The 262540-nt window shown below is 46.2% G+C and overlaps 8 protein-coding genes, 3 long non-coding RNA genes and 1 other non-coding gene across 16 annotated transcripts; 8 read left to right on the top strand and 4 right to left on the bottom strand.

Annotated features, from left to right (window-relative positions):
- Nucleotides 1-20369: 20369 nt before the first annotated feature.
- Nucleotides 20370-28222, bottom strand: GAL3ST3 (galactose-3-O-sulfotransferase 3). Its single transcript, XM_086676849.1, has 3 exons — nt 28022-28222; nt 24299-24535; nt 20370-22072 (listed from the first exon to the last, which is right to left on the bottom strand). Exons 2-3 carry the CDS (start codon nt 24421-24423, stop codon nt 20902-20904), a joined length of 1296 nt encoding a protein of 431 aa, XP_086532975.1. The 5' UTR covers nt 24424-24535; nt 28022-28222; the 3' UTR covers nt 20370-20901.
- Nucleotides 28223-31123: 2901 nt separating this feature from the next.
- On the top strand, nt 31124-47303 carry SF3B2 (splicing factor 3b subunit 2). 3 transcript variants are annotated; one of them, XM_025915463.2, is made up of 22 exons: nt 31124-31284; nt 31464-31510; nt 31811-31888; nt 32650-32898; nt 33115-33165; nt 35078-35195; nt 35712-35812; nt 36120-36216; nt 36398-36489; nt 36877-37092; nt 37242-37379; nt 37546-37626; nt 37844-38071; nt 39126-39275; nt 39941-40030; nt 40142-40249; nt 41489-41596; nt 41876-42018; nt 42102-42203; nt 46361-46460; nt 46551-46736; nt 47057-47303. In XM_025915463.2, the coding sequence occupies exons 1-22, from the start codon at nt 31152-31154 to the stop codon at nt 47126-47128; spliced, it is 2688 nt and encodes an 895-aa protein (XP_025771248.1). In that variant the 5' UTR covers nt 31124-31151; the 3' UTR covers nt 47129-47303. The 3 variants fall into 3 exon arrangements, with proteins under 3 accessions (XP_025771248.1, XP_086532974.1, XP_086532973.1); XM_086676848.1 differs by having other exon boundaries at nt 31461-31510; nt 33118-33165; XM_086676847.1 differs by having other exon boundaries at nt 31461-31510.
- Nucleotides 47304-47336: 33 nt separating this feature from the next.
- On the bottom strand, nt 47337-47920 carry LOC147576367 (uncharacterized). The gene is made up of 2 exons (XR_015240712.1): nt 47879-47920; nt 47337-47472 (listed from the first exon to the last, which is right to left on the bottom strand). It is a non-coding gene; the product is annotated as an uncharacterized LOC147576367 (long non-coding RNA).
- A 1065-nt stretch (nt 47921-48985) lies between these two features.
- PACS1 (phosphofurin acidic cluster sorting protein 1) lies at nt 48986-204630 on the top strand. 2 transcript variants are annotated; one of them, XM_025915710.2, is made up of 24 exons: nt 48986-49542; nt 162310-162397; nt 173593-173682; nt 174371-174496; nt 179607-179751; nt 180030-180121; nt 180218-180298; nt 183438-183497; nt 184483-184643; nt 185015-185108; nt 189543-189623; nt 191034-191149; nt 191327-191462; nt 192709-192813; nt 193542-193648; nt 194353-194507; nt 194643-194753; nt 195528-195630; nt 196350-196392; nt 198560-198602; nt 198861-198996; nt 201459-201685; nt 202900-203019; nt 203173-204630. In XM_025915710.2, the coding sequence occupies exons 1-24, from the start codon at nt 49193-49195 to the stop codon at nt 203286-203288; spliced, it is 2886 nt and encodes a 961-aa protein (XP_025771495.1). In that variant the 5' UTR covers nt 48986-49192; the 3' UTR covers nt 203289-204630. The 2 variants fall into 2 exon arrangements, with proteins under 2 accessions (XP_025771495.1, XP_086532972.1); XM_086676846.1 differs by lacking the exon at nt 48986-49542 and adding an exon at nt 60896-61473.
- Nucleotides 85570-94231, top strand: LOC147576366 (uncharacterized). The gene is made up of 2 exons (XR_015240711.1): nt 85570-89091; nt 90363-94231. It is a non-coding gene; the product is annotated as an uncharacterized LOC147576366 (long non-coding RNA).
- Nucleotides 204631-214940: 10310 nt separating the features above from the next.
- KLC2 (kinesin light chain 2) lies at nt 214941-225232 on the top strand. Of its 2 annotated transcripts, none has more exons than XM_025915475.2 (16): nt 214941-215080; nt 215784-216022; nt 218747-218977; nt 219110-219179; nt 219959-220181; nt 220884-220971; nt 221061-221162; nt 221255-221428; nt 221517-221616; nt 222307-222356; nt 222464-222531; nt 222965-223073; nt 223176-223334; nt 223409-223533; nt 223801-223858; nt 224231-225232. In XM_025915475.2, exons 2-16 carry the CDS (start codon nt 215795-215797, stop codon nt 224312-224314), a joined length of 1869 nt encoding a protein of 622 aa, XP_025771260.1. In that variant the 5' UTR covers nt 214941-215080; nt 215784-215794; the 3' UTR covers nt 224315-225232. The 2 variants fall into 2 exon arrangements, with proteins under 2 accessions (XP_025771260.1, XP_086532969.1); XM_086676843.1 differs by having other exon boundaries at nt 214948-215080; nt 215747-216022.
- Nucleotides 225233-225908: 676 nt separating this feature from the next.
- On the top strand, nt 225909-233242 carry RAB1B (RAB1B, member RAS oncogene family). The gene is made up of 6 exons (XM_025915708.2): nt 225909-226056; nt 227708-227780; nt 228036-228131; nt 228244-228339; nt 231558-231689; nt 231785-233242. The coding sequence occupies exons 1-6, from the start codon at nt 226043-226045 to the stop codon at nt 231977-231979; spliced, it is 606 nt and encodes a 201-aa protein (XP_025771493.1). The 5' UTR covers nt 225909-226042; the 3' UTR covers nt 231980-233242.
- LOC147576365 (uncharacterized) lies at nt 226065-227701 on the top strand. The gene is made up of 3 exons (XR_015240710.1): nt 226065-226465; nt 226764-226816; nt 226916-227701. It is a non-coding gene; the product is annotated as an uncharacterized LOC147576365 (long non-coding RNA).
- A 914-nt stretch (nt 233243-234156) lies between the features above and the next one.
- On the top strand, nt 234157-240117 carry CNIH2 (cornichon family AMPA receptor auxiliary protein 2). Its single transcript, XM_086676844.1, has 6 exons — nt 234157-234297; nt 238048-238116; nt 238563-238610; nt 238869-238981; nt 239121-239264; nt 239463-240117. Exons 1-6 carry the CDS (start codon nt 234217-234219, stop codon nt 239488-239490), a joined length of 483 nt encoding a protein of 160 aa, XP_086532970.1. The 5' UTR covers nt 234157-234216; the 3' UTR covers nt 239491-240117.
- A 379-nt stretch (nt 240118-240496) lies between these two features.
- YIF1A (Yip1 interacting factor homolog A, membrane trafficking protein) lies at nt 240497-244709 on the bottom strand. The gene is made up of 8 exons (XM_025915482.2): nt 244503-244709; nt 243597-243808; nt 243328-243432; nt 243113-243191; nt 241553-241610; nt 241222-241377; nt 240799-240892; nt 240497-240699 (listed from the first exon to the last, which is right to left on the bottom strand). The coding sequence occupies exons 1-8, from the start codon at nt 244531-244533 to the stop codon at nt 240553-240555; spliced, it is 882 nt and encodes a 293-aa protein (XP_025771267.1). The 5' UTR covers nt 244534-244709; the 3' UTR covers nt 240497-240552.
- Nucleotides 244710-247020: 2311 nt separating this feature from the next.
- On the top strand, nt 247021-251995 carry TMEM151A (transmembrane protein 151A). The gene is made up of 2 exons (XM_086676841.1): nt 247021-247263; nt 249515-251995. Exons 1-2 carry the CDS (start codon nt 247189-247191, stop codon nt 250838-250840), a joined length of 1401 nt encoding a protein of 466 aa, XP_086532967.1. The 5' UTR covers nt 247021-247188; the 3' UTR covers nt 250841-251995.
- A 7485-nt stretch (nt 251996-259480) lies between these two features.
- On the bottom strand, nt 259481-259553 carry TRNAQ-CUG (transfer RNA glutamine (anticodon CUG)). The gene has a single exon. It is a non-coding gene; the product is annotated as a tRNA-Gln (tRNA).
- Nucleotides 259554-262540: the final 2987 nt, after the last annotated feature.

Here is a 262540-nt window from a genome sequence, read left to right as displayed (position 1 = left end):
TTCAAGTGCACATGGAACATCCTTGAGAATAGATCACATATTAGGCCACAAAACAAGTGTCAACAAATGCAAAAAAAAATTGAAGTCATATCATGTATCTTTTCTGACCACAAACTGTGAAACTAGAAATCAACTACAGGAAAAAAAATCTAGAAAGACCACAAATAACCTAGAGATAAATAACATGCTAATAAGCAATGTATGTATCAGCCAAGAAATAAAAAAATAAATAAAAGGGACACCTGGGTGGCTCAGCTGGTTGAGCATCTGACTCTGGATTTCAGCTCACATCATGATTTCACGGTTTATGAGTTTGAGCGCCAGGTTGGTCTCTACACTGACAGTGCAGTCTGCGTGAGATTCTCTCTCTGTCTCTCTGCCCCTTCCCTGCTCATTCTCTCTTTCTTTCAAAATAAATAAACATAAAAAAAAAAAAAGAAACAAAAATACATACAGGGGCACCTAGCTGGCTCAATCAAGAGTGTGTGACTCTTGATCTCAGAGTTGTGTTTGAGCCCCATGTTAGGTGTAGAGATTACTAAAAAGAAAGAAAGAAACTAAAAAATAATACATGGAAACAAATGGAAATGAAAACACAATGGCCCAAAATCTTTGGGATGCAGCAAAAGTGTTTCTAAGAGGGAAAGTGTTTCTAAGAGGGTGTAGAGGGTAGCACTACAGGTCTACCTCAAGAAGCAAGAAAAATCTCAAGTAGCAAAACCTTACACCTAAAGGAGCTAGGAGAGAAGGACAAACAAAATCCAAACCCAGCAAAAGGAAGGAAATAATAAATGATATGGAAACTAAAAACAAAACAAAACAATAGAACATCAATGAAACCAGGAACTGGTTCTTTGAAAAGATCAACAAAATTGATAAACTTCTAGCTAGAGAGAGAAAGAGAGATAGAGAGAGAGAAAGGGAAAAAGAGGGGACCCAAATAAACAAAATCATTAATGAAAAAGGAGAAATAACAACCAACACCACAAAAATACAAACAATTGTAACAGAATATTAGGGAAACCTACATGTCAACAAATTGGACAACTTAAAAGAAATGGATAAATTCCGAGAAACGTTAACCTACCTAAACTAAAGCAGGAAGAAATAGAAAATTTGAACACATCAATTACCAGCAATGAAATTGAAGCATAATAATAATAATAATAATAATAATAATAATAATAATAAAAACTCCCCCAAAACAAAAGTCCAGGAGCAGACAGCTTCACAGACAAATTTTACCAAACATTTAAAGAAGAGTTAATACCTATTCTTCTCAAATTATTCCAAAAAATAGAAGAGGAAGGAACACTTCTGAATTCATTCCATGAGGTATTCTGACATCAAAACCAGATAAAGACACCACACACACACACACACACACACACACACACACACACACACGAGAGCTACAGGATGCCAATATCTCTGATGAGTATAGATGCAAATATCTTCAACACAGTATTAGCAAACCAAATCCAACAATATATTTTTTAAATGTTTATTTATTATTTTTTTGAGAGGGACAGGAAGACAGAATGCTAGTGGAGGAGAGGCAGAGAGAGAGGGAGACACAGAATCCGAAGGAGTTTCTAGACTCTTAGATGTCAACATAGAGTCCATCGCAGGGCTCGAAGTCACGAACTGTGAGATCATGACCTGAACCGAAATCAGATGCTCAACTGACTGAACCACCCAGGCACCTGACAAACAACATATTTTTAAAAAGTGTACACAACAATCAAGTGGGGTTTATTCCCAGGATGCAAGGGTGATTCAATATTTACAAAACAACGTGATATGTCACATCAATAAGAGAAAGGATTAAACACCATATGATCATTTCAATAGATGCATTTGGCAAAGTACAACATCCATTCATGATAAAAACCTGCAGGGGCGCCTGGGTGGCTCAGTCGGTTAAATGTCTGAATTCAGCTCAGGTCATGATCTCACAGTTCGTGAGTTTGAGCCCCGCGTCGGGCTCTGTGCTGACAGCTCAGAGCCTGGAGCCTTCTTCGGATTCTGCATCTCCCTCTCTCTCTGCCTCTCCCCTGCTCATGTTCTGTCTCTCTCTCTCTCTCTCTCTCTGTCAAAAATAAGTAAACAGTAAAAAAAATTTTTTTTAAACCCTGCAAAGTAGGTTTTGAGGAAACATACCAAACGTAATAAAGTGCTTCTATGAAAAACCCACAGCCAACATCATATTCAATGGTGAAAAACTAAAAGCTTTCCTCCTAAGGTCAGGAACAAGACAAGGATGCACACTCTCATCACTTTTATTCCACATAGTAGTAGAAGTCCTAGCCACAGTGATCAGGCAACTAAAAGAAATACAAGGCATCCAAGTTGGTAAGGAAGAAGTAAAACTCTATATGCAAATGACATATCATATATAGAAAATCCTAAAAACTCCATCAAAAAAATACTAGAACTGATAAATGAATGCATTAAGTCACAGGATTCAAAATCAATGTACAGAAATCTGTTGCATTCCTATGTACCAATTATGAAGCAGCAGAAAGTGAAATCAAGAAAACAATCCCATTTACAATTGCACTGAGAACAATAAAATATCTAGGAATAAACTTAACCAAAGAGGTGAAAGACCTGTACTCTGAAAACTATAAAACACTGATGAAAGAAATTCAAGAAATTTCAAAGAAATGAAAAGACATTCCACACTCATGGGTTAGAAGAACAAATATTGTTAAAATGTCTACTACCCAAAGCAATCTAGATTTAATGCAATCCCTATCAAAATACCAACAGCATTTTTCACAGAACTGGATGAAATAATCCTAAAATTTGTATGGAACCACAAAGATCCTGAAAAGCCAAAGCAATCTTCAGAAAGAAAAACAAAACTGGAGGTATCACAATTTCACATTTCAAGTTATATTACAAAGTAGTAGTAATTAAAACTATGGAACTGGCATGGAAATAGACACGTAATAAATGGAATAGAATAGAAAACTCAGAAAGAAACACACAATTATAGGTCAATTAATCTTCAACCAATGAGGAATGAATATATGATGGGGAAAATACAGTCTTTTCAACCAATGGTGTTGGGGCTGGACCTCGGCACAGCAACGTGTGAAAGAATGAAACTACATACACAAAAATAAAGTCAAAATGAATTAAATACCTAAAGGTGAGGACTGAAACCATAAAAATCCTTGAAGAGAGCACAGGCAATAATTTCTTTGATCTCAACCATAGCAACATTTTTCTAGATGTGTCTCCTGAGGCAAAGGAAATAAAAGTAAAAATAAACTATTGGGAATACATCAGAATAAAAAATTTCTGCATAGCAGAGGAAACAATCAACAAAACTAAAAGACAACCCACCGAATGGGAGAAGATATTTGCAAATGACAGTCCTGATAAAGGGTTAGTATCCAAAATATAGAAATAACTGAGACAGCTCAACACCCAAAAAAACAAGCAATCAATTAAAAAATGGGCAGAAGACATGAACAGACATTGCTTCAGAGAAGACACACAGATGGCCAACAGACACATGAAAAGATGCTCAACATCACTCATCATCAGAGAAATGCAAGTCAAAACCTCATACCTATTAGAATAAGATGTCACCTCACACCTGTCAGAATGGCTAAAATAAGAAACACGTGTTGTGCCGGAGTCCAGCACCAGCAGGTCCAGGGGTTCCCGAAGGAAGAACAGCGTCGGTGAAAATAAAACAAAACTAAAATAAAAAACTAAAACTGAGATAAAAATGGACATAGACAACAGCAGTGTGTTGAACTGGCCGATTTATTGCAGTAAACGTGATATTAGATATGCTAGTGATTTCCTTGGAGCATATGTCATCTGTGTTTTTCTAACATTACCTAATTTTGAAAATGTTCCTATGTGTAACCAACATTTAAGAAATAACATGGCGATTTTCCCCTAACTTTCCCGCATACCCTTTGATTATAGATTAATTTCTTACATTATTCCATTATGCATCTGCGTTCATCTATCATCTACAAAGCATTTGCTTTGCTGTTCTCGTGAAAGGCCCTCCATTTCTCAACACCTCAAGTGGAAGAGTTACAGGGACATGACCTCCTAACCACATGAGGCCAGAAGAACAATGTGTTTGCCTCCGAGGTGCCAGAAAGGGGCTGAAAAAGCCTTAGAAACCCATGTCTCCTACATTCTCAGAGAGACAATGCACCTAGGAGCCAATGAACCGACTAGGTTCAGTCACCATCTGGAATGCCTCCGGGGGGCTAGGTGGGCCTAGGGATTGAAGTCACCTGTGCCCAGAGATACACTCCTTAGTTGTCAGAGTGGGGCTTTCAAATCCATATGTCTCTTCTTTACAGGCCCTCTTTGCTGGCAAAGGTATGAGGCTATCCTTCCTGTAAGCAGAGGAGTCTCCATAGGGGATGGCAAGGGCTAAATGTAAGGCTGCACTATTTCTTGCAGAACCTTATTTTCTTCCCTAATGGTTCTTTTCCCAGGGACCTGCCGGGGGCAATTCCCCAGCAGACACTACCCCAGGTAGTCTTAAGGCCGAATTACCTAAAAGCGGGAGTACAAGAACCTTCACTGTTGGAGGGTCACCCTGCAGTCACCAATCCGTCCACAGCCCAGGCCTTGCCACTCAGGCTGGGATAGCTCGGCTTCCAGCAGTGTTGGTCAGGATGTGGAGAAAAAGAAGCCCTCATGCACTCTTGGTGGGCATGCACACTGGTACAGTCACTATGGAAAGCAGTATGGGAAGAAGTTCCTCAAAAAATTAAAAATAGAACTACCCTATGACCCAGTAATTGCAGTACTGGGTATTCACCCCCAAAATACAAAAGCATTAATTAAAAAGGATTCCTACATCCCTATATTTATTGCAGCATTGTTTACAATAGTCAAACTACGGAAGCAACCCAGTGTCCATTGACCGATGAATGGACAAGGATATGTGGTAAAAATATAATGGGATACTATATAAAAAAGATATAAAAAAGAATGAAGGCTTGCTATTTCACAACAATATGGATAGAGCTAGAGAAGAGAGTGCTAAACAAAATAAGTCATTCAGAGAAAGACAAATATATAATCTCACTCATATGTGGGATTTAAGAAACAAAGCAAACAAGTAAAGGAAAAAAAGAGAGAGAGAGACAAACCAAGAAATAGACTCTTAACTATAGAGGACAAAACTGATGATTACAAGAGGGGAGGTGGGTAGGGTGACGCATTAAATAGATGATAGGGATTAAAGAATATACTTCTCATGATTGTAAAAATTAAATTAATAAAAAGAAAAGGGGGGCTTCGGGTGGTTCAGTGGGTTAAGCATCTGACTCTTGATTTCGGTTTGGATCATGATCTCACAGTTTGTGAGTTTGAGCCCTGCATTGGGCTCCACACTATCAGAACGGAACCTGCTTGGGATTTTTTTCTCCCCCTCCCCCCACCCCTCCCTCACTTGCATGCATGCACACTGTCTCTCTCAAAATAAAGAAATAAACTTAAAAAAAAAAGAAAAAGAGAAAGAAAAGGGAAGGGAAGGGATTGGCATAAGGGGACCCATTGGGTCAAAGGCAAAGCTGGATCAAGAAGTCCGGGGTGATACTATACGCCCCAACAGTCGCTTTAGCCTTGTTGGTGGAAAGAACTTTAAGAGGCCATGTGGCTCGCAGTCCTACTTAGATACCAGTTGGCTCTGGGTTCAAACTGCTTAGCTCCAGTGTAAATAGGTATGTGACCTTGGGCTAATTGCTTAATATTCCTATGCCTCAGTTTCTTCTTCTGTAAAATGGAGATAATAACACCTATTTCATAGGATCAAAAAGTTAAGTTACTAAAGCACAATAAATGTTAATTGGTATTACTATTCTCTCCATCCTTAACAGTGATGGAAACGTCCCTCTTACATTATTACTAAAATAAAACTATCAGCCATTATTTATTGAGCTCCTACTTCATGTACTTTAATCTTTACAATAATCCCACATGATGGATATTTTCTTTTCTCCATTTTACAGAGGAAGGTGCTGTGGCTCAGTATATATGAGTTCCCAGTGAATATGAATTTCAAGTCAGTGCTAACTCCAAAGTCTTTCCCGTTAACCACCATGCTGTCCTGTCTTCCTGATGAAATTCACTGCAAACCTTTTCCTGTACACTGAGAAACAAGCCCACTGACCCAATTAAAGGAGGGACATGGAGACTTGGAGCACAATGAAGTGATGCTTTAATCAACGTTCTTGCAAGAGGGGATGTCTGATGGACAGGCACATTGGGGGCAGCCACAGCAGACCATTTATCTCCTAGCATGTAAGTCCCTCCCCTGGTTCCTCATTGGCTGAGTACTACAGGGGTTCCAGCCTTACCCAGAGGGCGCCTATGTCCATGTAAGGCAAAGAGTAATCTGATCGGAACAAATAAACATTCCCTGAGGTGGTGCAGAGACTTTCAGTCCTCCTCCTGCTGTTCTTTGGTGCATGCTCATTGCAAAGCCCCCCAAAACAAGCTCGCAAAATGGAGAGAGGAAGAACCAGGAAATGAAGTGTCTAAGGGTTGGGGACTCACTCCATTGTGGTGGTGGTGGGGGGTCGTACGTATTTCCAATAGGTTGTAAGCCTATTGTTAATTAGACAGTACAGCTTTTAGTTGGTACTTCCGAAAATGAATCATCTCCCTTACTGCTCACACACACTGAATTCATTCTGCCTGGTGCAGCTCTTCCGGAAGCTCATGGATCACTCTTGACTATAGCTGCTTCCTGAGTGCTTGGGCACAGCCAGGTGCACAGCGGCATTGGGTAATGCACCGCGTTCCCGGGAATGAAAGAGACATGGTCCCTGGCCTCAAGGAGCTCAGTATCTATTGCTAACAGCAGACAAGGAAAGAGTTTGTGGTAGGACTGCTAGTTGTAGCACAAATCCATTCTCCTCTTCTTCCTGGGAACATGGCCTCCCAACTAGACAGTACATTTCCCAGTGAGCTTTGCATCTAGGTGTGGCTAAAGAGAGCAGAGACAATGTGAGAACTTCCCAGTCTTGGATTTAAAGTGTTGGTCAGGGGCACCTGAGTAGTTAGTCGGTTTCGGCTCAGGTCATGATCCCAGGTCATTGTGGGATCCAGCCCTGTGCTGGGTATGTAAACCTCCATTTTCCCCCTTCCCAAGGACTAGAGTGTGGATATAAGAAGCAGATAGGATCAACACTCTAGGGCAAAGTTTTCTTTTTTCTTTCTTCCTTCCTTCCTTCCTTCCTTCCTTCCTTCCTTCCTTCCTTCCTTCCTTTCTTTCTTTCTTTCTCTTTCTTTCTTTCTTTCTTTCTCTTTCTTTCTTTCTCTTTCTCTTTCTTTTCTTTCTCTCTTCCTTCCTTCCTTCTTTCCTTCCTTTCTTTCTTTTAGGGCAAAGTTTTCAACTAGGGTTTTGCAGAACCACAGAACTGCCCCTGAGATGTTTCTAAGCTAGGGGTTGTGTATAAAAAAAAAAAAAAAAAAAAAGGCAGCATTATTTTTGAACTTCATGTGCCCTGTGATGGACAGTCTCTAAGCATCCTGAGAAACCACTAGAGGTCGTTCAGCCCCATCTGGCAACGCACAGTGGAACTGTGTTCATCCAGGAATCTTGCCTGAGTTTTCAAGGTGAGTTCAGGAAATGTTGATCATTTGTGAACACTGGGTTGCCTGGACAGGAAGAGGTGAAGACTGATGCCATTAGCCCTGGCCCTCCTGAATTACTGCTCCCAACCTCCCCTTATGCACAGATGACTGACTTACAGGAGCAGATAAGCTTTTTGGTGTGATAGAAAAATCAGAGGAGGGGCACCTGGGTGGCTCAGTCGGTTAAGTGACCGACTGGCTCAGGTCATGATCTCACGGTCAATGAGTTTGAGCCCCGCGTCAGGCTCTGTGCTGAAAGCTCAGAGCCTGGAGCCTGCTTCGGATTCTGTGTCTCTTTCTCTCTCTGACCATCCCCTGTTCATGCTCTGTGTCTCTCTGTCTCAAAAATAAATAAACATTAAAAGAAAATCAGAGGAAATCTTCCTTCTAAATAAATAATTTTTACACGCTCTGACTCAGTTGCTTCCCTGCACTTTGCTGTTGACGTACGCACTATAAAACGTGAATTATGCAGGTTAGAAGTGAATTTTAGCTTGATTTCACATTTTTGCAAGTTTCTTGTTTAGTTACTTATTATGCCCTACTATTGTGTATCTTATTAGCATTTGTGTTTTACAAATGTGTCTAATGGTCCAGTGTGGTGATTTTTTTTATCATGAGGTATGAAATGAAAGAGGAGAAGTTTAGGACAATGGACAAATCTGGTAGTGTTAGTAGTAAAGAATTACAATGTACAAAGGCAGCAATGGCTTCAGCAATATTGAGAAGAACTTAACCACAAATTACAGCCATTTGACAAGTAAATGAGCTCATTGTTATCAATTAGTATCTCAAAGCAAACAGTAAAGGCTTTTATTTTAAAGGTCACATACAGTAAAAAGGCTCAAAGAGCAAGTTATTTGGTAGCAGAACTTACTGCCTAGAAAAGAGAACTTAATGCCAGCACATGAAATTAGTCAGTGAAATACTAGCACATGATACCAAATGAAAGTTGATGTACTGATGATGTCACATGATGCTGAAAAGCTGTTTGTTTGTTTGTTTGTTTGTTTGTTTGTTTGTTAATAAATTGAAAAATAAGGGTGCCTGGCTGGCCCAGTCAGAAGAGCATGCGACTCTTGATCTCCGGGTTGTGAGTTGGAGCCCCATGTTGGGTGCACCTGGGTGGCTCAGTCAGTTGAGCATCTGACTCTTGATTTCAGCTTAGGTCATGGTCCCAGGGTCATGGGATCAAGCCCTGTGTCAGGCCCTGTGCTGACACAAATAATAAATAAATAAACATTTAACAAACAAACAAACTGAAAAAAAAAACCCCAGGTATTTGTCTAGGCTGATGAGTCCATGATTTCACCTATAAATGCTATGCTACACAGTACATGTAAGATTTGTAAGGGATGGTGATAATCAAGAGAATTTTCTGTGCTGCAAACAGCTTTGACAAAGAAATAAACAGCCAAGCTATATTTAGCATTTTCTTCATATATGGACTCAAATGGTCTGTCTTAGAGAAACTGTCTTAGTGTTTGAACTGATGGTATTCCCATCAAGGATTTGCTCCATAAGACTTTTCACTGCTCTTGTTAAAACAAACAAAACACAACCCAAACCCAACAAACAAAGGCTTGGTGTTGTCATACATATTGCTTTCTTCACTGAGAGGCGCTGGTGTAAAAAACTCTTGGAAGGAAAATCAGTAGTTCTGCAAAATGGTTCACTGTATTAAACAAAGACCGTTTTACTTGAGAGTGTTTAAAAAAACTGTGTGATATGATCCAGAATTCTACTTCTGTGTACGTACCAAAGAATCGAAAGCGGGGACTTTAACCTGTACCTGAAAACCCATGTTCACAGCAGCGTTACGCACAGTAGCCAAAGGCGGAAACAACAGAAATGTCCATGGACAGATGGGTGGATAAACAAAATGTGGTATGCACATGTAATGGAATAGTACTCAACCTTAAAGAGGAAGGAACTGTGGACACCTGCTATAACACTGATGAACCCAGAAGACGGTAAGCTAAGTGAAATAAACCAGACACAAAAGGACAAATATTGTACCCTTCCACTTGAACGAGGTACCCGGAATAGGCAAATTCAGAGGCAGAAAGTTGAAGAGTGGTTATCAGGGGCTAGAGGGAGGGGATAAAGGGGAATTATTATTAAAAAGGCTACTTTCCCTTTGGGAAGATGAAAAGTGGGGATGAAGAGTGATGATGGTTACACAACATTGTGAGCGTACTCAACACCCCTAAATTGTGCACTTAAACATGTTTCACTGGTAAATTTTGTTACACATATTTTACCATGGTAACATTTTTTTAATTTTAAAAATTAAAAACAAAAAAAAACCCCGTAAAATCTGGGAAAAAGAGCACAGAAAATCTCCCGTCACATGTAGAAATCTGGTGGCTTCACACTTTGTACATGGGTCCATCAGGGAAGCACTCATTTGGTCAGGGAAAGCTGCTGAATGAATCTACAAGATGGGTTATCTTATCTAATTGGTGAGGACTCCTCCAATTAGATTGCCTTCTAATAGGAATTTACATGGGACACAAATGTCTTCCCATTCTGTGAGCATTTTAAGAAGCCATCCATACACCTGTCTCCCAGACCATCAAGTTATCAAGTTCTCAGTTGTGTTTTTTCCAAGTCTCTGCAAATGGCCAGCCCATCATACACTGCTCATGAGTGCCTATAAGTCTGCACCTAGGGCCCTCTTTCCTTCCCACACAAAGTGGATAGCATCTGCATTGCCCAACGTTCTGCCCACTGGGAGGCAGACATTCTGCCCACCACTTTTCAGGGCCGCCCGTGAATGGGGTTGTGGTGAAACAGCTGACCACTTCCGGCTGTCACTAGCCTACTGTGCAGAGCCTTCTGTAGAGCAGGCTTGTACTTTTCCTTCATCCCCTTGAAGCCTTTGAGTATAAACCAAGGGAAAGGAAGGGAAACAGTAGAAGGAGGTGCCATGGGAGTCTGAACCACCTGCTCATGTGGTTCATTTGTGCCTTCTGGATCTGCTCGGGCCCAGGATCATATACACCGCTTCAGCTTCTAGTGGGATGCAACTGTGAAAATCCAATTTCATGAGTCTGTGGGCCAGATGACACCCGCAGAACATTTGGGTTCCAGATCAGGCATTCAGTCTTTACCGAGTCCCAGTAGCAAGCCAGAAGCTGCCTTTTAGAATGTAGAATAGTCATTAGTGGAGGATAGCATGGCCAACATTCCAAAGGTCTTAGCTGCGATGCTCCCATTTGGGGCTTCGCGTGGCTCTCCGCGTGGCATCTGTGGCCGACACCTAAGTTGGGCAGCTTGCATCACAGCCCGGACTTTTGAAGAGCCTTTCTTCGATCCAAACCAAACATTGTCGGATGTGCAGGTTACCTACTAAATGAGTCAGAGCAGCATGCTCAAATATGATATGTGCGGGCTCCAAAACCCAGAAGGCGCACATCATGCATTGCTCCTTGCTCCTCTTTCTTCATGATGCATAGTGGAAAGGGCAGCAACTGGGGTCTCTCTTAAAGACATAGGCAACATGCTCCAGACCTCTGGACCCTTAGGAACTTTCCTGATGTGCCAGGTCCTCGAATTTCCACAGGGTTTATCTCTGGCACACATATGTCTAAGGCACACAAGGTGTACCTTACTCTTTCCTACTCTCAGCATCCGGTTAACATACGGTGTCAACTGAGTTTATCAGCATGGTGTTCTCAAGACCGTCAGAGTCCCTCTGGACCTTGCGGTTTGTGGGAGGATGGCCTAAGCCACCAGGGTCAAGACAGTAAGATACTGTTATAACAGACACTGATGTGGCAGATACTGTTATCCCTGCTATGGACACGCAAACTAATTTTCCATACTCACGGGAATCTAAAAGAAAGCATTTCCTTTCTTATATATTTGCTTTCATATACCAATTGTTGGCGTTTATATTGATTTTCTGCAATAAAAATATCAAATGTAGGGGCGCCTGGGTGGCTCAGTCGGTTGAGCGTCCGACTTCGGCTAAGGTCGTGATCTCGCAGTTCATGGATTTGAGCCCCGCGTTGGGCTCTGTGCTGACAGCTCGGAGCCTAGAGTCCGCTTCAGACTCTGTGCCTCCCTCTCTCTGCCCCTTCCCCACTTGTGCTCTGCCTCTCTCTCTCTCAAAAATAAATAAACATTAAAAAAATTTTTAAAGCTGTCAAATGTAGGATTGCAGCTGTGATTAACATTGCCACATCATTAAGTTTGCTTTTCTCCTGTCAAATACGTAAGTGACTTGCCTGTCTCAAGTCACTAATAGTGGCCCTGATCTCTGCACTTTCTCCAGCTTTGGTACTGTTTTTGGTTTATAACTTCTCAGGGCTGGGAAAACAATTCCAGGGGTTTCCTTTTGCCCCGCCCCCACTTTTTTTTTTTTTTTTTTTTTTTTACTATAATAGCTCACACTAGAGCAGCAGGAAACCATTGAAAGATTCTGCCAGCTACTGAGCATTAATATCACAACAAATTCTGGGATGGGGGAAATAACTACAGCACAAATCTGAGGGCCTTAGGAATGTGGCCTTTAACCTCTAAAGGCCTCCAGTGCTAATTGGTCTCCATGGGTAATAATATTTGAATTAACATCTGAAACTACAGTGAATTTGTACAGTGCCATTGTAGTGAATCTGGAACTATGTTTCCCAGACTTCTCTTCCCTGCATAGTCCTGACTTAGTGTGGGCCACAAGTGACATTTGATGCAGGATTTGGAAAGTGGAAGTGAAACAGGGGCTATATCCTTTTTCCACTAGGAAGGTTGGTGTGGGGGCGCCAGACATAATTTGCAACTCATCCGCAATGACCCTTATCATTTAGGGAGTCACCTTGTTGACGTGGGGCAGCGTGGTCTACAGCTCCTCTGGCTTATGCCAGATCCTCCTTCAACTTCTGTCACTTAAAAAAAAAATCATGTTTCTTTTTGAGAGAGAGAGACAGAGCATGAGTAGGGGAGGGACAGAGAGAGAGAGGGAGACACAGAATCTGAAGCAGGCTCCAGGCTCTGAGCTGTCAGCACAGAGCCCCATGCGGGGTTCGAACTCATGAACTGCGAGATCATGATCGGAGCTAAAGTTGGATGCTTAACCGACCGAGCCACCCAGGCGCCCCATCTTCTGTCACTTCTGTTCTGGTGCAACTATGGCTTCCTGACAGAGTGCCATCTTCTCCTGTAGGTCACCTGAATCATCAAAGTTGGAAGCTTACATGCAGAGAGGAACTGATGTGGGTTCTGGTCTATCTTGTGGGTCTAGCTCAGCCTCACAAGTGCCAGTTTGTTCTTACTGCCCCCACCTTACATTCGTCTCAGCTGCCTGCCTACTGTCTTTTGGCTCCAGTACCAGATAAAAAGACACCAGTCTTATATAATCAGCTCTCACAATTATGTAGGGTCTCATCCTTCTAAGACATCTTCATTGTATATAATCACTCCCAGTAATTCTGTTTCTCTGATAAAATCCTGGCTGATAGAAAGTATCCCTTTTAAAGGTAATTTTGAAAAGTCATTTTAAGAGAAACACAAACTGGGGCGCCTGGGTGGCTCAGTTGGCTAAGCGTCTGACTCTTGGTTTTGGCTCAGGTCATGATCTTGCCATTGGTGGGTTCGAGCCCTGCAACGGGCTCTGCACTGACAGCGTGGAACCTGCTTGGGATTCTCTCTCTCTCCCTCCCTCTCTCTGCACCTCCCCTGCTTGCTTGCTTTGTTTCTCAAAACAAATAAATAAATAAGCATTTTTAAAAAAAGATACACAAACTGCCATTTTCTTTGTTAGAAGAAACTTTAAGTTCAGTCCACGTCTCTTGTCCCTTTGTAAACAAAGGTAAATAAATCAATGTCTCTGTAGATTTCTTATTTTAACAAAGCACTTTGGACAGGTTTTGTTTTGGTTTGCTTCTTAAAAATTTTTTTTTCAACGTTTATTTATTTTGGGGACAGAGAGAGAGAGAGCATGAACAGGGGAGGGGCAGAGAGAGAGGGAGACACAGAATCGGAAACAGGCTCCAGGCTCTGAGCCATCAGCCCAGAGCCTGACGCGGGGCTCGAACTCACGGACCGCGAGATCGTGACCTGGCTGAAGTCGGACGCTTAACCGACTGCGCCACCAAGGCGCCCCTGTTTTGGTTTGCTTCTTAGCAGTGCTGCATGAACACAGAATCAGGAACAGCTCCTTTGCTTGAGGAAAGAGGGGAAGGTAGTGTGATAGATTGAATGTAAAAATCGCCCCCTCCTTCTATCCATAAGGCCCCTTGAAATGGGACTCTACACCATGTATTTCCCCACCCCTTAAATCTGGACTGGTCTTGTGACTTACTTTGGCCAATCAAATATGGCAGAAGTGATAGAGTGTCTCTTACAAGCCTCAGGACAGTTTTGTTTTTCTCTTGCTTTCTTGAACCCACACTTGGACAATGAGAACATGTCCAGGCTCAACTGTTAAAGATAAGAGAGACCATATAGAGCACAGCTGAATTATCTTGGTTGAGGCCATTCTACAGATCTCAGCAACCATGCCAGCTGGCCATGGACTGTGAGTGAGCACAGTTGAGGTCAATCAAGCCCAGCCCAGATCAGCAGTACCACCCAGATGAACAATAATCTAATGAATAATAAGTCTTTTAAAACCTTTATGTTTTGGAGTGGTTTGTTACACAGCACATTGCTAACTGATACAGGAGCGTGGGAAAAGGGACATGTTAAAAGAATGGGTAGGAACTCTCCAGGTGGATCAAAAGAGAAAAAGCATTGTGGTCAAAGGGGAGATCATGTGCAAAGAATGGAGGTAGGAATAGGCCCAGCAGATTTTAGGCAGTGGTGTGGTGGTAAATGTTTAACACCATCTCTCCATGTTCAGTTCTGATGTGAATATTGGTTGATATTTTTGTTGTTGTTAATGAGAAACAAACTTTTTCCACGGAAGACAAAATAGTAAACATCTTAGACTTTGGGGGTCAGAGAGGCGCTATAGTCACTACACAGCTCTGCTATTGTTGTACAAAACAACCACAGAATAATAGGTACATGAATGAGTGTAGTTGTGTTTCAATAAAACTTTATTTACAAAAATAGGTGATGGGCCAGATTCAGCTTGTAGTTTCCTGAACTCTGGTCTAGGTGACCAACAAAACAATAAATCAACTTGATTTGTAGTGTTTGTTGACTTGTAGTGTAATTATTCCTACCATGGCTGATTTTACACTGCCAATATAACATTTGGAAGAAATGTGCAGTAAGTAACACATCATTCTACCACCAGGCAGATAAGCTAGACATAGATAACCTTAAAAACATAAGCAATAGTAAAATATAGCAAACTAACTAGAAAGTAGTGGGTTGTCAGTATTTATTAATTTTGCTCTTAAAAAACCCAATTTGATGATAAGTCTATAGAATTTAATAATTTAATTTAAATATTTTATTTTGGGGGGACACCTAGGTGGCTCAGTTGGTTAAGTGCCCTACTCTTGATTTAGGCTCAGGTCATGACCTCGCCATTGTAAGATCGAGCCCTGTTGATCTCAGCAGATTACTTTTTTAAAGTAATCTCTATGCCCAATGTGGGGCTCGAGCTCACAACCCACAACCCCAAGGTCAACAGTCATAGGCTCTACTGACTGAGCCAGCCAGGCACCCCTAATAATTTAATTTTAGTCTTTAATGTAATTTTATTGTGTTCAACAGCTGGCTGATAAAATTCAGCTTTCAAGAGCCAGTAAGAGTCAGACTTGGCATACCATTGCATTCAGAGAATGGTGTACAATCTGATGTGGCTGGAACATGATGGGAGTAGAGGAGCAATGGGAGATATAGCTGAAAGGTTTTTGGGTAGGGGGATCAGACTAGGCTGGGCCCTGTGGGCTGGTAAGGAAGGCAGTGTTTCAGATGGGGGAGTGATAAGATCAGGTTGCTTTTTTTTTTTTTTTTTTTTAATTTTTTTTTTTCTTCAACGTTTTATTTATTTTTGGGACAGAGAGAGACAGAGCATGAACAGGGGAGGGGCAGAGAGAGAGGGAGACACAGAATCGGAAACAGGCTCCAGGCTCTGAGCCATCAGCCCAGAGCCCGACGCGGGGCTCGAACTCACGGACCGCGAGATCGTGACCTGGCTGAAGTCGGACGCTTAACCGACTGCGCCACCCAGGCGCCCCAAGATCAGGTTGCTTTAAGAAGGATCACTCTGGATACAGAGAGGAGACTGTGTTTGCTGTGAGAAGCCTGAGGCAAGTGGGTCACTTAGGAGGCCATTGACATAACCATAGAGAAACTGATGGCTTGGACCAAGGCAGGTGTTGTGGGGAAGGAGATGTGGGTAGATGCTAGCTATACAGGAGTCAGAATCTGCAGGATGTGGTGACAGGTGGTATGGGGGAAAGTGGGAGGGAGACGCTAAGGAGACCCCAAGGACTGAGACTTGAGCATGTGCTTGAATGGACCGCCAGTCCCTGAAACTGACAGCACTGGAGACGCTGGTTTGAGCAGAAGGTGAGATGTCTGGTTTTGAACATAAAGCATTTGATGAATCTGGGGAACACTGAGGAGGGGAGTTCTAGGCTGGACTCAAAGTTGGGATAGAAGACCCAGGATCCTGCCTCTTGTGGCTCCAGCTCATGGGACGGTCCCCACTCTATCTCTGCCCTGGCTCTAGGCCACCTCTGGAAGCCACATGTCCACTCTGGGACTCAGTCTCCCCCTTTTTTTTTTTTTAATTTGAGAGAGACAGAGAGAGAGAGAGAAAGAGAGAGAGCAAGCAGTGGAGAGGGGCAGAGGGAGGGAGAGAGAAAATCTTAAGCAGGTCCACACTCAGTGTGGTGACTGATGCAGGGCTCAGTCCCATGACCTGAAATCATGACCTGAGCCAAAATCAAGAGTTGGATGCTCAAACGACTGAGTCTTTCCATTTGTAATGGGGTATTAGGCTTGGACTCCTGCTCCCCTGTTGCTTGAGTGTTGGGAAAATCCTATGAGATTTGTATGGCAGTGGAAAGTGGGGATGGAGGAGGCTGGTCTCATCCTGTCCTTTGCCCACCTGAAGGTGCAGGGGGATCTTTTGGAGAGGAGAGGAATGGCCAGCCTGGGCCCTCAGATTCCTGTAGCCGTTCTGGGTCGGAGGAGCAAATATCAGGTCTCTGAGATTGAGAATGGAAATGTCATTGTCACCTCCCTCCCCCGCAAGGCCTCTCCTTCTCCCATCCTTCCTCTCATCTGGGTGCCCCCCGGGGGCTGCCCCTCTCCTCAGGTGCACAGCCCTGTAGTCCCTCTCTGCTTCTCTGGCACAGCCTGAGAAGCTGCCCAATCATGTTGGCAGGTTGCCACCTTCACCTCAGGCACCCAAAGCGCTTGGGCCCTCTACGTCTGTCTCCCACTCAAGCCTGCTCTCAGGAGGCTTCTACAAGGAGGCTCTTGAATAGAGCCAGCTGGGACTCCTGAGTGTGTGTTTGATGGGGTGGGACAATGGATTCCAGTGACAGGGTGGTGCTTGGGAGTTCAAGCCCTCTGGGTTCTGTCCTGGTTCAGCCTCTCCCGGTCCAGTGAGCCTGGACACCACACCTTTTTGTACCTCAGTTTCCCCTTCTGTGAAAGGGGGATAAGAATAACACCTCTTTCCCAGGGTTGGTGGAAGGATCAAATGAGTGAAAACACATAGGCACAGAGAAGAGCACCCAGCCCATTGTAAGTGCTCAGGAAAGTTAGTTGGTGTCCCTGTTCTTAGCCATGTGCCTCTTCCCAGTAGCATTTGCAACTGGAGACCCTTCTCCTGCCTGCTTAAGTGAGTCCTCTCCATCTACAACAGAGGTCCCCACCTGTGTGCTGCTGTGCCAGCCAGGAAGGGACTGCAGATGGAGAGAGATCATGACCCCTCTGCTCTGGGGACAGTCCGGCCTCCCTTGAAGCTCATCTCAGCCATTCCATTCACTCCAGAGTCCCACATGGGACAATCCAAACTTCTAAGCAGGACATTCAGGGCCTTTCGTAAGTTGGTGCTGGTGTGCCTTTCCCACCGGGGAGCCCAGCACTCCCTGGCTCATAAAGGCCCCAGCTTTCTTACACCCAGTGCACGTGTGTGGTTCTCTGCGGGTAGCTGCTTCCACACCTGTCCCAGACCTTATTGTGAGCTTCTTGAGGCAGCGACCACATTTCACCCACTGCCCAGCCCTGGAAACGTGTAGAGTGGGCACAGAGTGGGTAGTACCACATGCGTGTTGATGGAAGAAGCCTCTTTGCAAGGCATTGGGACTCAGGGGCAGTTCCCTGTAGCTGAAGCTGGAGATGTTTGGATCAAGGAGTCCCAGAGGGCCCCTCCCCACCCCACCCCACCCCTGCTTAGTCACTGAAGGCTAATATTTGATTTGGTGCCTACTTAGGGTCTGCCTTTGCTTCTACAGAGAAACCCTCTCCCAGGACCTGATGATTCCAGATGCTTCCAGTTAGTTCTTGAATCCTGAATTGTGCTCTCTGCTGAAGCGGGGCAACGTTGATTAGAAAAAAAAAAAAAAAAAAGGCCCACCAGCCTGACGGTCTGGGAAGGCAGGAGAGGTCTATCAAGACAGATCTTACAGGCAAGTCTGAATTTTCCAGGAGGGCACAAGACAAGGTGAAGGATGTTCTTGGGAAAGGCATGATCAAAGGCTAGGGCCGGAGGTAGCAGACAGGCACCTTCTTGGCCTGGGGGGTCAGTCCGTGCTTTTCTTTGGATAGACGACTTTGAGTCGAGTACAATTCTTTACTGCTGCTTAACGCCCGAAACCTAATTATGGCTTTGCGTGTCTATATTCTTTTGCCTTTTCCAGAGCTCTACTGGTAAAAAGTGGGGTGCGATAAAAGCAGCCACTTTTCCAGCCCGGAGACTGTCATCCAAACTGTCAACTAACCATTGCAATCTCTATTATCCAAACAGGTCAACAATGGTCTCTGTGAAAAATAAAATAAAGAGGAACTGATAGCAATGTCTTGGTTCCTTCACCTTACGTTCTTTTGAGGGAAGGTCCTGGAAGTCAGCCTAGGCTAGGGTACAGGAACTTCTTTTTTCAAATGGCAGTGTGATAGCACTTAGGGAGCATAGATTCTGAAGCTACACCGTCCAAGGCTTAGCTGTATGACCCCGAGTGTTACTTAACCTCTCTAAGCCTCAGTTCCATCACCCATAGACGGTACCCATCTCATAAGTTAGTGTATGTTAAAGTCTGTAAACTTTAGTGGCGGGCACACAGCACACCGTGTTAGCTATTATTTTTATTACTTGTCCGGATAGGTCAACATAGCTCTAAAGAAAGTAATAAAAAAAGTTGATTCTCTGCTAGTCTTGAGTTCCATTTTATTTAAAAAATTTTTTTGAGGGGCGCCTGGGTGGCGCAGTCGGTTAAGCGGCCGACTTCAGCCAGGTCACGATCTCGCGGTCCGTGAGTTCGAGCCCCGCGTCGGGCTCTGGGCTGATGGCTCAGAGCCTGGAGCCTGTTTCCGATTCTGTGTCTCCCTCTCTCTCTGCCCCTCCCCCGTTCATGCTCTGTCTCTCTCTGTCCCAAAAATAAATAAACGTTGAAAAAAAAAATTTTTTTAAAAATTTTTTTGAGTTTAGGGGTGCCTGGGTGGCTCAGCTAACTAAGCATCCAACTTCCGTTCAGGTCATGATCTCACAGTTTGTGAGTTCGAGTCCCGTGTCGGACTCTGTGCTGACAGTGCAGAACCTGGAGCCTGCTTCGGATTCTGTGTCTCCCTCTCTCTCCGTCCCTCACCTGTTCATTCTCTCTCTCCCTCTCTCTCTCTCCTGAGAGAGAGAGAGTCCCAAGTAGGCTCTACGCTGTCAGAGCAAGCCCACGTAGGCCTCAATCTTACGAACCGTGAGATCACGACCTGATCCTAAATCAGGAGTTGGACCTTAACCAACTGAACCACCCAGGTGCTCCTGGAGTTTCATTTTAAAGTGCTGGATGGGGCATCTGGGTGGCTCAGTCAGTTGAGCATCCAGCTTCAGCTCAGGTCATGATCTCACCGTTTGTGAGTTTGAGCCCCGCATCAGTCTCACTGCTGTCAGCACAGAGCCTGCTTCGGGTCCTCCATCTCCCCTCTCCCCTCAAAAATAAATAAACATTGAAGTGCTGGATGTCTTGCTGTGCTGAAGAACACCAGGGGCGGGGAATGGACTTTATCCGAGACAGGGTGTCTTCTCCTTGTGGGGAGGACCCGTAGTGAAGTTGGTGACTCAAAAGGGGGAGTTGAGTACCTCCTTACTAGTATGATCCTCCATCTAGCCCCCGCTCAGCCTGAAGTGTTCCCCTCTACCCAGCTCCAGTCCCTCCTTCAGCTTACATGTCCCACTCCAGTTCCAATGTCTCCCCATGAGCCCTATGAACCCTATCTGCCTTGCCTACCTATGTCCCCAAATTAGAGACGACGTTCAGTACGTGGGGCTGAATTGAATGGAAAGGTATGATTTGGATTTTCTCAAAGGAAAAATAAGTAGAGCTGAGGTGGCCAGTCTGCACCAGTGAGCCCAGTCAAGAGGTTGTTGAGAATTGTAAGCCTCTGGGAAGGGCGGTGGAGGAGCTTGATTGAGCCTGGGCCCCTTCCTCATGGGACAGTCACAGCTGCTATTCTTGGGCATCTGCCTCATCCTCAAACGTGGGAAATCTGGCTTTCAATGACTGACAACCAACCTGTACCTTTTTAAAGTATTTTATTAAAAAAAGAAAGAAAGAAAGAAAAAGGAAGGAAGGAAGGAAGGAAGGAAGGAAGGAAGGAAGGAAGGAAGGAAAAAAAAAAAAAAGAAAAAGAAAACCCAACCAAACAAAAAACCCAACCCAAGAACTCTTGGTTCTGGGAGTCTGGGAGCAGCTTAGGTCTTTGGGGAGGGTGGAACCTGGAAGACAGATGGTGTGGGGGGTCTCTGACCCCTGAGAGGAAGAGCAGCCCGGGAAGCTGACAAAGCAGCCTTTCCCAGGGCTCAGCCTCCCTCTGAGGCCTGGGCTCACCCACTTGAAAAAAGACAGGTGGGGCTCAACCCACAGAAGGCGGCAGGGTGGGCAGTTCTGGTCAGGCCTCAGACCTCTTGTCAAAGTTACCAACCAGTTAGGAAGGAGAAGAGGGTGGCCCGGGGCTCGATCGGGCCTATCAGCACCCACCACGAAGATGGGGTTCAACCCACCCTAGGGAGGCAGGCTCAGGTTGGGAGACAAGGCCCCTGTACTGAGCAGAAGAGGCCCCGATGAGGCGGATGGCCCGGGGGCAGTCCCAGGCAGGACTCCGGACGGGCAGGGTAAGATCCAGACTCTTGAGAGCTCAGTGGCCCTGGAGGCCGCGGGGCAGCGCCCGGATGGGCCGCGGCGGGGGATTGTCCAGGACCGGTTCCGGCCGGGCCCGCACGCCGCCCCGGCGCTTTTGCTTGCGCAGCAGGTAGCTCGAGTACTGCACCTCGGGCATGGCCAGCTTGAGGCAGGTCTCGGTGGCTGGACCGGCGCCGCCGCTGGGCAGGTCGTAGCCCATGATGTCCACCTTGCGGCTGGGCTGCCACGGCTGCAGCTGCTTGGTGCGGATCTGCGCGGCGGGCCGCAGCACGGGCTCCGCGCCGAAGCAGCGCCGCAGCAGGCGTTCGCGGGCCTCGCGCAGCTCGCGCGCCTCGCGCTCCACGCACGCGCGGCCGGCGCTCGCCACGCGGCGCCAGAACGTGGCGTTGAAGTGGTCGTAGAGGCCCGCGTCGAGCGCGTTCCAGGTGCGCGCGGCCCGCGCGAGCGCCGCGGGGATGGCGGCGAGGCGCGAGCTGGCGGCGCGCGCGTTCAGCTTGGCGTAGAGCACGTCGTCCAGGTCCCAGGCCAGCAGGCGCCGCAGCAGGACCAGCGACTCGTCGAAGTACTCGGCGATCATGACGAGCGAGAAGACCTCCTCCACCTGGCGGATGAGGCCGGCCAGGTAGGCGGCGTCATCGCGCGGGCTGCGCTCGTTGTCGCCGCCCAGGTCGTAGGCCAGCGTGTTGTGCGCGAACATGGCGAAGTGCTCGCCCGCGCGGTAGTAGGCCTCGGGCGCGCGCAGGAAGGCCTCGAGCGACGCGTTGGGCACGCGCCGGAAGGCCGGGCAGTACTGGTTGTAGTAGCTGAAGAGCGACTCGAACATGGCTGCCGGCTCGCGCAGGATGGTGACGTAGACGGTGCCGGGCGGCATGAGGCGCTCGAGCTCGGCGCGGTCGAAGCGCAAGTGGCTGGCTAGCACGTGCGGTGGCCGCGTGGCTGGGTGCACGAAGTGTGCCGAGAAGTTGCGCGGGTAGCAGAACTGGTGCTCGCAGCTCGGGTGCGGCAGGGCCACCGTCAGGTTGTGGCGCTCGGCGAATCGGAACAGGATGTTCTGGACAGTCGTGCCCGCAGTCTTGTGCGTCTTCAGGAAGGCCACAGTCATGTGCTTGGGGCGGGGCGGTGAGTCCCGCAGAGGCGGGCAGCTCAGAGGAAACAGCTTGGGGTACCTGCAGAGTTCGGGAGGTGTGCGGGGGAGGGGGGGCGGGGGTGGAGGGTGTGAGAGGGATGCTTCTCGACCCCTGCCCCTCCCCAAGGATGGTGAGATGGGCCACAGAATGGTCCAACCCGGACTATACCCATGAATGAGTAGAGGGATATGCCAGGCGGCCTTTAGTATGACGTCACCCCAGTGATCCCTGCTGGCCTCTGGCTATTCACGCCCTTGTGTATTTCCCTCCACATGAGTATGAGCGGGACTTGATGCTGCTCGGGAATAGAATAGGGCAGAAATGATGGGATGCCACTCCTGAGATTACATTATAAAAAGACAATGGCTTCTATCTTGGTCTCTCTGCCTCTCTCTGGGATGACTCACGCAAGGAGAAGCAAACTGCCATACTGTAAGCAGCTGTATGGGGAGGCACCAGGCGACAACAGTCCCTGAGGAACCGGGCCTCATTCTTTCAGCCTGGTTGAAGAACTGAATATTGCCAGCAACCACATGAACGAGCTTGGAAGGGGAGCATTTCCAATCAGACCTTCAGATGAGACTGCATCCCTAGCAGCCAGCTTGATTGCAATGCCATGTGACCTTGAGCCAGAGGAACCCAGGTAATCCACACCTGGATTCCTGGCCCACAGAAGCAAGATAATAAGTGTTTTTTAAAATTATCTTTAAAGTTTTATTTATTTATTTTGAGAGAGACTGAGAGAGAGAACATGAGTGGGGGAGAGGCAGAGAGAGGTAGAAAGAGAGAATCCCAAGCAGGCTCTGCACTTTGAGCACAGAGCCTGATGCAGGGCTTGAACCCATGAACCCGTGAGATCATGACCTGAGCTGAAATCAAGAATCCAACGCTTAACTGACTGAGCCACCCAGATAATAAGTGTTTGATGTTTTCAGGTAGCTAAGTTTTGAGGTAATTGGGTTACACAGAAACAACTAATACAAGGACAGAGGCCCTTGGAGATCTTTGAGAAAGTCTCCTCTACACATGTAGAAACTGAGGACCAGAAGGAGAAAAATCATTTACATTGTCTGGCAACTAAATAAAGTCACCATATTCTCTTGTTCTCTAGCTTTTTTCTCATTTTTACTCTTTGGCTTCTCATCTTGTAGGTGAGTGGCACGGGCTTTGAGGCAATCTATTTGATTCGTGATTCTGTTAGATTCTCTGGAGCCTCATTCATTCAATAAGTCTTTGTTTTTTTTTTTTTTTTTTTGAGCATCTACTATATGCCAGGCACTGTTCTAGGTTCAAGAAATATGCTAGTAGTATAAAAACCAGACAACAATCCTAGCTTTCATTTGTTTCCTTATTCCTGAAACAAGGGTGTTTGGGATTACAGGTGACCTGTAAATTCCCTGCATATTGAGTTACTATTGTTTCTTTTCTATCCTAAGCATCATGTAATGAGGAGAACTCTAAGCAGCTCTGAGAACACCACTGAGATTTCCTATCTGTGGCCCATTTGGGCTCAGAATAATATCTACACAGATGCCCTACCAAAAGACCGTTAAATCATCCAACAAGAACTGGGCCTATTCACACCATTCTTCTGGGCAGACCATGTAGAAAATGGGAATGAGGCCCTGAAGGGTGCAGGGACTTGGTGGGTTCACACAGTGAATCATGGAGCAGGGTAAGGGCTACTGCTAGTCATCACGTATCCTGTATCAGGGTGACTAACTGGGTCACCCATAGCATCATCCCCATTTTGTAGATGAGGGAACAGGCTCAGAAAAGTGAGGGGATTTGCCCAGCACAGCAGAAGTAATGAGAAGTTGTTTGCAGTCCTCTGGGGAGGCGCTCAGAATGTGATGCCACGGGAAGCATTTGGACGGGATTAGAATCCCAGTTTAAGTCACTAACTCTAGGACTTCAAGCAACCTTTCAGTGAAGACCAGTGCCTGCGCAAGCAGGTTGTGTGGATCTGAAGAGAATATATAGAAAGCACAACTCGAATAGAGGGGAGGAGGGGCGCCTGGCTGGCTCAGTCAGTGGAGCATGCGACACTCGTCTTTGGGGTCGTGAGTTCAAGCCTCATGTTGGGCATAGAGCCCATTAAAAAAAAAGTAAGTTTAGAAAAATGGAAGGAACAAAGCCCAGCAGAAGACAGACCCTTCCGGCAGATAGAAGGAGTAGGAAGGAGAGTTCCCAATTCCGTTGCCCACCAGGCAAGAATGCAGCTCCCCTGGGTCCCGCCCATGCAGTGAGGCCCTGCCCCCTTACCAGCTGAGCTGTGCCCCCTGGTGGATGAGGAGGCTTAAGGTGCTGCACCCTAGCACCAGCAGCAGGATTTTTCTGCGGCTCATCATCTTGGAGGCCTGCTGCAGGTGCTGGAGGATGGGTGGCATGATGGGGTACCCACCCCTGGACCAGCCGGGACCTCGCTATCCAGGACTCCCTTCGCCAGCACTCATGGGGGCTCCTGGGGCTCTGGTAGCAGGGCCAGTATTCCTGAGAGGCCTGGCAGGAGAAGGAGGCAAACAGGTTTGCGGCGGGCAGAGGAGATGGACTGTGGGCCCCAGCAAGACTGGTGCAGAGGAGAGCTCCAAAGGGTGGGGTGCGCAGAGAAGCCAGAGAAGATCGGATTCCTACCTCCCATTTCCAAGACCCTATCTCCGCACCCTCTAGATAACTTAGTCTTGGGTGGAATTACAGGCTCTGGGGTGTGGCCAGCTTTTCAAGCGGTAGCCACTCCTCCCTGGAGCCCTGTCTCAGCTTCTCGGCCTGGCCCTAATTCGTCTTTGTCTTGTGGTTATTTGTTTCTGTCTCCCCGCCCCCAGTAGGCTTGCCTTAGCACCAGTGCTTGGCTTAAAGCACAGAAGTCTCAATTCAAGGTTTCCCTCCTCCAGGATTCCTTGCCTGACTGCTTCAGCCAAGAGTTGGTCTTGACTCCCCAGAGACCGAGCTCCTCAGAAACCACTGACTGGACCTATATCTTCTCGAGTCTCTTGACATGCGTAAGGCATCGATAGTGCAGGCTTACTACATGTACCACACTAGTACATACCTAATGCCGTTTAATCCCCACCACACCCTAACACAGGCATTATTCCCCATTCTATAGACAAGGAAACTGAGGCTCTATGACATGGTGCTACTTGTCCCTGGTCACACAGTTGTTGGCAGAATCAGGATTCAGACCTGTTCTTTCTGGTTCCAAAGCCCATCCTTCTAGATGCAATGTGTGCTGCTTCCACAGAACATGGATTTCTCCATCCCTGCTCTGGACTCTGGTAGTTCTACGTGTTTCTCAGCCCCGAGCCTTCCTAGCTGGGCTCCTGCCCTGAGGGCCCAAGACCAATAAATCCATGAGAGAAAGAAAGGAAGGACTTGAAATCCCAGAACCCTATCTGGATTCCATCCCTAGACACCTGAAACCTTGGCCACTTTGTCAGCTGACTCTGCAGTGAGAGGTGCCTGGCCAAGGCCATGACATGGCAGCCGGGGAGAGGGGAGAGGGGTGGGGCGTGGGGAATACAGAGGGGCTCCTGCTTGTTTCCCCGCTGAGATTCTCCAGAAGAAGATGGGCCTCCATCCCAGGTGAGTGGCAGGAGTGAGAGGCAGAAGCAGGGAGGGCCTGTTTTCCAGCCAGTCACCTGTCTCTGCACAAATGCCTTGGCTCAAGGGCAGCCTGGCCTTTGGCAGTCCTGGTGGAAAGACAGCTTCAGCAGCAGTGTCTGTCTCCCCACTAGGGTGGTGTCTGTGTCTCAGGGGCCTTAGTCTCCAGGTCTGGGTTCAGCGTCAGCCTCACATTCACACCTCTCGAAAGGGGAGAGGGAGCCTGGAACCCTATGGGCATTTGCACGTATGTGGAACTAGGACACCTGGGTCCCAGGAGGGATGAGATAACGTAAAAACTTTTGACCGTCACTTCCTGCTGGGGCCTAGAGCTTGGTTTCTAGTTCCTCTTCTTTACCACTACCTTCCCCTCTCCTCTCATTAATCCTGGATTACATTTAAACCTGCTCGGGTGGAATGATGTGATGGTTAGGCCTTTCCTTTCTCTCCAGGCCGCATCACCTGGTTTCCTCCACCAGCCTGCAGACAGACTTAATCTGCCTGGAGCCGAGGGGGGTGAGGGGTCCACCACAGAGGGCAGCCAAGGGCACAGCAGAGAAAGCCTAAGGCCCTGCTGTCTTTTCAAGGATTGTTAAGGGCAGAGAAGGGCTGGCTATGCGAGGGTGAGGAAGCCTACAAGGGAAGTCAGCGCCTGTGGCCTCTGCCACTCGTCTTGCCTAGAGGATTTGGTGACAAGATGGGAGTTTCCCAAGGGGGCAAAGTGGGAAGTCAACCTATTCACATCACTGCTGAAGTCGCTAAAACTATTCTATTTTCAGAGGACTCTGGGTCAGCCAAGGAGGTCAAGCCCGGAGAGAGTGCTGCGGGGACTTTCCCTGGGAAGTGCTTCAAGCAGGCCACACAGAGAAGGACAACAGGGTGCTTGGTGGTCTCCTCCGTCCCACTCCCCTCCATGTCTTAGCCCTGGGGACCCAGTCAGCCAGACCCTCGTTTAAGGTCCCCTTGAAATAGGGCATCGTTAGCGCAAGAACTTCATGGACACCACCTCTAAGGTGGGCACCGGTTTCTGCTTGGCCACCACCAGTGTCGGGACGCTCACTACCTTCAGATACAGCCTGGTCCATTCCTGAGCAGCCTCAGCTGTTCAAAAGTTGTTTCTGGGACAGCTAGGATCAGCCTGCCACTATGAGTGCCCTGCTCAGCCTGTCCCCTTCCACCTTCCATCTACATGATTGCTAGTGTTGCTGTCCTAGACCACATGGATCATTTTTCTCCATGACAGACCTTCAGGTATTTGAAAGCAGTAACCTTGTCTCCTCTGGGTGGGCACTCGGCCAGGCTAAACATTCCAGGTCCTCAGAGAGGGTGCTGCTTGGACACTGGAAGCGGCCTCCCTTCCCTTGCCAAGTTCTCTCCATGATGCCTCCTCTGGAGATGGAGTCAGGGCACTGGCACCCGGGGAGGGGGCTGGCCAGGGCTGGATCTAACCTCTGTAATCTCCAGGCTGGTGTGGGGTGGGTGGTGGTCTCCTGGGGCCCTGGCTCCTGCCCCTTGTATTCTTCAAACTCCTCTGCCTCCCCTGTGTCTTCTCCATGGAGAGAGTTTCCCTCAGCCGTCCCAGACAGGTCAGGATGCCCAGCCTCATCAGAATATCAGTGCTAATTTTAGTCAGAACAATTTACCTCAGGCTGGTGCCTGGTTTTGCAAATTGCTTTCCTTTCTCCAGGGAACCAAAGGAAAAAATGGTATAGCTAGGCAGAGCTTTGAAAACGGGCTTGGACACCCACCCACTCCCAAATGAGCCCTTTTCTCTCTCCCCTCCACCTCTAGGGCCAATATGGGTGCTCTTAGAGGGGGAGGGTGTCCCGGCTTGGACCACCAGCCCTGACCATCGGGTGACCTGGAGACTCTGTCCTTACTAGAGCACGGCACAGCCCGGTGAGCAGGGAAACTGCTCAGGGCACTAGAGAGGAAGGGGCTGAGTGAGGGCTGAGGGGGTTGCCGATTGGTGGCTCGGGAGATCAAATATCTTTCCACCTCTCTCTTTTCCTGCCTTTTTCCTCCCAGCCTGCTGCCAGGTCCTCCCCAGCCCCCTCTCCTTGCCATCCACCCCCACGTCATCCCTGCCTCCAAATTCCCTTCATCCTTCTCTCTCCATCACTACCGCCCCTTCAGCCCCCATTCCCTCAATTTCATCCCCACCTACCCCAGGGATCCGGTCACTAGGATCTGGTCACCACAGGGGATAGGCCAGACTCGCCCTCTCACCCCGGCTTCTCTCGTTCCCCAGGGGGGTAGAGCGCCCCCCCGCCCCCATGCTCTCCAGGCACCAGGCCCCCGCGACACTCTCCTGCCCACCCCTCGTCCCCTGTCCCGGCCCGGTCCACCCCAGTCCCCCTGCCCCACGCCGGCCACTGCAGTACTTACGCCGCGGGCTCTGCCTCCGACCCAGGTTTGGGGTGGTCGCCGCTATCTCTAAACCCTTGTCCCGAAATCCAATGCGGATTGCAGGGCGCCGGGGACCCTGAGCGCCGAGCGCCGGTTCGCTCTCCTCTCCGAGCCTGGATGGGATCAGGTGGCGACTCCGCTCTCCTCTCCGCTCTGCCCGCCGTCCGCCCCCCCATCGCACACCGGAGGCGGGGCGGGGGCGGGGGCCGGCAGCGTGCAGGGGAGGGGGAGGGGGAGGGGAAGGGGAGCGGGAAGAGGAGGGGGCAGCTCTGACTTGAAGGCTGCCCAGGAACAATCTCCGGGTGGCGTCTTCGGATGCGGGCATCGCCCGGCAGCCTTGCAGAGAGGTTCAGCAATGTGGCCAGCATCTTGCCCTCACTCTACAGAAGGGGAAACTGAGGCCTGGAAGGTATCTGGATACTCTGGCATTGCTGGGCATTCCTGGGCTCTATTGGGCGACCTTGGCCTAGTGGGTCCTAGGGGAGTTAGAGACACGGGTACCTTTACCAGCACCCACATACTCCCTCCCTCCTCTTCTCTGTCCACCTCCAGCAGAGAAGCACAGCTTCAGCCTGGGGGCTGGTCCCATTTGCCCTCCCACCCCTGAAGACCCTTTCCTTCCAGCCCCTGAGGCAGTCCCCTTGCTGCTGACCCACTCCTACCCTACAGCAGGACTCCAGACTCACTTGTTCCTGACCAGAGCCTTAGCACTTTGTACTGGGAATCTGAGAACCCAAGTTCAACCCTTGTTGAATTTAAGACCCAGAGTCAAGAGCCAACTCCGTGGGCCTGGATACTTTCAGCTCTAGGATAGAGAGCTGTTCTTAGAGCTGCTCGGAGACTGCAGAGGTGATATGTGTGAAGGCTCTGTGTAAACTCCTGTGTGTCTGTGTGTGGGCGTACCCGGGTGGGGGGAGGGGGTGGTCCTGAATTTTCTACTCCCTTCTTAGACCCTAACTCCTACCACTTGGAGCTGGGCAGCAGCACCTCTCAAAGTCATGGCAGATACCAACAGCCCTACATTTAGTTCATTGGTTCTCATGGACTTCGGCTTTCTCCTACCCTCTTGACCTGTTAGGGCAAGAGCCTGGAGCTGGGACAGCCAGCCAAACTGGGACTGGAAGGAATTGGATTCCATTCTAGCCCCACACAGGTAGCTATTGTGCGAGGATCCTTGTTAAGAGGGTGAAGGGAATGGGGACTCTTGGAATCAGGAGAACTGCTTGTGCTCCAAGTTTGGCCTGTTGGGAGTGTCATCTTCTCTCTGCCCCTCAGTGACCGCCTCTGCACAATGGGAGGTTCTGTCCTGCCTGGGTCCCAGAGCTGTTATAATGAAGTCCCACTTGTCCCTTTCTGGCCATAGCTACATTACCTCCTCACTTATCAGACTTCAGTTTATCTTGTCTCAGAGACCCCTATCACCGTCCCCAGCACATACACATGTCTAGGGCCCTTCGGCCTCAGGTGACCTGCGAGCAGCTCTCCAGTTACGGGAAGCAGAAAGATGCTTCCTTTGGGTCAGAATGGCTCTACCTGAGTGGGCTGACATGCTGGAGGGGAGAATACCACTGGTACTTCTTCTGCCCTTTCTGGGTTTGGCTTTTCCTTTGGGAGTGTCAGGAGACTGGGGTGGTGATGGTGATTTTAAGAGGAAGGATCAAGGCTTGGACAGGAGGAAAGAGAATTTCCTATCCAGGGCTAGGATGTGAGCAACCTTCCTGGCTCAGTCCTTTTCTGTTTCTCTTGAACCCACCTTCCCTAGACTTGGCACCCCATTATTTTTTCCTCGCCCTCAGCTACTTCTCTTTGGGGGGGGGGGGGGTCAGTCAATGACATGGAGCATGCTAGAAAGAAGATATGAAGGGTGTGGGTGTGGGGGGAAAATGAGACCATTTTATTTGAGTTTTCCAGCTCACTCACCCAACACCACACACTCGCACAGGCAGTGAGCCTGTCAGTGAGAGGGCAGGGCTAAAATGGGAAGGGGACCTTCAGAGCTAGTGGCGGAGGTGAGGACAGAAACTGAATTGACTGACATTAGGATAAGGAAAGGTGGGAGCTGGACAGGCAGGGGGCATCTGCACATTCCTCCCTCAGACGCACAGGCCACTGGTGGTGGCAGGGTGGGTAAGTGAGGCAGCGTCGACTCCTCTGGTAGGCCGGTGGGGATGAGGGGACAGAAAGTCCTCAGTTCATTTTCGGGACTAAAAATTACGCAAATCCTGTTGCCCAAAAGACCGTTTCGGTCCCCCCCCCCCCCCATCAATCATTATGATGCAGCTCTTGAACGCCAGATGTTGCGAGACAGCAAAAAGACGAAGTCCCTGATCACGTTCTTGCGGAGGAGGTGGAGAAAAGGGGGCGAGGCTTTAAAACAAATGGTATATGTTTGTACATGTTGTGGGAGCTCCAAGGAAGGAAAGGAAAGCGGGAGAAAGCTTAACGGAGACATTTGAGCGGAACTGGAGAAAGCTTAACGGAGACATTTGAGCGGAACTGATAGGTGGAAAAAGGGGCTTTACTGTGGCCCTTCCCCCAGGTCGGCAGCTGGAGCTCAGCCCGCTTCTTTCCCGGCTCCGATCCTCTTTCAGCCCATTCATCCCTCCGTGGGCCGGGGGTGGGCGGGCAGACAATCAGATACTGTTTTATCACAGGCATCGGCTGCAACCTCCCGCTTGGCGCCCGCAACCCGGCGGCCGCCGGGGAATGAGTCCTTTAGGACTCCCTAAGGAACGTAAGCGTCCGGGCCTCTCGCGCCTGAGCTCGGAGTCGGGCCGGAAGGCTGATCTGCGCTTGGGCGGGTCAGACGCAGATAGCACGCCTTTGGGCGGGGTCATCTTCGTCCATAGCCCCGCCCTCGCTCCAGCCCCAGTGTTCCCCGTGCTTCAGCTCTGATCCATCCTCCCGGAGTCGGACCCTCAGAAAACGGGACCCAAGTACTACGACTCCCAGAAGACTTCGCGGCCAGGCCGCCTGGGGACCTGGGGATCCGAAGGGGCCTGCCAACCCTCCCCCGGACGTGACGTAAGACGCTGCCGGAATTTCCGGGAAGTGGGCACCAGGTCTGGCCCGAACTTCCGGGTTGGTCGCGCGCCTTCCTGCGGCTAAGATGGCGGCCGAGCATCCCGAGCCTCCCAAAGGAGAGTTGCAGCTGCCGCCGCCGCCACCTCCTGGGCATTATGGCGCTTGGGCTGCCCAGGAGCTTCAGGCCAAACTGGCAGAGATCGGAGCTCCGATCCAGGGTAAGGAGATCGGGAGGTCAAGAGACGGGGCAGCGTAGGCCTAGGGAGAAGCGGAGCTTGGTTACCCCGGAGACCCGGAGGCGGTGGGGAGGGGCGGAGGCGGACCGCTGGGGCTCGACTGGGTCAGGCGGGCCTGCTCGGCCTGACCTACCCCATTGATCCTTTGCTTTGCCCAGCAGGGAGTCGCGAGGAGCTGGTGGAGCGGCTGCAGACCTACACTCGCCAGGTAAGTGTTGGCGGCGGGACGTGGGGATAGGCCGTTTCTGGAGGCCTTCGCGATCCGTCATGACTCGGTCTTAGTTTCTTACGTACCAAAACACAGTAAGCAAGGGCTCGCTGTTTTTGCCTGTTCTTGTCATTATCTGACGAGTTGTAATCGTTTTTGTATATATATTAGTTCTCTTCAGTACCTAGCCCAAGCTCTGTCAGACAGGCGCTGGTTAAATTTTGTCGAATGAATGGGAGTGAATGTCGTTTTATGGAACAGCTCTTCTTGGACTGACCTGGAGTTCTTTCTCTTTTGCAGACTGGCATCGTGCTGAATCGGCCGGTTCTGAGAGGTGAAGATGGGGACAAAGCAGCTCCTCCTCCCATGTCGGCACAGGTAAGGAGGTTGTTCTGCTTTATAAGATGCCTTCTGTTCAGGTAGCCCCTCTCACATTGAGTGTATTGCGGACGCAACTAACAGATTGGGCAGAGAGGTAATGCAAAGACAGTTGGGAGCTCTTTAGTTTTCCGTTGGTCATGGTCCTCACCTCCTTCCTTAATCAATGTCTGTTTCTCCAAAGTCTGTCTGTCTTTTAAGATCCCAGCTTAAATAGTCTGGAAGCCAGACTTGATCCTCCTTCTACTGGAAATAACTCTTTTTTGCCTTTCCAGGACACAGTTCTCGTTTTATTTAACGAGACATTATGGCTCACTCCCTGATTTGGTTTCATATCCTTTACATTTAGTGAGTCATTGGGACACACTGGCTTCTGTGTTAAGTCTTCTCAACTTCCATGTCCTTTCTGAGCCAGGATGTGACTTTTTCTCTAGGACAGTGGCTCTGACGGGTTTTGTTGATTTTTGTGTGTGGGATGAGGAGTTCCCAGGTGGACTTTAGAGGTGTTCTTGAATCACCTGAAATTGTATGCAAAATTTGTGTTCATGTTTTTCTGGGGAGAGAGTCTATAGCTTTCGTTGGTTGGTGCCCCAAAGTTAGCATCTTGTTTTGCCGATACTGCTATAGAGTATTCTCTTTTTGAGCGCAAGAACTATTTGTTACTTGACTTTGAATCCCAGCACCTGGCTCACAGTAGATCCCCGGCAAATATCTGCAGTAGAGAAATGTTTCCTAGTTGATGTTCACATTTTTTTCCACAGCTCTCTGGGATTCCCATGCCGCCACCACCCATGGGACTCCCCCCTCTGCAACCTCCTCCGCCACCCCCACCACCTCCACCAGGCCTTGGCCTTGGCTTTCCTATGGCAGTTGGACCTCGCCCACCAAACTTGGGACCCCCGCCTCCTCTCCGGGTGGGTGAGCCCGTGGCTCTGTCAGAGGAGGAGCGGCTAAAGCTGGCTCAGCAGCAGGCGGCATTGCTGATGCAGCAAGAGGAGCGTGCCAAGCAGGTGGGACAGGGGTCAGCTTGGGCCTGGGTCTCCTCAGGGTTCTAAAGGGGAAATGGAGCCTCAGAGAGAGTTGGATCCTGGGGCCAACTCCTTGGGGCAGGTCTGGACCAAAGACTAGAACATAGACCCTAGCCTGGAAGAACCCCAGGAAGCAGAGCTGTGGCAGTGTGGCCCGTGGGGTGGTGGTGCCAATGTAACCTTGTTTTGTTTTTTAAGCAGGGAGATCATTCACTGAAGGAACATGAGCTGTTGGAGCAGCAGAAGCGGGTAATGCCCCCCAACCTTTGGCCCCATGGTCCAGTCCACTGGCTGTCACTTTAGTGCTTAGTGTCTAGAACATGATGCACCATTCAGATTTTCCGTGGAGGTCATGTCATCCTTAAGTTCTAGTATCTCCCAGATAATCCCATCTTTTCTGGAGCCCAGGAGTTGATCAACTACAGACTGTGATCTGTTTTTATAGGGCTTGGGAGTTAAGAGTGGTTTTTCTCTTCTTTCTTTCTATTTACTTATTATTAAAAAAATTTTTTTTAAGTTTATTTATTTTGAGAGAGAGAGAGACTAATGGAGGGACAGAGAAAGAGAGAGAATCTCAAGCAGTCTCTGCTCAGTCAGCACAGAGCCCAACACAGGGCTTGAACTCATGAAACTTGAGATCATGACTTGAGCCGAAATCAAGAGTCAGTGGCCAAACTGACTAAGCCACCCGCTTGCCCCTCTTTTTTTTTTTTTTTAAAGTTTATTTATTTACTTTGAGGGAAAGAGAGCATGTGCATGTGGGTGGGGAGGTGCAGAGACAGAGAGAGAGAGAGAAAATATCAAGCAGGCTGCATGCTGCCAGTGCGGAGCCCAACATGGGGCTCGATCCCACAAACTGTGAGACTATGACCTGAGCCGAAATCAAGAGTTGGACTCTCAACCGACTGAGCCACCCACCGAGAATGGCTTATCTGTCTTTAATTTTTTTTTTTTTTTATGTTTGTTTATTTTTGAGAGTGCCAATGGGGCAGGGGCAGAGAGGGGGATGGAGGATCCACAGGGGGCTCTGTGCTGACAGCAGTGAGCCCGATGTGGGGCTCGAACTCTTGAAACGTAAGATCGTGACCTGAGCTGAAGGTGGGTGCTCAACTGACTGAACCACCCAGGTGCCCTAGCTTATGTATCTTTAAAGGATTATTTAAAAAAAAAAGGAAACAAATCAGGAACATACTGTAGTCTTTTCAACAGTCCTTATAGCCTAAGATATTTAATATCTAGCCTATTACAGAAAAAAGTTTGCTAATCTCTAGTCTATGTGATGTCGTTTTTGGTACCTTGGGGAAGACTTTGGGTTAATTTTGCCATTTATTCGTATTTAGACTGTGGTAGGTGTAAGTTAGGGAATGATACATAAGACATTCAGTCCCAGAGATGGGTTTTATCAGTTGTTCCCAGTGGGTTACTGCGAGTATTAGAAAATAAGCATTAATAGGAGTGAATGTGGAATTGTTTACAAAGTGCTCTTTTTCCCTAGATTGTGCTAGATCTTGAGGAGCAGGTATAAGAAAAGTATTTATTATTCCTTAAAGATAACTTAATGCCTTAGGGCACATGGGTGGCTCAGTTGGTTAACAGTCCACCTCTTGGTTTCAGCTCAGGTCATGATCTCACAGTTTGGGAGGTTGAACCCCGAGTTAAGCTGTGCACTGACAGCAAGGAGTCTGCTTGGGCTTCTCTGTCTTCCTCTCTCTGCTCCTCCCCCACTAGTACTCTTGCGCATGCTCGTGTGTGCTCTTTCTCTTTCCTTCTCAGAATAACAAAGAATAACTTCTTGGGGGAAAAAACCATTGTTAGAAAATAGAAGATAGTGTGTAGCTATCTAAGTTCTCTTAGGAGAAGTGTAAAGTGTTAAGCTAAGTGTTAAGTTCTCTTTTAGGAACCAGGAGTTTCCTGGGCTGTTTTTTTTTGTTTGTTTGTTTTTGTTTTTTTTTATTTCCAGGGGTTTCCTTTTCTGACGGGAGGGGAGGCCTCCTCCATTTGGATCAGTAGTCTAGAAAGGTGCAGGTGGTGAGGATGTCCAAACTCAGCCGTACCTGATTGTTCTCCATGGGCCTGTTACTTGACTTAAAGAATCCACTTGCCAGAGGCTGTCTGTTCGATGGATTTCCAAGCTGTGTCTTCACTCCCATGTCTCTGGCAGGCAGCTGTGCTCCTGGAGCAAGAACGGCAGCAGGAGATTGCAAAGATGGGCACCCCAGTCCCTCGGCCCCCACAAGACATGGGTCAGATTGGTGTTCGCACTCCTCTGGGTCCTCGAGGTAAGACCTTGGAAATGGAAGGGAAGGGAAAGGAACACGATCGAAAACTCTTGCACGTAAGTACGTACCCCGTAAAGTGCATATATTGTAAGTGTACAGTCCAATGAATTGTTTAAAACTGACCGCTCATGCAACCGGCACCTGGACCAAGAACCAAAATATTACTAGCACCCCAGAAGCTCTCACTGGCTCCCTATCAGCCCCTCAGCCCCTCCCCACTAAGGGTGGCTATCACACCTTTAGCAAAGAAGATAATTTTTTTAATGTTTATTTTTGAGAGAGAGAGAGCTCACACTTGAATGAGTGGGAGAGGGGCAGAGAGAATCCTAAGCAGGCTCTGTGCTGTCAGCGCAGAGCGCGATGTGGGGCCCGAACTCATGAACCATGAGATCATGACCTGAGCCGAATCAAAAGTTGGGTGCTTAACCAACTGAACTGCTCGGGTGGCCCCAAAGAAGGTAATTTTTAAAATGGGTGTTTTGTCTCTTTTGACCTTGCATTTCTTTCTTCTCACAGTTGCTGCTCCGGTGGGCCCCACTCCCACTGTTTTGCCCATGGGGGCCCCAGTTCCCCGGCCTCGTGGTCCCCCGCCACCCCCTGGAGATGAGAATAGAGAGGTGAGATTGGTGATTTCTTTCTAGGGACAGGAGAGGGTGGTTTAGGAGAATTCTGGGAGATGGGAGGACTTCTGGGGGCGGAAGGGTGAAGGAGGAAGCCATGCTTCGTTAAAGCATATCACGATATGGCAGGAAATAGGGCCTGGGAGACATTTCTGGGGCAGAGGTTCACTCTGAGGGGAGCTGAGGGATGATTTGACGCAGTCAGTGTTGCTGTCTGCTGTTGACATCCCCTGGCTGGCAGCCTTTCTGGTACAAGAGGCGGAAATCCTGGGATCATCCCCTCTGCCTGGGTTGTCTGTTGCAGATGGATGACCCCTCTGTGGGACCCAAGATCCCCCAGGCTTTGGAAAAGATCCTGCAGCTGAAGGAGAGCCGCCAGGAAGAGATGAACTCTCAGCAGGGTGAGTGTGTTTTGTCCCACAGGCTGCAGGGACAGAGAGGCTGCAGCCGAGTCTGCATTCTTCCATCCCTTCTCCAAGGAGGGTTTGAGAGAGAAACTGGCTCTCGGTAAAGAGGAGTTACTGTGGGCGAGTGGCAGGGTACCAGTGTGGGGAGTCTGATAGCCACCTTCCTCCCTTACAGAGGAAGAGGAAATGGAAACGGACACTCGCTCGTCCCTGGGCCAATCAGCGTCAGAGACTGAGGAGGACACAGTGTCTGTATCCAAGAAAGAGGTATGGGATGGAGCTGAGTCTGGAAGGAACGTCAGGAGACAGTATTTGGGCACTAAAGTAACACCAGTTCTAAGTGATCAATGTGTAGTAGCTGCTATTTTGTGCCAGTTTCTGTCCTACACGTTTTAGGGATTTTTTTTTCATTTAATTGCCGTAAATCTTTGGAGTGCAGAGTACTGTGCATGCCTTTGTTTTATAGCTGCAAAAACTGAGGTTCTGAGAGGTGCAGCAATTTACTGAAAGGCACACAGCTTGAGAGGGGCAGAACTTTGGAGCCTGACTTCAAGGCCTCTTTTCTTAGCTCTTTGGGGAAATTGGATGAGGAAATTAGGCAGCAGGCATGGTACTTGGATTCTCTGACCCAGTTGGTTTTCCTTATTTTGGCAGAAAAATCGGAAACGTCGGAACCGAAAGAAGAAGAAAAAGCCCCAGCGGGTTCGGGGGGCGTCCTCTGAGAGCTCTGGGGACCGAGAGAAAGAATCAACCCGGTCCCGTGGCTCTGACTCCCCGGCAGCTGATGTTGAAATTGAGTACGTGACCGAAGAACCTGAGATTTATGAGCCCAACTTCATCTTCTTCAAGAGGATTTTTGAGGCTTTCAAGGTACAAGGAGCAGCACACTCTGAAGGGGCAAAGCTGAGCGGGGAAGGGGCAGGGATGGGGAAAGACAGTAAGGAGAGCATCTTTACAGCACTGGGTTTAAGAACTAGGGAGAGACACAGCTGGGGTTTCTGCGGTGTCTGTCTCCTCAGCTCACTGATGATGTGAAGAAGGAGAAAGAGAAGGAGCCAGAGAAACTTGACAAACTGGAGAACTCTGCAGCCCCTAAGAAGAAGGGCTTTGAGGAGGAGCACAAGGACAGTGACGACGATAGCAGTGATGATGAACAGGTGAGGCCCCCTCCGCTGTCGGGGAGATAGGGACTTGAGATGGCTGAGATGCAACCCGTGAGGGACCATGGTGAACTCTTGGAAAGGAGAATCCCTCTGGGGTGAGCTGGGCAGTGTGATTCGCTCCTAATAGTCCTGCTCAAAAGAAGTGATGGTTTTGTTCTAGGAGAAGAAGCCCGAGGCCCCCAAGTTGTCCAAGAAAAAGTTGCGCCGAATGAATCGCTTCACTGTGGCTGAACTCAAGCAGGTGAGACCCTAGATGATCCAGCAGAGCCCGGAGCCTGGCCGGGAGACCTCATGAGGAGCTCCTAGAAATCCACAGGGGTTTTCTTTGGGGGATAGGGAGGAGGGTTTTGAAGGAGGCCTGGGTGACTTAGGTATGTGTCCTTTGAAGAAGAGAAAGTTAGAAAGTTTTAGATTTGAGAGGTTGGGGCTTTCTAGCGGCACGTTGCTATGGTTTCCAGCTCGTGGCTCGGCCTGACGTTGTGGAGATGCATGATGTCACCGCACAGGACCCCAAGCTCTTGGTTCACCTCAAGGCCACCAGGAATTCTGTGCCTGTGCCACGCCACTGGTGTTTTAAGCGCAAGTACCTACAAGGCAAACGAGGCATTGAGAAGCCTCCCTTCGAGCTGCCAGACTTCATCAAACGCACAGGCATCCAGGAGATGCGGGAGGCCTTGCAGGAGAAGGTAAGGGACGGGGCAGGGCTCAGATTTGCCCTGCAGGATCCACATCCTTAATATCAGCCTGTTTGAAAATCAGGAATCTTGTTCCCCAAACCCATCTACTTCTTTTTTTTTTTTTTTTTTAATATATATATATATATTTTTTTTTTAATTTTTTTTTTTCAACGTTTATTTATTTTTGGACAGAGAGAGACAGAGCATGAACGGGGGAGGGGCAGAGAGAGAGGGAGACACAGAATCGGAAACAGGCTCCAGGCTCTGAGCCATCAGCCCAGAGCCCGACGTGGGGCTCGAACTCCCGGACCGCGAGATCGTGACCTGGCTGAAGTCGGACGCTTAACCGACTGCGCCACCCAGGCGCCCCAAACCCATCTACTTCTTAACTGTCTAATTATCCGTTCTCCAGAAGTCAGCACTGCATATGACACAGGATGAGAGGGAAAGACATCAATTCGTGAAGGGTAGACAGAGCTTGCCTCAGTGTTCCGAGCTAGGTGTCCGTCTTGTCTCCTCGTTCGTCCCCTGCCTGCACTACCAGCTCTTTGAGCTGTCTGCACACAGTGACTCCTTTTCCTGCAGGCTGCCTTTGGCTGTGTCCACCGTTTTCTGTTACCAATGTGAGCCTGATACGTTTTGTGGCTAGAGACCCATGGCAGCTGTGTAACTTCTTAGATCCAAGTTTTTAAATTAAATTAAATTATTTACCTTGAGTAGCTAATACTTGTGTGTACTGCAAAAAATTCAGGAGGTACAGAAGTACGCGATGAAAACTGCCTCCCAGTTAGACTGTGGTCACCCAGTTCTCTCCGGAGGCAGCTAATGAGGTCAGTCTCTTGATCAGGTGGCTTGAAAGAATATTTATCGACATTCGTAGCCAAGGATGATTTTATATGATACATCGGTTTTGTGCAATATGGATTATGTAAGTTTGAGAGGTTTGAACGGGAAGGATTTTGGTGACTTGTGGAATGACATAAATGAGGTTTTTCTTTATTTCTTTGGAAGTGTCAAACTTGGTGAATACCTTTCATGGCCTATCTTCTGCCACTCTCCGCAGGAAGAACAGAAGACCATGAAGTCCAAAATGAGAGAGAAGGTTCGGCCCAAGATGGGGAAGATTGACATTGACTACCAGAAACTGCACGATGCTTTCTTCAAGTGGCAGACCAAGCCCAAACTGACCATCCACGGGGACCTATACTATGAGGTTCGGGTGCGGGGGCTGGGGAGCAAAGGCTGGGCCGTTGGTCATGGCTGTGTGACTCTTGGTTGGGAAGGCTTTCTAAGCTGGTGCAGTGGCTCCTACCCTCAGCCTTAGAATTGTTCATTAACTCCCCTTGGATGGAGTAGAATTTGAAATCTTAAAATGAGGTGGTTTTTTGGGAGGAGAGATCCAGACCATGTCTTTAAAAAGTGGTAATTGGTTAGGGACAGAGGGGCCAAGTGGTGGATGCTTGTATAAAACAATTAGGACTGAGGGTGGGAGAAAAGTTCTTATTTTTTTCCTGATCCTTGAAATAGTAGTCACCGTGATATTAGGGAATTTTCGAGGTGGAAGGATCTTGGAGATGATATTGTCGAGTGCCCTCATTTTACAGAGGAGAAAGCAGGCCCTAAATCTGGCCATGTTTTTCTAGTGGGTTAATGTCAGCACTGGAAATCTTGATTGTCCCCTCCTTTCTGGCCTTTCTTTTTCCTACGTTAGCCAGGGAAAGGAGTGCTGAGAATCGACAGGCACTAAGCAGCCCTCAGTGGAATTTTGTATCTGGTGTGGATTGGGACTTCTCATCTTTGTTCTCTTGTCCTCTTGCCATTGAACTCCCGGTGTGTGTCTGGCATTGATAATACAGCGCGCTCTGCCTTTTTTCTCAGGGGAAGGAGTTTGAGACACGACTGAAGGAGAAGAAGCCAGGAGATCTGTCTGACGAGCTGAGGATTTCCTTGGGGATGCCAGTAGGACCAGTGAGTGCCAGTTACCTTGACTGGGGAAGCCAAGAAGAGGGTGGGAATTAGGGCAGAAGGGAGACAAGGACAGGGTTGGGCAGATGATATCCTGTTCTCTTTTTCCTGCAGAATGCCCACAAGGTCCCTCCCCCGTGGCTGATTGCCATGCAGCGATATGGACCACCCCCGTCGTACCCCAACCTGAAAATTCCTGGGCTGAACTCCCCCATCCCCGAGGTGAATACTGTCATTTCTTTAATTTTTAGCTGCCCCTGCTTGTTAACTAGAGGATGATGTAGTTTTCCTTCTCTCATCCCACCATGTCTCTCTTTCTCTTTTTTCTTCCCCCAAAAAGGGTAATAGTTTTTGTTTTTCAAAAAATCTGACACGCTCGTCATAAAATAGTTAATTAGATTTAACAAGTTCAAAGATGAAAATAAATCACCCATAATTGCATCACTCAGAAATAGTTAAGATTTAAAATTTGGCAAATGTGTTTCTGATACATACATTGATAGAAATAATTTTATCTCAAGAATGGCATTAAGTTTTCATTTTTAAACATGAAGCGTTACATTAAAACAATTTTAATGGGGTGCCTGGGTGGCTCAGTTGGTTAAGCACCGAGTTCGGCTCAGGTCATGATCTCACGGTTTGTGGGTTCGAGCCCTGCATTGGGCTGTGTGCTGACAGCTCAGAGCCTGGAGCCTGCTTTGCATTCTGTGTCTCCCTCTCTGTGTCTGCCCCTCCCCCGCTTTGTTTCTCTCTGTCTCTCAAAAATAAATAAACGTAAAAATTTTAATAGATAGCAAACTCATTAAAGTGAAAAGAAGGAATTGTTAAACTTCAGATAAAAACTTCTGCCTCGGCTCAGTCGGTTAAGCATCTGACTTCAGCTCAGGTTATGATCTCACGGTTCGTGAGCTCGAGCGTCGCAGCTCAAGCCTCGAGCTCTGTGCTGACAGCTGAGAGCCTGGAGCCTGCTTCAGATTCTGTGTCTCCATCTGTCTCTGTCCCCCCTGCTTGTGCTCTGTTTCTCTCTCAAAAATAAACGAACATTTAAAGAAATTTCTGTTTATCTATCTTTAGAGAGAAAGAGGGAGAGCACGTGAGAGCCCAGGAGAGGGGAAAAGGGAGAGAGAGAATTTTCAAAGTTAGGAAAAAATCAGGAAGAAGTTAGAGTTCTGTTTTTTAAAGTACTTTTTTTAGTTTGAGACAGCAAGGGCTCTACCCTGAAGGCTGAGGTTATTAGTCTACTTTCTGCTTCCCATCTTCCCATCCTATTGCCTCTGGATTTTTGTTGCTTATTACTTTTGCTTTATAATGCTTTATGATGTTTAATTCTTCTCTGAAATCATAGTTTCCAGAGTTACCGAGTGCTAGTTTCTATTTGTAGTGTGACTTTTCTCCAGGGCTTCAGAGCTCCAGGGTTTTGGAGCTTAGGAGCAGAACTGACTTGCATTTCCTGTCTCGCAGAGCTGTTCCTTTGGGTACCACGCTGGTGGCTGGGGCAAACCCCCAGTAGACGAGACTGGGAAACCACTCTACGGTGATGTGTTCGGAACCAATGCTGCCGAATTTCAGGTATAGACCATGACTGTCTTACTTGAGGTCATGAAGTTTAGAGACAGTTGGTTTATAGATTCATTATCAGGGAGGAGCTGGGTGTTCTGAAGTTTCAAAGTCTGAAAAAGGGTATGCATTTCCTGAGATGTGTTGCAGGCTCTCCACTAGACTATGAGCTCTCCTTAGGCGGAGGCGATTGTCTGTCTGTTTACTTTTATATTCTTTCAGTTTGCAACAGCTTGACACATGATAGGCTTATAGTAAACATTTGCTGAATGAATGAATGATCTCTTTCAGACCAAGACCGAGGAGGAAGAGATTGATAGGACCCCTTGGGGGGAGCTGGAGCCATCCGATGAGGAGTCTTCGGAAGAAGAGGAAGAGGAAGAAAGTGATGAAGATAAACCAGATGAGACAGGCTTTATTACCCCTGCAGACAGGTGGGGAGAGCAGGGTCTGTCTCTAAAGTAGTCTGGCATTGCGGGCCTTCTCCTTACTTCAGAGCTTGTTTCTGTCTTCACAGTGGCCTCATCACTCCCGGAGGGTTCTCATCAGTGCCGGCTGGCATGGAGACCCCTGAGCTCATCGAGCTGAGGAAGAAGAAGATTGAGGAAGCGATGGACGGGTGAGAGAGCCAGGCAGGGCTGAGAGGGAAGGACTTTTCCCTTCAGCCTCTGGGTTGGCCAGCTGACTTTCCCCCCCCTTTCCTTCCCTTGTTGAATCAGTTATTGAACACCAGGCACTGTCTAGGCAGTGAAAAACGCTTGGTAAGCAGTTCATTAGAGAACAAGGTAATTTCAGGTGGAGGTAGGTGTAGCAAAGTAAGCTAGGGAATGGGATGTAGAGAGATTTGGGGGATGGGGAGGTCTTTGGGAAAGCCTCGATGAGGTATTTGAGCTGAGAGCTGAATGTTAGGAAAGAGCCAGCCACAGGGTGATCTGGGGCAGGAGGAACCAGAAGTGCCTAAGACAGGCATGGGTTGCACATGGTCCTGCCATGGAACTTTTCTTATTAGGGACATAAATGTGTAGGATTGTCCAGTCTTGGTGAGTTGGCCCCTTTTCCATGAGATAATCTTCTGCCCGTACAGTTCTTTGTTCCATCTTCCCATTTTCCTATGTTTTAGATAGATAGAATATTAAAAACATTTTTTTTAATGTTTGTTTATTTTTGAGAGCAAGAGAGAGGGAATGGAGAGGGACAGAGGGAGAGAGGGAGACAGAGAATTTAAGCAGACTCCAGACTCTGAGCTGTCAGCACAGAGCCTGACATAGGGCTTGAACTCGTGAACTGCGAGATCATGACATGAGCTGAAGTTGGATGCTTAACCGACTGAGCCACCCTGGCGCCTCAATAGAACATTTTTTATGACTCCATTTTCTCTCTTTTGTTGACTTACTAACTGTACAGCTCTGTTTTGTTATTTTTAGCGGTTGCTGTAGGGTTTATAATATGCAACCTTATCACAGTCTGCCTTCAAGTGATATGCCACTTCCGGAGAGTAGCAAGCACCTAACAACAGCACGCTTCTATTTCTCTCTTCCCAACCTTTGTACTGTTGTCACGCTTTTTACTGTTACATGGTATAAATCCTGCACTGTGGTTATTTTTGTTTAAAAGGTCAGTTATCTTTTTTTTAAGTTATCTTTTAGAGAGATTTACATAATCAGTCATATATTAAGCTATGTAATTGCCATTTTCAGTGATCTTTCATTTCTTTGTGTACAAAGGCTTCCTTCAGCATTTCTTGTGTGGCTGCTGGTCATGAATTCTTTCAAGTGTTGGCAGTCTCAAAACTTCTTCACTTGTCCTTTTGAAAGATTTTTTTTTTTTAAGTGTTTATTTTTGAGAGAGAGACAGATAGAGCCTGAGTGGAGGAGGGGCAGAGAGTGAGGGAGACACAGAATCCAAAGCAGGCTCCAGGCTCTGTGCTGTCAACACAGAGCCCGATATGGGGCTTGAACTCACGAACTGTGAGATCATGACTTGAGCCGAAGTCGGATGCTTAACTGACTGAGCCACCCAGGCGCCCCAGAATTTTTTTTTAATGTTTATTTTTGAGAGAGACAGAGAACAGAGGGCGAGCAGGGGGAGGGGCAGAGAAAGGGAGAGAAAGGCAGATTCTGAAGCAGGCTCCAGGCTCTGAGCTGTCAGCACAGAGCCCTTTGTGGGGGCTCATGTCCATGAACCGTGAAATCATGACCTGAGCCTAAGTCAGAGGCTTAACTGACTGAGCCACCCAGGTACTCCTCAAAGATTTTTGGAAGATTTTGGCCAGTTATAGGATTCTAGGTTGACAGTGTTTTATTAAATTTTTTTATTTCTTTCAGTATTTTAAAGATGTTGCTGTGGTGACTTTCTTGCATTGTTTCTGATGAGAAGTCTGTTTTCCTTCCTTTCTTCTTTTAAGAATTTTTTTTAATTTTAATTTTTTAAAATTTACATCCAAATTACTTGGCATATAGTGAAACAATGAAGTCCTCATATGAGTGAAGTCATATGATTTTTGTCTTTCTCTGACTAATTTCACTTAGCATAATACCCTCCAGTTCCATCCACGTGGTTGCAAATGGCAAGATGTCATTCTTTTTGATTGCCGAGCAATACTCCATTGTATATATATGTACCACATCTTCTTTATCCATTCATCCATCGATGGGCATTTGGGCTCTTTCCATACTTTGGCTATTGTTGGTAGTGCTGCTATAAACATGGGGGTGCATGTGTCCCTTCGAAACAGCACCCCTGTATCCCGTGGATAAATGCCTCGTAGTGCAATTGCTGGGTCGTAGGGTAGTTCTATTTTTAGTTTTTTGAGGAACCTCCATACTGTTTTCCAGAGTGGCTGCACCAGCTTGCATTCCCATTCCTTCCTTTATTCTGTATATAATGTGTCCTTTTATCTCTGGCAGCTTTTAAGATTTTCTCTTTCCCCATTTTGAACAATTTAATTCTGTGTGGTATGGTGTAGTTTCTTCATGTTTCTTTGTGCGGGGTTAGGTAAGTATCTTGCATTTGTGAGTTAATCATTTTTATGAATTTTGGAAAAAATCTGATTATTTCTACGACTGTATTTTCTGTTCCCTTTGCTTTCTCTTCCCCTTTGGCAAGTCCAATTATACATGTATTAGGTCTGTTTGAAGTTGCCCTCCTGCTCATGAATGCTCTGCTCATTTCAAAATACCCCTTTTCTCTTTGTATTTCATTTTAGAAAATTTCTATTCCTGTTTCTTCAAGTTTTTTCCGTGGGTTCTAATCTGACAGTAATCCCATCCAGTGTCGTTTTCATCTCTAGTGGATCTTTTCATATGTTCTGGGTGTCTATTTTTGAACCAGATGGCAGGCAGTTATAATAACATGCTGGTTCTGGGTTGATTTAAATTGATTAATTATTTTCCTCATTAAGGATTGTGTTTTCTGCTGCTGCTCATGCTTGTTTACTTTTGTTTGAAGGCCAGACTTGGTGAAATTTACCTTGTTGGGCCCAGGGTTCTTTTGTATCTTTTTTTTTTTTTTTTTTTTTTACTTAAAAAAATTTTTTTTAATGTTTTAAGGGGGGGCGGACAGAGAAAGGGGGAGACACAGAATCCTAAGCAGGCTCCAGGCTCTGAGCTGTCAGCATAGAGCCTGAGGTGGGGCTCGAACTCATGAATGGTGAGATCATGACCTGAGCTGAAATCGGACGCTTAACTGACTCAGCCACCCAGGCACCCCTCTTTTGTATTTCTACAAATCTTCAGCTTTGTTCAGGAACACCATCAAGGTACTTGGAAACAGTTTGATTATCTCAAGTCTTGCTTTTCAGGTGGGTGGTTCTTTCCCTGGCTCTGGTACTTTCCTCACACAGAGTACTCCCTTGAGTACTTGAGGAGGGCCCTCTTTAGGTCTCTTGAGTTCTCAAGTCTCTGTGCTGCTGTCTCTTCCCTAAGACTCTGTCCTGTGATCTCTAGCTGCCTAGGCCTTTGTGGACTTTGGGGTTCATCCCTTCAACTCATGAAGTCCTCTGGGCTCTACATGGGTTCCCCCTCCTTATTTCATGGCCTGCAGACTCTCTCACTGCAGTAGACAGGGCAACTGAAGGACGCACCTGATTTGTTTCCTGTCTCTCATGAGTCGCTCCCCTTTGTTACCCCATGTCCTTTGTTTCTTGTGTTCTGCCCATTTTTTGGTTGTTTCAAGTGGGAGGGTAAATCTGGTTCCTGTTACTCCTTCTCCAGAAGCAGAAGTCTCAGGCTTTGCATATTCAAGGAAGAAAAGAAAGAAGGGTACTATGGTTGGAGTATAGGGAACAAGGATTAGGTAAGACTGGCTTGGATGGTTGTTGCACCCTAGGAAGTATTGGAAGTTTAAGTTCTCTGTGTTAGAACCCCAGGTACAACTTTGGGCAGGAGCTATTGTAGTGTCTTCTCTCCTGCCATCTTCTGTGTACCAGAGTTCTTTCAGAAACTTTAAGCCTGACCCTTAGCCCTTCTTCACGTGTGGGAATCTTGGACTCTGATCTCTAAACCTGGTTCAGGGGATCCCTTAACTCAGTCTCTGTTTTCCTTCCAGGCTATATTTCCTAGAATCAGTGCCATCCCACCCCTCTCCCCACTGACACAATCCTTTCTTCTCGTGGGTCTCCATGACCTGCAGAGGCGGCCTAGGCATTGTTTTTCCTCTGGGTGTCTTGGAATCTCTTCCGGGAGCTGGGTGGAGGTGCTGCTCATGTTCTTTTTGCTTCCTCTTCTGGAAACCCTTTTATCCCTTCCTTTTTGGGCCTGGTCCCATTGTCCTCTGCAGAAGTGAGACACCTCAGCTGTTCACTGTGTTACCAGAGAAGAGAACGGCCACTGTTGGGGGAGCCATGATGGGATCAACCCATATCTATGACATGTCCACAGTGAGTATTCTTTTGGGGGCTGGAAAAGGGGGCGGAAACTAAGTCTTCTAAGCCTCTCTGTAGATGACAAGACTCTGATCCCTTTTCTAGGTTATGAGCCGGAAGGGCCCAGCTCCTGAGCTGCAAGGTGTGGAAGTGGCCCTGGCACCTGAAGAGTTGGAGCTGGATCCCATGGCCATGACCCAGAAGTATGAGGAACATGTGCGGGAGCAGCAGGCACAGGTGGAGAAGGAAGACTTCAGTGACATGGTGGCTGAGCATGCTGCCAAACAGAAGGTAGGAGGTCACAGGGGAACCCGGCTGGGTGTGAGCCAGGAACTAGGTACCAGGGACTCCTTTTTTAGTGGAGTGGTGTCCTCTCTGTCTGCTGCCCTGAGCTTCCCTGGTGCTGGAAACCTTAGAAATCCTCTGGTGGGCTGCCCTCTTTAAGGATGATGAAACTAAGGCACAGGGAGGGGAGCTCATCCAAGTCTGAGAATCCAGTTTTAGCACTTTTTTCCACAGATCTGTGTGGCTGAGTCAGGCTGCCCACCCTTGTCTTGGGGATCAGTGGGTTGTTTCACTTGTTGTAACCTGTTTCTCTTTCTCTCCTCCAGCAAAAGAAACGGAAAGCTCAGCCCCAGGACAGCCGCGGGGGCAGCAAGAAATATAAGGAGTTCAAATTTTAGGTCCCCCTCGCATACCTGGTCCTCCTTTCAGCTCTTTGTCTGGATGCTTGGGCTTCACACATGGTCCCCGAGAGCCAGCTCTCCCACAGTTCCCAAGGGCTTGTCATTTCATGTTCTTATTTTAGATCTGTTTTGTAAATAAAGCTGTTTCCCAAGGAAAGAGATGCATATGTAACACTTCTGATCCTCCTTCGTTTTTTTTATGTGGTTTTTTTTTTTTAAGTTTATTTATTTATTTTGAGAACAAGAGAGAGGGAGGGGCAGAGAGAGAAACTCTCAGGCAGGCTCTGCACTGTCAGCTCGGAGCCTGACATGGGGCTTGAACGGTGAGGTCACGACCTGAGCTGAAATCAAGAGTCAGATGCTTAACTGACTGAGCCACCCAGGTGTCTTTTAATCCCCTCGGGCAAAAGGACTAAAAAATGGGGGCAAAAGGACTAAAACATTGGCTTTTTCTGCAACCTCGGGGCTGCCCCAGTGCCAGGGGCATGCACCTGGGTCAGATGTTGCAGTTGAGACTGGTGATAACTCCAAAGCCATGCTGAAATTGTTTCACCACTACTTGCCTTTGTAGGAAGGCTCTGGGGCAAGTATCTCTAGGTCTGGTTTGACCTTACTACTTTGTCCTTGGGGACTAAAAATAGCCAGCTTAGCACCCTGGCTGGGCTGAGGAAGTGCAGTGGGCTTGGGAAGTAGGCCAGGTCAGGCCTTCCTAATAGACCTGTGGCCAAAAGAGTCCCAAGTCCTTACCTGGGAGGGAACACAGCCCCAAATCTAGATTGTCTGGAGTCCCCGTGAATCCCTGGGTGGTTTCAGCCACCCAGCCTCTAAGTTTGGTAGGGGGAGGGAGGGGGAGCTTGCTTTCTCCAGGTTCTAGTCTTCTGGTCTTCAGAAGTCTTCCCAACAGGCTAGACTAGGTTGGACTTAAGGGGCCCAACGGGCATTTGCCGGGTGCTGGGAGAGAAGTTCTGCTGTGGTGCTACTGGTGTTGCTTTGCTGGAAGTGCAGCAACTGAGATGTCGATGTCAGGAGACTTCAAGATGGTTTCTGGAGGTGATGGATGTGGGTGGTAGTGTGGGAGATCCCATGTTGGACGTGGCAATCGGGGTAGGCCTTGGGGGAGTAGGATTTTAGAAATTAAACGGTGAAGCAGAGAAAACGTTACAGGTGGAAGCAATTGAGGGCAGGGATGGGGGGCTTGGGACTCTATAATGCTTCATGGGGGGAAGGGTTGCTCCAGGTGGGCCAGGGCTTAGGTTCGTAATTCACCCTTGCCAGGGCCTTTTGGACTCCAGGTCCCTGAGCCCCCTGCCTTCCATGGAGAGCAGCAGGGATGGAAACTTCACGGCCCACAGACGCACCGGGCCGACGGTGGAGTCGCCACCCGCTCCCTTTGTAGGTTGTGAAGAAACCCCGGGGCGGCAGAGCAGGGGCCAAGCAGGATGCCGCGATGCGGGCTTCGGCCTCTCGGTAGGCTCCGGGGACCCAAGGGGCCCGAGGCGCGCTCCCGCGTCAGCCCCCCCCAACCCCCCCCCCCCCGCCAACCCCAGCCGGGGCCGCGCCCCGGAAAAGCGGAGTTTCCGCTGGCCTGGCTGTTGCTGCAGAGAGCACGACGGGGGAGGGGAGGACCGGGCCGGCTGGCTGCCGCTCGCACTGCGGATTTGAGGGGAGGGTCTGGCCGAGCCAGCCGGGGTCGAGGCCTCCTCTCCAGGGAAGCTAGAAGAGCGCGCCCACAGGCTCGCCTGGGGCGCGAGCGCGAGCGCGAACCCCGCCCCTTGGCGCTGGGTGGGGCCGGCGCGAGCCAGAGCTCCCCGCCCCCCCGGACACGCCCACCCAGTGTCTCGGCGGCGCGAGCCGCAACAGGCAGCGGCGGGCGAGCGCGAGGACCGCGCGCCGAGAGGCCCCGCGCGTGCGTGCAGCCTCTCGCTCGCTCGCTCGCGCGCTCGGGCGGGCGGGCTGAGGAGACGAGTCGAGCCCTCGCCGCCACCGTGGGAGAAGCCTGGGCGTCCTCTCTGCGTCGCCCCGATCCCCGTTATCCCCGCGCCCCCCACCCCCGGCCGGGCCATGGCGGAACGCGGAGGGGCGGGCGGTGGTCCTGGAGGCGCCGGGGGCGGCAGCGGCCAGAGGGGCTCTGGGGTCGCCCAGTCCCCGCAACAGCAGCAGCCGCCGCAGCAGCCGCCGCCTCAGCAGCCGACGCCCCCCAAGCTGGCCCAGGCCACCTCGTCGTCCTCGTCTACCTCGGCGGCGGCCGCCTCCTCCTCGTCCTCGTCCACCTCCACCTCCATGGCCGTCGCGGTGGCCTCCGGGTCCGCGCCTCCCGGCGGCCCGGGGCCAGGCCGCACCCCCGCCCCCGTGCAGATGAACCTGTACGCCACCTGGGAGGTGGACCGGAGCTCGTCCAGCTGCGTGCCCAGGTGAGCGGCGGGCGGGGGGACCGGGCCCTCGGGGCCGCAGGGCCAGGTCTGTGACAGGCCCCCGCCTTCTCATTCCTCTCCGTCCCAGCGCCCAAGGGAGCGCCCCCCTCCCTGGATTCCCCCTGGCTGCCCGGCCTGTTTCTAGGCGGGCCTCCCGGGACTCCTCTTGCGGGGACCCCGCCCTCTCCTGGCAGCCCCACCTTCTGCCTCGGGCCGGGACCACCCTCTTCCTCTCCCCCTTTTGGGGCCTCCTGGACTCTCAGCCCTAGGCCTTCTCTCGTTGATCTGACCGAATCCGGCCTTCCTGACGGTCAGTTTCCCTGCGAATGTCACGGACTCTTTTCCCTGCCTCGTTGGCGCCCGTGGGCTGTACATATGTTACATAGATGTCCTTTGATATTATTATTTCCCAATATACTCAGCGTGTGCCGAAGTCTGTTGTCACCTTCTGCCAGATAAAGCCCATATAGTAACCCTGGAGGCTTCTAGTTGGTCTTCAGTACACACACACGTTCATTTGTGCTTCAGATTACAACATTCTGCCCCGGCCTCTGTGCGCTTGTAAAAGCCCTATTTAGTGTGTCTTTAATTGTATTTTTCACCCCCTTCCCCCTCCCCAGTAGCTAGTCACAAATTCTCTTAGCCTTGCAGGGCTACATAAAATTACTGCCTTGTTCCTAAATCCAATCCATTCCTCTGCCTGTTGGAACCATCTGGGGACTTTCCTTTCATTGGTAAAATATGCCTGAGTTTGTGATGTTTTCTGTTTCTGTATTGGCAAAGCAGTCTTTTTCCAACTCTTTGGGGACAGTGTGCGGTGTCTTACAGTTTAGCCCTTGAGCAGACACTGTGGAGCTGGTTTCGCCTAGGAAGCCCAGAAAAGTGCCTGGAGGTGATCTTTTTGTCACCTCTAAACTGAGTTGATTCTGTTGTCTTGGAGTTTTGGACCCACTCCTTATTCTTTTAGCCCAGCCTTGGGTAGGTGGACGTGTCAGTAGGGGTTAAGAAGCATTGTCTGGTTCCAGCCTCAACTCTATTTATTTCCCTCTCTCTTTATTTTGAATCATTTCATGCATACAAAATTATACACACACACACAAATATATCTCCTGGTTAGGGCATTTTACAAAATGATGAAAAGTACATTTCTATACTTGACTCAGTTTAAGAAACAGAACATTATAACTTATGTTGAATGAGGCCCTCAGGATGCCCCTTCCTGACCACATGCCCTACTTCCCCCCCCCCCACAAAGGTAAACACTATTGTGTGTTTATTATTTCCCTTGTCTTTTAAAAATAGTTTTGCTGCATACATCCATCTGTAAATAATATGGTTTAGGGTGTTTTTGAAGTTTATATAAGTGCTATCATACTGTATGTGCTCTGTGACTTAGTGCATATGTGTGTTTTAATTCAACATTAAGTTTGTGGGACTTGTCAGTGGGGTATGGTAGCTGTAGTTTAAATATTTTCACTAACGGATATAATTTCATTTTATGACTATATCATACTTCTCTTTTCGGTGAATATTTTGGGTTGTTTCTTGTTAGTTAATGGGAGCAGTAATGCCGTAAATAGTTTTGCCCAGGACTCCTAGTGATACTTGCAAAAGTTTCTTTCTGTTTTTATATGTAGGGGTGGAATTGCTATTTGCAGGGTATACATCTGAAACTTTTTTAGATAATGCTAAATTGTGTCCCGTTCGTGCTCCTCCTCCCTCACTCTTCATGTCCTTTGTGTTTCAGCATTTACCTCACTGACTTACACTTTCTTTTTTTTCTTTGCCCTTCTTTTAGGGTAATCAGAAGCCATGTTAGCTTAGTTTGTTTTGGCCAGTGCCCTAGCACAACACCAAACTCAAGTGGGAGTTTAGTGTGTAATGGTCCTTAGCAGTCCTCTTTCTAGGTAGGTCCGTCTGTAGCTGAAGTATTCTAATCTACTTTCAAACGTAAAAGCACTGTGCCCCTTCCCACGTTGGTCCAGTGTTAGTAATACATGCTTGCCCATTCTTCGTTTACATCTATCGCTATGTTTGACAGGTGACATCTGGACAATTGCCTTCTCTAGCTTGTTAGATTGAAAAGGCATTGAGCCAACTGGGAAGAAGCTGCTGTGCAACAGAGGGAGATAAATAAAATCACTGATAAATAAAATCTTTGATTTTTTTTTTCTGCACCTGTTGGTCACTGAGAAGTCTTATGTAATAAATTATTAGCCAAAGAAACTGCCCATCTTCCTGAGTAAATCGGTAATTACTATGCTAACTTGGTGTGAGAGGCTTGGTTGGCTTGTTGTTTGCCCCTGCTGAGAGCATGCAGTTGTCATGTCTACTAACGAGTCTTTGAGATTGTCAGCTGTCCTGCTCTGACTTTGTTTTTCAGCTATCACCCTGTGCCTCCCAGCTCCTTGTGGAACACTTGTGCTCTTTGGAGCATGCTGTTTTATCTGCAGGATGGAAAATAACACCCTGTGGGGAGAAAATGTCCGCTATTGGCCCTTCCAATTACTAGAGTCATCTGGTTAATTTGAGGTCTCCTTGTTTACTTGTTCATGTTGTTTAAAATATATTGGCAATGTGCAACCTGTGTACAGCACTCTGTAGATAGTCTAAGATTAATGTTCTTGTCTCATGTAACTCAAGTGAGAAGCGTGTGAAACGTGCACTTAAGAAATGTGAACATGATTGTGGATCTAAGGCTATATATATGTGTATATATATGCTGTGGGACTCAGTTTTAGCAAATGTGTTCCTCTACCTAGTACAGAGAAGAGAGACTTGAAAGTTGTGTGTTAGGAAGGTCACTTTCCTTTTCTTAATCCCAGTAGAAATATAATTTGCTTTTCGGGGAAAAAAACCCTTTTCCCTTTATTAGATATTTAAATAAAGATGAACATTGTACTAGTTGTTTCTCAAGTATGTACTCTGCTCTTATTTAACATCTACTAAATTCCTTCAGAATCTGTAGTATTTTTTAAAAACGTTTATGGTTGGAGAGAATACTGATAGTTGGCTTTAAAGTAACTAAATTGGGGGCACTTGGGTGGCTCAGTCAGTTGAGTGTCGAACTCTTGATTTTGGCTCAGGTTGCGCTCCCAGGATCGTGGAATCAGGCTCTGAGCTGCTTGGGATTCTCTTTCTCTCTCCCTCTGCTGTGTGTGTGTGTGTGTGTGTGTGTGTGTGTGTGTGTGTGTCCTCTGTCTCCCTCTCTCAAAACAAAAAAACAACAGAAAAAACAACCCACTAAATTGTTTTATTCATTGACTTAAAAAAATTTTTTTTTAATGTTTATTTTTGAGAGAGAGAAAGAGTATGAGCAGGGGGTGGGCAGAGAGAGAGAGAGAGAGAGACATAGAATCCAAAGCAGGCTCCAGGCTCCAAGCTGTCAGCACAGAGCCCGATGCAGGGCTGGAACTCACGAATGATGAGATCATGACCTGAGCTGAAGTCGGACTCTTAACTGACTGAGCCACCCAGGAGCCCCACTTTTTTTTTTTTTTTTTTTATAAGTAGGCTCTGTGCTGGGCATGGAGCCCAACTTGGGGCTTGAATTCATGGCCCCGAGATCAAGACCTGAGCTCAGATCAATAGTGAGAAGCTTAACTGACTGAGCCACTCAGATGCCCTTATTCATTGACATTTTTATCAACATTTTTTAAATTAAAATATTGATACATGTCCATGATTAGACATTCAAGCAGTACAGAAAGATGGGAATTATGAAGGAAAAAGCCCTAGTCTTGTCTCTGTTTTTGCTTTCCACAGGTGATCACTAGGAAATACAGTTGGCTTTTAAGATTCTGTTACAAGCAGGTGGATCTATTATAGCTCCTTTTTAAAATTCACAGCTTTAGATGTTGGCATTGTTTTTCCTCTGTACTAAGTAGTGCTTCCTCTCCTATGGCCCATGTTTTGGCTAGTGGTATGGTGACATTTGGCCAGATGGCATGTTGTTTGATGTTATCTTTTTTTTAATGTTTGTTTATTTTTGAGAGAGAGTGAGCTCGCTTGTGAGAGTGGTGGAGGGACGAGAGAAAGCGGGAGAGAGAGAATCCCAATCTGTGCTTTGTCAGCACAGAGCCTGATGTTGGGCTCAAACTCACAAACTGTGAGATCATGACCTGAGCTGAAATCAAGAATCTGATGCTTAACCAACTGAGCCACCCAGGTGCCCCAAGGGAAGAGTTTTAGAGTCTCATTGTTGATCTCTTCTCTTTGGTTCTTGTGTGGTATATGGTGAAGTTTCCCCTGGTGTTCTTTTCTCTATTTGAGATACTTCAGTAGGAGAGGCAGAAAAATCATTAAATTTCACAGGTATCCAAAATGTCCTCAGTGGATTTTGTAAAACCAATTATTAGGAGATAAAATGTGCTCTGCTGTATCACTCACAAACTGTATCACATTTGTCTTTGAGTACAAAGCACATTTGCATATCCTTATCTGTATGTACACTTAGGGAAAGAGTTCAGGAGTTATGAGTCACATTTCTCCTTAGACCACATTTTTTTTTTAAAGGGGGTACTGAAGTTAAGCCTGCTTGGACAAATCTGTTAGAACCAAAGGAGGTGGTGATGGCTAAGTTGGCATGACTAGTATACAGTAGAAGTGTTATTTTCATCAGGACACTTAGGGGCAGTTGCCCCTCTAACCACAAAAGCACTAGGCAAGCCAGGATATATTACTCTTGTATTCTTACTGGATGCCAAGGCAAACTCTTCCACACTTTAGTTTTTTTACCCATTAATTGGGAACACTTTTACTTGCCATTCATTCTAAAATGTGGGTGAAATAAATATATAATAGGACCTATAGATTGTAAGAGAAGGTACTTCTTAAATGATAGATATGAAGTAAATGAAATTGGTCAAATGAGAGAGACCTGGTGAAATTTCTATTATTGCCTTAGCATTAAAAGTCTTAAAAGCATCTTTGTATCTTAGATTTGAGTTTCACATTGTGAGTGCTGTAATAGAATATCTTCTCTATCGTGGTAATATTATCCATTGTCCCTGTGGAAGCTCAGATTCCTTGTCAGAAAGAGAATGACTTTTACAAGTCCGCTTTACAAGTATTGATTTACAGATCTTTTGGGCACATTAGTGGTTATGTGATTTCTTTTTAAACTAGTTTTCCAATTTCTTAGCTGAGCCAATAAGCTGTTACTGGGAGTGTTTGCCTCAGTGTGCATGAGGGAGGTGCAAGTAAGAATATGGGCTGTGTCTTTTCACTGCTTCAACCTAGGAGGCTTGTCTTGTTTTGGCCTGGACTTGAAGGTTCAGTGGGTCCTCTGAAATTTGGAGTTGGCTTTGCTTGCATCTGTGGTGTCACATGCTGCGGGTACTTTAGACATCTAGAGTAGCTGTGGGAATGCTCACAAGAGCTGGTCTTTTCCCATTATGGATTCAGAGTGGTATTAGGGCTCTTGAGAAAAGAGAGTTTGAAGTTGGTCTTAGAATGTCTTTCAGAAGCCCCTTGGGCTGGATTGAGTGAGGTGGTTTGTTTCTAGATTGGCAAGCACTGATAGAATCCTCCATTCCCTAGGCCTTCCCTAGGCCTAGTTGGAAGAACAACCAGCATAGCTTCTGATGGTTTTAGGGAATCACGATGTTTATGCCTAGGCACCAACTCTATAGAGTATTTTCCTTTTCCTGCCATTCATAGGGCAGTTGTCTGGTTAGAAAGCCTGCTGGACCTGTACTCCCTTTTTCCTTTTTACAAACCAGAGAATAGCTGTAGTCACAGCTCAGGTTGCCGCTTAGGCTGACCTAAACCTGGCCTCTACCTTGGGTAGAGTAGAAGAGCAGTAGAGAAGGCCAGTAAATGATGATAAATGGTTTCTTAGCTTGTGTATCTTCTAGAAAACAGTTTCTGAAAGCATTCCATTTGACATCCAATTACATCTTAACATCATAAGCTGTTTTCTCTTTAAAGCTGTGCTGTTCAGTACAGTAACCACTAGTTGCATGTAGCTATTTAAGTTAAAATTAATTAAAATTGAATAAAATTTTAAATTCCCTTTCTTAGTTTTATTAGCCACATTTCTTGTCACACTAGACACATGTGATTAGCGGCTTTTGTATTAGACAAGGCAGATATAGAACATTTTCAGCACCATAGAAAGTTCTATTAGCTAACACTAAAATTTTTTTTATTTTTTTAATGTTTTTATTTATTTTTGAAGGAGAGAGAGACAGAGCATGAGCAGGAGAGGAGCAGAGAGAGAGGGACACACAGAATTTGAAGCAGGCTCCAGTCTCTAAGCTGTCAGCACAGAGCCCAGTGTGGGGCTCGAACTCACAAACTGTGAGATCATGACCTGAGCCGAAGTCAGACGCTTAACCGACGGAGCCACCCAGGTGCCCCAGCTAACACTATTTTAAAGAGAAAATTGCGGGGCGCCTGGGTGGCGCAGTCAGTTAAGCGTCCGACTTCAGCCAGGTCACGATCTCGCGCTCCGTGAGTTCGAGCCCCGCGTCAGGCTCTGGGCTGATGGCTTGGAGCCTGGAGCCTGTTTCCGATTCTGTGTCTCCCTCTCTCTCTGCCCCTCCCCCGTTCATGCTCTGTCTCTCTCTGTCCCAAAAATAAATAAACGTTGAAAAAAAAAAATTAAAAAAAAATAAAAATAAAAAAAAATAAAGAGAAAATTGCCTGTGCTATTTCTAGTATTAATATCTGTGTGGTTTCTCCTTATTCATTTAATTAAACTGAATTCTTTTGTCCTCTTCCAAATTATTTTAATATGCCCCTTTTCTTCACTATTTCAAGGGCCTGTTAGTTTTCTTCTGTTAGTTGTTCTCCTTTAAAGATTTTTACCTTTTAATCTGCTCACTTCTTCCTGTAGGGAATTGCTTCCTGATGCCTTCCTGCCATTTGTTTCCCACAATTTTAGGTATTAGTCAATACCTATTGAGAAAACTAACTGGAGACATTAATTTTACAGACTTCATTATTATTTTTTTAATTTTAATTTTTAAAAAAAATATTTATTTATTTTGAGAGAGGGAGAGAGAATGAGTGCATGCATGGGGGAGGGGGAGAGAGAGAATCCCAAGTGGGCTCTGCGCTTTTTCCCATGAACTGTGAGATCATGAGCTGAGCCAAAATCAAGAGTCAGATGTTTAACTGACTGAGCCACCCAGGTGCCCCTGGAGTCATTAATTCTAAAATGACTTTAGATGATTGGATTATGTATGATAATAATTTTTGGCCTTATTTTTTTTGTGTGATTTCTTTAAAAAAAAATTTTTTTTTCAACGTTTATTTATTTTTGGGACAGAGAGAGACAGAGCATGAACGGGGGAGGGGCAGAGAGAGAGGGAGACACAGAATCGGAAACAGGCTCCAGGCTCTGAGCCATCAGCCCAGAGCCCGACGCGGGGCTCGAACTCCCGGACAGCGAGATCGTGACCTGGCTGAAGTCGGACGCTTAACCGACTGCGCCACCCAGGCGCCCCTTTGTGTGATTTCTAAACTATGTAATAAACGTGTTACAGAAAAGACCAGTGAATATTGTTTTAAAAAATATATATTTAAAAATACATATCAACTCTACTCAATTGTATACCTTAAAGGAGTGAACCTTACAAATTTTATATTGTAATAAAGCTGTAAAAAAAAGAACAGCTTTGTTTTTTAATGGATGAAGACATGGGGGACTAAAGTTTTGCTCTACCCATTACCTTTCTTGGTTCTAGAGTTGCGTATTTCTTTTTACTGATAGCAAATGTGGTGAATGGGGAATGTTCTAGACACTCATGGTGAGTGGATGATGAAGCATAGCTGACAAAGTAGTATTGAAAATGACACATTTATTTGTTTAAAAAAATTTTTTTTAATGCTTTATTTATTTTTGAGATAGAGAGAGACAGAACATGAACAGGGGAGGGGCACAGAGAGAGGGAGACACAGAATCTGAAGCAGGCTCCAGGCTCTGAGCTGTCAGCACAGAGTCCGACGCGGGGCTCGAACTCACGAACTGTGAGATCATGACCTGAGCTGAAGTCGGAGCCACCCAGGCGCCCCAATTTATTTATTTGTTAAATATTTATGTAGATTCTTTTAGATAGTAAAGTGTTTTAAGATATACTCAAGGTGAGAATCTCTGAGTTTAGGTGCAGCTTCACACATTTTCTGGTCCTGAATACTGTTTTTCCCTTTTTCTTTTTGGGAGCAGTGGTCCAGATAAACCCACTCTTCATTCACCCTTTCAGCCCTCGTTGTGCTTCTAAGTTCTGTGAACATGACACTAGGTAATATCCATAGAATGTTTTGGCCAAAAAATTTTTAGAACTGTGATGTGGATCTTAGTAGTTACACTGTAATTTACCTTGTATGTATTTTTTAGTGGCCTGATACAGATAAAGGTAGATACGAAGGGAGTGATGTTTTCACACTTGATTCCTACCAGAGAAATACCTGTTCCTCTTTTTGTGGACTAACTCTTCCAAATGACAGCTTGCCTCTCAAAACCTTACTGTGAGCAAGATTTCCCCTAGGTCACATTGTGGGTATAATTAGCTTATGACTTGTCCCTGAGGAAATTTAGACTGCTTATTGTGCTTAGACATAAAAAGGTGTTTTTTCTTTACAGTTGTTCTCCAAAATATTTTGTGTGTGTCTTGAGTTTCCTTTCGTTCCTCTTTTCATAGGTGAGATAGAGATTCTTTGTTGCAGTTTCTTTCTTTCTTTCTCTTTCTTTCTTTCTTTCTTTCTTTCTTTCTTTCTTTCTTTCTTTCTTTCTTTCACTACAGAAAACACAAAAGGCTTAGGACATCAATTGTCATTTACTTCTTCCCTCCTCACTGACCTTTTCCTGTCTCCTGTTTAAAAACAACAAATGGCTTCAAGGTTTACAGAGCTGCTTTATTCTTCCGTTTCTTTGTATTACCATACCTCTCAAACCACACTGCACTCTGCTGTTTGTAATTCCACCCATCTTTTGCCACCTTAGTTTCCTCCAGAATGTAACCACTAGTAGTAGTTCAGGGTGATGTTTCAAAGGAAAATCAGCTTATGCCACTCCCTTCTTCATAATCTTCCCAGTTCATTCATTTAGCAAATGCTTATAGACCAGCTGGTGTGTGTCACAAACAGAATCCTTGATTTCATAAAATATACATTCTAGTGGGTGAAGATTAGTGACACTATCAAATAACTGTTCATCATACTTAGAATAAAACCCCTTTTCATGCCTTAGGAAAGACTTTAGGATGTGACCTCTTCCTGTATCTTTGACCTTCTCTTCTGTCATTCTCCACCATGCTCACTTGGCTCTGGGGAAGCTGGGCCTTAGACAAGGTCATCTCTGCCTTTGGGCTTTTGCACTTATACCTGGGATGCCTTGTCCCACATCATCATATGGCTGGCTCCTGGGTATCATTCAGATCTCAGTTAATCCACCACCTTGAAAAGCTTCATAACCTGCCTAGTCATTCTGGGAGTTTATAAATCTTCACAACTAGTTACTATCATCTGAAATAATCTTGTTCATTTATTAGTTACTTTATAGGTGCTCAATAAGTACATTTGTCACATAAACAGTACCTTTTTATTTATAATGTTTATTGAATGAAAATCTGTTATCACAGTTCTTTCATTCAGCAAATACTGAATATTTCTATGTGCCAAGCACTGCTATAGGTGCTGAGGAAGCAGTAGCAAACAAGTTGACAAAATTAACTCTCTCCTAGAGTATACATTGTGGTGGAGGGAGAAAGATAATAAACAAATATATTTATAATAAATAGGTAATGAGTGAGTACCACGATGAAAAATAAAGCATAGTGAGGGAATTGAGAATGTTGGCAGAAGGGCACTTTTGGATAGGGCGGTCAGAGAAGGCCTCTGGGGAAGCCATGTTTTAGCTGATGCCTGAATGAAATAAACCTAACTAATTGAGCATTTACTGTGTGTCACAATAACCATCAGAGGCAGGTACTGAGATCCCTTTCCCAGAAAGGAAAATCAAGGCCCAGTGAGGTGAAGGCATTTTGTAAGGCTACACAGTTTAGAGGTAGGTGGAGCTGGGATTTGTCTCATGATTTATGATTATCTGACACCAGAACGATTTCTCTGTTTAAACTTGGTGTTCCCCGAGCCCTGGCTGGTTCTCATAGTTGACAAATAATATTTAATGTTTATATTTTGTCATATTAGAATTACAGAATGCTGCTCTATTACCAAATCATAGATAGTAAGAAATTTAATACCACAATGGCTATAAGTGCCAGTTCTGGAGCCAGTTAGCCAGGATTTTAATCCCGATTCTATCCTTTACCATTTAGTGATTTGGGCAAATTATTTAACCTCTCTAATGCTTTAATTTTCTCATTTGCAAAATAGGCCTAATGTCCCTACCCCTCATTAATTATGAGGATTAAATGATATTAATACAAGTAAATGCTTACGTAGCACATAGAAAACACCTAAAAATAATAGCTGTTACTACTATTACTATTGCTATCTTTATTGCCAGTCCAGCTTCTCTGGTCTCTCCCCAGTACCCCTCCAAAGTCTGCTTTCTTTCTGCAGTCAGGGCAACTTTGTTGATATTACGATTTCCTCAGTGGGACTATCATAAGGTGTTGGATTCACTTTAGACACAGATCCTGCCAAACCCCAAGCTTAATAGTCTAGAAAGTCAAAACAAAATATTTTGGTTCTCTGAAGCAGTGGCTGGATCAGGATCCTGTTTCTACATCCTGCCAGCTTATATGAACGGAAGAGATGGTGCAGGCCCCGCCTGCAAACCACAACTTTGTTTTGAGCCAATTTGACTTGACAGCTTCCCTATTCTACCTGCTGACTTCTTTAGCTCTGGTTTGGCAGCCAGAAGAGCAACTAAACCGGTTTACAGCTAGTCATTTATTACCAATAAAAGCTAAGTGACTCCTAAGAAAATGAGGATTTAAATGGGGTTGATATTTTTTCTCTTGTCTCTTTAAGCTTTCTTTTTTATGTCTCAAACTATAGAAAAATTCTATTCTACTCTTACAGGAGAAACCTGATAATACATTTAAGGCCTGTCATGAAACATTTGGATGTGTGTGTGTGTGTGTGTGTGTGTGTGTGTGTGTGTGTGTGTATGTGTGTGTAAATTCTCTCCTTTAATAAGTACCAAGACTCGGGGCGCCTGGGTGGCGCAGTCGGTTAAGCGTCTGACTTCAGCCAGGTCACGATCTCGCGGTCCGTGAGTTCGAGCCCCGTGTCAGGCTCTGGGCTGATGGCTCAGAGCCTGGAGCCTGCTTCCGATTCTGTGTCTCCCTCTCTCTCTGCGCCTCCCCCATTCATGCTCTGTCTCTCTCTGTCCCAAAAATAAATAAACGTTGAAAAAAAAAAATAAGTACCAAGACTCTACTGTCTCATTTTAGTTGGAAATCTACAAATATATTAACATGTTTCTGTTCTTCCTTAAGAGTATGTAAAACACAGATTAACTTCTTTTCAAATGTGGATCATCATGATGAATGAGATCCTCATGGTTAACAACAGGGCTTGAGCTGAAGAGTGTAGACTGGTATGTGTTGCATATTTTTAAACTAATGTGTTTGCTTTTTTAGTTTTGTTTTTGTTTTATTTCCCCCATTGCTTCAATATGCCTTCTTTCTGCTTTACTGCTTTGATTAGACCATGGGCTAAAAACCAGACAATCAAACATGTTAGGAGTGAATGGCTCTGTATTATGAAGGCTAAGAGGAATGGACAGTATCATTTGAATACGGGAGATTCACAGCCATTCACAGTCGGAGTGTTTAGGGCTAGAAAGAAACATTTTACCTACTTCTTCGTCTGGGTTGTACTCCAAGGATGGGATTGCTGGTGAGTTAGGGTAGAGGGTTAATCTTCTAAAGTCTTAAGGAGTCAAAAACCCTTTTGAAGATGCAGTTCGAGATACAAGTCAAATTTTGCGTTTGGTTGGAGAATTATGAATTGGTAAGTAAAGCCCTATATCTATTGCTTGGTTAAATTTGTTTTGATTACATCTAGGCAAGTCACTTTTTTTCTCATTTTTTAAAAGTGAATACACTTTTTTTTTTTTTTTTTGCCTTGCTGATTTGTTATGAAGAGAAACAAAATGTTTGTAAAATGTTTGAGCATTTATATTCATAGAAATCATACCATCTTTGGGTAATGTCAGTGAAACTATGAATTTGATGGTATAATATTTGTTGACCTGTGATAGACTGTGATAGATACATTAGTCATTTTTTACATTTTCTTCACAAGTAGGTTTTTTTATTTTTTTTATTTTTATTTAAAAAAAATTTTTTTTAACATTTATTTATTTGAGAGACAGAGCATGAACGGAGGGGGGGGGGGTCAGAGAGAGAGGGAGACACAGAATCTGAAACAGGCTCCAGGCTCTGAGATGTCAGCACTGAGCCCGACATGGGGCTCGAACTCACCGACCGTGAGATCATGACCTGAGCCGAAGTCGGATGCTTAACCGACTGAGCCACCCAGGCACCCCTACAAGTAGGTTTTTTAAAAGTGTGTTTATTTATTTATTTAATTCGTTATTGAGAGAGAGAGAGAGAGAAAAGGCCTCCGTGCTGTCAGCACAGCCTGACACAGGCCTTGAACTCCTGAACCATGAAATCATGACCTAAGCTGAAGTCAAGAGTTGGATGCTTAACTGAGTGAGCCACCCAGATGCCCCACAAGTAGGTTTTTGTTTGTTTGTTTTGTTTTATTGTTTAATAAAATTGTCTCCTCAAAACTTAAGTATGTGGAAAGTAGTCTACAGAATTTGTTGTCTCTGCCATACACCATTTTTGCTGTGGATGAAAATGAATAAGCAACTCTGGAAACCAAGGTCCTTTGGGAACATAAAAACTCTTGTAGCTATTAATGGATTTAATTGTATTTCCTCTCTGTCACCAAAATGTGCAATAAATTGTTTATGCCCTTGTCTTTAATGGGGAGAAGTGTTCATTAACTGTATGTAATTATCATTATTGCTTTGTTTTTATTACTTGTAGATAATCCCCTCTATCTTTCCTTTAAAAAAACTTATAAAAAAGGATAGCTATAATACTATTAAATATTACCCATTAATCTTTTTGGTGAGCTTTTTCTCTCCATGGAGAAAAAGGAAATTATCATTTCATTGTGGGGGTGAATTTGGGCTTGAAATGGGACATGATCTCCTAAACTAAGATTTGTCATAAAATTAGTTTGGCATGCTTTGGACTTAGGCCAAGTGATATGTTTACTTAAGTTCAGCAAGGGCCTCGTTCTCAGGCAGCCTCACTGATGAATGAATGCATGTCTCAGTTGGTGAGGCTTCATCTTTTTTGAGTCCATTTAAGATAACATTTTTAGAAAAATGTTTGGAATGATGGCTCTCTTTGGGTTTTGTTTTGTTTTGCTTTGCTTTGTTTTGTTTGATGCTCATTCAGGTATTTCCTCCTATTCTTATCACTGTAGGAAAGTCAGCAAATTGCTATAATCTGTTTAAAACCATATGCCAAAAATGTTTTTGACTTTAGAATTTGGTTTCTTATTTGGCTTTACTTCATCATGTGGATTTGGATAAGTCTCTTTAACTCTTCCTCTACCTAATAGTCATTTAGTCAGCAAATAACTGTCGAGTATACATCATATGCTGGTCACTATTTCAGACAGGAGAGAACAGTTAATAAAAGAGACACAATCTCAGCTCTTGTGGGGGTTACCTTCTAGGTGGGCAACAGACCATAAGCAGATGAATGAGCAAATGATAGGGTATGTCTGGTGGGGAAAAGTAAGGTAGGAAAGGGGGTTAAATGGGGCAGAGAGAGAGATAGTTTTAAATAAGGTGTTCTACAAGATCTCAGAGAGGGGGAACAGTCCTTGTGGAGCACACATTTAAGCAAGCCAGTAGAGGGGACAGCAAGAACTGGTAGGTTCCAGAAACATCCAAGAGGCCAGTGCGCTTGAGCCAAATGAATGAGGAGTGAGTAAGCAAAGGGGACCCAGATCTTATAGACCATTATAAGACTTAGCTTTGACTTTGAGTGAGATGGGAAGCCATTAGAGGTTTTGAGCCACGGAAGAGGCATGATAATGACTTTCATATTAAAATACCCACTGACCACTGTGTATAGAATAGCCTATAAAGAAGGGTAGGGTGAAAGCAGGGAGTCTAGGTAGAGGTGTTGTGATGATGTCGTGGGAGCTAATATTGGCTTGGAACAGGTTGGTAGAGGTGGAGGAAAAGAGAATTCATCAGATTCTAGGTATATTTTCAAGCCTAAAGGATTTGTTTATGGGTTGGATTTGGGGTATGATGGAGCAAAAGGATTCAAAGATGACTTGAAAATTTCATTAACTTCCTTGTGTTGGTTTTCTGATTTTTATAAAAAAATTTACTATTATTGTCACCACTTTATCTTGCTTAAGTGACATTATATAAGAACGAGATCTGTATAGGGGCACCTGGGTGGCGTAATCGGTTAAGCGTCCGACTTCAGCCAGGTCACGATCTCGCGGTCCGTGAGTTCGAGCCCCGCGTCAGGCTCTGGGCTGATGGCTCGGAGCCTGGAGCCTGTTTCCGATTCTGTGTCTCCCTCTCTCTCTGCCCCTCTCCCGTTCATGCTCTGTCTCTCTCTGTCCCAAAAATAAATAAACGTTGAAAAAAAAATTTAAAAAACCAAACATATTTAAAAAAAAAAAAAAAGAATGAGGTCTGTATAACTGAACTCGTCAAGGTTCTTTTTTTTTTTTTTTAATTTTTTTTTTTCAACGTTTATTTATTTTTGGGACAGAGAGAGACAGAGCATGAATGGGGGAGGGGCAGAGAGAGAGGGAGACACAGAATCGGAAACAGGCTCCAGGCTCTGAGCCATCAGCCCAGAGCCTGACGCGGGGCTCGAACTCACGGACCGCGAGATCGTGACCTGGCTGAAGTCGGACGCTTAACCGACTGCGCCACCCAGGCGCCCCTCGTCAAGGTTCTTGAGGGAGTTTGTTTCTACTTTTTTTTAAATTATTTTTTTAATGTTTTATTTATTCTTGAGAGAGAGAGAGAGAGACAGAGCATGAGTGAGGGAGGGACAGGGAGAGAGCAGGACACAGAATCCGAAGCAGGCTCCAGTCTCTGAGCTATCAGCAGAGCCCAATGTGGGGCTCAAACCCACAAGCGGTGAGATCATGACCTGAGACAAAGTGGGACGCTCAACCAGCCGAGTCACCCAGGCGCCCCTGTTTCTACTTTTGCCATTTGCAATTAATTGGGAATAAATTTCCTTGGGAATTTACTGGGAGATGGAATAATCGATAGACTGGCAACTGATTGTGTTAATAAGTTAGATTAATTTCTTTTAGTGCTTAGGCCATCATGAAGCTATGATGGAGCAGCTGAGTCTCAACATCCCTGATTTTTCTGCTGTCATGCTTGCTTGATCTGGTATCTCCTCTGTGATCCTTATTTATTTGATGGGTTTTAATGAGGGAGATCTGTTGCAGAAGCTATTGATACCTATAGCACATGTTCTTTGTCACTAACCCAGTGAAACTGAAAAGTCAAAAATATGTTTTTGTTTTTTGTTTTTTGTTTTTTTTAATGAGTAATGTCCAGCAGCAGACATCCTGTCTGTGCTTCCTGGGAGCTGCTCTGTAAGGAGGAATCCTGCTGCAGAATGATCTAATTTGTATAATCTTGAAGGTGGAGCTATTTTTAAAAGAGAACAGGAAAATAATGGAGTCCTTTGCTTGTGAATGCCAAACTGGATCTTACTGATTTAAAAGGAAAGAAGCTTAGTTAGATCTTGTAGTTTGAACTCTTATTTCCCTTTTATTCTGTTTACCATGTCTAGATCAAATTTATGATAGATATATTTAGGTAACTGCTTTTGGAGTGGCACCTGGGCACCCCCTTTTTTTTTTTTTTGACATTTTAGGTAAGTATATTACTTAACTTGTGATTTGGATAATGTGAGTCACGTACAAGAGCAGATATTAAACTCAGGAATTAGAACTTATGGCCCTTTTTCTATCCTGAAATGAAATTCCCGGATAATAAAGCTTACCAACATGTCTACGATATCTTAACTGAAATATGAAGGAAAGATAAAAGGAAGGCTCTTTGTAATACAATCTGTATTTCTATATGTGAATTCTCAGAAGACATTTGTAAATGGCATGGCACGTCAGAAACCATAGCTGTCAGGTGCTTGCAGGTACACATAGTTTTTCCTCTGTAAATATGACACCTATAAATAGAGACTGATACAGGTATATTGCGTGGGTGACTCAGATAATATGTGGCAATGCCATTGGTGATATGATTTTCTAGAATTCTGAATAAATCTTCATAAAGTTCTGAACAGAACAATATACAGCCCTTCCTGTATACACGTAGTAGTTACATTCCTGGAAAGTTCCTTATATATTAAATGATGAAAAAACTGAAATTTCTGTGCAAAATCTATTTAGATACAGACTTAGGTCATTATAAGATAATTATTTACATATATGTACATATATGTCTGGTGGGACCAAAGGCAAATTTATTATGAATCTAATGAAGCTTAAGCTTTAAGGCTTTTCGTGTGCACAGGTTACCTCATGGCCCTATACCAAATTACAAAAAAATACAACCTTTTATTGAAGTATAATCTATACTTAGAAAAGTATACATAATAAGTACAGTTAATGAATTTTTACACACTGGACATACCCACATAATTAGCATCCACATCGGGAAACAGAACATTGCCAACAACCCAAAACATTGCCTTGCCCGCTTCTAATCACTACCTCTCCCCCTACCAAAAATGACAAGTATCCTAGCTTATAGCAGTGTAGGGCAAGTTTTGCCTGCCTTTGTACTTCACATGTGTACACTCTTGTATCTGACTTTGTTCAACATGATGTTTGTGTGATTCATCCACATTGTTGCATGTAGTTGCAGTTCATGTATTCTTGTTGTGTAGTGTTCCCTGTGTGAATATATCACAGGTTATTTAACCATTCTGTGGTAATGGTCATGGAAAATTTCCAGTTTGAGGTGATGATGTATGGATAGTGCTGCTGTGAACATGCTTGTACATGTTTATTGGTTGATATAAGCACTCTCATATATTTCATTTCCTTTCCTTTGAGTATATAAGCAGGAGTGGAATTGCCAGATCATGGGGTATGTGTATGCTCGGCTTAGCAATATGAGAGTTCCAGTTGTACCACATCTCCACCAAAAGATGGTATTCTTTGTCTTTTTTGTTTTAATCCTTCTGGTTAGGGGTAAAATGGTTTCTCCAGTGTTTTTAATTTGCATTTCCCTCAAGATGTTGAATACTTTTTCATAAGCTTATTAGCTATCTGGATATTCTCTTTTATGAATTGTCTATTCAGGTTGTTTGCCCATTTTGCTATTGGGTTGTCTCTGTATCTTATTGACTTACGGTTCTTTTTCTTACAAATATCTGCTTATACCCCCATGGATTGCCTATTTATTTATTTAGCCTTTTTACTCTTTTAATGGTGTCTTTCACTTAATTTTTTTTCCACTTCATTTTTTTTAATGTTTATTTATTTTGAGAGAGAGAGAGAGAGGGAGGGAGAGAGAGAGAGAAGGAGAGCATGAACAGGGGAGGGGCAGAGAGAGATGGAGAGAGAATCCCAAGCAGGCTCCATGCTGTCAGTGCAGAGCCTGATGTGGGGTTTGATCTCACAAACTGTGAGACCGTGTTCTGAGCCAAAATCAAGTTAGACACTTAACCAACTGGGCCACCCAGACGCATTTTCACTTCATTTTTTTTAAGTAGGTGCCACACCCGGTGTGGAACCCAATGCATGGCTTGAACTCACGACCCTGAGATCAAGACCTGAGCTGAAATCAAGAGTTGGATGCTTAACTGACTGAGCCACCCAGGCACCCCAGTGGTGTCTTTTGATGAACAGAAATTATTAATCTTAATTTAGTCCAATTTATCAATTTTCCCATTTACATTTAGTGCCTTTTATGTCCTCTTTAAGAAATCTTAGCCTACCTCAGTATCATGAAGGTGTTCACTGATGCTTTCTTTTAAAAGCTGTATTTTACTTTTTACAGTTCAATTTACAGTCCATATGGAAATGATATTTGTGTGTGGTGTGAGTAAGGGTTAAGATATATTTTCCTCCACACGGATATTCAGTTAACCCTGCAACATTTATTTAAAAAAATTTTTTTTAAATGTTTATTTGAGAGAGACCAGAGACAGAGCGTGAATGTAGGAGGGGCAGAGAGAGGGGACACAGAATCTGAAGCAGGCTCCAGGCCCTGAGTTGTCAGCACAGAGCCCAGAGCGGGACTCGAACTCATGAACTGTGAGACCATGACCTGAGCCGAAGTCAAATGTTCAACTGACTGAGCCACCCAGGCGCCCCTGAATCATTTATTTTTTTATGACTTTTTAAAAATGTTTATTTATCTTGAGAAAGAGATAAGTAAAGACTGAGCAGGGGAAGGGCAGAGAGAGAGGGAGACAGGGAATCCCAAGTAGGCTCCGCACTGTCCGTATGGAGCCCAATGCAGGGCTCAAGCTCACGAACCATGAGATCATCACCTACATTGAAATCAAGAGTTGCATGCTTAACTGAATGAGCCACCCAGGCACCCCCACCCTCCCTGCATCATTTATTTAAAAAGATTATCTTTTTTCCACTGCTCTGCATCGTAAATCACATGATGTTTTACATGTGGGTCTATTTTAGACTTTCTGTTTTGTATATTGGTGAGTCTGTCCATGCTTACACTAATGTTCCATGTCTCTATTACTATATCTTTATAATAGGCCTGTTACCTGGTGGTATAAGTTTTCCAGCTGTGTGTTCATGATTGCCTTGACTAGTCTTTGCTCTGTTGCATTTCCTTAGAAATTTTAGACCCAGCTTTTCAATTTCCTTTGTTTTTGAGAATTGTATTAGGATTGCTCTGAATCTGTGGATTAATTTGGAGAGAGTTGAAATCCTTAAAATATTGAGTCTTTCAATTAATGGATATATGTCCCTCCATTTACTTAGATCGTCTTTAATTGATTCTGCACTTATTTGTGTAGAAATATTGTACATCTTTCTTTAGATGTAGTCCTACATATTTGGTATTTTAAAATTCTAGACCTAATTTTGTAATTGTGAACTTGTATGCTTTTTCTTATACAGGACCCTTCAAATGAAATAAGCTTTAGGCCCTCTGAAACCTGGTTCTCCCTTTAGGTGGAATGCTTTCACTTACATGAATGTTGGAAGCATGTAGAAGGTAGTCATATCTTAGTTGTGCAAGACTCACAGGGATTACGGGTTGTAGGATGTCTGGCATTCTTGGTTTTTCCACCATTAAATGTCAGTAAAGTTCCCAATCATTGTGACAATCCAGAAAGCACCTTAGAGGCATTACTACCGTCATTACTATATTAAGACTCACTTAAAAATTTTTTTTTGATGTTTATTTACTTTTGAGAGAGACAGAGTGCAAGTGGACGAGGGCAGGGAGAAAGGGAGATACAGAATCCGAAGTAGGCTCCAGGCTCTAAGCTGTCTGCACAGAGCGTGATGTGGGGCTCAAACTCCTAAACCATGAGATCATGACCTGAGCCTAAGTCAGATGCTTATTTATTAAGACTCACTTATTAAAACATTTTGTGTTTATTACAGTTATCATAGCCCATAAATGTAAGTGTGCTTGAATGTCCTCAAATATGTTGACCTTTTGTTTGTTTAGGAAGAGACCTAAGCGAACAGTTTCTTTTCTTTTCTTTTTTTAAATATTTATTTATTTTGGAGACAGTACAAGTAGGGGAGGGGCAAAGAGAGGGGGAAAGAGGATCCAAAGTGGGCTCTATGCTGACAGGCTGTCAGCACAGAGACCAACGCGGGGCTTGAACTCAGGAACTGTGAGATCATGACTTGAGCCAAAGTCAGATATTTACTGGCTGAGCCATCCAGGTGCCCCAAGCCAGTAGTTTCAAATGTTGCCATCTATAATCTAGACTTTAAAAATTAGCAAATGATTCATCTTCACAAACTTCTGTTTGCATAAATATACTGGTAGAGTGGATTGAACACTGGCTGTGGAGCCAGAAGAATTAAGTCTTCCTTTAATGAAAACTCTGTGATTTGGGATTAAGTTACCTTTTAATCTTCAATCTTCTCATTAGAATGGAAAGAAATAAAATAACTGCCTAGCTGACTATTCAAGATTGTTGGGAAGAACAGATGAGACAGTTTGTCTTAGAGTACAATAGAAATGCCATTGATGTTGATTTGTGAGTTTGGGACAGTTAGCACAGTCACCAAGGTGAAGCCTCTTAAATAGGCTGGATCTGCTCCACTGGGGTTCTTCTCGCATGGTCACTATAGCAATAAGTTGGTGGAAAGTGGTGTCTGTTTTCTAAAAGCTTGTGTGTTTATAGGAAGGTAAAAAGATCACTACTCTGTTGTGATTCCTGTATCTTAATTTTGGTTTTCAGAATGAAAGTAGGCAAACCACTCACTTTCCATTTCCTTCATGATCTTACTGCTTAGAAATGCTTTGAAGATTATGGTAAAATCAACGCAAGTTTTATGTTCCTCAGTGAAAGTTTCCATGTGAATATAGGTGATACATTATTATAATTAAATCCTTATTCATATTAATTCACTATATGGTTTTCTAGCCAGTGGATTGAGAAATGCCTGGCCTACTACTGAATAAAAAGGTGATAAGACCTTGAAATGTAGTTGTGAGAGAGGAAGGATACTGTCTCTGCGATTTTAATATGGAATATACATAATACTCAAATGATACTGAATTTCAGTATGTTTCCCCCATGGTTAATATTCTCTCTAGACTGCAGCTGCTGCTGCTGCTGCTGCTGCTTCTTCTTCTTCTTCTTCTTTTAAATGTTTATTTATTTTTGAGAGAGAGAAAGAGTGCCGGGGGGGGCGGTGCAGAGAGGGGCAGAGAGAGGGAGACAATCTGAAGCAGGCTCCAGGCTCTGTGCTGTCAGCATGTGGGGCTCGAACCCACAAATTGTTGAGATCATGACCTGTGCCAAAGTCGGACACTTAACAGACTGAGCCACCCAGGTGCCCCTAGACTTCTTATACAGTTAGATGCTTCTTTTAGTTGTGTTTTGGTTTCATTTGAGTGTCAGTACTTGATTATTTTCCTGTTTTGTTATATTTTATTTTATTTTGTTTTATTTTAGTTTAGTTTAGTTTAGTTTAGATATTTTGAGAGAGACAGACACAGATCAAGTGGTGGAGAGACAGAGAGAGAGGGAGAGTGAGGATCCCAAGCAGGCTTCATGCTGCCGATGCAGAGCCTGATGTGGTGGGGTTTGAACTCGCGAAACCACAACATCATGACCTCAGCTGAAGCCAAGAGTTGGATGCCTAACCGATAGAGCCACCCAGATACCCCTTCCTACCTGGTTTTATTAATTTTTTTAAGTTTATTTATTTTGAGAGAGAGAGAGAATGTGTGCACACACGTGCATGTATGTGAGAGGGGCAGGAAGAGAGGGAGAGACAGAATTCCAAGGAGGCTCCATGATGTCAGCTGTGAGATCAAGACCTAAGCCGAAATCAAGAGTCAGATGCTTAACTGAGTGAGCCATCCAGGCACCCCAGCCTGGTTTTATATTTTAATAGTCCACTTCCCCCTAATAGTTTTTTTTCCTTATTGTATTTATTTTTAATCAGTGTTATACATATATTTTGGAGAGTCAGGTAGTTCTACAAGGCTTGTTTCTGAGACAGTCTTTTTTTATGGTGAATTCCATATGTGGAAGATTGCCACCATCACCACATTCTCCCAATAAAAGTGTAATTTTGGTTTTTATTATTATGACAATAGAAAGGCAAGTCACTGTTCAGTCATGTAGTAAACTGTGATTTTCCTTTCCTGGCCAACTTTTAATTTTTCCTAACATTAATAATTGTTTTTTTTTAGTTTTGTTTAATAATAGCTAACATTGAGTGCCTGATATATACTAGGTGCTGTTCTAATTGCTGTGTGTGTGTTAACTCATTTAATTATCAAATAGGTAGAGAGGTTAGGTAACTTGCCCAAGAAAGTAACATAGCCAGAGTCTAAACCTTGGCAGTGTAGCCTCAGAATCTGTTCTTTTAATTACCATGCTAAACTCTCTTTTCTATTAATATGTACATGAGTATTTCTTTTTTAGAAGTAAATTTAAGTGCAGTAAAATGCACAGATCTTGAGTTTATAGCTTGGTGAGTTTTGACAAATATATACATTTATGTAATCAATACTTGAATCAATATATGGAACATACTGATTACTTGCAGTCAGTCCCTACCTCTCATAGACAGTAACTGTTCTGGTTTATATCACCAGAGATTAATTGGTATGTTCTTGAACCTCATATAAATGGAATCATATACAGTAGGATGTGTTCTTGTGTTGACCTTCTTTTGTCAGATTCATCCATGTCGTGTGTGTTAGTAGTTCATTCTTTTTTATTGCCAAGTAGTATTTCATTGAAAAAGAGACTACAATTTGTTTATATGTTTTTCTGTTGATGGACACAGAGGTTGTTTACAGTTTTTGGCTTTTATGAATAAAACTGCTATGAGTTTTCTTGTACAAGTCTTTATATGGGCATATATTTTCATTTCTTTGTGGGTAGATATGTAGGAGTAAAATGGTAGGTCTCAGTGTAGCTATTTGTTTAACTTTATAAGAAACTGCCATTTTACCAAAAGTGATTGTGTTAGTTTACATTCCTACTTGGTGTGGCAGACAGATTCTAAGGTGGCCCCCATGCCCCGTCTCTTGGCATTTATGCCTAATGTAATTCCCTCCCCTTGAATATGGGTGGGACTTGTTCCTTCCTAATAGGCTATGACAAGAGTGACAAGATATACATCGTTATGTGTATGTGATGATGTTACATCAGATTGTAATGGCTATATTGTGAGGACACTCTCTCCTTGCCAGCTTTGAAGAAGCAAGTTGCCATGTTGTGAGCTACCTATGGAGAGGGCCGTATGGCAGGGAGCTGAGGGTAGCTTCCAGTTCACAGTCAGCAAAAACGCATGGTCCTCAGTCCAGTAGCCCACAAAGAACTGAATGCTGCCAATATCCATGTGAGCTTGGAAACTTAAGCCTCTCTTGAGACCATAGCCCCAGCCAACAGCTTGGTTGAAATCTTATTGAGGACCCACTTAAACTATGCTTGGACTTCTAACCCATTGAAACTGTGAGATAATAAATGCCTGTTGTTTTAAACTGCTAAGTTCGTGGCACTGTTATTACACAGCAGTAGATAACTAAGACTAGTAATGTATGAAAGCTCCCATTGCTCCACATCCCTACTAGCATTTAGTTTGTCAGTCTTTAAAAAATTTTTTTAAAAATATTTATTTATTTTTGAGAGACAGAACACGAGCACGGGAGGGGCGGAGAGAGACGGAGACACAGAATCAGAAGCAGACTTCAGACTCTGAGCTGTCAGCACAGAACCTGACGTGGGGCTCGAACTCACGAACCGTGAGATCATGACCTGAGCCCAAGTCGGTGCTCAATGACTGAGCCACCCGGGCACCCCAAGTTTTGTCAGTCTTTTTAATTAGCCACGGTCATGGGTGCGAAATGGTAACTCCCTCTCATTTAATTTGCATTTCTTTTTTTTATTTTTAAGTTTTTTGTTTTTAAATTAATTTTTTTTTTTATTTTTTTTTCAACATTTATTTATTTTTGGGACAGAGAGAGACAGAGCATGAATGGGGGAGGGGCAGAGAGAGAGGGAGACACAGAATCGGAAACAGGCTCCAGGCTCTGAGCCATCAGCCCAGAGCCTGACGCGGGGCTCGAACTCACGGACCGCGAGATCGTGACCTGGCTGAAGTCGGACGCTTAACCGACTGCGCCACCCAGGCGCCCCTAAGTTTTTTGTTTTTAGAGAGAGAACACATGCATGAGCAGGGAAGGGGCAGAGAGAGAGGGAGAAAGAGAGAGAATCCCAAGCAGACTCTGCACTGTCATCATGGAACCTAATACAGGGCTTGAACTCCCAAACTGCGAGATCATGAGCTGAACCAAAACCAAGAGTTGGATTCTTAACCGACTGAGCCACCCAGGCACCCCTAATTTGCCTTTCTTTAATATGACAGTGAGTACCTACTGACTGGCCATTTGGATAGATACCTTTTCTGTGAAAAATCTGTTTAAATCTTCCCTGTTTTATAAATTGGCATGTTTGTCTTTTAATAATTTATTTGTAGCAGTTATTTATATCTTACAGATCAGGTCCTTTCAGATACGTGTGTGTATATGTGAGTGTGTGTGCATGCATGTGTGTGCATCTGATATACACAGGTATATCTCAGAGATATTGTGGATTTAGTTCCAGACCACCCCACTGATACAAATATTGCAAGAAAGGGAGTCAAATGAATTTTTTGGTTTCCCAATAGATGTTAAAGTTGTGTTCATAGTCTATTAAGTGTGCAATACCATTATGTCTAAAAAACAACGTAAATACCTCGATTTAGAAATACTTTATTGCTGGGCGCCTTGAGTGGCTCAGTCAGGTTAAGTGTCTGACTTTAGATTTTGGCTCAGGTCGTGATCTCACAGTTTGTGAGAATGTGTTGGGCTCTGTGCTGACAGTGAAGAGCCTGCTTGGGATTCTCTTTACCTCTCTCTCTGCCCCTCCCCTGCTCAAGAGCGCGCGTGCACGTGCACTCCTTCTCTGTCTCAAAATAAATAAACATTAAAAAAAAAACTTTATTGCTAAAAAAATGCTAACCATTACCTGAGCTTTTAGCAAGTCATAATCACTGATTACAGATCACCATAACAAATATAATAATAACAAAAGAGCTTGAAATATTGAGAGACTTACCAAAACGTGACAGAGACAGAAAGTGAGCAAGTACATTTGGAAAATGGTATGGACAGACTTGGTTGACACTGGGTTGTTACAAACCTTACATTCGTAAAAAATATTTTATCTGTGAAGCGCAGTAAAATGAAATATACTTGTACTATTTTCTTCCAGTCTGTGATTGGGAGGAACTTCCACATTCCTCTCACTTCAGCCAGATTCCCAAACTGTTAATATTTTACCATATTTACTCTATTAGACTATCTTTCTCTAAATTGGTTTTTCTGAGCCATTTGAGAACAAGTTTCGTATGTGTTGTCCTGTGATTCCATACTATTTCTGTGTGTATTTTCTGTGTGTATTCCTGTGTTGAAGCCAAGTTTCGTATGTGTTGTCCTGTGATTCCATACTATTTCTGTGTGTATTTTCCCCAGTCAAGGGCACTCCTAATTAACTACTACATATCTAAGTCAGATAATTAACATCGATAAAAACCTACTCCTTTAGCAACAGGCCCGGTTCACATTTTGCCAGCTGCCCCAACAATGTTTCCTTTTCCATTTTGGTCCAGGATCCCAGTGCAGAACATGCAGTGGACTTCATTGTCATGTACTCCATGTCCTTCAGCCTGCAGTAACCCCTTAGTCTTTTACTGTCATTTTTGTCCTCAACAGTCCTATATTCAGGAGGATGATCTGCAAGCTGAATCCATTAATATTTCCTCATGACCAGACTCAGGTCATGATTTCTTGGCAAAAATATCATAGAAATGATGTGTAATATTCTCAGTACTTCATATCAAGGGACACACGATATTAAGCAATCCCATTACCAGTGATGTTAACCTTGATCATCTGGTCATGTTGGTGGCTGCCAGTTATCTCTGCTTTTCTTCACTGTAAAGTCATTGTTTTTCTTTTTATAACTGACAAGTATTTTATGTGTAGACAGTTTGAGATTATGCCAGTATATTATTCCTCATCAGATTCAAGCTACCAGCATTACTGTCCTCCCTAAATCAGCAGCCATGATATGTTTGCCAAGTGATGATTTTTGTTTGTTTCCATTATGCCTTCTGCATTTATAAATTGGCCTTCTGCTGTAAAGATGAGCTTTCTCATTCCTTCCCTCCCCACCTTTCTTTCAGTATGGACTCAGATTTATGATTTATTCATTGAGTTGTAATTTGTTAGTATTATTATTTATTTTGATGCTCAGATTACTCCAGTTTTGGTCAGCCGGAGCCCTTTCAAGCTGTTTCCCTTTTATATGTCCTTATCATTCTTTGAGCACTTCTAGATTTCTAGAACAACAGGATGTTCCAGGGTCATCTTGTATTTTCCCTGCCCTATCCCTGGAATCAGCCATTTCTCTAAGGAGTCCAGGTTCTTTTCATGGAGGATGGTATTTAGAAACCAACATTTGAGGGTTTGTTGTGCTCAGTGCTTTAGGATGTCATTGCTTTTAGGTGCTCTTTGCAGACAGAGCCCAGAAATATAGGTATGTATGTACAGCTCGCTCTCTCCCTCTCTCTCTCATTTCTTTCTTTATCTATTTCTGTATATATCTTTAAAAGCCTTGCATTCAAACTAATATCTTATTTACTTGTTTGTTTAATTAGAGAGAGAGCATGTGCAGAGGAGGAAAGGGGGGAGAGGGAGAGAGAAAGAGAATCTTAAGCAGGCTCCCCACTCAACATGGAGCCCAATGTGGGGCTCAATCCCACGACCCTGGGATCACAACCTGAGCCGAAATCAAGAGTTGGATGCTCAACTGACTGAGCCACCAGATGCCTGTCAAGCTCATATCTTTAATTTCAATATAATACCTTGGGTTTCTCTCTAGCCTTACCACTTTTCATGTTTGTAAGTACCTTTTTTCAAGAATGAGAAATCTGGCTTTCATTAGTCTCAGAATATTTATTTATTTGCTCAATTCATTAACTTATTTGCTTATTGTAACTGACCTCCCAACCACCCTGGCCTTCTCCATTTGCCATGTATGTACCCCACTTGAGTACCTTGTGTCCTTGAACACTAGCAGACAGAAGCAGGAAAACAGAGAAATGGTAAACTTCTTAACATGACTCCTAGGACAAAGAGGTGGAAAGTGAGAAGCAACCTAGTTTACTCTGTAAAATCTTAAATAGTATTTGTTCCTGTTATCTATTGTTATGTAAAAAAGCCACTCCAAAACTTAGTCACTTGAAATATGGACAATGTTATTTTGCACACAAATCTGCAGTTTAGGCAGAGCTTGGCAAGAATTCTCTGCTCCATTCAAGGAGCAGAATGGCTCAAAGGCTGGATGGGAGCTGGAATCATATGTGGGCTCTTTCACTGCCATGTCTGGTGGCTAATGCTAGCTTGTTGGCTGGGACCTCAGCCAGGGCTGTGGCTAGAACATCTATAGGTGGCCTTCCATGTGGCTTTTTTCTTCTTACATCATAGTGGCTGGGTTCCAAGGGCACACATTACAGAAGAGAGCCAGGTGGAAGCCTTGTTGCCTTTTCTTACTTAGCCTATGAAGTCACACAGTATCATTTTCACTGCATTCTGTTCCTTAGAAGTAAGTGCCTAAGCCCAGCCCCATATTTAAGGGGAGAGGAATTTGTTTCTACTTTTTCTTTCTTTCTTTTAATAAAAAAAATTTTTTTTTTGAGAGAGAGAGAGGGCTCAAGTGAGCGAGGAGCAGAGAGAGAATCCCAGGAGGGGCAGAGAGAGAGAGTGGAGAGAGAGAGAAGTGGGGCTTATCTGACTCAGGGCTTGAGTTCACCTGATGTGAGATCTGAACTCACAAACTGTGAGATCATGATCTGAGCCCAAGTCAGATGTTTAATGACTGAGCCACCCAGGTGCCCCTGTTTCTACCTTTTCATGAGAGGACTGTCAAATAATTTGTAGACTTTATTTTTTTTAAGATTTTTGTAATTTTAAGTAATCTCTACATTCAACATGGGGCTTGAACTCACAACTCTGAGATCAGGAGTTGCATGCTCTACCGACTAAGCCAGCCAGGTGCCCTGTAGACATGTTTTAAAATCAGCATCATATATTTTTCTGAATGAATAGAAGGTCCTTTCATTTGTACATTTGAATTTGTTTAATACTTTTTGTTTAAAACTTTAAAAAATAAATATATATATTTTTACACAGATACATAAAAGGGATCATGTTTTCTATATATATTGTTTAGTGAAGTCTGTTGTTTTCTCTTTTGCTTGCCTCATTTCCCCCTTCTCTTTATTTTCTCATTTTGAATTATCTCCCTACCATGTAACTCATATCTTCATCCTTCTATATATTTTTTTCTTATATAATATAAAAATGTATATACACATCATATAGTGGATTGGGGATATTGTTTTAAAAATAGCATCATATTGGGGAGCCTGGGTGGCTCAGTCAGTTAAGTGTCCGACTTTGGCTTAGGTCACGATCTTATGGTTCGTAAGTTTGAGCCCCATTGGGCTCGCTGTTGTCAGCACAGAGCCCGGTTTGGATCCTCTGTCCTCCTCTCTCTCTGCCCCTCCCCCCACTGGGGGTGCGTGTGCATGCGCATGCACTTGCTCTCAAAAATAAACATTAAAAAATAGAATCATAGGGGCACCTGGATGGCTCAGTCGGTTAAGCATCTGTCTTCAGCTCAGGTCATGATGTCATGGTTCGTGGGTTCAAGCCCTGCGTCAGCTCTCTGCTGTCAGCACAGAGTCTGCTTTGGATTCTCCATCTCCCTCTCTCTGCCTCTCCTCCGCCTCGCACATGCTCGCTCTTGCTCTCTCTGTCAAAAATAAATAAACATTAAAAAATAGAATTATATTAAAATTGATTTTTGCATCTTGCTTTTCTTACTGAACACCTTGTAAAAATGCCTGTAAGTCAAGAGATTTTGTTCTACTCTTCTTTTTAATAGCTGTGCACATATTCTGTTTTCTGATTTGGTTATTTAATTATGAAGGGATAAAGATTAGACTCAGAGAATAGGAACAAGAATAGGAATGGAGAGGGACAAGTTTTAAAGAAAAAGTGGTCAGGAATGAGGAAGAGAGAGGAGTACTCAATATTTCTGGAGTCTTAATTTTTTTTTTAATGTTTTTATTTGTTTTTGAGACAGAGACAGAGCATGAGCAGGGGAGGGGCAGAGAGAGAGGGAGACACAGAATCGGAAGCAGGTTCCAGGCTCTGAGCTGTCAGCACAGAGCCCGACACGGGGCTCAAACTCACAAACTGCGAGATCATGACCTGAGCCGAAGTCGGCTGCTTCACCGACTGAGCCACCCAGGCGCTCTAATATTCCTGGAGTCTTAAAGCAGATGTGCCATCAAAGGAGACAAGGAGGGGAAAAATGGTAATGGGAAGGTGCATTGATGGCTTTTTTTTTTTTTTTTTTTTTTTTTTGGAAATAAGTGTTTTTGCATATAGTAAAATTGCCTATCAGGAAATTGGAGACACTTGGAGACATGGTAAGCACATGAGTCCATGGGCAGGATTGGAACTTATAGGCAAAGCTATGGGATAGATGATCACTTGAAAGAGTGTGGTGTCTTGCTCATTGTTTGCTATTTGTGGTAGACCCAGCAAATGAGATTTCTTCATTCCAGGCCAGGATCCTGGGTATTCACATTTTATCCATTAAGTTTTGTTTTTTTTTAAAGCTGGCCATCTTTCAGAAGCAGAGTTTTTATTTTCATTTTATATAATGTGGGTTGAGAGAACCTTTTGCTAAATATAGCAGTGTGTATTTGCTAGTCTTTCAGAGGCACTTAGGACATTTAAAATCTGAAGCCAGAGCTACCTGATTGGAACTTCTTTAATCTCTTTCACATCAAACCAACCTAGGTTCTTTGTGATAATTAGCATCATTGAATGGCTGAAGGAAGATTTTTTTCTCTCTTATGTTAGAGAGAGGATTTGCAGTATAGCTAAGTAATGGATGCATAATGAATAGGACAGACACATGATTCCACTGAAACTCTTGACCTGATAACCACTCTGATTTCATTGGGATGATGATGATGATGATGATGATGATGATGATGATGATGATTCAAAATACTAGTGGTGTTGAGGCGCCTGGGTGGCTCAGTCGGTTAAACATCTGACTTTGGCTCAGGTCATGATCTCATGGCTTGTGAGTTCAAGCCCCCCGTCGGGGTCTGTGCTGACAGCTCAGAGCCTGGAGCCTCTTCAGATTCTGTGTCTTTCTCTCTCTCTCTCTGCCCCTCGCCCGCTCATACTCTGTCTCTCAAAAATAAAGAAATATTAAAAAAAATTTTTTTAATAAAAAAAAAAAGAAAATACTAGTGGTGTTGAAGTCAGTAGTAGAGAATAATAATGCCATCTCCTTTTTAGGAACAAAAATCGTTCCCTCCCTGCCCTCTCCCCAGGCTCCAGGAATGTTGAAGGGAGTGATTGCAATTTTCTACTTGTAGTTTGGATGACTAAAGTTCAAAGCTACGGATAGCCCAAGAGCTCTACGTAAATGATTCAGTAGATATGATAAAAGTTTTTCACATTGAATTTTGATCCGGAGTGTAAGGTGCTCCTGCTATTGTTTTTCTTTCTGGTCTCTTTGATTTTGGTCTTTTTTCAGATAAACTTCAGCAGACAATAAAAGATCTCAATTATATGTAAAACATGTTGGGAAAGTTACAAAGATGAATGTGATATGAACCTGTCCTTAAAGAATTCACTGTGTTGGTATAAACAGCAAATAGGAGTACAAAGCAGATTGAAAGAAGTAATAAATGGAGGTACATGCTCATGTAGTACAGGAAAAAAGACATTACTTCCTCTGTAGAATCTGGCATTTGAACTGGAATTTTTTCAACTTTCTTTCATGGAAAATTTTAAAAATAGAGAAAAATAGAGAAAATGTGCAGTGAATCCCTATGAACTCAATACTCAGCTTCATTAACAGCTCAAGGTTGTTTCATCTGTATCCCCACTCCCTTCCCCCAGATTCACCCCTAGATTATTTTGAATTTTTTTAATGTTTATTTTTGAGAGAGAGTGAGAGAGAGAAAGAGAGCATGCGTGTGCGCACAGTGCCTGTGAGCAAGTTGGGGAGGGGCGGAGAGAGAGAGAAAGACACAGAATCCAAAGCAGGCTCCAGGCTCTGAGCTGTCAGCACAGAGCCCAGTGCAGGGCTTGAACTCACAAAGGGCAAGATCATGACCTGAGCAGAAGTTGGAGGCTTAACTGACTGAGCCACCCTGGCGCCCCACCCCCCATTATTTTGGAGCAAATCTCAGATATCACAGCATTTCTTCTATAACAATTTTTATATATATCTCTAAAAGGCAACAACACTTTTTTTTTTTCCCTAAAAATGTTTATTTAGTTTTGAGAGAGAGAGAGCGGGGATAGAGGGTCTAAAACAGGTTCTGTGCTGACAACAGAGAGCCTGACGTGGGGCTTGAACTCCCTAACCGAGAGATTGTGTCCTGAGCCTAAGTGGATGCTTAACTGACAGAGCCACCCAGGTGTCCCAAGACAGGGACACATTTATTTATTTGTTTGTTTGTTTATTTAAAATGTTTTTGTTTATTTTTGAGACAGGTGGGGGAGGGAGAGGGTGGGGGAGGGGTAGAGAGAGAGAGGGAGACAGAATCTGAAGTGGACTCAAGGCTCTGAGTTGTCAGTATAGAGCCCGATGTGGGGCTTGGACTCATGAACCAGGAGATCATGACCTGAGCCAAAGTCAGACGCTCAACTGACTGAGCCACCCAAGCACCACTTATTTTTATTTTTTTTAAAGTTTTAATCTGTAAGTAATTTCTACACCCAGCATGGGCCTCAAACACACAATCCTGAGATCAAGAGTTGCACACTCCAGTGACTCAGCTAGCCAGGTGCCTCAGATAGGAACACTTATGAAAAATACACAACCTCAATGTTGTTATCCTTCCTGAAATACTTAACAGTAAGTCCTCGATATTATCTAATTTATAGTTAGTTGAACTGGACTTTACAGAGAAGATTTTAATAGGTGGTGAATGGAAGAAAGGGAATGTGGGTTAAAGGAATAGAATATGCAAAAGCAGGGGGATGTACATAAGTGAAAGTGAAAGGTAATAAAGTGAAAGGTAATAAAAATCTGATTTGGGGATGTGGCAATGGAAGTGGAAAGGAAATGACAAAATGAGTCATTGCAGAGGAAAACTCAATGGAATTTTCCAGCTGAGGATTGCATATGTATCTTCTCTCTATTTCTGGTTAACAATGTTTGAGTGGATCTTATGAGCCATATAGAACTTGCAGGCCAAGTGTTATTCTCAGCTAGTGTTTGTTAAATAAAATTTTATTGGCCAACAGCTACATCCGTTCATTTTCACATTATCTATGAGAGCTTTCACCCTATAATGACACAGTTGGGTAGTTGCAACAGAGACCCTATGGCCTTCAAAGCCCCAGAATATTTACTGTCTTGCTTTTATAGGAAAAGTTTGCTCAGCCCTGATCTAGAAGAAACTGGTTTCTGGGTTTAGTACCCTCAGAAGACTGTGTTGAATGTATAGATTAGGAACAGCCATAGTTATGAATCAGAAGCTTTGGAATTTGTTTTGCTCTGTCTTTATCATTCACTCCATAGCTTGAGAAAGTAAGTTTCTCTAAGAATTCCTTTTTCCGTTTGTTACCTTGTTTATTGTCTTTTTCCTCCCACCCCCGCCCCCAACTAGAACTTAAACTCCGTGAAATTAGAGATCTTGTGGTTTTTTTGTTCACTACTCTATTCCCAGGGCCTGGATCAATGCTGGATACTTGGTAGGCACTCAGTAAATAATTGCTGAATAAATAATTATTGCCTTAGTCTTTTTGCTTCTCTTCTGCACTAGACACATTTAGAGCCTTTTGAGAGAATAAGAATGATATGTCTGTAGATGGCAATGATGCTGTTAACGTAAATGTGTTATACTTTTTTCCCAACAAAGTTTAGAAAACCGCTTCATTGATACAATGGAGTAGTAAGCAGCAATTAAAACTAGTAACTACGAAGACGCTAGAAATGTGGAACCATGTTTAGATGGGTCAAAATCTTACATGCACACTGCCTGTCTAAATTATATGTGGATATAGACAAAGACTGCAAGATAATACCAACATGAAATCATTGTTTTCAGACAGTGGGTTTTGGGGTGTTTTTTTTCTCTCCAAAATTTTCTTTAATACTATTGTTTCCTCATGTTTTCAATAATGATTTTAAAATAAATAATTTTTCCATGTTTCTTTGCCTGCCCCTACCTCTGTACCATGTCCAGATATATAACCTTTAGTGTAGATCACAAATAATGCAGTAATCAGAAATAGGGGCTCATATTGAATCTCAGCATTGGAAAGGTTGATGGGTATTATGGATAGGTGTTTGTTTCACTTTATCCCATCATAAATTGTTACAGTATTCTTCCCAGCAGGAAGTATGCCTGTAAGCATCCTTGGTTAGAGCCTGATTTGAGGCTTACATTTAGACAAAACTCCTCTTATTTAAAATAGAACATGAATAGGCAAGGTGGAAAGGAGTGGTTGGGTAAGAGTGTGTTTCTGAGAGCGTGTCCCTTCTTTCCTCTTGGTCTGAGATGCACATTCTGGCTAGCTTTTCCTCTGTGCCTTAGAAAGGCAGTATTTCCTTTTGGCTGCACTCATTTGGAGTTCATTTGGTTTTCTTCCCATTTCACTTTCAGACTGCCTTTGAAAACATGGATAGGTCTTTTCTTTGTATCTCAGTTTTTCCATGTGCAAAATTGTTCTCTCTGTATCTCCCAAGAATATGATGAGTTTCCAATAGGTGTTTGTGTTTGTTCTACCAAACTACATTTCTAGGTTATATATAGCATTGCAGCCATTGCCTCGAGGCTTCATCTGAGTGTCTTGTTAGGAGCTGGAATTCTGCAGTACAAAACAAAATACAGAGGGATTCCACAATCTTACCTCCCAAGTTTAACCAATGGGAAGATGATGAAGTACCTTTTCGCATTTAATTCAAAGTAAAAGTCAACATCCTTCTAAGTAGTCTACAAGAGCCTACCTAAAATGACTCCCTGCCTCTCTTACTAATTTGATCACCTGCTGCTTCCTCATAGGTGCCTCCATTCTGTCAACAGAAATCTTGCCCTTCCTGGAAAATGTCAGACATGACCTGCTTCTTTGTCCTGCCTCTGCTGGGTAGATACACAGTTCATTCTTGCTCTTCCTCTAAGTGTTTGCCTAAGGGTCACTTTCCCAGTTAGGTCTGCCCTGAGCCCCCTGCCCCCGTATCATTCCTACCTCTTTTTGTACATAGCACTTGTCAACTTCTAACACACTTTTTATATATTTTCTATATATTTTTTATATATTTTTTATGTATTTTATATTTCCTTATAAAATATACTTATTGTTTACTATCTCCTCCACTCTCCCAACTAGAATGAAAGCTCCTCTGTGAGGGCAAGGGGTTTTGCTGTTGGATCCCTAGTGGTTAGATATGGGTCAGTTGTATGGTAAGCGCTTAGTAAATATTTGTTGAATGAGTGAAGTGGCTAGGACACTGAGTTTCACCTTCTACTTGGAATCTTCTTACTTATATGACTGTTACACCATACTACCTTGACCCCAGGGATACTGTTGTTCCCTTTTTAAAAAAATTTTTTTTAATGTTTATATAATTTTCGGGAGAGAGAGAGCGAGGCAATGTGAGAGGACACAGAATCTGAAGCAGGCTTCAGGCTCTGAGCTGTCAGCTCAGATGCAGGGCTCAAACTCATGAACCATGAGATCATGACCTGTGCTAAAGTTGAATGCTCAACTCACTGAGCCACCCAGGTGCCCCTGTTTTTCCCTTTAATAAGCAAAAAGGAAAACACCTTCTCTTGGTCCTGCTTTGGCATAACTGAGATTGGCTAGAGATCTCCAGGAAATGTTTTAGTACCAAGACCAATAGAGAAATGAGTACAGAAAATGTCAGAAGTACAACAGTCTGGCTTATGGTATATGGCTCTTGACTCTGCATAACTAGCTTGCAGGACCTATCCTAGTCTACCCACTTATAAAAAATCTAATTCTAGCATTAAAAAAAAAAAAAAAATATATATATATATATATATATATATATATATATATATATATATATATATATATTTAGAAAGAGAGAACAACTGGGGGAAAGGAGCAGAGGGAGAGAGACAAAGAGAGACAATCCCAAGTAGGCTCCATGCTCAGCACAGAGCCTGACACGAGGCTTGATCTCATGACCCTGGGATTGTGACTAGAGCCAAAATCAAGAGTTGGACACTCAACCGACTGAGCCACGCAGCTACCCCTCTAATTCTAGCTTTGAAGGGCAAGTATTGATGTCCTTGATGTCCTGCACATGATACCATCTCATAGTCTCCTACTAAGGAGCTGCTTTCTTACAACTTACAATGAGACCAAGAGAACATCTGTATTCTAGTTTGAGTGTTGTATTAGTCATTGTGGGCTGCCATGACAAAACAACAAACATTCATTTTCTCATAGTTTTGGAGACTGGAAATCCAAGATCAAGGTGCTGTAAGGGCTGGTTTCTATTAAGACCTTTCTTCCTGACTTGGAGGCAGCCACCTTCTCACTGTGTCATCACATGGCCTTTCCTCTGTGCACACAGAGAGAGAGGGAAAGAGATGGATCTTCGGTGTCTCTTCTTATAAGGACATTAATCCTACCGGATTAGGGTCTCATTCTTATGATTTCATTTAACTTTACCTCCCTAAAGGCCCTGTCTCCAAATATAGTCACATTGGAGGTTAGGCCATCAACATATGAATTTGAGGAGGGAGATACACAATTCAGTCCATAGCAAGTGTCATTTCTTTTACTGGAACAAATAACATTATGCTTCAGATGAGATGCCAAACCCATGTTAGATTCAAGGGATAGCCTGTACCTTGTCCTCATGAAGCTCAGTTTATACAGGAGACAGAGAAGGGTGATAAGTACTGTAGGGGTGTATACATGTGTCAAGGAAAGCTTCTTTGGTTTTTTTTTTTTTTTAAATTTTTTTCAACGTTTTTTATTTATTTTTGGGACAGAGAGAGACAGAGCATGAACGGGGGAGGGGCAGAGAGAGAGGGAGACACAGAATCGGAAACAGGCTCCAGGCTCTGAGCCATCAGCCCAGAGCCTGACGCGGGGCTCGAACTCCCGGACCGCGAGATCGTGACCTGGCTGAAGTCGGACGCTTAACCAACTGCGCCACTCAGGCGCCCCAAGGAAAGCTTCTTTGGGATGGTCGTGTATATTCTTGCACGTCTTTAAATAAATATATCCATGGTTTGTGCATAATAGCATAAAATATAGTAATATGAGGAAATCACGCATACAGTGACAAGAAGGCAGTTTCTTCGAACTCTAGGGCAAACCCTCTTTGTCTTCGCCTGGCTTTAGTCCTTTCAGCTATGGTTACTCCAGCCCCTCTTCTCAACCTCTACTTCTCAGACATTTAACTGTGTTAATTTAACAACCAATGATTTTCCTTTTCATACTCTATTGAAAATTACTGACTTTTTTTTTTCTTATTTGTTTTCTTCAAGTTGAGTTGAACCTTTGGTTCTCTTTCCTTATCTCTTAGCTTTCTCCAAAGGCAATTCCTGGTGTTAAGTGAAAACTATCCCTGTCAGAGCCTACTGTTTGCCATTAATAAATGATAAAGGAGGTTGTCAGACAACAGTAATACTCTGTTTATGAAACTGCAATTACTGATGCAGCATTTTGTGAAGTTCTTACTATATAAATGGCATAAGTGGTTTGATACGTTATGACTCCAGAGAATTCCTTACATAATCAGCCAACATTTTCTCCTCTCAGGGGGATACATATAACATTAAATTAAGTTGGTCTTGGTTGCCATACACTTTAAACTGAGCTGGTTTTCCTGCCTGTGCTCAGACACGTTTATGAGAGTATAATTGATTTCTCTAACAGCATGGAGTTAGAGGGAGTAGCCTTTTCCTCCACTGGTCTCACTGATGATTCATGGTCTTGAAATAATCAAAAAGCACTTATTGCATGCCTTATTGTTTCATGATCTTTTGATAAAGTACTAAAGCTCTTACCAAATGCCTCCTGATTTTAATGGCATGTCTTTACTTCTTTTTTTCTTTTAATACCATTTTAGAGAGAGAGCATGCACTCATGCACATGAGTGGGAGAGAGGGGCAGAAGGAGAGAAAGAGAGAGGAAAAAAACCCCAACATTCAAGCAGGCTCCACACTCAACTCAGAGCCTGAGATGGGGCTTGATCTCACAATCCCAGGATCATGACCTGAGCCAAAATCAAGAGTTGGGTGCTCAACCAACTGAGGCACCATGTCTTTACTTCTTAGCACACTCCACAAAATACTCACTCTCTGTGATCCTTCTCTTTTTGGATGCTTCTGTGCCCAGCTCTTTGTCTCTGATGTTTCTGGTCCTTGGGTTGTAAACTTCCCCAGACAGGTGACCTGCTGACATGTAAACTGAGCTTATTTTCAATTACTTCTATAATTTTGTAGTAGAGGCTTTTAAAAAGTTATTAAATATCTTTTTTGTTTTCTATTATCCTTCCTTTATCTTTCTATTCCAAATGTGCTTGTTCATTCACCCATCTCTTCTGTCCTTCCATCTAACATGTATTGAACATTTACTAGGTGTTCGTTGTTGTGGGACTTTCTTGGTCTTCTTGATTGTAGTGCTGGCCTTATATATTTTTGGTTTCTTTATTCCATTTTTTTCTATCCTCATGTGGAATATTCCCTAATACTCTGCTAACTGTCCATTGTAATTATTAAAGTTAATTTCTTCTGTAGATGGTTCTCTTTTTTATTAGCTGTATAATTTTATATTGCTTTTTAAATAGGTCCATCACAGGGGCACCTGGGTGGCTCAGTCGGTTGGTTAGGCGTCCAACTTCAGCTCAGGTCATAATCTCACTGCGCGTGAGTTTGAGCCCCACATTGGGCTCTGTGCTGACAGCTCAGAGCCTGGAGCCTGCTTCCAATTCTGTGTCTCTCCCACTCACACTCTTTTTCTCTCAAAAATAAACGCTAAAAAATTCAAATAGGCCCATCACAAAGGCTATGATATGAACAGGAAATAAATGTGATTTTTCACCTTTTTTCTTCTTTCCCATTATTACTAACTGACTCATGGTAACTTCAGAAATGGAGAAACTCACTGTGAAATAGAAATACAATACCAGCCACACATGTACTTTAAAAAAAACAAACCCAAAACAACTTTTTGAGATCTGACTCATATACCATGGAATTCACTCATTGAAAGTATATAATCCATTGACTTTTTAAAAATATTTGTTTATTTTTGAGAGAGACAGACAGAAGAGGAGTGGGAGAGGGGTGGAGAGAGAGCGAAACACAGAATCTGACGCAGGCTCCAGGCTCCAGGCTCCAGGCTCCGAGCTGTCAGCACAGAGTCCGACTCCGGGCTCAAACCCACGAACCGTGAGATCATGACCTGAGTTGAAGTCAGATGCTTAACCAGCTGAGCCACCCAGGTGCCCCAATCTGTTGGCTTTTAGAATATTTACAGATATATGTACTTTAAATTTTCTAATAGCCACACAACAAAGGGAAAAATAAACTGGTGAAATTAATTGATCAGTATAAAAGAAATTTCCACTGTTTCTTTGACCTTGGACCATAAAAGAGAACATAAAATGCAGTCGATAGTCTTTTGAGAGGATAGAAGAGTTGGCAAAACATTTCACTTGGTCGTGTAGCTTTCCCATTCGTACACCTATCCTATATACATGGGTGGACTTAATTGATACTAAGCACCTCTTTTTCTCATTTCTCACAAATGACTATAATGTTGGCTTTTGTATCCAGTTTGTCCCAGGAAGTGTTCAGTTTTTTCAAGGAGGATGTAAAGGTATAGTGTTCTCTTTTACTGGCCTGTTGATCTGCACTTTATTTTCTGCATGCTTACCTTTCCCTACAGACTTTTTACAACAAAATTAAAAACCATATAAACAATTTGAAAGTATGAAAAGTGATAGTAACTTCAGTTGCCCAGAAATGTTAGGTAATTAGTTACTGTCATTTTAATATTTGGAGCTGACCGTGTTACCTTTAACAGTTTGGGCGATTCTTCAAAAGACAAAGCAGTTTAACTGTAAAACTCAGCAATTCTACTCCTAGGTACAGCAGTCTCCTGTTATCCAAGGGGATACTTTCCAGGACCCCAGTGGATACCTGAAACCATGGAGTGTACTGAACCTTATGTATACTGTTTTTCCTATACATATATACCTGTGATAAAGTTTAATTTATACATGAGGCACAGTAACAACAATAACTAATAATAAAATAGACAACTATAATAATATACTGTAATAAAAGTTATGTGAATGTGGTCTCTCTCAAAATATCTTTTTTTGGGCAGAGGGGAGCAGAGAGAGAGGGGGGCAGAATCCCAAGCAGGCTCCATGCTGTCAATGTGCAGCCCGACTTGGGGCTCCCTGATCTCCGTAAGATCATGATTTGAGCTGAAAACAAGAGTTGGAGCAGCACGCCTCTCTCAAAATATCTTATTGTACTGTACTCCCCCTTCTTGTGATGATGTGAGATGATAAAATGTCTACATGATGAGATGAAGCGAGATGAATGACATGGTTATTATGATGTGGTGTTAGGTAACTAACTATTGACTTTCTGACAGTACACCAGAGGAAGATCATCCACTTTTGGACCATGGTTCACTGCAGTTAACTGAAATCGTAGAAAGCATAACCATGGGTAAGTGGGGGGGAAGGGGGGGGAGTCCTGTGTGTACTTAAGAAAGATGAAAACGTGTCCATATAAAACGTATATGTGAGAGTTCATAGCAGCATTACTCATAATAGTTAAAAAGTGGAAATAACCCACATGTCCATCAACTGATGGATAGATAAATAAAATGTCTATCTATACAGTAGAATTTATTTGCCAAAAAAATGAAGTAAAGATTAAGGTACAACATAGATGAGCTCTGGAAACATTATGCTCAGTGAAAGGAGCCAGTCACATATTATATGATTCTATTTATATGAAGTTACCAGAATAGGAAAATCTGTAGAGTTAGAAAACAGATTAGTGTTTGCCAAGGGCTTGTAGAATTGAGGGGAAATGGGGAGTGACTGCTAGCTGATGGGTATGGGGTTTCTTTTTGGGTTGAATAAAGCCTTCTAAAATGGATTGTGGTGATGGTTCCAGAACTCTGTAAATACACTAACAAAAATTGAATTATAAAATTTAAGTGAATGAATTGTATAGCATGTGAATTATATCTTAAAGAAGTTTTTTTTAAAAGAACTGATAAGCAAGAATTCTCAGTAAGTTCTCAGTAAATGGTAGTTCTCATCTTGTCCACATTTTTTCACTTCTTTCTTTTTTTAAATTATTCCCCCTCAAATAAAAATAAAAGTAAATAAAAGCTAAAAGCCTTCCTTTTTCTCTGTAATAATCTTCTTTAGCCCAAATTTCAATGCTTCCTGACCACCCTACCAACCATGTTTAGCACTTTTCGTATGTAGTTTATATTATTGTTCTTTTAGAAATTTGTACTTTGTAGATTTCATTAGACAGTGAGACCCTGGAGAGAGACAGTATTAGGGGTTAATGTTTTATCAGAGGCTATGGTTAAGTGCATTGTAAGTATTCCATCATTTAACCCTACAGTAACCTTATGAGAGTTATTGTTTCCACAGATAATAGGTAGCAAGGGTACGAGTCGAACCTAGATCTGTTTGGCTCTAAAGACTGTATGCAAGTCCATGTCCTTAACAATTGTACTACTCTATCTTTTTGTAATCCCCACAGCTACAGACACAGTGGTGCAGTCTGTATAGATAGTTGTTAATTGTTGCGTACTCTGATGCTTCTCCAGCTTTTTCCCTGAAATACTCAGAGAGAGATGAAAATGTATCTCTAGGGGTCTTTTACAGTCCAAAGACTGCCTGCTACAACCACAACATTTCTTTGAAATCTTATGCTTAATCTTTTTTTTTTTAATATTTACTTATTTTGAGAGAGAAGGAGGGAGAGAATCCCAAGCAGGCTCTGCGCCATCAGTGTGGAGGCAAGGTGGGGCCTGATCTGACAAACCATGAGATCGTGACCTGAGCCTAAATCAAGAGCCAGATGCTTAACTGAGCCACCCTTATGTTTAGTCTTGAAAAATTGTTTAAATTCAGCATTTTGTGTGTGTGTTCAGATATAAAATTCATCCCTTCCTATCCCCCTTACCTCTGATTCCAAGTGAAATTGTTTTTGGAGTCCTATTTATCTGGTGTGATGGTGGTGCACCAAGGTATATATATATTACTTTCAGAAGCAAAATTGTATAATCTGCTTCTTGGTTTCAGATACTATTCCCTAATACTATGTATCCAGCACTGACTTTTCCTCTTAACCACAAATTCATATATCCAAGTGCCTATTTGACATCTGCCTGTGGATGTTCAATTGGCATCATAAATTTAGCCTAACTAGCAAAGAACTCTTGATTCTCCCTACAACTCCAAACTTATTTTTCCTCTAGTTTTCCCCGTTTCAGCAAATGGCACTGTCATCCACCCAGTTGCCCAAGTCTAACACAGGAATTGTCATAGATTCTTCTTTTTTATACTAACCATATCTAACATATTAGCAAGATCTGTTGATTCTACTTCTAGGATGTCTTAAAACCATCCTGATCTCTCATGTTTCCTTTGCTTTCCCTGTAGTCCAAGTCAACACCACCTGCATTGTGCAGTAGCCACCTACCTGATCTGCTTCCACTCTTTCCCTTTACAATTGTGTACACAGCCAGTGCGGTCTTTTTTGAAATGCAAATCTGATTATTTTACTTTCCTGCTTAATACCCTCCAATAAAACCCAAACTTATTATTATGGCCTATAGGCTTTTGCCTACCTCTTCAGTTTTATCTCTTAGCCCTTCACCTAATCTGGTTCATTACATTTCTGTCACCCTGGCGTTTTCTCTACTTTTTGGAGAGAAGTTCATTCTGTCCTTAGGACCTTTGCACTTGGAGTTCTCTTTGCCTAGAGTGCTTTTTTTTTTTTTAAACGTTTTTTATTTATTTTTGGGACAGAGAGAGACAGAGCATGAACGGGGAAGGGGCAGAGAGAGAGGGAGACACAGAATGGGAAGCAGGCTCCAGGCTCTGAGCCATCAGCCCAGAGCCCGACGCGGGGCTCGAACTCACGGACCGCAAGATCGTGACCTGGCTGAAGTCGGACGCTTAACCGACTGCGCCACCCAGGCGCCCCATAGAGTGCTTTAATCTCAGATGTTACATGGCTATCTCCTTTGTGTCTTCAGATCTCAGCTCAGATAGGCCTTCCCTGGCTGCTGGACTTGAATTTGGCACACTGTTAATATATTATTTTAACATTTGTTACATATCCTATCTGAAATTATCCTGTTTATTTTTGTCTCCCCCCAAAAGATTGTAAGTTGTACAGAAGAGGGATTGTACGGTCTTAATTATTACTGTATCCCAAGTGCCTGAATAGTTCCTGGCATACAGTAGGTTCTTAATATCTATTTGTTGAATGACTGATTCCTTTTCTCATGGTTATAGAGCCAGTGTAAGTGTTGGAGCTGTGGTGAACTGAGAGTGTATGGACCGTACTGAGTTAGAAACTGAAAGCCATCAGAGTTGCTGGTGTTCGTATATTCATAGCAGACTGAATCATTATAATCCCAAACTGGAAACAACCCAAATGTCCATTGATAGATGAACAGATAAACAAATTGGGCTCCATACAATAGACTATTATTTGGCCATTAAAAGGAATGAAGCGCTGGAGTGCCTGACTGGCTCAGTTGGATGAACATGCAACTTTTTTTTTTTTTTTAACGTTTATTGTTAGAGAGAGAGAGAGAGAGAGAGCAGGGGAGGGGCAGAAAGAGAGGGAGACACAGAATCTGAAGAGCATACGACTCTTGATCTTGGGGTTATGAGTTTGAGGTCCACTTTGGATATAGATATTACTTAAATAAATAAAAACTTTTTATAAAAAAAAGAATGATGTAACATGAATGAACCTTGAAAACATTATGCTGAGTAAAAGGAAGCCTTACACAAAAGAGCCATTTATATGAAATTTTAGAAAAGACAAATCTAGTCTGTAGTGACAAAAATGTGGGGCGTCTGGGTGGCTCAGTTGGTTAGGCGTCCGACTTCGGCTCAGGTCATGATCTCACAGCTCGTGAGTTCGAGCCCCACATTGGGCTCTGTGCTGACAGCTCAGAGCCTGGAGCCTGCTTCCCATTCTGTGTCTCCCTCTCTCTCTGCCCCTCCCTCGCTTGTGCTCTGTCTCTCTCTGTCTCTCAAAAACGAATAAATGTAAAAAAAAAAAAAAAATTTATAGTGACAAAAATGTTTAACTGGGGCCAGACATGGGAATAGTTTGACTCGGATGAGACACAAAAAACCTTCTGGGGTTTGGGAAATGTTCTGTCTTGAATATGGTGGTGATTGCACAAGTGTGTACATTTGTCAAAGCATCAAAATGTACTGTTAAAACGGGTCCATTTTATTGCATATAAACTATACCTCAGTAAAGTTAAAAAACTTCTGGTCTCTGCATCTAAGTGCATTTTGGATTTCTTTTGTCTTACTTTTCTACTTTTTGAGCCAATAACTTTAAATTTCAAGATCTCCTAGCTGTCTGCTGACTCATCCTAGACATGCAAGCATTCTTGTTTCTGAATCAGTACCAACATTCTTTGGGTCTCCTGTCCTCTAACTTTAGTTGGCAGAGCATCTTTTTAATTTCAGTGCTATTGGTAATTTTCAGATGGAACTTGCCATCAAGGCTAGTTGGATTTCAATTCCAAAGAACAATTTCTTTCAATGGAAATATGGCTGTTTTACAATAAACAAGAAAATATTTGTAGTTCATTTGGCTTGATAGGAAGACATAAGAAGTGTACATTTTAAACTCTCAGTTCTGGGGTGCCTGGGTGGCTCAGTTGGTTAAGCATCCCACTTTGGCTCAGGTCATGATCTTGTAGTTTGTGGGTTCGAGCCCCACATCAGATTCTGTGCTGACAGCTCAGATCCTGGAGCCTGTTTCAGATTCTGTGTCTCCCTCTTTCTCTACCCCTCCCCTGCTCGTTTGCACTCTTTCTGTCTCTCTCTCAAAAGTAAATAAATATAAAAAAATTTTTTTAAATAAACTCTCAGTTCTTTTAGATATGACTTGTATATATTTTTAATGAGGTATAATTGACATACTAGTTTCAAGTATACAGCATGAACATTTGATATTTGTATATGTTGCAAAAATGGTTACCACAGTAAATCTAGTTTAACATCTATCATCATTTTTTTTAATATATGAAATTTATTGTCAAATTGGTTTTCATATCTATCATCATTTTGATCATAGTAGACTTACCACTTCAGAAATCTTATTCTTTATGATTCATCCTTTACTGTCAACATAATGGGTGAACTAGAAGCTATTTACATTGAGATATGGTAGCTAGAAGACTGTCTAATAGTCAAACTCTTGCTCTGACATTATACTTTATTTGTTATCAAACATATTTTCATCTTGTTTTTCTTTCCTTTAGTTCATAGAATCATCTAGTCCTTTCTTCCTTTATTAAGACTTTTTGAGGGGCACCTGGGTGGCTCAGTCGTTAAGCATCTGACTTTGGGTCAGGTCATGATCTAACAGTTCGTGAGTTTGAGTCCCACATTGGGTGAATTCGAGCCCTTGGTGAATTCGAGCCCTACTTCAGGTGAGCTCAAGCCCTGCATTGGGTAAAAAACACAAGCCCTGCTTCTCTTTCTGTCTCTGCCCCTTGTGAGATTCTCAGTCTCTCTCTGTCCCTCACTCAGTTGCGCCCCCTTTTCAAAAAAAAAAAAAAAAGACTTTTTATACACAAGTGAAATATGACTACAGCCTTATAAAATATTTAGGCCATACACAGAATATAATGTGAAAATCCTGGCAAAGCTCTCTCACTTCTCCCTGCTCCTCAGACAAAATCACTATTAAGAATTTGGCATGTATTCTTCTAGATCTTTTCCCAAGCATTCACATACAATATATATACACAGATTCACATAAATATTTTACAGAAGTAGAATCAGTATGAATTGATTAGCTTACTCTTCCTGAACAAGGTATCTTGGAGATTTTTCCATTTTTTAGTACTTAAAGGTCTCTCTCATTCTTTTTCTCTCTCTTTTTTTTAAGATTTTATTTTTAAGTAATCTCCACACACAGCATGGGGCTGGAACTCAGAATCCCGAGATCAAGAGTTGCACTCTCCAATGATTGAACCAGCCAGGTGCCCTTCTTTCATTCTTTTTAATGGCTATGTAGTATTCCACAGAATGGACCAAACACAGTTTATTTAACTAATACCCTAAATACTTAGTTTATTTTAGATTAATGTAAATAAATTTGTGGTTGTAGCGTTTTTCATTTTTTGTTCATTTGTATAATTATACTACTTTAAGTTTATTTATTCATTTTGAGAGAGAGGGGGAGTGAGGACAAGCAGGCTCTGCACTGTCAGCGTGGAGCCTGATGTGGGTGTGGAACTCATGAACTGTGAGATCATGACCTGAGCCGAAACCAAGAGTCAGGCACTCAACCAACTGAGCCACCCAGGTGCCTCTATTTCTTTTTTTTTTCATTTTTTTCATTTATTATTTTTTTTCTAATTTACATCCAAGTTAGTTAGCATATAGTGCAACAATGATTTCAGGAGTAAATTCTTTAATGCCCCTTGTCCATTTAGCTCATCCCCCCTCCCACAGCCCCTCCAGCAACCCTCAGTTTGTTTGCTATATTTAATTGTCTCTTATGGTTTGTCCCCCTCCCTATTTTTATATTATTTTTGCTTTCCTTCCCTTATGTTCCTCTGTTTTATCTTTTAAATTCTACATATGAGTGAAGTCATGGTATTTGTCTTTCTGTGACTAATTTCGCTTAGCATAATACACTCTAGTTTCATCTACATTATTGGAAATGGCAAGATTATGTTATTGGAAATGGCAAGATTTCATTCTTTTTGATTGCTGAGTAATATTCCATTATACATATATATGTGTGTGGGTGTGTGTATATATATACATATATATATGTACATATATATATACATATATATGTACATATATATGTACATATATATGTATATACATATATATACACATATATATACATATATATACGTATATATATACACACATACCCACACATATATATACATATATATGTACATATATATGTATATGTATATATATGTACATATATGTGTATATACATATATATACACACATATATGTACATATATATATACATATATATATACACACACATACCCACACACACCCACACCCATACACACACACACACACATGCACACACACCACATCTTCATCTGTTGATGGACATTTGGACTCTTTCCATACTTTGGCTATTGTCGATAGCCCTGCTGCTATAAACATTGGGGTGCATGTACCCCTTCAAAACAGCACTCCTGTATCCTTTGGATGGGTCGTAGGGTAGTTCTGTTTTTAATTTTTTGAGGAACCTCTATACTCTTTTCCAGAGTGGCTACACCAGTTTGCATTCCCACCAGCTATACTACCTTTTTTTTTAAATTTTAAGCTTATTGAGGTATGGAGTACTTCACTGATGTTTTAATGTTGGGACACTATTTGAAATCTTTGCTTTGGAAGAATAGGTTAAATGTAAGTTCTGTGTGACCGTAGGTCTTAATTAGCCTTATGTCTTCAGGGCTTTCTTTTTAGGTGTGATTATAAAGCAACAGCACTATAAGTAGTTGCAAAATTATCTTACAGTTTTTAATTACCTAGTTAGTTCAAAACAAGCATACATGGCTAAGGATTAGAACTAGATTGATATAAGAAATCAGCTGTTGGTGGTAATGGTTGCTCTAGGTTAATATTTTCTCGTTGAGCTGGAGTCAAGCATATGTGAAAAATGTTTTCTCTCTCCATTGGTGTGTGTGTGTATGTGTTTTAATTTGATATCCTGTCAGTGCACATCATCGCTGTGGAAGTTTCAGTCAGCCTCTGTTGATGACCAGCTGTTGCTAGTTTATTAGCAAACACACACCAAAAGGCTGCTTCTTCATATTTTCTTTTCCAGGATGTAGGCAGATGTACAAATAGGAAAAATTCTGATATTGAAGCAGAATTAGAAAGTTGCATTTTAAGCAGATGTGTTTGAGTATCTCAAAATCCCCATGATATAAGTGTGTTTTCTCAGCTCTACTTTTGGGCAAATAGAGGGGTGGAGAGCAGGCTGACGTTTGTTTTAACCACCCAAGGAGGTTACCCAAACTGCCTTCATGTTAGGTTTTGACGGCTTACTTAGTTACGAAACAGTCGGAGGACGCTGTTTTCTTTCATATTAACTGACCTCGTTGTTAACCTCATCTTTCCTCCCCCTCTTCCTTTTTTCAGTTTCTGATTTGTCATTCTAATTTGTTATCACGCTATAGAGTGAAGGTACTGCAGTTGGTAGAAATCATTACATTTCTCTGTGGGTTTAGTTGTCTTGGCTTTGAGCTTGCTTTCTCTTAGGATTTTATGAAACAAACAGTATAGGTAGCCCATCATGTCTGAGAGTTTTCATTCCTTTTACTTTATTGTGATTAAGATGAATTTTAAAAGAGAGGTGCCTGGGTGGCTCTTTCGGTTGGGTGTCTGAATTTGGCTCAGGTCATGATCTCATGGTTCATAAATTCGAGCCCCACTCGGGCCCTGTGCTGACAGCTTGGAGCCTGGAGCCTGCTTCAGTTTCTGCGTCACCCTCTCTCTCTCTGCCCCTTCCCCACTTGTGCTTTGACTCTCTGTCTCTCAAAAGTAAATAAACATTAAAAAAATGAACATTAAAACAAAGATTAATTTTAAAAGAAAACCATTTCCTCTATTTAAGAATTGCCTTTGGGGCGCCTGGGTGGCGCAGTCGGTTAAGCGTCCGACTTCAGCCAGGTCACGATCTCGCGGTCCGGGAGTTCGAGCCCCGCGTCGGGCTCTGGGCTGATGGCTCAGAGCCTGGAGCCTGTTTCCGATTCTGTGTCTCCCTCTCTCTCTGCCCCTCCCCCGTTCATGCTCTGTCTCTCTCTGTCCCAAAAATAAATAAACATTGAAAAAAAAAAAAAAAAGAATTGCCTTTGGAAGAAGTTGGAAATTCTAGAACTTGGTTGCAAAGGAGCGTTTAACTATTTGTTACAAATGAGTCTTCTTGGATCCTATGAAAGCCAGATCCCATGGAAGTGTCTCTTATTGGTAGTGTATAACTAGATAGATACCTTTAGCGGGAACAATTCTATACTTTAGGGTAATGCAGCAAAAGCTTCAGAAGGCAATGGGTAAAGTGAAGGAACAGAGTTAAAAAGCAGACCTGGCCCACGGATTTTGTTCCCTGACGAAGCATTTGCCTTATCTACCTTATGTCATTTCTTTGCCTTTCATCATTAGATATTAAGTTTACTGTGAATGAATGAGATTGTGCTTATAAGAGGGTTCCAGTGTCTACCAAGAAGGTGTTTGTAAATATGAAGAATTATATATTATCTTCCTTAAGGATGACAGATTTCTAGTAGAACTGGCTTTGATTTGTCCTTAGAGTATAGCTCTTAGGAGACAGGAATTTAATTTTTGTTTTTAATGTTTATTTTCAAGAGAGAGAGAGAGAGACAGAATGTGAGCAGGGGTGGGGCAGAGAGAGAGGGAGACACAGAGTCCGGAAGGAGGCTCTAGGCTCTGAGCTGTCGGCACAGAGCCCGACGCGAGGCTCTAACTCACAAACGGTGAGATCATGACCTGAGCCAAAGTCAGACATTTAGCCGACTAAGCCACCCAGGCGCCCCAGGAGACAGGAATTTTAATAATTCAACAAATATACATTAGGTATTACTATATGTCAGGCATTTTGTAGGTTTTGGGAATAGAGGGATGAACAAAATAGATAAATTTCTCTGCCCTCATGAAAATTAGGTTCTAGCTGTGGAGACAGCTACTAAATAACAAAACACAAAATAGTATAGTTTGTTAGTGACAAATGCTAAGCATAAAAATAAAGCAGCGAAAAAAGTCAGGATGTTACAGGGGAGGTAGTGTGGGTTAGTTATTATTGTAACTGGTTTCTTTTTTAAAACTGCATATTATTTTATATATTCACAAGCATTGTTCTGAGAAGGGGTCTGTTGGCTTCTGCATTCTACCAAAGGGACTCATGACAAAGGAAAGGTTAAGAACCCTGCAGTAGAGGGTCAGCCATCTGACTTTGTGTGATTAAAAGATGTTTATCCCTGTGATAGTGATGAGGTAGACTTTTCCATGTTGATTTTCTTTTTTTTTTTTTAATTTTTAAAAGTTTATTTTGAGCCAGAGCCCACACGTATGTATGTGCACAAGTAAGGGGCAGAGAGAGAGAGAGAGAATCCCAAGCACCATGTCAGCGTGGAGCCAGATATAGGGCTCGATCTCACTCTCACAAACCGTGAAATCATGACCTGAGCCGAAATCAAGAATTGGATGCTTAACCAACTGAGCCACCCACACACCCTGATTTTCATATTGTATTGGGTAATGTGGCTTTTCATGTTTTCTTTAAATGATTTGAAGACGTCATTTCTTTTTTGAGGCTAGTTTGTAGGACAGGGATTTTTCCATTTGTGCTCTGTAGAACCCCAGAATACCCTGAAGTTTTTCTGGAGACCCTGGGGTCATTTTTTTTTTTTTTTAATGTTTAGTCATTCTTGGGGAGAGAGAAAGAGTGTGAGCAGAGGAGGAGCAGACACACACACACACACACACACACACACACACACACACACACACACAGAATCTGAAACAGGCTCCAGGCTCTGAGCTGTCCCTCAGACAGGGCCCGATGCAGGGATCAAACTCATGAACCGCAAGATCATGACCTGAGTGAGCCCAAGTCGGCGCTCAACCAACTGAGCCACCCAGGTGCCCTGACCCTGGGGTCATTTTAAATTTATGCCTAGATCCTTCTTATCTAGATTAGTCTAAACAAGTTAATCAGAGGCCTGGCCTTGAGCAGGTATAACAGTACAGAACAGATTGAAGTGTTTGTGCATATTTATGGGACGTAAATAACATATGCAAAAAGTATGTGCGCCACTGATTTACACCTCAGGTGTGTGCCATCAAATCTGTGTGACACAGAGGCTTGTATAAAGGTATACTGTATAAAGGTAAGAATTTCTGAACTTGGGGGCGCCTGGGTGGCTTAGTCAGTTGAATGTCTGACTTTAGCTCAGGTCATGATCTCACGATTCATGGGTTTGAGCACCGCATCCGCATCCAGCGGTCTGCTGTCAGCATGGAGCGGGCTTTGGATCCTCTGTCCCCCTCTTTGCCCCTCCCCCGATCGCACATGCTCGCATACTCTCTCTCTCTCTCAAAAATAAGTAGACATAAAATTTTTAAAAAATTTCTGAGCTTGTTCCTCTTTTATCTTTCCCACTTTTTTTGAGCATCCATGTCAGAATACAAATTAAAAAACAAATGAAAACATTGCTTGCCCTCATGCTTGGGGAAGTACAGACAATTGAATAATCAATCATAGTATGTTGTGATAAGTGCTAGAATAGATAGAGATAGGCCCAAGTTTGAGTGAGAACACAAAAGTGTGACACCTCCCCCAAGTGGGACTGAGGGATGGTCCCGAAGGCTTCCTGCATCGTTGGCATCAGAACTGAGATGAGAAAAAGACCATAGCCTTGCTATGTTGCTGGATGCTTTTCCTTTGCTCTCTTCTGAGGGAAGATACTTCTTTAGTTTAATGTTTATTTATTTTTGAGACAGAGAGAGACAGAGCATGAACAGGGGAGGGTCAGAGAGAGAGGGAGACATAGAATCCAAAGCAGGCTCCAGGCTCTGAGCTGTCAGCACAGAGCCCAACGCGGAGCTCGAACTCACAGACCGTGAGATCGTGACCTGAGCTGAAGTCAGATGCTTAACTGACTGAGCCACCCAGGCACCCCTAAAGTGCTTCTTTATTTTTTTTTTAATTTTTTTAATGTTTATTTATTTTGGAGACAGAGAGAGACAGAGCATGAATGGGGGAGGGTCAGAGAGAGAGGGAGACACACAAGCAGAAGCAGGCTCCAGGCTCCGAGCTGTCAGCACAGAGCCCAACGCGGGGCTCGAACTCACGGACCATGAGCTCATGACCTGAGCCGAAGTCGAAGGCTCAACCGACTGAGCCACCCAGGCGCCCCAGTACTTCTTTATTTTAATGCAGAATTGGGAGATGCCCTCTGGTACACTGCCTTTTTCTGTAGCCTACAAGCCATATCTTTTTAAGGAGTTCAAAGAAATCACAAGAATGATAATATTTTGTGACGTGAAAGTTATATGAAATTCAAGTTTACATATCCATAAATTAAACTTTGTTGGAACACAACAACTGCGCTCATCTGTATTGTCTGTGGCTACTTTTTTTCTCCTTAAAACTATAGAGTATTTGCAACAGAAATGGCACAATCCACAAGGCCTCAAATATTTAGGCCCTTTATAGAAAAGGTTTTGCCAACTCCTGCTTTAATGCTGTCAATGCCCTACTGAAAAGCAGGAGGCTGAAAACTTGATAGTAGTCAAAGGAATGCATAAAATCCTGTTATCTTCTGTTAGCTGCTAGTTGCAACTAGCATGTATAGAAACTGAGACTTTTCCTATCTGCCACTAAAACATAATGCATACACACCTCAGTGCACAGTAACAGGCGTTTACATCATTCTTGTTTTGTCTATTTTGAATTTGTTTATGGGGGAATTTTTAATGTTTTTCAAAAAGATTTAGTGTGAGTCAAAATGAATACAGAATGTGCTTGTTTGAGGAGTAGGAAGTATGGGGTTCGCTTTCGGTTGTGTTGTAAACTAACCAGGGGACATTAGGAAAGTCCTTTAACCTGCCTACAAGTCTCTAAATGATAGGGTTGATTGGTGAGTAAATTAGTCACTAGGCATCTTTCAGCTTATTAAAGACATTGCTGCATTGTGGAAGGAGCATGCACTTTGGTGTCAGACAGATTTATGTGAATCCTGGCTCTGTCACTTGCTGCTAATATGCCCTTGAGCAACTTACCTAAACTGTGTGTGCCTTAGTTCTCTCATCTAAAAATGTGGTTATAAGAATGACCCTGGAGGCGGGCTCTGTGTGGACAGCTCAGAGCCTGGGGCCTGCTTCGGATTCTGTGTGTCTCTCTCTCTGCCCCTCCCCCTCTCATGCCCTGTCTCTCTCTCTGTCAAAAATAAATAAACATTAAAAAAAAAAATTTTTTTTAAAGGAGGGGGGCACCTGGGTGGCTCAGTCGGTTGAGCGTCTGACTTCAGCTCAGGTCATGACCTCGCGGTCTGTGAGTTTGAGTCCTGAGTTGGGCTCTGTGCTGACAGCTCAGAGCCTGGAGCCTGCTTTGGATTCTGTGTGTGTGTCTCTCTCTCTCTCTCTCTCTCTCTCTCTTTCTCTGCCCCTCCCCCACTCATGCTCTGTCTCTCTCTCTCTCTCTCTCTGTCAAAAATAAATAAACATTAACAAAAAAAATTTTTTTTGTTTTTAAAGAATGACCCTGTAGGGCACCTGGGTTGTTCAGAGGTTAAGTGTCCAACTTCGGCTCAGGTCATGATCTCGTGGTTCCTGAGTTCGTGCCTGCTTCAGGTTCTGTGTCTCCTTCTCTCTCTCTGCCCCTCCCCCGCTCTCGCTCTGTCTCTGTCTCTGGAAAATAAACATTTAAAAAATTAAAAAAAAAAAAAAAAAGAATGACCTTGTAAGAATTAAATGAGATTGTGTTCTTAAAACTCCTGGCACCAATAAGTGTTTAATGATTATTATCAGTCTGTGGACTCCTATTATATATTAGGAGACATTTTAAAAAGCAAAAAAGATTTCCCGGTAGTTTGTTTTAATGATTTATTAAAAGCCCATCAACTGTGACTTAATACATTTGCAGTTTTGCTGGTAACTGGTTTCCTAAAATACTAAGTTTTTTGAACTAAGACTTTCCCTGAGTGATACATTTTCTAGCTCTGTTTTAACTTGAACTGGCATATAGAGTGTCTATCTTCGTACATTCAATCACATTGTCATTTCCCATGCTCGAGACAGATGATAGTAGGGAAAAGAGATTTTGTGTGTCATGCCATCTTTCCTCTGTACTAACTACTTTTTCCCTTTCCACTTGTTCTCAATAATTGATTGAGTTGTTTAATGAATAATTTTAATTCCCCTTAGGAAGGTTAGTTTTGGTGAGAGAGAAGACAGACCGAGAAGTTCTAATGTTTGCTAAATGTAATTTTTGGTGGTATAAAGGTAACATAGTTCTAGAGACCTTATTGAATTATCAGTCAGGGGGCACCTAGCTGGCCCAGTCGGGAGAACATGCAACTCTTGATCTTGGGGTCGTGAGTTTGAGCCCCATGTTAGGCATAGATATTACTTAAACAACAACAATGGTAGCCCTGGATTATCAGTCAGGACACTGCATTTTATATCTTTGAATAACTTTCTTTTGATCTTCATCTATAAAAGTCTAATGAATACTAATTATATACTTTAAATAAAACCAACGTATAAAATATTTGTGTTTATGATTTGTATATGCTTAATGAGAAAAAGATATGGGGTTCCACTAAATAGCCAACTCTCCTGGTAGAATCAAGATAATTATTTGAATTACATGTAACTATGTAAGATCATATCAATGTATATAGTAAGCTAGGCAACTATTAGACTGTAGTTAAGAGCACAGGCTTTGGAGTCCTGTATTATGGCTGTGGTTCAAGGCCTGGCTTGCCATTTACTTATTAGCTGTGTGTGGTCTGACTTCCTTATGGGAATAGTAATACTCAGGGTGGTTGTGAAAATGAAACAAAATTATACATGTGAAGTGCTTAGCATGGTGCCTGATGTACAGTGAGTGCCTCCATCATATCTATTGTCGTTAGATTATTTTAGAGGTCTCTGCAATGTTTTGCTATCTTTAAATATGGAACTGAAACTTCCCTATCTCTCAGGTTTCATTTTTTTGTTACCTAGCATCAAGCTGTAGCCATAGTGAGTTAGTGGTAGTTTCCCTAAAGTTTCATAGCCTCTTTCTTTTCTCTATATCTCCTTAAGCTCTGTCTGCTTAGAACACCTTTCTCCTTTTTCTGCTTTTTCTTGCATTGCTATCCTTCAGAACTCAGTTCAAGGGACATCTCCATGAAGCCTTCTTCACCCCCAGTCTTGTGTTTCCATGGAGTCTTATGCATGGCGTTCTGCCTCCCACATTACATTGTAGGAAACTATTTACTTGCTACCGCTCTATCAGACTGTGAGCCCCTTACGGGCGAGGCTTTCTACACAGCTTTGGAAATACCCTATGGTGGCGGACAAGACAGAACTATTCTCAGGGTATGTGCACCCTAGTGGGGAAGACAGATACTTAAATGATCATGAGTGTACACTGTGCTGCAGTAGAGCACAGAATGCAGTGGAGTGTGTAACAGGGGTTTGGACCTTGTCTGGACACATCAAAGAAGCCTTTTTGTCCTAAGGAAGTGATATTTACTTAAATTGAAACTGACAGATGTGTAGGAGTTAGCTAAGTCAAAAGAGAGAAGAGTTCCTGGAGGAGAAGCTGCATGGATGAGGTGACTTTGGACAAGTGCTTCAGTTTCCTCATTTGTAAAATGAGGATAATATCACTACCTCATAGGGTTGTTGTAAACATAAAGACTATTTTCAGTCCTTATCTTCCAATTAGTATTTCTGAAATGAAGCACAATCACCCATTCAGGCTAGTTTTGAGCCCGTGTTTTCTTTCTTTCTTTTTGTTTTAAATTTTATTATTTTTTAAAATTTACATCCAAATTAGTTAGCATATAGTACAACAATGATTTCAGGAGTAGATTCCTTAATGCCCCTGACCCATTTAGCCCCTTCCCCCCCACACCTCCTCTAGCAACCCTCTGTTTGTTCTCCATATTTATGAGTGTCTTCTGTTTTGTCCCCCTCCCTGTTTTTATATTATTTTTGTTTCCCTTCCCTTATGTTCGTCTGTTTTGTCTCTTAAAGTCCTCATATGAGTGAAGTCATATGATATTTGTCTTTCTCTGACTAATTTCACTTAGCATAATACCCTCCAGTTCCATCCACATAGTTGCAAATGGCAAGATTTCATTCTTTTTGATTGCCGAGTAATACTCCAGTGTGTGTGTGTGTGTGTGTGTGTGTGTGTGTGTGTGTGTGTGTGTGTGTGTATCTTATTATCCATTCATCCATTGATGGACATTTAGGCTCTTTCCATATTTTGGCTGTCGTTGATAGTGCTGCTATAAACATTGGGGTGCATGTGTCCCTTTGAAACAGCACACTTGTATCCCTTGGATAAATACCTAGTAATGCAATTGCTGGGTCTTAGGGTAGTTCTATTTTTAGTTTTTTGAGGAACCTCCATACTGCTTTCCAGAGTGGCTGCACCAACTTGCATTCCCATCTGAGCCTGTGTTTTATCATCAGATTGTTAAATGTGTAGATCCACTTTGCTTTTCCTAATAACCTTGTTCTTTACTTGTTCTAAGCCTTTCTTATTAAAAAAAAAAAATTATTCATTTGAGAGAGAGAGAGAGAGAGAGAGTCCCCAAGCAGGCTCCACATTGACAGCACTTGAGCCTGCCATAGGGGCTCAATCTCACTGGGTTTGTGAGATCATGACTTGAGCCGAAATCAGGAGTTGGATGCTCAACTGACTGAACTACCCAGGTGCTCCTTGCCTTTCTCATGTTTTAATGACAAGAACAAGGTTTTTTTTTTTTTTTTTTTTTTTTTATTTTAGAGATCATACTACCTTTCATTGTTGTATAAGTCTCACAGAGCGCAAAGCTTTTTAGGTCAATAAATGCTATCAGTCCTTCTTCAAGGAACAGAAACACCAACTCAATGACTTAAACACACAGACACTATTTCAGATAACAAGGAGTCTGGAGACAGGGTGACTCCAGTACTGGTTAATTTAGCAACTCAGCAAAGACATTGCTGTTCATTCCATCTTCCTGCCCTGCCATCTTCAGTGCATTCACTTGTCGTGGGTGGCTCCCCATGGTCTCAGGTAGTCTGTTGTGATTTCAGGTGACACAGATAGACATAAGACTATCCAGGGGATGAAGAGGGACTGTTCCTTTCCACGTCTCTCTTTCTCGATGGACATTTGGGTTGTTTCCACCTTTTGGCCATTGTGAGTACTGCTGCTATGAACTTCAATGTACAGTAAATTCTGTTTAAAATGCAGCATCATTTCATTAATACATAGACCAAATCTTGTTGCAAGTAAATTTCTATTTTTGGCATCATTTGATATAATGAAATTTCAGTATTTGAAATATTTCGAGATAGTACCTTGATGCTCGATGGAATTTGATCCCATATTAAAAAAAATATGAACCAAATAACTGAAAGTGATCTTAGAAATAATTGTATTCCGGGGCGCCTGGGTCGCGCGGTCGGTTAAGCGTCCGACTTCAGCCAGGTCACGATCTCGCGGTCCGTGAGTTCGAGCCCCGCGTCAGGCTCTGGGCTGATGGCTCGGAGCCTGGAGCCTGTTTCCGATTCTGTGTCTCCCTCTCTCTCTGCCCCTCCCCTGTTCATGCTCTGCCTCTCTCTGTCCCAAAAATAAATAAAAAACGTTGAAAAAAAAAATTTTAAAAAAAAGAAATAATTGTATTCCATCATCTATTTTGAGAGTAGATTCAGAGTGATTTTTAGGGTCAAAGGGCTAAGTCACATTAAGTAATTGAAAGTGAATGAGAGTATGCATTAGTCACTCTTATGAGTAGAGTTACCAGTGTATAATTTGTCTGTGTCTTATTCTAACTAAAATCTAATTATGCCTATGTAAGGAAAACAAAATGGAGCACTGGGATAGTTTAAGTATCAAAGTAATTTAAGAAGAAAACTATTCATTTTTGCTTGAAATATCTTGTCAGCTTTAGTGCTTGCATTTCAGATATTTGCCACTTACGTGTTAGTGTTCAGTCAGATTGACCAGTGGGGTTCTGTTTCTCATGCGCTATTTCCTGATTTCTTTTTTTTTTTTTTAATTTTTTAATGTTTGTTTATTTTGATAGAGAGAAAGAGCTCGAGTGGGGGAAGGGCAGGGAGAGAGGGAGAGAGAGAGAATCCCAAGCAGGCTCCATGTTGCCAACGTAGAGCGCAATGCGGGACTAGATTTCACAAACCGCACGACCGTGACCCGAACTAAAATCAAGAGTCAGACACTTAATGGACTAAGCCACCCAGGCACCCCTCTATTTTCTGATTTCTATCAACAGTGGCTTCACAGTTGAATACAGCTACCTCTGCCATATATAAGGAGATAATAAAGGACAGTTAACTTTCCATCTGAATAGAGGGGAGAGAGTATGCTATAGGATTATTGATGTTATTGCCCTGGCAAATTGCTAGCTTTGAATTTCTTCTTTTGCTTTTTTCCTTTTCTTTTTTTTCCCCTGTAGGCTCCATGCTCAACATGGGGCTGGAACTCACAACCCTGAGATCAAGAATCACATGCTCTACCAACTGAGCCAGCCAGGTGCCCCTGCTTTTTTCCTTAAAAAAATTTGTTTTTCTGATTGCAAAAGTAAAACATACTAGGAAAAAAGATTAGTAATTTCTAAAGTAGAAATTGGAAAAAAAATTAAGTAGAAATTGGAGGTTTCTTGGAGTCCTTCCCTGGGATAACCATTATTGATAGTTAGCTATACTAATTTCCCTCCATACTTCATGAAGGATACGTATATAACCATACGTATGCACATATATTTTCCCTCACAGAAATAATTTTGTATTGTACTTTCTCTTCTGTGACTTTCTTTGTTCACTGAACACTATGTCTTGTGTTAATTTAAGCCCTTGTTATGTACTACTATTCTGTCATGGACTTTCTTTCTTTTTTTAATGTTTATTTATTTATTTATTTAGAGAGAGAGAGCGCGTGTCAAGTGGAGGAGGGGCAGAGAGAGAGAGAGGGGGAGAGAGAATGCCAAGCAGGCTCTGTGCTGTCAGTGTGGAGCCTGACATGGGGCTTGATCTCATGAATCGTGAGATCATGACCTGAGCTGAAATCAAGAGTTGGACACTCAGGCTCAACTGATTGAGCCACCCAGGCGCCCCTGTCATGGACTTTCTCTTCTTTGCATTTTATTTTTTGTACATGTCTCCTGTTGGCGGCTCTTCCAAGTTTACTTCTGATTTTTTGTGCACAATACTATGCTTAGCATATGATTTGCACATATTTGTCAAAAGAATTGTAGAATCTTGGGATAGAGATAGCTTTTAAAGATCAGCTGGTCTCACTTTTCTGAAGAGGAAATCAAGAACCTAGGTAGGTTGATTTTCAGACTTTACACAGTTGGTTCAAGACAATGGCAGTGGCCTGCTGGGGAAAGCACCAGACCAGGAGTGAGAGTTCCTTGTTGTGGGCTTTACTTTGCCCTTGACTCCTAGTAACCAGGGTGTTTCCTTGTTCTGAAACACATTGGTTAGTCACGACAGTTTTCAGTAGAGTATTGACTGGAAAGAGATTCACAACTGGCAGACAGGTAATCCCTGAATGAGTAAATCCCAGTGGAACCAGAAAACTGGGTCTTGCTTTCCTTAATTGGAGTCTGACTTAGAATCAGATATTGAACTGAAAAGAAGGTATCAGCCATTAGAAAAAGAGTTTAAATTACTGATCTGTCCATATTTAGAATTTCTTACAATCATTTCCACTGTATGTAGCACTGAAATCCTTTGTGGTTGTCTGCTGAAAAAATGAATCTTTGACCTGGCAACTTTAAATGTTTTTGACACCATTGGGAATTTTGAGAATTCTTAATTTAATCTGTGCTTGTCCAGGGGTGGGGGCAGGGATGAGTGAGAGCTCTATCCTTTTGTTGGAGGTTATGCTATTAGTAAGTATAGGCCTGTGCTTCTGGATTTTATGTTACCAGGTAGTGATTGCTGGCATAGCAAGTCTAATGTTCTAACTTTTATTTCTGGAGGCAGTAAAGAACCAGCCAAGCACAGAGATGAGTGGGAGGTGACTGGCAACGGAGGGCCCAGTAGCTATTAGTGCAACACTTTGCTGCAGGTGGCAGAGGGTTTTATCAAAATGGGAAGGAGAGGCCCCAGTGTTCTGCTAATGACTCTTAACTTCCTCTGCATAGTGCCATAATAACATGCTTCAACACTGGACTTTGGTGAGGTGAGAATCTAAACTCTTCTTCCCCATCCCAAATTTCATGACTTATCTCCCCCCCCCCACCTTTTTTTTAAAGATTTTATTTTTAAGTAATCTCTACACCTAACATGGGCCTCAAACTCACAATTTTGAGATCAAGAATCACATGTTCCACCGACTGAGTCAGCCAGGCACTCCTTATGGCCTGTCTCTTTAATTAAACTGATTCTTACTCCCATTTGTGATAACTTGGTTCTTGTCAAGCAGGGACTTGTCCTGCCAAAGAGAGCAGGAAGGTCCCATTACCGGCCCTCTGGTTCTTTGTCTACGCAATATCCACAGCTTTTTCTCTCAAAGACTCATATTGTGTAGACTCACATATTTCCCTGAAGGGAAGGAGGAGTCATTAAAGTAGAAACACTACTTAACTCAGCAGGTTTTCCTGAACGACCAGTGATTTTGAGTTATTGTAAGCTTCCATTGATTCACTGTTCATATTTCTATGTGCCTCTGCTTTCTGGTTGATAAAATGTGGATGGTGCAGACTCTGGAGGAAAGTTGTGAAGAATTAATAAAAGAAGCTGGACTGCACCAAGGATAGAGAAGGGCCTTTCCTTAGCTGAGAACTGCATGGTTATCATTCTCGTCTGTGTGCAGGGCTGTGTTAGGAACTGAGTAGAGGTGTAAGACTGTCTTTCTCTCAGGAGCTAAAAATATAACAGGAGGAGCTATGACATACACAAGATTTGAACACGGAAGTTTATGTTACGTATAACTTCAAATAAGTGACATGTGGATACAGTGGTTAGAACCATCTAAAATTTCAAACAATGACTCAGGGAGTACTCTTCTTTGTAGGAATGACTCTAGTCCAGAAGCAGTCTGTTTAATGGGGATTGATGTCTTGCATTTCTCTCGATTAAAGGAGTCTTATACCCTGTAATAATTGCTTTTATTTTCAATTAGTTGAGGAAAAGACTATGTTTTTCCAAAAGTGAGACAAAAGAGAATATTAGACTATATATATATATGTGTGTATATATATATATATATATATATATATATATATCCTGATAGTAAAGCAGCCTTGCCAACCTGAGCTTGTTAAAACCTCTAGAAAACAAAATGAAGGAAAAAATGTGAGGCAACCTGAGAAATGTGTGAATATTGACCGATTATTTGATAGTCTTGAGAAACTTATGGTCAGTTTTTTTTAAATGACGATGGTATTATGGATATGTTTTGAAAGAATATCTTTTAGAGCTACATATTAAAATATTTACATATGAGGTGCCTACGTGGCTCAGTTGGTTAAGCATCCAACTCTTCATTTCAGCTCAGGTCATGCTCTTATAGTTGTGGGATGTGGGATTGAACCGGCATGGGGCTCTGTACTGAGCATGGAGACTGCTTGGGATTCTCCCTCTCCCTCTGCTGCTCCCCTGCTTGTGTCCGTATGCCCTCTCTCTTTCTCTCTCTCTCTCTCAATATAAAAAAAAAAATAGAGAAGAGAAATGGTGTCTAGGATTTGCTTAAGAACAATGCACGTAGGGGTGTGGGCAAGAGTATGGGTGATAACAGGATTGGTCATGCATTAAAAATTGTTGAAGCTGAGTGTTATATCAGGTTCTTTATACCCTTCTACTGTGTGTTTGAAATTTTCCCAATATAAAATTAAACCTGTTTTATGTTAAGTATATAAAAATGGCTATCTTGACCTAAGGTAATCAGCGTTCACCTGGAGCCAGGGACAGAGGAGTGGACTATCTACAGAGGGACATGAAGAAACTTTTGGGGTGATAGAAGTGGTCTATATTTTGACCATGGTGGTGGTTACACGGGTGCATACATTTAAACTTACTAAACCGTTCATTTAAAATGGGTACCTTTTATTTTATACAAGTTATGCTGTAATTAAGTTGATTTAAAATTTGATAAATTTTGGGGGCACCTGAGTGGCTTAGTCAGTTGAGCGTCCAACTCGCAGTTTCAGCTCAGGTCATGATCTCGCAGTTTCGTGGGTCCAAGCCCCACATTGGGCTGTGAGCTGACGGTGCAGAGTCTGCTTGGGATTCATTCTGTCTCTCTCTGTCTCTCTCTCTCACTCTCTCCCTCTCCCTCTCTCCCTCTCCCTCTCCCTCTCTCCCTCTCCCTCTCCCTCTCCCTCTCCCTCTCCCTCTCCCTCTCCCTCTCCCTCTCCCTCTCCCTCTCCCTCTCCCTCTCCCTCTCTGTCCCTCCCCTATTCACACTGTCTCTGTCTCTCTCAAAATAAATAAATAAAAACTTTAAAAGATGGATTAATTTTTAATTAATTAAAATTGATTAAATTTTTATACTGGATGGCTCAGTTGGTTGAGCTCTGACTCTTGGTTTTGGCTCAGGTCATGATCCCAAGGTTGTGGGATCAAGCCCTGGTTAGGCTCTGCACTGGCCATGGAAACTGCTTGGGATTCTGTCTCCCTCTGCCCCTCTTCCCTGCTTGCACATATGCTCTCTTTCTCTCAAATAAAAAAGAAAATTTTAATTAAAAAAAAATTGATTAAAAGTTAGCACAGAGGGCTTTCACATGTTGTACATACAGTGTCAAATAGTAATTTCAGTGGTTTAATGCTACCTAGCACTGCCAGGTAGTAGGAATCATCTGACTTGTACTACATTTCTATTTTTCCCCCTACTTAAAATTTTTTATCACTCACACTTCTGAGGTTGCTGTAGCATCTCTGATGTTTCCTTGAAGCCATAGAGTTTACTTTTGTGATATGTTTGTTCATGTATCTGTCATCCAAATGGGCATGTGTTTTAATGCTAGAAGAAATAATGCTAGCAACCTAGGGACATCTAGCATCTAGATGACCTAGCCATCTCCAGTGATAACTTATTGAACATGCATTTGGCTACATTATAAGAGTCAAGAATTATAATAGCTGTACTAAATGTACACCTGAGTTGAAAACAGTTAAGTTGGGTTCTAATTTTGATTTTTCATCCAGTCTACCAAGCAACAAAACCGGTCACCCAGTCAGCATTTATACTATGTTTTTTGTCGCATCCACTGTGCTGAGTTCTGGGTTTATGAAGATGAGTTCTACCCTTAAGGATCTAACTCTCAGGGTGTGAAGATAATTGTGTGTGTATACACACACACACACACACACACACACACACACACACACACACATACACATATACACACTCTCAGCACTCTGATAAATGCCGTGGTAAAGGTGGGTGCATGTTACAGTGTGGCCACATCTATACTATGACATGGTGCCCTCCTTTCTCCCTTCTGGCTCCCTTCCTTATCTAATGAATCAACTGCCAGAATGACAGGCACTTTGAGAAAGATAGTTGGAACAGAAGGAACATTCCGTTTCCCTGCAAGTTTGTTATTTTTTTTAGTTCTCAAATGCAGAGTTTATTATACAACTCAGTTCATAGAACTTTATATTGATACTACAAGACTGCTTCCTTATTTTATTATTTCTCATTATTGTCATTTTCTGTCTTTTCTCCCACTTCTGTTCCCATTGGCATCTTTTCTCATGTGTTTAGTATTTTTCCTTGGATATGTTTGTATCCCTATATGGTATTTTTTATAAATTTATATAGATAGTATTATGTCATAATTCTCATTCTGATCCTTTTTTTTTTTGTTTTTCAACGTTTTTTATTTATTTTTGGGACAGAGAGAGACAGAGCATGAACGGGGGAGGGGCAGAGAGAGAGGGAGACACAGAATCGGAAACAGGCTCCAGGCTCTGAGCCATCAGCCCAGAGCCTGACGCGGGGCTCGAACTCACGGACCGCGAGATCGTGACCTGGCCGAAGTCGGACGCTCAACCAACTGCGCCACCCAGGCGCCCCTGATCCTTTTTTATTTAACTCTGTTTTTTAAGTTCTGTCCATGTGATTGTGTTTACATGTTGCATTTAGCTGTTTCATTGTGTTTTATCACTAGCATCCACCACCTTTTATTTATTTGTTCCTTTAGCGATGGACACCTAATTTGTTCTCCTATTCTCTGCACCGCAAACAATGCTCTGATGAAAGCCCTCATGTATGTATCTATTTAAGGACTTGTACAAGAGTTTCTCTAGCTAAATACCAAGTGTAATTGTTAGGTCACAGAGAATACTCAGTTTCACTGATTATTACATGATTGCTCCCTTTAAATTCCCACTACAAAGTGCAGCACTTGCTATCTGTCTTTTGAACTTTTGTCAATTTGGTGGATGTAATGTATTATCTTGTTTTAATTTATATTTCTATGATTACTAGTGAGGATGAGGTCTCTGTATATATTCGTCTTTGGATATCTCTTTTAATGAATGACCTGGTCATGTCATTTTCTCATTTTTCCAGTGAAGTTTCTTATATGTTCTAGATATTAATCCTAGGTCAGTTACAAATGTTGTCGACGTCTTCTCCTGGCCTTCCCTCATCTGTTAACTTTGTGCATAATGCCTTTTATTCAACAGAAGTCCTTCATTTTGATATAGTCATTTCCTTCAGTGTTTCTAAGTATAAAGATTTGTGCTTTTTTTTTAATGTCTATTTTTGAGAGAGAGAAAGTGTGAGCAGGGGAGGGGCAGAGAGGGGACAGAGGATCTGAAGTGGGATCTGTGCTGATAGAGAGCCTGATGCGGGGCTCTAACTCCCAAACCGTGAGATCATGACCTGAGCCGAAGTTGGATGCCGACTGAGCCACCCAGGCGCCCCAAGATTTGTGCTTTTTGATAACTTTTTAAAGAAATCTTTTCCTATCTTCAGGTCATTAAGAAATTACCCTAAAGTTTCTTCTAATTAGAAGAAACACATTAGGTTTTTAGGTGTCTCTTAAATTTATATCTCCAGTTTGATTTTTTCATCGATCTCTGAATCAGTTTACCCACTGCCTGCCTGATAGCTCCGAGTCTCTGATATCTCAAACTTAGCATTGCTAGAACAGACCTCTTTATTTTATCCTTTCCCTATTAAAAACAAAAAATCTCTTCCAGTCTTTATTCATCAAAGGAAATGGGTACCACCCTCCACCCCATTGCTTAAGCCAACAGCCTAAAAGTCATTGCTTCTTTCCTTTTTCATGTTCTTCACATCTAGTCTGTCAGCAAGTGCTATACATTCTAGCTCCAAAATATATCTTAAATATATCCCTGTCTTTTCCTTTTTTTAATGAAATTTTTTTGAAAGAGAGAGAGCGTGAGTGAGTGGGGGAGAGAGGCAGAGGGAGGGAGAGAGAGAGGAGAATCTTAAGAAGACTCCATGTTTAGCATGGAGCCCGACGCAGGGCTCAATCCCACAACCCTGGGATCATGACCTGAGCTGAAATCAAGAGTCAGATGCTCAACTGACTGAGCCACCCAGGTACCCCTGTCCCTGTCTTTTCAATGCCACCTGCTACTACTATAAACCTATCATCTGTCCTATGGACTCCAGCAATGGCCTTCCCACTGGCCTCCTTCCAGTTCATTAGGAGACAGAGTAACCTCTTCTAAACACTGGTCAGAACATGTCACTTCCATGCTTAAAAAAAAAAAAAATCTCTGTTCATTTCCAATCATGGAATAAAATGCAAGCACTTTAGCTTTGCCTCAAGACCAATATGACCTATCTCTGTGTATTCGTCTAACTTCACCTCTTATTCTCTCCCCTATTCTGCTCCAGCCAAATAGGTCTATTTTTTGTTTCATACCAACCCTCTTTCTTCCTCAGGGAATTTACTTGAAATTCCCTTACCTCAAATATTCTGCCCCTAGTTATCTGCACAGCTGGTTCTTGCCTTCCATTCTCGGTTTTATGTTGCTCCCTCAAAGTAGCCTTCCCTGACTACTCAGTCTGAATTAGGACCCTTGCCCCATTCCCCTCTGTTTCTCACTCTTTGGTAGTCATTGTTAGTCTCTGATATTATTTATGTTGTTTATTATATTTATTCACTGCATCACTCCCTCCCTCCCCCCACAGCTTCACAGCTAGGTTTATGAGAGTAGGGCATTGAATCTGGCTCATTCATGGTTGTATCTGTGTTCGCAACAGTGCTCTAGCACATGGTGGCAGTTAGTAAATCTATTTTGAATGAATGAATGGACTTTGGAGGCAGTATCTCTTGCAGTGCAGACAGTCCTAAGTGGCCCATATACTGCTGGTGGGAGGAATTGCTTTTTTGTTTCTCAGGGAGAGGAAGGCAGCTGTCACTTCAGCCTCCAGTTTGAATCTGGCTCTGCCAGTCACTGGTTTTAAAACTTTAGGTGAGTCATTTATCTTTTCTGTATGTGTTTTGTTGTTTATAGAGTGGAGATAATGACCCATTCCTTATTGATATTTTTGAAGATTAAATGAAATAACTTATGAAAATGCCTAGCAGACACCCTGGCAGTGTGTGCCCATCCTGTCTCAGAACAAAGCTGCCCCCACAATTCTGAAAGCTCATTACCTCCTCTGGGAGAACTCCTAAACACCAAGTGTTGATGTAAAAACAGCATTTCTAACATTTCTGGTTATGTTACATAACTTTTAAGCCAATATTATTAAAATTGCACAGATGAATAACCATTCTTATTCCACTGCAGGGACAGATGAAAGCAACTAGCAAGAGAGATCTCACTGAATGACAATTTGAGTGGCACTCTGTAAAGTAAACTACTATACCAGTTTCTTCTCTGTTTTTATACTAATGCTTCTCTCCTCTTTGTGTTTCCTTTGGCTGTCACTCCTTTGGGTCTCCTCTTTGGCTTCTCTAGTGACTGCTGGAAGCCTCGCTGTTGATTGACATTTAAGACTAAGGATGTTGCTGACCCTGGTACAGGTTGTCAGAACAGCTAGTAAGGCTAATGGTTCATGAGGTAATATAGGTGAAGAGATGTCTTAGATTTTGCCTGCCAGGAGGTCTGAGGTAGGAGGACCACACAGAGTAGCTTCTGAAGAAACAGATTTGCTTGTATGTATTGTCCAGGACAGGATATTTAGCAGACTTTTTTTTGTTAAATGTACCTTAAAACAATGCTTTTTGCTTTTTTTAAATCGTGAATCTGTCTATGTCTAGTGGAAAGAACCAGACAAGTGAAACCATTATACCAGTAATATTTGTCCTGATTAAGTGTGATACCGAGCAAGACATTTGACCTCCTTTTTCAGATGCCGGTGACATCTACCCCATGTTTATTCTCATTTCTCAGAGATATGAAAAGCTAGCTTTAACATATCTATAAAACATATTTATTCCTATGGTGAATATAAATTGTCATTGCTCTCGTCTCTTACCTCTGCCCTCATCTGAAATCCCCATTGGCTGAATCCCCCTACACCACAACCTGGGTCTGAGGGGCCCCAGCCATACTCTCTGCTGCCTTGACCATCCTGACTCCTTCCTAAGTTCAGAGCGGCAGAGCTCCATGAAGAAATTTCTTCAGCTTTCCCTGACCTTCCTTCCTTCTGGACACCAAATGGTACTGCTTATCACTGTCCTTTCTGATTTGGATAAGCTAATATAGAAACAAATGGCAGATAACTAGTTTTGTTTGTTTTTTTAATGTTTTTTTTTCCCTCCATTAACCTGTCTATGAAAGCATTTCTCATGGTTTACAATTTAGTATCGTATTCCCATTTTGGCATGTGTTATAAATGTGAAAGTCCAGTTAGATTCTTCTCCCTACACCCTGGTAATAGCTGAGTTGTCCTGGAATCATGGTGCCCCCTGATGGCCTGGACAGAAATTTGGTCAGTGTCCTCTTCTTTCCCTTTCCTGGAGAATTCTCTCCCTACCCCATCCTTTATGTACTTTTATTCTGTCTTGCATTTTGGGTAATTTTACTTGAGATAATCCTTCTTATCTCCTCTTTGGGATCTTCTTATTTGTTCTCTTACCTCAAAAGTATCTTCTTTCTTCTTCCCACTCATTTTCTTCATTACAGTTTTGAACTAAAAACTTTGCCCAATCACAGCTAAAAAGTATTTAGCAGAATGTCCTTATTAAGGTAAAAGGAAGCATTTAATTTTGGAGTGAATGAAATTAGATACCTCAAGAAAGACTCACTGTTGCTGACTTGTAGAGCTTTTGAGATAACATAAGACGTTCTTTTCAGAATCTTTACAGATTTTTTTTAACCTTCTCAGCTTTTGTCTTAAGCATTAGAATTCCAGGTAAATAAAACAGTTCTTCAACTTTACTTCACTTTATAAACTACTAATATTCCAGTGGTATTTCTATTTGGGAAAAATGCTGGTGCTCAGTATCTCAGATACGTTGTGGATTGAGTGTGCGCTGATATAGGCTAGCTGAGGGACCCACCCTCCTCTTGGCTTTCCTTCTCTCCTGCTCTCCACATTCTTAGTGCTGTTGCAAATTCTATCCAACTGACTTGCAAACCAGCTTCTGGAATACAACCCGTTTGTAAGTTGAATTCTTGTATCATTTATTTGTTTGTGCTCTTTAGCTCATAATAAGACTGTAGTGAAAGTGACATGGATACCTAGGTAGCACCCATGGGTTATGGGTTATGGGTTTTATGCAACAAAGAACCATACTACGGAGACTTCATACTTAACCCTCCAACACTAATTCACTCTCTTTCAAAACTCTGCTTTTAATGAAAACATGCCATTTGCAGTCACGTGGATGGAACTGGAAGGTATTATGCTGAGTGAAATAAATCAGTCAGAGAAGGACAGATATCATATGTTTTCACTCATGTGGATCTTGAGAAACTTAACAGAAGACCATAGGGGAAGGGAAGGGGGAAAAATTACAAATAGAGGGGGAGGGAGGCAGGCAAACCACAAGAGACTGTTAAATACAGAGAACAAACTGAGGGTGGATGGGGGTGGGGGAGAGGGGAAAATGGGTGATGGGCATTGAGGAGGACACTTGTTGGGATGAGCACTGAGTGTTGTATGTAAGCCAACTTGACAATAAATTATATTCATTAAAAAAAACTGCTTTCATTTTCAATAATGGAGGAGCCTAGGAGAGGAGAGTGAGTGCAACAGGATTGCTCAACCCCACTACCACAAAAAAGCTCATCATACTCCTGGGTACAGGAAATCATGATTCAGCAAATCATTCATACCCTCTCCCCCTCCCCCAGAGACTGCTGTGCTTATGATAAAGAATTATGAGTGATGAGCATATTGGGATATATCCACAAGTGTTTTTGTGTTCAGTGTTTGTGGAGTTGTGAGAGCCTGTCATTATTTGATTTCATGCTCTTAATTTTCCAGAGCCAGTGTGATCTTTGGGATGGACTTACATAATTTTAGAGTTTGACAGAACCTCAATGATCACACAGCTTAGTTTCCCTTCTAATGTGGTCCTTCCTTCCAAAAATTTCCTGGAAGTTGGCTGTTTAGTCTTGGCCTGAATCCATTTATGGACTCTGCTAATTCTTAGAAAGTTCTTTTATATGTTCAGCTGACATTTAACTCATGGGAATTTCCACCCCCAATCCTGATTCAACCATTTATAGCAAGAAATGACTCAATTTTTTAATTCACAAGAATGCGCTTCAGCTATTGGAGGTCAGCTCTCAGCCTCAGTCTCTCCAGGTTAAGCTTTCTCTTGGCCTGTTGGTCTTTCTTTCTTTCTTTCTTTCTTTCTTTCTTTCTTTCTTTCTTTCGAGAGGGAGCGCATGCGCACATGCGCAGGGAATAGGCAAAGAGAGAAAGAAAGAGAGAAAATCCCGATGTGGAGCTCGAACCCATGAACTGTGAGATCATGACCTCGGTCAGAATCAAGAGTTAGATGCTTAACTGACTGAGCCACGAGGCGACCCTCCAGTACTATTTATTATTCATTTTCTCCTGCTGATTTGAAATCCCATTATGTTAAATTCATGACATACTTGTGGATATATTCCGAGGATTTTCCTATGTTTTGCTGCCAAGAATACCATCACACATCTTACACATTCATTATTGAAATTTTTAGCCTAAATGTAAAACTCTTTATATACTTACCATAGTTAAATGTTCAGCCTGTCAAGGTGGTTTGACTCTGTTACTTCTTGCATTAGCAGCCTCTTGCTTTGTGCCACCTGCAAATTAAGCATCTCTTTCATGTCGTTATCCAAGCCTTTGATGAGAAAGAGTGACAAAAAGGTTGGCCAGTATTGGGCTGTCCTGTGGACATTAGTAGATAGAGGGCCACCACTCACTCTTATATCAAGAGATGCAACATCATATATTAGAAAGAGATTAGGATTTTAGTGTCAGTTGTAAGACTTATTTGGGCATTGTTTATATTCATTGTTTCCCCAACTTTAATGTACATAGGAATAACCAGGATCTATTGACATGCAGATTCTGATTCAGTAGGTCTGGGGTAGGGCCTGGGATTCTGCATTTTTCACAAGTTTCTGAAGTGATACTGAAGCTTCTCATCTAGAACACAAAAACAAGATTTTTAAAAAATTATTTATTTTAGTTTTTAAAGTTTATTTTTAAGGAGGAGACAGAGGGAGCACAAGCATGAGCAGGGGAGGGGCAGAGAGAGAGGGAGAGAGAGGTCCCAGGCAGGCTCCGCATCATCAGCGTGGAGCCCGATGCGGGGCTTGAACTCACTAACCGTGAGATCATGACTTGAGCCAAAACCAAGAGTTGGGCGCTTAACTGACTGAGCCACCCAGAGGCCCTGCAAAAACAAGATTTTTGACTGACCTTTAGTTAAGAACTTTTTCCTCCAGTATGAGGGGAATGTTTAGAGACTTCATGGATTTTATTTAGGAAAAAAGGAAAGATGCTTAAATTGTTTCAAATTTCTCACTATTGCAAACAATGCTGCAGAGAATAAATTCATCACATTCGTATATTTTGTGTACATTATACATTTTGTTGTCTGTTATGCTGCAGTATTATTCTATTTTATAAAGTCTTAAAATTTATTTACCTTGAACTTTTAATATATTTAATGCAATGTTATTATTTTTATATCTTTAAATTCTCTCTTGGTGGATTTGGAAGGTGTTTTCTCATCCTGAATATTATTAACATTGAAAAGATTTGTGAGATTATATATAGAGAGACAAATATATTCTTTTTCTATAGTCCAGGTAGAATGTTTTATCTCTTATGAACCAGCAGCTTATAAAAAAAGAGGAAGTAAATAATTTTTGTCAGATATAAACCTGATGCATTCTATAATTCAGAGCTGTTCGTTAAAGCCAAATGGGAATGGAAGTCTTGAAAAGAGCGGAGAAGGGTTCAGGCAAGCTGCCATCTAACAGTACTTACACCATTAGCACAGCCCTGAGACACTGCATTGATCTGAATGATGTCCAGGGTTTTTACATTCTATCCACTTCATGTGGACACCTTCACTGGGAAAGCTCCAAATCCATGAATGATATTTGTATCTGGTATGCCATCACTGAGAAAATAAAATGACTCAACAAACCAAAGTTTAGCCTACTTTGACTCCGGCTGTGTGGTTTGACGAGAAATTGTTTTTTTTTTTGTTTTTTTTTTTTAACATTTATTTATTTTTGAGAGACAGAGACAGAGCATGAGTGGGGAGAGAGAGAGAGATACAGGATCCGAAGCAGACTCCAGGCTCTGAACTGTCAGCACAGAGCCTCACGCCAGTCCTGAGCCCATGAACTGTGAGATCATGACCTGAATTGAAGTCGGCTGCCCAGGCACCCCAACCAGAAATTGTTTTAAATTTCTTTTAATGTTTTTTTATTTTTGAGAGAGAGAGAGAAAAAAAGTGTAACTGGGGGAGGGGCAGAGAGAGAGAGGGAGACACAGAATCCGAAGCAGGCTCCAGGCTTCCAGCTGTCAGCACAGAGCCTAATGTGGGACTTGAACTCACGAACCGGGAGATCATGATACAAGCCAAAATCAGTCGCTTAACCCACTGAGCCACCCAGGCGCCCCGGCCAGAAATTGTTTTTATTTATAGATAAGTCAGGTCAATCTAACGACTAAAGACGATAAGAGGTTTTTTTTATTCCTGATGGAATTAAAAAAAAATTTTTTAATGTTTATTTCCGAGACAGAGGAGACAGAGCATGAGTAGGGGAGGGGCAGAGAGAGAGGGAGACACAGAATCCCAAGCAGGCTCCAGGCTCTGAGCTGTCAGCACAGAGCCTGATGCAGGGCTTGAACTCACCAACTGTGAGATCGTGACCTGAGTTGAAGTTGGTCGCTCAACCGACTGAGCCACCCAGGTGCCCCTCCTGATGGAATTTTTAAAACTGCAGTCAGGTGGTTCTGTTAATGAATATGCCAAACAAAAAGAGTGATTTCCCTCCCAAGCAGTATTAGATTATGGTGTTGTCAAGAGTCTTGCAATTGAATTACCTTCTTGTAATCAATCCTACCTTATCAGTTAACTCTACTTGTAATGGACTACTGGCTTCGAGAGTCTTTGTGTGGATTATTTAAAGCATCTTGCTGTCTGGAAGAGATGCTATTTGAGGCATTTCCACCTTCTTCATTCCTCAGGTGGCTTATTTCTTACTCACTTGTGACGCTAATATGCTGGGAAAGCGTTTGGGAGCAGCCTCTGAGCATAAAGAATAGTGGATTTCTGGCTTGGGGATGTTTTGCGGCTGATGCCCTCACTGTGTGTACTCAGCTACATTGGCTGTGGTTGCCTCAGAGTCCTTTATGCTGGTTGTTGCTCTTTTGTGTGCGTCTGTCATGTTGTACCACCAACCTAAGGGAAGAAATGGATGAGAAATTAGATTGCCATAGTGTTTGCCCTGATTTAGTTTATAATATTCAGTTTGGGAAGCCACTTGCTATTGGAGAATTTTGTGAGGAAAAAGCATTTTAAGAAATTCCAAAGTGATTTGGAATAATAAATGTTTTTTCACAAACTCAGCCAGTATCAGCATAGCAACAATATTGAAATTTGCGGGGGGGAGGGATTGCATAATCGTAGAATTGAGTTAGAGATTCTTGAACTTTGATCCCCTTTGCCTCTTACTGATAACTAACTATATTTAGTTTTTTCTTGAGTTGGGTTCTTATCAAAGAATAGGAAGACTAACAAAAGTTAATAATAATACCTGTTTGCTGAATGACCAGAGCAAACCATGTGATATTTTGCAGTTTTAATAGGGTAAGGTACAGCAGTATGAGCCGTTTATATTACAAAAAGAAATGGGATCATGTTGAGGAAGAGAACAAAGTTTATTAGACAAGGGAAAAGAAGTTCTGGGTTTGTTATTTGTACAAAGAAACATAAAAGGCTATCAGGGTAGTCTGTCTTCACTAGATATTGGGCAACCAGCTTTCGGTAGCTGATGGGTGATTTCAGATGCCAGCCAATAGAGAGAACACATAGCTGACAGGAAAGGAGAACAAGAAATAGCCAAGCAGCTTTCTTTCATGAAAGGGTCAAGGTGAAACCTGTTTATGGTAAGACTTGAAACACAAGGGTTTGGTTTATTTTTAGACCAGGTAGAGTTATATAGCCATCTTCTAAAAAGTTATATTTTGGGGGTGCGTGGGTGGCTCAGTTGGTTAAGCATCCGACTATTGATTTTGGCTCAGGTCATGATCTCACAGTTCATGGGATCGAGCCCCACGTAGGGCTCTGTGCTGTCAGCACAGAGCCTGCTTGGGATTATCTCTCTCCCTTTCTCTGTCCCTCCCCCACTCACTCTTTTTCTTTTCTCTCAAAGTAAATAAATAGTTGTTTTTTAAAAACTAAAAAAAAGTTATATTTTGTTCTTTCAACACCTAGAGGTATGTGGTAGAATAGCATAGGAAGACAATGGGATGTGAGGAATGTTCATTTTTCTTTATGTTGTCATATTTGACTTATAATGTAGTTTTATGTCATGAGACTGAGTGGTACACTTGAAGATGAAAGAAGATTCAAAAATAACCGATGGGTACCTGGGTGGCTCAGTCAGTTGAGCAGCCTGCTTGATCCTCTGTCCCCCTCTGTCTCTGCCCCTCCCCACTCTCCTCCCTCTCTGTCTCTTAGAAATAAACAAACATTAAAAAAAAAGAAAAGTAAGTGAGGACAGAGGCAGGACTTTGATAGGTGGAATGAGGAAGCTGGCAAATCCCTTCTCAAAACCAACAATAAACTGGGCAAAATTGTCAAAAAACCCCAAAACATTTCAGGGCTCTGGAAATAGAACAAATGCAAACAACAGACTGAGAAGTATTTGTCCGTGGGAAACTACTGATTTGAGGGTAATAACAGTGGGAGTTTTTGATGTCCTGCCTGGGACTGCCTGTCTCCCTAGTGTAGTAGTTCTCTAAGGGTGGAGCAGACCATGAAAACTAGCAACTTGGCTGCCAGAGGAGGCCCACTTGATTTGGAACAGAAGATAAAACGCCCATGCCCATCGGTATTGTCCGTGAAAGTTGTGATCTCAGTGGCAGGCGAACAAGGCAGTTCTGGTAGCCTAAATAATTGTCCCAGTTGGGTCAAGCAATAGACTGGTGGACTAGCCAAAAACTTAATGGAGAATCTGGAAATGACACAGCTGTAGAAAGGCTTGAAAAGCTCTCTACGCAGTCCTGCCTGGAACCTATGCACACTTGTAGGTAAGACTAAAGAGGTCCCAAGCTATCCACATGTCCCTGCTGGGCTGAGAAGCTGAATGAATATAGATGGAGATGCAAGAGGGTCCAGCAGAAAGTAAAAGTTGGGGCACACCTACACTTTGTGTTCTGTAATCCCTCCATAGATCCTTGGGCAGAGGCTGGAAGCCTAGATACGAAAGCACAACCTTTAGCCAATCGTTGGCTGATTGTTAAACTGTATAGACACAGCAAGCCCTAGGAAGTCAGGTTTAAAAATAAAAACAAGAACTGGGGCGCCTGGGTGACTCAGTCGGTTTAGTGTCCAACTTCAGCTCAGGTCATGATATCACGGTTCGTGGGTTCAAGCCCCGCATCAGGCTCTGTGCTGACAGCTCAGAGCCTGGAGCCTGCTTCAGATTCTGTGTCTCCCTCTCTTTCTGCCCCTCCTCCACTCGCACTGTGTGTGTCTCTCTCTCAAAAATAAATAAACATTTAAAAAATTTTTTTTGAAATAATTTATAAAAAAAAATAAAAACAAGAGTTAAAAAAAAAAAAAGAGCAGTTAAGTGGAGACATCCTGGCTGCACACCATCGACCCCAAGAACCAGCAGTGCTGATGGCCAAGGGCAGGAGAAGATGGATGCTTCAGCTCAAGCAGAGAGCAAATTTACCTTTTGTCCACCTTCTTGTTCTTTTTGGTTTTTTAAGATTTTTAAAAAGATTTTATTTTTTATTTAATTTTTAAAATATGTTTTTATTTTTGTGAGAGAGTACGAGAGTGTGAACAGGGTAGAGGCAGAGAGAGAGGGGGACAAAGCAGGCTCTGTGCTGACAGCAGGAACCCCATTGTGGGGCTCAAACTCATGAACTGTGAGATCATGACTTGATCAGCGACCTAAGTCAGACACTTAACCCACTGAGCCACCTTTATCTTAGGGGAGAGAAATTCTGCAGGTTTAGTCCAGGAAGATTACTAACATGGAAAGACACCCACTTAATTAATATAAGTTGCAAGATATGAATAATATCCATTTTGTTAGAGGGAGAGAGAAGTACAAAAAGCATATGCTGAAAGGTTGATGGGCACACATTCACACATTTTTTTCCTTAGACTTTTAACAATAATCCTCTTTAGAGGCATATGGGATATTTCTTTCACTCTCTTATATATTTCCAAAATAAATTAGATATTTTTTCTACAGTGTACCAGTAATACTTTATAAACACACACACACACAGACTTTTTTAAAGAGCAACTCGCAGCATAATACTAACTGAGATTTGGAATTGGGAGGTTTACCAAAAAAATCTTTGGGGGCAAACTGATCTTACTCATATTTGTTTGCTTCTCCCTCATCCCATTTCTCTGTTCCTGTTTTATGTAGCACATTGCACATAGCAGATCACCTGCAAATATTTATACTTTATTAGAGACATATAATACAGCAGTTCTTCCATACAGTAATTGGAATCCAGTACTGTAATCAGTAATACAGCTATTCAATCCATGTTTTTTTCTCCTCACTGCAAAAATACCCATTGAGACTATCAAAACAAAGCGAAACAAAACTAAAACAAAGAAGAGTTCTATTTTCCCCATGTCCTCCAGTTACTAAATGTAGAACAGACTGAGTTGTGGCAAGTCCTAGGCAGGAAGAAGACTCATTTTCTAGGTTCAGAATTCCAGTTTCTAGATAGCTTCTTTAATTTGGGGCATGGGCTATTTTTCTTTCATTTTATGTTGTTTCCTTTTCATTAAAATAGAAAAAAACAGTCCCAAGCCTTTTCTACCTTTGTTACATGTGGCCCATGGACTGTTTGACTCAATGAATTTCTGAAGACAATCAGGACTTTACCATTGAGATGTTATTGTTCCTTGTTTTAAAAATTTTATTACTTATAAATTTTTTGTATATAACACTATGCCTTTAAAGGTAGGGTATTATAAAGAAAATAAAGTTATATTTGATTGTAAATTCTTCTCTGTTGGATTAGGGGAGATTTCCAGTAAAGGAGATGGAATGAAGTGGTTGCTCAAACCTTCTATTCTATTAGAATAATAATAGAAAATCTGAACAAAATATAAGAAAACACTAAAAACTTCCAAGAGCAGATAGAAACTGGAGGAGAATTGATGCCTAAAAATCTGTAAGGTAAGGAGCAAGACTTTGCAAATTGGTGGCTTTTTTTTTTTTTTTTTTTTTTTCTCAAAGGCATATTCTAGTCCCCGTGGTGGCTACAGCAGAATGCAAGGACAGTTGGAAAACTAGCCTACAGGTGAGAGGTGACAGAGAAGAGAGACTGGGGATGGAAGAGCAGCTGGAAATTCAAGGGGAAATTCTGAAAGCAAGAGAGAATCACAGAAAGGATGAGGTTCAATATCTGAGTAAAACTGCTGCCAAATCCCTGGTTGACTGTTCTCTTAGGGTTCTCCAGAGAGACAAAATCAATAGGATGTGTTTAGATACATGTGAGGAGATTTACTGTAGGAATTGGCTCACTTAATTATGGAGGCCAAGAAGTCCCATGGTCTGGAGTCTGGAAGTTGGAGGACCAGGAAAGCTGGTGGTGTAATTCTGTCCAGGTTCAAAGGCCTGAGAATTAGAGAGCTGATGGTGAAAGTCCCAGTCTAAGCCCGAGACCCCAAGAACCAGCAGTGCTGATGGCCAAGGGCAGGAGAAGATGGATGCTTCAGCTCAAGCAGAGAGAGAGCAAATTTACCTTTCCTCTACTTTCTTGTTCTTTTTTGTTTTCTTAAGAATTTTTAAAAGATTTTATTTTTCATTTAATTTTTAAACTATGTTTTTATTTTTGTGGGAGAGTGTGAGAGTGTGAGCAGGGTAGAGGCAGAAGGAGAGGGGAACAAAGCAGGCTCTGTGCTGACAGCAGGAAGCCCATGGTGGGGCTCAAACTCACAAACTGTGAGATCATGACTTCATCAGTGACCTAAGTCAGACACTTAACCCACTGCGCCACCCAGGCACCCCTAAGATGTTATTATTTTATTTTATTTTATTTTATTTTATTTTATTTTATTTTATTGACATTTATTTATTTTTGAAAGAGAAGGAGACAGAATGAAAGCAGGGGAGGAGCAGAGAGCGAGATGCAGAATCTGAAGTAGGCTCTAGGCCTCTGAGCTGTTAGCACAGAGCCTGACATGGGGCTCAAACCCATGGACTGTGAGATTATGACCTGAGCCGAAGTCGGACACTTAACTGACTGAGCCACCCAAGCGCCCCAATTTTTAAGTAACCTCTACACCCAACATGAGGCCCGAACTTACAACCCTGAGATTAAGAGTCACTTGTTCTACTGACTGAGCCAGCCAAGGATACCCCCCCACCACTACCCTTTTTGTTCTATTTAGGCCCTCAGTGGATTAGATGACACACACCCACCCTCAGTGAGGACTCTCTGCCTTACTTGGTCACCAGTTTAAATGCTAACATCTTTAGGGGCGCCTGGGTGGCTCAGATCATGATCTCACGGCCCCCCACAGGCCCTACATCGGGCTCTGTGCTGACAGCTCAGAGCCTGGAGCCTGCTTCAGATTCTGTGTCTCCGTCTCTCTCTGCCCCTCCCCCATTCACACTCTGTCTCTCAAAAATGAAAAATGCTTAAAAAAATTTTAAGTGCTCACGTCTTTTAGAAACACCCTTAGAGACACACTCAGAAATAATGTTTTACCAGCTCTCTGGTAAAACAGCTAACCTAGTCAAGTTGATATGTAAAATTAGCCATCACAGTTGTTAAACTCCAGATGTGTAGGGGAGACCCCAAGGGACCCAGCAAAACAAAACAAAACAAAAATAAAAACCAACCAAACCAAACAAACAGGCAGAGGCAAGAGAAGAATCAGTCCTTGAAAGACAGACTTACACTAGCTGAACTCTTTTGTTTTTTTTTTGTTTTTAATTTTTTTGTTTTTTGTTTTTTTTTTTTTTTAATTTAACTGAATACATTCCTAAACTGTGCATAACTCAGGCAGTAGAAAGCTGAAGTACTGGCTTGTGGTGTCAGAAAACAGACCCTGAGACTGGCAGAGCGTTTAGAAAATGAGGGGGAAATCACAGAAAACAATATCACAGAGAGCATGAGCCCTCAATTCTGAGTGTAAGTGGCCCAAATCTTTGGCTACTTCTCAAATTATGCAGAGGAGGCCCTAGGGAGCCAGGCTAAAAAAACAGTAGCTAGAAGCTGTAAGAACTGAACAGATTTATCAGCTGTGGTATACCACAGGAGAGACATATTTGTAGTTTGAATCTAGTCAAGTTAACTGCCTAGTAGAATTAAAAAGCAACAGTCCTCAAAAGGATATAGCAGAATCTAGAATTGCTGCAACATCTTATCTATAGTGTCTAGTTTTCAACCTGCAATTACTAGACATATAAAGAAACAGAAAAGTGTAACTCATAGGAAGAAAGGCAATCAGTAGAAATCAACTTGAGTGTCTAAGTAGGTACAGATGTTGGATTTTGCAGGCAAAGACTTGAACTATTACACATACCAAGTATAGGAAACTATCAGAGAATTAAAGAAGAAAGTGAGTGAAGAGATAAATTACAACAAAGAAATGGAAACTGAAAAATTGGAAATTTTAGGAATTAAATAAAATAGTAACTGAAATAAGAACTCACTTGGGGCGCCTGGGTGGCGCAGTCGGTTAAGCGTCCGACTTCAGCCAGGTCACGATCTCTCGGTCCGTGAGTTCGAGCCCCGCGTCGGGCTCTGGGCTGATGGCTCAGAGCCTGGAGCCTGTTTCCGATTCTGTGTCTCCCTCTCTCTCTGCCCCTCCCCCGTTCATGCTCTGTCTCTCTCTGTCCCAAAAATAAATAAACGTTGAAAAAAAAAAATTAAAAAAAAAAAAAGAACTCACTAGATGTTCTCAACAGCAGAGCGGTTTTGAAATAATAGACAAGGGATGTCTGGGTGGCTCAGTTGGTAGAGCATGTGACTCTTGATCTCAAGGTTGTGCCCACATTGGGCATAGAGATTATGTAAAAAGAAAATAAGTAAGTAAGTAAATAAATAGGTTAATTGATTACTTTCAAAAATAATAGACAAAATAATCTGCCTTTGAAAACAGAACAATAGAAATTACTCTGTTAGGAGCACCTGGATGGCTCAGTCAGTTGAGCGTCCAACTTCAGCTCAGATCGTAATCTCACAGTTCGTGAGTTTGGGCCCCATATCAGGCTCACTGCTATCAGCGCAGAGCCAGCTTCATATCCTCTGTCCCCCATTCTCTCTCGGCCTTCCCCGCTTGTGCTCGCTCTCTCTCTCTCAAAAATAAAATATTTTGAAAAATAAAAAAATTACCCAGTTTAAAGAAGAGAGAAACGAAAAATATTGAAGAAAAGTGAACAGAACCTCAGAGACTTGTAGGACAATATGAAGTAGTTTGATGTAGCTGAAATTGAAGTTCCAAAAGGAGAGGGAAAAAATGGGCCAAAAACACTATTTGAAGAAACCAGTGGCCCCAAACTCCCCAAATATTAATTTGCAGATCCAAGAAATTCAGTATACTCTGAGGAGAACAAACACAAGAAAGGCAGTTGTAAGTAAGCACATCATTGTCAAACTGTTAAAACCACAGGTAAAAGAAAATCTTGAAAGCAGATAGAGAAAAATGACACATTACATATAGAACATCAGTGTTACAAATATGGCTGACTTATCGGAGACAGTGGAGACCAGACATTCAAATACTGAAAGAAAAAAAACCTACTAACCAAGAATCCAACATCCAGAGAAACCGTCTTTCAGAAATGAAGGATAAAGACATTTCCTGATAAACAAAAACAGAAAATTCATTATCAGCAGACTTACACTACTTACACTAAAGGAAGTTTTTGGAATGAAGGGAAGTGACACCACCTGGTAGCTCAGATCTACAGAAAGAGATGAACAGCACTAGAAATGGTAAATCTGTGAAATGGTAAAAGTAAAAGACTATTTTTTTTCTTGAATTGCTCCAAAATATGATGTTAAACGAGACATTATAATACCGTGTTGTTGGGTTTATAATGTGTTGAGCTGTAGCATGATAACAGTAGCACCAAGATGGTATGGGGTAGATGGAAATTTACTCTTGTAAGGCTCTTATATTTTACCTTTTTGTGACAAGATAAATTTTAAATACAGAGACAGAGGTTGAAAGTAAAAGGATGGGGCAATAGGGTGGCTTAGTTGGTTAAGTGTCTGACTCTTGATTTTGGCTCCGGTCATGATCTCACAGTCGTGAGATTGAGTCCTGCGCCGGGGTCTGTGCTGAGTGTGGAGCCTGCTTGGGGCTCTCTCTCTCCCTCTCTCTCTCTGCTAGAGCACCAACAGGGGAGGGACAGAGAGAAAGGGGGACAGAAGATCCCGATGTGGGGCTCAAACTCACTAGCCATGAGATTATGACCTGAGCCAAAGTCAGATGCTTAACCAACTGAGCTATCCAGGTGCCCCAAAATAAATAAACATTTTTTAAAAACTTTATAAAAAATAGAAAGTAAAAGGATGAAAGAAGATATACTATGTAAATAGCATAAGAAAGTTGAAGTAGCTATGTTAACATCAAACAAAATAGACTTCAAGACAAGGAATATTACTAGAGATAAAGAAAGACACTATAGGATAAAGGAATCCGTACGGGGGTGCCTGGGTGGCTCAGTCGGTTAAGCAGCCAACTCTTGATTTTGCCTCACATGATCTTGTGGTTCATGAGATGGAGCCCCACATCAGGCTCTGTGCTGACAGCATGCGGCCTGCTTGGGATTCTTTCTCTCTCTCTCTGCCCCTCTCCCCCTCAAAATAAAGAAATAAACATTAAAAAAAAAAAAAGAGTACATTAAGGAGATATAAAAGGAGATGTGTATGCCCATAATAGAGCCTCAAAATATTTAAGCAAAAACTGATGCAATTAAAGGGAGATATAGACAAATCCATAATCATTATTAGAGATGTTAACATTCTTTTCTTAGTAACTGATTGAAAAATGAAACAAAAATCAGTAAAGACAAAGAAGATCTGAGTGACACTGCAACCAGCGTAACATAATTGTTACAGAGTAATATACAGAATACATTCCATTTTTACATGCATATGAAACAGTAACCAAGATTTAACCATGTGCTGGGCCATAAACAAATCTCCGTAGAATTAAAAGATTGATATCTGGGGTACCTGGCTGGCTCAGACAGGAGAGCATGCAACTCTTGATCTTGGAGATGTGAGTTCAAGCACCACGTTGTGTGTAGAGATTACTTAAAATCTTGAAAAAGTGATATAGGGTATATTCTCTGACTCCAAAAGAATTAAATGAGAAATCATGAATTATAGTGACATGTAGAAAAGCTCCAAATATATGGAAATTGATTTTTCAGCAACCTGGGGATCAAAGAAGAAATCACAAGGAAAGTTAGAAAATATTTTGAACTGAATAATAATGAAAATATAACATCAAAATTTGTGGGATGCAGCAAAAGCACTGCTCAGAGAAATTTACAGGTTTAAGTACTTATTAGAAAAGAAAGACTACTGTTGCTTCCATAGCATATATACTAAAATTAGAAAAGAAGAAAGATCTAAAGTTAATTATATAAGCTGTAACTTGGAATGCTTGAAAAAGTAGACTTTTGGGGCGCCTGGGTGGCGCAGTCGGTTAAGCGTCCGACTTCAGCCAGGTCACGATCTCGCGGTCCGTGAGTTCGAGCCCCGCGTCGGGCTCTGGGCTGATGGCTCAGAGCCTGGAGCCTGTTTCTGATTCTGTGTCTTCCTCTCTCTCTGCCCCTCCCCCGTTCATGCTCTGTCTCTCTCTGTCCCAAAAATAAATAAACGTTGAAAAAAAAAAATTAAAAAAAAAAAAAAAAGAAAAAGTAGACTTTTTACTTAAACCTTGAGTAGAAAAGGATTAAAAGATTTGAACAGAAATCATTGAGAGAGAGAATATAAATATAGAAAAAAAAATCAGTTGAACCAAGAGTTGATTATTAGAAAAGATAAATAAAATCAATAAACCTCTAATTATGGTGACCAAGAAAAAGGGAAGACACAGGTTATAAGCATTAGGGATGAAATAGGGGCACCACTACAGATCCACTAGACATTAGAAGGATAATAAGGAACTGTTATGAACAATTTTATGCCAATAAATTAGCAATTAAAATGAACAAGTTAATTTTTAATTTTTTAAAAAGTATTCTATACCTGGAGCACCTGGGTTGCTCAGTTGGTCAAGTGTCTGATTCTTGGTTTCAGCTCAGGTCATGATCTCGTGGTTCATGAGTCCAAGCCCCGTGTTGGGCTCTGTGCTGACAGTACGGAGCCTGCTGAGTTTTTCTCTCTCCCTTTCTTTCTCTCTGCCCCTCCCCTGCTTGCTCTCTCTCAAAATAAATTTGAAAACTTTAAAAAATTGAATAAATAATAGTAATCTACACCCAACATGGGGCTTGAACTCATGACCCCAAGATCCAGAGTTGGATGCTTCACTCACTCAGCCAGCCAGATGCCCCGGAACAAATTTCTTGAAAATCACAAATGACCGAAGCTGACACAAGAAGAAACAAGAAACTTGAATAATGAATAGCCCTATATTTACCAAATAAATTGAATTTTTAATTAAAAACTATGTCACAAAGCAAACTTCAGGTCCAGATGGATTCACTGTTTTATTCTGTTGAATGTAATACCTATTGCACATACTTCATAACTAATTTTGTGGAGCTGGTATTACTTTGGTACCAAAACCAAGCAAAAACAGTACAAAAAAGAAAACCACAGACCAATACCTTTCATGAATGTGGCTGTAAAAATACATGACAAAATATTAGCAAATAAAATCTAAAAATATATACAAAAGTGTAATACATTGTGACCAAGTAGGGTTCATCTCATTAATGCAAGGTTGATTAGATACCTGAGAATCAATCATGTAAATTATCATATTAACAGAATGAAGAGAAAAAAGCTATATAACTCAATAACTTATTTGGAGGATTGGTAGCAAAGCACAGATGTCTACTTTATTATTTTTAAGTGTTTATTTTTGAGAGAGAGAGAGCACGCTTGAGTCAGGGAGGGCAGAAAGAGAGAAGGACAGAGGATCTGAAGCGGGCTTTCACTGATAGCTGTGAACCCAATGCAGGGCTTGAACTCACAAACTGTGAAATCATGACCTGAGCTGAAGTCGGATGCTTAACCGACTGAACTACCCAGGCATCCCCAGATGTTACTCTAAATGCATCTATTCAGCATTGTACTGGAAGTTGTAGTCGGTGCAATAAGGCAAGAAAAAGATGAAAAAGGCTAAGATTTGTAAAAGATAAATAAAATGGGTGCTATTTGCAGATGAAATGATCATGTATATAAAAATTCATTAAGAGATTAAAAAAAAAAGCATCTATGACTAATAAGTTAGTTTAACAAAGTTGTAGGATACAAGGTGAGTTTACCCAAAACCAAATCATTGTTTATACACTAGCAACAAATAATTGGGGGTGGGGGAGTATAGTTCCATTTGCCTTATTATCCAGATACATGAGATACTTAGAGGTAAATTTAACAAAATGTGTGTGGAGCCTGTATACTGAAAACTACTGAACATTTCTGAGAGAAATAAAAAAAGACTTAAATGGGCCCATGGATTGAAAATCTCAATATCATAAAGATACTAATTTTCTACAAATCTGTAGATATAATACAGTCTCAAAATTTTGTTTTATTTTTGTTGTAGAAATTGACACACCAGCTCTAAAATGCATATAGAAATACAGGAGACCTAGAATAGGCAGATCCAGTTTTTACAAGCGCAAAGTGGAAGGACTTACATGTAGTACCATTAAGTTATGGTTCTAGCAAAAGAACAGATATATAGATAAAACAAGACAGAATAGAGTTCAAAAGTTGACCTACATAGGGGCGTGTGGGTGGCTCAATTGGTTAAGCATCTGACTTAATTTTTTTAAGAAAATTTTTAACATTTATTTATCTTTGAGAAACAGAGACAGAGTGCAAGTGGGGGAGGGGCAGAGAGAGGGAGACAGAATCTGAAGCAGGCTCCAGGCTCTGAGCTGTCAGCACAGAGCTCGATGCGGGGCTCGAACCCGCGAACCATGAGATCATGACCTGAGCCGAAGTCGGACACCCAACCCACTGAGAGACCCAGGCGCCCCAAGCATCCGACTCTTGACCTTGGCTCACATCATGATCTCAGTTTGTGGAAGCAAGCCCCTCATCGGGGTCTGTGCTGACAGCATGGAGCCTGCTTGGGATTCTCTTTCTCTGCTCCTCCCCTGCTTGCTCTCTCTCTCAAAATAAACAAATAAACTTTAAAAAAAAAAGAGTAGTCCTACATACATAGATCCACACATACGTAGACAAGAAGTTTTCTGCAGCAGTGTCAAAACGATTCAGTAGGGAAAGGAAAAGTCTTTTCCACAAATGATGCAGGGCCAACTGAATTTTTATATGAAAGCAAATCAACATTAGCCCTTACTGTATATCCTACACAGAAAATAAGTCAAAATGGATCAGAGGCCTAAAAGTAAGGTTTAAAACCATAAAGCTTCTGGAAGAAAACATAAGAGAAAATATTTATGACCTTGGAGTAAGAAAAGATTTCCTAAATAGGACACAACAAGCACAAACCATAAAATAAATGAATGCTAAATTGGACTTTATAAAAATTTTAAATGTTGGTCTTTGGGACGCCTGGGTGGCTCAGTCGGTTGAGCAGCCAACTGTTTAGTTTCAGCTCAGGTCATGATCTCAAGCCCCATGTTGGGTTCCACACTGATGGTGTGGAGACCTCTTGGGATTCTCTCTCCTCGCTCTCTGCCCCTCTCCTCGCTCGCACACTCTCTCTTTGAAATAAATCAACATTTAAAATTAAGTAAAATGCTGGTCTTTGAAAACACTATTAAGAAAAGGAAAAAGCACACCATAGTGTGGGATAAAATATATGCAACGTGTGTGCAATATATGTGTCTGACAAGGACTGTAAAGAAGTTGTAATCCAACAATAAGCTGGTAACCCCACTTTTCAAAATGGGCCAAAGATGTGACTACTTCACAAGTAAATTATACTAATGGCCAGAAGTTACATGAAAAGATACTTCCAGTATTAGTCGTCAGGGAAAAACAGTTTAAAACCATAGTGAACTACCACTGTACATCTACTAGCATAGCTAAAATTGACAAATGTGGAACAAGTGGAACTTTCTTAGTGTTCAGCCGAGAATGTAAAGTAAAGTGGTATGGCTTGTTCGGAAACAGGTGGCAGTTTCTTTTAATATTAAACATATACTTACCATAGGACCCAGTAATCCATTCCTAGATACTTACCTGAGAGAAAGGAAAACAAAAGCAGGCACAGGGACTATATGAAATACAGATGGAAGCTTATAATGGAACTAATGAGAAGCAAACTTCCAACTTACGGTGGAAGCTAATGAGAAGCAAACCCATTCTCAGCTGTAAGTAGGCGATGTTCTGGGATACGTTTTAGGTATCTGTGAACGTGGGATATACATTGAGCCTGAAAATAGGAATATTAGTTGAAAGTCTGAAGTATGGAAGAGTTAGTACCCAGTTAGCACCTCACCCTTTCAGGTTACTACTTCCTTCCTATTCCTGCCAACTAAGAAGTAAGAAGGGATGAAGGAAACTTTTGCCGATTAAGCCTTGTAGTATGATTTGCTCTTTTAAATAGTGTATACTTGTTATTTTGATACAAATAAAAATTAAGTTTAAAAAAGTTTAAGCTGGGGCACCCGGGTACCGTCCAGTTCTTGGTTTTGGCTCAGGTCATGATCTCATGGTTTGTGAGTTCAAGCCCCACGTCAGGCTCTGTACTGGCAGTGCAGAGCCTGCTTTGGGATTCTCTCTGTCTCTCTCCCCCTCTCTCTTCCCCTCCCCTGCTCTCATGTGCTGTCTCTCAAAATACATAAATAAACTTTAAAAAGAAAATGAGACCTAAGAAAGTGAGTTCTTATTTTCTGCCTCTGGATGTTGATGCATGACAGATGTTGAGGACGTAGTGATGGGAGTTCCAGCTGTCATTGTTTAAGCGTGAGTAGAGTGAGGTAACATGCTATGTAAATGAGGGTTTGACTCTTTTTATTTATTTCCCTATTTTCAGAATGATGAGTTCATTCCCTGGCTACCTTCAAAGTTGGGGTGTGTGTGCGTGTGTGTGTGTGTGTTATGAACTCGTGGGTTTTTATATATTTGGTGATTTTCAATCTATTGCCATCATTATTTTGGATGTTCAAATTGTCCCATCTTTGGCCATTGAGATTTCTGTCAAGGTGGCTTCCATGGCATTTTGATACAATCCTAGTAGTCTTTGATGTCTTCCTTGCTTTCTGGTATGATAAGATTTTTCTAGGCTTATACACTTCCTGCCCCAGGTTTACAATCCATTACTTTCCTTTTAATGGGAAATAGTATTTAGAGACCACAATTGGGGTAATAGGGATACTTAATGCAACTGAGATGATCATTGCTTCTAAGCCTTTTCAAGTGGTCAGAACTAAAGAATTCTCTTCTTTAAAAAAAAACAAACAAACCTTGATTTGGGGTGCCTGGGTGGCTCAGTTGGTTAAGCCTCTGACCTCGGCTCAGGTCATGATCTCACGGCTCATGGGTTTGAGCCCCGCGTCAGGCTCTGTGCTGACAGCTTAGAGCCTGAAGCCTGCTTCAGATTCTGCGTCTCCCTCTCTCTCTCTCTCTTTTTCTCTCTGCCCCTCCCCCACTCATGCTCTCACTCTCTCTCAAAAATAAAAACATTAAAAAAATTTTTTTAAATCTTGATTTCAGGGTTTTAAACTTTTTTCTTTTAACTTGCATTTCTTTTATGCTAAAAATCTCAACATTATCATAATTACTTATGTCTTTTATCCTACACTATATATAATAGTTTTTAAATAATACCGTGTTGTTACTAGTATGGTTACTTGATACAAGTTAAGATGTCTTTGCAGTTCTTTTTGTTCTTAGAATAAGACTAGCATCTTTGGGGCCACCTGGGTGGCTCAGTCAGTTAAGCATCTAACTTCGGATCAGGTCATGATATCACAGTTCATGCTCTCGAGCCCCACAGTGAGTGAGCTCAGACCCCGCTTCAGGTGAGCTCGAGCCCCACTTTGGGCTCTACTCTGTCTCCTCTCTCTTTGCCCCTCACTTACACTTTCTTTCTTTCTCTCTTATAAATATATACATACTAGGATCTTTGGATTAGACCAACCAAGAATCACCCCTTTAACCAGGGAGAGCCCCTCCCATGGGACATAACTGCACTTTTTTTTTTGCCTCTCTTTGTTGAATTATAAAAGATTTATTGACTTTCTATTGTGAAAAATGAGAATTTAATGTGTAGCCCTTTATTTTCTTTCTTCTTCCTCCTACCTGTGTTTGGAAACTATCTTCAAATTTATTATTGTTGTAGTTGTTGTTGTTAACTTTGTGACCTACATGTTTTAGTTATACTTCTGTTTCTGCTTCCATTAATGCCATTACCTTTAGTTAGATATTATTCTCCTACTTTAAAATTGAAAGACATAATAAATAACATAATAAATAATTATCACTGTATAATTATTGTGACTGTAGTCCTACAAATCTAAGTATTTGCAGTACCAAGATTACATTTTCTATATTCAAAGGAGAGTTCCCAGGATAAGATCACATGACTTCTTTTTTCATAAATTTTACTTAAAATTGTATTTTGGGGCACCTGGGTTGCTCAGTAGGTTGAATATCCAGCTCTTGATTTTGGCTCAGGTCACGATCTCATGGGTTGGTGAGTTCGAACCCTGTGTCGGGCTCTGCACTCACAGTGCAGAGCTTGCTTAGGATTCTCTGTCTGCCCCTCCCTCCCTCTATCTCTCTCTCAAAATAAAAAAACTTAAAAAAAATTATGTCATATTTTACCTTGCCTCATTTTGGGTCATTTCTTTTATGACTTTCCGGGTTTTATTCCTAGGATTTACCATTGCTTTTCTTTTTTCTTGTTGGCAGATTTAACATGCTTTTATTATATCCTCAAGTTTTTGTTTTTTTTTTTAATTTTTTTTTTTCAACATTTATTTATTTTTGGGACAGAGAGAGACAGAGCATGAATGGGGGAGGGGCAGAGAGAGAGGGAGACACAGAATCGGAAACAGGCTCCAGGCTCTGAGCCATCAGCCCAGAGCCTGACGCGGGGCTCGAACTCACGGACCGCGAGATCGTGACCTGGCTGAAGTCGGACGCTTAACCGACTGCGCCACCCAGGCGCCCCTATCCTCAAGTTTTTATGATACCTCTTTTTTTTTATTTTTATTTATTTAAGAGAGAGAGAGTACATGAAAGAGCAGGGGAGGGGCAGAGAGAGGGAGAGAGAGAATCCCAAGCAGCCTCCACACTATCATCACAGAGCTTGTCACAAGGCTCAATCCCACGAACTGTAAGATCATGATCTGAGTCGAAATCAAGAGTCGGACACTTAACCTACAGAGCCATTCAGGCACCCCTGATATCTCATTTATACTATCGTTGCATGGAGTTCCCCTTTTACCCAAAAATTTATTTCTTAGAGGCCTTTTTCTCCTCATCTGGATTATTAGTGTATGAGCCTGCTATACAGCTATCGTCATGAGATTTACAATGTATATCTATAGAATCAATTTTTGGAGTAGAAAGCCTGAGTCAAACATTATATGCATTTGCAAGTTGGGTAGAAATTGTCCTCTGTAAAGGTGTGCCAAAGTAGGTTCGTACAAGCAGTGTATGAATGCCCATTTTCCCACAACCTTGCCCACAGTGCAAGGTTTGTTTGTTTCAGGTGGTGGTGCTGGTGGTGGTGGTATTTGCTCACCTGATAGGTGAAGGATGGCAGCTATTTAGTGATGAGTCTATTCCTGTGAGGCTGCCATAGGAAGATTACCTCACTTTCACAAAAACAATGGAAAAAGTCCAACTGTCTTGACTTTTAACAAGATGCAAGGAGATGCTGACAGATTAAGAAATTAACCACAGGACCTAGTTAGAAAAAGATTTGGCAAAATGCCCAGTTTATCCAATGACAAAGGGAAAAAGTATTCTGCATTTGTGACACTGTTTAGAAAGGGGTAATTTAAATGCCCTCTAGGCACCTGTTGGAATGAGCACTGGGTTTTGTATGGAAACCAATTTGGCAATAAATTTCATATTAAAAAAAAAATAAATGCCCTCTAATCTGGGCTAAAATTGTCCAATTAAGAAGTCTATTAGAATGAAAACACTTAGGTTTTTTATACTTAGTGTGGTGAAGCACATTTTTTTCCCTTAAAAATCTTCCTTTTAAATATATTTACATTGAATGGTAGAGATTACAGTTTAACTAAACAAACTGGACATCTGTTTTCTTCTAAACCACTGTGCTAGGAGTTAGAGGGATTCACGTGAGAGTAAGAACAGAGTCCTTGTCCTTCAGACACATTTAGTATGGGATGACTGTGATTCCAGGAAGCACATGGTGAGTGCTGTAAGAGGTGGAAGCAGTGTGACCTACGGGAAGGGCAAAAGTCCCCTCAGTGGTGGGAAATCAGGAGAGAGGTGGTACTTAGGGTGGCCGTGCTAATGCGTAGCGATAGATACAGAGATTTAGTGGCAAAGGAACGTTTTCGAATAGTCTTTTATCCGGTTTGGGTGACAGGATGTGAAACACATCTTTTCTTGACATTAGTACACTCTAGCAGAGTCAGACTGGAGTTTAGCACCACGCTTTTATATCTCATTTTAGGCAATGTAACCTAGTTAAGATCACAGACTCAAGCTAGACAACCGCTGCCACATGCTAGCGGTATGACCTTGGGCAAGCTATTTAACTTCTCTGTGCCTCTATTTTCTCATCTATAATTGAAGATCATAATTGTTTTGAGGATTAAGTTAATGTATATAAATCACATATTGCAAACAGTGCCTGGCTCATAGTGTTCTGTGCTTACTATTATGTTGTACCCTCACAAATGGATACTTTTTTTCCTTCTACTTAAATGAATATTTTTGGGTCACAGAATTAATCTATATAATTATTGTAGGAAATGTGGGATATATAGAGAAGCAGTTTTAAAAATTCACCTGTAACCTCACCACTATGGAACATTTTGGCACATTACATCAGAGGCAGTCTTGCATTTAAGAACATGGACTCTGGAGCCCACCTGCTTGGGTTCATATTCTGGTCTCACCATTTAATCTCTCAGTTTGTTCATTTGTATAACACAGATGATGATACTGTTCATAGAATGAGGATTAAGTTAATATACATAAAGCATTTAGAATAGTGGAAGGCTATTTTTCTAAGGGCTGTACTGCTGCTATTCTTTCTGTGTGTGTACGGCTGAGACTTAAAGAACTCCCATTAGCCTCTGAAATAGAAAATATAAATAGGGGCGCCTGTCTGGCTCAGTCGGAAGAGTGTGCAACTCTTGATCTTAGGGTTGTGAGTTTAAGCCCCACGTTGGGTATAGAGATTATTTAAATAAACAAACTTGAAGAAAAGAAAATATAAATAAGTAGGACTGATGAGTGGAAAGGCTGTCAAGGAGTCCTACAAGGAATAAACGTGTGCACGTGCCCACATGCGTGCACATGCGCATGATTTGCATGACTTAGCGTAAAGGATGACCCTGTGGGAGAGAAAGGGAACTAAAAGTAGTTACAGATTACCAAGAGGGGGTTACTGGATTAAATGGAACCTATGGGGCGCCTGGGTGGCGCAGTCGGTTAAGCGTCCGACTTCAGCCAGGTCACGATCTCGCGGTCCGTGAGTTCGAGCCCCGCGTCGGGCTCTGGGCTGATGGCTCAGAGCCTGGAGCCTGTTTCCGATTCTGTGTCTCCCTCTCTCTCTGCCCCTCCCCTGTTCATGCTCTGTCTCTCTCTGTCCCAAAAATAAATAAACGTTGAAAAAAAAAAAATGGAACCTTAGTTCTCCCTAATGGAAAATAATTTCTTCCTGGATTTGGGGAAAAAAGGAATAAATCCATGGTTTTAAACTCAAGTAAAAAATTAGAATGTATATATTATGGGCAATAGTAATAATAAAATTCCATTGGGACAATGAGTAAATTCTCACTTGAAATCTCAGCCAGATAAAGTAGAGATTCAATTGGCTATGTTTTTTTCCTATAGAAAAAAAACTCTTATTTGAATTCAAAGTTAGCTAAATTAGGAAGTGAGCATTCCTAAGGGATTCATTATTGACTTCCTATAAATAATACCTTTTCTCAAGTCAAGCTGGATTCTAGGAAGAACATGACAAGTGCCATGAGAGCCAGACATATTTTATTTTAGGATCCCAGCCAGGTAGATGCTAATCTATGTAGTGGGTTGAACCCTGGACCCTAAAAGATATGCCTATTTCCTAACCCCTGGTACCTTTGAATGTGACCTTATTTGGAAATAGGGTCTTTGCAGATGTAATTAAGGATCTTAAGACAAGATCCTCCAGAATTTAGGGTGGACCCTAAATCCAATGACTGGTGTTCTTATACGGGAACAGAGAGAGAGAGATTTGAGACATACAGAAACAGGATAAACACAGGGAGAAGTTTATGGTAAAGACAGTGATAGACATTGGAGTGATATGTCTGCAAGCCAAGGAATGCCAGGGACTGCCAGCAGCCACCAGAAACTAAGAGGCAAGGAAGGACTCTCCCTCAGAGACTTTAGAGGGAATGAATACAGCCCTGCCGACACCTTGATTTTGGACTTCCGGCCAGTAGAGCTATGAGAGTATAGATTTCTGGTGTTTTTTGGTTTTGTATTTATGTTTTTTAAGGACTGCTGGCCTGAAGAGTATATGTATTTTATTTTATTTTTTTTAAATTTTTTCAATTTTTTCTTTTTTTTTCTTTCTTTTTTTTTTTTTTTGAGTGAGAGAGAGAGTGGGGGAGGGACAGACAGAGGGAGACACAGAATCCGAAGTAGGCTTCAGGCTCCAAGCTGTCAGCACAGAGCCCAGCACCTGGCTCAAACCCATAAACCGCGAGATCATGACCTGAGCTGAAGTCGGACGCTTACACGACTGAGGCACCCAGGCACCCGTAGGTGCTTTTGTTTTAAGTCAACAAGTTTGTGGTAATGTGTTATGACAGCCCTAGGAAACTAACACAGTGAAAGGTGAAAATAAGGCATATTTGAAGTTGTCAATGGGACAACTATTTTATGCAGACACACAAAAATATTTTCTTAAAATCTTGCATTTGTAGACTAAAGCCAAGTAAGAAATCTCAAAATATTATAGACAATAAATTTGGGGTGGAAAAAGTAAAAAATAACATTTTAGATATAAATAATGCTGAAAAGCTTAATAAAACAACCCTTTTTATTTGGAGCCCTTAGGAAAGATGAAGAAAGAGAGGGAGAGTGTATGTCTGTGTGTCTGTGCATCAGGCAGACTTATAAATGTGTCCATTAAATTTGCCATTAGAGAATAACTAAAACAATACTAAAAACCATACAAGTAAGTTTTATTTTATTTTAATATAGGGGCGCCTGGGGGGCTCAGTCGGTTAAGCGTCTGACTTCGGCTCAGGTCATGATCTCACGGTTCGTGATTTCGAGCCCCACGTTGGGCTCTGTGCTGACAGCTCAGAGCCTGGAGCCTGCTTCCGATTCTGTGTCTCCTTGTCTCTCTCTGCCCCTCCCCCGCTCATGCTCTGTCTCTGTCTCTCAAAAATGAATAAATGTTAAAAAAAAATTATTTTGATATAAAAAAAAAGATTGAAAATAGGTTTTGGTAGAGCCTGACCTGATACTCTTCTTATCCCAGTATCTTAATCTCACCTAACATTTATAATTACTTAGGGACCAGGCTTTATTTCATTTCGTTTCGTTTCGTTTCATTTCGTTTCATTTTGTTTCGTTTCGTTTCATTTTTTAGTTTGTTGCTTCTAACATTTCTGATCTAAAAAAAAGTAAATGATTATTCAGATCTTAATCTGAATTTGTACTCCAGGTATTACAGCCCCAATAGTGGACTTTAAAGATGCTCATTCACATCCCCGCATTCTTTTCAAGGTGGAAGATCTCTGAATAGATAGCTGTGATGTGTCACATATTCTTATTTGAAGCCCTATGATTTCAAACAGTAAGATAATGGTAGTTCCTCTCTGTGAAGGCCTTTAACAAGAATGCCTAAGGAGTATCCTGTTACCTCCCGCTGCCAGCAGCTGTTTGTTTCTGGAACAAAATGTGGCTCCTGCCTTGAGGTAGGATGGATGGGGAGATCAGAGAAAGATGAAACTATCTCTGGGAAAAAAAAAAGAAAGAAAGAAAGAAACAGCTGGTTATACAGTACTTCAAAATGTATCATTTAAAGGTAAAATGGCAAGCTGTTTCAGACCCAGCGTGCCCTACTTTTAAAAATGTTAATTGTCTTTGTAGAGAAAGACATCTTGAACCCAAATTACAGTTTTCCTGTTTTGTTATTTTAAACATTGTAAGAATCTGCCAGCGGCTGAATATTGGGAGAGAATAAAGGAAAGAGAAGGCAAACAAGAAAGGGAAACAGAATGGAGGTAACAGTTTGGGGTTTCCTTTCTGGCTCTTTAGTGTGTGTGGAGCGGCAGGATTTGGATGGCTGAGTTACCTCTATAATTGGGACAAGAGGAGACAGAGAGAGATCTTTGTTTTTAGCGTTTTGCTTTCGTTATGCTTCTGAACTTCACAGAGTTAAAGATTTCTTCCTCATGTGTTGTTCAGTTTGTCTGTCAAGTCTCATTACAAAGGAAAGAAAGATCAACTCCTCACCTTTGTGATTTCAAAAATAGTACAGTGGTCCTGGGATAATGATATGGTAGCACATAATTGAAACATTCTGGGTACTTTTATGCTATATCATTTTTCTGTGTATAATTCTAGAGTCATACCAGAACTGCTTTTAAAAAATCTTTTCTATTTTGTTGACTTATTCTGTTCAGGTCCCCAGTCACTTCTCTTCCCTATATTCTCAGATAAACCTCCCTCTTTCCAGGGGAATTCTGAGAACCACAAGGACTTTAGACAAGACCATTTGGTCCCAACATCTTAAGAAGAAGCTGAATGTTAGACAGTGGTAATTGTTACATTCACTTGCTAGTCAGTATGGAGACCAAGTTCTTTCTTCTGTACCACATTGCTCTTTTTTCCAGCTTGAAATCTTGTTCCCTGTTCTCCTCTTCATCTGCAACTGCTTTTCACCTTTCTTCCTTCCTTCTTTCCTTCCTTCCTTCTTTCCTTCCTTCCTTCCTTCCTTCCTTCCTTCCTTCCTTCCACTCTCCCTCCCTCCCTTTCTATCTTTCTTTCAGAGAGAAAGAGAGCGCACGCAGGGGAGAGGGGCGGGGAGAGAGAGAGAGAGAGAGACAGAGAGAGAGAGAGAGAGACAGAGAGAATCTTAAGCAGGCTCCATGCTCAGCACAGAGCCCGACACAGAGCTCGATCCCACAACCCTGGGATCATGACCTGAGCTGAAATTGAGAGTCCTCTGCTCAATTGACTGAGCCACCCAGGCGCCCTGCAATTGCTTGTATTTTTATGGAGAAAAAGTCCCTCAACCAAGCTTTTGTATTTACTACATTGAAATGCCTAGTATTGTGGTCACTAGTATTCTCCATTTTCTGTCCTCAGTTTATTCTATTTCCCAGCAGTGTTTGATGCATCATCTTAAGCACTTTCTTCTCTAGGTTCATGAAGGCACATCCTTTTCCTACCTCACTGAAGCTTTCTCTTCTGCTGCCATACTTGTATGTATACATTGGAATGCCCAGGGTTCCATCCTTGGCCTTTTTTGTTGTTGTTAAATGTTTGTTTATTTTGAGAGTGAGAGAGAGAGAGTGCGTGTGTGTGTCACCAAGGAGGAGAGGGGCAGAGAGAGAGAGAGGAAGAGAGAGAATCCCAAGCAGGCGCTAAGCTGTCAGCACAGCTGACAATCTTACAGACCATGATGAGATCATGGCCTGAGCCAAGATCAAGAGTGAGTCACTTAACCAATGAGCCACCCAGGCATGCCAGCCTTTTCTCTGGAAGATCTCAGCCATTCCCATTCTTCTAAATACCATCTTTATGCCATGACCCCCAGATCTCTAGCTCTAGCCTGATCTTTCCCTTGAGCTCAAGACTCGTATAGCCAGTTGTCTACTTTAATTTTTCCACTCGGATATTCAGGATGTCTCAAACTTAGTAATCTCCTGACTTTTCCAAAACTTCCCCATCTCCCTCATCTCAGTAAACTGTAATGCCATCACATACACTCAGTTACTCAAAAAAAAAAAAAAAAACAAACCCTATAAACATCTTTGAGCTTTCTTTGCTCCATCTCCTGCATTTAATCCATTAGCAAGATCTATCAGTTCTACCAGAGTGTTCCTGAATTCTACCCTTCTATCCGTCCCTACTACTACTACTCCAGATCAAATCTTCTTTCTGTGTTACCTGGACCACTACAACAGCCTCCTAACTGGTCTTCCTGTTTCCACCCTCCCTTTTCTGTGGACAGTTATTCACATAACAGTAGGGTGATCTTGCCCAAATTATTTTATATCATCCACTGGTTTATAATACTTCATTGGCTTCCCACGATCAAGTAAAGGTCTCTGCTGTATGGCCCAGCCTCCGTTTGCCTTTCTAACCCCACAGCTTCCTGCTCTCCTCACTCCCTGTGCTTTCTTTGTTTCCTTCACATACCCCAGCTTCCTTTTCTATTTCAACCACATGCTCTTTATAGTTTTACTTTCATGTATGTCCCTAAACAATTAATAGTTTATTTTTGCTTGGTTTTGAATTTGATATTGTAACATACTATATGTAGTCTTCTGCAACTCAAAGTTATGTTTTGAGATCAACGTATGATGAAGTGTAAGCTTATTAGTTCATACATTTTCACTGCTGGATAGCACTTGATTGTATAAATATACCCCAGTTTATCTTTCTGCTCTTCAACAGTGTACGTATGGGTTCTAACGAGCATAATACAAATAATACCTAATTTGTAGAGGATATAACATGAGCCAGGCACTGTTCTCAGTGCTTTCGTATGTATGAATCGTCGCAATAATGAGGTTGGCATGACAGTCCTCATTTACCCAAGGTCATAGGGGTCATGAGTGCTGTGAATACTTTTGCACGTGTCTCCTGGTACACAAGGGTAAGAGTTTCCCTAAGAGAGGAAGTTCTGGATCATGGATTCTACACATGTTCAGCTTGATAAGATGATACCTAATAGTTTTCTCAGTGATTGTACTAGTCGATACTCCCACTAGCAGCATATGAGTTCCCATTGCACTGCGTCTTCACCCACATTTAGCTTTGCCAATTTTGTGGGTGTGAATGATATTTTGATTTTAATTTGCATTTCCCTGATTCATAATGAGGTTTAGCATATTTTTGTGTATTTATTAGCTATTAGTGTTTCCTCTTCTGGAAATATGAAACATCTGTTCATATCTTCTGCCCACAATTCTATTGATTTGTGAGTCTTTTCTTATGGAATTGTGGTTCTTTATATTCTAAACCCTTTCTCAGTATTATGAATTTCACATGTCTCCTCCAAGTTCATGAGAACTTTTTAATATGGGGTTGAATTTCTCAGTGTTTTCAGTATCTTGCTGAAGAAATCCATCGTTACCTCAGAGTAATGAAAGATAATATCCCATATTTCTCCTATAATTTTGCATTTCACATTTATTCCCCCTGGAGATTATTTTTTATATATAGTGTAAGATATGGATTCAGTTTTTCGCCTATTTCATTGTTATTCTTTTCTCAGTTGTTGAAATACTACTTTATTGTTACAAAGTTTTGGTATAATTGTAGGATTGGGGGCACCTGGGTGGTTCAGTTGGTTAAGCATCCGACTCTTGATTTTGGCTCGGGTTGTGATCTCACAGTTTGTGAGCTCGAGCCCTGTGTCGGACTCTGCGCTGTCTGTGCAGAGTCTGCTTCAGATCCTCTCTTTCTACCTCTGTCTCTCTGCCCCTCCCCTGCTCACACTTTCTCTCTGTCTCAAAATAAATAAAGTAAACATTAAAAAAATTAATTGTAGGATTGTTTCTAGGCACTCCGGTCTGTTATGTTGAGCTGTCTGTTACTGTACTAATCCATACTGTCTCAACTAATATTCCCTTGTAATAAATCTGGTTATCTGATAGGCTGACTTACCCACCTGTCTCTCTTCTTGAAGAGTATCTTGGTTTTTCTTTGCCTTTTTCCTTATAAATTTTAGAATTAGCATCTATGGAAAATCCTGTTGGAATTTTGATCAGTGTTCTATTAATTTTGTGTATCAATTTGGGGGAGTATTAAGATCTTGATGCTAGAATTTCCCTTATGCATGAGCATGGCATTTCTTTTACCTCTTTAATGTCTCAGAACAATATTTATACATGTACAAAATATCCTGCAACTCCATGGAGGCCTTGCACATCTTGCAAAGGAAGGCAGTTTAGAGTAGTGATTAAGAGCAAAGGCTCTAGAACCAGACTGCCTGGGTTTAAATCCTCACTTAGCTGCTTACTAACTGCGATCTTAGGTAAATCAGCCTCTCTGTGCCTCAGTTTCCTCATCTGCAAAACAGTTAACAAGAGTCTCTTTTTCATAGGGATACATAATAAATGCTTAGTAATTGTTACCTCTTGCTATTATTGTTTTATTCCAGGTGTCTTAATTTTGGTTGTTTTGTGAATAGTATCTTTTTTTAAATTACATTTTATTTCTTTGTTGCTGATGTTTAGAAATGAAGTTGATTTTTGGAAATCTAGCAACCTGGTTAAACTCTCATCAGTCTGATAATGAGAATTCTTCCAGATTTCCCAAATAAGCTAATGACTTTTGTTTCTTCCATTTTAATCCTTATATTTTTATGTGTTTTTGTTTTTGTGCTTTATTCTCTTACTGGGCTGACTAGCATATGACAGCATACCCTTGAATAGAAGTGGAAATGGATACCTTGTCATAGTCTTGCTTTTAAAGGGAATGTTCTAATACTTTATCGTTAAGGTCTTTGGTGTGTATCCTTTATGTCAAGGAATGTTTTTCTATTCTAAGTTTGCTAAGAGCATTTACATGAAAGGATGTTTACTTTTACCAAGTGTTTAATATGATTTGATCATATTGATATGATATTATTGTATATTTTAGTCTTTAATCTGTTGATGAAGAAAATTACATTAGGTTTTGTAACCACCTTACATTTGTGCAGTTAACCCAAATGGGTCATGGTGTATTTTTTAGAATACATTACTAGGTTTTATTTGCTAATTATTTTGTTTTGAAAGTTTATGTTTATGCTTATAAATGAGATTGGCTTTTAATTTTTCTCTTTTGTGGATTAGGATCCATGGTAATTTTATGAAATGAATTGGAAAGTATTCCCTTTTTTTATCCTCTGGAAAATGTGTATAAGGTTAAAATTATCTCTTCCTTGAATGTTTGATAGAATTTGCCTTTAAAAATTATCTGGACCTGATGTTTTCTTTCTTAGAAGAGTTCAAAATTATTGCCCAGTGTCGTCAGTGGTTATAGGACCACTCAGGTTTTCTCCATCTTCCCTGGTCATTTCTCTTATGTTATATTTTTTAGGAATCTGCCTTTTTCATCTAAATTTCCAACTTAATGTGCATAAGTGGTTTGTGGCATGGTCTTGTAAGTCTCTGCTTTATCTGGAGTATATCCTTTCAAAAACAATTCCAGGGACGCCTGGGTGGCTCAGTCGGTTAGGTGGCTGCCTTCAGCTCAGGTCATGATATTGCAGTTCATGAATTCAAGCCCCACATCAGGCTCTCTGCTGTCAGCACAGAACCTGCTTCAGATCTTCTGTCTTCCTCTCTCTCTCTCCCTCCCTCCCCCCATTCTCTTTCTCTCTTAAATAAACATTTTTAAAAATGAAAAAAATAACAATTTCAGGTTTCTAAATTTTATTACTAAGACATGTATCTTATTGTCTATTTTATAAAATTAGTTTTGTCCTTATCATTTTCTTACTTTTAGGTGTTTGGGTTTATTTATTTTCTTTAAATGTCTTAATGGCTGCTTAGCTCATTAGTTTCAGCATTCCTTCTTATCTAACATAACCACTTAAGACTGTTGTTTCCTGAAAAAATAATAATGAAATAAAATCTCCTCCAAGAACCTCTTTAGTTTTGATACATAATGTTTCATTAATGTTGGGTTCTGAGTATTTTCTCATTTCTTCTTCTTCCTGTGTTTCTGGGTAATTAATTTTTTAACCCTTTTTCTTTGTTTCCTTTTGAATTGGTGGAGGGTTTTTCTCACATACCGTTTAAACTATGAGTTTGAAAGATAGGTATTCAACTTTTAGTTTCTTCATGATTACTCTCAAACTTTGAGTGTTGACTACATAAGAGTTTAATGTTAGTTTCCCGTTTTTTCCCTCTGAAACAATTCAGGGACCTTTAAAACATTCTGTGATTGGGTCATTTCCTGTCTCGTGCATGCTGTAATATTTACAATGTGTGAATCAAACATTATTTCATATTAGCCATGTTCGTTTAAATTTACCTACATTTTTGCGATTTTATTGGTCCACCATTTCTTTTCCTATCCTGATATTTTAGGACCATTTTCTTATTTTTACAATAATCCTTAAGAAGTAGCATTGGGGCGCCTGGGTGGCGCAGTCGGTTGAGCGTCCGACTTCAGCCAGGTCACGATCTCGCGGTCCGTGAGTTCGAGCCCCGCGTCGGGCTCTGGGCTGATGGCTCAGAGCTTGGAGCCTGTTTCCGATTCTGTGTCTCCCTCTCTGTCTGCCCCTCCCCCGTTCATACTCTGTCTCTCTCTGTCCCAAAAATAAATAAACATTGAAAAAAAAATTTTTTTTAAAAAGAAGTAGCATTAATGTTCAAGCCACTGTCCAAGGCACCTACAGTGATTCACCTTCTAGAATTCATACTCTTAAGTAGTTCCCTCCCACTCTATAGGGCCGACCATTCTAACCTGAAAGGGCATTGGTTACACTGTCCTAGTGGTTACACAGTGTAAGGAACATTCAGGAAATGATGGAGTGTGACTTCTGAGGCTGGGTCATAAGATACATTTCTCCTTTTACCTTGCTCTTTCTTGGAACATTCACTCTATGGGGAAGCCAGCTGCCATGTCATGAGGTTGTCAGTCAGCCCTGGAAAAGGAACTGTGGCCACCTGTCAATTGCCAGTACTTGTAAGTGAGCCACCTGGGAAGGGGATGCTGCAGCCCTGGGCAAGATGATTGCAGCCCTAACATCTTTTTTTTTTTTTTTTTTTTTAATGTTTATTTATTTTTGAGAGAGACAAAGTGTGAGCAGGGGAGGGGCAGGGAAAGAAGAGACACAGAATCTGAAGCAGGCTTCAGACTCTAAGCTGTCAGCACAGCCCAACATGGGGCTTGAACCCACTTGAACCCACTCGCTTGAACCACGAGATCATAACCCGAGCTGAAGTCGGACGCTTAATCAACGAAGCCACCCAGACACCTGAACCCTGACTAACATCTTGACAGCAACTTTTTGTTTACCTGAAAATGTTTTAACTAACCCTCATTTCTAAATATACTGTATCTGTGTATGCAGTACTGTAAGGGGTGAGATAGCCATCGCTGTTTTTATTCAAATAACTAGCCAGTTTTACTATACTATTTATTAATTGAGTAACTCAACTATTTCTTTCATAGAGTAAATTTTTGTTAATACTTAGGTCTAATTTTGGACTCTGTTCCCTTCCATTGATCTCTTTGTTTATTCTTTTCCCAATACCAAGACGTTTTAATTACTTTGGCTTTAGAATCCATGTTAATATCCTGTTGGATAAAGCCTTCTTCTTTACTCTTTTTTCCCCAAAAGTTTCTTGGCTGGATTCCTTTCCTTTCCTCCCCTCCCCTCCTCTCCCTTCCTTCCCTTCCCTTTCCAAGATTTTACTTAAATTCAAGTTAATTAACATACAGTATAGTATTGGTTTCAGGAATATCAGCCTTTCTTTCTTTTCTTTTCTTTTCTTTTCTTTTCTTTTCTTTTCTTTTCTTTTCTTTTCTTTCTTGTTACTATGAAATTTTTTAAACCTACAGAAAAGTAAAGGGTTTAATGAACCTCCATGAATATTCATCTCCTAGATTGAACAATTATTAAAATTCTTTTCTAAAGTATTGTGAAGTTAATTACAAAATAATTCCCCCTTGAATACTGCTGTGTGCATCCTACTATGTGAATCTCTACTTTCTAATTATAGTTAATTATTATCATTTGCATTAAGGACATTTTGTGTTTTTATATATTTATTTTGATATTTTCGTTATGATTCTCCTAGCTTTTTGGTTGATTCTCTTGAGTTCTAGTACACAGTCATATATGTGCAACTGGAAATTGTTTTCAGCTTTGGTATCATTTACAGTAAAACCTTGGATTGTAACTTGTTCTGCAAGTGTTCCACAAGACAAGCAAACCATTTCTAATAAATTTTAAGTTGATAAACAAGTGATGTCTTGCAACAAGCAGTATAGGATGCCGAACATCACATGATCACAACTGAGCCAATGGTTCTTCTCTCTCTCTCTCTCTCTCTCTCTCTCTCTCTCTCTCTCTCGCAGGATTGTGGGTGATTGTCTTCTATGCTCGGTCTCAGGCCACGGTATTTGGCAGAAATCAGTGATTTTTCAGAATGTTGGAAGGTGCCCACAACTGGCACTAGTGTATTTTTTGTCACTTCAAAGAAATTATGGACAGTCCTTTGCTTAAACTCACAAACTACAAGATCATGACCTGAGCTGAAGTCAGATGCTTAACTGACTGTGCCACTCAGTCGCGCCCCTATTTATTTTTTATTTTTTCTACGTTCTCTCTATACTCAGTATGAGGCTCCAACTCAACCCAAGATCAAGAGTTGCAGGCTGTACAGACTGAGCCAGCCAGGTACCTCTTAAGGGTCTTTTTTAAAATTAGTAATGTATGTTGAATTTTATCAAATGCCTTTTTAGCATCTAATAAAGTAATTGCATTTTTTTCTTTCAAACCTATTAATGTGATAAGGTGTATTAATAAGTCCCTAATATTCAACCATGCTTGCCTTGGGAGTCTCTCTCAGATATGTTTATCTTTTTGTTTTAATGCACTTTATTGTTTCTTGCCTCTGACTCAGATGGATGTGGTTTGAAGTGTTGGGGTTCAGAGCTGATGGCCAAGAAAGAATTCTTGAGACCTCTTCAATACAAAAAAGTGATTTTATTAAAGCACGGGGTCAGGACCCATGGGCAAAAAGAGCTGCACTTGGAGTGACTGATTAAGATTTTCTATCCTATGGAGGGAACAGTGATGTTAGGGCTCCAGGAAATTGAGTCTGTAGGTTTCTGGAGATTGCCTTTTTTCTTGTAAATCATTAAGACAGTTGCAAACTGATGGAGACTCATGTCCTGACTGGGATCTGTCAGTTAAGGAGGGGGTTAGCTTGTGCTTTGCACTCAGCTTGCCTTTGTTTCTCACATCAAGATCACTTATTTTTGGCTGGACCAAAATTCAGAGGGTTTTTTGTTTGTTTTGTTCTTCCCATACACGTCTTCTGCCTCTGTCACTGAAACACTTGGATTAAGGGATTGTCATAATGAAGGAGTGTGATTTAAGTGACTAGGACTTGGCAGATGCTGATGGTATGTAGACTTCCTTTGAGCAAAGAAAGGTTAAGGAAGGAGGGCACTTAACCTTTTTGAGCACTTCTGATATGCCAGGCTCTATGCTTTGGTACTTCTCATACTTCTTAGTTGACACAGCAGTTCTATTTTATAGGTGATAAAACTGTTCTGTATTACTGAAGGAACTACAGACTTGAGGATTTTCATGTGTAGTTTTAATAGCAAGAGCCCTCCTTCCCCCCCCCCCCATATTTGAGGCCCTTTCCATTTAGATTATCATCAAGGAGATTGTAGAAGGGGGGGGGGGTAATGTTATAAATCCTGTTGGCATGTGCAAGAAATTGGCATTTATGCCCCCAAAATAAACATATGCTAAGTGGCTGAAAATTAGGGGTTTACTTAACCTTATGTTCCTTTGCTTCACAGAAAGTCACATCCTATGGCTACAGAATAAAACATGCCAGAGCCTATTCTTGGGTAATGTTTTCTGTTTGGGTCTGAGTTTTTTCTCATTCTGTGGTGTTTTACCATGTGAACATTGCCTAGTTCCATCTGATTTCTTTGTGATACAATAACAAGCAAGAAGTCTTTTTTCCTCTTAACCCATTCATTGTAAAGTCCATTTCTCTCTATTTCATTCAAACCATCTCTCCCAAGTTGTGCCTTTCGGGATGACAACTGAGTTGGTTTGCTTTTTAAAAATCTGCTTTAGAGTTATTAATTTTAAAATATTACTGCTTTAATTCATTGTTTCTCAGTCTATGCTTATATAAAATTATAACTTTAATGTCCACATGTTCAAGTAACTTCTTAAGCAGTAAAAGTACACCACTGCGAGGGAAGGAGGGGGCACCTGGGTAGCTCAGTCGGTTAAGCGTCCGACTTTGGCTCAGGTCTTGATCTCACAGTTCATGGGTTGAAGTCCCATGTCAGGCTCTGTGCTGACAGCTCAAAGCCTGGAGCCTGCTTTGGATTTTGTCTCCCTCTCTCTGTGCCCCTCCCCCCTCTCGTGCTTTGTCTCTCTATTAAAAATAAATAAATGTTAAAAAAAAATTTTTTAAGTACACTGCTCAGAAATTTACCTTTTGTGTTCTTGTGATTGAAGCTCATCCAGACATCTACAGGTGCCCTGTTAAAATTGAAGCAATTGTAGAAATGAAAATTACTCTCATAAAGGAACATTTTTTCCATAAATTTTTCTACTAATTTGCTCTTTGTCCTGATAAATGCTATTGCAGGGAGAAGGTAGAGCTTTTTTTTTTTTTTTCTCCCCATCTTGCGATTAAAGAACTGAAAGGGAGAAAAAATTGACTTGCTCATATAACATAGTCATTTCTTGGTAGGGCCAAAAATCATCCAGGTCACCAGTCTTCTGGTCCCAAAAGGACCATCAGTGTGATTCAGAGACTCACTATGCAGTTTTTGATTCCATCCAGATCTTTGTTTCTCCTTTCTTCCCCCTTTTCTGTGCAAAATGTGGCCATTTCACTGTTCATTGATACCCTAGTACAGAATAGATTTGGGGAATGGGGGTAGAATAGGACTGTCTTTTGGTGAGCCTCTCTAGTTCTGATTTACATGGAGTTAAGTTTGAAACAGCTGTGAAATATAGGTTGGGGACCATTTGTAGAAAACATTTAAGGCTGTTTCTCCTTTATCTTACAGTGAAGCACAAAATAGAATAATTTAGAAGGTTCAAAAGATTCTTGTTATTATATTATTGTATCATTCTCTATCCACTTATCAAGGAGACAGCTTTATTCTTTAAGATTCAGTCTAATGGAATCAAAGAAAATAATTTCTTGAGAGAATTTATCTGGGCTCAAGTGATATGTCCTCCCTGAAGCTGTAGCACAATCACTCATAATCTTCTTGTATGTAATTTAGTACTTAATTTTGTATGCAGTTACAGTTGTTAGATAATTGTTTGATATACTTAAATCCTGTCTTCTCAACTAGGTTATAAAGTGCCCCAAAACAGAGATTATGCCTTATTTTTCTATGTACCTTATAGCTTCTAGTATAGAGCTAAGTACAGTGAAGATCTATACAGTAAATGGTTGATTGAAATCTTGCTGGGCAAAAAGAAAATCTTTAACCCAGTTCTAGACTCCATCAGTGTTACTCTGACTATCCTTCCTGTGGGTGGTGGCAGTGAGGGTGTTCTCTTCAAGGGCTCCAGTGCCTGCAAAGTAGAAGGGAAATGACTTGGGCACAGGGGATGAGAGTAGAGGCCAGGAGCTCCCTCCCTGTTTAGAATGGCCATTGCCTCACTGCTCTTTTTGGAAGGAAGTCGATCCCCCACATCCCCAAAGGAGATCAAATACAGCCTTAAACAGTGAACAAATAAATAATGGTGATTGCTGATGACAATTCCAAGTGTAGCAGTTATAGCATCTTACCACGTGCCGGGCCTTGTTTTGCCTTCCATTCCCTCAATTAAACCATATTACAATGTTATTAAGTGGGGTACTGTTGTCTTCATTTTATGTGGAAAAATTGAGGCACAGAGGTCACCAAAGGTTACCCAACAAGGAAAGAAAGGAGTGGGATCAGGAAGAGACCAAAATGCAGAAGGAAGAAGCACTTTGAGTAATCAGGGGACTTTGATTTGACATTTCATTGTTTTGTTAATGCTGGACTTCACTAGCATTTACAAATGGAGTCTTTTTTTTTTTTTTTCAACGTTTATTTATTTTTGGGACAGAGAGAGACAGAGCATGAACGGGCGAGGGGCAGAGAGAGAGGGAGACACAGAATCGGAAACAGGCTCCAGGCTCTGAGCCATCAGCCCAGAGCCCGACGCGGGGCTCGAACTCACGGACCGTGAGATTGTGACCTGGTTGAAGTCGGACGCTTAACCGACTGCACCACCCAGGCGCCCCCAAATGGAGTCTTAAAAAATGACAATCAACAAGTCCTATTATCAGTATAAGTTCAAAATGCCTTTGTAGAAGGGAAGATTATTTTTGAGCTGAATAACCTGGAATCCTCCTTTATAAGTCCTTTGGATTTCAGCCATCTTTGTGATATTCTGTTTTACTTTAAAGGCAGATGGTTGACTTCTTTGAGTTCTGGCACATAGAGGTGCATGTTTCTCTATCTGGCCTTTGACCGACATTTCAGAGGTGGACTAGCTGGGGAATCCCAGCCATACATTCCATTTGAAACCTTTGGTTAAAAACTTTTAGCTAGAACTTCACTCTTGTCTCATCACCAGATGAGGAGACAAGTTGGAAGGGAAGTACAGAGGAGTCTTTAGCCAGCTCCCATGTTCCCAAGTTGTACCATGAGACTGGCTTCCAACCCATGGTACCACAGAGGTTCCTAGTGAGCTCTCTGGAATGCAGAAGTCTAGGAATTTGGTTCTTCTAAGGATCATGGAAAGAACCTTTTTTAACTTGTGAGATATCTTCCCTTCCTTTCCTAAGGGTGAGAGTCAGGATTTCTTGATAGGGCATCACTCTTTAAAATGGACTTTGGGAATAATTCATCTGGTTCTCTTAAAAGTATTTGGGAGCTGGTGACTGAGTCCTAACACTTTGGGAATCTGTTCCTGGTATATCACTTAAAAATAGGTTTACTTACATATAACACACACACCCCCACACCCACCCCCCCACCCCCCCACACACCAGTTTATTTCTTCCTCACAAAAAAAAAATAAAAAGGGGTGCCTGGCTGGCTCAGTTGGTAGAGATCAGCTCTTATCTCGGAATTGTGAGCTCAAGCCCCACTTCGGATGTAGAGATTATTTAAAAATAAAAAATTACTTATTTCATTTAGCATAACACTCTCCAGTTCCATCCACGTTGCTGCAAAAGGCCATATTTCATTCTTTCTCATTGCCAAGTAGTATTCCACTGTGTATATAAACCACAATTTCTTTATCCATTCATCAGTTGATAGACATTTAGGCTCTTTCCATAATTTGGCTATTGTTGAAAGTGCAGCTCTAAACGAATAAACTGAGGGTTGATGGGGAGTGGGAGGGAGGGGAGGGTGGGTGATGGGCATTGAGGAGGGCACCTGTTGGAAGGAGCACTGGGTGTTGAATGGAAACCAATCTGACAATAAATTTCATATTAAAAAATAAGTAAACAAATAAAAATTAAAAAATTAAATGACAAATAAAATTTAAAAATCCAGAGATAAACGATCCAGGGTTGATAATAGTAGCTCCTACAGTGTCATCAAAGATCCTGGCTCCTCTCTTTCTTTTTTTTTTTTAATTTTTTTTTTAATGTTTATTTATTTTTGAGACAGAGAGAGACAGAGCATGAACGGGGGAGGGGCAGAGAGAGAGGGAGACACAGAATCGGAAACAGGCTCCAGGCTCTGAGCCATCAGCCCAGAGCCCGACGCGGGGCTCGAACTCACGGACTGCGAGATCGTGACCTGGCTGAAGTCGGACGCTTAACCGACTGCGCCACCCAGGCGCCCCAGTGGCTCCTCTCTTTCTAATTCACATTCCTAGGGCACCTGGGTGGCTGAGTCCGCTAAGCGACTGACTTCGGCTCAGGTCATGATCTCACAGTTCATGAGTTCGAGCCCCGGGTCAGGGTCTGTGCTGACACCTCAGAGCCTGGAGCCTACTTCAGATTCTGTGTCTCCCTCTCTCTCTGCCTCTTCCTCTCTCTCTCTCTCTCTCTCTCTCTCTCTCTCTCTCTCTCTCTCAAAAATAAATAAACATTAAAAAAGAAATCTAATTCACATTCCTCACACATGGCTTGAATTATCAAGGTTCCCTCATGGTCCAAGTTAGCTGCAGGAGCTAGAGCCATCAGCCTACATTGCAGACCAGAAGGAGGAGAAAGAACCTGTTAGGTGAGTGGACTCCCTCTAAAAAATCTTCCCACTCGTCATACCTAATATGTCCACTTATACACAGGCCAGATTTTATGCATGTGTTTTCACCTAACTGCAAAAGAAGCTGAGAAGTGTGGTCTTTTATTTTAGGAAGCAACATGCTTAGCTAAAAATTGGTGCTCTGTTATTAAGTAGGAAGGGGAAAATAGATGTTGGGCAGCCAATTAGCAGACTATAGCACAGTGGATGGAACCTTCCTTTAAAAAAAAAAATCAGCTTTATTGAAGTGTAATTGACATACAATAAACTGCACATATTTAAAGTGTTCAATTTGACAAGTTTTTACATAAATACATACTTGTGAAATCATCACCACAATTAAGGTAATGAACATATCCATCACCCCAAAAGTACCCTTTTGTAATTGTCCCTTTCTGCCCACTCTGGGCTGGGGGTCCCCCAGATCACCACGAGGTTCAAGGATTCCTAAGAGGACTCACAGGATTCAGAACATAGCCGTAGTCACAGCTATGACTTATTTCGGCAAAAGGAATACGAAAGCAAAGTCAGCAAAGAGGAAAGGTACATGGGCAAAGTCTGGAGGAAACCAGGTGCAAGCTTTCAAGAGTTTTCACCCAGTGGAGTCACACAAGATGCACTGAATTGTGACAACACCTAGAGAATACTGTCACCAGGAAAGCTCATTAGAGATTTAGGGCCCAGGTCTTTACTGGGGGCTCGTTGGTTGGGTACCCTCTTCCTAGCACATAGCAAAATTACAGACTCCCAGAAAGGAAAGTTATACCTGTGGCTTGCACTGTATTTCTGTTGGACAAGAAGTTTACTACTCAGGATGCTGGGGGTAGAGCTAGGACTGAGACAGATTTGTGTATTTATATTTTCTGTCTCCAGTTCTTTCCTCCCCTTCTCTTCCAAATTCATTCCAGTTATGCCTTCCTTTTCACTATTCTGTGAAATTGGTCTTGTTACGGTCCGTGTGGCTAAATTGGTCATCCATTCTCAGTCTTTCTCTTGACCCGTCAGCAGCATTTGATACAGCTGACCAGTCTCTCTTGACTTCTAGAATATCCCACTTATTTGGTGTTTCTCCTGCCTCCCTGGTGATCCTTCTTGATCGCTTTGTTACTTCATCATCTTCACCTCTTGGTCCTTAATGTGGAAGTATTCTTGGGCTTGACCCTGGTGCTCTTGTCTTTGTATATGTGCTCAGTCTATGGATCATCTCATCCAGTTTCATTTCTTTATATTCCACCTTTATGCCACAGTTACATATTAATGTTTTCAGCCCAGAGGCAGACTTCTATATCTAACTCGCTGCTCATCATCTCTACTTAGAAATCTAAGAGACCTCTCAAATTTATTTTTTTTTTCCAACGTTTATTTATTTTTGCGACAGAGAGAGACAGAGCATGAACGGGGGAGGGGCAGAGAGAGAGGGAGACACAGAATCGGAAACAGGCTCCAGGCTCTGAGCCATCAGCCCAGAGCCTGAGGCGGGGCTCGAACTCACGGACCGCGAGATCGTGACCTGGCTGAAGTCGGACGCTTAACCGACTGCGCCACCCAGGCGCCCCGAGACCTCTCAAATTTAAAGTGTCCAGTTGATCTTAAATTCCTCAAACCTGCTTTACCCAAAGTTTTACCCATCTCAGTTAATGATAACCGCACCGGGTTATTTCCAGATGTTCAGGCCCCAAACCCAGGAGTTGACCTACATCTTCAATAGTGTATTCAGAATTCAAACCATTTTTTACCACCTCCAGTGCTGCCACCCTGCTACACTACCCTCTGAACTACAAGTAGTCTACTGCTTGCACTCTGGTAGTTGCCTTCTGATTCAACTTTTCCCCCTTCCCCTCTGTTCTCCTTCATTCTATCCTATAGAACAGCTAGAACAATCCTATTAAAATGTACAACAAGCCATGTCTCTCACTTAAAGCCAGTAGCTCCCCAGACTCCCCATTTCTTGCAGAATAAGAGCCAGTCCTTATTATGGTCTACACAGCCCTACATGGCTGGTAAGGCCCCCCACCCACCAAACGTGTATTTGACTTTATCCCACACCACTCTTACCCTTGCTCACTCTGCTTCAGTTCCACTGGCCTCCTCTGTCTCAAACAGACCAGTGTGCTATACCTTAAGACCTTTGCACTTTTTTCCCTTAATGTAGAACTCCTCAGTGAGGTCTACCCTGACCAACTTACTTAAAATTATAACCCTCCTTGCCCTCTGCTTCACACTCACAATCCCCCTTACCTATTTCTGTCTTAACACATACTATGTATGTGTTAGTATCTAACATACTATGAAATTTTTAAAATATCTGTGTTTATTGTTTGTGACTCTTTTCACTAGAATATAAAAATTAAAGTTGTGACACAAATTTTTGTCTGTTTTGTTTACTGATAACGTTACAAATAACTAGAACAGTGCCTGGCTCATTGTAGGCTGATTGGATAAGTGAGAGTAATGTGACAGAACTGTAATTCAGACCTGGCTATGTCTGGCTCTAAAGCCTTCATTCTGGTCTTAAAAAAAAAAAAAAGTATGTGTAGTTTGTATACAGTGGGCTGCATGGGTCTTGGATCTAAAGCTCTGTGGGGTTTTGCATGTGTGTATACCCACGTGGCCACCATGATGTATCAGTTACTCTGAAGGGTTCCCTTGTCTCATGTCCCTTCCCAATGAATGCCTCCACTTGCCTCAGTTACTGTGCTGTCACCTATCACCATGCATTGGTCTTATTGATTCTTGAACTTCATATGGATGGAATCATGTTGTTTGTAGTCTTTTGTGTCTGCCTTCTTTAGACCAACATAGTATAGTGTTTTTGAAATTCCTTCATGTTGTCCCATGTGTCAGTAGCTTGTTCTTTTTTGCCTAGCACATTTGTTTGTCCATTCTTCTGTTGGTAGACATTTTAGTTATTTCTGATTTAGGGCTTTTATGAGTGGAGCTGCTTTGAACATTCCTGTACCTGTCTTTTTGTGGGGTCTGCCTTCATTTTCTTGGGTTCTCTTGGGAGCTCGGCATAGGAATAGTCATATAATTAATGTCAACTGATAAACTACCAAGTGCTTTTCTTGAATGCAGTTGTACAATTTTGCGCTCTCACCAGCCACACAGGGGACTTCGGTTATGCCACATCTTCACCAGCACTTGGAATTATTAGTTTTTATAATTTTAGTGTGAAGTTATTTTCTGCTGTAGAAAAACTGATTGAAACAGGAATGTGATCAGGGAAGGACCCTTTCCTTTTAAGCCTTGGATTCTGTATTTTTACTGCATAAGAAGTACCCAACCAGTAAAACATATGGTAGCAAGAACATCTAGGATCATAATCTAATTCAGCCTCTTATGCATTGCGGCACCTCCAGTCAGAACATCTTGCCAGGCTCAGTCAGGCTTAGTCATCCTTGGAGCTATCTAGGGCTGTTGCAGCCAACTGTGTGTGAGTGTGGTTTAAGCAGAAATGTATCTTATTTCTCCAGAGTTTTTCTGTTATATTAAATGTATGTTGAAAATATTTACTTGTAATTAAAATACTTTCTTCTAACTTTCTAATAAAGTGCCTTGTAGTAACTTAAATTGGGTTCTGGACTAAGATAGGCCTAAGTTTGCATCTTGGCTTGACCACTTTGTGTGAGCTCGGTCAAGTCGCTTAATCCTTCAGGCATCCTTATCTGTAAAATAGGTGGATATATTACCCACCTGTTAGAATTATTATAAGACTTACACGAGATAATGCAGTATATAACAAGTACGTGTTACATGGTGGGTGCCTAATGAGTCATACACATTTTCTTATACTTTGAAGAACTAGAATGCATTTAAGTCCCCACATCCCTTTGAGTCATACCATTAAAAACAAACAAAAAATATCTATTGAACTATTGCCAGTAGTATGGAAATCAGTGTGGTATATCTAGTTTCTAAGCAAACACTGAGAAAATCCAGTCTTGCTATTGCCTTGTTACCTCAGGTACTAAATCATTCTTGGCTTTCTTGTTGACATAGGTGCTGTGGCATAAAGGTTTATTGAGTCAGTAAACACTTGTTGGTCTATGATATGTTTTTCCTTCCTAACAAAATTCTGCTGTATTACCCGACAATTTTTACATGTTATGGAAAAGGAAAGATGGTCCAGAGCCTTATGGGACATGAAAAAGCTGAGGGCAAGGAGTGTAATGTAAGTCATTACTCGTCTTCCCCTCTGGTGTGTATAATCTCCATGAGGCTGAGAACCACATCCCTCTACAATTCCAACGACTAACCTGGTACCCAGAGTACAAGAGATGCTCACTAAATGTATGGAATGTGTAAAAGAGTGAAGAAGGATAACAAGCAGAGGGGAAGAAGTATGTGTCCCAGATTTAGTTCTGTGACTCTTTATATCTTGGATATAGATACATCAGTCAGAAGCTAGAAAATGTTTGCTTTGGAAAGAAACAAAAACTTAACCCATTGAAAGCGTTCATAAATAGCAGCCTTCAATGAGGAACAAAACAGCATATCCAGTCTCTTCCATTTGTTCATCCAGTCATGTTCCCTTTCCTTTCTAGCAGGGCTTGAAGATACATAGTTGAACAACATAGTTCATACGTTTCTTAATAGCCAACTCTGTGGAATATAATAATCCCTTTGATGTTGGCAGAACCAGAGTTCCTTTTGGGCCAGCATGTCTCTGCTCTGAAGGGGAAAGAGAAACATATAATGCTGTGGGTAGGCATTGAGGGGGAGATTTTGGAGGAAAGAGCATGAACCCAGGTGATCCCAGTTTAATGAACCTGAGCATGTTTTAGGAGCGCAGGTGAGGTAGCTCTTGCTCCCAGCACTAGTCAGTGAATGAGGAGGCATTAGGAAGTTAGAACATTTTATCTAACAGATGTTTGCTGAGCAGCTATACTTTGCCAAGCCCTTTGGTAGAAGGCCAGAGGTGTGTGTCACCCAAGGACCTAAAGGAGACTCAGTATGACTGGAGTTTAGAGTATGAGGAAGGAGCGCAGAGAGGTAAGACAGGTAGAAAGCAGGGGCAAGATAGCTGCAGCACGGGAGAGAGAGGAAGCATAAAATGGAGTCTGAGAACTCGTTATGACTCTGGTAAGCAGCATCCTTTGTGTGACTCCCCATTTGTCAGAGCCTCTCCAAGGAAGAGAATGTGCTGGATTTGAACCACTTAAACCAGAAGTAGAAAGGCAGTATCCAAAGTTTCCCTCCCAACTCTTCCTAGAAGACCAGGGTAGGCCTGTTTTGGTAAGGCAAGGTCAAGTCAAATGACAGTTGCTGACTCCAGAGCAAGGGACAGTCCTGTCTCTTTCAGTTAGGGGGAGCTTCCTCATTGGGTGGCACTGAAGATTTTCTGCACACCTCAAGCACAATTCAACTGAAACCCAAATTGTGGCCATTTAAATCATTTTCTGCAAATGGTATCTATTTTGTTTGTGTGGATTATCTCCTTGTTGCTACAGATGTACATCTGTAAATGTTTCAGGTGTGATTGATTAGATGTAAATTAGAAGAGGGACTGGATAAGCAAAACAAACATCTGTACCTGTCCTTGGTCTCCCCTCAGAAATTTCTCCCACGTATTAGGGAAAAAGTGTGTCAGTTTTAGCTTGAGATCAATGAGCATCCACAGAGATTCATGGAATAATACACCTTTTGACACTTGTTTATAAAAGTTAAACAGGAGAGTGCTTTTTTACTAAAGGAGGACGCTGTTTGGCATTCTAACATTCTTTCTTTAGGTAGAGCGGTTTCCCCATCAGATCATCTATCACTTTTCTCCTAAATTCCTTACATTTGACTGGATTGTCTTTCTCAAATTTTTTGTAGGCTGTTCAGCTTGACCCTGAAGAAACTCGTCATGCTAAAAGAAATGGACAAAGATCTTAACTCGGTGGTCATTGCTGTGAAGCTACAGGTAAGTTGAGCAGGATTGTTTGTTCAGGGTCCAAGGAAGCTGGATAACTTTATGCCTGCTGTTGGGACTTGAGAAATACTGATGAGGGTCTGCCTCTCCCTTCCTCCCCTCCCCTCCCCTCCCCTCCCCTCCCCTCCCCTCCCCTCCCCTCCCCTTCCTCCTTTCCTTTCCCCTTTTCCCTTTCTTTTCCTTTTCCCCTTCCTTCCTTCCTTCCTTCCTTCCTTCCTTCCTTCCTTCCTTCCCTCCCTCCCTCCCTCCTTCCCTCCCTCCCTCCCTCCCTCCCTCCCTCCCTCCCTCCCTCCCTCCCTCAGCCAAGCAAGGAGCAGGAGTATAAGATGACTGAGCTCATGAGACTTAAGGAGTCCCAGTTCTGTCTCTTAGTTAAACCACTCAGTTTCTTTAAACTTTAGTGTCTTTGTCTGAAGATTTAAAACGGTTCTTCCTGCCTTGCATATCTAACAGGATTAGTATGAAGATCAAGTGATACAGATGCTAAAGTGTTGGATAAATGATTCAGAAATTGCTGTGGTGGCCAGTGTTTGTTTCGAGGTTTTCTATAGGGTAGAAGAAATTTATAGATTATTGTTTCAAATTTGGCAATTAGAAACTTACTGAACATTTTAGCTTCTGGGCAATCCACCCATTTATTCCTTATACTCACTCAGTATCTTAAAGGGACCCAAAATATTTCACAAACATTCGTACTCTAAGCATTCCCAAAGTTCAGGAAAGAAGGGAGAAACTGAACTACAGGAAGGTTAAGGAATTTACCTGTTGCCAGCTCATTACCAGGTAGCAGAAGTGGTACCAGAAACTAAAGAGCAGGTAATTTATGTAGTCATTAAACTCCACTACCAGGCCTTCCTTAACTGGTAAGTCCTTCCTAAGGATGACTCCCTAGAGTTTACTGAGATTCTAGAGTCATTAAATAATGATTGGATCCTTTAGCTTAAGAATGGTGTATTTAGTGAATTCTTACTGGTTGGAAAGTAGTGAACTGTATGGTAACTCCTACTAACCAGCACATTTTATTAGCTAGATCACCTATTATGAGCAGTCTATTGTTCTAATAGTGGCCTCATTAAAATCCACATCTGTGGCGCTCCCAGTATGTGTCCCATACACTGAGATCCTCAGCTCGCTTTCTGAGATAAATACATTATCTTAATTTAGTCCTCAAAACTTAAAGTATTTTAATTACTCTTTATGAATGCCTGCATGTCCCACTTTATATTTTGATTTCCTGTTCATCTTTGTGCATGTAATTCCTCCCAATTCTGTGAAACATTCCCAGGCATCCTGAGTTGAAAAAACAAGTACACGGCAACGATGTGCAAGTGGAGACTTACAGCGTCTTTTCTTTCTGTCCTGATTTTATACCCATTTCTAGGTCATGGGCAGGGTTCCAGTTTTCAGGAACCATTGCCTTTGCTAAAAGCTGTTGCTTTCTAGTACAAACACTGTTGGTATGGTTTTGAAAGTTCCCTGCTGCTTTTGCCATCCCCACAGTCAAATGCCTTTGCCAAAAGAAATAATGTCCTTTATTTCCTGATTAAATATTTAACATTCTGTAAAATTTAAAATTATACCCAGAAACTATAAATATCCTGAATTTTTTATTGCTTTACTTCCAAGCAGCTGAAAGTAATTACAGATGTTATCATTTATCCAGTGGCTTGTTTATTCATTTATTCATTCATTTAATACATATTTACTGAGCACCTATTATATGCAAAGCATTGCTCTAGGCACAGGGGATACAGCAGTGAGGGGATAAAACAGAAATGGGAAACATGCATAAAGCACTTCTGCTCATGGTGAAGTATGCAGTTGTCTTGAACAAACACTTGTGCAATTGAGTTGTGAATTAAAATAGTTGCTTTTGTAATGAAATAGCATTTTTATGTGAAAGAAGGGCTTACAGACAAACTGGTTATTCAGACTCGGCTACTTGGAAGACATTTTCTTGAAAATGAACAACCTATCACTTAAAGGGAAACAACTGAGAATATTTTTGGCCAATGATAAATAAAATTTGATCTTTCATGTGAAAATTAGAATTTTGGAAAATGTGTCAGTATAAGCCTGACAGCTTCCCAGTTCTTAAGGACTTTACTGAAGAGATCAGTGGTCATAGTAATGGCAGTGGTTTTCTCAGTTGTATAGTAAAATGTGTAGAAAGGTTTGCCTGATTCAGTGAACCCGTGTTTTCCAAATGACCAGTGCATGAGGTTACAAAATCATGCTGGGTAAAAGATCTGTTCAAAGAACAAAATAGACCAATGGATTGGGTTTTGTTTTTAACATTTTATTTTGAAATAATTTTAAATTTGCAGGAGAGATGCGGAGATAATATATAGAGTTTCTGTATTCCCCTCACCCACCTTCTCCCAATGTTAACATCTTTCTTAACCATGGTACCTTTATCAAAACTAAGAAATTATCATTGGTACAATACTATTAACTAAATTAAAGACTTTATTCAGATTTCTCAGTTTTGCCACTGATGTCCTTTTTCTGTTAATTGGATTTTAATATGTAACAGTGCTATAAAAAGTCTCCTCCTTTTTTTTTTAACTTTGTATCTCTTTGAGTGTGGATTTTTTTCATATACCCAACCAAAACAATATTTTGCAACAAATTGAATACAGAAGCAGGTAGGAGAATCCAACTATTAGCCAGACATTAAAGAGATTTGCAGAGGGGCGCCTGGGTAGCTCAGTCGGTTGAGCGTCCAACTTCAGCTCAGGTCACGATCTCGCGGTCCGTGAGTTCGAGCCCTGCGTCAGGCTCTGGGCTGATGGCTCAGAGCCTGGAGCCTGCTTCCGATTCTGTGTCTCCCTCTCTCTCTGCTCCTCCCCCATTCATGCTCTGTCTCTCTCTGTCCCCAAAATAAATAAACATTAAAAACATTTTTTTTTAAGAGATTTGCAGAAATGTAAAAGAATGCTATCTCCTTCATACTGCTGTTGGAAATGTAAAATCATGCAGCCACCTTAAAAATAGTCTGGCAGTTCCTGAAAAGGTGTGACATAGAGTCATAAGGTGGCCCAGCAATTCTACTCCTAGATATTACCCAAGGGAAATGAAAACATGTCTACATAAAACTGCACATAAATGTTCATTGGCAGCATTTATTCATAATAGCTAAAAATTGGAAACAAACCAAGTCCATTGACTGACGAATGGATAAGTGAAAGGTGGTATATCCATGCTACAACATGGATGAAGCTTGAAAACATTGTGCTAATAAATGAAAGAAGCCAGTCACAAAAGACCACATGTCGTATGATTCCATTTATATGAAATGTCCATGATAGGTAGGTACATTGATAGAGTCAGAAAGTAAATTAGTGGTTGCCTGGGGTTGGGGGTAGAGGGGGAGAAGATTAGTAGGGTGACAGCTAAAGAGTATCGGGTTTCTTTTTGGGGTGATGAAAATGCTGTAGAACTTATTGTAATGTTTGCACAACTCTGACTATACTAAAAGCTGTTGAAATGTACACTTTAAATGGGTGAATTGTATAGTATTTGAATTCTATCCCAATAAAATTGTTTAAAAAAAACATGCCATCTTCTTACTAAATTGTTTTTGTTTTGGAAAAGACATTTTTCATTAAAAAATGTTCTTATGTAAACATGTGAAAGGTTTATTATTTTTAAGTGAATTAATACATATTTTTATTATATTTTTAAAATTTATTATTTATTTGAGAGAAAGAGAGCATGAGCAGGAGGGGCAGAGGGAGAGAGAGAGAGAATCCAAGCATGCCCCTGCGCTGTTAGTGTGAGCCTGATGCAGGGCTTGAACTCATGAACCAAGAGGTCATACCTGAGCTGAAACCAAGAGTCGGACACTTAACCAGCTGAACCACCCAAGCACCCCTATACATATTTTTAAATGTCTCAGTTTAGATTCCTAATATGGTAAATACTGATAGTTGTACCTACATAAACAAAAGCTACTTGGGTGTATAATTTTTGTGTGTGGGGCTTGATCTCATGGTTCGTGAGTTCGTGACCTAAGCCGAAACCAAGGGTCCCAACTCTTTATAAATTTTTTTTAATGTTGATTTATTATTGAGAGAGAGACACAGAGCATGAGCAGGGGAAGAGCAGAGATGGGGGGAGACACAGAATCTGAAGCAGGCTTCAGGCTCTGAGCTGTCAGCAGAGAGCCCGATGCAGGGCTCGAACCCATAAACTGCGACATCATGACCTGAGCCGAAGTCGGACCCTTAACCAACTGAGCCACCCAGGTGCCCCTCTACCTATTTTCTCAAAATATTACTACAGGACTCTTAAAATTTTAGGTGACCATTCATGAATAATTTTGCATTTAAAAAGGAAACATTTAAAACACTAGGAACCCAGGTTCCTGGGTGGCTCAGTTCGTTGAGTGTCCGACTTGATTTCGGCTCCCGTCATGATCCCATGGTTGTGGTATCGAGCCCCACATCAGGTTCTGCACTGAGCGTGGAGCCTGCTTAAGATTCTTTCTCTCTCTCCCTCTGCCCCTCTCCCCCACTCACACACACTCTCTCTCAAATAAAAAATTAAAAAACACCAGGAACCTAATTTTTAATGCAGTAATAATACTCATTAATGGGTATTTTTATGCACTATAAGTAATGATATTGTAGTATCAGATATAAATTGTCTTGCTTCTATACTGCAAATGAAGATGTACTGTTATATAGCTTAAAGATGATATGTAAAGGTACTAAAGATAATTCTGAAATTGGACCCAGGTAGGTAGTGCCCTAGGCCCTGGAAGAAGCAAGTACTGTGGCCCATGAAGAGCAAATCTTTGGAGAAGGATGAGAAAGATGAGAAGAGTAGTGCACCTGCTTTGAAAGCACCAGTGCTCACTGTGATCCCGGGACTGCCCTGTACTCTATGTCCTGTTACCTGCACACACAGATTGGTTTTAACAGGTTTGCAATTCAGATAATGCAATTGGGATAGAAAGTTTTACAAGTATTTATAGCACATATTTGGATAGTGAGAGTTCAAATAATAAGGGCTGTTGCTATTGGAAGGAGATATGTCCTGTGGGGAAATAAATAAGATAAAGGGATCTAGCATGCCAGAGGTGAGAGAAGTTAGGGTGGTCAGGGTAGGCCTCATTGAGACATGACATTTATGCAAAGACTTTGAAGGTGAAAGGAGGGAGCCATGCAATATCTGGAGAAAGAGCATTCTAGGCAGAGGGAAAAGGCAAAGCAAAGCCCTAAGGCAGGAATGTTTCTGACAGAACCAAGAGGAAGGAAGTGGTGGCCAGTGAGGCTGGAGAGGAACAAAAGCAGAAGGAGGTGAGGTCAAAGAAGTAAGGCGTAGTGGGGGTGCTTGGGTGGCTCAGTCAGTTAAGCGTCCAACTTCAGCTCAGGTCATGATCTCAAGGTTCGTGAATTCGAGCCCTGCATCGGGCTCTCTGCAATCAGCATGGAGCCCACATCGGATCCTCTCTTTCTCTTCCCCTCCACCACTTGTGTTCTCTCTCTCTCTCTCTCTCTCTCTCTCAAAAATAAATAAACATTTAAAAAAAAAAAGAAGTAAGGGAGGAACAGGATATGTGCAGATAATTACAAAGTCTCTGGCTTTCGATCTGTGTGAATTGGAGGGTTTTGAACAAAGAAGTGATGGGATCACTGTGGCTGTTGTATAGAGAAGAGACTGTAGGTAGGGAAGAGGAATCAGGAAGACCAGTTTGTTAATAGGCCATAACAGTGGTTGAGGCAAGAGATGAGGGTAGCACCAGATTGTTTTCTTTTCTTTTTAAAGTTTATTTAAGCAATCTCTGCACCCAACATGGTGCTTGAAGTCACAACCCCAAGATCAAGAACAACATGCTCTACAGAATGAGCCAGGCAGGCACCCTGCCAGAGGTTTTCCCTAAACAACTAGCGGGTGGAAATGCCATTAAGTGAGATGGAGAAGACTGGCTGAAGCAGGTTCAAGGGAAAGATCCAAAACTCAGCTTATCGTGTTATGTCTGAGATGCCTATTAAACATGCAGGAGGAGATGTTGAATAGATAATTGAATATATGGGTTTAGAGTCCAGGAGAGAGGTCTGGGATAGAGAGATAATTTGGAGAGTATATTTAATTAAGACCTTAAGATTGGATGAGATAATTAGGAGTGGAGTGAGTGACTGCAGAGAAGAGAACAAGTCTAAGGAGTAAGGCCCCAGGCACTCCAGCATTAGGAAGTCAGAGAGGAGAGGAAGGACCGGAAATCGAAGCCAAGAGAGAGCAGCCAGAGGATAAGAGGAAATCAAAGAGAGTATGGGATCCTGGAAGCCAGATGAAGGAAGTGTTGCTGGAAGTCAAGAGTGACTATCAAAAGGCACAGATAAGCCCAAGGAGATGAGAATGGGTCGTCAGGTTCTTTAAAGTGAAGGTTATTTGAGACCTTGTCAGTAGCATTTTTGGTGGGATGGTGGAGATAGGAAGGTTGACTGGAATGCATTTACAAGAAAAATGAAAGCAGAGGACTTCAGGAGAACAAAAATAGACAGCTCTTGAGTTTGCTAAGGGAAGGCGAGATAGGGGTTGGTAGCCAGCAGGGCACATGGTGACAAGAGAGGGTTTTTGGGGATTGTTGTTTTGTTTTAAGATCAGAGAGATAACAACATGTTTGCTAATAGAAATGATCCAGAATAAAGAGGAAGGTTGATTATGTAGGACCTGAAAGACTGGGTAGAAGAGCATCTGAGCAGGTGAGGGGGGATGAGCTCTGGTGCCCAAGTGCAGTGGTTGACTTTAGATGGGAGTAGGGCCTCCATCTGTATAACAGGAGAGTCGGAGGGGACATGAGCACAAATGTGCTAAGTAGGTAAGTGTGCTGGGAGTTGTGGGAGCCCTTTTCCTAGTGCTTCCATCTTCTCAGCTAAGTAGGAATAAAGGTTATCAACTAAAGTGAGGAGAGGTTAGGAGGTGTTAGGGGTTTGAGGAAAAATGCATCACCAAGCAGAGCAGAAAAGGGGAAAGACTTGGGAAAATACAGAGTAATTGCCAGACTGTCTTGTCAGCCCACTACAGATTCGGGGACATGTATTAAAGACAGACCAGGCCGCCTGATTATATGATTCCTTCTGGGCATGTTCAGCTAGTGCAGTTGGACTTCAACAGAGTTGTAATTTACCAAATGACTATGGCAGACTAGCAACAGAGTGTGTGCAAGAACATGTTTATTTATAAAGATTGACTGTGGCATTTAAGCTGGGTAAGGAGGAAAGAGGGACAGCAGGGCCATGAGGAAAATTGAAACAATGGAAGGATCTTTGGATCATAGGCCCTGGCAGAAGAATTATTGTTGACAAACCAGAGAGAATGAGCTGAAAAGATAGGTGTAATCAGAGCGTGGGGTACATGAAACTGAGATTAGGTATTGCTTGTAATTATTGGTAATGATAAGATTCAGCATGTGATCATGTGGGTGAGTAGCTAAGACAAGTGTGAGGACAAGATCATTGAAAGAGAGGGATTATGAGATTGAGGCAGCCAAGATGTTGGAAAGAGCATATATTGAAACCATAGAGAGTTATAGCTGAGATAGTACCGGGGAAAGGAACAGTGAGTGAGGAGCTGAAATGAAGAAATAAGCAGAAATGACTACAGTTAAAGGTCCCTGCTGTGGCTGGGAGGGTCGTATGAACTGAGGGTATCAATTCAGAATAGGGTTTTTGGCGAGGTGGAAGGGATAATGTTCTAGAGCTGGTGATGAAAATAAGGAGGACATCTTCCTCATCTCCAAGCCAAGTGTGCGCATTATAGGAGAAAAGCAGCCACCGTTTGAGAGAACTACCCAAGAAACATGTCCTCAGTGGAGGTGAGGTTTCAGCTAGAACAGTGTTTCTCAGCAGCAGCACTCTAGACATTTGGGCCAGATCATTGTGTTGTGGGGTCTGCTCTGTACATCATAGGATGGTCAGCAACAACCTTGACCTCTACGCTCTAGAAATACCTCACATACACACAGATACCACCCCAGTTATAACAACAAAAATATCTCTAAATATTGCCAAATGCTTCCTACCTTTTGTTGAAACCACCACTATATATAAGCCACATTCTGAATTCTCTCAGCATTTCTGAGATTCATTTTACAGAGATTTTAAAAATCAATGAACTCAGGTGAAAACTTTGTCAAGATTCTTGTTTGTAATAGCGGTTACTACAAAAAGTGTTTTTAACAGACAAGGCAGAATTTCCTTTGTTATTTTAATTGGTATTCTATTCTAGTTACAAAACTATTCTAATTACAATTCTATTCTAGTTACAAAAACATTCTGAAATATTGTATTTAGATTTTCCTTCCTGCATTAAGCAAAATTTGCATTTTGTAAAAGCAAAAGTTAGGAGTGCTTGGGTGGCTCAGTTGGTTAAGTGTCCCCACCTGAGCTCAGCTCATGATCTCACAGTTCACGAGTTCTAGCTCCACATTGGGCTCTCTGCTGTCAGCACAGCTCATATGCGCGCGCGCGCTCTCTCTCTCTCTCTCTCTCTCTCTCTCTCGCTCTCGCTCTCTCTCTCAAAAATAAATAAAAATATTTTTTAAAAATTAGAAATGGAGGGACGCCTGGGTGGCGCAGTCGGTTAAGCGTCCGACTTCAGCCAGGTCACGATCTCGCGGTCCGTGAGTTCGAGCCCCGCGTCAGGCTCTGGGCTGATGGCTCAGAGCCTGGAGCCTGTTTCCGATTCTGTGTCTCCCTCTCTCTCTGTCCCTCCCCCGTTCATGCCCTGTCTCTCTCTGTCCCAAAAATAAATAAACGTTGAAAAAAAAAAAATAAATAATTAAAAAAAATAATAATAATAATAATTAGAGGGGCGCCTGAGTGGCGCAGTCGGTTAAGCGTCCGACTTCAGCCAGGTCACGATCTCGCGGTCCGTGAGTTCGAGCCCCGCGTCAGGCTCTGGGCTGACGGCTCAGAGCCTGGAGCCTGTTTCCGATTCTGTGTCTCCCTCTCTCTCTGCCCCTCCCCCGTTCATGCTTTGTCTCTGTCTGTCCCAAAAATAAAAATAAACGTTGAAAAAAAAATTAGAAATGGATAAGAAACCTAAATATAAAAACTAAAATTATAAACATTTTTAAAAAAAATTTTTTTAATGTTTATTTTTGAGAGAGAGTGACAGAGTATGAGTGTAGGAGGGTTAGAGAGAGAGGGAGATGCAGAATCTGAAGCAGGTTACGGGCTCTGAGCTGTCAGCATAGAGCCCAACACAGGGCTCGAACCCACGGACCGCGAGATCATGACCTGAGCCGAAGTTAGAGGCTTAACCAACTGAGCCACCCAGTGCCCCAAAATTATAAAATTTCTACAAGGAAGCAGCAGAATATCTGCTCCAACATGGCAGAGTAACTTCACAGTCTTGGAGTAGGCAAAGATCTTTTAGATAGGAGCCAGAATGCATTAACCATTAAAAAATAATAAAGTAGACTTGGTCAAAATTAAATACTTCATCCAAAGATACCATTAATAAACTGAATAGACAAGAAAATAATTTACAATACGTATGTCTGACAAGTGACTTGTATAAATTAAAAAACTCTACAACTCAAAAACAAGATAAAAAAACCTGGATGAAAATGTTTGACCAGGCACCTCATAGAGATTTACATGGAGATTTACAAATGATCAATAAACTAATGAAAATGTGCTTAATAGTATTAGTCATCAGGGAAATGCAAATTGTAACCACAGTGATATTCCACTGTGTGTACCCATTAGAATCCATGAATCAAGACCTGATCGCACCAACTGCTAGTGAAGATAAGGAGCAACTGGGGCTTTTAGACACTGCTGCTGGGGTGGGAATTGTACCAACACTTTGGAAACTGGTCTGGCAGTTTCTCATAAAGTTAAGCACACATTTACCCTAAGACAGCAATTCCTTTCTTAGGTGTTTGCCCTAGAAAAAGTAACACATATGTCTATAAAGACTTCTAACAAGAATGGCAGCTTTGGCCATAGTAGCCAAAAACTAGAAACAACACAAATGTGAATGTTCAGCAACAGTAGAATAGAATTCTACTCGGCAATAAAAAGGAATGAACTGCTAATATATGCAACACCCTGTATGAACCTCAAAGATGATGTTTGAAGAAGCCCAACCAGAATAGCGCATACCGTATGACCCCATTTATATGGAATGTTAGAATCTGAAAAACTAACCTATGGTGAAAGAAGTCAGAACAGTGCTTGCCTCTGAGAGAGCAGTGTAGGATTGTCTGGGCAGGATCACAGAGTTTTTCTGAAGCAATAGAAATGTACATCTTTTTTCTTTTTAATTTTTAATTTTATTTTAGAGAGAGTATGAGCCAGGGAGTGGGGAGAGAGAGAGCGAGCGAGAGAGAATCTCAAGCAGGATCCATGCTCAGCATAGAGCCCAACATGGGGCTCAGTCTCACAACCCTGGGATCATGACCTGAGCCAAAATCAGGAGTCAGACACTCAACCGACTGAGCCGCCCAGGCACCCCAGAAATGTTACATATCTTGAGGCAGATGTGGGTTACGTACGTATATGCATTTATCAACTCATTGATCCTGTGTATTCAAGATCTAGACATTTCACGGTTTTTAAATCTCAATTTTTTTTGAAAAAGTAATTTATACAAATTTATTGGCATTCCTCAGGCCCTCCTGCTGATCTCTTTTTACACTTTAGGAATAGTTGGGCCCAACTTTAGAGCTAAAAATGCTGGGGTATCTAACTCATTCTTAGGCTGGAAGAGGTGGAGCTGAAAGGATAGGTTCCTGGGAAAACATTAAGCGGGGACCTGAAAGGGGAGTGCCTTAGCTGTGTGCAGAAGCACAAATGAGCATCCAAGAAGAGAAAGAAAAAGCATGTGAAAAGGCAAGACAGTGCAAGTGAAGTGTCAATTTGCGAGGAAGAAGGGAGGCAGAGGTGAGCATGGTGCTGCTACCTGCCTGACTCTTCTAGGGAATGTTGGAAAAGTCACGTCCAAAAATAAACCACTTTTATGTGAAAATCTTTTATGAACATACAACATAATACATGTAAAATCATACTTCTGGTATGGCTTGATTTTAATGAGTATAATAAAAACCGATAAAATATTTGGTAAGAATGTTTATAGAGTTTAAAAGTTGTTTGCAAACTTAGTATTTCTTTTGGTCTGATTTTTGATGACACAGATTCGACCTTTTTTTTTTTTTTTGGTTTCAGGGTTCAAAAAGGATTCTTCGCTCCAACGAGATCATCCTTCCAGCTAGTGGACTTGTGGAAACAGAACTCCAATTAACCTTCTCCCTTCAGGTGAGAAGCTACTGAATCTTAGGTCACTAATGTCTAGTCTAGTCCCCAGGTAGTCCTGCAGTCTGGAGATTTTTCTATCCCAGAGCAGCCACAGCCCAATGAATGAAAGTTACCCAATGAATTGAGCTTCTGTGGCTAGCCTGGAGGGCTGAAGCAGTCACTCAGCCAGCCACAGTGAGGATGCTGAGACCCGAGTTCTTTTTTTCCCCTTTCCTTGGATAAGGCTGTTGATCCCCCACCCAATCTCGCTCAGCCCCGTTACCTCTCCTTAGTAATCTGCGGCACACACTCCAGCTGAGTGTGTCCCCTTCAGTCTCATTCTGCCCCATGTTGTAATCTCAATTCCTTCCCTTCTCCTTATGCCTCTTTAGTATGTCTCTCTCTCTCATCACAATCCCAGGATCCCAAATTGAAGCATATGGAGAAAACATTTGATCACTTGGCAAAGAAAGAGGCAAAGTTCTGAACACGTGTGTACCACAGAGCTACAGAATGGAAATCAGGCACCAAGGAGAATCGAAGCCTCAGCGGCAACTTAATGGTGTCTCCTTCACCCCTGATTCCCCCCACGCAGCCCCCTTGTACAGACAGGAGATAGTGAAGCACAGAAGGATTGCATATCCTCCAACAGGACCAGACAAGGACCCAGGAGCTCATTAACGATGCTTGACTCTTTTGTACTTGGCAGTACCCTCATTTCCTGAAGCGAGATGCCAACAAGCTACAGATCATGTTGCAAAGGAGAAAGCGTTACAAGAACCGGACCATCTTGGGCTATAAGACCCTGGCTGTGGGACTTATCAACATGGCAGAGGTGAGGGGGCACAGTCTCCAGTCTTTAAGTCCGAGAGTTTGTGAGGCACACCAGGCCCAGCCAGTTGAGCCTGCTAGCAAATGATTTTGCCAGCCTAGTGGCTGGGTGTTTCATTTTATTTTACAAGTTAATTCTATTTTTGGAAATTCAGGATATCCCAAGTAATTGTTCTTTTTTTTTTTTTTTAATTTTTTTTTTTAACGTTTTTATTTATTTTTGAGACAGAGAGAGACAGAGCATGAATGGGGGAGGGGCAGAGAGAGAAGGAGACACAGAATCCGAAGCAGGCTCCAGGCTCTGAGCTGTCAGCACAGAGCCCGATGCGGGGGCTCAAACTCACGGACCGTGAGATCGTGACCTAAGCTGAAGTCGGATGCTTAACCGACTGAGCCACCCAGGCGCCAGAGTAATTGTTCTTTTTATCCCAAGTAATTACTCCCTCACAAAATGTTTTTCTTTAAGTTTCAAAGAAAATTCAAACTTACAGAAAAATTGTAAGAGTAGTGTAAAGAATGCCCATATACCCTGCACTCAGATTCTTCAGTGCTAACATATTACCGCATTTGCCTTATTTCTCTCTCTATATAAACATTTATGCATATTATTTTCTTTTCTGAACCACTGAGAGTAAGTTGCAGACATGATACCCTACTACACCTTAATGCCGTACTATGTTAATTTCTTAAAAATAAGAATACTCTCCTGTGTAGTCAGCATCATGCCCGCCATAAAGGTCAGGACATCAACACGGATATAGGATCATCATCCAGCCCACGGCCCCCGCTCAGATTGTGCCAAGTGTCTCGATAGTATCCATTACAGGCCCAGAATTTAATCTGGGATAGTGTTCATTTAATTGTCTTGCCTTTTTAGTCTCCTTCAATTTTCAACAGTCCCTCAGATTTTCCTTGTCTTTCATTCCTTTGACTTTTTTTAAGAGTACAGGCTAGAGGCACCTGGGTGGCTCAGTCAGTTGGGTGTCCAACTTCAGCTCAGGTCATGATCTCACGGCTCGTGACTTTGAGCCTCACGTCAGGCTCTCTGCCATCAGCACAGAGCCCACTTCAGATCCTCTCTCCCTCTCAATAAATAAACTTAAGGAAGGGAAGGAAGGAAGGAAGGAAAAAAAAAGAGTACAGGCTAGTTACCTCGTTGAATGTTCCTCAGTTTGGGTTTGTCTGATGTTTTCTGAAGATTAGATTCAGCTTATGCATTTTTGGCAGAACTACCACAGAAGTAATGCCGTGTTCTTCTAAGTGCTACACAGGCAATGCTCCACGTCAATTTGTTCCATTTCTGGTGAGGTTAGCTTTTATTGCTTGGTTAAGATGATGTCTGCCAGGATTTCCAACCTAAATTAACACTTTTTTTTGTATTTCCCAATTTAAAACAATATTTTATAGGGAGATGTTTTGAGACAGTGTAACAAACCTTTTTTCTCATCATATCTTCAACTAGTTTTAGCATCTATTAGTGATTCTTGCCTGGATCAATTATTACTTTGGTGCTTGCCAGTGAATTTCTAATCCCATCATTCCTGCTGTATATATTAATTCACTTTCTATTGTAAGGCAGAGCTTTCTCTTCTTCCCATTTATTGATCATTTCACTTATATGTATTAGTTATGGACCTGTGGATTCCTGTTTGCTTCAGTGGGGTTCAATCTGTTACTATCTTTTTTTTTTTTTCATGCTTAAATTATCTCAGATTTGGCCAGTGGGAACCCCTCCAAGCTAGTCCCTATATCTTTTTTGATATGTGCCATCATTCTTTATACACTTCTTTACTTTCTGGTACAAAATAGCATCTTGCACTTTCCCTGACCCAGCCTTGGAGTGAACTGATTCTCCAAAGAGTCCTGGTTCCTTTTGGCGGAGAATAGTATCTAAATGGGTTCCATGACTATTAAGAGTTATTTTTCCAGCTGGAGTGTCATTGCTTCTACTCCCCATGAACAGACAGAGCTAGGAAATGTATCTGCATATGTGCTTATGCTCTCATACATACATACATACATACACACCACACACATGTCATACCTGTTTCCCTGTCTGTCTGTCTGTCTGTCTGATCATGAGCTCACACATTCCAATCAATTCCAACCCAACACCATTGGGCTTATGCTTGCCTTTCCCCGTCCATTGTTCTGATTCCCTCCTCCAGCAGGATGAAAGCAGGCTCCCATTATCTTCAATATGTTTGCTCATTTGTGTAGTTCCCTTATGTGCCAGATAAATCCTCTTAACCCTGACAAAGGGGAAAAAGGGGGGGCCACATTTTATTTTTTTATTATTTATTTTAAACTGAAGCAATGCTTTATTGCAACGACAAAGCACCAATTCAGTAAGGCATTGACACATGGAGATTCAAACAAATGTCTCTGAACAGAGATGTAGCAAGACTGCTTTTTCAAGTTCTTAAAAACAGGTTCTCAAATCAAAAATCAAAGTATTGGAGCAATCAAAAAAATAATACACCATCATGAAGAATATATATTTATAAATATTTATACTAGTAACAAGGCTTTTGGATCTATAACTTTTGGCAAATTCCTTCAGAAAAAAATTAGTGTAGATACCAACCATAAAGTGAAAAAGTGTTTTCTTCCGTGGAAACAAAAAGCCAATTTGAGAGTAAATCTATACAGAAAATACCATTATCCCCGGTGAAAAAAGCTGAATATGGATGGATATCTCCAAGACACAACAGATTTTCTCTTTTCAGAGGTTCCACCTGTAGGGGCCATGAAGCATGTTCATTTCAAACATCACAGTATAGCCCAGCAAAACCTTGGGGCGCCTGGGTGGCTCCGTCGGTTGAGCGTCCGACTTCAGCTCAGGTCATGATCTCGCGGTTCGTGAGTTCAAGCCCCGCATCGGGCTCTGTGCTGACAGCTCAGAGCCTGGAGCCTGTTTCAGATTCTGTGTCTCCCTCTCTGTCTCTGACCCTCCCCCACTCCTGCTCTGTCTCTCTCTGTCTCTCAAAAATAAATAAATGTTAAAAAGAACTTTAAAAAAAAAAAAAACACCTTAATAAGGTCAAGTGGAGGAGCCTCTATAAAAAGTAGTGTCAACAATTCCATCCAAATAATACAAGCTCTAAGAAGAAGAGGAATTCAAGGGAGACAGCAGTCTCTCTTTTTCCCCTTTTCCAAGTTTTCTTGTTTTTAATCTCCCTACATCTGAAACAAAAGATCATTCACTTCAATCCTTTTTCAAAGATTTTGGAAAAGCAGTCTGTGAAGAAAATCCCTTTAGTGGGGAGGGAGGTCCAGTCATGTCAAAGATGACTCTTTTTGACAAGCTCCACAAGGAAAACCATCCTGTCCACAAGTTATCCTTGTTCCTCCTGGTTGAATTCAGGTCAGCTGATGGATTGCCTAGTTCGCCCAAGACATTTCATTTGACTGAAATTCTTCACATCTACACATGTATGTATTCTGTTTACAAAGTTTCATCACATGAGGGGTGCCTGGGTGGCTCAGTCAGTTGAGCGTCCAACTCTTGATTTTGGCTCAGGTCAGATCCCGGGGTCGTGGGATCAAGGCCTGCATCAGTCTCCTCACTGAGCATAGAGCCTGTTTGAGATTCTTGCTCTCTCTCTCTCTCTCTGTCCCTCCACCCCACTCACGCTCTATCTAAAAAATAAACAAATATTTTTTTTAAGTTTTATCACATGAAACTAAATTATGTCAGTATGTTTCTTGAGGTCTAAGACCCCAGTTTGTACTATGAAGAGTTGTTCTTTAAATGCTTTGTCAGCAGAGGTTTTACATGATACTGGTAGATTTTCTTGTTTATTTATTTATTTTTTTTAACGTTTATTTATTTTTGAGAGAGAGAGAGACAGAGCATTAATGGGGGAGGGTCAGAGAGAGAAGACACAGAATCTGAAACAGGCTCCAGGCTCTGAGCTGTCAGCACAGAGCCCGACGCGGGGCTCGAACTCACGGACTGCGAGATCATGACCTGAGCCGAAGTCGGACGCTCAACCGACTGAGCCACCCAGGCACCCCGATACTGGTAGATTTTGAGAGCAGGCCCCCCTTTTAAAAACTGAAGTCCTATCAATACATCATTTCTTGTCATCAGTAGCAGGGATTTTCCATCAATTTCCTGTTCCCAGAAAGCACTAGTTTGCTCCTCAAATCCTGCTGTTTGGAAATAGTTGACGACGTGCATGACGTCAGGATCTAGTGGCCTCCCATTCTTCCATTCTCATGAAACACCCTGCATGGCTGGCATGGAGAGATCTTCCCCCTGTGCAGAGCTCTGCGGCTGCCATGCTCCCAACTCCTGTGTAGCTGGCCCACAGTCAGTTTTAAAACTTAGGTCTGGGGGCATCTGGGTGACTCCGTCAGTTAAACGCCCAGCCCTTGGTTTCAGCTCAGATCATGATCTCACAGTTCATGAGTTCGAGCCCCACATCAGGCTCTGTACTGATGGTATGAAGCCTGCTTGGGATTCTTTCTCTCTCTCTCTCCCTCTCTCTCTGCCCCTCCCCTGCTCACTCACTCTTTCTCTCTCTCAAAATAAATAAATAAACTTAAAAAAAAAAACTTATGTCTGTGCTTTAGTACATTAAATAGGAAAGTTTCTGTGACCTTAATAAATAGAATATATGAGATCGTGGCAGCCCATCTATCTTTCCTCTTCAGGTTTTGAATCAGTATGAGGGACTATGGGGAGTGAAGTATTATGGATGCCATATTTCCCCACCTGTGTTTTCTCAGGTACTATAGATCGTTTTTCCCATTGCCAGACACAGGTGATCACCATCTGCAGGCCGGCCCCAGCCTGGAGAACTAGTTCTCTGTCAAGGACTAAAACTAAAATGTAGTCCCAGAGATTAGCCATCATTTTCAGGCTCGAGCCTCGATTTTCTTTTAAGCACAAAGGCCTGACCAGTGCCTGGCACTTCTGGAGATAATTTTCAAGTAAGAGTTTGAAGGCAATGGGAGAAAAGTAGGCCTGGATTTGAAAGATAGTGAGAAAGAAAATGTATTAGCAGAATGTCATTCCCATCGGCTTGCACATCCATTTGGATTTATCAAAATGGACAACTCACCTCCCCTAGTAAGGCATTTGCATTACTGCCCTGTGCTCTCAGGTGATGCAGCACCCTAATGAAGGCGCTCTGGTGCTTGGCCTGCACAGTAACGTGAAGGATGTCTCTGTGCCTGTGGCAGAAATAAAGATCTACTCTCTGTCCAGCCAGCCCATTGACCATGAAGGAATCAAATCCAAGCTGTCTGGTAAGATGTATATGGTATCTGGAGGCCCTGTGGGTCAAGAACAAGCCCATCACCTGTTCCCCATCCTGGGAAAGCTGAACTTGATGGGGCCTAAAATGTTCTTGTGAAAGAGAAGTTTAGAGATCCTTCAAAATAAAACATGGCTTACCATGGCTGTGGCCCTCGCCTCTTCCCCAGACCTATTTCCGCCTGACGAGAGCCCTGATTCCAGCCAACCAAATTCTCTTAGGCCAGATCTTCACACTTCAAGGTTGTCTTACTAAGGTGTCTCTCTCCAGATCGTTCTCCTGATATTGACAATTATTCTGAGGAAGAGGAGGAGAGTTTCTCATCAGAACAGGAAGGCAGTGATGATCCATTGCACGGGCAGGTAACTTTCCACAGCCCCTCACATGTAGTGTCTCGAGAAATAATTCCAGACCCTCCTGGGGTTTCCTAACTTCATTCCATGCCTTTCCCCACTTAGGACCTGTTTTATGAAGATGAGGATCTACGGAAAGTAAAGAAGACCCGGAGGAAACTAACCTCAACCTCTGCCATCACAAGGGTGAGCCTCGAAGGTCTGGGGAATGTTTACCTGAGATTTTCCATTTGGAGGTAGGATGAGAGTGGTATATTGAAACCTCCTGGAGTCTTTTTAAAAATCTGCACATGGCCATTCCCTGAAGGTTCTGGTATACCCCTCTATCTCCTCCTCCTCCTCCCCCACCCCCACCCCCACCACTACCTAATTAAAAGTCACTGTTGTAGAGAAGCAGTGTTACTTATGGGAGTGTGTTATATTTTTCAGGTTATGTCCGGATAGAAAATAGGTTGAGAAACCCTGTTTTAGACTTTAGAGCAGAAAATGCTTTATCGAGAAGCAGAACACCTCAAACATCCCATGTTCCCTCTCAAGGAGGTTACTTCAAATTACGTCCTGCCTACCATATAGACAGACCCAGTCTTCTCTAGGGGTATCAAATTTTTAATCATTTTAACCCAGAAATAATAAGCTAGTGCTTAGAACTGTAAGCAATTGGTAAGGTCTAATTCCATTGGATATAGTTGGAGAGATACAGACATATAGATATAGATACAGATATTCTCTCTCTCTCTCTCTCTCTCTCTCTCTCTCTCACACACACACACACACACACACACACACACACACACACACACTGGATATATATACATTGGATATATTTGGATCCTTAATGGATCCATAACCTTAGAGGCCAAATGCCTTTGAATTGTGTCTCCTACATAAGATTCCTCAAGAGTCACTATTTTGGTGAAATTAAGAGTCCTGGACTGAGACACTTAATACCTGGATTTCTAGGTTAACCGTGGTGGTTGTTTTTTTTTAATTTAATTTAATTTCCAGTATAGTTAACATACTGTTATATTAGTTTCAGGTGTACAGCATGGTAATTCAACAATTCTCTAAATTACAGAGTTCATCATGATAAGTGTACTCTTAATCCCCTTCACCTATTTCAGCCATCCCCCACCCACCTTCCCACTGGTAACCAGCAGTTTGTTCTATAGCTATAGTTAAGAGTCTGTTTCTTGGTCTAAGTTAACTTTGACTGATTCTGGAGTTCCTGTGCTAAAGTGTGGGAGAGTCAAAGTGCTAGAAACTCAGTTTCATTTTTCCTGACACATCCTGATTCTCTAGTACAGAGCTAGCCTAGGGACCCCAAGAACAGAGATTCCTATCACCTTCAGGAATGAACTAAATGTAGGCCAGACCTTCCAGATGTGTTGTATCTAAACCTGGCATTCACCATGAAACAACACTGTCATCTCCATGCCTCCTGAGGTATCACTGGGCTTAAATGTAAATTCTCAAGACTATGGTCTTGATTTCCCCCGTTGAATAATGACTAGAGAGTGTGAGAACTGCTTCATTGTCCTCAGGTATCTAATCCTTGATTGGCACTCCAAAATGACCTGGATAAGGCATGTCCCCAGAGCCTTAGACATCTTGTATCATTGTACTCACAATGGGAAGAGACTGGAGGATCACTCTGTGTTGTACCTCCTTCTGTTAAGTTTTTCTTTTTCCTGCTCTGTAACCAAAGAGAGGTCCTACTTTCTTCCCATAGGATGCCTCCTGGAGCTTTATAAATCCCCTCTCCCTGTGGTCTCCTATGAACCAGCTTTACCCTGTTATATGACCAGAGTTCAGTGCTCCTATTAATAGCCTCTACCTCAAAGGTTGTTGTTTTTATTTTTTTTTATTTTATTTTTTTTAGCTCCAGGCACTTTCCAGTCAGATTACCAGAGACTTAGTAACAGTTCTTTAGTTTCTGTCTCCTTTTGTACACATGCATTCTTCTCTCCCTACCAAGAATACTTTGTTCTAGACACACTAATTGACTTGCTGTTTGTTTGTTTTTTCTCTGCTGTGGATGCCCTTTCTACCTTTGGAGCCCCTGCTTTTTCTTGAAGGCCTGGCTCAGCCTTACTTGCAAGTTAGTCTCTTCCGTCCCCAGATGGCAAGTCTATCATTCAGTCAGGAAGTACTTAAGACCCCAAGCTCATCACTGTGCCTGGAGTTTGAGACATTGAGATAAGAAAGGGCTCGTCCATACCATCAAGGAGGTCACAGTGTCTAGACACAAACGACATCTAAACAAGTGGCTGCGACATAGTAGAGTAGGGGCTAGAAGATAGAGTTTGGTGTAAGGGACAGCGATGGCACTAAGGGGAAAGTGACCGACTCTGAGCAGAAGTGCCAAGAGAGCTTCACAGACCGGATGCAGAGAGATGGGTTTCTAAGGATAAACAGAGATTCGCCAAGTGGATTGGGGGAGAATGTTTAGTCAGGGCAGAAGGTACCGTGTGTAAAGGCCCAGAGGGGTACAGCAGCATGCCATTCCTTACAGAACTATAAGCAGTTTCCACTTGAATGCTGGTGTGGGGTGTTGGTTGGTGATGTGAGGCTAGAGACCGGCAGAGCAGCCTTCAGACACACATGGGCCCGATGCTGCAGCTCGTTCCCTGGGCACTGGGGACCAGTGAAGACCTCTAATTTGGGGAGAGTAACATTAGATTTGCATTTGTGATAATCACTATGGACTCTGGAGAGAACAAGACTGGAAACTGGCCGGGAGCGTGAGGGTTGGGGGAGTGTCGGTCAAAGGCCATTGCGGTGATCCCACAGAGTTGTGGGGACAAAAAGGCCTGGAGGAAAGCAGTGGTGTTACAGACGAAAAGAGCATAGGAGTTAGTGAACACTCAGCTGTGAGGAGAAAGGGGAGGGGAGAGACTCGAGGTTCAGACTACAATCAGTGAGGGACAATGGTACCCTGGATAGGAACACAGGGAGAAGGTGATGACTTCTTGGAAATGCTGGGTTTGAGGTGCCTGTATATGCAGGTGGAAATCACCAAGCAGCACCATGGATCTGAAGGACTGGAGAAATGGATGAGCTGGAGATGTGCGGGTGGTGGAGGGCCCTAGGGAGAGATGAGCCCTCCTTCCATCTGTGCCCACAGCCCTGGGAACTGCCCCAGCGTTAAATGCTCATGCTGCTTCCCTGGTGGGTTTTATGTGCCAGAGGGGAGAAACTGTCTTCCCGTCTTCGTGTCCTCCCACAGCTCTTTACAAAAGCGAGCTCTGGATCACTCCGTTGACTTCACTTGATCAGTCCACAAATGGGTATTGTTTGAGAATTATTGTGCAATCTGTCCCTACAGCAACCTAACATCAAACAGAAGTTTGTGGCCCTCCTGAAGCGGTTTAAAGTTTCAGATGAGGTACGACCCCTTACTCCCGAGGTTGATGGTGAGTAGAAGAATCCCCTGAGTTTCACCGTCGTTCCTGGGGTGTGCTCTTTCCTGCCACTGGGAGTCAGGATTGCAGGACCCCCAAGTGAGAACATAGCTAAAGAAGGGCTTTAAGCTACTTGAAAAGAGAAAGGAAAGCTTTCCATGTAGCACCCAAAGTTGCACGGTACCTGGAAGCAAGGGTAGCGTGGTTATACTCAACTGTTGTTTAATACCACGCCTCTGCTATGGGGTGCCAGTAACAAATCTAGCTGTTGTTGTTGAATTTTCCCTCCTGTTGGACGGGGAACATTGTGAGCAACAGCCTGTGAGGTAGGGGCGTCCTCGGTGGTCAGCTCTAGTTTGTGGGATTGAGCCCCACGTTGGGCTCTGCACTGTCAGTGTAGGAGCCTGCTCAGGATTCTCTATCTGCCCCTCCCCCACTTATGCTTGCACTCTCTCTCTCAAAATAAATAAATAAACTTAAAATAAAAACTAGAGATGCCGTGTCCTCCCTGGGCTCTGACCGGCCTGGTGCCAGTTTTCACAGGCTTCTCTTCTGAATGGACTGGAAAGAGATGGGGAAGAAAATTGTCTTGAGGTGTCTTTGTCCTTCTGTGGGCTCCTGGAAAATAAAACTGGCCTGCACAGAGTCACAGTCCTCTGGGTTTTCTTGTGCCCATGCTTTGGCAGAAGTACATTAGCACTTGTACTTTTCTTCTCATGCCAGGCCCATAGTGTGGAGGGGTAGGGAGGCACTGAAAGGGAAAGGTGGCCTCACCACATCCCTGCTCTCAGGATTAGATCACAGAAAGGACACTGAGTTTACCCCGATGCATGCGAAGCTGTGGCATTGCCCCTTAAGGACGACTAGTTAAGGAGGCCAGTTGGTACCTGTCCAGGAGGAAAGAGTTATGCATCTACCATAGTTGTTAATAGAGGTAACCCCAAACTCAAAGCTTTCTGTCCCCCACAGGTAGGCTTCGGGCTGGAACACGTATCCCGAGAGCAGATACGAGAGGTGGAAGAGGACTTGGATGAACTGTATGATAGCCTGGAGATGTACAATCCCAGCGACAGTGGCCCTGAAATGGAAGAGACGGAGAGCATCCTTAGCACTCCAAAGCCCAAGCTCAAGTGAGGCCCAAACCTCTTCTATCGAATTGTCTCTCTGCGTATCTCCTTCCTAAGCCAGCACAGTCTCCTAGGCCCCCTCCCTCACTTCCCCTCCATTACCAGGGAGTTTGGCTCCTCACCCTGTTGAACCTCCAGCTGTCTGGATAAGGATCACTGTTTTTGCCTCTAGCTGGCAAAAGTCCTGATAGGACTTTCCTGAAGTCCTTTGGTCCAGGCCCTCCTTGTCCACTCTGCTGTGTCCTTCCTCAGCGGGCATCCTTCAAGCCCGGGTTGTTGATCTTTCTTGAACACCGCATCGCTACCCAACCTTCCACAGGCTGCTGCTCCGGGCCCCGGTGGCCACTGACCCTGGCTGTGCTTCTTTGCCGCAGGCCCTTCTTTGAGGGGATGTCGCAGTCCAGCTCACAGACGGAGATTGGCAGCCTCAACAGCAAGGGTAGCCTCAGCAAAGACACCACCAGCCCTGTGAGCAAGACCGACGGATATGGGGGTTGGGGAGAGGGACCAGGGGAGTGTTGGGGCTTAACACTCTGAGCACTCTGCTCTTGGCTCGTTTTGTGACCTTAGAAGAGCAGTCTTATCTTGTGTCGACCTTGGGTGTCCTCATCAGAGTCCTAGCTGGGAGCTTGGTTCTTTGTGGGCATTGCTGTGGCTGTTTGGGTGTTCTTTTTTGGTCAGTTCCTACCACGACTTGGAGCCTTCCTTCCCAGAACACACAGCGCCTCAGATTTCTCTCTCGACATCTGTAACATGGTAGCTGGGAGTGTGGCATCCTGCCAATGTTAAGCAGTTCTGCTTTCCAGCCTAGGTAAAGAACGTAAAGAGGCAGGAAGCCCACTTACATAGGCTTTATTCCTAGAGGGGGGCAGTGCCCTCAAAGAATTAGGAATTTAGCAGGTAGATTTCCATTTTGCCTGATGACCGAAAGGAAAAAGTTTCTGTCTGCTGTAGCACCACGGGAGGCCAGCATCACCCTGGACCATGCTCTGTTCCTACTTGGGAAGGCTCCCCTAGCAGTGGATCAGGGGTTGGAGCCTGGGTTGATGCTGTATCTACCTCAGGCCCTACGAAGCTGTTCTCATTTACAGCTAAAGGGAAGATGTTGTGCATGATTTTAGTGTCGTTTACGGTGTGCTGTTGCAAGCCCAGTGTCTTGTCTTTAGATCTAAGAAACTGAGTCCTTTAAGTTCTGTTCGCTCCACTTCAACAGAGGGCATACAAAACTCACCTTGTGAATAGGTATTAATTGTGAAGAAATGATATGTGAGGTACTCCATCCCCTGAAAAGTACTGTGTCTGTGGAAGGGCTGCCATCCGTCCCAGGTGTCTGCAGACCCTGTGGCAGCTCATGGGTCAGCTCTTGGGCTGCCTTACTGCTTGCTGCCACCAGGTGGGGCTGTCTCCCACCTCATCCCTCTTCCCAGTGAAGGCACAGCCGGCACTGTCTGGCCCTAGAACAGTGGCAGCAGGTGGCATTACTGAAGAAATGTGGGGTGGAAAACTGCAGCCCACAAGGAGAATCCCTCCACAGAGAAGCCTCTGGCATGCCATTTGAAGACCTTGCACTCTGATCTGGAGAGCTGAGGAGGCCTCACCTTACTATTTCTGTGGCTTGTAGCTGCTCTCTCTCATGGGCTTTCTAAACGGCCCTCCTGAATGGTCAGTGTCCACATGGACAGATCATTGGCCATTACAGCCAGATTCCATCTCAAATATAAATACAAGGGATGACCCTTCTAGAGAGAAAACCGGCACCTGGCCAAAGGAGAACTGTTTCATAGTGTCCTAGGAATGTGGAACAAGGAATACTGTAACAAAATGCAATTATTAACTGAGATAATGCCCCCAAAAACTAAGCATAACACCTAACATATAATGAATTCTCAATAAATGGTAGGGATTGTTGTTATCACATCAATACATTATTTTATACTAATGAAGGTGTTTCTTGGTTGATAGAACTTGTCTGTAAGTTCTACTTCAGTCCCAGTTGTATGGCTAACACAGTTTAGAGAGAAGAACCACTGATCCTCTGAGCCTCAGGTGCCTTAAAGTTAGCATAGCAGCCCAGTTAGCTCAAAAGTCAACTGAGATCAGTCTTTACGATATGATGGCCTAAGGGCCCTTATCTAAGCAGAACTTTTCTCTGGGCGGGGGGGGACTGAAGTTGAGAGCATGTGTTCTGGAGTCAGACCTCTGAGTTTGAATCTTGACTCCATCATTCCACTGACTGTGTTCTGGGGCAGTTGCCAGGCCTTGGTTTCCTCGTCTACAGAGTACCTGCAAAAGGCACATGCCTTGTGGGGCAGTGTGAAGATACCATGGGAGAATGCAGGTAAATCCTGTGGCATGTGCTCGCTGGATAGATGTGTTGGCCTACCACATGGGAAATATGCAGTAAAAGCAGTAAACGGAGGCTGCTGTTGCTGTTCTTGTTATAGTCTCAGAACCATTTCGGTTCTGGTCTCCTGAAATTGTTAGAATGTCAATGTCTTTTTAGTGAGTCCTTCAAACTCTGGCTCTGTTGGCCAGATTTCAAACTTGCTTTGCTGATTCTCTGTGATATTTCTGTTTTGAAGAGCTCCATATGTCTTGATGTGGATGTAGAGCTCTGGGATCCTTTAGTATGAAAGGCACTTGGGGAAACACATAGCAAGGCCATGCTTTTACAGGGAAGCTCCAAATATAGTAGGAAAAAAAATACTGAGATTACGCATATATAGGCAGGTATGCACATGCTGCCCAACTTTTATCCTCTCTTTCTGATTTCCTAGCATTGTTATTTGTTTTTCTTAATATTCTTTTTTGTTCCCCAGTTTCAGAGGATTCAGTGTATCACTAAAACCAGAAGGAATTTCTGCTGATACAAATTATTACAGTTGTTAGCTTTCCCAGGACTTGAGTACGCAGTAGCAGCAGAATTTGGTTTTCCAGGCTAATAACAATAGACCCTGACAGTGCTTCAGTCAGGGAGGTCGAGAGATACAGCCTTTCAGCCGAGACTTCCTGCTGCTAAAAGTTGCTATTTCCATTGCACTGTAAATAACGGTGTTAGAGACTAGTACTTCATACAAATGAGAGCCTAAATACTACCCCACTCTGCCCCCCTCACAGGAGCATGTACCCTCCCTGTAGCACCAGCATTGCCCCATGGGCACAGTACTTTGGACTGGTAGCATCTGCCTCCAGTGCTACCCAATTAGACACAGCTGCTGCACGGCTGTGTTCCAGGGTTCTGGGGTGAGAAAAGCCCTTCATATTTATAGGAGCAAAAACAGAAATTTGGAGAATTGGGAGTTTGCTCCTAGTGGGACTGCTTGGAACATCTAGAAGAGTCCGTGAATAGCCAGCAGGTTCCCTTTAACCCCAGGCCAAGTGAAGGTTGTTGCAGCTTCACCATGGAAACAATTCTGTACTTGTCCCAGGGCTTGACATGCTACTTTAAAACCCTTCAGCAGAATGGTGTTATTGCCCCAGTTCATTCTCTTTAAATGTGTTTAATTCATTTGTGATACTGAAATCCAAAACTGAGTGAAATCATCTTTAGTCTTAAATCTAACCAGGACTTTCCCATGATTCTGGACTCTGTTAACATTGGTTCTTCATATAGACAATGTAATGAACTAGCTTGCAATCTGAGGCAAACTATTATGTTTGGTTCTGAGCCAAACCATCTCAAGATTCGGGGTCACAAGGTCTAGTTAAAGTATGTTGGTTAGTCTTGCAGATAGTTTAGAGCAGTGCCTCCCAACCAGGGGTGGTTTTTGCCTCCTTCTCAAGGAACATTTGGCGCTGGCAACGACCAGAGACAGTTTTGATTGTCACAACTTGAGGGGTTGGGGGTGCTGCTGCTGGCACTTAGTGGGTAGAGGCCAGGGATGCTGTTTAACATCCTGCTATGCACAGGACACATCCCCCACAACAAAGAAGGATCTGGCCAAAATGTCAGCAGGGCTGAGGTAGAGAAACCATATGGTGTAGATAGAATATGACACAGGGCCTACATTTGCTATAGTTGTTCATTAGTTTTCCAAGTACCCCCTTGAATTTATAAGCCCAGTGTTTCTCAGTACTATTTAATTTACTCAGAGGAAGGAATTTGAGTGATTGGGAGAAGGTAGGATATCTTTGATCTTTCCTAACTCTCTGGTTTCCAAAAACATTCACTAAGGCCAGTACCTTCCCTACATCTAAGACCCACAACAACGCTCAAACTCTTGTGACTTTTACGTAGACATCTGCACAGCCAGAAACAATGTTAGCAAATACGAAAAATATAGTTCTATGTGTCAGTTATTTACAAAGTAAATTTTTAATGTTTATGAAAAACGCTAATAAGAGTTGGGGACAGAGGGAGAATTAATTCACAACTAAATGGTGTAGCATTGGGTGTGTTTTGCTTAGTATATTCATTTATCTTGAGGGGTCTGTAGATGTTTCTACCAAGCAAAATAAATTTGGCTACCATGGATGTCTTTAGTCTCAAAGTCAAAGACCTGAACTGTAAGATTTTCCTTCCCAGCAACTTCTGAGAAGCAGAAGAGGCCCCGGATGTCCTCCGAGGGCATTTACTGTCCCCAGAGTTAGAGGCCTTGCGGGGCCCATACAAAGTCATCTAAACGCTGATCTTCTCTTCCCTGTGACATCTTGTGAGAGTCCGAGAGATGAGAGTTGCTGGGCTCTGAGTTCCACTGTGCTACTGATTTAATGATGACAGACTAGCTGATCCTTCTGACACTTAGTTTTCACCAAACACACTTCTTAGAAGATGGAAATTCCAAAGATTTTGATGAGATCTTCAAATTAAGTGGAAGCATTTTAAGCTTCTGAGGGACCAAGAGAACCAGTTAGAATGGTAGTTATTTGGATGGTGATGACTAATTATTCTAATTTTTGCAGATGGAATTGGCTGCTCTAGAAAAAGTCAAATCTGCTTGGATTAAAAATCAAGATGACAGCTTGACTGAAACAGACACTCTGGTATGTGCAGCTCAGTCTCCTGTGTAACTTAGTTTTTGTGCCTTTAGAAATAAAGCCAAAAGACCTTCAAGACCTCCCTGGGAATTTTGCCTACATCTGTGGATTTGTGAATGTTCTGTGTTCTCTTTCTCCTGGAATCCTTACCCATGGAATATAACCTACCCTGGAGACCAGGTCATTCCCCAAATTAGCAAACCAGAAATGTCCCCATTCTGCTCTTTTATTAGATCTGATTAAATGCTAATTTGGATAATTTCTCACTATCTGTCATCCTTATTTACTTCTGCGAGATGACAACCAGTATCTTCCCCTGAAAAACCATCCCTTCCTCCAGAGTTGCTTTTAGTGTGAGCAGGCAGCCTACACGTTAAATCTCCAAGTGATTATTGGTCAAGTCCTTCCCCTAAGAGACTGGAGCTGCCCAGGAGGGCGAGCCAAGCCCTAGAGAAATGCAATGTATCGCTTGGAGTGCCCAATTTATACACTGGCTCCACACATACTTACTGGGTAACTACATGTGCTAAGCACTAAAGATGTGAAGGTGAGAACACCAAGGCCTCTGCCATCAAGACACCACCCTCCAGGAGGAGAGCCAAGCTATGCACACCTGAGGTTCTGTGGAGGCTCAGGGAAGGACAAGTGATTCTGACTGGAGGGGGACATCTGAGCTGGGCCTCTCAGAATAGACTGAAGTTCTTCCAGTGGGACCGGAGGCTGGACACAGTGGGTGGGAGGGAGCAGAGAACTTTACCAGGTATCACTCGGGGGTGTACTATGCATTAGCTTCACAGTGAGACCTGGTAGTTGATGGAGTCCAGGGAAGAATTATCTTAGGCTTCTGTTTCCTATAGTAAATAATGCTACATCAAAGATCCGGTGAATAACCAAACATTAGACTTGATGCAAGGTTAATTTAAAGCTTACTATACACTTGCACTTTATAGTTCACCAATAATCTGAAAACCCAGCTTCCACTCTTGCCCGACTGTGGTCTATACTGCAGTGGTCATTTCAAAATGAAATTCCAAGAAACAAAGAGGGGAGGGGGAGAGGGAGGGAGGAAAGGAGGAAGGGAAGGAAGGAAAGAAAAAGAAATTCTAATCATGTCATGTCACGATTAAAATTCTCCTCCCCACCTAAAGAAGCCAGATCATCAGCCCAGGTTTGTGTGTTGACAAATAATAGTTCATAAATGCAGAGGACAGATCGAGTAGCAAGAGACAGTACCCAGCAGAGTGGGTACACTGCATTAAATTAAACAGTAAACTTCCTCATTGGAGAGATAGGTGCAGAACCATGTGCTTCTAGGAAAAGAGAGCGAGAGACTGACCCTCGTTGTGAGACTCTCCAGGCTCCTGGGTGGTCACTGAGGGGGAAGTAACCCTCGCTGTTTCCTTTCCTCCCTGGCAGGAAATTACTGACCAGGACATGTTTGGAGATATGAGCACAAGTCTGGTTGTGCCAGAGAAGGTCAAAACTCCCATGAAGTCCAGCAAAACAGATCTCCAAGGTTCTGCTTCTCCCAGGTACTCGAGATTGGAAGAAAATCCTATAACAGGGAGGGTAGAATTAAGGAAACCAAGCAGATGGTGTGAGGCTTGTGACCATAGTTAGCATAGGCTCATGGGCGGGGGAAGAGTGGCTGATAATGGCTTTGGGGTCACGGGGGCTATTTAACTACCTCCTCTCCACATCTCTGGCAGCAAAGTGGATGGGGTACACACGCCCCGGCAGAAGCGGAGCACACCCCTGAAGGAGCGGCAGCTCTCCAAGCCCCTGAGTGAGAGAACCAACAGCTCCGACAGTGAGAGGTCCCCCGACTTGGGCCACAGCACGCAGGTACCCCCTCCCTCTCAAGGCCAGGGCCCTCTGAGCATCCCTAGACCTTGGCTTCTGTTCTGTCATCTTCCTTGGGCGGTTAGGTAGAGAGAAAAGAGGGAATACTGTGGAATGTTCTGAATAAAAGTCTTGAAGACAGATCTAAATCAGAGAAGTCTAACATATGTGTCACTTACTACTAGTGCGGAATTGGCTTCGGTGCTGATCTGCAGGGAGCGGAGGAGGGAGCAGGAAATGCCAGCATTGTCACAGCCTGCCATCACCCCCAAGTGGCAGTTCCACACCTGATTTGTTCTGCCTCCATCAGACCTCAGTCTAGAGATTGTGTGGTGAATCAGTTATTCTAGAGGACAGCAACCGTCAGTATCTCATTGGACATCACCCACCTGGACTCAGATACCCTTCGTACTACTATGGGCCGGTTAATGTGATTTCAAGCTGGCAAATCAACAATATTAAAATATTTTGATTAAAAGACCCAAGAGTAGGCTGGAATAGAAGCAGAAGAAACCAGACCTCAGGAATTATTTTCTCTTTCTGAAGGCCAGTGGTATCGGGGCTTGGGGAAGGAACCTTTCTAAACTGGCACCTCACACAACTACACTTCCTGCAGAGCTAACAGCAAGCCTGTTCGCTTACCTGATAAATAGCACCAAGAGAAAAGTTTGTGTCAACGTGGCTTCCTGAGTTTGCCGCTATTGCATAGCTGAAAATGAACTGGAGACCAGAATAGCCTGTGCCTGGGGCGAGGTGTCAGGTGTCGTCCTCCTTGCTAATCACTGTTCCTGAAGTACCTTTTGTTCCCTGTGACAGTGGGGCTCCCCACACAGTACCCACTGCCGCTCTCCTTGGTTCTCTCCCCATTGCCCTCAATTTCGTTTCTGTGAGCACCTGGTAACTGTTACCGCCCTCCTCCTCTCCTGGTACTTCGGCTGCATCATTACCCTTCAGGGCATGCTGATCGTGTTTCTAGCTTAGTCTGCCCTCCCCCTCCTCCGTCAGGACTACTGCTGGGGTTTTGTTCCTGGTGTCTGAGTGTGTTCTCTGAGGACTCTCTGCTTACTCTTTATCCTTGTCCTTTCCATTTTGCTCTGGCCAGTGGGATACTGGGTCTCCTCCAGAAATTCCCAGTGTCTCCCTGTATTCTCCCTGAATACCCCTGCCCCAGAGATTCTCTACCCTAGTGCACCCTGCTCTCCCCTCACGCTCCCTGGGGACTACCTGACAGGCACATTTGTCCCTGCAGATTCCAAGAAAGGTTGTATATGACCAACTGAATCAGATCCTGGTATCAGATGCAGCTCTCCCAGAAAATGTCATCCTTGTCAACACTGCGGACTGGCAGGGCCAGGTAAAGCACTAAAGATGACAGGGCTGGGGAGGAGAGGTTCTGGGGAGCAAGAGGCAGGACGTGGAGAAACAGGAAAATGATCCCCATGTCTCAGGCCCCTCTTCCCTGAACTCAGCCTGTAGTTCTAGTCTCCTGTCCCAGTTCTGTCATTTTCCGGCCTGTGGGACCTCACGTCACTAACTTTTTGTACCTCAGCTTCCTCATCTGTAGAAAAGTGATAGTATTACTGGTCCTGCCTTCCTTCCAGGGTGGTCGTGTGTGGTTTTTCTGTCAGCATAACAGAATACAGGTATCTTGAAAGGTACAAAGTGCTATAAAATGCCAGAGGTTGCCCTAGTTCCCAGGAAGGCAATTCAGAAGAGGCAGAGCAATACCCTCTGGCCCCCAGTCACCGCTGCCCCCTGCCCCCGGGTAGATCCTGGCGCCAGAATCCCTCTTTCCTAGTGGCCCCGACACCCGGAACATACGCTACAGAGGCAACATGAGAATCTAAAGATTCCTTAACCTTCCCACATTTTCTGGTTAGCATGTCTATATGGGGTCTAGCCCCACCTTCTCTTCACTGGCAGCCAGAGACCTGACCTTTGCCCGGCTTTGATCTCAAGGACAGAGGACGGGCCCTGCCACTCAAGCTGGGCCTAGCCTGCTCCTTGGTGCCTGTGGGGGAGCTGCGTTCTTGCTGCGTGGACTCACCTGTGTCCCTGCCCTTTCCCTCCCTGCCCCCCCAGTACGTGGCAGAGCTGCTCCAGGACCAACGGAAGCCTGTCGTGTGTACCTGCTCCACCGTGGAGGTCCAGGCCGTGCTGTCTGCCTTGCTCACCCGTATTCAGCGCTAGTAAGGGCTCTGCTTGTCTCCTGCCCTTTGGGGCTCCCTCTGACTTCATCCTCCCACCCTGACTTCTAAGCAGTGACAGGAGTGCCCTGCCTCACCAGCCCAAAACTCCTCAGTCGCCGTGTGGTTTACAGTGGCGGGCCACGGTGCTCTGTTGTCCCTGCTGGCCCCAGAGGTCAGGGTGTGAAAATGTCATTCTCCTGCTCTCCCTGCCTCCCAACTTGTACTCTTGACCTGCCACATCTTCTCCTTAAACCCAGGACGAAGAAGACCAGGGAGAAAACCAGGGTTTTACAAAGGCCTTTTACTCTCATCCCTCTAACTGTGCCACGATACTTGGCATCCAGAGTCAGGACCTCCCCAGAGGGGCCCAGAGTCCCCGCCAATGGGAATGAGAACCGCAGGTCCTCCAGGCATCTGGACTCACGCCCACCGCTGACCCCTGGCAGCACTGCCAGATTGTCTCCCATTAGCCTAAGCTAATTCTTTCTTCCTTCTAGACAGTCACCTGCCTCTCTGATCCTAGGTTTCTCTCCTTATTGCAAAAGCACTGTAGTTCATTGCCTCTCTGTGTATTATTTTGTTTATTGGCTTATTTTCCCTCTGTGGGTTGTGGAATCAAGTGAAGTCAAAGCTTGGGGCCTTTGTCCGAGTAGGATGCTGGTGAACCCCCTAAATGTGGTTGTGACTCTTCCCTTGCTCCCCAGCTGCAACTGCAACTCCTCCATGCCGAGGCCGGTGAAGGTGGCAGCAGTGGGAGGCCAGAGTTACCTGAGCTCCATCCTCCGGTTCTTTGTCAAGTCGCTGGCCAGCAAGACCTCCGACTGGCTTGGCTACATGCGCTTTCTCATCATTCCCCTCGGTAAAAATGGAGTAGATTTCACTCCTGAAGCAGCATGTTGGGGCTGGGCCCTAAGAAGGGACAGTTAGGGAGCTCAAAGGCCAGGCCGTATTTTGTCCCTTAACCACTTTACCTTCTCTGGTTTCCATCTCCTAGGTTCTCACCCTGTGGCCAAATACTTGGGCTCAGTCGACAGTAGATATAGCAGTAACTTCCTTGATTCTGGCTGGAGAGACCTCTTCAGTCGCTCGGAGCCCCCAGTGTCAGGTAATGGCCGTTTGTGAGGGATTGAGGCAAAATGCCACCTGGTTCATGGAGGGCCAGTCTTGGCCAAAGGAGGGGCCAAGAGAGCTTACTTTTTTTCCTCCCTATGGTTCTACCACTCCCAATCCCTTTGCATGTTTATTTTCGCAGTAAGTATTTAGTAGGAGGAGGCCCATTATGTGCAGTCCCGTTTCACTCTGGACATTTTTAAGCTCTGCTGTTTGCTGTGCTCCTATGCATCTAGAAATAAGGAGGGCCATGAGGAGGTGATGAGGAGGACATTTCTAGTTGTAGAAATCAAGCATGAGAAACAGAGAAGAGTTACTAAGCAATCTGTTTATAAGCTAGTAACACTGTGCTGACCACGTCTTTTCTCTGAAATACAGAGTAAAAGTGGCAGCGCTTAGAGTGAGCTTGAGTTCTGCAAGGCTGAGGAGTAGCAAATGTGTCGCCAGACCTTGAAGGAAGTGATAGGCACAGATTAGTAGAGTGGAGGAGTCCCTCTAGGTTACAAGATTGGTATGAACAAAATAGAAGCGTGAGCACGATTAGCCTGGAGGAGAGCGGAGCTTTGAGGAACTGCAAACGGAGATCGGAAGGGAGAGAACAGCGCTTTGGTTCTTCGTTCCTTATATTCAAAACCAGAGGATCTTTAGAACCTTTTCTCTCCCTCAACTCCGAGGGTCTTCTGATGGGACTCAACAAGGGGATCTCTCAGAAGGTTTTCAGGTTTGCCTGCTGAAATAAACCGGCAGTTATCTCTTGTCTTTTCTGCAGAGCAACTGGACGTGGTCGGGCGGGTCATGCAGTATGTCAGTGGGGCAGGTGTCACACACCAGCTCCCCGTAGCTGAAGCCATGCTGACCTGCAGGCATAAGTTGTAAGTTTCACTTCAGGGGATTTCTTGAAACTGCTAGGGTGGGTGGGCTAGCTAAATCTTGAGTTTTCTTTGCTTTTCTGTATTTTCCTTCTCCCCACCTGTTTCTCTTTGTAGCAACTCAAGAGAATATGAGAGGCAATGTTTTTACCGCCTTCCATCCAGGCCCCGCCATCCTTGTCCTGGGCCTCCCCACCCAAATAGATGCCCCCTTAGCATAAGAGAAGCCCATCCTAGGGGCTGAAATCCGCACATGGGAGCAGGTGGTGAAGTATGCAGGATCAGAACTTTTGCCTCTATCTGTGGCTCCTCTGCCATCCTGAGACATGATGGGAAGTGTCATGTAGTGTCTGGACTCCCTTGAAGCCACAATAAAATATCAAAAGCTGGGGCACCTGGGTGGCTCAGTCAGTTAAGCAACTGACTTCGGTTCAGGTCAGGATTTCACGGTTCGTGGGTTCGAGCCCCACATCAGGCTCTGTGCTGAGAGCTCGGAGCCTGGAGCCTGCTTCAGATTCTCTTTCTCCCTCCCTCCCTCCCTCTCTCTCTCCCTCCCTCTCTCTCTCTCTGCCCCTCCCCGGCTTGTATTCTGTTTCTCTCTGTCTCTTAAAAATGAATAAACGTTGAAAAAAAATTTTTTTTTAAATATCAAAAGCTTGTATCCCCAGCTCTCCATGCAATATCACCCACTAACTATAAAGCTTTTCTTTCTCTCCCAACAGCCCTGATGAAGACTCCTATCAGAAGTTTATCCCCTTCATTGGCGTGAGTACTGACTCCCCACTCCTCTGTACCCCATCCATTTCTCCTGGCCTCCCCACATACACATACACAAATAAAAGATTCATCTAGACAGTAGTTCTCATCCAGAGGTGATTCTGCCCCGAGGGGACATCTGGCCATGCCTGGAGACATTTTTGGCTGTCACAGCTGGAAGTTGGGGTGCTAGTGGCATCCAGTGGGTAGAGACCAGGGATGCCGCTAAACTTCCTACAGTGCACCAGACAGCTCCCCAGCCCCGCCAAACAGATTAATCTGGCCCCAATGTCAATAATGCCAAAGTGGAGAAACCCTGGGCTGGAACATGTACTGAGCTGTTCCTTTCAGTATCCTCTTTTCCTGAATCATGGGCTACCCCAGATCATCACTAGTATCCTCATATTTATTACACCAAGCCCAGAACCTGGTGCCTTGGCCTAGGGAGGGACATCCAGAGCATAGGTTCTGCAGTCTCCAGGGAAAAGAAGGCTGCCTCAGAAATGAAATAATGATAGATGATATTCTGAAGAGAAGTCCAAGAAGTAGGTATTTCTGTCTTCAGGGTCAAATGTACCACTGAAAAGAAGGATCCCTCCTTTCCCTTCCTATTTAGTCAAAGGAGAATCTCTAGATGAGTTCATTGATTTTGAAAATAAAAGGGAAATGTCTCAAATATCCCTGATGTCAGGTGGCACTGGCCTTTGTTTCATTTGGCAGTAGCTCGGCCATAAGGCAGAGACCAACCAAGAAAGGGACCCCAGAGGTGACAGAGCTGACACCGTGTGGGGCCAAAGCACTCCACAAAAGCGTGGCTGAAAATTCAGATTTCCATGTATGAGACAATTGAATTTCACTTCCAAGTCAGCTTGTATCTTTTCCTATACTCTCCTAGCTTTGGGTAGGGGGACATAAGCAGATGAAGGGCTTATTCTTTGCTCGTCCCAGACTCTGGATGTCTTGAGTGATCATGGGAGATCCCTGAGCCTGGAGAAATTCGGTTGCCCTTTCTTGTGCCTTGCTAAAGCCTACTGTCTGAATGATCCACTCAGTTCCTGTTAGCCACTGGGGCTACTTCCATTGCCATGTTGGAGGCTCCAGACCACAGCCTGTAGCCTAAGCTGATGGTTTGATACACATCTTTGTGGAGCTATGGGTTGCTGCACACTCTGGCCTCACAGACAAGAGAGAAATATTAAAAATTAAAAATTTAAACCAACAAAGGAACTGGCAGCCTCATATAATGCCAGGGGAGCAAGGGAGTTGTGTCCAGGAAGTTCAGAGTGTCGGTATGTTACTTTCCGAGAACTAAAATAAGGATGCATAAAGAATTTGGGACAAACTTCAGTGAATAGCAGCACTGTGTTCTAAGTAGCCATGACGGGACCATTTGCACGTTATCTCCACTCCCTGTCAGTCCCCAGGGTGCAGCTTCTGTGACCTCTCGGCTCTGCTGCACTTCTGCCGGGTGCTAGGCCCTTGGCCTGCTACTTCACAGGAATTCACCTGTCACTTCAAGTCACAGCTGTAACATTTAGTCTGTTTCTAGCTGTGCCCTTTGCTGGCCGCTGGAGGGCCCCCTCTGTCCTTCCCAGAATTCTCTATGAGAAATCTAAAATCCTTTGGGAAGCTGAAATTAATACCACTTTCCTTGAGGAAAGGGGCAGGAAGGTGCCTGGGATCACCTCCTTATCCATATTGTCCCAGATTCCAACAGATCTGGAAAGGAGGAAGCTGGTATCAGCACATCCGCATGTTCCCCTGCTTGGTGCAACAGGCAGGCTTTCAGAGAGCTCCTCCCCTGCAACACCCTGTCTTACTAAGCTTTCTCAGAGCAGTTCTTTACTTCTCTGACATGGGAAAATGGCCTCCTACCCACGTGATCTTAGAAGAAATGAGATCAGAATACTGAAATGGTTCCTGCCTTCAAGGTGGCTTTTTGCCCTCCCTAGAGATGAGCCACAAGGCCTCATGTGCCTCCACATCATTGTTTGGAACTGGGCTTTTATACGTATCTTACAGATCTGGGCTGCTCTGGATTTGCAAAGATTTTAAAAGCCTCTGATCAAATAATATATAGTAATGGCTGTTGTGTCCAAACACCTGCTTCTAACTGGATCAAAATGTGTCCAGCTTTAGTGAGAGGACTTAATGTGGTATCTCTTCTTTCTCTCAGGTGGTGAAGGTGGGTCTGGTTGAAGATTCTCCGTCTACTGCAGGTGAGGCTGGGATTCTTTTGCTTCTGTGAAGTGAGGTGATGCCTTCTAGGCTCATCTCTAGTCCAGCAGGCCAGAAGGTGAAGATTTGGGGGCTCCTAAGGTTAAGTCAGAATTTGAGCAGGAAAACTGTGGCCACCTTCACTTCCTGGGTGAAGCGGCGGCAGGGGGTGGTGGGGAGGTGTTAAAAGCTCAGCTACAGCTGAGACAGAGGGGTACCTTGACCCCTTGGCTGTCCCCCCGTGCTTGTCCCCCTGACAGGTGATGGGGATGACTCACCTGTGGTCAGCCTTACTGTGCCCTCCACATCACCGCCTTCCAGCTCAGGCCTGAGCCGAGATACCACAGCCACTCCTCCTTCGTCCCCATCCATGAGCAGTGCCCTCGCCGTCGTGGGGTAAGGCTCTTGCCCATACCTCTCCTTCCCGCCGACCCTCTCCCTCAGGGCCCAGGAACCATACTAACTGCCCCCTCACCCCCGCCTGCAGCATTGTATAACAGTGATGTTATACTGAGTGTAGAAGGCAGGTTAGTGGCAAGGACGTTGGAGTTCGAATTCAGAGACTTCGGTCACTAGCCGGGCAAGTGGAACAGCCCTGAACAATGGAGGATACTCTCTTCCCTGTCTCCCAGGTAAAAGAATTGAATGAGACAAATGACAGAGAGACCCTCTGTAACCTGTAAAGTGCTGTACAGGAGGCTTGCTGGGGGACTGTCCCGCGAGGGGGAAAGAGTGTGGGCATGGGAGTCCTGCACACCTGGGTTTGAGTCGTGGTTCTGTGTTAGGTCTGCTACATTAGCTTTTGGTAAAGAACTAACTACTCAACGACACTTTCTAAGGCTCAGTGAGAGAGACCACATCAAGGTGTGACCATTGAGATAGGTGTAGGGAGCACTGCCATGGATTTTGCGGGGGCGGTGGCTCAACTCCAACACAACCGAAACAAGTGGGGATTTCTACCCAGGGAGCAGGTGTGGATGGAAAATGACTAAGAAGAAACATTAGGGGTCGGGAGATTCTTGCTGAAGACAGGTCAGGGTGTCAGACATCTTCTGGGGGCGGTGGCGGATGAGGAACCTGAGCAGGTATCCCAGGTGATCAGACAGGGAGGGTGGGGGCTCTTGCCAACTGTCTTAGCAGGGTTCTTGCTAACTGGATTTTACAAAGATGTACACAAATGAGCCTAGGAAAAAGTTTGGGAGCCAGACTAAAGTTTCTAAAGTTTGGTCAAGCAAAGAATCTGTCATTTGGACAAGTTACTAAGCTTCATTTTCATCTTTGTAAGTAGAGTGAAATAGCCATGTCACAGTTTGTGAGGCTTAAATAAGAACCTGTATGGTTTGGTACCTGGCACATGGGAGGTATTATTGCCTTCTCTCATGCATTCAGTCTGTCTGTCAGCAGAGTGCCCGTTTGAGGCACTGGAGCTGTAGCAGCAAATAAGAAAGGCTCATCCTAGTCCCGGAGCTCAGGCTTCTGGGTCCTGGCAATGCCAGAGCAGCAAAAACTTTCAAATTGTGTAGGTTGCAGTAAGTGCTATGAAAAAATAGTAGGGGGATGGTTCTGAAAGGAGAAGGAATTTCTTTAGGATCTCGAGTACCCATAGTTTAGATCAGGCAGTCAGGGTGGCCTCTCAGAAGGCACCTCTCATGCCAGGCCTGAGAACAGAGGAGATGACAGACGGAGTGTGGAGCAGAATGCTCCTGCAGGGGGCTTGAGGGAGCAGGCTGGGAGGTGAGAAAAGGGCAGGTGTGAGTCAGGAACAGAAATGGGCTCCTGCACCTTCTTCCTCCCTGTTTCCCTTTTTCTGCCTTACCTCTTTGTGTTTCTCCTGGGAATGGTCCTCAGCAGCAGAGAGGGGAGGCACTAGCCCGTGGTTGTCCCAGAAACACCAATGACAGGGTCATGGTCCCTGAAGAACATGAATGTTCTTAGATGGCGAGAAGCCTGCATTGCACCTCGGATCCCAACCCTCATCGTCCCTCACCCTCTCCTCCCCTTTTCACTTCCCATCATGTGGTCTCTACTGGTTTATGGAAGGGACGGTGCAGGAAAGGAGGAAGTCCCACACAGCCAGTAATGCCTCATGGTTCCAGGCTTCCTGAGGGTCTGGGGACCAGCCCTTAACTTCGACCTCCTTTTCTATCCCATTTAAGCTGGTTTTTAATGGAACCACTGAAAGTAGGCAGAAAGAAATGTCAGATGACTTTTGTAGCCTGTGTACCTATTGTGTCTGACGCCTCCTTTCAAGAAAACATCAGCCCTTTTTCCCCTCGGAGCTAAAATTATCCCTGAGCTAGAAGTGCCATAAATAAGAGAAAGCCGCAGGTCAGCAACCATCAGCTCTCCCTCCTGGGGCTGCTGTGGAGCTGGCCAAGGTGTTTCTGTCTCTGCCCCACTTAATCTCTCCAGCCCTTGGCTGGGTTTTGCCTGGGCTCTGCTTGTTGGGTGTGTACATATGTGTGCCTGTGTATGTGCATGTGTATGTATATGTGTGCATACATGCTTGCTGGGGGGGGTGTATGTGTGTGCATATGAGTGTGTGTATGTATGCGTGCAGGCTTTCTTCCTAAAGCTCCTTTCCTCTCTGCTTCCCTTATCGCCCTGTGACTTTGTATTTGGCTCCCTCACAGTGTCTCAGGTCTTTATCTGCTCCTGGCTTTGTCCTCCGATCAGCCTGTCTCTCCCTTCCCACACGAACCAATTCCATGAGACTGGAGGGAACCCAGAGCCGTTTAATCTGCTGCCTCCTCTCACCCCTCCCAGAGCCTGGCAGTCTCCCCCGGGCCCTCCAACCTGGCCATGTAGTTGGGAACTGAAAGCAGAGCCTACTCTCCATTACTGTTCCCCTTCCTCAGGAGCCCCAACAGCCCATATGGGGACGTGATTGGCCTCCAGGTGGACTACTGGCTGGGCCACCCTGGTGAGCGGAGAAGGGAAGGTGACAAGAGGGACGCCAGTTCCAAGAACACCCTCAAGAGCGTCTTCCGCTCAGTGCAGGTTTCCCGCCTGCCCCATGGTGGGGAGGCCCAGCTTTCCGGTACCATGGCAATGACTGTGGTCACCAAAGAGAAGAACAAGAAAGGTAAGTGACATCTGAGGCCAGGGACAGTCGGGGCCACCGGGGTTCCCCATCTCCTCTCAGGGCCTGGGACAGAATCTGCTTCTGGGAGATCTTTGGATGAAGGTGAAGAGCACATATATCATGGGGTCCAGCCCGGGGACCTGCATCACCTGCGAGACAAGGTCGTTCCTTCTTTAACAAAGGAAATGGATGTTCCCAGTGAGCAGTTGGTCCCTACCTGCTGAACATCAGCACCTTAGGGGCCAAGGCAGTTAGTGCTGCCATAATGTAGGGAGCCTTTCCAGCCACTACCCTCAGGGATGGACCATGTGACAGAGGAGGACATCACTGTGTCCCCATGAAGCAGAATGTTTGTTGTTTAAGAATTAAGAGGAGTACAGCCCATTTTGGATAAAATGGGGCACTTAAGTCACTAGAGGTAGAGTTGGGGGTGGCCTGGGTCCTATGCTCTGAGAGTATGAGGCAGGAATCCCCACAACCAGGCCAGGGCTAGGGCAGAGCTTGCTGCCGTCTGTTCTGCTGATTTGGCTGTGCACCTGCCATAGCAGACAAGTCTGCCAGGTGACCCATGGGCCCTCCCAGCCCCACGCATCGCCCAGCTGTCAGGGGCTTTCTCTAATCGCTGGACCCTTCCTCCTCAGAGCATTCCCAAAGCAGCTGGGCCCCTTTCTGTTCGTGCCTCTGTTCCACAGAGTTCCTCTTGAGGGCAAGCGGGGGACTGTGCCAGGCCAAAAGCCAGAGCAACAAGGGCAGGCCTGACAGCTCTATGTGTTCTCCTTGCTGCCCCGACATCCCTAGAACAGAGATGGTGCAGACACTCTGGTGTGGCCTCCCTCCTCCTAGCCGCAGCAGACTCAGCCCTACGTGGGTGCGAGTGAGTAGGCAGGAGCCCAAGGGCACAGGCTCCTTGCCCTACAGGCTACCTAGAACACCCAAGCTGGAAGGGACCTCAGAGACCCAACTGGCCCCAGGTCCTCGTTACACAGTTGATGATACTGAAGCTCAAGGAGAGGCCTATGCTGGGAGGGGGCAGGACTCAAAGATCCTGGTACGTGCTGCCTGCCTACCCAGAGCTGGGGAGAGAGGATGTCCATCAGCAGATCATCTCCCCCACCACACACACAACAGGAAGAGGGGCCGGTGGGGCTGAGAGAGGGGAGGGGGTGAATACTTTTCCAAGGGTTGTGACAGAGGTGGTTCTGCTTGCTTTCCAGTTCCCACGATCTTCCTGAGCAAGAAACCTCGAGAAAAGGAGGTAGATTCCAAGAGCCAGGTCATCGAGGGCATCAGCCGCCTCATCTGCTCTGCCAAGCAGCAGCAGACCATGCTGAGAGGTACGGGGAGACACGGGAGGAGGGGTGCTGGGCAGGGCGGGAAGAAGAGGGGCAGGGGACTCTGCGGGGAGGGAGGCGATGGCCCTCCCCAAGGGACCCTGGGGAGGTGGCCTTAGCAGCCCTGGTCACCCCCTCCTTCCCCTGTCACCCCAGTGTCCATCGACGGAGTCGAGTGGAGTGACATCAAGTTCTTCCAGCTGGCGGCCCAGTGGCCCACCCATGTCAAGCACTTTCCAGTGGGACTATTCAGTGGCAGCAAGGCCACCTGAGGGCACTATCTCCTGGCCACTCTCCCTCCTGGCACTGCCACCAGCCTCACCGCCTGCGGGCAGGGGGAGGCCAGCAGGCCTGGGTCCAGCGTCCCCTTTCCTGGCCCTGAGGCCTGTATCTCTCTTGCCCAGTCCTGAAGGACACTGCCAGTGGGGACGCTGCTCCCCTCCCTCCTGCTCAGTCCTCTCCCTCCCATTCCGGGCCGGGGCGTGTCGATTTTGCCTTTTGGCACCCATCCCTGGAATTGAGTCCTCTGGGCCTCCCTTCACCGACTTCCAGTCTCCCCACATGGCACCAGTTCCTTCCTGGAAATAGGAAACCTGGAACCCTGGCCCACAGCAGGGAATCCAGCCCTCCCCATCCCTCTGCCAGCTGCCCAACCTGCCCCCCCCTCAAGTGGGGCCCAGGGCCACTTCCCACTCCGGTGGGTTCTCCTAGTGTGGGATAGGAGGGACACCCTGAGCCCAAGGGACCCCCTCCCCTCCACAATCACAGGAGCAGCCCCACCCCTCCCTCACCCCCAGAACCGCATTTCTGTGGTGATGCCATGTATTTCTGGGGTGGAGGGGCCTTCCTGGTCTCCCCCATGCACGACTTCCTCACTGACCCCCAGGTCCCCCCTAGATGTCACGAGCATCCTTGAGTGTTTCTTTGGTTCTCTGCACAGCCAGTCTCTTGGTGGTTCCATGTGACTCGCTTGGGCACCAGTCGCTGTCCTTGTGGCTCCCCCTTGTTGATGACTCTCCTCCCTCTGCCTCCCACCCCCTGCCCTCCAGCACAGCCTGCCTCTTCCTGAACTCCAGACTGGGACAGATGGGAGGCAGACCCCCACCGGCATATTGTCTGTGACCCTACATCTCCCCGTGCCCACCATGTCCATTTGTGTCCCATTCCCTAGTGTGTTCTTCCCCACCTCCCACCTGGACAGAGAGCCCACCTTCCCAGCCAGGTCTCTCTCCAGCAGGCTCCAAACCCTCCCTCTTGCCATGGGGGTCTGAGCCAACTCCTCAGCCTCGACCATCAGCCTTCTCAGGAGAAGCTGAGCACGCAGGGCCGCCATCCCAGCCGCAGCCCTCTGTCCACCACCCCAGCACCTCCACAGCTTTACCGTTGCCCTCACCCCTTCTAGAAGTTTTTGCACAGAACTTCATTTTGAAAAGTGTTTTTCTCATTCTCCATACCTCCCCAAACTCCTCCAGCCCTTATACCCCTGCTCAGCCCTGCTGTCCAGAGCATCTCCTGGGCTGAGCTGCTCTCTTGGGGCCGGAGAGGGGTGGGGTTTGGGGGACTGAGTGGATGTTGGGTTTTTCATTCAATAAACTGGTGATTTCTTACCAACTAGCAAGGCTTGGGCTTCTATGCCTCTCACTGTGATGCAGGATCTATCCGACCCTCTCCCCTCTGCACAACACAGCCGACTCCTCTCAAAATCAACTCCTCTCAAATGGCTGGAAAAAGCGCATTCTCATTTCCTTAATTATAGAAACAGGCATGAAGCTGTCTTTCCCGGTATGAGGCAAGCAGAGGTCAGAAACAGAAATAACACTCTTCTCACACCAAAATAACCTTTTTTCTCTGGGACTCACCATCCCCAAATCCCACTTCCCAAGACAGTGACATGTCAAGGGCAGTTTCTGTCTTCTGATTGATAATTAGAACTTGGGTTCTTTCTGTCTACTAGGCTGATGTCCTGCCATAGTTTTTGGATGCTGGTGAAGTCTGAGGCCCAGGGGGAGAGGGTGGAGCTGGGGTCTGTCATTAGGTTGGCTTTCCTGCCTGCCATTAACTTAGAGATGGAACACAGTCACAGCCCCTGCTCTCTGGGTGCCTGGTTCTTTGCACACTCCCAGGAGAGAGGCCTGCACACCAACCTTCCTCTCGTGGTGAAGTGCCCAGAGATTGGGACTTGGCATCCTTGCCCTGCAGGACACAGCCACAGAGGAGTGTATGACCGGGTAGGATGGGCTGTCACTGGTTCCCCAAGCCCTGTGGTCTAATGACCTATTGGAGGGAGACTCTGGGACCCAGCAGTGTGGCCCTGCACCAAACTCTCTGAGCCTGAAACATGGAAATAATGCCTGCCTCCCAAGGGGAAGAGTCCAGTGAGGTCTATGAAAGTGTCCCAGAAATGCAGTCTGCATGTTAGTTACCGAACAAGTTCGGTTCGTGAGAGGAAATGCCAGAAGTCAGATTGTGTCTAAGGTGAGCTAGAGAAGATGTGAGTGTGGCCTCGGGGCAGAGTGGAAGCTCCAGGAGAGGCCTCCAGGGTGGGAGGCAGTGGGAGAGGGTTCAGGCAGTGCAGGGGCTGCGGGGACCTGGGGGCTCACGGGAGTCCCAGGCGGGAGAGGTGTGGGTCCAGCTTAGAACTGAGGAGACCGAGCAGATGATGGGAAAGATGAGGGTGAGGAAGAGGCATAAACCCCCAGCCTGCTGCGTCTGACTCCACATCCTGGGCCTCCCCTCCTCCCACCTCCAGGGCTTTGCTCTTGCAGTTGCCCCCTTTCTCCTGCTGTCATCTCTACCGGATCTTTCACATCTGCACACCAACACGCAGGAACAGCTCCCTGGTTAAAAACAACTTCTCTGCTTCTAGATCCCCTCTGACTGCCACGCCATGGCTCTGCTCCCTTTAAAGTGAGATTCTCCAAGTGTTGTTCATGCTCCCCGCCTCCACTTGGCACTCCTGCAAGCTTTTCTCCTCAACAGCCCCGTCAGAAGCTCCCTTACCAAGGTCACCAGTGACCTGAGTGGCCACATCCAAGGGTCTGTTTTCTTGCTTGACCTGTGTCCTGTACATGCCCACTGCCTGTTAGAATGACTGTCTCCACTTGACCTGTGGACAGCGCTCTGCTCTCCTTCCACTTCTCTGACCCGCCCTTTCTTGACCTCCCTTAAGTTACCCTCTTCAGCTTCCCAGCCTCAGAACACTGGGGAACACAGGGCTCTGGCCTCTGGTCTTCTCTCTCCCACACTCAGCCCTGTGGTATGAAATGCTCCCCTGTGCACAGACTTCTCCCTTTATTCTTCCATTCTGAGGCTAAACCCTTTGGAAGCACCACTGACTCTTGTCTCTCATACCCAACATCCAGTCCACCAGCAAATCCTATAGGCTTTCCTGAGACAGATCCAGAACCCAGCAGCTCCCTACCCCTCTCACTGCTGCTGTTATCTCTTGTCTGGATGTTCTAATAGCCTCTTAACTATCTGTGCTTCCACCTACTCTTCCTGTAGTCTGTTCTCCACACAACAGCCAGAGAGAGCTTTTTAAAATGTTAATCAGTCTGTGTTAAACTGTCCAATGGCTTTCCATCCCACTAAGAATATAATCCAAAGCCCTCATCATAACCCACAAAGCCTGTATGATCTGACCTCCTCGCTTGATCTCTCTTCTCACTCTGCCCTTCTCCCGCTGGCCTCTTTTACATGCCTCGGACACACCGGGCACGTTCTGCCTCGGGGTCTTTGCACAAGCTGTTGCACCTGCCTCTAGGTCCATGCAGCTTGCTCCCTCATTGAAGTCTTGGCTTAAATGTCACCTCAGAGAAGCCTTCCCTGCTCAACCTGTCTAAAATAGCACCTCCCTTTTCTCTCACCCTTCTTTATTTTTCCTTATTAGCACGTCTCACTCCTTGGCACTTAATTATTCATTTGTTTGTCTCTCCCCACTGGAGAGTAAGCTCCAAGAAAACAGGATTTTTTTTTTTTTTTTTTTTTTTTTTTTTTTTTTTTTTTACCTGCTATATCCTTGGTATCCAGGATACTTCTTGGCTCATCATAGGTACACAATGAATATCTGTTGACAGAGTGAATGAAGAGGCCTGTGCTGCTAGAATGGAGTCCCCAGTCCAGATGCACCACTCAGACACTTTAATGCCTCAGCCCCAAGCATACCTGAGTTTTCTCATAGGCCCTGGAGTAAGAAGATAGACTCCAAAGAGAAGGAAAAAGGTTGTGTAGGAATGGTTTCCAGAATTCCAAAAACAAGGCAACTCCTATCTACACATTGAGATGGCTTGCTCAGTCCTCAAGGGTGAAAGCTGGACTGGGCTGCCAGAAACATTCTCTAAAGACGAAGGATGGCATTTGGGTGCAGAAGGTGGAAGGACCTCTGTCTAACCTGTATACCAACTCTAGGCTGGTTTTATTATTAATTTAAAAACAAACTTCTATTTTAGAATACTTTTAGACTTACAGAAAAGTTACAAGGATGGAACAAAGAGTTTCTGTATCCCCTCACCTAGTTTTTCCTGTTGTTAACATGGTATGTTTATCCGAACTAATGACCCAACATCGACACATTATTATAAACTAAAGTCCATATTTAACTCCAATTCCTTAGTTTTTTCCTGAAGCCTTTTATGCATTCCAGAATCCAAGATATCCAGTATCCAAGATACCACGCTACATGTAATCTTTTGGGCTGTGACATTTTCTTAGACTTTCCCTAATTTTGATAACCTTGACAGTTTTGAGGATACTGGTCAGGTATTTTGTAGAATGCCCCTCGACTGGAATTTGCCAGCACATCATGCCAAGGGTCCCTGCCATCAACACGATTTGTCAGCCAAGGTAGTGTTGACTAGTAAAGTCACACCCCCTTCCATACTATGCTCTTAGGAAGGAAGCCACTAAGCATAGCCTACACTTAAGGAATGAAAGGTTTTCCTCGATATCCAGTATTTGGAATTCTTCTAGATAGCAGATTTCAGATCCCTGTTTTTAAACTACTTCTCATCACCCACTGCCATGTCCGGGGATGGACGGCACGGACAGCCCTCTCAACATCACCCGAGGGCATTTTTCTTTAGTCAGCCTGCTGCCAGAGTGCTTCATGTGGTTTATTTCATGGACTACTTCAAGCAGCCCTAGGAAATCAATCCAGCTGATACTTCCTTGTTACCAAAGAGGAAGCTCAAAGTCAGAGAGCTCCCCCTACCCTCTCTGTCCCAACTCTAACTCTCATTTTTAAGCATTTACATGACTTGAATACTCACAGACATCTCAAACCTAGCACGGCCCAAACAGAACTCTTGATTTCCCTTTATCCTCCCCAGTTTTGGTAATAACACAGGATCCATCCTGTTACTTAAGCCAGAAGCTGCCTAGTTGTCCTGTGTCACCACAGTGACCCCTGTCCATTCTGCCTCTCAGAGAGTTCCCAAACATAAGCCAGAGTGCCTTACTCCCTTGCTAGAGCCCTTCAGTGGCTATCTATAGCCCCCCAACCCGTGGTCTGTTGGGCCTGCACATCCAGCCCCACTACCCCTCACTTCACTTCCAGCTGCTCTCTCCCCCACGCTCATCACCCTTGAACCACACCTGATCTTGCAGTAATCACATCCCTCTTCCCTGCACCAGGCCCAAACACGTGGCTCTTCCCACCTTAAATGCTCTCCCCACCCCACAGAGCTACCTCCTTTGCCTTTAGGATACCTCCTCAGAGAGGCTTTCCCAACCTCCCTTCCCAAAGCCCAGTCGTTAGCCTTTACTTGAGCCCTTTCTGCAGTCCTGGCATTCACCGTCACCTGCAACAAATGTCTTTGTACCCCATTAGAATGGGAGCTCCAGGTGGGCAGAGACTCAGGCTACATCTCCAGCATCCATCACTCTGGCGTATGGCAGACACTAAAAGGCTAGCCAAAGGGTTGAGTGAGACATTAAATCTGTGTGCTTGTCCAATGCACACAGATCGGCTGAGAAGGAGCCGGATTTCTAACTCAGGTCATCTGACTCCAGACCATCTCTCAAGGCCGCACTCAGATCCCAAATTTCCCATCATCCATACATCCTGCATGTATTCCTACCATGGGCCAGTTCCCGTCCTAGGTATGATGGTACAAGGATGAACACGGGGCTGGGTTCTTCCCTATATGGGAACTCTGAGGTGAGCAGGGAAGACAGACAAATAGACCATTGCCACAGAGCATGACACATTGCATGGGAACATGCCAGAAGGGCATCTAATCTAGCCTGGGGAAAGGGGTATCCAAGAATATGTCACACAGGAAACGACACCTGAGTGGCATCTTAAAGATGCCTGACATGATGGATGTTCTGGATGCAGGAAATAGCAAAAACTAGAGATAAGAGAGAATCTGGCTTCTTCTCAGACCCCCATGTGGTTTAGCGTGGCCGAAAAGCAATGGGCATGGTGAGTAATAGGGCGGAAGAGAAAGGAAGTGGCTGGGGCACTGAGGAGCCTTGTAGCTGTGATTATCATTACTCTGTGCCTGAGCGAGGACTGTGCGCTTTATCCTGGGATCGGTGGGAAGCCAGTAAAGGGCTTTAGGCAGAAAAGTGAGGTGAGGGAATTTAGCAAGACCACCTTGTGACAGCAGATTGGAGGAAACAAGACTGAAGACCAGAAGAGTTAGAAGGGTGTTGCAGCAATTGAGAAAGGATGGGACAGAGACGTAGACCATGGTGAAGGTGGGAGCAGTGCAGGAAAATGGAGACTGTAGTCCAGTTTAAGAGGCAGGATCAACAGGTTTAGGGCCAAAAGAGAAGAGCCAAGGATAGGGACTGGCTGGCTGCTCTAGGTGAACAGGCAGCTGGTGGTACATCCCTGGAGGAGATTTGGGCAGGAGATGGTGCTTTTAGGGCAAGGGTGGTGTGTGCTGTTCAGAGGTTAGTGTCCAATTGGAGTTGAATATATAGGTCTGGATGGAGCTCAGGGAAATGATCTGGGTTGGATGAAGATTGGAGCTTCCTTAACATGCGGGAGAGCTGCCAGGAGGGAGAAGGTGAGAACACCCCTTCTCCCTGGGGATCCTGGGCCGGGCTCCCTCCATCCTGACCATGTAGGGCACCTATTACGAGCACCAAACATCTCGGCCCTCGTATTCAGACGTGCCTTTCCATTTGCTGCCTTGTTTATTGCTCGCTTTCATCCCAAATGTGTTTTCCCTCCAGCAACACCGTAAGAGACTGCCCAACATTTCATATACTTTCTCCCCACCCTCCATTCACTAGCACGGGGTCTACCAAATAGTAAGCTTGGTGATGATAATATTAATAAATAACTACTAGTGACTGTGTCTGTTATGTACCAGGCATAATGTTAAGATCTTAACTCTGCTGTTTTATTCCGTTCTCTCAAGGACCCAAAGAGGTAAGTATTAGGAACTTTATTTTACAAATGAGGAAACAGATGAAGTTACAGAGCATGCCTAAAGGCCCACAGCCGGCAGACGGAGAAACATGGCACTGAACTTAGCTAAGTATGACCCCAAAGCCTGTGTGCCCTCTCACTGAGCGGCTTGATGACACTTCTAGTCTAGCTGGGAGGTCACAAGGTAGAGAGGATGCAGGTTTGCCAAGTGGCTACAACGATAGGAACCAGGAGCCTCTCAGGGGAGCTCTAAGCAGCTTTGATTCTTGACCTGGTGGCAGAAAGAACTGACAACCAGGGATGTTCACGGTGGAACAGGCCCCTCAGGAAGCGGTGAGCCGCTCGTCATGTGAAGGAGGCATGACCTTTAAGAAGCCTCCAGTCTTGAGCACTTAAGGGTGAACCTGCTGACATTTCAGGGTAGATGTATGCTTGGAAAAAGTGCCCCCCAGAAGGGAAGGGGAGAAAAATAGTTTCAAACAGAGAGGGGGACAGACCCTAAGAGACTCTTAAATACAGAGAACAAACCGAGGGTTGATGAGAACAAACTGAGGGGGCAGGGGAGGGGGGCAAATGAGTGGTATGGATTGAGGAGGGCTCTTGTTGGGATGAGCACTGGTTGTTATATGTAAGCGATGAATCGGGAATCTACTCCCGAAGCCAAGAGCACACTGTATACACCGTATGTTAGCTAACTTGACAATAAATTATACTTAAAAAAAAAAAAGTGCCCCCCAAACACTTCAAAGAAAAGTAGTGAAACTAGCCAAAGAAAAAAGAATAAGAACACAGATTTCAATGGGATGCGTGCTTCTGAGGATCCAAGGGGAAGGGGCAGAACAGTGGGAGTGATTTCAAGAGAGAAAACATTAAAAGTAGCAAGAACAACTTGCCCAGGCATGGGACAGGCGGGGGCAAGCTGATAAGCTCTGCGGAAAATGGCATAAGGAGCTGAATCACCACTGGGACAGACTCCTCCCTTTTTCTCCATCAACAGAGCACCCATCAGCAGCCTGGCATGAGACCAGCAGCTGTGGGGGGAATGCAGAACAGAGCAGGATAAGTAACAGTCTCTTCCCCTGGGAGATGCACAGTAGAATCCTCAGGGACAAGATAAAAAGCCAAGTGGCTAAAAAGGTTGGACACGAATTTCAAGATTAAGCACTGAAAGCAAGATAAGGCCCTGAGAACCCAGCAGGGCAGACCCTGCCTTCCTCCACTCAGTACACAGGGAGGAGCAGGGCCAGATGCCTAAAGAGAATCACAAAGAAAGCACCAAAGACTGCAGGGAGCAGGAAAGCCAGAGCAAGGATCCAGGAGAAGTCATAAAGGGCGCCTGGAAAAAGATGGTAAGGGGAATGTGCTCCTTTATTAGACGGAGAGAAAGCCCAAGAGAAGAAAGCAGAGGTTGTGGATGTGTGTTTGTGCTTGGTTATGTATGGTATGCACCTACGTGGGCCTATCAACACACGCACGTGGAGGTGTGCATGTGGCAGACAGGTGTCTTCAGTGCCTCTGGATGGACCTGCCTGAGGCCATGTTGAGGGCGTGTACAACTGTGCTTTTGCATGGGTGTGAACCAGCCATCTGACCTCAGTTCTCTTGACCTCTGCCCCATGTGGTCAGTCTGCCTTATACACGGGGACAAAATAACCAGACTGTAGATTAGAGAAAGACATGGTGGTCCCTGGGAGCCTGAGCTCCCCAAGAACAGCAGGCTCTCTCTGCACGTGCAGCTGCCTTCACCTCTCTGGGCCATAGTCTCCTTACCTGTAAAAACATCTCAGCAGAAGCTTTCAACCCAGGGCGCACAGCACAGGTGCCACTGAAGTTTTGAAATAATAAGAGATGCCCAGGACCCACCCTTGCACCAATGAATCCCAATCTCTAGAAGAGCCTTCTAGGGGCGCCTGGGTGGCTCGGTTAAGCATCTGACTCTTGATCTCAGCTCTGGTCATGATCTCATGGGTTCGGGAGTTTGAGCCCCACGTTGGGCTCTAATGCTGACAGTGCAGAGCCAGCTTGGGATTCTGTCTCTCCCTTACTCTTTGTCCCTCCCTCACTTTCTCTCTCTCTCTCTCTCTCTCTCTCTCTCTCTGTCTCTCAAAATAAATAAACTCAAAAACTTTTATTAAAAAAAAAAAAAGAGCCTTCTAATAAAGTCCCTGCACAAGAGATTCAGAAACTGAGACTCAATAAAAATGACAAAGGGGCCCTGAGCTCCAGATTCCATTTCCTCCCCAGGAACTTGCTGGCAAGTTGGGAATGCAGTCATGATCTGATGGAGTCTCCCTGCATGGGAGGTTGGATTATCACACCCTAGCCAGCACTCCTCCGGAGAAAAGGCTGAAGTAAGGACTAAGGAAGACAGATCCCAAACACAAAAGACTCCTACCTGCAGGGCCCTGGAAGAACACTGACCAGGAGAAACCGACAGGATAAACCAGCTCTGCACTAATGCAAACAGCCTAAAGGATGAGCACCAGACACTGGTCACAGTAGGAGATCCTGGGGAGGAGAGCTGAAGGGCCAAGGACAGTGGTCAGAGAGAAAGAAGTACAGTTCTTGTACGTGCCTTTTGAATTTTGCATCATAGGACTATATTAGCTACCTTTAAAAATCACAGGGAGAAAAAATAATTGGCAGAGGCACAGGATCTGGGATAACCTGGCTGGATATGACCAGCATGTACACAATCTAGGTTTAGCTGACCAGCTGACCCCAAGCAGATAGTGTGGTGGCTGTCAAAATTAGCCTGACTTGTGACTTCACAGTGGACAGGGGGCACTCTCATTAAGCGGGGGGACCATCCCTCTATGATCTGTGAAGTTCACTCCTTGTCTGGCTCCCTGAGCTCTGGACTGAGCACCACATTCTGAGCAGTGTATGGACTGACACCTAAAATACACCCTGAAAAGAGAAATTAGGATGGAGAAGGGTCAGGAACCTGGGGCAAGGGTGGGGAAAGAGATAGTGTTTGTCAGTCTAGGCAAGGCAAAGATTGGGTGGGGCACCATTGTCATCTCCAAGTATCTCCATCGGCAAAAGAGAAAAGCTGTCCTTCCTGAAGACAGCTTCAGTTTGGTGTCCATGAACACTGCAGGAAGGTGCTTTTGGGGCTAAGGAAAAACTTCCTAGCCTTTAGAGCAGTCTCACAGCAGAATGTAGTGAGCTCCTTGTCCTGGGACATACTTGACCTAGAGGTCAAGTCCTGTAGGACCATCTCTCCATCAGATGGTGCCAAAGGGGTTCTTGCATCCACCAGGACACTGAACCTGGTGGACTCTGAGTCTGAGCCCACCCTGACTCAAGGAACACCCAAGTTCCTCAGGTACGAGTGCCAGGCCTTGTTGTGCAGGTTTTGTCCCTCAGGTGGTTATCCTGCTGTCACTCACCAGTGACACTGACCTAGAAGCAGTTGGGGCAGTGCCAGAGTAGCTTCCAATCCAGGGCTGCAGAGCATCTGATCAAAACCTGGGCCTGGAAGGGGTCTGGCAAGGCCAATAGGTGCACCCTTCCACCCTTTTTAAGAAACCAACATTTACTGAGTGCAGCTATGTGGCTGGTCAGGGGCTACTGTGGGAGTGAACAAGACAGACAGGTCTTGGCCTGTATTCTAGGGAGGAGACAGAAAATCAACAAGAAAAAAATTAGAAGGGATGAATGTTATAGAGAGATGGACTGGAGGGGGCTCTATGGAGGGGGCTCTATGGGGGGCTGGGAATCAAAGAAGGCTCTCTGAGGAGGTGACAGTTAATCTGAGCCCTGAATGACATCACCTTGTCTTGGGCATCCGGTTGACGAACAGCACTTGTGGTGTTCAACCACAGGGGCATGATGAGTCTCTGTTTCAGCAGATGCCCAGCTGCTCTTTGCTATCCTTTTCTCCCTTAGTGTCAGAAGCCTTTCCCCCAGAAAGCAGCCCCAAGACACCGCGAATCCCATAGGGACATAGTTCTGAAAGAGTTGGGTGAGGGGCAAAACCAGTCTCTAGAGACAAATGAGCCTGGGGCCATATCCGTGAGATGCAGATAAAAGCAGTGCTCGCTTCATTGGGTCTTTGTGAGCAGTAAATGAGTAAACGCATTTAAAGCATCAAAGCGCCCGACACACAGTAAGCGCTCAGAAAGTGGCAACTACCTCAATAGCCGTCAATAAATGTCAATACATGTCAAAAGTCTCTGGGTCTCTGGACTCAGAGGAGGCTGAGCCTCCCGGCGCCTCGGTTTCTCCCGACGTCCTTTCTGGCTGTGGCACTGCGTGCATTCAGGCTCTACAGGCTCACGATCTCCCGAGCCTCCCCACATCCCTGCGGCCTCGGCCAGGTTTACAGTCGATGAATCCAAGGCCGCGGGGTTGTGGGTGGTGGCAGCTGGAACCAGGTGCCTCGGGGGAGCCCACGCCCCGCCCTCCACACAGGATGGCCCCGCCCCAGTCCCCCTCCTAGCCTGGAGCGGGCCCGGCTTGCACGCTCCTTTAAGGCAGCCTGCGGGAAGAGAAGAGCGTGTTTCGCCCCCTCCGACGCCGCCGAGGTAGAGGCTTCACCTTTAAGGCGGCGCAGGGACTGCTGGGAAGGCCGGCGGGATGGAGGCGGCGGGACCGGCTCACGGCTGCCGGTCCGGGTGAAGCGGGGCGGGAGCCGGAACCTGAGCCGGAGCCCGGCGGGAGCGGGAGGCGCAGGTCTGCGCGGGCCGATCCGGCCGGGAGAGGGGCCTCTGGGTTGGCCTAGGGGTGGGGGCGTCGTGGGTGCGGCCTGTGGGAGAACAGGGCCGGTCTGCTGGGAGGGGGCGCGGTCCTGCGTGGCCGGGGGCGGGAGTTCGACCTTTCCAGGAGGAGGGGTCCTCGGGGCGTTGCGCCGACCTATGGGGAAGGGTCATTGTGGGCGCGGCCCCGGGTGGGGAGACGACGTAGCAGCCGAGATCTCCAGCTCCTTTAGGGGGAGGGTTCCCCCCCCTCCCCATGATCGGCCTGCCTGTTGGGGAAGGGGCCGCCCGGGCGGTTGGGACTGGATCTCCTGGAGGGACGGGGGTCTCCCATACGGGAGTGAGCCTGCACGATCCCCGTAGGACCGTCCTCCGGTGCTCCCTGTCCTGGCTAAGGGAGTCGCCGGGGCAGTCCCGAGTCTGGGCCGCCTGAACCGGCCTGAGCCCGTGGTCTGGACCGAATCCGGGTCCGGCCTCACCGCATTGCGTCTCCCCGGCCGAGACGACCTGGGCGCGCCCCCTGTAGGCCGAGCGCGGGCACGGTGCGGGCTGTCGGCTGGGGGACCCGGGCACCCTGGGGACCCAGGCGTCCGGGGACTGAAGGTGTTTACCTAATCCGGGGTGGACGGCGGTGTGGCCCCAGGCCCGGCACCCGCCTGCCCGCCTCCTCGCCTTCACAGGCGGCACAGCCATGGCTACGATGGTGCTTCCGCGGGAGGAGAAGCTGAGCCAGGATGAGATCGTGCTGGGCACCAAGGCCGTCATCCAAGGCCTGGAGACCCTGCGCGGGGAGCATCGTGCCCTTCTCGCTCCCTTGGTAGCACATGAAGCTGGCGAGGCAGAGCCCGGCTCACAGGAGCGCTGTGTTCTCCTGCGTCGCTCCCTAGAAGCCATCGAGCTGGGTCTGGGGGAGGCCCAGGTAGGCTGGTCTGGGATGCGAGGTGGGAGGTCAAGGGAGGGATGGAGCCTGACAGAGGAAACCTGGCAGTGTAGGAACAGAATCTGAGCAGGGAACCATGTGGCCTCTGGAGCCCCATGGTAAGATTCCAGTAATATCTGTTGAACAAACAAATGGGCTTTGGAGACCCCAGCTGTGCCTTGCCTCAGGAGAGTCTGATCATCCTTTAGCCCCGACACAGAACCCTGTTCGTGGCTTCTCTGATGGGTAGTAGAGACTGAATGACATAAGAAAACAAAAAGGAAATCCTTAAGAACCGCCCCCGCCCCCATTCATTCTCTTATTTGTTCCTTCACAGGTAAGTTACCAAGTGCCTACTATGTGCCAGGCAATCTGTTATGTGCCAGACAGACAGCCCCAACAAGACAGACGGGTCCACTGGGGAGAGAGTCAGAAACACATATACATTTGTTACATATTGTGATAAGTTCTTCAAAGAAAAGAACAAGGTCTTGGATAGCTTATAAGAAGAGGTGTAATTTGTTGGTCAGGCAAGACTTCTGAGGAAGTGACATTTAAACCACGACCTGGAGGAAGGAATGAACCAGCCTCCAGAAAAGGGAGGAAGGCGAGAGGTTGCGTGTGCAAAGGTCCTGAGGTAGGAAAGCTCTTGTAGTGGGAGAATTGAGAGAAGACCTGTCTAACTAGATCTTCATGGGGAAGGAGAGGGAGAGAAGAGTCCTATGGAGAAGGCAGGGACCAGATCATGCTGCACCTTATTAGTTTGGGTTGTATTCTCAGGAAAGCAGGAAGCCTTTGGAGGGCTTTAGGAGTCAAGAGACACAGTCTGACTTAGATTTTGAAAGGTCCCTTCGGGGCACCTGGCTGGCTCGGTCATTAGAGCATGCGACTTGATCTCAGGTTTGTGGGTTCAAGCCCCACGTTGGGTATAGAGGTTACTTTTTAAAAAATCTTTAAAAAATAAAAAAATGAGTAAAAATTCCCTTTGGCTGAGGTGTGGAGAATGAACTTTGGTGAGTCAAGGGTGGAGGCAGGTAGCAGGTAGTTAGGAAGGCACTGCTGGAATTCAAATGAGAAACAGTAGCTTGGACTAAGGGGTGGCCACGAGGGAAGCGAGAGGACCAGTTCTAGATGTTCTGGAGGTGGGTCCAGCAGGACCTGGGGATGAAGTAAGGGAGAGGAAGGAGGGCAGAATAACCCAGATTTGTGGTTTGAGCAAGTGAAGGTGATGAGAGAGCCTAGGTGATCAGGGGTTCGGTTTTGGTCCTCTTAAGTTGGGGCTGCCAGGACGAGGTGCAGATGGAGATATTCACGAGGCACTGGGGTACACAAGGAGTACACGCTTTCTCTGGGGGAAAGAGTCTTGGCCCTTCAGATCTTGGCTGAGACACCGCCTGGCTCTATGCATCCTGGGCAGGTGGTAACATCTCGGTTTCCTTGTCTTTAAGGATCATGCAATCTGCTGTATATATACTTCCAGGCTGTGAAGGGAATTTTTCAAAAAGCTAGTGGTTGTGAGCACACCTGTCACTTATGCATTTTGCTAATGAATAGAAAGTGCAGGGTGCCAGACAGCTTGGTCCTGTGGCAGGACAGCCTGCTGGTCATTCCCTCCTTGGCCAGGTGGCTGCCTGGCCACCTGACATAAACACACAGGGGTCCCCCTCCTGGTGTGCACACGCACCCACACAGATGGGTAAGAGGGTGGCACGGAGGGAGAGGAAAGTGCCTTCCTTTCCTGGGGCTGCAGAAACGACCCTGGCTGTGAAGGATGGAGAAAGAGTAGATCCTATGCAAGGCTCCCAGGCAGGAAGAGCCTAAATGCTCAGGAAAAGAGTCCTAGAGGTTGGAGAGAGGGGTAAGGACAGAAGCTGAGGCCTCTGGGTCCCCTTCCCCTGTGGTTCCCAGACCATCTGAAGGCTTGGGACATGGACACCTCTCCTCTCTGGGAACTGCAAAAGGGCAAGGGCTTACCTTGGCAGAAGTCAGGATGGGGCCTTTCAGTGGCCCTTCGGCCATTTATCAGAGTTCTTAGGAAAGTGCTAGCCCTGGAGCAGGGGGCAGTGCTATAGCGGCTGTGGCCACAGGGCTTGAGTCCAAGCCCCAGGAGAGACAAAGGAAGAGAAAGGCTAATTCAGAGAAAACGCAACACCCCAACAAGCCGTCTTCATGATAAACCCAGTGAGATGGGAACTGGTTTTTTGTTTTGTTTTGTTTTTTTTAAGTTTATTTACTTATTTTTAACAGAGAGAGAAAGCACGAGTGGGGGAGGGGCAGAGAGAGAGAGGAGAGAGAGCAAGGATCCCAAGCAGGCTCCAGACCATCAGTACAGAGCCCGACGTGGGGTTCGAACCCCCGAGCCTCAAGCTCATGACCTAAACCGAAGTTGGACGCTTAACTGAGCCACCCAGGCACCTCGGGAACTGGATTTTTAATGCAGAGGACTAGCTGGAGGCCCAGGAAATGGCCTGAGATGGACTATCTCAGAGTCCAGCAGAGCCGGCCTGGGAGCCCAGGGCTCCCCACCCCAGAAGGAAGGAACTGGGGGTCTCCAAATCTCCTGGGTTTAGGTCTTGGACGAGGGTCCGTTTGGGGCCTTGCGGGAACACTCCCTTGATGATCAGCCCTGTAGCTCCTCATAGGCAGGGCCAGGCCCCAGTACCCCGGGAGGCCCAGGCTGGGGGTGCACAAGGCTCTAACCCTCATCCTGGCTGGCCGGCACAGGTGATCCTGGCGCTGTCGAGCCACCTGGGGGCCGTGGAGTCGGAAAAACAGAAGCTGCGGGCTCAGGTGCGGCGCCTGGTGCAGGAGAACCAGTGGCTGCGCGAGGAGCTGGCGGGAACACAGCAGAAGCTGCAGCGCAGCGAGCAGGCTGTGGCCCAGCTGGAGGAGGAGAAGCAGCATTTGCTGTTCATGAGCCAGATCCGCAAGCTGGATGAGGACACATCCCCCAGTGTGAGCCCCTACGGCCATCGGGCAGGGGGGCCTGGGAGGGGGAGGGGCAGCGTGGCTGGCTCTGACCCAGCCACTGACACTTGGGCTACGGCGCCCCGCCTTCCCTGACACGCGTTTTGTCCTCCTCCCCAGGAGGAGAAGGGGGACGTCCCCAAAGACTCTCTCGATGACCTGTTCCCCAACGAGGAGGAGCAGAGCCCAGGTGCAGAGGGACAGCTGGTTCTGGGGGCAGGGGGAGGGAGGGCTGTGTAAACTCCTTGTCCTTGGGACCCAGAGGTCACCAGAAACAGGGACCAAAAGGCAACTGTGTTCTTTCCCGCCTCATTTCTGATCATCACATCCCAGCATGTTAGAGTTTTTCATTTTTTTTTTTTTTTTGAGAGAAACAGAGCATGAGCGGGGGAGGGGCAGAGAGAAGGGGAGACGCAGAATCCGAAGCAGAGTCCATCCAGGCTCTGAGCTGTCAGCTCAAAGTCACGAAGCATAAGGTCACAACCTGAGCTGAAATCAAGAGTCGGACCCTCAACACACTGAGCCCCCCAGCATGTTAGAGTTTAAAAGTACTTTTCTCCCCCTAAGCCTTGAGGAGCAGTTATCACAGTTCAGAGCTTTGGAGCTGCCTAGCCTAGGTTTAAGTCCTGCTCTGCCGCCAGTTGTTCTGGGACCACAGGCTTCTTTCCCTCTCTAAGCCTCTGAGGGTTAACGGAGGATGTGTGCACAGTACTGAGCCCTGGGCCAGCGCTTACAGTGTCAAGTGTCCCTTCTGCAGATGGGAGGCCGAGGCTTGGAGGTTAGGTGGCTTGCTCTAGAACACATACCTTGAGGCATTGCAGCCCGGATTCTACCCACTCTACAGATGGGGAAACTAAGGCAGAATAGTAAGTGACTAGCCCAGGGCCACATGTCAGGTAGGCCAAAGACATGGCTGGTGTGTGCCAGCTCAACCCAGTTGGTACATCTTATCTGCCCTTGGCCTTGCAGCCCCCGGCCCTGGAGGAGGGGATGTGGCTGCCCAGCACGGGGGCTATGAAATCCCAGCACGGCTCCGCACCCTGCACAACCTGGTGATTCAGTACGCCTCACAGGGCCGCTACGAGGTGGCCGTGCCACTCTGCAAGCAGGCGCTCGAGGACCTGGAGAAGACATCGGGCCACGACCACCCTGATGTTGCCACCATGCTGAACATCCTGGCTTTGGTCTATCGGTGAGGGCTCCTCTGGCCACAGTCGTCCATGGGAGTGCCTGCACACTTTCTGAAAGCTCCAGCCCTGGTCACGAACCCTTAGGCCCTGGTGACGGTCAGGACTCAGCTCCACTGGGCAGTTGGGCAGAGAGAAGGAGCATGTGTCCAGAGGGTGCGGAGTCCACAGGATGCCTAGGCCCCTGTGAACCTGGGCTACAGATGTGAATAAGGCTTAGTCCATTGGAGGAGAAAGACTTGGGCGTAAGTAGGGACCAGGGCAGCACATGAAGACCCTAAGGATACCAGGGAGTCAGCACTGCTTCTCCAGGCATTAAGGCTTAAGTAGGATCTTTGGTGAAAGATGAGTTGCCCAGAACATGAGAGTGTTGGAAACGTTTCCCCTGGCAGAAAGAGGAGTATGAGCAAAGGCCCTGAGGAATAGACAACAACGTGCCCTGGGCACGAGGCAGTGGGGTGGGGTGGCAGATCTAGGGGAATCTGGTTCACACCCTGGCACTCTATGCCCTGGTGAATTGTGAGTGAACTGTCCAAAGTCTCCCGCCCCAATCTGCTGGCTGAACGGGTCTCCCAAAGCTCTGGGTCATAATCATGCCCACTCACCAGTAACTACAAGAGGAGTGACCATGGAGATCTGAGACCACTAGGGGGAGGGCCTTGGGCTGGAGGACAACCCTTACTTACCATGCTTCTACCTGCACCCAGGGACCAGAACAAGTACAAAGAGGCTGCCCACCTGCTCAACGATGCCCTGGCCATCCGTGAAAAGACACTGGGCAAGGACCACCCGGCTGTGAGTGAGGGCGGGGGGGGGGGGGGGGGGAGCCGCCCCTGCCCCAGGCAGCGCCCTGGGTCTTTGACCTCCACTCTCCCACCCACCAGGTGGCTGCAACGTTAAACAACCTAGCAGTTCTGTATGGCAAGCGGGGCAAGTACAAAGAGGCCGAGCCACTGTGCAAACGGGCATTAGAAATCCGGGAGAAGGTGAGAGCAGGCAGGGCTGGGCAGCTCAAGGCTGGCACGTGGGGGCCCAGGCCAGCCTTGAGCCCAGCCACTGGCTCCCACTCCCATCGCAGGTCCTGGGCAAGTTTCATCCAGATGTGGCCAAGCAGCTGAGCAACCTGGCCCTGCTGTGCCAGAACCAGGGCAAAGCTGAAGAGGTGGAATACTACTACCGGCGGGCGCTGGAGATCTATGCCACACGCCTCGGGCCTGATGACCCCAACGTGGCCAAAACCAAGAATAACCTGGTACCGTGGGCCACGAATGGGGTGGGAGGAAGGAAGGAAAAGGCTCGACTCCCTGCATTCTGCTCACCCTCTGGCCGCTTCCCTCCAGGCCTCCTGCTACCTGAAACAGGGCAAATACCAGGACGCAGAGACCCTGTACAAGGAGATCCTCACCCGGGCTCATGAGAAGGAGTTCGGCTCTGTCAATGGTGAGTCTGTGACCACCCTGTGCCCCACCCCCCACTCACGCAGCACAGGCCCCCTCAGCCATCAGCATCCAGGGTAAATACCTCAGCTGGACAGGCCCTCGTGGGGTCCGGCTGGTTCCCAGCCATTTGTGTGCACGTGTGAACACACACACCCAACGCACACGGCCTCCTGGGTTGTGCTGGTACTACACGCAGCTTTTGCATACGCCGTGCCCTGGGCCCAAAGTCTTTTCCCCTCCCCTGCTGGGCAATTCCTGCCCCTCATGAGGCCCCACTCCAAATGTCTCCCCCCCCGGGGAAGCCACCTTCTGGCCCCCCATGGTTGGTCATTTCCTGCCGTGTGATCCCTCAGCCTGGCCTATCATTTAGGCCTAGCACATGTCTCGGGCTGTGGGCTTGAGGTGTTTAAGGATCCACTGCCCCCAACCCTCAATCGCAAGCCCCACAAGCATAGGCCTGTGCCCTGTCATCTCTTTGCTCCAGAAGAGGGTCAGTAATGTTCTGAGTCTGTTTCTTTGTTCACCCATTCATTCATTCATTCATTCATTCATTCATACATTCATTCATCCAACAAAGCCCAACCCTGATCCTTCCTGGGTACCCCTGACCTCCTCCCCAGACCCCAGTCCTATGTTTCAACCAGGAGAAGCCTATATGGGAGGCTGGTGACAGCCCCCTTTCTCCCCCCAGGGGACAACAAGCCCATCTGGATGCACGCAGAAGAACGGGAAGAGAGCAAGGTAGCTCTATGGGCAGGGCTGGGGTGGCCTGGGGAGGGAGGGTGAGGCTAGGGATGTCTAGAGGGGAGGGACTTGTGCCACCTCTGCTGACCATTCCTTCCTCTTAGGACAAGCGCCGGGACAGCACCCCCTATGGGGAATATGGCAGCTGGTACAAGGCCTGTAAAGTAGACAGGTGAGGACAGTGGGGCAGGGCTGGCAATAGAGCAGCTGGCAGGCAAACAGCATCCTGAGCGGGGGCCAAGTCCAGGCTCTGGACTCCATCCTGCTCACCCCCAGAACACACACCTCTTCTTTGTCACCTTGGCTTTCAAGAGGCTTTCACGACCTGGGTCACAGGCCGCCTGTCCCAAAAAGGCTTTCTGTGTTGGGATGGCCGATTATCTTGCTCTTGGGTCTCCCAGCTTTTAGTCCTGGTGGCAGCATCCCACGTAGGGCTGGGGTTGGGGTGATTCTGAGCCAGGAGAGTCTAGCACAAGCACAGGGCTTGACACAGGAGGGGAGAGATCCTGGTTGGCTGGATGGCTCGTCAGGGCCCAATGTGGGCTGGATGGGCCTGGTTCCTGGGGAACATGGAGTTTGAGACTATCCCGCTCTCCCATCCACAGCCCCACAGTCAACACTACCCTGCGCAGCTTGGGGGCCCTGTACCGGCGCCAGGGCAAGCTAGAAGCTGCACACACACTGGAGGACTGCGCCAGCCGAAGCCGCAAGCAGGTGAGGCAACAGGCCCGAGGGGTGTGGGCAGGGACCTGTGTGGCCCTGTGTGTTCCAGTCAGGATTCACGGCTCCATCCGATGTGCCCTGCTTCTCCCTCAGGGCCTGGACCCTGCAAGCCAGACCAGGGTGGTGGAACTGCTGAAAGATAGCAGCGGTGGACGGGGAGACCGCCGTGGCAGCCGGGACGTGACCGGGGGTGCTGGGGCTCGGCCTGAGTCTGAACTCGAGGAGGCAGGGCCTGCAGCCGAATGGAGCGGGGTGAGTCTAGGGTCTTGGGTGGGCCAGGAGGCTGTGTAGTCAGTGTGGCATAGAGACAAACGTCTGCCCCACAGGATGGCAGTGGCTCCTTGCGGCGCAGTGGCTCCTTTGGGAAGCTCCGAGATGCCCTGAGGCGGAGCAGTGAGATGCTGGTGAAGAAGCTGCAGGGTGGTGGCCCGCAGGAGCCTCCTAATCCCAGGTGAGCCTCTGCCCCTGATCGCCCCCACTCCCCCCGCTGCCCACCCAGAGTGAGCCTCTCAGGAACCCACCCAATAACCCACCAACCCCAGAGGAGCTTCTGATCCACATGAACTCCCTTGTCTCTCTCAAGCTCCGCCACCCACCAGATCTGCTCCCTTCCCGTGAGCCTCCCTTTCCAGCCCCAACCTGACCCCTTCCCACGTCTCCCCCTCCCCCAGCCCACCCCATTCACTCTGGGCAAATCCAGGCATTCCTTTCCCCTCAGGATGAAGCGGGCTAGTTCTCTCAACTTCCTCAACAAGAGTGTGGAAGAGCCTGTCCAGGTATGGCTGGGTGGGTGTTTGGGCACTGGGTAGCTGAAGCCCAGGCCCCAGGGCCCAAAGGCTGCATGTCCTGTGCACTGGCCAAGCTTGCCAATCACGTCTACTTACCTAGCAACATTTCCAGCTCTGTGCCAGGCCCAGCTTTGGGCTGGACACAGGGAAGACAAATGAGGGAAACCCAGCTCCTGCCTGGGATGGATGTGCACGTGGCCAGGGCCAACACGGTAACCGCTGAGGTGGGCAGGAGTGTCAGAGCACCACGACATGGTCGGGGGCCCAGCTCAGGGCCTATGGCTGATCAGGCCCCTTCTGCCGGGGAAGTACAGACTGGCAGCAGCAGGAAGCTGAGCCCCCTGCCCCTTCTGCCCACAGCCTGGAGGCACAGGTTTCTCTGACAGCCGCACCCTCAGCTCCAGCTCCATGGACCTCTCCCGACGAAGCTCCCTCGTGGGCTAATCCTGAAGGGGCAGCCAGTTGCCAGAGCCTCCACCCGGCACTGTCCCCATCCCCAGCCCTTCGCATGGGCCTGCTGCTTGCCCCACGTGTCTTTCCCAAGGACCCCTGTCTTTTCTGTTCAATCTCAGGGTAACCTCCTCCCTTGTCATCTCAGCCCTAAGCCCTTTGGAGGCAGGGCCTGCCTGCTCCAGCTCTACCCCTTATTTATTCCATCCAGCAGGGCCCCCTCTTCTTTAGGTTCAGGGCCAGCGTGAGGGGGTGGCCAGGGTCTCCAAGGTAGAGACACAGCGGCCAGCCCTCCCCAGGCCCCGGAGACAAGAACACTGAGCACCTGCCGTCCCTTCAGCACTCCTGCCCTCCCCCCTGTCCCCCGCCCCCGGCCGTTGCTTCTGTATATAGAGAAATAAGTTATTGGCCGCGCCCCTCCCCTCAGTCCACGGTACTCCCCGGTTCTCCCCTCACCCTGTCCTCCTCTAGTGGTACCGCCCAGGCCTTAATCACCCCCATTCCGCGCGGTGGTATCTTCCAAGCTCTACATCTTGGGGGGCAGCGCCTCCCCAAAGGGTTCCCTGGGCCTTCTCGCGCTCCTCCTCGCCTCTGAGGGGCGCGTTGAGCCCCACCATCGCCCCGTGCCCAAGGACGGAGAGCCCTCCCCTTGCCCGTCCTCTCACCGCCGGGCCCTGCCCAGCATCCCGGCCTATGCACTGCCCCTCCCGCCCGGCCCCGCCCAGGCACGGCCTGACCCCGCCCCGGGCACCGCCCGTCGAGCCATCCTGCCACGCCTCATCCCACGCCTGCAGCTTCTCGCGAGGGGCAGTGATGACCCCCTGTGGCAGGAGGGGCTGTCCCTGTTGGGGGTGAGGCGGTCGCTTTCTATTTTCAAATGTTGCTGTAGAAATAAAGACCGTTTGAATCTGAGCCGGGCTTGTTTTGGAGCGGAGGTCGAGGTCTCCTAGCGTCTCTAGATTGGGGGTGAGGGCGGGAGAGGCTGCGAGCGAGCGAGCGAGCGAGCGTTTGTGTGTGTCTCTCACGTCCGGTCCCGTGCAGCCGAAGCCCAGATATTTTGCTCCTATCCCGGATTTGTTAGGGGGCCTCGCAAGTTCAGGGTTTTTTCTAACAACCTTCATCTCTGAGGTTCTAGAGACAGCGGTCTTTGAACTCTTCCCCTTACAAGGCTGTTTCACCTTGAGCGAATTACCGAGAGTCGACTTTTCCATCTATAAAATGTGGGTGACGACACCCTCCCGGGGCTGCATCTGAATTAACAGTACCAGCACACCAAGAACCCCAAATAAATGAACTTCTAATGCTAACAGCTCCGGGAGCTGAGAGGGTAGGGATGACCACCTCTGCCAGGCAGACACGAAACGTGTCAACCCCAGCCCTAAATTGAGCTTTCCTGGTGGGGACACAGTCAGGCTTCTGGGCGCTTTCATCAAGCCCGGGTACGGCTACGGGGAACGAACTACAAGCCCCAGAAGGCATCGCGCGGCGATGATGGGGCGTGAGCTAGGAGACACAACCTCGGGTTTACGCCTGCGCAGCGGGGGTGATTTGGGAAAAGCAAGGAGACTACAAGTTCCGAGAAGCAACGCAGCAAGACCCAAGTCGGGAATGTTTGCGCCTGCGCGTGGCGGGCGGGGCCTGTGGGGCGGAGCGGCCACCATCTTGGAACGGGAGGCGGAGCAGAGCTGACTGGGAGCGACCGAGCGGGCCACCGCCGCCGCCATGAACCCCGAATAGTGAGTGAGCCCCGCCCGCGCCGTCCGGCGCAGCCTCGATCCCGAGTACGGGGCTGTACGCTTACCGGGGTTGTCCGGCCTGGGTCAGGACTGCGCGGCGCCCCCACATCCGGGTCCCTCTTCCGCTGACCCCCCCCCCCACATCCGGGTCCTGCCCCTCCCCCCGGGGGCCCCCGGACCCCGGCTCGGCACCCCGAGTTCTTGCACCCGGCGCCCAGACGCTGCGACCCCGAGGGGCACTACTTGGAGTCCCAAGCACCGGCTCCTACCAGGCCTTATCGGTCAGGTGACCCTGCAGCCTCGGTCTCTCCCGGCCTCAGTTTCCCCACCTGCTGCTTGAGAGTGGCGGTCTGGGTGCTGACGACTGTCCCGGCGTTTTGGAGCGGGTCCAGACTCGGGCGCCCTTTAGGTCAGACAGTCAGCCTTTCTGTTCTTCCCGTTCTCCCGGAATCCTGTTTCAGGGGCTGGTCAGGCGCGGGCAGCCTCGAGGCACCGCGCTGGGTCGCTCTCTCGTGGGTCCTCCCCTCCGGGACCGCCGCTTTGCCCCTTGCCTGGGTCTAGCCGTCCTGCCGCTCCTGGAGGCCAGTCCCTTCCCGCCCTCTCCTCACCTTTGCGCAGGCCCCCAGCGCCATCGTCACACCCCTTCCCTTCCCCGTCACGCTGCCGGTGAAGTTTAGATGAATGTGGCATTTGTTTCTCCCTTCCAGTGGGATTCTCTGTACCTCAGACTCTCCTCACTTCTTGGTCACTCCCCCTGCGGGTAGGTGGCCCACATCTCTGTCCCGGACTTCTCATTGACAGATTTCCCCCAGTGTCAGTTACCTTCTTCCTCTTCCGCCACTTCCTTTTTCTCCTCCAGATCCAGGCCTCAGATTTCCTTGGGGAAGGGTGAAGCTCTGAGCTGGCTTATCAGGGACACAGAAGGGAACCAGCAGGCTCTCACAGAGACTTTGGAGTCTGAACCTGGTTTCCAGTCTTAAAGTTAACAGCTGTGTAACTGAGGGCAAGTCACACTTCCCTCTTCTGACCTCTGGTTTCCTCATTAGTTGGGAATAACACCGTCCGCTTCACAGGGCTGTTGTAAGGCTTAGACGAGATGATGTGTCTGAAGTGTTCCGCCCAGGGCCAGGCACGCTTAGGAACTCAGTGCGGTTTAACTGCTCCCGTTGCTACTTGTTGACCACCTCTTCTTACCAGGCTCCTTACATACAGGTTCACTTAAGTTCTAGGCTGGGCCCTAGCTTCCACTTCTGGGGCCTCCCCTGCCAAGCCACGTGGGCCCCAGGGAAGTGTGGGGGATTCCCTAGATGGTCCCTACTGGCCGCGAGACCATGGAGCCTGTCAGGAGTCAGGATAGGATGTCCAGCTTTTTCCCCTAATGACTGTGATCCTTGGCAAGTCATGTTTCTCTCCGTGCCTCAGTTTCCTTCCCCGTAAGGTGGGAATTTAGACAGTCCTTTGGGCCAGCTGTAATATGGGCGGTGGTCCGCCCTCCCCTGCCCAGGACTTGTGGGAGGATCTTGTGAGCACCTTAATACTCTAAACCAAGGCAAGCCTCACGGCATGGGAGAGTGTCGTAGTTGTGACTGCAGGATGGCGGGGCGGGTGGGCTCTTTGCCTTCCTTCACGTCTTCCCATCCTTTCTTGCCAGTGACTACCTGTTTAAGCTGCTTCTGATTGGTGATTCGGGCGTGGGCAAGTCATGCCTGCTTCTGCGGTTTGCTGTGAGTAAGAAGCCTCCCATACCGTCCATCTGGGGTCCTGGCTGGTGGCAGGAGGGAGAGGGGACAGCCCAGAGCCCAGTAGTTGCAAGACCTTAGACCCCAAGGATGAAAGACACAGGGCTGGCAGGTTGGGGTGCTGAGAGTGGGGGCTTGGCAGTTACAAGCTCAGCTGGGGGCAGAGACCTGGAGGGAGGTTTTCCAGATGGGCCCTGGCCCTGTTCACTGAGGCCATTTCACTGGTCCCCGCTTTTCCAGGATGACACATACACAGAGAGCTATATCAGCACTATCGGGGTGGACTTCAAGATCCGAACCATTGAGCTGGATGGCAAAACCATCAAACTTCAGATCGTGAGTGTTGCTCTTCCCAGTCCCTGGTGCAGGGGCAGCCGCCTTGGGACGGGGTTCTCGGCACGTAGCCCAGAGCTGACCTGTCCTTCCCTTCTCTCCTACTTTCTTTCAGTGGGACACAGCTGGTCAGGAGCGGTTCCGGACCATCACTTCCAGCTACTACCGGGGGGCTCATGGCATCATTGTGGTGTACGATGTCACCGACCAGGTAGGTACTCCTGGGGCCACATTCCCGGCTTTGCCTCCTCAGTTTTGGATCTTTGTTCCCTTTTTTTCTTTTTTCTTTTTTTTCCCCAAAGGTCTTATTTTTTTAAGTAATCTCCACACCCAATTTGGGGGTCAAATTCACAACCCCGAGATCAACAGTCGCATGTTGTGACTGAACCAGTCAGGTGCCCCCGGTCTTTGGTTCTTGTTTCTTTTTACTCTTCCCATCCTCTCTTCCGGATGCTGCCTGGAAGGGAGACTGTACTCGGGCTCATTTCACAAGGAGGGAAGCAGCCGCAGAAGTGCATCCTCCTGAGGCCCTGCTGCAGGGTGTTGCAGAACCAGGCCTCACAGCTCTTGGCCAAACTTGCCACCTTATTCTAGAGTCGGGGCACCTGTGTTTTGTAGGGGTTTGGTCAGCTGATCAGCTGCCTTGCTGGGCCCATGGCTTCCTGTGTGAAGATCCTGTGGAGAAGCGATCGGAGGGCTTTAGACAAGGAGGTGGGGGAGCCCTGCACTCGGGGCGCGTTGTGAGCCAAGGCAGAAGCCCAGTGTCTGCTGTGGCAGCATTAGTCATGTGTCACTGGCAGCAGTGGTGGCATTAGAACCTGAAACAGTCCCACCATACCTTATAGTTTTTAGAGAACTTGCCACAGCCTCATGACACTCTAAAGGGGTCTGCACTAGGTTCCCACTTTACAGATGAGGAAACGGGTCAGAATGGTGAGGAGACTTGCCTGGGGCCACGCAGTTCATTAAGTGACAGACAGAAAACCTGATTCTGCCGCCTTTGTTCTTTCAACTAAACCTTGCTGCTTAGTGGGGGGCCTGGTCCTGGGCACATGGAGATGCTTGTATCAGCCCTGGGCCTGGAGGAGTTCCCGCTCGGAAGGGCAGCTGGGCCCTTGGGCTCACTGGGAACTCATGATGTCTTTTGGACAACAGGCTGTGGGTGAACTGTGCTCTACTCAGACAGAGGTCGCCAAGGACCTCTAGCTGCCAAGTCCCATGACCTCATTTCAGTTCTTGCCCTGATTGACCTTTCATGGCTTTTACCTTCATTCTCTTCCCTCTCCTTGGAAAGTTTACTATCTCCAGCTCTCGTACCTTTTGCTGCATTAGATTCTCTTTTGCGTGAGTTTTTACAGGTTTGCTCTGTACTACCACCTCCTGCCCCCATCCTCATCTTGTGTTTCTTGACTCTCCCTGCATGGGTCTGGCCGCTTTGTGGTTTGGTTCCTGTCTTATGTTCTGTGAGTCCTGTGCAAACGGCTATCACTGTGGGTCTTTTCTTCTGTGTTCTACCTTGCTGGCACTTTGTCCAGTGAACTGAGTACTGGGGTCCCTGTTTTCTGGCTGAGATACGCTTAGGGAGGTGTTAGGTGACTTGCCCATGGTCTCATAGCCAGAAAGGGCAAAGCCAGTGTTTGAACCAGCGTTCTTGGCTTCCAAGCCAACCCTTCCCTTCCCCTAGCCAACCTCTCAGCTCCGGGTCATCTTCAGAACTCCGTGTATCCAGCACGGCCCTCACTGTCCCTCCCCGTGCTATCTCCCACAACCCCATCTTTGTAACAGAGTTCCTGTTGGTCTGACCAGAAAACTCTTCCTTCCCCCAGTTCTCTTCTCTGTCTTCTTTCTCAGGTCCATTCCCTTGTAATAATAGCAGTGATGAGGATAATAGCAGCTCCTGCTAATTAAGCACTTGTCATGAGACAGGCCTGCATTCGTTATCTCATGTTCATAACAGCCCCATCGGGAGATACTGTTTTATAGAAGTGAGGAAGTTGAAGCTCAGAGAGGTCAGGTGACAAATCTAGGGTCTCACAGTAAATGTTTGGCAGAGCTGGGGACTTAACCCAGGATGGTCTTGACTCTGAATCCTGCACTCTTCCTTGCCTCACTCCTTGGCTCAGGGCGCACATTTCTTCCCTAGAATATTCCAGCCACCTCCCAGTTGGTCTCCATCTTCTCACCAGGCTGAACTGGCCTCTACACTCCTACCTGGACTGTCTTCCCAGAACACAGGTGTGCTTCTGCTGCTCCCTTCCTGAGAAAACTCTCGTGGGCTCCTGGTTGTCCAGATTCAGCCAAGCTAAGACCTTCCATCTTCTGGCCTGCCTCCTTTCCCCTTCCTTCTGTGCCCAGGGCCTGTAGCCAGCAACCTTCAGCTTCCCCCTGCTCTCCAAAGGCACTGCGCCCCCTCACCCCCCTACCCCATTCCTTGACCTGGTGTGTGTCATCTCCTCCCCTCGCACCTTTCCCATTCCTCCACTTGCTTCCACACAAGGCCGGTTTGTACCTTCGGACATAGGTCAGCTGCAGTCTCTCTGGGCAGAAGCAGTCCTAGGGCTGCAGCGGCTCCTGCCTTCCATCCCTACAGCGCTCCTCACCCTGTCTTGCCATCGTGTGTGTCCTGCTCTAGTCCCCCACTATCTCCTGAGTGCCTTAGGGTAGGACCTAGGTATGTGTCCCATCCTTGTCCACAGGGCCCCAGCCTAGGACACGCAGGAGGTGTAAGTTCGAGTCCAGTGGGATAGCCCCCCACGTTCTGATTCCTAAGAGGGGAAAGTGGCTCTGGCTCACGCATGTTCCTGAAAGATCTGTCTTTGTCTGTGAGCCAGGGGTAGGGGGAAGGGAGTGGCCAGCTGTTGGGAAGGCTGGTCTGAGTGAGGAGGCTGTCGGTGCCAGAAGCAGAATGCATGTCTGGCCTTGTTCCCGGGTATGTGTCTCTCTCAATGGGCCAGGGTCTCCTCTGCAAGGACCCTCCACCTAACCATTGGGCTGTAAGACTTCAGACCTTACAGGGATTTTAAGGCCACCATGGGAACTTTGCTAACCTGTTCCCCTCCATTTCCGTCTCCTCTCTGGTCTCTCTTTTGTTATTTGCTCCCTGCGGGTTTTCAGCCTTTTCTGTGTCTCAGGGAGAGACCAACAGCATGAAGCAGAGCTGGCTGGCCCTTAGGCTTGGGCTGTTTTATGTACTGGGGCTGTTAGCAGATAGCTGGTGCCAGGCTTGGCTTTGGGGGTCTCAGACGGAGGGCATCAGAGAGGACACCTAAACCTGGAGGAGAAAACTTCTTCTGTCTGGTTCCCTGAGCTCTCAGGGCTCCTGCCTCTCTCAGGAGCCCAGGGAAGCCCCCTTTAACAGCCCTGGTTCTCCTGGCCTTGGGTAGGGATGGGAGTTGAGAGCAAAATAACTTCTGATTCTGGCTCCTCTAGGAATCCTACGCCAACGTGAAGCAGTGGCTACAGGAAATTGACCGCTATGCCAGTGAGAACGTCAATAAGCTCCTGGTGGGCAACAAGAGCGACCTCACCACCAAGAAAGTGGTGGATAACACCACAGCCAAGGTGAGCAGGGCCTGGGTCAGGCCGCCCAGGATGGGCTGGTGTCTGCTGCCTCTCACCCCTCCTTCCCCTCCTCTTCTCTCTTCTCCCCTTGTCAGGAGTTTGCAGACTCTCTGGGCATCCCCTTCCTGGAGACGAGTGCCAAGAACGCTACCAATGTCGAGCAGGCATTCATGACCATGGCTGCTGAGATCAAAAAGCGGATGGGGCCTGGGGCAGCCTCAGGGGGTGAGCGGCCCAACCTCAAGATTGACAGCACCCCCGTGAAGCCGGCTGGTGGTGGCTGTTGCTAGGAGGGGCACATGGGGTGGGACAGGAGGGGGCACCTTCTCCAGATGATGCCCCTGGAGGGGACAGGAGGTGCCTCCCTGTCCTGGGGCATTTGAGTCTGTGGCTTTGGGGTGTCCTGGGCTCCCCATCTCCCTCTGGCCCATCTGCCTGCTGCCCTGAGCCCCGGTTTTGTCAAGGCCCCCAAGGGAGGACACCCAGGACCTTTGGCTGGGGTGGGGATGTGGGCTTGCTCTGCTGCTGCCTCTAGGTAACTTTAAAAGGTACCCCACCACACACCTTTCTTTGGGATGAGGGCTCCTCTGTTCCCCTCCCTTGCCCCCCATGTATGCTGCAGTGGGTTTCTCTCCTTACCCTTTTGCCTTCCCACCCCACCCCACCCCCCCTTCCCCAAGAACTGAGAGCCTCCCTGGCCGCTGCAGTCCCTGTCAACAGTCAGCACCCAGGGCCAGGAATGGGACCAGGGGATCCAGGACCCAGGATCCAGGGCCCTGGGCTGGACCTCAGGAAGGGCATGGGGGCCACAGGGGCCCAGCAGCCCACCCTTTCCTCCCTGCCTCCCCTCCCTGCCCCTTCCACACTTCACAGCTCGAGCCGTCCAGCTGCAGTGGGGTCTGAGCACATCTAGAGCAGGTGGGCGGGCAGCCATGCTGGGCCTGTGTCTTGAGCCCAGAGGGAGCCTGCTCCTGCCACCCCCTGCCCTGCCAGAGCCAGGCCCATGTGCTGCCTGCCCACCGTGCCCCTTTGTCCCCAAGGCAGGCAGAGGCGGAAGGCCCACCGTGCCAGAGGCCGGGCGCCAGCCTTAACCCTCACTCTGCCAGCACCTCCCTGTCCCTGAGGCAGCACATCTGGCTTATTCTCCCCCTTCTGTTCTTGGAAACCTATGAGGGCAGGTTCTCATACCCTGGTGCTGCTTCTCCTCTGGGGAATGTGGGTGCAAACCCAGGGTTGAGGGCCTCCCCATTCCCGCCCCCCCCCCCCCCACCGGGATCCTAGCCCCCTGCCCTCTGGCACAGCTTCTTCCTGCAGAAAAACAAACCTTTGGTCTCTACCTGAGAAGCCATGTCCCTTGTGCTGTCTCTCGCCTGTCCCATCTGTGCCCTGCCCTCCAGCTTGTATTTAAGTTCCTGGGGTGCCCCCCACTCCCAGGTTCCCCTCTGGTGTCATGTCAGGCATTTTGCAAGGAAAAGCCACTTGGGGAAAGACAGAAAGGACAAAAAATAAAATTTCCACTGGCCCTCCGGTGAGCCGAGGGTTTTTGCAAGGAAGTTGTGGTGGTTGAGTGTGGTCTGTGGCGGGAGCTGTCTTGGGGTGGGGAAATGGAGCTGGGGCCCTGGGCTTGGCTGGCAGTACAGGGGTCCTGGCTTGGGCTGTGTGTCCTGGGGTTGCTTTTGAAAGCCCTTGACCCACTTCCTAAAGCCAGGAGGGCTGCCTGCTTTTGCTTCTGTGGTGTGTCCCTACGGGCCCAGCACGGTTCCGGCTGCAAGGGAGGCAGGCGGACATCGGCGAGTACCTGGTGAGCCGCCGCCAACACCCACACAGGCGCACATCCATCCATGCTGTGAGGTTGGGCCGCAGATGTGCCCCATCATGCCTGGCCTGCATCCCCTTCAGCCCGTCTCCCAGCTTTGCCCTGTATTCAAGCCAGGTGTCGCCCCCCCCCCCCCCCCAAAGTGCCAAGTTCCTCCCACTTAAGACCTCTTAGCCTGGCCTCCCGGCCAAAGTACGAAACACATATGTGAGGGTAGGGGTGTGTGTGTGTGCTCGTCCGAGTGGACCGAGCTCGTTGTGTGACGCGGGGGGCGGGGGCGGGCACTTGCCAGAGATGTGCGTCCGTGCCTACGTGTCCCTGAGGTTGGGGCGGGGAGGTGGCTCCCGGGCCGGGCTGTGCAAGCGGAGGGGCGCGCGGAGACCCAGCCCCGCCCGAGGCCGCTAGCACGGCGGCCCCGCCCCCGGCTCCGCCCCGCCGGCTTCGCGGGCTGGAGAGCGAGGGAGCCGCGGGCGAGGGATCGCAGGATGAGCGATCGGGGCCCGGGCAGCCGGCAGCGGACGCGCCCCCAGAGCCCACCGGCCCGCGCCCCGCGCGCCCCACGGCCCCGCGGCCCCGGTCCCGGCCGCGCCGCCCGCGTCCCCCGAGGCCTGCGGGCCATGCCCGGCCGGCCCTGAACGCGGACCGGGGGGCGTCCCCTTGCGCCCGGGCCCCGCGCTGGCGCCCCCCGGGCCGCCGCCCGGCGCGGGGGCCATGGCGTTCACCTTCGCCGCGTTCTGCTACATGCTCACCCTGGTGCTGTGCGCCTCCCTCATCTTCTTTGTCATCTGGCACGTAAGGCCGGGCTGGGGCTGGGGGCGGGGTGGGGGGCCGGGGGCGCACAGAGCGGGAGGGTCCGGGAGGATGGGCTCAGGGCCTGGGGAAACTTGGAGCCTCGTCTCCTCTATCCCCCTTTGGTCGGCTTCTGTTCGCCCCCATGAACACCCCCTCCCGTCGTCGGCTTCCTTCCCGGAGCCCCCTTCCTCCGCCGCCCCCGCCTGTCTGTGGGTATGTCAGTTGGTCTCTGACCCCCTTCCCCTGCCCCATGCCGTCTTGGGGAGTGGGGCAGAATTCTGGGATTCTTGCTCCCTTCTCTCCTACCCCCTAATCCAGTCGCCCCCGTTTGTCGGGCAGTTTGTCTGTCTGCTTGCCCCCCCTTTGTGGGTTTTTCCAGCCAGGAGTGATGGAGCCGGTTGCCATGGCAACTGCATCTGTTTACAGGACCCACAGATCGCAGAGCCTGTTAACCCTTTCCCTCTCACTCACCTCCCTGACCCAGCTGCGATTGGCTCTAAGCGGCCCCAGAGACCTAGTCCCCACCACCCGCTCCCCTCGGGCTTCCCTGCCCCCTCCTTTACCGGCTTCCTCTCAGCAGGTTTCCTCCCCACTTCTCCTTTTCCCCTCCTCTTCCTGCCCACTTTCCCCTTTGTCTAGTGTGTCCCCTTTGGTCTGTCTCTCACTCTGGTGTGGCTTCACACCTGATCTTTCAGAATGTCCATTTCTCATCCTTTATCCTAATCACCTCCCCTTAGAGAGAGTCCCTGTCCCTCATTCTGTCTGGGGCCCTCTCCTCAGCAGCCCTCTCTGCCTGGCTCCCTTCCTCTCACCAAGAACTATCGCTCAGTCTCCAGCTCATTGTTTGGGGCCCTTGACCACCCTCCCTCCTCCAGTCCTCGGAGGTTTTGGCCCCCACCCCGATCCCCTCAATGAGGACTGCCCGTCTCGGTCAGCGCTGGCCCGTCCATCTCGGCATCCTCTGCTCCCATGACCAAGACATATCTTCCCTATCTCCATCCTCTCTAGGGGGATTCCCTCACCCTCTCCAGTCTCTCCCCCCCGTATCCCCTTCTTTCCTTCCTATCGCTTCCTCCTCACACCTCACCTGCTTCCTTCCTGGTCTCCCCACTTCCTCTCTCTTTTCCTGGGACCTGCTGCCTGGCCCCGGATCCTCCCTGGCCCTTGACCAAGCTCTCCCTTCACAATCCCCCTTGCCCTGCAGCTGCCTGTCTCCTTGACATCAGGATTCCGTGGACTCTGCACCCTTCCTGTGTGAGGAGTGAGGCCCTACAGGCACTTTACAACATGCACCACCCCCCATCTCCAGCCTTAAGCCTGGCTTTGTGCCTCTCTCTCCCTCTCTCTCTCTCTCTCTCTCATTCTGTGGGTCTCTTAGTTGCTTTTTCTTATCTTCCTCTTTCTCTGCCTCCATACCGCACCCCCCCCCCCTTCCATCTCGATCTCTCCTATCTCATTCCAGGGCAGTGGACAATCCTATGTGTGGTCTGGGGACAGGAGGGCTGGGGTCCTGTAGACTGGAAGAAATTGAGGGTCGCAGGCTGGGAACACAGAGCCAAACAGCTCCTGGGAGAAAGTTTCCTGGAATTCAAGAAGCCCCTTTTCACACCCCTGCCCACCCAGAGGCCTCCCGCAGACCCTCTGGTGGTCCCTATCCTTAGGGACCACTCGGAGCAGCCCTCCATTCAACACACCTGTGTCAATAGGAAGCACTGAGACAACCAGGCTCTAGGTAGCTGTGGGGGAGTCAAGGATGAATAAGACTCAGGCTTTGCCCTTGTGGGGCTCCTAGGCTGGGGGAAAGGGCTCAACAAATATTTATTGAGCACCTATTATGTGTCAAGCACTGTGTTCACTTAACTATTTAATTGGGTGGTCTTAGCAAGTCACCCATGCTGAGTCTGTTTGTTTCCTTGTGGGCAAAATGGGTTTGTCGTATATACATCATAGTGCCCAGAACATGTCCTACTAAGGGAGTTGGGGGATGGGCATAGGAGGTGTGGTCCTGAATCCAAATTGGTAAGAACTAGAAACTTCCAGGGCAGGACCCCAGATCCCACCCCAGACCCTGACCCAGTCCCCACTGGTTGCTAGGCATCCCTGATGGTGACTGACGTGTGTCAGCTGTCATCGTGGGGGATTGTTTGTTCCAGGGGGCTGAGTCAGCGCCAGGCAGCCTGGGGGGTGGGAGGCATGACACCCGCTGCCTGCTGGTGGTGCCAGCTCTGGGGCAGACAGACGGCACCCTTCCGCTCCCTGCTGGACCCTGTTGCTGTGTCTGGCGGGCAGGTGGCTGCCCAGAGTTCATGGGGAGAGGGGTGCTGCTCCAGATGGCCCAGCTCCCTCCAGGAAGCCCGTGTTCTCTCCCTCCAAGCCGTCTGGGGTCTGAGATGCTTGGGGGTGTGGGCCCTGTGCGTGCCTCGTCCTAGGGCTGGTGCTGAGAGGAGGGGATCTCAGAAGGCTTTTCTTCCAGACCTCTTCCCATGCTAGCTGCACCCACCCACCCCCCACCCAGGTCTGTCCCATCATCCCCTCAAACACCTGTTCCTCCCAGGAGTTCCCCATCCCAATGAGGACACTGCCATCTACCAGATGCCCGAACACCCAAAGGCAACTTGGGCCCCTCTGCCTCCACTCCGCTGCCATTCAAGCCCTCTGGAGTCTGGCTTCTAAATAGCTCTGGAATCCGTCCACACCTCTCCACCCTCACTGCCATTCTCCTCACTCAGATCACTATCAACGTGAGTCCTCCCCCCACCCACCCCCAACAGTTCTCTGGCCTGGCCTAAGCAGTTACGAATTTTAACTCTGGAGTCTGGGTTAGAATCCATTCTTACCACTGACTAGCTATGTGTAGCCTTGGACAAGTCACTTAACCAGTCTCAGTTTCTTTATCTGCAGAATGGATATGGCAGTACCTACGTCATCAGGTTGTTGCAAGCATTAAATGAGTTAGTAAACATGAAGCTGCTGGCATAGAGTAAGCCTCATGTATGTCTTGGCTGGGACTGTTAGCCAATGTGTACCTCCTGCTTCATCTATCCTAAAACATTAGCCTGACCGCCCTACTCTGCTGCTTTATACCCCTCAATGGCTCCCATTACTTTTAGAATTAAAGTCCAAACATCTGGTCTGAGCTTACAGCATCTGCAGCCCATCTCTCACATTCCCATCTTCCTTCCCACTTTTCACTCTGGCCCCATGAAATCTGCAGCTTCCTGAATGTTCCTTAGTCTTTCAACCTTCTGCCTTTGTGCCTGCTGTCCCTGATGTTTGGACTCCCTTCCCCCATTTGTTCACCGAACACCCACTCCGAGTCCAGCCTGACCACCCCCCCCCCCCATCGCTTCTAACGCTGGACCAAGCACCCCAGTAGTCCTGATCACCCTGGAATATAGTTCACAGTCCTCCCAAGCATATGAGGTCCTCTCAAGCAAGGGCTGTGCCCCAGGCTTCTGGGGCCCCAGTGGTCAGCACAGGGCAGATTAAGACACCATCTCTTGGAATGTTTTGGGTGGAGGCATCGTGAACATGGCTTGACTCGGGCATTAGCACACTAGGACTCTGTTCCAGACTGTTGTGTGACCTTGAGCCAGGCCCTGCCCTTCCCTCAGCCTCAGTTTCTCCACCTGTGCAGCAAGCTTCCATCTGGTCCAGTCCCCATGTATGAATTCCTATCCCACAGAAGGGTGGGTGGGGGACTCATAAACTGTTGCCCCCCGCCCTGACGGGCACACGCCCCTCTCCCAGATCATAGCCTTTGACGAGCTGCGGACCGACTTCAAGAACCCCATCGATCAGGGGAACCCAGCGCGGGCAGTAAGTGATACATGTGCTGTGCTGAGGTGTGTCCGTCCGTCTGTCTTTCCATCTGTCGCAGGTGAAGGGGGGTGGGTGGGGAACGGGAAGAAGGGGGTGTGGGGGGGGACCGGCGGCTGTGCCCCTTCCTGTTTGTCCCCGCCCCCAGCAAACACCTGGCGCGGGCTCAGGGCTCGGGTTCCTCCTGGCGGAGCGGCCGTTGCCAGGCTCTGGGCCGTTGCCGTGGAGACGCGGGTGAAGGTCCCTCCATGGCGACGGTTGCCATGGGGACGGCGCGGCTGCTGCCCTGCCGCAAGCTGCTCTGGCGCCCCCTGGCGGCCACGTGCAGGTCGGCCGGGGACGCGGGGACGTGGGGACGTAGGGACGGCGATGGCGGCGGGAGGGGGGGGCGCCCCTATTGCCCGCTCCTCCGCCTCCCCCATGGCGGCTTTTTCCTCCCCCTACAGCGCGAGCGTTTAAAAAACATCGAACGCATCTGCTGCCTCCTGAGGAAGGTCAGTGTCAGGGCTGGTAGCAGGAGGCTTCTAGCCCAGCTCAGCCCTACTCTCCTGTGACCCACACCAGGGCCTTACCCCTCTGGGACCTGCTTGATCAGCTCTGCCACCGGGAGGGAGTGGGAGGCTAGAGACCCCTTTAATCCCGAGGTCACGGTGGTGGAGGGGGCACCTCCCGAATCCCAGCTCCCCTCTGTGCCCTTGAAGCTGGGGTCTGTCCTGGCACCGGGCAGCTGACCTCTCATCCTCCCTCCCCAGCTGGTGGTCCCAGAATACTCCATCCACGGCCTCTTCTGTCTGATGTTTCTGTGTGCAGCAGAGTGGGTGACCCTGGGCCTCAACATCCCCCTCCTCTTCTACCACCTCTGGAGGTGAGGACCTCAACATCCCCCTCCTCTCCCACCTCTGGAAACTGTCCTGGTGGGGCGTGGGGGAGTGAGGTGGAGAAGCAGGGGCAAGATGGGGGTGGGCGCTTTGATGGTGGGCGCTCAGGCCCCTCCTTCACCCCAGGTACTTCCATCGTCCTGCGGATGGCTCCGAGGTCATGTATGATGCGGTCTCCATCATGAATGCTGACATCCTCAACTACTGCCAGAAGGAGTCCTGGTGCAAACTCGCCTTCTACCTGCTCTCCTTCTTCTATTACCTGTACAGGTGAGGAGGCCCTGCTCATGGCAGTCAGAAGTCAGGGAAGGGATGCTCTAGGTCCCATGCTTCCAATCCTAGGAGTGGTTGGGCCCCAAGTTTCTGCCTTTTTCCCTTGAGGACTGGGGGCAACCCAGGGTATGATGGGGGGGGTGGCCAGTAGCTGGGCCTACTCAGGACTTGGCTCATTGCCTCATCTCCCCACAGTATGGTTTATACGTTGGTGAGTTTCTAAGGGGGAAGCCGGCCAGGGAGCAAGCCCAGAATGGACCGGACGCCTGTGCACCCCCAGCCCTGCCCCTCGGCCGCAGAGGCCTCAGCCCCGGGGAGGGAGGGGGCACTGGTGCCCCCAGCCTCCTCTCCACGCCCCCCCCAAACTGCTGCTGCGGGGACCTCCCGCCTTCAGAGCCCCCTCCCCTTGGACTAGGGCTGGGCAGAGCTCTAAATAGGGGCAGGGGCTCCTCTGCCAGCCTGTAGGCATGGCAGTCAGTCTTGGAAGGGGTGGAACCTCCAGCCTTGTCCACTTCGGTGGGGGGGGGGGGGGACACGGGCCCTGCCAAGGGGCAGGGCTTGACCCTGGAAGTTCTAGGCCACCCCCCTCCACCCCCACCCTGAGGCTCCCCCTGCAGGTGGGGGGGTACCCACACCGGGAATGAGCAGGCTCAGCAGGGGGGCAGCCCCACCCCTAGTCTGCCCTCTCCCCTCCCCCAGGCTCTCTCTCCAGATCTCCCCCTTCCCCATTCCCACTTGCCCCAACCCCAGCCTGTCCTGTCTCTTGGACCTATTTTCTATGTTGCCTGGAGGAGTCCGGCACCCCCTCCCCGGCCATTTGTGACAAAATATGAATAAACTACTGCAAACACGTGGGCCCCAGTTCTGCTCCTGAAAGGCTTGAAGAGGACATGGGGGCAAAGGGACTTATAGGGGACAGCCCTGAGCTAAATCCTCAGGACAGAGGCTCAAACCACTGGCCCATCGAACCCTCCAGGGACCCCCTCAGATGGATCAGAGAGGCCTTCGAGGTCTCCTTGGCAGCTGCTCCCTTCTGTCCTCACTTTCCTCGTCACAGCCAAACAGCTATTGCTGCTAAAACCCTTCCATCTGCCTTTCAAAGCAGTATCAAGACCACCAACGCCAGGAAGCCCTCCCCTGGGTCCCTAGAGCCTGATAAACCCTGGGCAATGGAGACCACCCCCCCCCCCACCACCACCTCAGGCCCCAGGAACAAGGGTCAAATACAATCAAGGAAATCAAATCTTCAATGTATGGAAAAATCAGTGCCAGTGGGAGCCAAAGGTCACCGGACCAGGTGGAAGGTCAGCCAGTATATGATGAGGGGCTGGAAGGCTGCAGCTCCCAGAGTCAGGTAGAGCTGGAGACGCTGCCGGGGAGCTGGGCCCCCCACAGTGTCGGGGCCCAGGGCTGCTGTTCGCAAAGAGCGCACCTAGAAGAAAGGAGAGAGCTGAGGCTGTGCCAGGATGGGAAGGCTCGGCCCCAGCTCCAACCCCGGGGGAAGAGGCGGGAGGGGCAGCCCCAGACTCACGATGAAGTACATGAGTGAAGACGAAGTCCAGGCCAGTGCCACATAGTAGCCATCGCTGCCGAAAAGCAGCCCTGTGAGCACACTGAGGATCATCCTGCAGGGGTGTGGGGTGTTGGGAGGGGTGGGGGGAGAGGAGAAAGAAGATGCTGGAGACCTTCCAAGGATCCAGGCCTGAGACCGGCCCCACCACCCAGCCTAGACCCTGACCACCACCTCTGGGGCCCTTTATCTCCAATCTATCCCCACAGGGTCCTAGACTCAAAATGAATCTGGCAGGCCTAGGACTCAGCCCTAGCACCTGGATCTGAGACGTCCTTCACGACCCTTCTCCCCTGTGTTCCCGGAGTGGCTCTCCATACATTCTTGATCTAACAACGGTACACAGTTCCCGAGACGAGTGCAGAAGAGTGCAGGGGTACTCACCCCACATATTTGTAGCCGCTGTAGGCTAGCAGGTGGAAGGTGCTCAGGTCACTGCGCACGGTGGCCAGGTAGACGCCCAGGAGCAGGGCTAGCACCTCCATCACGACCCACACCAGCGCCGTGCTTGCACACAGGCCCAGCACTTCTGGGGAGAACCTGTGGCCACGTAGGGGTGGGGGTGGGGGTGAGTTCAGACACCAGCCATCCTGTTTGGCAGGTTGAGCCTGAGGACATGGGGTGGGCTTAGGACCTGCCACAGGTCCCCTGGGGAGGTGAGGAGAGCAGTCAGGAGGGAAAGCTGGTAGGAAAGGAGGAGGGCCTTGGCACTGACCTTTTCTGAATGCCCAGTGCCATCCCAGCCAACAGCACGTAGGTGATGAAGGCCATTGCTGCCAAGAGCCAGAGAGATGCCGTCAGCCTGTTTTCCTCAATCAGAACCCCCTAACTAGGTATTTGAGGCCATTTACATTCCCCACCTTCTCCCTATACTTCCTTCCCTGCATATCTCCTCATGCTCAGCCTCCATAGTCAGCTCCCCAATACCCTGCCTGCTCAGCTCTCTCTCCCTGTGTAAATGCTACCTGACCCTTCTCTCAGGACCACCAAGCTGCCTCCTTCCCTATCCCTGTGCTAGGAAATTTACCAGCTTCCTGCTGTGACTCTAACTACACCACAGGCCAAGGCCATTGCTAAGCCTAGATGAGCTGGCAGGGGCCAAACTGATCTCACACAAGACTATAGGACCAAAATACAGGCTTGAAGACAACTCAGGCTGTTCCTGGAGTCCAGGCCATGAGGATGACTTCTTCTTACGTCTGGCCATTGGCACTGGCTATGGCTCTGGCCATCCTGCCAACATAGAGGGCTCCAGGTTTACCTCTGCTGTTTGCACAAAAGCTCAGAGCCAGTGGGAGCTGGGCTTTCACAGCAACTGTAACTCCTCAGCCCTGTTCCCTGCCCCCTGAAGCACCAGAACTGATGTGCCCACCAAAGAGCACAGGGTCTGGAGTCAGGAGCCGGCTCTATCACCTATAAGCTACGTGGCTTCAAAGAGATTCGAGTCTCTCTGATCCTTGGCTTCAACATGGAAAACAGAGATGGCAGTTCCTGCCTTACCAGGTGGCTCTGAGAGAAAATGGAATGAAGGATGGAAGAACCTGTGGCCCTCCCAGAGCAACTGGGCTGACTGGCTGCCCTCACTAGCACTGGCTGCCCTAGCAACCCCTCTGAGGGCTGACCCGGGCACACTCACCCCTACTCTAGGGTACCCACCACGGGCTTCGCCTTGTACAGGCCCCGGGACAGAGAGGAGTCAAATGCAGAGTCTGCCAGCCGCTAGACAACGTGGGCGGCCTGACCCCGTGCCATGTGCCAGGTGGACGGGCGGTTATGGGAGCCCAGAAGGGAGTGATCACTTCCTTAGAGGAGGAAATGTTGGAGCAGGACTTGGGGGGTAAGTAACAACAATGACAGTAATGATTTAAAGTGTGCTTCCTGCTGAGCACACATCACCTCACTGAAGCTCCACCGCAATCCTTTGTGGTAGAGATTGTTATTCCTGGTTTCCGGAAGAATAAAAGTAGCCAGCCTGAGGTCCCATAGCTGGAAGTTGCAGGGCCAGGTCTAAACCCAGAGCTCCAGGCTGGAGAGGGACATGGTCCCAGTCAAGAGGCAAGAAGGTCTCCAAAGGGAACACCCTGAGGGCACTGAAGGCACAGCCAGGAAATTCCTCACTGGTCCCCCTACTCTCGCCTACCTGGCGTCTAGCAACCGCCACACACAAAAGCACCAAAAGCAGATGCTGAATCAACGCGTGAGCCTCTCTCTTCTCACTGGTGCCTCGAGGCACAGGTCCCCCCACAACTCCCAGCCCAGGTCAAAGAAGACTCACTGGGGATATAGAGGTCAGGGGCGTTGAGATCTTGCCGTGGTGGTAGAGGCATGTCGCGACTGTACTGCACTTCCCAGTTCTGGCGGCAGCGGCGGCGGCCAGGTCAGGAGTAAAAGATGAGAAGAGAAGAAAGGGCGTTGAGGTCTGGGGGCCAAACTCTGGGAAAGGATGAGGGAGGCACAGGGCCCCGCCAGTTCACCTGGTAGGCAGCTCACCTGGTGTGTGTAGGGGAAGACCAGTAGCCCCAACTTCTTGGCCACATAGGCTGTGTCCACAGCAAAAAAATACTTGAGTTTGTTCACAGACACAAAACGGTGCAGCTGGGAGAGGAGAGAGGAGGCTGTGGGCAAGCTGCACACCAAACCTCAGGGTGCTCCAGGGTGTGCTCCTTCCCTGAGGGCTGCTGTGACAATTAGGTGGGATCCCGTGATGCCCCAGCCCTGGTCAGAAATCTTGCCACCCTTGCCCTAGGGGCAGGCCACACCTCCTTGTGCACCATGTCCTTCCCATGGGATGCGATGGAGCTGCCATAGGCCATAGCCACGTTGGCCATGGGGTCCCCAAGCAAGTGGTTGACATTGAAGGCCACGTCGGCTCCTGGGGCTGGGTATCCCCCTGGCTGGCTGGAGTAACCACCGCTTGTGTCATCGAAGAGGGGAGGGGGATCTGGAGCTGCCCGGGCCCTGTGCTTGGAGCCTGTGGGTTTGTAGGTACTAGAGTAGGTGACAGGAATACCAAGCATGAGCCCAAACCACCACCCCCTCCCCAGACTGCGCAGCCCTGTATGGGTCCTGGGGGCACCAAGCAATCAGTTAGTGAAATACATGCTGGATGGGGATAGGTAATCCAGAAAGAACTTTGAAGAAGGACCCTTTCCCAGAGGTGTTAAATGTAGGCAAAGAAAGAGCTAAGGCAGCACCTGGAAGTGGTTGCCCACCTGGGGGCTTCTGGGGGTCTTCTCAAGGGAAGTGATCTCTGAATTGAGCCTTGGGAGAGTGAGTAGAAGTTTACTAGGTGGAGAAGATAACTGGGAAGGCATCCCGCATAAACAAGAGTGGGAAAGAAGACAGCTGAGTACCCAAAGGCCCTGGGCAGTGGTGAGGGCCCCTACCAGGGTCGTGACAGGTAAAGAAAGTTCTGGAGGCAGACTCCGTTTGTGCTGGTCTAGCATGGGCAATCCAGCTGTGCTGTCACCGCCCGATCTCGGGATTGGGCCGAGAGGGCGAAGTCCGGGACGCGTTGCTGAGTCGCGCAGGGCGAAAACCCGAAAGACACCCGCCGCCCTGGGGAACGGTCACGGCTGCCCCTCTCCCTCGGGGTGAGAGGGCCGCGCCGCCGACCCTCCTCCGGCCGGTCGGGCCGCGTCCCACCCGCCCCGCGCCCCACGCACCGTGGGCTCCGTATCCCGAGTGATAAGCCATGGCCGCGATGCTGGCTCTCCCCAGGGGCCCGCTGCGCCGCCTCGTGGGTGAGAATACTAATAAGGCAGCAGCTCCGCACCCTGGGCACCGACTGAGGTTATGGAGAAGCCCGACACGTCCGCGAGCTCTTCGACCACAGCCGCCATGTCCGCAGCGTTATCCTCCGTCGCCTGCCATTGGCTCCTCGGCGGCGCCAACTCGCCCCTCCCTTCTCCCAATTGGCTGCTGGCGCGGCCTCGCTGAATTGGATTCGGCAGTAGTCAACTTCCGGGAGGAGGATAGGCGGAGCAATTCGAGGCACTCTCGGATTGGATGTTGCGTTTGCTAGTTTGTGCCCAGAACAGCCAATAGTTGGGTTAAAGTAAGAGGGGGTTGAGAATTATTTCCGCGCCTGCGCAGTGGGGCACTTGACGCTCGCCCTGCCACGACTACACCGGTTGGAGACCTGGAGGAGGCGGGAGTCCGGGAACCAAGTTTCGCTCGCCGGATGTACTCCAGGAGGGGATGGGTCGGTGGGGTTCTAGCAAGTCCCACCCCTCGGGGCTCCTGCCTCTCCCTCTCAATGCTCTCTTTCCTCTCCCGTCCTCCATACTCCCCCCAGCCCTGGAGCGGAGCCCAGGCAACCCGCGAGGTGTTAGTAGGAGGCCGCGCCGGGTAGTGACAGCGCGGCCAAGCGAGCCCCGGAAGCTGGCTCCTCCCCCCGCTCCCACCCCTCCTTCCCGCGCGGGTGCTGTCCGTTGTCCGGTGCTGAAATATCCCACAGCCACTGACGGCTATCCTGCAGACCCCGGGACCCTGCTGCTCTTGAGACACACGTACACACTACAAATATTGAAAATTCCAGAAGGTCTGAAGTCCCAGAGAATGGGTCTGAGCTCTTGATTGAGGGTCTGGGCTCTTGAGACACACGTACATTACAAATATTGAAAAATCCAGAAGGTCTGAAGTCCCAGAGATTGGATGGTATCGTTCGTTGGGACAGGATCCTGCACCAGTCCTGGCCCGTCAACTCTCCCGTGGTCCAGCCGATTTAGGGGGTGGAGGTGTGCTGATCCACCTCCTGAAGCTGCAGCTGATACTCCTGAGTCACTGCTGCCCTTGCCGCCCATCTTAAAGTGAAGCTGGGGTTTCCTTTCTCTCCGCCCAGTTTCTGACCACTCGCACCCTCCTCGGCAACAGTCTTCAGGGGCCTTTCTCACACACTTTCAGCCACTACTTTCTAGAGAGCAAAATCAGGTCCTCTGCGATCTGCCTCTAGTTAACTAGCCAGTGTCTGGTTACACCAGTTTACTCTCCTGCTCTCTGAACACAACCCACGTGGTCTAATCGCAGTGTCTTTGCTCAAAAGTCCCCTCCACCTGGGATGCCCTTCCTCCTCATATCCATTTGTCGAAAGTCTAGTTATCCTTTAAGAATCAGTTTGACTTGTGTCTCAGAGAGACAAAGGGAACAGAGGAATGACCTAGCTGGGGGTTGAACCTGGAGGCCGAGTTCTAGGCTCCCTCTGGGAACACCACTTTGCCCTGTATGTAAATTCCATTAGGACAGGGCCTGTGTCTTTCTCCACTCCTACCCTTGTCTTCACAGTGCCAAGCGCAGTACTTGGATATAGAAGATACCCAATAAACATCTGTGCCCAATAAATAAATAATCAATAAATAAATGTAGCCCTGGGTCAGTCCTTTACTCTCTCGACCATTTCAATTACCTCATCTTCAAATGGGTAGGGATATTAAACTGAATGGTCTTTGAGTTCCCTTTGCAAAAAAAAAAAAAAAAAAAAAGTCGAAAAGCAACCCAACCTAGCATTGCAGTTCCCTGTGTCCCACCAAGTGATTGTCTACCTTGAGGGCTAGGTCCAGACCCAGAGGCAGATGGGCTGAGGCCCCTGAGGGCCAGGGAACAACACTGGGGCCACCACGTGGAATGAGGGTGTCCTCCCATGAAGGACAGATCCCATTCCCCTGTACTTCATGATGAATGCTTGTGCACCTTTCTACTCCCATTTCTCAGATGGGAAAACGGAGGTTGAGGTGAAAAGTGCAGGCCCAAGGTCACGAAGCTTGGGGCCCTGGGTGTCCTGGCCTGCGCAACCTGCCTGCTCTACGTGAAGCCCGCACCTCGGGCCAGCAAATGAGGCGTGTCTCACCTTTCCGGGCTGTAACCGCTTTCTCCCCTACACGCAAGGCTTCCGGGGTGGGGTCCAGGTGGGCTTAGGCTTGGGCCTACCCCTCAGAGACGGGACCGCGGGGGGTATTACTCATCTTTGAGATTCCCTGTCCTCATTTTACAGCAGGGGAAACAGGCTCTGAGAGCAAGGACTCGGCCAAGGTCGCAAGCGCCAGCGCGGCGGGAGGGGAACCCAAGCTTGGGTCCGCCAGACTGGGGTTCTCGGGGGCGGAGGCAGCGCCCGCCGGTGCCAGGCGCTGCCGGCGGCGCCGCGGGTGCCGCGGGGGCGGGGTCAGCGGAGGGCGGGGCGCCGGGCACCGCGGCCGCCAACGCTGCCGCCGCCGCCGCGCTCGAGCTCGAGCTCCGCGCACTCCCTGTGCGGCCGCCGAGCAGAGCGGACGCCCTCGGGGCCGCGCCGCAGCCCTCTGCGCTCCCCCCTATCATGCCCGGGGCCCGGGCCCGGGCCGCCCAAGCAGCCAGGACACCATGCCCGAGGGTGGCGGAGGAGACAGCGGGGAGGTGCCCGCGTTCATCCCGGACGGCGAGCCGCTGCGGGAGGAGGTACGGCCGCTGTGTGTTGGGGGGCCGGAGCCGGGGCTGGAACAGGGTGAGGGGGACAAGGGAGGGGCCAACCCCAGGACAGGGGCTGAGGAGGGAAGTCCCCAAACCCCTGTTGCCAATGACGTCATTAGGGTAGCCGGCGCCCTGCGAGGCTAGGGGCTCGCGTGGGGGTCGGGGTGGGGCGGCTGGAAAGGGAGGAGGGGGCGATTCCAACCCCGGGCGCCCCTTCTTCCCGCCCCCCGCCCTCCCGTGACGTCAGCGGCCGGCTCCTGCGCGCCCTCCTTCCGCAGCGCTGCCCCTCACCCCCAAGGCCCCGGGGTCAGGCCCCCGGCCCAGCCCAGCGGCTCACGAGGTGCCCGGGCGGCGCCTGCAATGCAGCAGCGGTGGCCGGGACTTGGGGGAGGGAGCGGAGGGAGGAGGGGTAAGAGGAAAGGAGGGGGCCTCCGGTTCCCCTTTTCCCTCTCCCCGTGCTGAGGCCACAGGGCCCATCCTGCTGGCTGGGACCCCCAGGGTGGCCCCTCCTCAGCCCTAGCCAGGAAGAGGGTCCGCAGGGGCCTGGAGCCCCGTGTGGGGTGCTGGGGTGATAGGTGGTGAGTGGCTCTGTGTGTTTGGGCGGCTGTGGTGCGCCTGCGGGCGTGTGAATGTTAGTCCGCGCCCCTCACACCTCGGGTGAGCTAAAGTCGGGTGACGGCGGGGGCCTTGGCTTGAGCGATGCGGTCATGCGTGCATGTGTTCCGTCGTGGGTGGGTTTCTTCTGCGGAGTCTAGGGTGGGTGTCAGGTGGCAGTAGGGGTGGGGTTGGGGGTTGCGCACCGTGGTCAGATGAGGGTCTGGCGTGTAGCCGGGCCTCCTTCGGTGTGTCATTGGTATTTGCGTGTGTGTCCTGTGGTGGGCGGGTCTGGGTGGGGTGTGTGCCTGTGTGCGTGGGCGAGCGCGTGCGCCTAGGCACCACGTTCCGGTTTGAGGGGTTGTGCCCCGGGCACTGGGGAGGGTCTGGTGCCTGGGATGAACGGGCAGCGCGCACGTCTGTGGCTGGTGGGTCTGTGACAAACACGGTGGGGGTGTGGAGGTGTGGGTGCGTGCATCCGACTGGCCCTGCGGGTCGTGGTGGCGATGTGTACCTGTGGTGGGTGACTGGCGGGGTAGAACAGGCCGCCCTGGGCTGGGCGGGCGGGGGGGGGGGGGGGGGCGTTTCCTCTCCTCTTGGGTCCCTGAGTTTGGAGACGTGGCCCCTTGACTCCACCTCTGCTGTCCCCACCAGGCCACCTCTCCCTTCTCTTTCTTTTTCCCCTCCTTTCCCCACCCCCTCCCCACTTCTGTCTCCACAGGCCCCCTGGAGGTGAGGTGGGGGCTGGGCGGGCAGCCCCGCCTGGGAGGGCAGGCCAAACCCTCTGGGCCCGGGAGTGGCCCCTGCTGCCCAGCAGCTGTGTTCCACCCCCTCGGTCTCGGCGCAGATGGGGAATGGAGGGATGGAGGACGGGGGACGCGCTCCATCTGCTGCCCCCCAGACTCACACCTCCTCCGTTCCCAGCTCTTCCTCTTTCTCACTTAAGAGCTTCTCCCGAGTCTCCAAGTTGGAACCAAAGGACCAGAGGGAGTCTCAGGGAAACAGTAATAATATTTATTCCCGTGGCCAGACCCTGTGCTGAGATCGCCACGCGGACGATCTCGTCGAATCCTCACAAACGCCCCGGTTTACAGATGAGGAGACCGAGGTCCAGAGAGGGACCTGCCCGAGTCATACGGTCAGTGGTGGAGCCGGCACTGCCTCCTGAGCGGTGGGGCTCTAAAGCGCATGCTCTTCCCCCTCAGGACCCCTGCCGCCCTGGCCTCCCGTGCCAACAGGTCCAGGAACCGGGGCCCAGCGAGGGCAGGAATGTGGCCACGGCCACACAGCAAGTTAAGGGTAGAGCTGGGACTGGCGCTCAGTCTTCTCAGTGGCCAGTCGCGTCCTTTCTTCTCTTGGCAGAGATGGGTCTGTCTTGTCCCTAGGTGCCCTTGGCGGAGATGACGGGGCACAGTAGAGGACAGGCTCGGGGCAGATGGGCCCGAGTTGGACTCCTGCGGCTCCACGGCGAGTTAGAGCTAGAAGGGTGAGGCACGGAGCAGGGGGCTCGCTCCCTCGGAGCCTCGGTTTCCTCCTCCGTGGAGTGGGGAGCGTCGCCCCGCCTCCCTCGCGGGGCTTCGGCAGAGGGCCAGGCGCGGGCCGAGGCCCCGTCCTGACCTGCGCCTCTCCTCTCTCCGCCCCGCAGCAGCGGCCCTTGAAACAGTCCCTGGGAAGCTCCCTGTGCCGCGAGTCGCACTGGAAGTGCCTGCTGCTCACCCTGCTCATCCATGCCTGTGGCGCCGTGGTGGCCTGGTGTCGCCTGGCCACGGTGCCGCGGCTGGTCCTGGGGCCCGAGGCGGCTCTGGCCCGCGGGGCCGGGGGCCCGCCGCCCACCTACCCGGCCAGCCCTTGCTCTGACGGCTACCTGTACATCCCGCTGGCCTTCGTGTCCCTCCTCTACCTCCTCTACCTGGCCGAGTGCTGGCACTGCCACGTGCGGTCGTGCCAGGCGCCGCGCACCGACGCCAACACCGTGCTCGCCCTGATCCGCCGGCTGCAGCAGGCGCCGCCCTGCGTCTGGTGGAAGGCCACCAGCTACCACTACGTGCGGCGCACCCGCCAGATCACCCGCTACCGGAACGGCGACGCCTACACCACCACGCAGGTCTACCACGAGCGGGCGGACAGTCGCACGGCCCGCGGCGAGTTTGACTACTCGGCCCACGGCGTCCGCGACGTCTCCAAGGAGCTCGTGGGCCTGGCCGACCACGCGGCCACGCGGCTGCGCTTCACCAAGTGCTTCAGCTTCGGCAGCGCCGAGGCCGAGGCCTCGTACCTCACCCAGAGGGCCCGCTTCTTCAGCGCCAACGAGGGCCTGGACGACTACCTGGAGGCCCGCGAGGGCATGCACCTGAAGGACGTGGACTTCCGCGAGTCCCTCATGGTCTTCGCGGACCCCCGCAGCCCGCCCTGGTACGCCCGCGCCTGGGTCTTCTGGCTGGTGTCCGCGGCCACGCTGTCCTGGCCGCTGCGCGTCGTGGCGGCCTACGGCACGGCCCACGTGCACTACCAGGTGGAGAAGCTCTTTGGCGCCGGCTCGCCCCCGCCCGGGGCCGTGCCCAGCGGGCCCCCGCTCTCCCGCGTGGCCACGGTGGACTTCACCGAGCTCGAGTGGCACATCTGCTCCAACCGGCAGCTGGTGCCCAGCTACTCGGAGGCCGTGGTCATGGGCGCCGGCGCCTACCTCCGCGGCTGCCAGCGCTGCCGTCGCTCCCTCAGCAGCAACTCGCTGCCCCCCGCCCGGCCCAGCGGGCCCCGCCTGCCTTTCAGCCGCAGCCGGCTCTCCCTGGGAGCCGGGGGCCGGGCCACCCCGGGGGTCTTCCGGAGCCTGAGCGGGGGGCCGCTGGGGCGCCGGGCAGAGGACACGGAGCCCCTGGAAAGCCCACCGTGTTACGAGGACGCCCTTTACTTCCCGGTGCTCATCGTCCACGGCGACGGTGGCTGCCAGGGGGACGGGCAGGGTGCGCTCTGAGACCCGCACGGTCCCCGGAGCGGCCTCCTCCCCGCCGTCCCACCGTGGGCTCCCGACGCCCGAGCGGTCGTTGTCCAAGACGGGAGGGAAAACAGACCAGCGCACGAGGGGTGGGGGTGGGGCCAGGCCCTTAAACAGACTGAAGGACCGGAGGGCGTAAGCGGACGCGGCCGAAGTGGAGTCTCTGAACTGTCCCAGCATGGCTCCCGCCCGCCCCCCACCCCCCTCCCCCCCCACGGCCACGTTCCACCCCTGCACTGTCTGGTGATCTGGCTTAGGGCCCTCTCGGGCAGGGCAGGGGGGCGAGTTTCCAGAGAGCCTGAGATGGGGGACGAGTCCTGGGGACAGCTGTTGCATGCAGCGCAGGGCCGCCTCTGGGCTCCGCCCTACGTGGCTGAGGCCGCCCTGGGAGCCCTCCAGCGACCCAGAAGCACAAATTGGTGGTTTGGGGCCATGCCCAGTTGGGCTGGCCTCCACGAAGCGGAGGAGCTGGCCGTGGGGCGGCACCGTAGCCTTGGCCCCACTACTGGCCCGAAGTCCCCCTCCTCCTGCCCTGACAGGCCCTTCGCCGCCTGCCCTCTGGTCTCCGCTGAGGGCCGGTCCCTGATCACACTCCGCAGCACAGCCCCTCTACTGGGAGCCCGGTTCTTAGAGCACAGCCTCGTCCCCCGCCCCAGCCCCCAGTTTTTCCCTGGTAACCCTCCCCCCACCTCCAGCTCCCCTGTGACCTGGGGTTCCTCCTCAGGGCCCTACCTTAAGCCCACATCCCTTGGTCTCGGCCCCTGTCCCTCACGAAGTCCACATCTGCCTCTGCCAGCCACGCGCACACACCCCGGCCTTGGCCCTCCCACTGCCCCCACCCCCGACTTCTCTGCTCTTCACCTTCCTGATGACCCACGGGGCCCCGGGCCATGGGGCATCCGAGGGACCTCGGCCTTGGCCACAGCCTCTTGGACGATGCACCTGCTCGGCCATGGAGGCGCCTGCCTCTCCCATCAGTGGGGCCTGGCCCAGGAGACACCGTCCCTCCTCCAGGGAGGAGAGAGAAGTCCCTTCCCTTCCAAATGGGGTTTCCACCCCCTCTGAGGGGCCGGTGGGGGGAGGGGGGCGAGGAGGCAGAGAAGATGCAGATAAAATAAAAGGTATGAAATGGAAGGTCTTCTCACGTGCGTTCCTGAGCGGTGGGTCCAAGGCCACTACCGGTACAACGGGCTACCCCGGGTCAGCGATGCAATGCTCGGTCGTGGAAGGGGACACAGGGTCGGACTCCAGTGTTCCCAGGAGCAAGGTAAGCCGAGAGGGAACCCCCTGCCCAGCCTAGGGCCTGAGACTCAGGTTTGAGTCGCCGCAGCTGACTCCAACCGACCGGCACCCGGGGCACTTCTAAGGCGGTGTCCAAGCGGTCCCCCTTCTAGCCCGGGGGGGGGGGGGGTGGGGGGTCTTCATTCTGCCGCTGGTGACTGCTCCTCAAAGTGGGGGGGGGGGAGTGGGGAAGAGCCACGATCTGTGGTGCGAATTCAGTTCCCCTGATGGCTGTCAGCGTTAGTGGTTCAGGGGAACGGGCACCGAGGATGTTGGAGGACACAAGGTGGGAGACAGCCAGCCCCAAATCGGCGCGTGGGATCTGAAGGCCAAGAGGAAGGTCAAAGCAAGGGCCTCCCTCACGCCCGGAAGTGGCATCTTCGCACGTATGCCTGTGCGGGGGGTGCACCGGGCCGAGGGGCAAATGTGGGTGGGATCCACTGTGGGCCACCCCTCAAGCCCTGACGTGGATCTGCGTCCACCTGGAGAAAGGCACCCTTTTCTGATTTGTGCAAAGGCACCATAAGGACTCACGGTGGCCCTAGAAGGGGGCCGAGCATGGGTGCGATTCCCCTGGGCGGAGACAGGGCAGGGTGTGTTCCGGGCCATGGGAGCTGCATTCCCAAAGGCACGGGGGCAGGGCATGAAGCGTGAAGAGGGGTAGAAGCAGACTGCCCTGGGAGAGTTGGCTGAGGCCTTCGGTACCAAACCCCAGAACTCCTCTGAAAGCTGGAGCAAACTGGAGCCTCCAAGGTGGTTGAGCAGGTAAGCGACAAGGTCAGGCCCACATGTTAGCATCTTAGGCAGAGTCCAGCTGCTTTCTGGCCGGGGCGGGGGGGGGGGGGGAGGTTCAGGTCTTTGTCCAGAACCCACTTGAAGAAACTCCATGGTGCCCAAACATTTGAGGGAGCCGCATGGGCAGTGTGTGTGTGGGCGGGGGCAGGGGGGTGGTTACTGCCTCCAGCTCCTTCCCGTGGAGATTGCGTCTTCCACCGTCCTCTGTCCACGGCCACCAGCTACCTGCTAGCCGTGATCTACTCTCCTCTCCTCCTCAGCAGCAGAACCCCAGTTTTACTTCCGATGGCAGTGAGCCCAGCTGAAAGGCCACATTTCCAGCCTCCCTGGCACATACAATGTGACTGCGTGACTGAATTTTAGGATTGGAGATGTAAGGAGAAGGTGTTGGAAAAGATTTTTAAGAATGCTCCTTGAAATAGAAATAATCTTGGTGAAGGCTAGTTCTATCTCCTTGTTTCCTCCCGCATTCCGCCTGGGATGCAGATGTGATGGTTGGAACTCCAGCAGCAATGTTGGGCCAGGAGGTGACCTTGAGAATTAGAGCCATGTGGTGAGGATAGTAGAACAAGATAAAAGCCCCCCGGCTTCCCGTGACACCATAGGAGCTTCCTTGTGTCGCCTGCTTCCAGAGTCTCAATAGAAGGAGACATAAGCTTCTAGTTTGTTTACGCTACTGTTTTTTTCCCTTGTTTCTATTACTGGCATCCTATGTTCATTATCTACTACTACATAACAAGTTACCCCCAAATTTAGTGCCTTAAAACATCAATAATCACTATTATCGCTCCTGGTTTCTGTGGGTGAAGAATTCAGACGGAGAAAACAGGTACGGTTTCTCTCTGCTCTGGGACACTTAAGGGGCCTCTGCTGGAAGACTCTGAAGCCAGGGGTGGCTGTTAGAGCCAACACTGAGCCGGGAGAATTCTTAAAAGGAAAAGAATGTCTGAGCAAAGGGACAGAGCCTTGTTCCAAAAAGCTCATAGTCCTCTGCCTTTGCTCTCTGATTGAAACCTGACACAGCACGGCCAAAACAGAGCACCCGATTTCCAACCTGCGCCCCAACCCTGCCCCTCTGTCTTTTCCATCTTGGTAAACACTGCCGCCGTTCGCCCAGTTGCTTACTCCAGACACCTGCGTGGCAATCCTCTCCTTCTCCTCCTTCTTTTTCGTTATGTAACATCTCAGACATCGCAAAGGTAGAGACGTGGGTGCACGTGGGCTCTTTGTCCTCAGCGCCCAGCTCTCCAGCCGTCCCCTACCGTGACCGCTCCTACCCCATCCACGCACACGCACCCCCACTGGGTTATTTTGAAGAAGATCTGCAGGCTGTAGCATTTCATCCACGAACGCCTTCCTCACTTCCCCGCGTGAAAGATATCACCCAGGACTCTCCCTACACCAGCTCTCTAAGCAGCCCCCGGGTCTTCTCCATCTGAAGCCACCACCTTGCTTTGGGCCCCCAGGGGCCCTCCCCCAGTGACTGCCACAGACTCTATCAGGCGTCCGCTTCACCTCGTCCCTTCCGGCCCATGTAACGTCATCTTGGAATGTTACTCAGATCACACCTCTACCTCACTCCAAATACACTGGTGCCTCCCACCAAACATCAAATATAGCCCGGGCTTCTGCCCCAGCCCTCGGACCCCTGTGGGCTCTGGCAGATGCCCCAAGCTCACCTGGAGCCTGATCCCCTTTCCTTACAAAGTCTCAGCCACGGTGGCCTTGTACCCGATCCTGGAACAACCTTCTTCCCTCGAGGTCTTGGCACACACTGTTCTCCCTCCTAGAGCGCTGTTCCTTCCCCTAGTTCTTCCCTCGCTCCGCTCAACACTTAGGGCTCAGCTTGTGTGTGAGTCCTGACCGTCTAAATCCACGTCCCGCCAGCCCCACTGCTATCCTTCGCCTTGGCTCGCTGTGTGCAAGTTCATTATCTGTTTCTTCTGTGCGAACTAAGGCTCTGGGGGGAGGGGGGGCAAGGGGCACCTGAGTGGCTCAGTCAGCTGAGCGTCCAAGGCTTGGTTTAGGCGCAGGTCATGATCTCACAGTTCATAGGTTCGAGCCCCATGTTGGGCTCTGCACTGACGGTGCGGAGCCTGCTTGGGATCTTCTCTCTCCCTCTCTCTCTATCACTCCCCTGCTCAGGCTCGCTCGCTCTCTCTCAAAATACGTAAGTAAGTAAATAAATGGAGTCCCCCATTCCCTGAAGAAAAAAAAAAAAGAAAGCTATGGGAGGCAGATGGTCACAGATGCAGATCTTTGAGTTGGACAAAGTGCCAATTCTGCCGCTACGACCTGGGTGATACCACACTTAAAACAGGGCTCAAATATAGTAAATGCTCAGTAAATTTAGCGATAATCATCACTAGTACTATTCTTGTTATGAATCATCAACAGACACTCCCTATCGCATAGACACGCGCTTCACCAGCTGCCAGCTCACGCAATAGATGTCCAGTGAGCTTGGGCTAAGTGAATGATTCTTGAGCTCCTACTGAGACCTCCAACATCCCGGGGCTCCTGTGTCCCGAGGATGGGGCAGCGGAACCCCTTAGCCGGTGGCCCAGGCCAAAGGAGCTTTATGATCCCAGGAAGGTGAACGGGCCCAAGAGGGGCACCCAGGGAAACGTGGGCTGCGCGCCCCGCCCCCCCCCCCCGCCCCCGCCCCCGCCCCGCCGTCCAGAGCAAACCACGAAGCTTTGTGTCTCCTTGATGCGGGCCCAGGACCCCTGGCCCCTCAGAGCTTCCCCCAGGCGGCCGGCCCCCGCGTTTTTCACGAGTTTCATCTTCTCTCTTACGTCACCCACGCTGCCGTCTATTCTCCGGGGCTCGTGAGTATGAAGTCATCGCCGAGGTGGCCAGGATGTATCCGGAAGGGTAAGGAGCATCGGGCGTCCAGCCCCAAACTGGCCACACCCCTCAGTCAGGGCCGGCAGCGAGTGCTGTTGTCCTGCTAGGTGAAGGCAAAAAGCTCCTACGAGTCCGATTCAAGAGACAGAAAGAAAAGCAGGCTGGCCAACTTCACAAATGCACATCAAGGGCCAGAGGCGGTAGGACTCCAAAGAGGAGTTTCTATCCAGGGGCCCCTGGGCAGCTCACTGCTTGAGCATCTGACTTCAGCTCAGGTCATGATCATGATCTCACGGTTCGGGTTCTTGGGTTCGAGCCCTGCTCTTCGCGCAGAGCCTGCTTCAGATCCTCTGTCCCCCTCTCTCTCTGCCCCTCCCCTGCTCACGCTCTCTCAAAAATAAATAAGCATTAAAAAAAAAAAAAGAGGGAAAAAAAAGAGAGGAGTTTGTGTCCAGAATGTCAGCTGAGACCAAAATCAGCTGGTTTTCAGTAACCCATGGGTATATTCCAAAAGATAGGTGTATTTTTCTTCTCTTTGCTATTTAAAAAACTTGTAAAATGAAAGAGACCAAAATAAAAATACTGAAATCTTTCAGTAGAAGAATTTCACTGGATGTGTTATCAAAGCACCATATGTTACGAAAGACGACGACAGTATAAAGACTGACGTTTTAATAAGCCTCCAAAAAACCTAAAAAGTGAACATAGGATCCTTTAAAAATGCAAGAAGTGTGGACATTTATGAAGTTAGGGTCTGAGTTGCCCTCCTGAACTGCTTGCTTAGCTCAGTCTGTTTCCGGAGTCGAACCCGGAAAGCGACGGGCCGTGAGCGCTGGTCCTCGCCGGGCAGTTTCTGTAAGGCCTCCAGCCGTGGGGCAGATGGAAACTCAAATTTCTGTCGTCGGCCTGGACCTCTGTCTCGAGCTCTGGCTTCCGGCATCCAGTTGCCTTCTTGACGCATCCACTCAGGTGACCTTCCAAGCCCTGGAGATGCAAAACTGACCGTGTCATTTATCTCCCCAGACCGGCTTCGTCTTTTTTTTGTTCTTTTTTAATGTTTATTTTTGATTTTTAAGAGAGAGAGAGAGAGCGCGCGTGAGTGGGGGACGGGGAGGGGCAGAGAGAGAAGGGGACCGAGGATCCAAAGCGGGCTCCACGATGACGGTGACGAGCCCGACGTGGGCTTTTAACCCAGATCGTGATCTGAGCCCAAGTCGGACGTTCTACCACCTGAGCCACCCAGGCGCTCCTGGCTTCTTCTCCTATGTCCCTGCCTCCGTGAATAGCACCTTCTGGGAGCCAAGACCCTTCAGCCACCATTCCTCTCCTTCACAGTCAGCCCGTCACGGAGTCCTGTCCATATCTGCTCGCCAACCACCTCCCAGTTTTGCTCTCTCCTCCTGTGCCAACCCTGCCTCTGCCTAGGTTCGCATCCCACCCCCTCCTGCCTGGGCAGTGCCCCAAGTGGTCCGCCATATGTATTCTTGCTGTTCTAACTTGTGGTTTCTCCGTACCCCTGATCCCTTGCGGACTCGCTGATGCACAGTAGGGCTCTCAAAAAAATATTGGAAAAAAGAGCGAATGGTTTATTATTTTAGTGGGCAGGGGGTTCCTGTGGCATCCACCTGACACTTCCCTCTGTGTTAGCTTTTATTCCCACGGGGATACGGCGCTTTGTATTGTGTCCAAATGTCCCAAGTCACACACACAGGAGCCAGGAAGATAGCCCTGGGTGAGTACTCTGTGAGGCTGTCCCACAGCGGGGCACCTACTAGGGCAGAAAATAAAATCTATATAATTTTTATTATGTGTTTATTAGTGAAAGAAACTGCCACTTAAAAGTTGCCTGCTTGGGGCGCCTGGGTGGCTCAGTCGGTTAAGAGTCCAACTTCGGCTCAGGTCATGATCTCGCGGTTTGTGAGTTCGAGCCCCACGTCGGGCTCTGTGCTGACAGCTCAGAGCCTCGAGCCTGCTTCGGATTCTGTGTCTCCCTCTCTGTCTCTGCACCTGCCTCGCTCACACTCTGTCTGTCTCTCTCTCTCAAAAATAAATCATTTAAAAAAAGGTGGCTGGCAACTTTCAAGCGGCAGGGTCTCTCACGAAGAAACAAACCAACGATAAAAAAATAGATTTTTCTCTTCTGTCGCACTTACCGGATGCTCCACGACAGGACCTGCTCCCTGTGGCTAGTGGAATCTCACCCTGACCTAGAATTCTCTTCCTGGTCCCTAAGCGTGATGGGCCGAGTGGTGGCCCCAAGTAAATATGTCCACTCTCTAGTCTCTGACACCTGTGAACATGTTATCTTGCACAGAGAAAGGGGCTTCGCAGACGGGATTGAAGTTAAGGACCTTGAAGTGGAGAGGGGGTTATTGTGAGCCATCCAGGTGGAGACACATTTCAACCAGTCCTCCGGGGACTTCTTCGATCTCCAATTTCAGCGGCCACAGAGAGTGGAAAATGACTGGAGCCTGGGGAAGCGTCAGTCTGTGGGTTGGGCAGCTAATGGGTGGGATGGACTGATCTTCCCATTCCTTCCTCCGAAAGTCTTGTAATTCTCTCCTCTGTAGCCTTCCAAGGGAAGTCTGACCCTTCCAGTGAAGGCCAGTGCTAGGTCTAGGCTGGAGTGAGCCCTCCGGAAAAAGCCACCGCCAGATGTCTGTGTTAGAGCAAGAAAATCCACCTTCCCCTGAGAACCAGCCCCCCGCCCGCCCCCGCCACCAAATTCCAGGTGTGCGTGTTCCTCATAGGCCTCCATCAGCCACCCTGGATGTGACATGGCCTTCCCAATCTGACTCTGCAAGGCACCCACGGGTCCCTAGTCACCTGTCATCAGCCACCAGGGGCAAATCTGGCAGCGGAGTGGAGAAAGCGGGGAGGGGAAGGGTTATAGGCATCCCCAGTCCCAAACCTTCTTCCCAGTTCTCCCAGCGTACCTCCATCAGGATCCCGCTGTCTAACAAGGCCCTTCCTTTGATGTGGGACCTGCCACACTGCAGCAAACTCACAGGAAGCCCCAGAATATTATGAAACTTCGAAAGAAACACAGAGACACCAGACATCTGTCAGACAACTGGCAAACCGCTAGCTTGAGGCTGTTCACAGTTTCAACATTGGATCGCCCTGCGTTCCTTCGATGACATAGTATCTTTGTGAATCTGGGCTTAAGTCCTATTGGGAAAGTCGATGCGTAACAGGAAATGAAGGTGACGATGTCCAATCTGATTCCAAGTTTTGAGAAGCTGTGCAGTGTCCAACAGGCACATACTTCACTAGCCAGCAATTGTGATTACTTAAGAATGAAAAGATTCTTGCATCCTTCGAAACTTTGTTTAATGTTTATTTATTTCTGAGAGACAGACAGAGAGAGACAGAGCATGAGCAGGGGAGGGGCAGAGAGAGAGAGAGGGAGACAGAAACTGAGGCAGGCTCCAGGCTCCGAGCTGTCAGCACAGAGCCCGGCGAGGGGCTTGAACTCACGAACCACGAGATCATGACCCAAGCTGAAGTTGGTCGCTCAACCAACCGAGCCGTCCAGGCGCCCCAGTTCTTGTATTTTTCAATGTATGCATATTATTTTTTCAAATGACTGCTGAGTTATTAAAATACAAGTACCTCTTATATTGTTTGGACTTAACTATTTATTAAATGAAACTGTTAGGCATTTAAAAAAAATGTTTTAAGTACGCTTCACACCCAACGTGGGACTTGAACTCACCACCCTGAGATCCAGAGTCACACGCTCCACCAACTGAGCCAGCCAGGTGCTCCTGTTAGAGGTTTTTGTTTTTTTTTTTTTTTTTGTCGTTGTTGTTGTTTTGGTTTGGTTTTTGTTTCGGCCCGGGGTGTCGGGAAAATCTCACGGAGGTACTCAGATACCGTGAACCCAGGGGGTTCAAGAGCCTCTGCCATGGGAATTTGATGGTTTTGGGACTTCAGTGTTTGCCGATTCAGCTCTCCTGTGATCAGTTTCTGGACCCTGTGTTCAGGGCTCTCTGGTGCGAGCCGAGGCAGATGGAGCTTCTCGTAGCAGGTTCGTGCAACCACCCTGAACTTGCTCACTGGCTTCCAGCAGGAAACCTTGACGCTCCCCGTAAAGAGTCCTTTTTCTCTCTGCCAGATTAGTGTGGCTCTGGTTGACACTTTAGAATGCCCCTTTTTCCAAATGAGGAGCCAAACATCGAGCCACCAGAGACCCTGCCTCAGAGTTCCCCAGCCCTCACGTAGTGAAGCTGGAATCAAAGCAAGGCTGTCTGGTGCGGGGTGACTGTCCTCAGTCACTACTAGCTGACTCCCAGGAAGAACTAAATCCCTGAACTCACCAAAACCATGCTAAAGCATGGCCACCACCAGATGCCCTAAAACTGCACCACGACCTGACTCCGCCCCTCTTGTCTGCATCCCACAAGGTCACAGACCTCAGAATCCTCCGCCAGAATCACAGCTGACCCCTCCTGGGTTAGGAAGACGTCACGAATCCCACCCCCGCCCCCCACTACTGCCCCCAAATCACAGCACAATCAGCCCAAGAGGCTACACCTTGCAGCCTCTGGCTGAAAGCAAGTTCCCTCTGTCAAGGTCAATCCCGATGGGGCTTTTTCTGTAGACCTGCATCGTTGGGAACACCTCAGAGATATGTGTGTGGTTTTCTTTATTCACAGAACTAGATTTCTGAAGTATGTCCGTATTCGAGTGGAGATCAAAGAAGCCCACCCGAAAGAATTGTGGACTGACAGTGAACTGTGGATTGAACAAAAGTTCTCCTTGAAAGGGCTATTTTGAAGATTCCGATTCTGACTTTGGAGGAGCTAAGATGATTGGCAGCGGAAGGAATCACGTAAAATGCCCTAAGTAAAAACGTATTGACTTAAAAAAAAAAAAAAAAAGCAAGTCCCCTGAGAGGTGGGAATTTTTTTTTTTTTTAACGTTTATTTATTTTTTTGGGACAGAGAGAGACAGAGCATGAACGGGGGAGGGGCAGAGAGAGAGAGGGAGACACAGAATCAGAAACAGGCTCCAGGCTCTGAGCCATCAGCCCAGAGCCCGATGCGGGGCTCAAACTCACGGACCGCGAGATCGTGACCTGGCTGAAGTCGGACGCTTAACCGACTGCGCCACCCAGGCGCCCCGAGGTGGGAATTTTTTAATCAGAGACATGGCTGTCACTGTGGCCTGGCTCAGCTCCAGGGATGAAGATCACAGAATCTACTGGGGTTCAAACCTCCACTTACTAACTTGGTCAAATGGGGCGGTGGCTTAACACGAGGCACACAGGCTGAAGTGCCTTCGGCCTCCTCGTCCGTCAATCACGGTGAGAATGGCACTCGCTGCATGGGGGTTGTTACGGGCCTCAAATGGGTGAAGACATTTAAAGCCCTTAGAATAGGACTAGGCATATAATAGCTGCTGCAAGCTCTCATTATTATTTTCACTATGATTTGCCACCAAATCCTACTCCCATTCATAGTGGCCAGGGCGCCTGCGTCGGAATCTCATCTGGAAAGCATCTTATTCTCCAGGCTTTGGGTTGGTTGGGGGGTGGCTCCACCAAATGCCTAGCGCAGGGTGTCTAGCTGGGTGTTGGTACCTGCTGGAATCCGGTAGGTGTTAGTTCTGTCCCTCTTTAACCTCAGCTCCCCAGTCTGTCCCAATAACCTTTGAAAAACAGTTCATTGAGCCCCTGGCACTGACTCCTGGAGCCCCGGTCTAGTGCAGGAGTGAGCAAGGGAATATTTTCAAATGTAGTGATGAGCGCTGAGATCAATCCTGCTCCAAAAACTGTGACTCTCAGCTTCTACATGAGGGTCTCTGAGCCCGAACCCACTCCCTCCTGCCAAATACACACCCCTGAGGAACGTGTCCACAGTTTGGAGGGCTGGTTGGGGGAGGGGAGCACCCAACATTAACAATTTAGGTGACAGTTTGTGCTTTCACCCCTGGGAAACAGGATTCGTCCATAAAGAACAGCTAAAGTCCCACCCGCCACTGCAAAGACTGGCAGGGGCCGCCTCTGCTCACAGAGGCCTCCTTGGGGGTCTTCCAAATATGATGGAGGACACGTGAGTGGATCTGCTATTTTGCCGGTCTGGGGGCAAATATTTGCCAAGGCGGCCAGTATTTGAATAACACAAACACGTAATAAATACTTTAAGGAAGTTATTTATTGAACCCTAGTGTGCTTTGGGAGAGGGGCCGGGCTTCCCGGTGCCTGCAAGTCCCGGCGCTGAAAGCAGGTGGCGCCAAAGGCCCATTCATCGACGCCATCCACCGGACTCTCGACCTCGTCTCGGAGCTCCCCCCAGAGAACCTGCAATCTAGACGACCGCAAGCCGTGAGTAGGGAAGGAGAGGGTGCCAGGGCTAGGTTCAGGGGCATCCTGGTCAGGGACAGGAGTTCGGATCCACTAGTCTGAGCATACTCAGAAGGCGAGTCCTGGGCCCCGGAGTCCCGAGAAGGTGGAACGTGTTGGTGGGCGTGGCTATGCATTCACAGTAGGTGGAGCCTGAGAGAAGTCGGGGCTACGCTCTCTGTGTGGGCGGTACTTGTGCTCAGAGCCCCCAACAGGGGGCGCTCTGGGTGGGCGGGACTTAAGGGATCTTCAGGGATGGGGTTTGTGAGTATTCTTAGTGGGCGGACCCGAAGACTCTGTAGGTGGGCCGTTATCTCAGTGAGAAGTAAGGGTGTTAGCAGCTGTATGTGGGCGGAGCTTTCCCCAGTGAGATGGTCCTGGACACCGCCCCTATCATTTAAAAC

The sequence above is a fragment of the Puma concolor genome, chromosome D1 (genome assembly GCF_028749965.1).
Source record: "Puma concolor isolate L17-30 chromosome D1, mPumCon1.1.hap2, whole genome shotgun sequence".
NCBI lineage: Eukaryota > Metazoa > Chordata > Mammalia > Carnivora > Felidae > Puma > Puma concolor.
Note: the sequence above shows the minus strand (reverse complement) of the source record. Positions and strands in the feature narration are given on the sequence as shown.

What these genes read in the sequence shown, in the direction of transcription:
- GAL3ST3 (XM_086676849.1), bottom strand. Translation starts at nt 24,423, where the DNA reads ATGCCACCCATCCTCCAGCACCTGCAGCAGGCCTCCAAGATGATGAGC. An exon ending in CAGGGGGCACAGCTCAGCTG is followed by an intron (nt 22,073 to 24,298) that starts GTAAGGGGGCAG and finishes CGAACTCTGCAG; the next exon opens with GTACCCCAAGCTGTTTCCTC.
- SF3B2 (XM_086676847.1), top strand. Translation starts at nt 31,152, where the DNA reads ATGGCGGCCGAGCATCCCGAGCCTCCCAAAGGAGAGTTGCAGCTGCCG. An exon ending in TGCAGACCTACACTCGCCAG is followed by an intron (nt 31,511 to 31,810) that starts GTAAGTGTTGGC and finishes TCTCTTTTGCAG; the next exon opens with ACTGGCATCGTGCTGAATCG. An exon ending in AGCATGCTGCCAAACAGAAG is followed by an intron (nt 46,737 to 47,056) that starts GTAGGAGGTCAC and finishes TCTCTCCTCCAG; the next exon opens with CAAAAGAAACGGAAAGCTCA.
- PACS1 (XM_025915710.2), top strand. Translation starts at nt 49,193, where the DNA reads ATGGCGGAACGCGGAGGGGCGGGCGGTGGTCCTGGAGGCGCCGGGGGC. An exon ending in AATTAACCTTCTCCCTTCAG is followed by an intron (nt 173,683 to 174,370) that starts GTGAGAAGCTAC and finishes TGTACTTGGCAG; the next exon opens with TACCCTCATTTCCTGAAGCG. An exon ending in GCAAAGACACCACCAGCCCT is followed by an intron (nt 185,109 to 189,542) that starts GTGAGCAAGACC and finishes TAATTTTTGCAG; the next exon opens with ATGGAATTGGCTGCTCTAGA.
- KLC2 (XM_025915475.2), top strand. Translation starts at nt 215,795, where the DNA reads ATGGCTACGATGGTGCTTCCGCGGGAGGAGAAGCTGAGCCAGGATGAG. An exon ending in AAGAACGGGAAGAGAGCAAG is followed by an intron (nt 222,357 to 222,463) that starts GTAGCTCTATGG and finishes CCTTCCTCTTAG; the next exon opens with GACAAGCGCCGGGACAGCAC. An exon ending in AAGGCCTGTAAAGTAGACAG is followed by an intron (nt 222,532 to 222,964) that starts GTGAGGACAGTG and finishes TCCCATCCACAG; the next exon opens with CCCCACAGTCAACACTACCC.
- RAB1B (XM_025915708.2), top strand. An exon ending in AAACCATCAAACTTCAGATC is followed by an intron (nt 228,132 to 228,243) that starts GTGAGTGTTGCT and finishes ACTTTCTTTCAG; the next exon opens with TGGGACACAGCTGGTCAGGA. An exon ending in TGTACGATGTCACCGACCAG is followed by an intron (nt 228,340 to 231,557) that starts GTAGGTACTCCT and finishes TGGCTCCTCTAG; the next exon opens with GAATCCTACGCCAACGTGAA.
- CNIH2 (XM_086676844.1), top strand. Translation starts at nt 234,217, where the DNA reads ATGGCGTTCACCTTCGCCGCGTTCTGCTACATGCTCACCCTGGTGCTG. An exon ending in AGGGGAACCCAGCGCGGGCA is followed by an intron (nt 238,117 to 238,562) that starts GTAAGTGATACA and finishes CTCCCCCTACAG; the next exon opens with CGCGAGCGTTTAAAAAACAT. An exon ending in TTCTTCTATTACCTGTACAG is followed by an intron (nt 239,265 to 239,462) that starts GTGAGGAGGCCC and finishes ATCTCCCCACAG; the next exon opens with TATGGTTTATACGTTGGTGA.
- YIF1A (XM_025915482.2), bottom strand. Translation starts at nt 244,533, where the DNA reads ATGGCTTATCACTCGGGATACGGAGCCCACG. An exon ending in GCACTGGGCATTCAGAAAAG is followed by an intron (nt 241,378 to 241,552) that starts GTCAGTGCCAAG and finishes ACGTGGCCACAG; the next exon opens with GTTCTCCCCAGAAGTGCTGG. An exon ending in CTTCACTCATGTACTTCATC is followed by an intron (nt 240,700 to 240,798) that starts GTGAGTCTGGGG and finishes CCTTTCTTCTAG; the next exon opens with GTGCGCTCTTTGCGAACAGC.
- TMEM151A (XM_086676841.1), top strand. Translation starts at nt 247,189, where the DNA reads ATGCCCGAGGGTGGCGGAGGAGACAGCGGGGAGGTGCCCGCGTTCATC. An exon ending in GCGAGCCGCTGCGGGAGGAG is followed by an intron (nt 247,264 to 249,514) that starts GTACGGCCGCTG and finishes TCCGCCCCGCAG; the next exon opens with CAGCGGCCCTTGAAACAGTC.